At 35.0% G+C, this 288,358-nt stretch overlaps 5 protein-coding genes and 2 non-coding genes across 7 annotated transcripts in view; 3 read left to right on the top strand and 4 right to left on the bottom strand.

Annotated features, from left to right (window-relative positions):
• Positions 1-1,067, top strand: part of LOC140749489 (uncharacterized) — a 1,093-nt gene extending 26 nt beyond the window's left edge. Inside the window, exon 1 of the mRNA XM_073082557.1 lies at positions 1-1,067. This exon is cut by the window's left edge and continues 26 nt beyond it. Within this exon, the coding sequence (XP_072938658.1) occupies positions 209-913 (705 nt within the window). The 5' untranslated portion in view covers positions 1-208 and the 3' untranslated portion in view covers positions 914-1,067.
• A 15,152-nt stretch (positions 1,068-16,219) lies between these two features.
• On the bottom strand, positions 16,220-17,319 carry LOC140748652 (uncharacterized). Its single transcript, XM_073081499.1, has one exon. The coding sequence runs from the start codon at positions 17,278-17,280 to the stop codon at positions 16,591-16,593; it is 690 nt and encodes a 229-aa protein (XP_072937600.1). The 5' UTR covers positions 17,281-17,319; the 3' UTR covers positions 16,220-16,590.
• Positions 17,320-46,106: 28,787 nt separating this feature from the next.
• On the top strand, positions 46,107-47,063 carry LOC140747889 (uncharacterized; the record flags this gene model as incomplete). Its single annotated transcript, XM_073080508.1, has 1 exon — positions 46,107-47,063. A coding segment is annotated over one exon (843 nt), but the record flags the coding sequence as incomplete, so codon positions are not given.
• A 14,914-nt stretch (positions 47,064-61,977) lies between these two features.
• On the bottom strand, positions 61,978-62,050 carry TRNAF-GAA (transfer RNA phenylalanine (anticodon GAA)). The gene has a single exon. It is a non-coding gene; the product is annotated as a tRNA-Phe (tRNA).
• A 27,057-nt stretch (positions 62,051-89,107) lies between these two features.
• TRNAF-GAA (transfer RNA phenylalanine (anticodon GAA)) lies at positions 89,108-89,180 on the top strand. Its single transcript has one exon. It is a non-coding gene; the product is annotated as a tRNA-Phe (tRNA).
• Positions 89,181-97,324: 8,144 nt separating this feature from the next.
• Positions 97,325-103,925, bottom strand: LOC140748642 (uncharacterized). The gene is made up of 5 exons (XM_073081488.1): positions 103,791-103,925; positions 101,628-101,752; positions 99,972-100,070; positions 98,882-98,992; positions 97,325-97,537 (listed from the first exon to the last, which is right to left on the bottom strand). The coding sequence occupies exons 1-5, from the start codon at positions 103,813-103,815 to the stop codon at positions 97,430-97,432; spliced, it is 468 nt and encodes a 155-aa protein (XP_072937589.1). The 5' UTR covers positions 103,816-103,925; the 3' UTR covers positions 97,325-97,429.
• A 17,759-nt stretch (positions 103,926-121,684) lies between these two features.
• Positions 121,685-287,641, bottom strand: LOC140749514 (metabotropic glycine receptor). The gene is made up of 12 exons (XM_073082594.1): positions 287,447-287,641; positions 183,469-184,221; positions 173,529-173,712; positions 162,947-163,070; positions 147,546-147,689; positions 143,773-143,973; positions 142,329-142,507; positions 140,107-140,321; positions 136,484-136,622; positions 123,710-123,815; positions 123,187-123,330; positions 121,685-122,882 (listed from the first exon to the last, which is right to left on the bottom strand). Exons 1-12 carry the CDS (start codon positions 287,634-287,636, stop codon positions 122,268-122,270), a joined length of 2,994 nt encoding a protein of 997 aa, XP_072938695.1. The 5' UTR covers positions 287,637-287,641; the 3' UTR covers positions 121,685-122,267.
• Between the last annotated feature and the right edge of the window lie 717 nt (positions 287,642-288,358).

Here is a 288,358-nt window from a genome sequence, read left to right as displayed (position 1 = left end):
AAGATTGAAGGAAATTGTGGCTTATTGCTCCTGTCATAGGACTGATCGTGCGTCATTCGTAGGCCACGTTCTAAGAAAACGGACGACTAACCAACAGACATTGTTTGCACAGTCCAGAACGTACAGATAGCGCGATAAACTGTGACCCGTCCAACGTATAAATAGAAACGGCCGGTCCGCGGCCGCAGTGAATTATCAGAATCCGAAGATGATAGTTTTTGTGCTTCTCGGCTTGTTGGCCGCCGCCGGCGCCGCCCCACATTACCACCCAAACCACCACAGGCATGGACCGCCTCCACCCTTCCCCCGCCACGACGACTACTTCCACCAGCGGTTCTTCCAGGACGACATTTTTGATACCCGAAGTTTCTGGGACGAACTCAGAAGGGAATTGCTAAGCCTGGACACAGTGGTCGATGACTTCGTGAAACATTTCCCTACCAGCGTGTCCACCGAGGGGATAAATGGTGATATTTACAGGATCACAATCCCACTGCAGGGCTTCGAGGAAAAGGATATTGCTGTGAAGGCGAAGAAAGGTCTCGTGATGGTCCAAGCCATCCACAAGTACGCCGAGGGTGCCGAAAAATCGTACGTGGACATGCGAACGCTGCCAGCCTGCGTGAACGAGAGTGGCAAGTGGAGCTACGAAAACGAGGTACTTAAGATTGAGTTCCCAGTGACTGAACAGCCAACTCCCACCACAGAGGTAGTTACCCAAGCGCCAGGGAGTCGTGAGGAAATGGAGCCCGTGGGCAATGATGCGAGAAATGCTGATGTAGGAGCTGAGAGAGGTGACGTGGATTTGTTGACCAACGAGATACAGAAAGGCTACAATGGGGTAGAAGCAACTACCTACGCTGTAGATCTAAGTGAAGAAGTAGAATTTGTGCCGACGCGTCAAGTGAAATAATGTCATTTCGTGCAATACATTTGTTTCATTTTATTAGCATTGTGTATATGTATGCATCCGTTCTGTTATCATCGTTAGCAATGTCGTGATAGTTAATGACTATGTAGTTATGTACCTACATATTTGAAGTGAAATAAACATCATTTTTAATTTAGTCCTATTATTTGTAAGTGACGAAACAATGATTGACCTTGATAGCAACATTACTTTTAGTAATAACAGGACTCTTACTACTATGTTCCCGTTTAAAGGGCGTGAAAGGGCTGAAGGGTTATGAGGGATGCATATAGAGTCAGATTTAGCTACATTTCTCACTGTTTGAGAAACTAATGGTTATAAAATAATTTACTATTCAGTAAATTACATTAAAAATGTAACACAATATGTAATAGAAAGTTGTCTCATTGTTTGTATTTTTGTCTTTTACTACATTGGTTTTCAATCGCTTTTTTTTGTTTATTCCATTCACTTTAATGTTATTAATAAAATTATATAGTGTCATTTAATTAGATGATCAACACTGGACAACACACAAGTATAAATCTTTTACATCTACATTTTATTATGTATATTCTAATTATTTTTGGTTCAAAGTCTTAATTATTTATCTGTGTTTTTCCAAGAATTTGAATAAACGTAATTTACGTTGTTTCTTATTTATATAGTGTAGCAACGTAAAAGAGATAAACCTTCTAAATACCTATGTTAGCCAAATTCAATTCTACATACCTTTTCTACAAGTAAATGTGTTCTATATTAAAAGTAGAGGCATATTAGCAACTCCACTTGCAAAGTTGAGGCTAGAATAATTTTAAAGGTACCATGTGTCTCACATTATATTGTTTAAGGAAGAAATAGTTATGATGGAAGTGTAAAATGGTACCTTCTTAGTACCTAAGTTCTACCATCAGCTATTATAAAGATAAACGAAGCAAATCGCCTTTCTTACATTAGATAAATACATTTATGATCGGCTTCACGTGAAACTCCTGCTCTATATCGTTTGTTGCAGATGTCCATGGGTGGCAGTGTCCATTAACCAGGATTTACCTCGCTGATACCTTAAGCTATAAAATTAAATAATTTAAGCGCAAACACAGCGGAAAGAGCTAGTATATTGCAAGGAATGATCGAGAAAGGAAACTCCTATCAGTTACATAAGTCTAGGAATGTATAATTGACAAATAGAGGATAATGGACTCCGTTTACAGTAAATCCCCAGCTATGACAATGATAATGGATTTATGCAACATCCGCTCGATTGCAGTGGGTTTAATAACCAGTAATGTAGAATTTTAAATTGGTACTCTCATATCATTACTGTCTGCTACTAGGCATGTCGTCTCAGAGGGCTTAGGCCATAAACCATTGTCTCTGTAGTTACGGGACCAGAATAAGGCTACGGTATCCCCTGCCTGTTGTAAAAGGCGACTAAAAGGGGCCTTCTTGGGTCGCGGGTCTCACCTGGGCGGAACCCGACGGGGCAGCGCACTAAGGGGACTCCGGTTTCGTTCCTTTGGAGATCCCGGAGCTCTTAATTCAGCGCCGAGGTCCACCTAGGGGGGGTTTTTAGTGCGGTAAGAATCCCACATAACCCTGCGCCGCTCCCACAGGACCGGGTACCTTTTGAAGGTTTCCCCTCGTAAACAAAAAAAAACATATTCCATTACGTTGGCAAAGTGCGGATAGGCTTCTCAAGCCAGGATCTTTAAAGAACTCGGAGGTGTAGGCCTTCCTCGTGATGATTTTCTTAAGGTTTTAGAGTTAAGTTAAGGTGATGTTACTTTTTATATTATAAAGCACACGAGCATGCAGTACACCTGACGGTATTGTAAGTGGTAACTGCCGCCCATGGTCATCTGTAATCAATCACAGATAAGATCTATTTTTACCTTACCTGTTACCCCTACCCCTACCAAACTATTTAAACCAGAACACAGCAGCGTTTCACACTCTTGTTATTGGGCAGCAAAGGTGTGGCGGTGGCGGTGGTGCCGCCCTAGTCTTTTGTTTTATCTGAGTTTTATCTGAGTTTATCTGAGCCGGCTTATTTGGGAAACTAATTAACAAATTTAAACGAGACTTTTACTTAGCGATTCTTCATTTTTGGAATTTAATGGGCTGTGATTCTGATAGCCTATTTTACGTATATCTCCAAAATAGACAGAGAGCCTACCACCATCTTTAAAAACCATGATAGTTGAGGAAAGTTTTATTTCCTCCTTAAAACAGTAAAATATTCCGTATTGTATTGTACCTTATATATATATACCGATCAATTGTACCTTCAAACATAAAACGGTATGTACTCGTATATTATTTAAAATATAAAATTCTCAATAAATGTTTATAGTGACATCTATGTTTTGGTTAGAATACTATGTAGACTGAATGTTTCACACATCATCATGCTTGTAATTGAATTTAGTTCTGATCTTTTGCAATAGATGGCGGATTCTACGTTATGTGCTTCAGAAATTATGTAAACTAAAAAATAAGACAAATGAATGGCCCACCATCACCTATTTAAGTGAAACATACTTATTCGAGGCTTTTCAACTTAGTCCTTAAGCCAGCATGCACCTGTCGTATATCTCAGATAGGCCCCAAAAATTTATGTGGGTTTGTTTACAGGCAATATTCAAATGATATGTTTGTGTAATTTTAAAATATTCTTAAAACATTCTTCTTATCATTTCCTTTAATTTTAACACGATACATAAGATAACCTTGTTATGAATACAAATACACAATAATTTTATCAATTTCGATATTTTTTTATTACTATATTAGTTTATTGCAACTCTAAATATTACCACCTTGTATTTTTTGCATATTGCAATTAGTAAAGAAAAAATACATTATTAATTTTGACTTTGTCTGTTCAAATTTATGCTTCATTTTTAAATCTGATATCGATATCCTAACTTTCACCATCAGGTGGAGCGATTATAGACAAAACATCATCTATGCTCATTGTGTCGGAATCTTGTGCCACATCTTTATTAGCCGTAGGAATTTCTGGAGCAGCGGTAGTTGTGGATGTTTGAACCTTCTTCTTTTTAATAGGTTGTTTGTACGATCTGGGTGTCAAATTCGTTATTATCGAAGGAACTTCTATTATAGCGTCATTAACATCTCCACACTCGTTCAAAGCCTCCTTACTGAATTCCACATTGTAACGCACCGAGATTTTTAAAATATTGTTTTCCAACGCCCACGAAGCTCGCCTCGTGTTTACGATGCTCGGCAAAACTCTCAAATCTTTAAAAGGCGCCAAGCCAGCTTGATTGGCGATTACGTAAATTACTCTGTGCTTTATTTTGACACTTATATCACTCTTTTTGAAATCAGGTAGAGTATATTTAAGAATGTAAGCATCTATACCGAAAACTTCCTTCACATCTCCATTGGAGTTATCGCGACAGTACTTTCGGACGGCTGACTCCGCTGTGGCGAGGTTCTGCGCTAGGTCTTCGAACGTATTTGCAGGTGGCAGCGGCTCGACGGTGGGCTTGCCTGGCGTCCCCGTCCCAGTCGGGCCGTTCCCATGGTAATAGTTGTGCGGGGGACCATAATGACGGGCTTCACTCGGTCGGCAGTATCTTGATACATTTCGTGGGCATAATGGTCGCGGCAGCAAATTTAAACTATCAGCGAAATTTAAAAGGGCGATTATTAAAAACAAACGATACATCTCGGCTCGATGAACTTACACAATATGATATGTATATAGGTAATATGCTAAATATTTGAATGCGTAAGTGTTTTTTTAAATAAGATAACCTTAGATAGCATTAGTCAATTTGCGGGAGTATTTACGTATCCTACACGTGATGTAAGGGTAATAACAGCAGTATTCACCCAACAGATGCCTTGCATAGCAATATCGACTGTAACTGATGGGTGTCAGAACTAAAATCCTGTGCGTGGCTGATGTTATATTATTAATGCTCGTGATAACCTCCGTTACCTCTTCTACATTTACTTTATTAACGATAAATGTTTTATGGCAGTGATAGCTTAGTGGTTAAGAAATTCGGCCTCTCGATCGAGGGGTCTGGGGTTCAAAACCCAGGCACGCACCTCTGATTTTTCGAAATTATGTGCGTATTAGAAATGAATTATCACTTGTTTAAACGGTGAAGGAAGACATTGCGAGGAAACCTGCATACCTGAGAGATTTATAAAAAAATAAACTCAAAGTTATATGAAGTCTATCAATATGCACTTGTTGTAATCCTTCTCATTCTGAGAGAAGACCCGTGCCCAGCAGTGGGACTGTAATGGGTTGTGTAAATTAGCTAGTACCTGGATGACCGAGCTTTGCTCGGTGTTGTAATTATAAAACAATAATACCGATTATTTGAAATAAAAAAGTCACGAGTGCAATTATTTTTTTAACAAAAAGAAGAAACTCAAAAAAAGAGAAAAAATAAAAGAAACAATCGGACCGAGATTTGAAACCTCAGAATACAAAATTTCAAGTAAGTCGTTGGAGCCATTTCCGAGATCATTGATATATATATATATATATATGTCGTGGATATCGATATAGTTGTTTGATAAGGTTGCTAATTTTATTATCTGTACCTCAGGTAGACAGCGTGACGTCACTTTTATTTAACAACGGTGGGCCATGCGGCCATGTTCTTTATTTAAACTACTGCATATTTCCCGGAAATATTAATATGGTGTGTTTATTATGTCACAAGGAATGGTATAAAGAAAAATCAAAATTCAGTGAAATATCCTATTTAGGTATTGTATTAATATTATTGTAAGTTTATTGCAACATTAAATATTACCACCTTGTATTTTTTGCATATTGCAATTAGTAAAGAAAAAAAACATTATTAATTTTGAGTTTGTCTACTTAAATTTATGCTTCATTTTTAAATCTTATATCGATATCCCAACTTTCACCATCAGGTGGAGCGATTATAGACAAAGCATCATCTATGCTCATCGTGTCGGAATCTTGTGCCACATCTTTATTAGTCGTGGGAAGTTCTGGAGCAGCGGTAGTTGTGGAAGTTTGAACCTTTTTCTTTTTAATAGGTTGTTTGTACGATCTGGGTGTAAAATTCGTTATTATCGAAGGAACTTCTATTATAGCGTCATTAACATCTTCACACTCGCTCAAAGCCTCATTCCTGAATTCCACATTGTAACGCACCGAGATTTTTAAAATATTGTTTTCCAACGCCCACGAAGCTCGCCTCGTGTTTACGATGCTCGGCAAAACTCTTAAATCTTTAAAAGGCGCTAAGCCAGTTTGATTGGCAGTTACGTAAATTACTCTGTGCTTTATTTTGACACTTATATCACTCTTTTTGAAATCACGTAGAGTATATTTAAGAATGTAAGTATCTATACCGAAAACTTCCTTCACGTCTCCATTGGAGTTATCGCGACAGTACTTCCGGACGGCTGACTCCGCTGTGGCGAGGTTCTGCGCTAGGTCTTCGAACGTATTTGCAGGTGGCAGCGGCTCGACGGTGGGCTTGCCTGGCGTCCCCGTCCCAGTCGGGCCGTTCCCATGGTAATAGTTGTGCGGAGGACCATAATGACGTGCTTCACTCGGTCGGCAGTATCTTGATACATTTCGTGGGCATAATGGTCGCGGCAGAAAATCGAGACTTTCAGTGAAATTTAAAAGGGCGATTATTAAAAACAAACGATACATCCCGGCTCGATGAACTGACACAATATGATATGAATATTAATATAATATATTCTAATATTAAAGTAAGGTAAGTCGGTAAGGCGTAAGGTAAAGTCACCTAATGCCGAGGGGTTCTGAAATTGGCACCAAATTCCGTGGTACTTACAAAAACAGCTTTTATAAACTATTTACGAATCATTTTTACTGAAAGTTATGTTATTTAATAAATAATTTATCACTCTATTGTCATATGGCCATCGTAATAGTATTATGTGTATGGTTTTTTAAATAATCACATAGTTTTGGGCCTTTTGCACGTGAATGTCACGATTTCTCAAATAGTGACTTTTTCCATAAATTTGCATGTGTGTGATAGTGCTTCGATGAAAACTTCATATTGATTATATATGGAATCGAAAACATTTAAATATTGTGCTTATTTCTTAACAGATAAGAGTAAAATAAGTTTAAAAATACAGCGGCATTAGGTGCCAAATATTTTGGGCTGTCCCTTAAACTGAGGTATACCACGGAATAGCAATTTCATAGACTTGTTTTTAATTTCAATTTTTGTAGTTGTTTTTATGAATAAGCACGTCTTGCTTCTTCGTTCTTTCTCGTCTTCGAATTTAAATTAAAATTTAACGTCTTAAAATTTAATACTCAATTAATATCGAAATCATTTTCCGAGGTACTGCATTGTACTGCATTACCTAATTATATATAATGTCAAAGATGACCTAACTATGTACTTTCCTAATTTCTTCTATGGTACAACTAAGGAGAGAAAATGAAGTTCATCCAGATATCGATGTAATATTGAACAAGTATTGTATATTATTATGTACATATTTCAATAAAGCATCTTTCTGCCTCTTCATTGTGTAAAAGTATTTTATTATTTAATAATCGGAATTTGGAAGCGTGATTTTGAGTTATGAAACGCTATTCCGATGTACATAAGTCGGAAATAGGTTATATGGGCACATTGATCCGCGGCATAATCGCATAATACTATACAGGGTGTTTAAAGTTTTTATCTGTTTTTAAGAACATTTCTTTTTTTGTATCAGTAATTCGCTTAATCCTAATTGAACAATTAACATTGTTATACGATTTTAATCGATATTTAAATAAGAAATATAACATTTTACGACGTTTTCATTTGATTAAATTACTCAAATACGAAATAATTCTATAAACCGCATGACGATATTCCATATTATTATTATTTCTGGTGTACAATAATAAACCCTAGTATAAAGTATACGAAGAAGAATGTTCAAAATTGTATTGCAGATACACGAATTGACTGCAGTTTAAAAAAAAATACATGAAATACATATGTTAAATTAACCAGTCAAGAAACTATACTGTAAAAAAGTTTTATTTCGGCAGCTTCCCTTTAATTATAGCTAAGAACACTTTTGATAAAGCTACCTACTCTTGAAATAATAAAAAAAAAAAATCGAAATTGAAAATAAATTCAATAAATAACATTTAATTTTATACACCATGTAGCAGTCGTTCTATCTCTTTCACTCCTTTATTTTGTATACTCAGAATTAGGAATCAAATACATCGGAATAAGGATTTTTACATCGGAGATAGGGTTTTCTAACTTGGTTCCATTATGTTAAATACACATTTAAATAAATATTTAATCGTAAAATGTCGAGTATATTTCAAGAGTACAGATAATAAAGCTTCTGATAAAATTATCTAATTCCTTATTAAGCCGTAGTAAATGCTTAATATCTGACGCTCTTTCTAGTTTTGGTGAAAATACCGCGGAAATAGGTGACTTTACCTTAAATGTGTTTTTTTCAAATAAGATAACCTTTGATAGCATTTATCATTCATTTGTGGGAGTAATTACTTACGTGATGTAAGAGTTTAGTGGCTTTATTAGCAGTATTTAAACAACAGATGCCTTGCATAGCATTATCGCCTGTAACTGATGGGTGGCAGAACTAAAATCCTGTGCGTGGCTGATGTTTATTATTAATGCTGTGATAACCTCCGTTGTTAATATTAACCTCTTCTATACTTAATTTATTAACGATGAATGCTCTTATTATATGTTAGATATTTTATTTTCTTGTAAAAATAATCTAAATTAAACTGTGATGTCAACGTTTTGTATTTTGAAGAACTCTTTGTGGTTCGACTCACCATCACACCTTTTTGCCTTATAACAATAGCATAGTATCTCTGTGTTCTGGTTTAAAGGATATTGTAAGGTAGAGATTTACACGAGGCATTATAACTTTGTTCTCAGCGGTAGAAACGTATTTGTGATCGTCGTTATTATGACTCCAATGCTACCGAGGGTCGATTACAGTTTATGAGTATCGTAGCGACTTCCGATTTTACGGTATTTCAAAAGAATGTAGGCCGATGGTCTACATTGGTGAAGTGAAATAGTAGAGTTCATATTCATTGGGATCATTACGTAGAAATATGAAGGAAAGGCAGTGCTAAAACGATTCCTATTACACATAATTAAAAAAAAAATGATGATGTGATGTGATAAAATGAAATTAAAAACGACATTGGTGTCGTGGTCAGGTCATAGAAGTGGCAGACCAAGGACATTATGCGATACCACCGCATTTACTAAATGGAAAGGATGAATAGATTTCTATCAACTTGAAAAAAATATAACTAAGCCTCTCATCTGTCTCATCAGTCTGCCCATTTGTCATAGGTCTCTATGTCCTGAACCGTAATACTCGTAGATAGACATTTGAAATGTTTACAGCGTAAGTAGATGTAACGGTGGCCGCTATAACAACAAATATATATATGAAAAAAACACATTTCAAGGTTACCACTATTTTTGTTTAAATAAAAATATTACTTAATTGTGCGCTGTACTTCAATAATGTATGAGGTCTTATCTCGAGCTATAGCTATATATATGTAATGACGAGAGCTGTCGACTTTATTGTTCATGGAAATTCCGTTGAAGATGTACTGCTGCCGTTTGCTCGTGATATTAGCTCTAGTGAGCCTCGGCGATTGTCACTGGGGCGGTGGCCACCGGTACTCATACCGCCCACGACGGTGGCATTACACGAGACACGACCGTCGCTTCGATCGACTAGCTACACACGTGATCGCGGCCGACCGGTATCTCCAAGGATTCTGCAAGTCCAACACAAATTGCAACGTTCGCGAACTCTACGTGGACCAAGGATATAAGCTTGTGTATACACTACCACAGTGCACCACGGACTACATATCGGTAAAGATAAAGCATAGGGTGCTTTACATGTGTGCTAAGCAGGCGAGGCGTTACCGTCCGGAAACTTTCGTTGACATGAGAATATTGCCTGATATGCTGAAATTGGACGAGGCTACGTGGTCGTACGGGAACGGTCTGCTAGAAATTGTAATTCCCTACAAAATGATCTTCCAGTCGGAATGGGCAAAGACTTGTGGGGAAATCACCACGCACGTTATACATGTCCCGCAGTTTGGACAGCAGTTAGGTTTCAGGATGGGTGAAGACGAGGAAGAAAACATTACGGAGGAAGGTACGGAAGCTTACGACAGTAATAACGCAACCACTGATTCGTATGACTCGCCTGTTCTAACATTTAACGAAACTGAATTTACTGACACCCCTAAAACAAAAGACGACAGTGATAAACTGATATTTTCCTCCTAAAAATGAGAATTGTGTATATATCAAACTGTTGGTAGTTAATGAAGTATAGAATTATGTAAACATCTTAACTAAATATCGGCACAAAAACAACACTGCTTATCATGTAACTATTATTAAAAATTATGAACAATAATTTATCTTTTATTTTGCAACAATAACATTTTATGTTATATTTATGTTGTTTATAACTTGTTATATGGAAGTTATGATAACTTTATTATTACTTTCTTTTAAATTATCAAAGATGCCTAAAACTTTGTATGTTCCTAATTCGACGTGTTCTAATAGGTGTAGTCTATCAAAAGTTAATTGGCTAATCCATACTATATACTATGTCCAGGTAGATAGGCACCTAACCTGGATTATTTCAATTGGATTTTAGTACATATTATTTATAATAAATATTACTTTACGAAATAGTTTTCATCGTTATTTTTACCTATAAATACTATTTAAAATTGAATATTTATCTCACTTTAATACAATTTAGTACTTGTTTTAGAGAATACCACGGAACAAGGAAAACTAGATATCAATTAATTGTTAGTTATGTTTAGTGGTGACTGCGATTTTAAATGATTACCAGACAAAACTAAATAGGGGAAACAAAAAATCAGTGTAAGAACAAAATAAAGTCATGTTCTTAACTATCTTGAGGCTATTTATATAATCGTAATAAAAGTACGATATAAAACAAATAAACATTGGTTGAATGTAGATAGAGGATACACACAACAAAGAAACACATATATAAATAATCAAATAAAACCCAACACAAGTATGTTATGTAATATTGTATTTTTTTCGTTCGGGAAGGCTGGACAAAAAATTATAAACAAATTATCAAGGCCTTTAATTGTTCACATACACTTAGAAATTATTACAAAAACAAAAAAACCCGACTGCTTAAACATAATTAACACAAGTAATGCAATTCAGACGAATTCAACCATATATCATAATTATGTTAAACAGCGCTAAGCTTTGTGGGTTGGAGAGTGTCTAAAATAGAACTTTGTCAAAAGAGGAAGCAACAAAATTTGCCGTTTACAAATTAAGTAGTAAGTAATTGTACATATTTATTGTATTGTTTGATCGTCGTCGCCAAATTTGTATATAAGTGCTGATTTTGGAACATCTTTAACATCTGCATTTACGTCAACACATGTTTTCATTATTTTCGTTCTTAGCACCGGATCGTACGGAATTACTATACTTAGTTGATTTTGTTCGTATTTCCATGCAGCGTCAGACATTTTCAAAGTGTCAGGTAAAACTCTGACATCGACAAAAGTTGGCGAAGTCGCGCTGTCGGATTGCCTTGCGTACATATACAACACTCTGTGCTTGATCTTCACTGTAATGTTTTGAGAGTCGACCTGTGGCATTGTATATGTGAGCTGGTAAAATGAATTTCCATGTAATTCTTGAACATCGTTGGGAGTGAAACTGTCGCAGAATTCTTTAGCAAATCGATCGGCGCGCATGATGTAAGCAGATAACCGGTCAAACCGTCGATCGTACTCCGAGTGCCAGGTTTGGGGTTGGTCCTGGCGGCGACTGCATCCTTGACCTCCTCCGCCGCACCCGTGGTGACCCCAACCGTGATGGTGTCCGTGGCCGTGGCCGTGGTCATCGTCGCCAGAGAAGTTGAAATCCTCGGGCCCGCCGTGGTGGTGTCCCCACACGACACAGTGAGCCACACCCAGGACAGCTAACAGAAGTGTAACGCGTAACATTATCACCAACGTGATACGGTCAGTTTGCGTGTCTGTTGACAACTGATCGTTTTATTCGACCGAGTTTATTTTTATACAAATCATATAATCACGTATTAGCAGAGACAACATAAACTATACATTTTATTTGTACTAAGAGTTATCACTTATTGACCCGCTATATTTTAATCTTGCTGATTGATGTGGTTTGAATTATTCGTTGTGTCAAATTGTTTAAGAAATATAATTTAAGTGCTTTGTTAGCTTTGGAAATGAGAATTAATTTATAAACTTATTCTTCCTACGTATCTAATATATGTTTATTGTTTATTGTTTATTGTGTGTTATAATTTGTTGTTGTTGCTTAAGTTCTTGAAATAAATAATCTATCTATCTATCTATCTATCTATCTATATAACTTAAACATAGGTATGTCCTAATATCTGGCATCTGGTTAAATTCATCATTGTGTCAAGTATTGTTTTCATCGGTGTAGGGCTTATAGAGGATTTTCGTGCTGATGAAGTTAAGATAGGTAAAACTATTATTAGTAAGTATGATTATTTAACTCTTGCTATATGCACTGATTTTATAACATGGATGGATTGGTAAAACAACGCCTGATAGTATTAAATAGCTAAATCTTATTGATTTTACTTTTTATTAACGTTAAACGGTTATTGTCGTCAAATAGTGTAACTACGAACATAATTACAATTGAATGTACTATGTAGGCAACCTACGATGGCTAGAGTTCTCGAATGAAGACGTTAGAGCGTCCCCCGAACAGTGGACTGATAACCTGAAAGGACTGCGGGAAACCGCTGGATTCCAACGGATCAGAACCCGTCGGAGTGGTCATAGATTAGGAATATCTATGTTCTTGGTCTCTACGTGGATTTTCAAAGGCTGATGGATGAGATGGATTGAACTATGTTTAAAATACAATAGGAGGCCTATCTGAAGTAGATAAATTACGGATTCGTTGCTATATCCAACGACGAAGTAAGTGTCTATATGTCATTTACTTATTAGTATCTGTACACTATATGTCTCTAAGCTTATATGTTTGCAAATAATATACCTATATTAAAAAGGACTTTCTAATTTTACTCTGTCTGTCTAAAATATGTCATTCCATTATTATTATTATTTATATTAAAAATATTACTTAAACATTTAAAAATCAGTAGTGCCGTCGGAGCAACATGGCGTCATGTAGGATTCTTACCGCAATAAAACCGCTCCGGTGGCGGTCCTCGTCGCTGCGTAGAGGACTCCGAGATCTTCAAAAGAACGCAACCAGAGTTCTTCCAGCGCGCTGCCCCGTCGGGCTCCGCCCAGGGTCAGCGCGTTGTAATTGACAAACAAAAAAACATGTCAGGTGTTATAATGCTTTTTAATTTGTAACATGCTTTTATTTATAAAAAAATGTGTCTGATATACAAACACAAATATTTATTACATCGGGTTTAAATTATTTTTAACTTTTTAGTTCTTGTTTTTTAACATGTATTAAAAGCTTGTTTTTAAAAAAAATAACTTTTGATTTTTTTTAAAGTTAATCTTATTTGAAAGAAAAAAAATGACGATATTTCTTGTAAAATAATGTGGGAAATAAAACAGCTTGTATGATAAATACATAATATAATTTTGCTACTAACATTTTTTATCTATACAGCAACATCAATAAATTGAATGAATATAACATTAGTACTACCGCGGACACCTCTTGAATGTTGCGATCAATTAAACAAATTCTTGTCTACTACATAATAAAAAATAGTAATATTAAAACTGTATAAGTAATATTGATATCTTAAACACTATCAGGGAAAATTATAGCCATAGCATCATCTACAGACATTGTATCAGGTTCAGTTGATGTGGAAGTTTGAACCTTTTTTTCTGTTGTAATTTCTTCTTCTTCGTATGTTCTGTATTGTAACAAATTATTAAATTTCATCGAAGGGAGTTCTATGATAGCTTCATTGACATCTCCGCATTTATTTACAGCCTCTTTTCTAAGTGCCACATTGTACGGTAATACGATTTTTAAGAAATTATTTGCTAACTCCCACCAAGCCAGGCGCGTATTTACAATGCTTGGCAAGAGTCTCAAATCTTTAAAAGACGTCAGGCCAGCTTGATTGGCAGTTACCTCGATGACTCCATGTTTTATTTTAACTTGTATGGCACTTTCTTTGTAATCAGGTAGATTATATTTAAGAATATAAGAGTCCACACCAAAAAATTCATTGACAATTCCGTTAGAGTTGTTACGACAGTATGCTCGGACGGCTGACTCAGCTGCGGCGAGGTTTTGAGCTAACTCTTCGAAGGTATTCGCAGGTGGTAGAGGTTGCACGGACGGTTTGCTTGGCGTTTCTTTTTCTGTTTGGCCATTCCCATGGTAATAGTTGTGGGGAGGACCATATTGTCGGGCTTTACTCGGTCGGCAGTATCTTGATAAATTTCCTTGACATATTGATCGCGACACCACATCGACACTCTCGCCGAAATTAAAAAAGGCGAGTATTAAAAACCAACGATACATCTTAGCTCGATGAACTGACGCAAAGTGACATATGATAGAATATAGAGATACCCAAGCGGTTTAAGAATAAGATAACCTTAGATAGCATTGGTAAATCTGCCGGAGCGAGTAATTACGTTCTCTTTAAGATTTACGTGATGTGAGGGCTTATTGCTCTCATTTGTAGTATTTGCTCCGCAGGAGTTTAGCAAAACATTATCGATCATCACTGGTAGATAGAACTAAAATCCTTTGTATATATATAGCTGATATTATATTTGAATGTTCGTTCTTTTAATAACTTCAATTACTGATAGTAAGCTTCTTTGCATTTTCTTTGTATCAAATGAATGGTCGTTTTGATTAAATGTACTTTTCTCCTTATATCAGCAGTATTTTTAGGGTTCCGAACCTAAATGGTAAAAACGGAATTCTATTACTAAGACTTCACTATATGTCCCTCTATCACAGGGGTCTATCTCGGTAACCGTAATAGATAGACACTTGATTTTTTTACAGAGGATGCATAACGGTGGCCGCTATAACAAAAAATATTATAAATAAAATAAAATTATGTTTAATATTCCATCACGCTTATCTCGACATCCACGGCCGTTACTCACCCACAAAACATACAGGACTAACTTAGGATATCATTCACTATATCCTAGACTGTGCACTGTGCAGACTCCTCAACGAATTCCAAAGTAAAGACCATACAATAGATATTTTTCAAGATAAGCTGTCAGTCTTTAAAGCCAAAATTATTAGAGTATTGAACCCGGTTCAACATACAGCCTCACAAGCTAACAATACGTAACGAGAATGTTTCTTTTTCTTTTTTATATATGTAACAAATGTCATAAATAAGAAAATTACATCATATACATATATATATCATATATATATTTAATAAATATCTTATTATTGTAAATTATATTATATTAAACCGATATCCAGTAATGTTAGTAGTTAGTTGTTAGTTAGTAATGCACATTGCTAAAGTTTGCTGTACTTATCTATAATTAAGATCAGGTAAAACATATTTTAAGGTTTAGTATTTAATCATAGACAAACATGTAATCTTGTTGATAAGTCTTAATAAATAAATAAAAATTAACTATTAACGGGGGCGTGTATACAACAAATCTTTGGTACTTTTTGGCATTTTTCGATCTAACTGCTAAGCCGTACTAGGAAGATAGATGAAAATTTTACAATCCGTTTATTACTACAACTGCTATTATAATAAATATGAATAATGAAAATAATAAAATGGTGGTACAACAGCCTCCATGTGCAAGTTCGACTCGTACTTAGCGAATTAATAAAAAGAGTTATTATTATCGTATCCTGAAATCCTCTGATTGCCATGAAAGATAACTCACGTAAGGGTCATGTAAGGGTCTCACGTCTATGTTAAGTTTTTGTGATTATATATAATTCAATTTTCAATAATTTATTGGGAAATTACTTAAAACTAAATGGTAAAAATAAACAAGTAATAATTATTGGTTGTAATTATTTACAAAATATCATTGGCACATATTAAAACAATATCCTGGGTAAAAAATATGTACCTATGATATTTTTAAAAATTTCTCTGTGCAATATAAATAATATTTGAATTTTATTTAATCAAAATTGATTCATATACAAATGTTTTTGGACGTCAATCAACGTTTTGGAAGGTGAGTGAAACTCCATACGAGTGTAAATTTGCATCTTTTATTAAAAAGTAAATATTATACAAGTTTACATATTGATAAATATAATGAATTATTTATGGTAGAGCTAGAGTTCTCACACATTGGATATTAATCATTTAAATAGTGATTTCCATTACAATGAGCTTTATTACATAAAAAATATTATAATATTTTCGTAAATATATTGACTAGATACTATCAAAAAATTTATAGACTTAATACAGTTCTTGTATTCGAACAATTCAAAACTTCGCTATTTATTGGGTTTAAATACACTACATATTAAGACACGTTAGTTTAACGCTGCCGTCTAGCACGTTATATTTGGCACATGATTATGATTTAGTTTTTTTTATTTTTATTACACTGTTTAGTCTTCTTCACCAAATTTGTATATAAGGGGTGATGCTTTTGGAACATCTTTAACATCTGCATTAACTTCAACACATGTTTTCATTATTTTCGTTCTGAGCACCGGTTCGTACGGAATTACTATACTTAGATGATCTTGTTCGTATTTCCATGCAGCGTCAGACATTTTCAAGGTGTCAGGTAAAATTCTGACATCGACATAAATTGGTGAAGTTGCGCTGTCCGATTGCCTTGCGTACATATACAGAACCCTGTGCTTGATCTTCACCGTGATGTCTTTAGGGTCCAACTGTGGCATCGGATATGTGAGCTTGTAAAATGAGTTTCCATGCAATTCTTGAACATCGCTGGGGGTGAAACTGTTACAGAATTCTTTAGCAAATCGATCGGCGCGCATGATGTAAGCAGATAACCGGTCAAATCGTCGGTCGTACTCCGAGTGCCAGGTGAGGTTTTGGTTGTGAACCCCGTGATGGCCGCACCCTTCACCGTGGCCGTGGTCAGGGCCCCACCAACCGAAGCCGTGATCGTGTTCGTTGCTAGGCCCAGAGCCGCTATCGTCACTGTCGGGCCCGCTATCGCCACTGTCAGGGCCGCTGTCGTCACTGTCAGGTCCGCTATAGTCCCATCCCCACACGACGCAATGAGCGACCCCTAATACAGCTAACAGAACTATCACCCGGAACATGATTACCGACGTTCGGTCTGACTGTCTTCTCAAGACTGGCTGTTTTACACAACGGAATCGATTTTATATGAATATCATAAACATATGTTATTATTATCTATCTACTGGTAGGCAGAACCCAAATTACGATTTATTTTTATTTATTGCTTATAATATTAATATTATAACTTATTGACCGCATTACTTCGATATCGCAAATGAATGACATATTTTGTATCGTTACTTATTTTTAAACAAACATTTTTCATATTTACCTTATTTCTGTCCATGTTTTTAACATCGTTACTGTAGCCCAGGGACACCTATATAATACATACATATATAATAATTATTAATAATTACCTACCCACATAATTATTCAAGTCTTGTTAGTAATTTGAAAATTAAAATATATTTATGAGGAATAAATCAAATCAAATCAAATCAATTTTTTTTATTCAAAATAGGTTCTTTACAGATCACTTTTTGAATGTCAAAGCAACTACCACCACTTCACAAGGTGTTTCGTTATGGAGAAGAAGCGGCGAAAGAAACTCCATAACACACATCTTTTAAAAAAAATGTTTTTGACAATGTTAACTTAACGTAATGGTACATGTGGAGCTGGAGCTAATTCAGACCACACCGTTTTGTCAGTCAAATAATCACTTACTTTATAGTACGCTTTTTTACATAGCGTTAGTTTAACGACATGTTTAAACTTTTTTTCTGTGAGATTCAAAATGTGGTCGGGTATTTTATTGTAGTAGCGAATACAGTTGCCCACGAAAGATCTAGCCACCTTACATAATCTATGTTTAGGAATGCTAATTTATTTCTATTTCTGGTATTAAAGTTATGGTGGTTACTATTTTTTTCAAACATCAGTGTGTTTTCTTACATACATAATATTTTCATAAATGTATTGACTAGGCACTGTCAATATATTAATAGTGGGAAACAGTTCTCTTAGGGACTCACCACGCCGCAGACTATATATTGACCTTATTGCTCTTTTTTGAATAGTAAATATAGAGTCTATGTCAGCAGCACTGCCCCACAGTAGAATGCCATAAGACATAATGCTGTGAAAGTAACTGAAATAGACAAGTCTGGCAGTGGGTATGTCTGTTAACTGTCTAATTCTTCTGACTGCAAAAGCTGCAGTACTAAGTCTGCTGGACAAAGCAGAGATGTGGGGACCCCACTGGAGTTTAGAATCAATGGTAATCCCCAAGAAAACAGTTTCATTGACGAATTGCAAAGTCTCACCATTTAGAGCGACATTCATCCCCGTACTCCTTACATTTGGTAGCATAAATTTAATACATTTAGTTTTATTAGAATTTAAGAGTAGGTTGTTTGCATCAAACCAGTTCTGAATCAAGCAAAGAGTTTCATTAATATTGTTCGTATCCTGTGATTGTCGTTTTACTCTAAACACCAAGGAAGTGTCATCAATATATTACACATGTAAAGAATATACACTATGCCTAGGGGTGGATACTTGGGGGATGATTTTTTATATTATGTAGTATCTATGTATTATGTTGTTGGTCTGTCTGGATATTCATTACTTGAATAATCCATAATTTATTAATCGTCTTAGAAAAATATTTTTATAAGCTAAAAAAAACGTCAAGTTGAACGTACAGTTTAGTTTAAAAATAGGTACACTTTTAATCATGTCACTACCATTAATTTTACTTGTTCCAAGTATGAATTATTGGAGGTATTTTAATACGCTTTTATTAGCTTCAGACGTATGTATGTTAGTATGTAACGGAATCTTTGAACATGATTTTAACCCCCTTCAAAACGTCACGCTTTTTTTACAATAAAAAATATTTTTATCTTATTTACACTATTCTTAATTCAAATTTTTAAAAAAATATTTTCTATTTTTTAGTTGGATTTTTTATAAAAGCGTATTTTTTAGTTTTTTTTAACTATTATTTATTTTTAATAAAAATTGTTAAAAGTAATAAAATACCAAATTATGTTATGTAAGCATTTTTACAAGTTTTTATTATGAAGAACTTTTGTTTAAGTTACCTAGTTAGTCTGACCATATGTAAATGGCAAAGCTTGTAACTGAATTTTAAAAAAGTAAACCCCAACTGATGGAGCTGAAATTTCGTGTACACATTATTGAATAACAACGCATGACTTGCTTAGTGAAGTCATTCTAAATCCAATATGGTGCATACTCCAAGTTTTTTTTATAATATAGGAGTAACAGACGAGCATGCAGTCTACCTGATGGTAAGTGGCTATTGCCGCCCATGGTGATCTGTAATCGACCCCAGATAGGATAAGATATTCCTACCTGAGGTCGGCCACCCCCGATGCGCCGCTACCTCTGAGGACTAAGCTGGACAGCCTCGGAAAAGTCTGTCTCCCTTACCACACGCTTCAAAACGGAACACAGCCGCATGGGGAACTAATATTTTTTTATACACCACTATGATATGGTATGAAACGTTTTATGAGATTTCTGTGCAGAACGCTTGTTGTAAAAACTTATTTAATATTAAAGTTATTTCTTTTTTACTTTACGGTATTTAAAATATAATGTAGTTCACTTTGTTGTTGTGCTGTTTCTTGGATTTATATCTATCCATGGTTTTTGTTTATCATTTGTTTCTTTGGCATTCGATCCGTCGAGTTCTTCATCTGACATCGGTACCATGATAACGGAGAAGTTGATGTTCCCGCACGTCTTCCTTATCTCCGTGCCAAGCGTCTTGTACGGGAACGTGATTTGTAGTTCTCCTTCCTTCAAAGTCCATGTAGCTTCCTCTGTATTCAGATTATCAGGTAGTATCCTCACGTCTCGAATGTTCTTGAGTCCTGTAGGATCCCAATGCTCTGCGCTCACGTATATAGCTCTATGTATCACTTGGACACCAATGTCTTTAGCTTTAAACTCAGGAATGGAGTACTTCAGTAAGTACGAGTCTGTATCGTACACTTCCTTAACACGTACATTCGTGTTGTATCTGCAGTAGTTCTCGAACTTTTTCTCCATAGCAATGATGTGGTGAGCTAGTTTGTGGAAGGTTTCTTCTGGATAGCGTGTGTTGCGGCCGCGGCTTTGACCCTGACACTGGTATCCACGGCATCTCGACCTGGCGTCCGTGATTGTCAACAGAACAACAAAAAATAGTAAGCGATACATTTTGTGTTAGGACTCAATAAATTATAACTAAAAATGCCGCTTATAATCAATATTTATATGATGCTTACTAATTAGAAATCAAATTTGTTCATTTAGGTAATGACAGTATAATTACACAGGTCATTAATTGTTCATTTAGATCCGTTAGATTTCGTTTACTATTACTATCGTTAGAATCAAACATACTAATCGATTATTGGCATTTTCGATAAAATTAACTTAAAATAAATAAAAAAAAATAATTGAATGTTAATGAATTGATGTTATTATCACTAACTGAGCAGTTCAGGCTTGGTCCGATTTTACACTTTTATATCTGAGATCTTCCTTTTCCTGTCTCTTTTTTATGTGCATACATTAATCTATATAGATGTGCTATCATTTATTTATATAATTATTTGTGATCAGTGCTATAAGTACATTTTATGCATTAAGTGTGGTCATTAATAGTATATTCGTAGATTTAATCCGCTCGGTAACATATATTTATCGACTTAATTTTACTTTAGTATTTTCCCGCTGACAAAATATAACGATAATGTTATCCGAAATAGGTTATACTCTTTAACCTTAGATTATACTCGAAAACACATGATGTCATTATGCAGATAGAAATACTTTAATGATATGGATTGGCCTTTAGTAATCCCGTCAACGCAAAACTTAAATTTAACACGAAAAACGATTAAATGTTTTTGGGTTATATTTTCTAAAATAGTCGCTATTATGATAACATAATGTGTTACGTGAAAGCTAATTTTTATTACTATTGGTGTAAAGTATCAATATTACATAATATATATTAAGAATTATTGAATAAATACAATATAATGCTGCTGCGTTCTGGTGTGAAGGGGTAAGGGAGACTTTTCCGAGCATCTGTGGCCGACCTCGGGTGGGAATCTGGTTTTATCTGGAGTTGGTTGCAGATGTCCATGGCGGCAGTCGCTAACTAACATCAGATGACCTGTATTCTCATCTGCTACTTTTATACAATAAAAAAAATGTTATATTAAATTCAACGTGGCGGTTCATATATTGGTAAGTTTGTTAGCAATTGGTCTACTCTCATTTCTATAAAAAATATAGCTTGAAATTTATTTAACGATAATGTTTAAAAACAACAATTTTGAAATACTATAAAACATCTGTAGCGCGTAAATGAATGAATTATGTACGTTATTGAAGGTCCAGTTAACGGAATGGTCTGTAGTAAATCTTCCACCTAGTACGTGTTTACGTCGCGTCCAGCTGCGACTCACAGAGTAACTTACCAGGATCCGCGTACCCGTGTGGAATAAATGTACAAGAGTACGTAAATAATGGTGTATATTTTAGGTTTCCGTACCCTAAGGGTAAAAACGGACTCCTATTACTTAGCCAGTGCTATCCGTTCGTCTGTCACACGGTTTTTTCAACCGCAATAGATAGGCACTTGAAATATACATTATGTATTGCTATAGCTGTTACCTATAGCTACTTAACATCAGGTAAACTGCAGGCTCGTCTGCTACTTCTTTGATATATATATAAAACAAGTAATTATTATTATTAAAAAATAAAAAAAAAACAACTGCACTAAAAAGGCTGGAGAAGAATTTCCAAAAACAGAGAAATAGGCGTTTCTTTATTTTTATCCAGAAAACCTACAAAGTTTCATAGTAGTTACCTGCTTCAAAACCAAAAGATGTTCAAATAATATTATCCTATTTTATCCTCATCTTTCGGACTAACTATTGAAAACAGGTTAACATTTCACAATGCATGTAATGTATTTCTTTGAGCAGTGATAGCGTAGTGGTTGAAACTAAGTCTCTCAATCCAGGCGTCCGAGGTTGAAATCTCTGGCGCGCACCCCCCACTTTTCAATTTTGTACATAAAATAAATTAATTAGGTATCACTACACTTGCTTTACCAGCGAAGGAAAAGATCGTAAGAAAACCTGATCGTAAAAATCTGAAAGAACATAAAAACAAGATTTACTTATGTGGTATATGAAGTTTATCAATACGCACTATCAAGTTATGAATCATATGATGAAGTTTATCAATACGTCAGCGCGGTAAACTATGGCCTAATCCTTCTCTTTCTGAGAGGAGACTTGTGACCAGAAGTGGGACAATAATAAGTTGGTAATGATGGATTTGTGTAGAAATAGGCATAACAGTGGTGCCACCGCGGGTAAAAATTTTATCTTGTTAACTTTATTTTTTTCTTAGCTCATTTTGGTGGTGGAATATCTCAGAATTTCAAAAATATTACCGTTTAGACTTAGATTTTCTTCACTACGCGTTTAGACCAACAAAGGGCAATAAGAGCGTTTTATCGTTCTATCAACGTCACCTCACAAAAGGAGGATGTCACCATTGTGCTGCACATTGAGGAATTCCGATTGATTGATGTATTTTTATCCTAACGGAATTTGTGGTCTTCTTAACATCGTCATCTGTTACTGTCCATCGGCATTAAATTCAAATTCAATTCAAATTACAATCTCATTTATTCAAAATTTATTCATGTAGAGTACTTTTTGAAAGTCAACAAACTACCACCGCTTCGGAAGGTGTTTCGCTATGGAGAAGAAACGGCGCGAGAAACTCCATACGTGTGCAAATTTTCAACTTTTAAAGGGTAAATGATATCTCTTTTATCTTCTGTCTGACATGAAGGTCATGGACCAAAGGTTCTTATTGTTTCACTTTGACACCACTGCTGAACTATCTTGGTTTACCTTTGGTATCTATAAGGCGACCTTCACTTTTTGAAGGTGGTAGAACCCTTTGTGGTTCTACTCCGGCGGCACCACCACCACACCTATTTCTACCTAATAACAGAAGTGTTAAGCGCTGCTGTGTTCCGGTTTGAAGGGTGTGGTAAGGGAGACAGACTTTTTCGAGGCGTTTCAGCTTAGTCCTCAGGGGTAGCGGCGCATCTGTGGCCGACCTCAGGTAGGAATATCTAGTCCTATCTGGGGTTGATTACAGATTACCATCAGGTGGACTGCATGCTCGTTTGCTACTCTTATATTAGAAAAAAAAATGGTCCACAGGAAGAGATGCATCTAAGGTTTCAAGTAGAAATTCTGTTCTATATGGAGTTTATAGATGTTCATATGTGGCAGTGGCCACTTACCATCAGATAGACTGCATCTAGATAGATGCAGATAGATCTTCTACTACTATATTATAAAAAAGTAACCCTAAACCACCATTCAAATCAAATCAAATCAATACTCTTTATTGTACCCAATAAAAGAAGATACAAAAAAAAATAAGTAACTAATTTAAAAGACAATACAAAAGGCGGTCTTATCGCTAACCAGCGATCTCTTCCAGACAACCTTTAGGTGAGGAGTTATAACAGGGATGAATAGAAAAAGAGGTAGGGTTCAAAAAAAAAAATTATTATTATGGGACTAAGATAGCATAAACATGTTGGAATAAAATATAGCATAAACTAAGCACTAGTAAAAGAAGGAGACTAAAATAGAATGGAAGAGATGATTGAAAAATAAAATAGCAAAGGAAAATAATAATAATAATATAAAAAAAGAAGAAGTAACTAATAAAACCAAAGTTATAGCTGTAAGTAATAAAATTTAACCAGATTATTAATAGTGTAGTTAAATCCCAGACTTGCAACCTTTCATTATATTTTAAGCATACATAGTTTATTTCCTACATCCACTTCGAAGGGCATAATTGAGCAAACCTGTCTTCGAGATGGAGTCAGCAGCTTCTGCTTTCAAAGTCATTCTTATGCGGTCATTAATAGCTACTTCAAACCCTTTTCTCAGTACAGGGATTTCAAGGGCTAATCGATGGAAGGCTGTTTCTCACTTTATAATTTGTCGCTAGTCTCGCTATTATTTAAGGCCATAACGTACTTAACTTCGTGTCTACGAGGCTAGGTATAGATTTGTGCAAAGCTAGGTAGATTATAGGGTATACATTTATCCGAGGGTTCCAGGTCAGCCGCCTAACTCGAGCGCGCTCCGGTGGAAGCGGTGCGGCCGGGTGGACCGCAATTCGTTTATAATTGGGCCTGTCCTTATTGCCTTGGCGATGTTTATTACTTTGACATCAGCGATGGCTTAGTGGTATTAACTGTACAGCCTTATACTTCTGGGGTTCTGGGGTTCAAATCTTAGACAACTCATTATGAAACTAACGTACATTTTAGATAGGTACACTTCTCCACTAAGTTCAGTGTTTAAAAGAAATATTAATGCACCAGTCTGAGAGTTTTTTCAATTTGAATTGATCACGGGCGATGCTAAAGCCTCGTTAAGGAGGGTTCTAAAGCTTGTACATGTAATTTGCTGTTGCTTATACCAAAGGTCTCGGTTTATTTGATTATTTTTTTATTATTTTTCATTCTTAGGGGGATATTTAAATCACGAAACCCCCGCCCCTAACACACGCAAAAGCTAGTACCTAGAAGCGTGCCTGTATAAGCTTAGTAACCTATGATGATATCGGCTAAGCCAGATACGATTATTTCGAAATTACCGATAAACTGAACATGTAATGTGTATGTAATGTACACACAGGTCAGTCTGTGAAGACGTAGAATGCAGTGGAGTACATATTTATATTCGGAATTGGGAAATCTTTTAGAATTTCGAAAGCGTTGCAAACAATACTGGAAGTGGAGCTGCGTTGAAAGCATTGAGTGCACTCAACCAACAACAGATTGAGTTTCGCTCGGTTTGCACGGCTCCTTGTGTTCCGGGAACAGACTTGGCAGATGGACTTGGACAAAAATAGATCTATAATAGGATTAACTCGATAACAATTAATTGTCTTATTGAACTCCACAAGTAAGAAGAAAACCAACATTTATATGAATTATAAATAAATAAATAGGTATTTACTTATTTAATAACATGTTTGGCATAACCATACAATTTTAAATTCTATACTATAGTAAAAAGGCTGCTCTGTCAATGTGTATCTCTGTCCAATACAGTCAGTCCAGTCCAGTCGGTCCAGTTCAGTCAGTGAGTCCAGTCAGTGCAGTGCAGTCAAGTGCATTGCAGTCCTTACCTCACTTTTTTCGTCCACTCAGCTCACTTTGCTTAGCTCATCTCATTACAGCTCAGCTCGACTTGTCCTATTCTCCCTTCATTTAAATTACTTTTTGAGTTAAGCGGTATTCCTTTTGAAAATTCCGCATTGGAGCAGGATAGTAGAGTATGTTTTAGGTCTCTCTCGCAGCCGAAGAATAAAAAAAGGATTGTAACAAAATATAATAATTTACAAAGAGAATTAAAATAAAATTAAAGAACAAAATGTGAAAATTATAAGGATTTTTATTATGTATTAAACATTTAGGACCTATTTCTAATTTAAAAGGCAGTGTAGTCATTCATCCGCGGTAGATACATTAAAATGAATAAATCCCTTTAAGGGACTTCACGGTAGAAATGGCAAGTTTTCCATTTATCTCCCTTATATTTAATAAAATTTGTCGACCGCTCCGAGCTCCAATTTCAGCGGACAAAAGTAGAATTAACCAAGTGTTATAATTTTTTTTGGTCGGTTATTATGGTTTAGGTTTAATTGATAAGAAGTGGCGGATTTTTAGGAATTTAGTTGAAATTTAGTGGCAGATTCTTAATAACAGATTTGCAGATCCCGGAATCAAATCGCATTCGGATATCTGTAAATCTTTGATCTACAAGGTTTATTTATTTATTTATTTATTTACATGCCAACAGCAACACACACAATACATTATATAGTACTTAGAAGTACACTATAGTAGAACTAATAATAATAAGGCTCGTATGAGTGCCAATTATAGGCATGAACAACGTTTGTATAGTAGTTTATATTTTTAATTTGTATGGAACAATTCGAACCATACGCAACCGTTATAATGCTGACTGAGCATGGTAATACTGAAACAACCGCAACTGTTGCCCACTAGTTTCGATCTGTGCCATTTAAATATGATATAAGTGCTACTGATATATGCAGTGGGTTGTTGATGATGATGATGATAAGTGCTACTTATGTGCTAAAATTTTATTTTTTAAAGAAGATAATGTATCAAAGTAAATGTCGAATTCCTTATCTATATTGCATAGTCGGTTGCTTCAGACTACTTTGAATAAGTAATAAAAGAAATAAAGTAATCAAAACCACTTTTTTGTTGACTTTTAAAAGGCTTTTTAAAAGAGCGCGGTGCCCCTTCTGTCGCTGGCCGGAATAGCTTTACGTTCATCCCACAACTTCTTTCGGGTAATTACGAGGATATGTGGCCTACCGTCGCCCTTCTAGGAGTCGCTGGCTGGGCAGGTGAAGCCGCCCGCAACCCCGAATGTTCCCTTTTAGTCTAACTAATAAAGCACCATGATTGCTCTCTTGCGATTTTCTCCAAGTAACTTGTACAATTAGTATGAATTTTGACGTTTTGACAAAAATTACTGTTTTGGTATTTGTTTACGTATTTGCCCATACATTTCCAATCAGCGCCCCTAGCCGATTGTGTCAGAACTGATTGGAAAGATATGGGAAATACGTAAACAGAAACAAAAACAGTCATTTCTGTCAAAACCTATAAACTCATACTAAGGGTACTGTTGCTCGCTGTCGACTGTCACTTAGCCTCCGCACAAATTTAAAACCGTACAGAATCCGTCAGTCGTGCCGGTTGGGCTAGTTTGTTACAAGCGGTTTACTGAGCGGGTTTTGAATTTAAAATGTTAAATTAGAGGAAAGGCTTATTCTTTTGAAAACTGTTTGGTGCTCGAAAATGAGTAGATGGAAAAATTAAGTAATACAGGATAACTTGAATTGAATTTAATTTTATGTCTGCAACAGAAGTTTAAATTTATGTAGATACTTAGTGGATACTTACTTTAGAACGAAGTAAAACTTATTTAGTTTATAAAGTAACTACTTGGTTTACTCAACCAGTAATTGTTTAGGGCATAAAATTATGAAATATATTTTTTATCTTGCACGCACTTCTGGAACTTATGTGCGTAGAAATTGGGTAACTGTGTAAAGTGTACCAATGCGCTCCTGCCCAGCGTGGGCGAAGTTCACTTAAAGGTCTTGCACTCTGTAAGCAGACCCGTGACCATAAATGGGACAGTAATGAGTTATAGGTCGACAAACTTTTTTATGTGGTATTTTTCGAACTAAGTCATTTTTTGTAAGCTTTATGTACTTTTCAATGTCCCTAAGTAAAAAAAAAAATTCTTCCGTTAATTTAATAAAGTCAACAATCTTAAAAACTAGAACTTGTGTTATTTGTCAAACAAGTAAATCGAATTAAATTCGTAATATAATATTAAATATTGAAAAATGCAGTTTTCAAAACTATGCATCATTATGATGGCCAGTGAACTGCCACCCCTGCCATGTGAACCTTGTCGGACTATAATGATTATTTATTACTAGTCAGTTGTTTCATATCTGTGACTCATTATTAGAATTATCTAGTGGTGAAATATACAAATAGGCATTTACTGTTACATTCAATAACATTACGCGCTTATTATTCTTATATATTCTATTTCTTTTACAATTTCCTCGTTTTATCTTTGTTTTCTTGATTCCGGGTAAAACCGTCATTATTGAAGGTTATCTGTATCAATTATGATGTATGAATTATGCTGCGTACTTTCTGTACAAAGAAACTTAAAATAGCCATTACATCATATGGAATCAACTTTTTCATATGATTGAAGTAGCATTTGAGCGTGTAGTCCACCTGTACCCTTACTATGAGTTTTCAAAACATTCCCCAATTTTACGTTACGTTTACTCAATGCATTATTCCTTTCCGTTTGCTTAGTAGACTGAGTAAACGTAACAATAAGTAAATGCTGAAGTCTTTTTGTCTACTTCACATGTTCGCAAAAGAGAGAGACAAAACATAAAGCGCCATTTTGTCAATTTAGACATTTAATGTTACGTTACAGACACTATAGTTCGGATACAATCCGCTAGGGGCGCTGATTGGAACTTGTATGGGAAGATACGTAAACAAATACCAAAACAGTCATATTTGTCAATAGGAAAAACTCATGCTAAGGGTACTGATCGTAAGTAGCCCATCATGGCCGCCTATGGACATACATATGTAATCGATTCTATATAAGTAGCTCGCTAAGTTAATAGTTTGCATATAATATTCACCAGGGTAAAGCCCGACGGGGTAAGATGCGACTCCGGTTGTGTTCCTTTGGAGATTCCGGAGTTCTCGACGCAGTGTCAAGGACGGTCACCGGGGGGTTTTAGTGCGGTAAGAATCCCACATAACCACGTGTCGCTTCCACGGCACCGTGGACCTTTTGAATGTTTCCCCCTCGTTAACAAAAAAAAAAGATACAAGTACCTTAAAGATAAAATTATCTTAGAACAAACAGCTTTGTAGCCATTTTACAATATAGAGTGTATGTGTGTATGTATGCGCTAGTTTGAGTCTAGACTATACAAAATTGCGGCTTATATGGAAATAGAAGTTTCATATAAGCCTCGCATCACCTACTTTCATATAAGCAGACGGGAAATAGCGAGTGACGTTCAATCATCCCGTGATCGATTGGGAAAATAGTCAATTCCTGCGAAACGCGGCGACTCTGTCCCTAAATAGATCGGAATGAGATAAGTTAGGTATTCCTCCCGTGGAAGGTATCAGCTCCGGAGTAACACTCCAATCTTGCGCTTCATCTGCACACGATCTATTGCATACAAAGTAGATTTACACGGATGTTAGAATAATGGATAAGATAGCGACGATTTTTGTAAAATTTTGTGATAGCCTACTGGTTAAGAAACTCGGCCTCTTGATCGACGGGTCCGAGGTTCAAATCTCAGGCACGCCTCTGATTTTTCAAAATTATATGCGTATTAGAAATTAATTATCACTTGCTTAAACGGCGAAGAAAAACATCGTGAGGAAACCTGCATACCCTAAGAGATTTATAAAAAAAACAATCTCAAAGATATGTGAAGTATACCAACACGCACTTGGCCAGCGCGGTGGACTATGGCCTAATCCTTCTCATTCTAAGAGGAGACCCGTGCCCAGCAGTGGGACGATAATGGATTGATGATGATGATTGTAAAATTGAAGTAGCAGACGAGCATGCAGTTCACCTGGTGGTAAGTGGCTATTGTTGTAGGTACATTTGTCATCGACCACAGATAATATGAGATTTCTACCTGATGCTGGCCCTAAAAGCATAGCTGAAGATTAAGTTGAAACGCCTCGTCGCATGTCTCCCACGTCCATCAAACCAGACGCATTAAACAGCAGCGCTTAACACTGCTGTTATAACGCAGAAATAGACGTGGCCTTAGCGTTTCTGGAATTGAACCACAAAGGGTCCTACCACCTTACAAGCGTATTCGCTTTAATGGTTTGATTTCGAGCGCCACGTCTTTTCTAGCGTGAAAAAAAACTTGTTTACCAAAGAGGCATTAGGTAAGATTAATTATATTACTAACGAACGGATGTAGGTACGATAGTGACCACGTCGGATTACATATTCATATGCTTTTTAAGTGCTAGCAGTGATAAGTGGGGTTAAAAGTCTGCCTGTCGACCGAGGGCCCGAGGTTCAAATCCCACACTCGCACTTATCTTTTGAGTTATCTGCCTATTAGAAATAAATTATCACTTGTTTTATGGTTTAAGGAAAACATCGCGAAGAAATTGTATAAATGAGAGAACGTAAAAAAAACGTTTTAAAGGTATGAAGTCTACCAATACGCACTTGATAAGCGTGATAGACTATAGCCTAATCCTTCTCATTCTGAGACGAGACCCAGCAGTGGGACAGTAAAGATTGACGACTTCATTAAATGCCCTAAAATTGTAGGAATTAAAATCATAGGAAGTATGCATTATGTCATAAGCCAAAACCATATTTTTGCACATCCGGCGGTACACCATTGCAGCAATATCTTAGATTAGTTGGCAAACATCTTCAGTTCGGAAATGTTTGAGAATACCCTCTGAAATTGGGGAGTGGATGTTAATTAAATGCACACACATACATATATACAATCTGTACATCTATACGTATTGAATTTTGATGTACAAGAATTTGTTTATTTATTTATTATTGGGTTACACCAACAAAGTGAACACTTATAGGTACATTGTCTAGAAAACATATCACATTGAACTGAAATCTAAGTGTTACCTCAATTACAGGTGTATACTACATACTGGAAGCAACTACGTACGAGTACTAATGTTTTAGGACGTAGTTGCTACCGGTAATTAAAATGATTGTCAATTAAAAATCATGTGTGTAGCTACTTATGTACGCACCTAAGAAGTTATACTTCTTTGGATATTAATAACCACAAACAAAAATAATAAATACACATCGACTGTTGATCTCAAACGTAGAAACGTACATAGAAAACTTTAAAATGAAAAATAATTTTTGGTCTACTTTATTTGCAAAACTCATACTATTCTACCAGCGACATCTGTTATCACCTTTTGAAGCAACATGATAACTGATGAATTCAAGTACTTTAGTTCTTCAATAGATGGCAGTATGCTTTGTTCAATATTTATGTATGTTGTGTCTCACTCGCACGTCAGCATGTATGTTGGGGTGTGAGCGAGGTAAAATGTATCAATAGGACCAACTGTTTTCTGTATTTGCGTCTCACTCACACTTTGATGCACATATTGAGAGCAAGGAAGATGTATAATAATAGGAATATCTTTGGAAGAATGTCCTCCTCTAATTTATGTTACTAGTACTTGAACTGGTACATTTTAACATCGTGTGAATATTGAATTTAAATCGCTTCTGAATATTATTTATCAGTACATATAAATCGCACTTTAAATACGTGTGTGAATGTAGACACTAGAAACATGTGGATAAGTACTATGAATATGAAAACAGTGAACAGAGGCGATAATGGTGCCAACTTGCGCGACTAATAGAGGTTCTATTTCTATTTTGTTGATAGCTTTTGTTTCGAGACTGCAACCGCTGCAACTTCATATTGTAACTTTCGTGTGACGAATCTTAAAATTTCACTCTCATTATTTTGTCATAATGCGCCTAAAGAAGTACCTTTAACTTCAAAAAAGAATCTAAGATTGTAGAAGTTTTGTAGAAGGAACAAGTTAATTTTCATTTACTTTGTGTATCCTTATTACCTACACTGCGTGAAATGTGACTCAGTTGTGAAGTTAAATTTCGAAAAACATTTTACAATTTACTTTTCTTAATAGAAGAACTGAAATTGTATCGATCGGAGTTGAGTGCCTACTTTTTACAAAAAAATAACAATTAAATGGTATACCAGAAGGCATTTCTTAAGGAACATTACTTATTTCTGACACTGCGTCGACGCTACTGCCACTTCTACTTGTATATATGCCTTTTATCAAGTTTTGAATTCAATAACTTCAACACAACTCAAAAAAATATTTGTCGGATTTGATAAATTAATATCATATGATTAGTCCACAAGCATTTCAAATTTGCGAAACAACTATTGTGATACAAATGACCAGAAACCTATACCTATCATGACGCAGATTTATTTATAATTTTTATATTTAAAAATACCTTAACTTATGGTTACCGGTAATATGGAGGGAAGGAGACCTCGGGGACAAAGCCTGATACGTTGGTCCGATCAAGTTCGGACAAGGACAAACAGCTGAGAGCCGCAGCAAGTGCCGCAATATCATCTGTAGAACTGTGCTCTACGAGAATCATGGCAGTGACGACCCCAGTAGTGAGGAAAACGGATCGAAGAGAGAGATGTATAAAAATCATATTATTTGCCATATCCAAATCCATATAATCCATGCCTCGTTAAGGCAAACTGTACTCGCGTGCCCAAACGCGTCACTGGCGGCTGAGAACAGCGTGTCAAAAATCCAATAACAAGATGTGGAGAATCAGACGATAAAATTCTTTCCTATTAGATACTATATTTTCTAGTTGCTCGGAAGTATTCTGAAGAAGTACATGTCATTGAAAAATATAGACGTAAAAGTGATGAGTATTTTCTTTCTTATAGTATAGGAGTAGCAGACGAGCATGCAGTCCACCTGATGGTAAGTGGCTACCTACTGCCCATGGACATCTGTAATCAACCCCAGATAGGAGGATAGGAGGAGATAGGAAGCTATTTCTAGCTGAGGTTGGCCACCAATGAACCGCTACTTCTGAGGACTAAGCTGGAACGCCTCGGAAAATTATGTCTCCCTTACCACACTAAACTGAGTTTTGACAATATATATTTACGGATTTTAAATATAGCTGTATAGAAATCTATCTGACTGAAAGTAGTCCATGTCAATACAGTAGATAGTAAATAATGTATTGCCAGCTTTGAAGGAGAATTCTTTATGAAGACTCTCATGTGATACACTTCCAGGAATACATTGGAAGCAAGTTGATTACACAATTTGCACGTTTGCGCCAAAAAGAGCCACTTAGGGTTCATTAATATGTATCTTCAAGTATATTGCGTGTTAGTCTCGAGCCGTGGCTGACAATATAATATTCTCCTATACAATACAATACGTCTACCGTAACAGAGTCGCAAAGACACGGGCCTGTTAAAATATTTTATAATTTTGTCCACCAATGTCTGTACATAACCGAGCTTCAAGTTTTTTTTTTATAATATAAGAGTAGCAGACGAGCATGCAGTCCACCTGATGGTAAGTGGCTGCTGCCGCCCATGGACATCTGTAATAAACCCCAGATAGGATTAGATATTCCTACCTGAGGTCGGCCACAGATGCGCCGCTACCCCTGAGGACTAAGCTGGAATGCCTCGGAAAAGTCTTTCTCCCTTACCACACCCTTCAAACCAGAACACAGCAGCACCTAACACTGCAGTTATTAGGTAGAAATAGGTGTGGCGGTGGTGCCGCCGGAGTCAAACCACAAAGTTCTACTACAAAGGGTTCTACCACCTTCATCAAGTAGTAAAATGAAGTGAATCCCTTAGTTTCTGTGTCGAATTAGATTACATTTCGTACATCGATGACGAGGAGGTAAGTCAATCCTCTTGTGACTATACGTGACAGTCACACATTAAGGGTATTGATTTGATTTCGTCACACTATTACAAGGGTAGAAAGTTCTTTATTTGGTTTTCTGTCACTCGGTACGATTTATTTATAGATGCTAGTTCTATTTATACTAAGATTTAGTGGTATTTCCTCTGAATATATTCGTCTTGTGTGAATTGTAGTAATACTTCCTTACCTTGATTAATTTTTGAAATAGAAATCTGTTGAACTTTTGGGATATTAGATACGATGCTGTAGTTTTAGACTTATAAATAAATCATAATATTTAATCATAAATCGTTAACGTTTTAAATCGTAAGAGTTCATCACCGTTTATTCATGTAATTTATCGTCTTGATCAATGATTTTGGTTTCATTGTCTTGAATGTTTGATAAATCACGCATTTTTGAAATTCACATATCTTTCGCAGATTTCGATGGAATTCCATACTCTCTCCATAACTGAACACATTGATAGTGAATGGAGCAGTTGACCACGTACAAAAATTGGTATATTTTATGAACAGTAATTTACTAATGATGATGATTATTATGTATACTCGCATGGAACCTCGTCATCATTACTTGGCATATGCTAGAACTCAAATCAATTTAAGTTTAGAGACTGAGGTTTCCTGTTCGGTCTTTTTGCTGGCGCTGAGAAACGGGTCTGTGCGTCCGGAGGGGGTGGTTCAAGGCATGAGTTTGTGGCGACTTTTCTCAACTCATCAAAAAGATGGCGCTACTAGTATTTCTAAATCACGCTATCGAAGTTTTCTCAACATCCTACCTATGTAAAATTTCGAAACTGAGTCTATCGGAGCACGATTGTTCACCAGGCGTGAATACCTGGTCTCACTATCACTAGTAATTACATAACTATCGCGATTTCCTACAACTTGGGCCAAGCACGAACATTAAAGTCTGTTCGCCAAATCTGTGAGCCCGCACTCAGCGAGAGGCGATAATGACATGTGTTCAAGTTTGGAACGGCCGCCCCTCACGATAACAACCGAGTTGGGTAACTGAGGCGTCGTGGTCAGCCATGTGTCGTTTGCGGTTAATAACGATACCTATTTTACACAAAGAACCAATGATAGCCTAGTGTGTTCTTTGTAAACCTAAATGCTAAGGAGTAGAATGCCCTACCGGCTTCTGTGTTTCCCGATAATTATAATCTACGAGTCTTCAAATTAACAGTGAATAGGCTACTTCTTGGCAAGCGTGGCACATCTTAGGCCTCATCAACGCTTACCATCAGGCGAGATCGAGACCAAACGCGTGCCTATCATCTAATAAAAAAAAAATGCCCGTGGGGTTCGTGATGGAATATTTTAAAATCATCCCTAAGAAAATAAAAAAGGCCACCACAAATGTAAACGCTATAAGGAAACAAACAAGTTATGTTTGCACGTAGTCCAATTGATAAGAAAATATACATTAGGTACTTCATTACATAACTACCTCGATTTTCTACAACTTGGACCAAGCACGAATATTAAAGTCTGTTCGCCAAATCTGTGAGCCCGCACTCAGCGAGAGGCGATAATGACATGTGTTAAAGTTTAGAACGGCCGCCCCACGCGATAACAGCCGAGTTGGGTAACTGAGGCGTTGTGGTCAGTCATTTGTCGTGTGCGGCTAGTAAAGATACTTATTTTATACATTCGTCTTACATTTTTTACATGTGACAGTTGATATGTTTTGAAGGTGGTAGAACCCTTTGTGGTTCAACTCCGGTGGCACCACCACCACTCCTATTTCTACCTAATAACAGCAGTGTTAGGCGCTGCTGTGTTTCGGTTTGAAGGGTGTGGTAAGGGAGACAGACTTTTCCGAGGCGTTCCAGCTTAGTCCTCAGGGATAGCGGCGCATCTGTGGCCAACCTTAAGTAGGAATATCTAATCCTATCTGGCGTTGATTACAGATGTCCATGGGCGGCAGTAGCCCCTTACCATCAGGTGGACTGCATGCTCGTCTGCTACTCCTATATTATAAAAAAAAAAATTTGGCCTACAAAAAAAATTTGGTCTACGGCCGGAGAAACCGTAGCCCTATTCTAGTCCCGGTTCTACAGGGATACAGGGAGCTTGTAAACCTGCGACATCAGCTAGTAAATAATTTTAATATTAATGCCCTAATGTATATTCTGGTAGTCTTTATGTTCATTATTTATGCATTATCTAGTGCTTCGTGAAGTAAATCCAGATTCTATTAACTAATTGAGATAGCCGGTCGATGCTCCGGTTATTAATTAAGTGCAAACATAATAACGGATGTATTATTAATAATGGTCGACCGATCAACGGGGCTTAGGCCTTATTACGTACGGAGTGATAGAAAGTGGTTGATAGCATATAGGTACATAGCAAAATATTGAGAGGTACAGTTTATGCAAAGTAATGTTTTTAATTTATTATTTTATATATGTTAATGTTGAGGATACTTGTAACACAACGCGTGACGACGAGTATAAACAGTAGTCTATGGATGATAATGTATGAAACACTCAAAAATACTTAAAAAAAAACATATATACCGCTTAAAACTGAATATACAGCTCAATCCACTGAACGTAAAAGCTTGAAATGTTTAAAAAAATCTCATAACTGTGAGAAAGGAATAGGAAAATCTGAAAATTTATCCGCTAAAAAATAAAATGAGGCATATTATAATTAAATCAACAACATACTTCCTAAATAACAGTCGATTCGAATTTCATTCGTTTCTGGATCGAATTTAATATATTAAATGACAATGTCTATCACGACACGTAATAGCACCTTGTATGTAAGTAATAATGTTGTGTTGGCTTTACGTCGAAACTAATTTTGATTTAGGGTAGTACACGTTTTCTAATATTTAGGAGAATCGTATTACGTGAATATTTGTTGGTGAATATTACGAATTTAATATTCCGAAAATGTACGGCATTTGATTGATTATATGTGGGATATGTCGGATAGATTTTCATATGAAAAGTCTCCGGCATTTTGTACGGAAATAGAACCAAATTAAGAAGGAATAGTTATTGAAAATATTTTATTGACTATAATGTAATTGAATACCATTGTCTCTAGTATTATTTTATTTTACCTTATCATATGCTAGTATAACATGGATTTTCAAGTGATCAGTGAATCGTTTGTGCGGAGATTATAGTATCTGTTTGGTAATAAAGACGCTAATTCATGTATTTTATTTGGGTATTCTGATTCAAGTTTTATACCGTTTTTGGCGACGCAGAGATCTGTATGATAAAATTTGAATTTCTGTTCTGTATTTAGGTTTGAAGGTGGTAGAACCCTTTGTGGATCGACTCCGGCGGCACCACCTCCACACCTATTTCTACCTAATAACAGCAGTGTTAGGCGCTACTGTGTTCCGTTTTGAAGGGTGTGGTAAGGGAGACAGACTTTTCCGAGGCGTTCCAGCTTAGTCCTCAGAGGTAGCGGCGCATCTGTGCCCGACCTCAGTTAGGAATATCTAATCCTATCTGGGGTTGATTACAGATGTCCATGGGCGGCAGTAGCCACTTACCATTAGGTGGACTGAATGCTCGTCTTCTACTCTTATATTATAAAAAAAAGGTGACTATGTTCTTGTATTCGCGTGTCATCGTATTCACGTCATAAACAATAGTAATATGTATTCCACCTTTGTGGTTTGACTCCTGAGGCACCACCGCCACACCTTTTTCTGCCTAACAACAGCAGCGTCAAGCGGTGATGTGTTATGGTTTAAGGGCATGGTAATGGGGACGTACTTATCCGAGTCGTTCCAACTTAATTCCAGATATGACTAATTGGGTTTAGGGGTTAGGGTTGGCGGCAGAAGCCACTTTCCATTAGGTGAAGAGTGTAGAAGACATTATTTATATAAATTTTATTACCCGACTGCCAAGGAAGGGTTATGTTTTTCGCGCGTATCTTGTATGTTTGTCTTTCTTTATTTGATCCGATCTAACAAACGGCTGGATGAATTTCAACAGTTAAAGTGTCATTATATTTGTCTCAATGACCCGAGTGTCCTTAGATAGGTGTTAGTAAAAAAAAATCAAAATGGCGGATTTTTGGCGCGAAATAGTAACCCATTTAAAAAAAAAAGTTAACCGAACCTATCGAGTAGGGTATCAAATGGAAGGAAATTAAACGGAGATTATAAAAACATATTTGTATATATATAAAACAGTAAGGTAACTGACTGACAGACTAACTAAATGACTTTTTCATTTTTCAGAAATCAACGTACAGCCTAAACCAAGGACCTTACAGTTCTGAAATTTTGCACACAGGTTCTCTATATAGCTTGAATAAGTACTAAGAAAGGCCTTTTGGAAATTCTACCCTTAAGAGGGTAAAATAGGGGAAAACAGTTTTTTTGAAATCCTTTAATTTTGAAGCAACTACTATAAAATTTTGTATTTGGCTTTCTGGATAGGAACAAGGACGCACTTATTTATCCCCCTCCGAAAAATCAACCCCGTAGAGGGTAAAATAAGGGTTAAAAGTTCATTTGAACAATCGTCAATTTTGAAGCAAACACTATGACATTTTGTATCAGGCTTGTTGGATAAAAATAATGAAATGCTACCTCTAACGAGGTAAAATAATGACCCAAACTTTGATTTACTGAAGTTATATATTTTATAGACCGTAAATGGTGATTTTTTTCCCGAAATAGTAACACGTTTTAAAAAAGTTAACCAAATCTATCGAGTAGGGTGTCAAAATAAAGGAAATTAAGAGGAGATTACACATACATTATATAATATATCTTATATATAAAATTCTCGTGTTAGTTACCGTACTCCTCCGAAACGGCTTCACCGATTTTCACCAAATTTTATATACATATTCAGTAGGTCTGAGAATCGGCCACTATCTATTTTTTTTTACACCTAAGTGATAAGGGTTGTTCATCCTTTACATTTTTTTTATTTATATGGCAACACAACGTTTGCCAGGTCAGCTAGTACATATATACTCGTATATACACATCGAGATGACTGTCTGACTAAATGAGTGAGTTGCTGTGCCAGAGATCAACGCAAAGGGAAACCGCTGAACTTAAGCGTGCTGGAATTTTACACATAGGTTCTTTATATAGCGTAAATGAACACTACGAGGATAAAATAGGATAATATTGTTTGAACATCTTTTGTTTTTGAAGCAGACACCTACTATGAAATTTTGTATTTGGCTTTCTGGATAAAAATAATGAAATGCCTATTTCACTGCTTTTGGAAATTCTACTTCAGCCTTTTTGGTGCAGTCGGGTTTTTGATTTTTTTAATTAATTACTTATTAATTCTTCTTAGTAGACTTCGTAGCTGTAAAAAACCATACAACATTTAAGTTAGACTTCGAAATTTTGTGTGGTTATTACAAAAAGTTTTTGAACAAACTGCTTTTCTCAATAATTTTAGCATTTATATTGTTTTGTTATATGATTTTGGTATAAAATTTCCCACTTCGAATTAAAATTTTAGATATGTATGAAATTTAAATCCATCAGAGCTTTTTTGTTAGCCAACGGATGCAAAGCTTTTCGCGTCATTCGCTGAGCTTTAATCTGATTTGGGAGCGTTAGTTTAAATTGCTATTGTTGATTCACAAAAATATTCACAATAGTAGCAAATATACGGCGGCAATTGTTAAATTGTAACTGGCAAAAATAATCTGCAATACTGAATATTGAGTTTAATGTGACGCTATGATAAAATGTGAAATGACGACATTTAAGTTACTAGTTACATGCTATGACATATAGATAAATAGTCAAAAGATTAATGGACACACGGACAAAATCAATTAATAATAATAATTGTCACTCAGCCACTGGATACTAAAAATCATCATTTAGACAAATAAATAGACCCACAGAACCAAAATATAAAGTTTACATTTTTCCACTTAGCTGCAAAACCTTAAAAGCAGTGTCATTGTGTCTAATATTAAATCTACCCATAGAAGCATCTCAGCAAGATTTGCATAGTTGAGATTACGCCACCAGAAGTAGTTTATTACGACAGGGCAAGTCTGCGAGTACGTGACTTCTCCATTGTTCGCAATATCCGGAGAAACTTGCAGTTTCATTCGTACCCCCTGAGGGGCGCGATATGTAGAATGCAGTTACATTTCGTTGAGCTTCTATCTTGGGATTCTTCGTTAAAATTGGGTATGAAATTGCTTCTTATACAAACAGTGAAAGGTATTTAAGCATACAATACAATACAATAAAGTATATTAATACAATTACGCAATAAAGTATATTATTACTATTATTTATGTTTGTAGGTCGAACCTTTCTCCCATTTCTGGGATATATATCCTATGCCGCGGACTGGGGGCCAAACGACAGTTGGAAGTTTATGTAATTATACTTAGTCATAAGGGAAAATAAATATATAGTGTGTAAATTATTCTTCAAGGGACAAAAATTTCTTAACTATCCGGCAAGTATTTAAAATGACAGCTTTATGTAGGAGAATGTACGTGAAATAGTGGATACCTAAAGCATTAAGGCTAGTCTGAAGTGTTCGTGGTATGACTCCTGTGGTTGATATAACTATAGGTATTGTTTTAACTGTTTTCACTTTCCATTGAGATTTTATTTCTATTGAAAGATCGGTGTATTTAGTAATCTTGTATTTAGTAAGTTGTATGTTAGTAATCTTGTGTATGTGTATGTACTATATGTGTTGTGTATGTACTAGTCAAATTGTGTCTATTTGGTACTGCAACATCAATAAGGCAAACTATTTTATTAATCTTGTCATGAAAATTAATGTCTGGGCGGTTATAATGGATTGTTTTGTCTGTTAATATGATTCTATCCCAGTAGAGTTTATAGTTATTAGAATATATGACTGCTTGGGGAGTATATTTGTAATACGCTATTTTTATTTACAAGTTTGTATTTAAGAGCTAAGTACTGGTGGATGATAGCAGCAACCTGATCATGTCTATGTTTGTAGTCTGTTTGTGAAATGGCTGAGTATGCACCTGTGATATGCTGAATTGTTCATATTTATTATTAAATGTTTTTGAAGTAAATTAAATAGTGTAATACTTCTGAAATCTAATAAAATAATAATTTTATAATCCTATAAACTCTTATTTTGACTTTTAAAATATTTGTTTTAGATAACCATTACATTATCTTTTGCCAGCAATGTCCCGTTATAATTTAGGAAACACCAAAGCCCAAAAGTCAAGATGAAATGCGGAAGAGTAATCTTTATTCTTCATCAATAAATAATCATCCAGTGAAATTGTCGTAAGATATAGACAAAGTAAGTGGATAGATAGACGCATGTCACGAAATTACAGCGCTCGTCAGTTACGACACCTGAAAAGCAGGCGATATTAAATTGTACCCAGTTTATTCCAACAGGATAAGTTTGTAAGTACGTGACTTCTCCATTGTTCGCAATATCCGGATAATATTGCAGTTTCATACGTACCCCTGAGGGGTGCGGTACGTGGAAATGCAGTTATATTTCGTAAAGCTTGTTGGCATTCCTTATGAAATTGCTTGGTCTACAAACATCACGAAAATATAAATTGTAGCTTCAAAGTTCAAGAGGATTTAAGCTATTTAATTTTTAAAATCTTACATATAAAATTCTCGTGTCACAATGTTAGTTACCGTAACCGAACGGCGAACGAAACGGCTTTACCGATTTTCACCAAATTTTAAATGTTTATTCAGTAGTTCTGAGAATAGGCTACTATCTATTTTTCATACCCCTAAATGATAAGGGTTGTTCAATGTTCACCCTTAACATTTTTTTTATTTATATGGCAACACAAAGTATGCCGAGTCAGCTAGTTATACCTAAAAAAATATTTTTCATATGTTGGTGTTTGTAAAACTTGACAAATATTTGGCAGATCAGCATACATGTTTCCTCAGCTTTACATTTTTGTGTAAGTTTAATAATTATTTTATACCAAACATAAAATATTACTTATTTTATTTTAAAAGTTCACTGCTATTTTTAATAGTAAATCCCGTTCCAATTTGGTTTTGATCCGTTAAAACCAAGAGCTGGCGTAGCGTATTTCGGTAAATCCTAAAAGTTTAAAGAGCTGAACCAATTTTGTTGAAAAGTTTGTAATTTCCGCATTTAATATATCTCGAAGCTGGTAGTCATGAAAAATGTGTGACGTTTTACAATTGGAGGTCCTTCGCATGTCATAGAGGTTTTTGAATATTATGCAGGAATCCTAGATTTGTCGTGCAAATTAGGTGATGAAATACTTAAGTTTCTTTTTTTTCGTGGAAGTATCATACAAATTGGTCAAGTATTTTCTTAAATACTATGTAATGTTCACACTAAAAAGCTTAGTGTGAGATTAGAACAACCCACATGGTGTAGTGATCAGCATATTATTGGTCTGGTATATAGGGGGTTTCAGGCTCGATTCCCGGCCAGCCAGACGTTAAGAATTTAAAATTCTATTCTGGTTTTGAGTGCCTATATTTGATTTTTGTCATGACATGCACCCACAATACATCGAAAGCATTATAAAAACACAGACAGACACTTCAATTTTATATATTTGCATAGATATCGAAACGGAATTTAAATCTGCGTGCAAACGCAATCCCACAAATTGTATCCGTCAATTAAACTTTACTTTGGAGGGTTACAGGCGGATTCACCGCTTCTCCATTCCCGGTTTCCCCAATCCCACATTCCCCATTCCCACGTTCCGATGTCATTTATTCTCCATCGACTGAGTCTTATCGAACGGCTTAAGCCGTATCGTAATAACTTCTAAATTTCGTCTATTAAATCGTTTACTCGGCTATTTCGGATGTGACTGAAATACGGGATGGAAATAAATGATAAAGAAGTATATTGAAGGTGGTAGAAAACTTAGTTTACCAAGGTTAGCACACTCGTCTTACCCGCTACTTTATTTTATGTTTTGAATTGAAATATTAAATGAAGATTTATTTGATCTGCTCAATTATGGTCGACTTAAAAAAAAACAGTTGATCTAAGATCGTACCCCAAAAAGCCGAGTTTCGACCATTAGACTATCACTGCTTGCAAATGAACTTTATTCATGTGTACGTCTATTAGACCCGACATCAGTGGTATCTACGTCCCATCGGTATAACTCGGATGTCTTCCATTAAATATCGCTATCGGGCAGGCTTATCGGCTCCGTAAATATCGGAAGGGTTTGCTTTATAACTGTACTTAAGATAAGCCTTAGTGATTAGTTTGTTTAATATTTTAATGGTCGATATACTTTTTGTGTTAAGAGCAGAATGTAGTTTGTGATGTGAGCCTGTGAAAAATAAAGTGGAGAATAATTGTTGGTTAATATAATGGCATAATTAACTTAAGCTTATAACGATTACTGTAGTAGAATATTTTAGTTATAAACTTTTGGGAAATATTGTTTATTATATTGATCAAGTAAGAACATGAAAAATTTAGTGTATATAAACTACTAGCTGACCCGGAAAACGTTGTGTTGCCATATAAATAAGAGAATGTTAAGGGTGAACAACCCTTATCACTTAGGGACATGAAAAGTAGATAGTAGCTGATTCTCAGACATACTGAATATGCATATAAACTTTCGTGAAAATCGGTTAAGCCGTTTCGAAGGAGTGCGGTAACTAACATTGTGACACGAGAATTTTATATATAAGATAATGCATCATTACTAATTATATTAGTATATCATTAATTTCATGGAATATTATAGTTTACTATACACTTTTGTGAAATGTTTATGATATATGTAGTTCATTAAAATGTAAAACATGAAAATGTAGTCTGTATACATTTACGCTTCATAATCTTATTTAACATCTTATGACCAAATTAACTAATACTATTTAACTATGGAGCGGGAGCTGTGCTTATCAATTTGTGTATGCTAACCAAATCGTATGTATGTTGTTGTATGTACGTATGTTGTATTATGTATGTTGTTATGCAATCTCTTTGATTCAGGTGCACTTATGCAAAATTGCAGATAGAAAAAAGCCTTTTATTTTATAGAGTGAAATATTATAGTAATAAGTATCTCCAATAAATTCAAAAACAAATGTGATTCATTTTGTCTGTATATAAGGTGAATTCACACATCACATCATTTGTAGAATTCGGTAACATGAGCTTTATATATGAATATAACAACTGTATACCTATATTAAGCAAAATAAATGATTTGATTTGATTTGATTTGATTTGATTTGATTTGATTTGATTTCAGTCTTAACAGACGATGCGCGTAGAGGCAGTGAGGCGGCAGGCGGGCGGCTGGCCGGAAGCTCGCCGCAAAAAGCTTCCGGGCTTTAACGCTCAAATGTATCAGGAATGGTTAGAGGATCAATGGTTGAGAATCAATGAGTATCAGTTTTAGATAGGCATTAGTGTAAAAGCAGTGGCTGTTAAGTGGTTGAATAGCGTACTTTCAATCGAGGCGTGCATAGTTCGAATCGCAGATACATCTCTGAAATACGGGTAGAAAGTATGTTTTTTATAGTATAGGAGTAGTTGCTACTCCTATACTCCTATACTCCTATAGCATGCAGTCCACCTGATGGTAAGTGACTACTGCCGCCAATGGACATCTGTAATCAACCCCAGATAGGATTATATATTCCTACCTGAGGTCGCCCACAGATGTGCCGCTACCCCTGAGGACTAAGCTGGAACGCCTCGGAAAAGTCTGTCTCCCTTACTACACCCTTCAAACCGGAACACAGCAGTGCCTAACACTGCTGTTATTAGGTAGAAATAGGTGTGGCGGTGGTGCCGCCGGAGTCGAACCACAAAGGGTTCTAGCACCTTCAAAAAAGTTATCGTATTAGACATTAGTTATCACGCAGCCGCGTTTTTAGCCCTAAGGCTGAGACCGCACTGCGATTAAACGCACGCGTTTAACCGCAAGACTGAAACCGCTAAAATATAAAACATATTGCTTTCTATACAAGTGCACGCACTAGTGACTTTTTCAGTCGACTGATTTATTGTTACATTTTGACCGCGGCTTGTTTAAAGCGCGGTTTTTTTATCTCCCATAGCAATTGTTTTTTATTCAGTCTCGATTGGACCAGTGCAGAGGGAAGTCGCCATTTGCAGTGCTAAAATATTTTTTAAGAAAAAAAATACCACCGACTTATATGTCACTACAAAGTAAAAAATAATTCAAATAAATGTTGGTTTAATACATATTTCGTTGGATAAAGACGTAAACAACGCGTCCAATATAAATCATGTCGACCGGTCGCAGCATCGCGCAGAAATGGCTGAATAAAAAAAAAAAGAAAAAAAAAGAAAAAAAAAACAAAAAAAATATAAACGTCGAATAGATATTCTCTCTCATTTGGAAAGTCAGAATATAAAAGAGAATTGTGATATAATTATGTCGTCCGACTCAGAAATATCTGTTGACTACGATAATGTGTCTAAAATAATTATTAGTGAAGTAGAAAAAAGGCCGGCGTTATATGACAAGTCGTTAAATCAATTCAGGGACAGAAATATTAAGGCCCGGCTTTGGAAGGAGGTATATCAAAATGTGTGTAGGGAATGGACAACATTATCGGAAGCAGAGAAAAAAAAGAAAGGTAGGTACAATTTTAATATTGAAATTTAATTAGTTACAATTACTTAGTTATATTATCATATATTATCGTATTGCCAATTTAAAGCCCCAGACCGAGATGTAAAATAGTCAGCAAACGAATTTCGTATTTGCATGACGTCATTATTAGGACGATCTCTAATAGGATGTATATTTAATGATTCCGAATGTGCTGGAATGGGCCAGTGGGTGCCCAATTTTTCCGGTAATTCCTTGCCATCGTATTTTCGAACGAAGTTATGCAATATACAGCACGCTTTTACTATGTTATCGCATAGTGCAAGTTTTGTATCTAACGGTCTATGAAAAATTCGCCATTTATTGGCCATAATCCCAAATGTACATTCTACTAATCTTCGGGCATAAGAAAGTCGGTAGTTATAAATCTTTTCCTTCATAGTCAAGTTTCTGCTTGGGTATGGCCTCATCAAATGTTTTAAAAGTGGAAAAGCTTCGTCACCTACAAATACGAATGGCATTTCAGATCCTTCATTGTAATGTGGTATTACCGAGCATGCTGGTAAATCCAGCTGATTTGCTAAAAGTCTTCTACCAAAATTTGAATTTCGGAATACGCTAGAGTCACTATTGGATCCGTATGCACCAACGTCAATAGCCACAAAGCTATAGTTGGCATCGGCAATCGCAAACAAAATAATAGAATAGAACTTTTTATAATTAAACGATTCTGAGCCAGTATATTCGGGTCTTTCGATTCTTATGTGCTTGCCATCAATCGCACCGATACAATTTGGAAAGTGGGTTTGTTTTGAAAACTCTTCTGCTACATTTAACCAGTCTTCTTTTCTCATTTCTTTTAAATAAACAGGCTGCAAATACAACCACAACTGCTCGCATGTATGCTGAATAATTTCACTAATAGTCGAAGCGCCAATCAAGTATTCAAAATACAACGATTTCATGCTATTTCCTGTAGCAAGGTACCTGTTAACCAGATATAAATTATTTGTTTTTTATTTCAGGAAACTAAATACAAAAAAAATGGAAAAACATGAAGGATTGTTTCACTAAAGAATTGGCAACACAACAGGGCAAATCTGGACAGGCTGCTACTCCTAAGAAAAAGAAGTATCGCCACTTCGATTCAATGCTTTTCCTAATTCCTTCTATGCAGAAACGAGAGACTAGCAGTAATGTACTGTCGCCTGTTTGTACTCCGAATATAAATGTAACCTCGCCAGTCTCTACTCAGGATATAACCTTGACTGCTCCAGTTGGCCATTCACATCCCACCAGAAAATATACAAAATCAGTACGAAAGAAGACCTGTTATGAAGACAACAATTCAAGAGAATACGAAAACCAATTACTTGACATATTAAAAGGTAAACAGCAACAAGATGATGACGACGAAGAAAAAAACTTTGCGCTGATGCTAGTTCCAATGTTACGTAAATTAAATGATGATCAAAAGCATTACGCTAAGATAGAAATTCTGAATGTTTTAAAAAAAGCACGCTCGCATTCATCGCCACAAACACACGTTTTGTCTCAACCATTTCGAGAACCAAGAATGTCATGTCCACCATCGTATCAAATAAATACCCAGCCACAAAACACCTATCAGTACTCCCCACAATCTTCATCTTTAGATACATTATATTACATCCAATCGCCGCCATCAACCCTTCCTCCATCAGATCCATCTCCACAGCCATCAACTACGATTCTGCAAGCACCACTTACATCAGCCTCACAAAATCAGGTGCAAATTATGCACCAAGAAGTTATAAATCCAGCTAATGCGACTGCAAATTATTTTGCACAGTTTGGAAATCAGTTAATAGAAGAACGTAACTACGCCGACGAGTCGATAATTTAAAAATATATGTTGTTACTTATTACTCTTTAATGTTATTCTTACTTAATTCGCCCTTTTCAATAATTTGAAATATAAATTTTACAATTGTAATTAAACTTGTTTTCTTACCTCAACGTAACTGAAAGTCGCTCTTCAGGTGATATTGCCTTACGAAATGCAGTATCTTCATGTTTCAAATACTGGCCCACAGCTTGTAATAATTTATCAAAAGTATCAATAGACATTCTGTAGTAATTAAAAAATGTATCAGGGTGCTGTCGCACGTCGTTGTACATTTTGCAAAAGTATCCTTTTATATGGCGTTGGTCCGTTAACGGATGTATCCAGTATTTATGGCGGCGGCGTTGTCTGCTTTTATTATTTTTAGATTTTAAAGCCAACGCCACAACACATGCTGTTCGCCAGAAATCCATGATGAGACTGAAATAAAATCAAGCCAAAAGAAAACCGCAGTGCGTGTTCGTATGCGTTTTGGCGTTTTCAGCTATTTTTATTCAGTCTGCGTTTAATCGCAGTGCGGTCTCAGCCTTAGGCTGACTAAGTTAAAACGCCTTGGATAAGTACGTCTCACTTACCACATCCTTCAAAACCAGAAGACAACAGCCCATTGCTGTTATTAAACAGAAACAAGCGTGGCAGCTGTGTCTCCGGAGTCAAGCCACAAAGTGTACCTTAACCTGGTATGAGTTGCGTTTTAATTAAGTTCTGAGAATAAATACATACGTACAGTAAAACTCATGGTAAGGGACCATGAGTTTTTAAGTTTTGACAAATATGACTGTTTTGGTATTTGTTTACGTATTTGCCCATACAATTCCAATCAGCGCCCCTAGCGGATTGTATCCGTACTATAGTGTCTGTAACGTAACATTAAATATCTAAATTGACAAAATTGCGCTTTATGTTTTGTCTCTCTTTTTTGCGACCATGTGAAGTAGGCAAAAAGTTCATCGTCACTTATTTATTGTTACGTTTACTCAGTCTATTGGAGCAAACGGAACAGAATAATGGATTGAGTAAACGTAACGTAAAATTGTGGGATGTTTTGGAAACTCATGGTAAGGGTACTGATGGCCGTGGGTAGTAGAGTTTCTTCATTTACTAATTCGCAATGGAGCAGCGTGGTGGCACACGCCCTAGAAAAAAAATCGCATTTTGTAGTGTGACACAAAAATAGTTCCAACCAGAAGTTTAAATATATGCTGCATTTCTCAGCTTTCAAATAAAAAAATATATAAAACATTCTCTTTGGAATTGACGATGCGTGTAGTTGCAATGAGCCGAGGGCGGGCGGGCTCTGCCCGGAAACTCACCGCAGAGCTTCCGGCGCTTAACACCGAAGTGTAACTGTATTCTTGCTTTTCTTGTTTTTATATCTGACTTCTGAATTGAATACCGTTATTATTTATCCGAGGAAGGAAGGGAGTGGAGAGAAGAGATGTGTGATAAGCCAAGGTGATTACAGCTGACGTGACGTGAGGTGAGATGGCGTGGATTGATGTGACGTGACGTAAGGTGAGGTAACGTGATGTGAAGTGAGGTGACGTGGCGTGACGCGATATGAGGTAAGGCGAAGTGACGTGGAGTGAAATGACGTGAGGTGAGGTAACGTGGCGTGACGGAACGCGATGTGACGTTATATGACGCGATGCATGAGGTTAGATGTTAGGAGATTAAATGATCTCTGATCGATTAAATGATTAAGTGGTCTGCAATGTCTGTAGATATAACTTAACGCTAAAAGGAAACGTTTTAAACCCAGTTGGAATTAGAAATAACGTTCGCTAGGTACATTATCAGCAATTATACAACGTGACCGCAGTTAAGCCGGCAATGCTATGCTAATACTGACCGTTCGGCAATGCAACAAAGCTAGCAGAATTAGCTCTTTGGCTTTTGCTGGTTCAAATTCAAATTGGCTATTAGAAAATGTGGATAAATGTCGAGCACGTAGCATCACTATTTTTATCTCGTGGATGCTAGAAACACAATAAGGGGTTTTATTATTGTCCCTGTAATTCCAGGACCAGAGAAAGGCTACTAGCTACTGTATTTCCAGCCTGTCGTAAGAGGCGACTAAAAGGGGGCTTCCGGGGTTGCGGGCGGCAAGAGTGGGAGCTCGAACTGCGCGGTCAGCGGCCCCGGTATGGACGGCGGTATGTGTGGTCGCTTACCGTCGTGCACACCAGATGATGTGGCGAGCGTCACGCTCACCTGGGCGGAGCCCGACGGGACACCGCGCTAAGAGGACTCCGGTTACGTTCCGTTGGTGAACCCGGAGTCCTTATTATATTAGAAAATTAATTTTAATCTTACTTTAGATTAATTTTACTCATTTTAAGACTTCCTTACACAAAGGGTAAAAACAGGTACCTTTTGATGTCTACAAGCTGTCGGTACAAAGCTTCTGATGTCTGTCCTACTCAGTAACGATACAAGATTGACACCTGAAATTGTAAAGCAATACGTATGCTGAAATAGAAAAAAAACATGTTAAAAATTAAATAAACCAACTAAAAGACATCGATATTTTTCGGTTTATTTATTTAACCATATTGCAAAAACGTATCTTAAATTTTCACAACTGCAAATAACTCGTAAAGAAAGTGTAACGTTATTAAAATAGTTCTTAACAGTGTAAGAGGCGACCGGTGTATTAAGGGTTGCTCTCACATCTTTTGTGGGAAGAGATTTTTCTTAGAATACAACGAGATTGTGACATTGTAGTTTTCTTGTTAAAAAAAGTGAGTTAAAAGTCTAAATGTTAATTTCCTAGATATATTGTACAGAAGATTTCGTAGAGATTCAACCCTTAAGGGCAAAATGTATTTTTGATAAGTTTTAGTATGTTTTTAAAGTGGTACAACCTTTTGTGGCGCGACTACCCAGGCATAAACGCTAAATGTATGTTCTTAATAATAACAGTCTTAAGCGCTTCTGTATTCTGTACCCTTACGCTGTTTGTCCACCGCCACCGTCAACGAGCCGATACCGATAATTAATAACGGCGCCGAAGAAGCGTACATATATTTACTATAGTCGCTTGTCCACTGCACGTCCGTCACCCGAGAACCGTCATCCCGGTCGCCGATATTTCGAGTAGATCGGCATGACCACTAGATCGGCACCGAGTTTTTGTCGGGCTGATGTGCCGGTAATATAAAACACATTAGAACTTGTCCATACACTGCCGTCACACGCGTGAGAGCACGAACAAAATAAACCGCCAATACCGGTCGCGGTGGACAAACTATCGCTGCCACGACATATTAAAATCGGCCCCAAAATAATTTCGTTCCCGGTATCGGCTCGGTGAACAGTGCGGTGGACAAACGACCTTACTATAAGTTTTCAAAACATCCCACAATTTTACGTTACGTTTACTCAATCCATTATTCTGTTCCGTTTGCTTCAGTGGACTGAGTAAACGTAACAATAAGTTAGTGCTCAAGTCTTTCTGTCTGCCTCACATGTTCGCAAAAAAGGGAGACAAAACATAAAGCGCCATTTTGTCAATTACGACATTTAATGTTACGTTACGGACACTATAGTTCTGATACAATCCGCTAGGGGCGCTGATTGGAAATTATATGGGCAAATAAGTAAACAAATACCAAAACAGTCATATTTGTCAAAATGTAAAAACTCATGGTAAGGGTACTGGTTTGTAGGGTGTCGTAAAGAGACATCCTTCTCCTCAGAGAAGGACGTCTCAAACGCTTCAGCGTTCTAACTTAGTCTTCTGAAATAGCAAGTTATCTGTGGTTGAGCTTAGGTGGGACGCTAATCTTATCGGGGGTTGATTACAATATGCATGGGCAGTAGACACCACTTACCATCAGTTGGATTGCATGCTTGTATTACTTGTCAATCATAAAAAAGTAAGATTCCAATTGTAGTGGATTACATGGTCGTAAGCTATATGTATTTTATGAAATAGATATGAGTATATTATGTAACACCGAGCGACACTAGTCATCGAATTCGTCGTTTTGTTTTATTAAAATCGCAATTTTCTAAAGTGTTTTATCTGTGATACATATAAAGTTGGTAAAGTCTGAACCGACCTCGTGCAATTAGTATTCCGTATATTTTATAACTTTAATTTTCGGTAAAGAAAAATATTTTAAAAAGCTTTCCATTCACAGTCCCAGATTACAATTCCCTGTATCGTCCCTGTACATAGACAAATACATAAACACCCAGACACAGAAATCTAAATTTATCATTTAGATATCTGTCTGGTCGGGGATCGAACCCGGGACACTTTGCGCGTCAGACTGGTATGGTGACCGCTCAGCCACCCAGGTTTCTTTAGTGTTTTCGTTTTTTTATTATGATTTAGACCCAGTTATTAGTATTTATTAAAAATATCCGCCTCAAAACTTATACCGTGTAGAACAGATGGTGAAACTCCGATCATAGATGGGTTGCCACTCCTGAGGACCAAGATAGTAATCTCATAAAGGCTCGTGGTATCTACACCTTTCTACCAAAATACAAGAACTGCTTCACGTTAGAAATACATGCGGCGGTTGTATTTGCTCTGTCAATTTGTATGGGTTTTACCTTTCAAAATTTTATCACGGAACCTTAAAATGTGTATGTACGTGTTTGTATAGTTTTCAACTAGCGCACTCTCTGCACACACGCTTAGGCCATTAGTAAATTATTTTTTGTGAATACTTTTAAAAGTCTGAATTCATTTTAAAGCGATGAGACTACAGCTTACAAACGTAAATTTTTAATCCAATACAGTTTTTGGGCTTATTCGCTGGATATATTTTTTTATAGATGTAAAATATGTAAGATGTTGGACTCAGTGATATAGGCATAATTACAAAAAGCTTACTGTGTTTATTTAGATAGGAGCAACTAATTGAACAAGGAATATGTAGGCAGTCTTAGAGAGATCGATCCGGTATTAATTTTACTGTCGTTTACGGGTGTTACAGCAGTGATAATGACAGCCTAGTGGTTAGAAATTCTGCCTTTTATTCGGAGATCCCAGGTTCAAATACCAGATACGCACCCGTTACTTTTCAAAATTATGGGCGAATTAGAAATAAATTTTCATTTGCCTAAACGGTGAAGGAAAAATCGTGAGGAAACTGAAAGCCTGAGAGTTCTATTCATACGAGTAAATACCAATTCGCAATTGGCTAGCGAGATGGGCTGAGAGAAGACCCATGCCCAGCAGTAGGTTTCCGGCTAAGACCTTTTAATTAGGACATGACTAAAATTTAGTTTGAAAAAACATATACCGTAAATGCTCATGGATAGAAATATTGATCTCCGTCTAGTACTAATACAAAAGAAGTTGCGGCAAATTTTCCGAGATGAAAGGGAGGCTCGCTCTAATATTATCCTGATGCCTCGTTCCTCTAATTTGACATGAGTTTCATATTGATTAACAAACTAGCTTTTATTCATAGTTTTGCTCGTATTATATCAATCGATAAAATTCACCATTTTCATCAGCAAGTATCTGTTTTTACCTACCTCATATTTAATTTTAACCATTGTTTGTTGTATATTATTTTACACCAATATTATTAATAATTTTAGTTTCATGTTATTAATTTCTTCATATATCGCTTGTGGGACCAAGATAACTTCTAGTATTTAATGAATTTAATGTTAAATAAGAATTAATAAGGCTAAGGATTGTTAGATACCGCAAGAACCATAAATGAGGCATTTTTCGAAGTTTAATTTATTTGTAAGTAATATAACTAATTTTTGAACGATCGTCACAGTTAAGCAATCTCGAGCGTGAAAGTTCTTCCTAAGCAGCACCCAACTAGGACACCGCGCTCAGAGGATCGCGTTTCTTTGGAGTTCTCGGAGTCCTCTACGTAGCGCCAAGGCAGGTGCGAGTGCGGTTTGATGCGGTAAAAATCGCACATAGCCTGATGTCTTTCCCAAGACATCATACTAAAGGTACCACGGTATTTCGTCACAAAAAGACCTTAGGGCGTAACATGTATCTTCATTCACCAATCGACATTGGAGGAGAGTAGAGTCATCATCAACCCATTACTGTCCCACTGCTGGGCACGGGTCTCCTCTCATAACGAGAAGGCTTACGCCATAGTCCACCGCGCTGGCCAAGTGCGTGTTGGTAGACTTGACATACCTTTAAGATATTTTTTTTTATAAATCTCTCAGGTATGCAGGTTTCCTCACGATGTTTTCCTTCACCGTTTAAGCAAGTGATAATTTTTTTTTTGGAGTGTAGAGTCATAACATAAAAACAAAACTACTAACAGTCTATATATAAATAAATACTATATATAGATAACAGATTCAATATATCAATGGGAGCTTACCTGATATAAATAAAGCCTTTGACAATTTCCGACAAACAATTTGCTCCCGAGTCAGTTGATTACATTTATTCGATCACGGAGGCTCTTGATTGTAATGGCGTGTGGCTTGCGGCTAACGGATCCATCAGGAACCCATAACGTAATACCCATGTGTAAATTGGAATTTCCAAAATGTATGTATTCGTGAATGTGCGATGTTGCTTCTGAATTTGATTGATTGAATTCAAGTTTGCAAATAGTTGTTTTTTGGATGATTTTTTTATAGTTATGTAAGGATTCGATAGATGGCGCTAGTAGTCAAGTTTTAGCGTTTATAATACATGTGTGTTGTTTTAGTACTAAAACATAGATAAGTATAGATATCTCACCGCCTTGTAATTGAAGGAAGCCATTAAATGGCTTAAACGGTTGGCAATTTTGTCAGCCATTTAATGGCTGTCATGGTGTAATTTTCGCGGAATAATGCGACATGCGCAGTTATGTGGTGCAAAAACACGAAATTGAAGAAAAAGTGCGGAGAAATATCGTTTCATTCGTAAATGATCTAAAAACTACATTTTTTTAATATTTTTCAAACACGAAAATAGATGACCGTGACAATTTCAATTGTCAAAATGGTTACATTTTCTGGTTAGGAGTGAGTAATCTTTACTAATCTATGCCTACAATGGAAAATCACAAAGTTTTCTATAGGTACGTTGATTCAACGCAAGAATTGCTTCACGCTAGAAATAGGTTAAATGTTTTAAACGAGGAATTATTATATCACCGGGAAGATACCACCTGCACAGTTATTTCTAGAATATCAGCTAGTTATTTAGCGAGTAGCAGTTCTTGCGTTTCGATTGAAGGATGTGGATTTAGTCTGAATGACATGAATACAATTTTAGTTATTTTAGAAACGTTGTCAACGTTTCTATTATCGGCTTCAGTACCCTACCCCCTACCATGAGTTTTTAAAACATCCCACAATTTTTCGTTACGTTTACTCAATCCATTATTCTGTTTAGTTTGCTTCAGTAGACTGAGTAAACGTAACAATAAGTAAGTGCTCAAGTCATTTTGCCTGCCTCACATGTTCGCAAAAAAGAGAGACAAAACATAAAGCGCCATTTTGTCAACTTAGACATTTAATGTTACGTTACTGACTCTATAGTTCTGATACAATCGGCTAGAGGCGCTGATTGGAAATTATATGGGCAAATACGTAAACAAATACCAAAACCAAAGTAATATTTGTCAAAACTTAAAAACTCATGGTAAGGGTACAGGTAGAACACCATTTAAATGGAGATGGTGACATCTCTCTATGGCTGCAGTTGCTACTTACCATCAGGTGGACTGCACGCCCCGTTTGCTTCTTTTCTCTAATAATTTTGTAGCTGTACTGCACGCCGCATAAGTCGCTGCGACTGTCGTATCCGGAAATCTGGAGGCACGGCAGTGCCTCCGCCAAGTCGAGCCTAACCTTTTGCGGAAGGGAACCAGTAGGTAACGAATTGACGAATATTAATAAAATTGCTTATGAACGAAATATATTGGATGTTTCCGAAAATTGAAATACAAATTGTATTGGCAACGGTTTCTGACAAAGGATAGGGATGCTATATTGAAATATGGGAAGGTCCTTGTGTTTTACGAAAATAGAGTTATTACCTATTATTGGGAAATTTAAGGTGGACTACTGTGAGCGGAAAGTGTAAATTTGGAACAAAATTGTATAAAATTTGGTAAATTGATGAAATGAGATTTTTTTTGGGGGAAATGACGTGGTTTGTATTCTCAAACTTTTTAGTTAGTTATATCAGGCGTTATTTTGCGGAAATCCATGCTATTAAGTTACGACGCTACTGTATACTATACTATACTTAACGATTAACGTCGTAGAGTATACGACCTTAAACTTAACAATTAACCGTCGTAGAGTCAACTTACCCTGATGATGCTCCATTTTGGAGCGATACACGTGTTGGTGGTAATATGTATGGGGGTGTATATTTTTATTTTTTTGCATCTGCACGCATCCTTTGTGGTACATACTGCATAAAATATATACCATCATACACATTTGTAGCGGATTGTTGCGAAGTAGTTTTAATCTAAACTTTTTTTTGTACAAAAGGGTGGCAGAACTCTTGGACCTACGGAGGTTACCTACCACGGTAAGAAGTCTCTGTTGTACATGGATATCTGAAACAAATCCATATAGGTTGAAGATTTCTTGATGTCGGCTAAAGTTGTATTCCTCTTGTGGACTGCGTTAAAATGTCTCGTACACATGTTTTTCACTAAATCTAATCTAAACTGGGTAGATACTGCGGATCCTAGGGCGTGTCACAATATTAGTACCGCCAATCTTAGATTCCATTCTACAACCTTAAAGATCTGTCTTGTGGGTTCCATTTAGTTCCCTAAAATACAAAATAATAAAAGTAATTAGCACCATAAACACAATTCACGATACAATAAATTTAAACCACAATTTAATCCAAAATTAATTTAGATAATGGTAAATAATAGCTCATTAGCAGCAACCAACTGTAAATCGAGTGTAATGACTATTTCATCTCTTTTGCACTTATTGTAAATGTTATAATCTGTCTTGCTCACACACTTATAATCTGGGGAATTTGCTTGAGGACGAAAATAGTATAAATTACAATATTAAATTGGCCTTCTCTTTGTGTGAGGAGAATAGTGTAACTTATTTATATTATCGTTAACATTGAAGTTGAGATAATTATATCGATAAGGTAGCATTCAGAATTCGTGTGTAAATTTAGTTAATGCTCTTGGACTAAACTAGAGAATTATTATAAAAACAAAAATTCGAGTGCTCAAAATATGGCTTAAGTCACTCCCACAATTTACAAGAGTCCATTGAGACCTCATAGGTATGTTAAAATCCGTTATTTGGGCTGTAGGGTGTGTCCAAGAATGAAACGTACATACATTCGCTTGGAAAACATTACCTTCTGCAGTTGGGTAAAAATACGTAAAAGACTCGCGGAACCATAGATTTAAGCACAATTTGCTCTTGTGTGCACAGGACGTCTGTTATCAACCTCAGATGAAGCTAAATTTATACCTTGAATTTATACCACATATATATAGATAGATAGAATACTCTTTATAGCACACTTACAGTTGAATTTTAATAATAGCAAAATACATACACAGGTCAAACCCCTTGCTAATGCCCCATATAATACTGCCCCTGAGGATTAAGTCGAAACGCCTTGGATAGAGACGTCTCCCTTAGCACTTACTTCAATAGGGACACAAAATTGCTGTTATTTGTCAAAATTAGACGTGGCGGTGGTGCTTCCGGAGTCGAACCATAAAGTTACCTTTCCTATAATAATAACTCATATTCACAGATGTGAACAATATATATTATACAATACAATTATAATATTCCGAAATTGGCACCAAAACGATGTTTGTTCAGAAGCAGACATATCACTTGTGTTCACAAAACATAATTGGATTTTAAGAGACATCTCGCTACGATGTGGGTTTGAGCCCTTCTCCATTGCATGATCTATGTGTCGTCATTATGTCAGAATTTATTACCGTCATTTAATGCGTAATATATATATTTTATGTCGTGTCCTCATGTTCAGCCAAACCTCGACAAACCGGTACCAATTCAAATATGCGGATTGTTTTGCTTGCATTGCGTACGTTTTAAAAGTGTTTTTAGGTGATCCAATGGAGTGACGGATTTTAGCAAATTAAAGAAAAATAGTCGCAAGCACTTGCGACGACATTTGTGTGTTTGTAGAGGTTTAGATTTCGCGGCAAGTGCCAAGCGTGTGGATGCAGCGTTTGTTACTCGTTGTTAGTATTCATTTTATTTTACCTGGCTTTCATATACAGACAAAAGTCATTCTCCAATGGAATTTTACGTATTTATAAAGTGATATTAGATCAGCATTTCAAATAAATCCAAATAAGTAAGTAAATTGGTACAACGTTTAAAAATATCAGCCACCCACTGTCAGAAGGACTGCATGCTCGTTTGCTATTTCCATATTATAAAATAAATAAAATGACAGTTTACAATAACTATATAGTACCGTGTGGGACAGTGGATACGTTCATCCTGGCTAAAGACAGTTCTAATTACAGCGCGCATATGGCTCCCCCGGGTTGTTTGATTTTAATTCCCTCGACTAACCAAGGGAACGTTAGGTCAGTTTTTAATTTAAAACGAATTTATGTACACTAAATATATCTATCTATAAATTGTATTGAGTAAATTTTGTATAAGTCTCAGCATTTCAATTTAAATAAAAAATCGCCATTTCGGTTTATATTCTCTATTATGTTAGAAATATATTTACATTATTTAATTATAGTATTATTTTTATAATTATTTTGTGTTATTTAATAAGTGCCCATTTATGTAGACACTGGCACGTACGAGTTAGCGTAAAAAAGAAAGAAGGACGGTCTTGACGTTTGAGTTGTATTTTGCGCGGGACTAATAAAAGTTGTAAATTAGATCAAGAAATAGTTTTTTTTCTATTAATTCAAAGAATTTAAATGTAATTTTGTATATTTAGTAGATAAATTATGGTAATCTGGAAACTACCTAATGACAGTTATTATGTTCACCTATTCATTTTCATTCGTTTAAAAGCCGTAATTTAGGAAGTTTTATTCCCACAATGAAGCCTAAAACCCAAAGATAATTTGCTAAAACCCCATTAAGTCAATCTGTGGGCTATTAAAACTGCCATCCAAACTTCCACATACAACTTCCAAATGGGAAACTCCAAAAATCCGTGGCTTAATTCCACGCAATTATAAAAGCATACGAGAGACAATAGAACGTCATTATTACAAAAAGTTTCTCTGTGGTTTGCTTGGCCTTTGAAGTTTGTCTTGTCTTGTGCTTTGTCTTATGCTATTTGAGGTTTCAAAGTAAAATAATATTGCCTCTTTTATTAAAGACACGTGATTTGGCTAGTACCCATAAAGTTGAAGGTGGTAGATCCCTTTGTGGTTCGACTCCGGCGGCACCACCACCACACCTAGGCGCTGCTGTGTTTTAACGGGTGACAGACTTTTCCGAGGAATTCCAGCTTAGTCCTCAGGGGTAGTGGCGCCTCTGCGGCCTACGCAGGTAGGAATATCTAATCGTATCTGGGGTTGATTACAGATGTCCATGGGCGGCAGTAGTCAATTATCATGAGGTGGTCATCTGCTAGTCCTATATTAAAAAAAAAGTTACATTGAAATTGAAATAGATTAATGTTTTATGTCATCGTACTTCAATACGGCCCGTTGTTATTAAACAATCTATTAAATGTTTTGCCTATCTAAGTTTAACATATGACATTTTCTGCTTCCTAGAAATTGTCAATTTATGCTTAAATTTGATACTACGCGAGGTTCTGACTATTTTATTATAGTTTTAGCTTAAGATTTTCAATAGACAAAGCTATTCAGGTAGGTAGAGTTAAAGAATAATGATCTTATTTATTTCATATTGCAGAGGGGTAGTTCGAGTACTGCCACCAAAAAACAAATGCGAAGGAACAAATACATAGGATTCAAATGTAAAAAAGCTGATATTAGATCCTCTTCAAATCTGGAGCAACTCTATATCCACGAAATCCGTAGAATTCGTTTCATTTCAATTTTCGGAGCGATTTTCCGGTCGGCATTCACGAATAATGAACGGCATCATTTAACACCTATGTCCTACTCTGTAAAATGTACGCCCGTTCGAAAAATCGAAATTGCGTCATCGGACCCTTCCGAGTCATTAATCTGGATGACTAACGTTCGTTATTAATAATTTGTCTATCCAATGTTTTTCCTAGCACATCGATATTTAAATTTTGTTCATACTAGACAGTAAAATTTACATCTTTGGTATATACAAATTGGATAGATTGATAATTAATAATGGACGTGTTAAATTGACGATTTTTGGTAGACAAATTTATTAATAACATTTTTCAATCTATTTGGAATTATTGATGACAATGGGCACCTGAGTGCATTTATCCTTAGTGGGACTGCATAGTGCATAGTGCATACGGAATAGCTACTTCATTTTCTTGAAAAACTTTGATGCTTATAGCAGTGTACGGCTTACATCACTTCCTAGCAGATTCAGTCCAAGATCAGCAACAACAAGCTGCTTCGAAGTTCAGCTGACGGATGTTTTCGAAGTGCTAGCGAAGTTTCGAATGTACGCTTTTTGCTGATGAAACAGAATTACTGATTCGACAATTGATGGCACATTTCCATTGTCGTACGGCAAGTGAAATGTCGGAGCAAGTTAGTACGGAAATCAATAATGAAAAATTAAATACATTAGGATATTTATAGTCGTCAAAATTTGCGCTGCCGCGCCCTGCTTACTTAGTTATATATTGTCTTATATGTTCCACCCTAATCTAACCAAGTCAATATAATATACTATAGGCGAGGCTATATGAAATACTACATTATTGACTAGGTTAGGTTGAAACAGAAAAGTAAATAAATCAAACTAAGTGGTAAGTAAGAGTGAGTCGGTCCAATTCACCTTAATTCAATAGTTAAGAAAACCTACAACGTATCCATTAAACATATTTTATATTTGTAAGAAGTAATTGTCAAGTTGCTGTTGTTTAGGCCTGCGTTTATATTGGGTTTGTTTGGGTTTGGTTGTTTTTGTAGTGGGTGTGCATTTTCTGGGTTTATGTGGCCTCGAACATATCAAAACCTCGGGAAAGTTACAGTACCGATTATAGAAAACTCTACACTATATAAATATAACGCGCGTGCTAAAATTCAATTTTCAAAATTTAATTTCTCGGAAACTATTGGTATGGACCAAAAATCCCTTTAGGGGTTGTCTTCGAACATCCAAAGGAAAGTCTGTGCAAAGTTTCAAATCGATCGGAGGTGGGGGGGTTTTCGGAACTGCACCCTAACGTATATCATATTGTATAAATTACTTTTATTTATTTTATTTATTAATTGAACACCAACACAATGTACACTGAGTATATTAGTAGCGTGAAATAATTAGAGAAAATAGGTGAGTGCCATTACAATTACAGGTGAAGACTGCAAGCTATAGAAAGAAGCAAGTATATAGAATTTTAAGGATAAAATGAACACATACATTTTAAATACTTTTTTAAACTAATTTCAAACTATTTTTGAACTTGCAAATGTCATGCGCAAAAATGGCAATATCTATACGTTTAGAAATTTCCCGGAATTCGCGAACCATTCTGTTAAGAGGTGCATTCTGACTGAGATTTGAATAACAATGAGTGTCTTCGAAAATAGAAAATCTTGACGCTCTGGGTATTTTACACGGAATAGAAAAGTTTAGCTGTGAAACAAGTTTCGGGGCATCAAGCAGTCCATCTGCAAGCTTATATAGAAACAAAAGGTCGAGCATTGATGTCATATTAAAATGCTTCAGCCGATCTGTATAGCTGTGAATAGTTTGGGCTAGGTTGCACGAGAAGGTAACGTGCCTTTATGAACACTTTCAAGTCTCTTAATATAAATGGCATAAAAGGGGTTCCATGCTACGCTGCAGTACTCTAGACCATTGCGCACAAGTGCGTTGTAAAGTAAAATTTTTGTTTTGGGACATTTTGAGAACTTAACAGAGAAGTATATTAGACAGAATATTTGTTTAATATTTTGCTTATTAATCATCTAAAAAAAATAAGCAGGAGAAAAGAAAATAAATGATTTCGTAGTTTCTACAATTTAATAATTTTCAGAAGATTAATAAAGTACCTCGTGCTATCGTATTTCGTATCGTATCGTGCTATTTTATCATTCACTAAGGAACACAGTCTCGATTATTTTATTGTTGTCATGATGAAAAAGCGATAACTAAGTAATTAAATATTGGTAATTCTAAGTTTCGATTATTTGAAAATTAATCGATTATGGTTTCTTCCGAACGGTTTGAATGGCAAGCTGTAGCCATAAATGGTCGTAAATTACGAAGTTGCCCAACTGACATAATATTGCAACGATGACCTATGATATTTTTTGATGTAGGATAAATTGGTTTCTGGACACATTTTAACTGGAATAAAATGTGTAATACAATTTATACATTTTACAAATCATTCTTGTTTACAAATTATTTCGTAATTGTACGTTAACAAGTATTTGACTTTCTAATTACGTGTTATACGTTCATACAAAGTTAGTTCAATAATGGCTTTAGGATGGGCCTATCGTACTCCTCCGAAACGGCTTTACTGATTTTCACCAAATTTTATATGCATATTCAGTAGGTCTGAGATTCGGCTACTATCTATTTTTCATACCCTGAAGTTGTTGTGTTGGTTTGGTTGTTCGCCTTGGTTGTTCACCCTTAACATTTTTTTATTTATATGGCAACGAAACGTTTGCCGGGTCAGCTAGTACTAATGTAAAGTTTCTATATTAATTTTCAACATTAACAATAGGTAACCGTTTTCTTTATAGAAAAGAGCGATAAAAAAAACTATTTTTTTCATAATAACTTACTTTTATGCAAAATGCTGTATTTTTTTGGATATATAATCTTACAAGATATATAAGTACTTAATATAGAGTAAACATAAATATGAACTTTAATTAGTTAATTAAGCTTATTTGTGTAGGTACGCAATCCACACGAATTTATAGGCAAAATGTAGTAAAAAAGATTCCATCCTCACAGTCCATGCCGAAACCCGGGCTCGAACCAGGGACCTTCAGATCTTCAGTCTGACGCTCTCCCAACTGAGCTATTCCGGCTTACATGAAAGGGGTGAAATACGTATACAATATAAACGGAGACGCATTGGCGGCTTACTAATAGGGTTCCGTTTGGCAAAACCTTTGGGTACGACACTCGGATAAAGGGCCAACTTTAAATGTATGTATTCGAATATCTATCAACAAACTACGAAATATTATGATGTAAAGATTAGTTTTTTTAAATGATAATAATAATATCTTTATTTTTGAATATAGGTATACAGGTTTTTCAGATATTACAAAAAGGTGCTCTGCACCAACCCTTATGGGCATACAAATATTTATCGTCATAACCTAAGGACAAATTACTACATAAAGAGGTAAAATCTTCTTTAGCGGTGTTGTACACTTTATTATTATAATTTATTATTCAGGTTAGGTTTTGAAAGTTTTCACTTCTGCCGGCACTCCCGGAGTGCAATCCATTGATTTTTTTATTTATTTTATTTACGTGTTTTTTCTAGTGTCTACGTACGTCATAATAAAGAATATTACGTCAGTAGTTTAGCAATGGATACGAGTAAGTTAGCAATACGGAGGTAGAGTTTACGGTGAAACGGTAGGACGTATTAGAATTGACGTTTCCTTAAGTATCCATCTGTCTGTATTTTCTAGGAAAGGTCCGGGATTACTAGATTATATAAAAATAAACAAAATAAATTGTATTTGTTTCGTGTAGTCTTATAGTAATAAGACATTTTACGCTTATGCTAGTCTACACGTAATAAACTTACTTACTACTTACTGTAGGTAAGTAGTAGATACGAGCTAAATATTAGGGTGCTGTGAAGGTGTACAGGTACATGAGATATTGAAATTAAAATATTAAATAACTCTAATAAGTTAAATTTTATCAAATAAAATAGGTTAAAATTTTCTTTTATGTTTTTATAATGAAATGTTACATATAGGATTTTTATTTGTGGAATAATAGCAAAACAAAAATTCTTATACGTCGTTCATAATTTTTTTTTCTGAATTATTGCCGAAATAATGAATAAAAATAAAAACAATATTAATTTATTAAGTAAGTTTATTTAATATGTTACATTACTTTCAAAGGGATTTGAGAGAATTGTCCTGATTCTGATTTAGGTAATGGCCACCCGACCCTTCGGTAAACAACTTTATTTGCACAGGTAGGCACTTCCAGCGATGCGTAAGACCCGGGCTGAGGTTATTTAGAATATCCATCAAATTTATATCCATGGGATGGTTTTCTATCTTTTGATGTAACACGCAAATGTGGCTGAAAATTGTGAAAACCTTTAGACTTTTAATTAGATCTCTTATAACAACTTTAAATAGAGTAAGTCGTAGTTGTTTTATATTAGTAAAATTTTGATATTGAATAATGCTTGATTTTTTATAACCATACATAATTAAACCATATTGGTAGTTTTTTAAATCTTAGATAAATATTATTGAAGGTGGAACCCTTTGTCGTTCGACTCTGAAGGCACCACCGCTACATTTATTTCTGCCTTATAACAGTGTTAAGTGCTGTGTTCCGCATTAAAGGGTGTGGTAAGGGAGACAAACTTTCCAGTGACGTTCCAGCTTAGTCCTCAGAGGTAGCGGCGCGTCTGTGGCCGACCTCAATCTTATCAGGGGCTGATTACAGATGTCCATGGGCGGCAGTAGCCACTTACCATTAGGTGGACTGCCTGCTCGTCTGCTTCTCTTATCAAATAATACAAAAAAATATATAGAGTTCAATTTATTAATCGTACACATTAACTCACCTGGTTGGTGAAACGTAATGCTGCCAATTTAATTAATTCTCAAGTGAACCCGAGTCTTTTGTTACGGAATGACCTTTTTAATTTTGTTGGATGGGTGTTGACAAAATACCTGGTACTTCACCGATACTCGAGTTTGTAAAACGCCGAAATTAAAAATACATTTAAAGATAGGAAAATTTTTCGAAGTTCTTTAGACGGATTAGAATAATTGATTTGCAGTGTAATTTACGAGTAGCTAGTTTTAAAATTATTAGCGCTGATTATAAATACTGGACTGTTGAGCTCACACACAGTAGACACTGCTAATATCCGAATGAAACGTAATTTATGCTAATTAATAATTGAATAACACACGAGGATTATATTCACAGACCTGTATGGCCAGTAATTATATTATTGAAAAGTTTGTAAAGTAAGGACGAACTGAAAATATTTGAACCAGATCGCAGCCGCGCTTACACTTTATGCTTTAAATCCATTTGATTGATCAAACATACATTCCAAATTCCCATATGAAATGTAGATAACGGGAACTGGAACCAAAATGGAATTCACTACAAATTCCGTGTGAACGGTGTAATCCAATCGTGCGGTGTGCGCGACCCGCTTCACTTTATTTAAAGCGGTCCAATATGGCTTCTATTTAAACTCAACTCGGTTCCAGTTGTGAAATCAATTTAATGACAGTAATTATATAAGTAATAAATAAAATAAGAGTAATGTATTTGGTCTTGAAATTCGAAGGATTTTACTACCTTTAAACATTTTTATTGACAAAGAAGTCTGCATGTAAGAAGTTATACTTCTTTAAAGTAAGTAATATTTTTATGTATTCAAAAATATTCGCTAATAAAACAAGAAGTAGGTGATAGTAAATACTAGAAATGAATTATGTGTTTTATTGGCACGTGCAACTTCGTTGAACTCTATAACACACTATGATCTATTATTTCGAACGCACTAGAAGAATAGAAACTTCATAAAATTATTCCATTTCAAATTCAAATTTAAATTATTCTTAATTACATGTACACACATAGGTAAGGGGAACTGGGAATAAACCGGAATTCACTACAAATTCCGTGTGAACGTTGTAATCCAATCATGCGGTGTGTGCGACCCGCTTCACTTTATTTAAAACGGTCCAATATGGCTTCTATTTAAACTCAACTCGGCTCCAGTTGTGAAATCAATTTAATGACAGTAATTATTTAAGTAAAAAATAAAATAACAGTAATGTCTTTGGCCGTTAACATGGACGAATATATTTAATAGTAATGTATTTGGACTTGAACTATGAAGGATTCTACTATCAGTAATCATTTTGATTCATTAAAAAGTTTACATGTAAGAAGTTATACTTCTTTAGAGTAAGTAATATTTTATGCATTCAAACGAATTTTAGCTAAACAACCAAGAAATAGGCGATAGTAAATAGTACAAATTAATTATGTGTTTCATTGGCATGCGCAACTTCATCCCACACTAATATACACTATGATCCCGAACGCACTAGAAGAATAAAATTTTCAAATAAAAAAAAAATCCAATTCAAATTTAAGTTATTCTTAATTACATGTACACACATAGGTAAGGGGAACTGGGAATAAACCGGAATTCACTACAAATTCCGTGTGAACGCTGTAATCCAATCATGCGGTGCGCGCGACCCGCTTCACTTTATTTAAAGCGGTCCAATATGGCTTCTATTTAAACTCAACTCGGCTCCAGTTGCTAAATTAACAATTAAAGAATAAATAAATTATGGTATAGAAATAAGTTTATGAATTGTTTTACCTTACACACCATTAGAGGGCTTTTTATTAGTTTAAGAAGCGTTGAAGACATATGAGGTTTCAACTTAGTCCTCACGGATTGTAACTAAGTTGGGATTGACGTTCAGGATTCAGGACGTAAATCTTTATTCAGATTGGTTACAAATGTCTATGGGCGGCAGTAAATACTCATAATGTAAAACTACTTAAATTAATTTAGAAAAACTTCTATTTGATAAATCTATAAAAGTAATAAATATTCCAGACTAACTTCTAAATGACTTCTATAAAATGATTATATCAATATCGAAATATCACACTTGAAAATTATATATAATTATATAAATAAACAATTAAAGGGTTCATATTGATATTCCAAGGTTACCTATACATAACACAGTGACAATATATACACAATAGTTTTTCATTTCTCACTTGTAGTTATGTATATAATTATGTACATGTACAATAATAATGATTTTTTACCTGACTTTTTGTAACGGTAGCTATATCAGGTTGAATGCTGGATAAAACAAAAACTTCTAGCCACATTTAAGAAAATTTGAAAAGCTTATTATAACTACAAAGTTACTAACTAATAACCGTAGTTTTCACTGCTGAGCTGAGAGTCGGGAATAAAAGTTAGTTAAGATATAATGCTGGCTAAGTTCTGAAAATTGCAAACCACATAAAATAAAAGTCTCACAGAACAAAGGAAGTACAAATGAAAATAAAAGAATATGGAGTTGGGAGTTAGTTGAAAGTACGAAGTATAGCTGGGTAAAGTATGTTACATGTAAATGGAATGGCTCGACTTGGCGGAGGCACTGCCGTGCCTCCAGATAGTGACTTTGACCGCGACTTTGCCCGGTTTGTTATTTTGGGCGCTAGTATTGTTAGTATAATATATTAGGTCTTTACTCACATGAAATGTAACCACTTATCATCAAGTGGATATGATCAATTAATGAGAAAACTATGGGTATAGTTTAACAAGTTAAAATTATTATAAAAAACATAAAACCGAATGGTTTAAAATGATTAACTGAAAAGAGAAGTAATGTAGAGTATATTATTCCTATAATTTAGACTAATTCAACGACTCCTTATATGTTAAAATCCGTTCAGCAGCTTCGTTTGCAGGGCATGCCAAAGAATGGTACATATATAAATACGCCCGGAAAATATTAAACTTCACAGTCGGGTATTCTAAGAATTGTTTTAAAAATTCATACAACGTTGTATTTCTATATAGACGTATTTTATACTGAAACTTCCTAGGCGAACGGGTCCGGAAGTTTTTATTACTTCCTTAAAAATTAAGTAATATTAATATGAACCATAGTGAAGTATGACCACATTATACTACTTTATAAGTAAAAGGTTTAACAAAAAACAAAAACTTAATATTTTTGTTAAGAAATACAAACGAGCATATTTTCCATTTGACTGTAAGTGCGCTGTCACCACCCATGGACATCTGTAACTGACTTCACATCTATTAGTGCTACCTGAAGTTGGTCATAGATTCGTTATCTCTGACGACTAAATCGGAATGTATTATGTGTTTGTATAGGTACACCTTTTAAAACTCAGCAGCTTTTGACGCCACTGTTATAAAGCAGAAATAACAAAAAATTAAATTAACAGACATACCTATGTTACCATTTCAATATAGGCAGTAGAAGATGTAACCCGCGACCCTAATACAATAAGGTTAGAGTGGTTTAACCAATAATCTTATAACCATAAAAGATACAGAGTTAAGACACTACAAACTGAGATGTACAATATTAGGAGCAATCATTTAGTAGCATGAACTTTCTTCTGGACACACGGATCAGAAGTATATACAACAAATGCAACAAAATATAGGGAAGCATATTGCCATAATATTTCCTAAGGAATATTTTGACTGATGTACGCTTATTTCTGTATAATAACAGCGGTGTTGAGTGCTGCTGTGTTTGGTTTGAAGGCTACACCCTACTGATATACTATTCCAAGGCGTTCAAATCTGTTTCTCAAGGGTAACAACACGTATGTTGTCAACTTCAGGTAGGACACTTAATTTTATCTGTGGTTAATACAGATGTCCATGGGCGGCAGTAGTCACTTACTATCAGTAGCAAACGAGCATGCACCCCATGTGCATGCTCGTTTGCTACTTACAAAAAATACATCTGCGGCAACACATTTCAAAAGTAAAATAGTATAGTTCACCAGGTACCATCATATCGCCATACTAACTGATGTAAAGCAGTTCTTGCTTATGCTAGAAGCATATGAATGTCAGGTGATTTACGTATTTTTAGTTACAAAATGCTTTCTACACTCACAACCCCACACTAAGATTCTCTGTTATAAGGATGTCATGGACACACACAAAGACGAATACACAAACACCCAAACCTACATCATATATTTAAATGCATCACATCTGTCTGGCCGGGGATCGAACCTGGAAACTCCTGTGCATCAGACCGCTATGGTTACTATACCGCCAGGCGTATCGTCTATTATTATTATGTATGAAATATTGTTCTAATTACAACTCTGTGTATATGAAATTGGGGTGGCCGTTAAATTTTATTTAACTTCCAAACTTAGGAACCTGTTAAACCGCCTTCGCACTGAAGTAAACTGTTATTACCGGAAGTTATTTTCAATTTACTACACTTACAAGATTAGTTATGAAATAACTTAGACGTGAGAGCCACCCGCTACGTTTCATAAACACATCTAATGTGAATGGAATTTATTGTTTAGTAAATGTTATTGTCCTCTTTATTTTGTGAAGTTTACTATGATTTAATTTTAAAGTTAGGACATTTCGTAATTCACTACAGTGACATCTCCACTACTATGGCTTACATACATTATTAATAGCTACTCTGTTCTTATACTAGTTTACTATGTTTAGTTTACTATTTATATTGGCGATATATGATCTCCCTTGGAAGGGACCATCTTGGCCCTTAGAAGTATCCTAAAGTCACTTGCACATAGCAAGTGACTTTAGGACACCTGTTTTATATGGAATTGATTACAGTTATCCATTGACGGTATTATACCACTTACTATCACGTAGGTTGCATATTTGTTTGCTTCTTTAATCTTTTGAAAAAAGAAACAAAATTTTAAACAACATTGTGGGAAAAGCTCTAAATATATAAAACCTAGATAAAATGAAAAAGGCCTGTCCAAAAATATAGTTATGAGCTTAAAGCACTGCGTTAGGGTGATTTACGAACACAAAACAGTCACCACACGAAAGTAGAAAGAGTTAATAACGTAGCTTTAACTTGCGTTGGTCGGAGATACTCGTATGTATGGTGTTGGTGCAAGTGATAAGCTGAAACGTAATACGTATTAGCTTAGAATAGTCCTGGAAAGTTTTAAGACTTCTGAAAAGTCAATTATCATAATCACATTCATTATAATATTCATAATTGATAATAATAACGATTTCTACACTTATAGTCTTACACAAACATCTAACTAAACCCAGAATATCTGAACATGATTCATATGTTCAGATATTTTTCAGTTACTTCGTGTCGTACCGGTATGGTGATCACCGTGCAAGACAAAGTTTTGAAGGTGGTAGATCCCTTTATGGTTCGACTCCGCGGCACCACCGCCACACCTATTTCTACCTAATAATAGCAGTGTTAGGCGCTGCTGTGTTCCGTTTTGAACGGTGTGGTAAAGGAGACAGACTTTTCCGAAGCGTTCCAGCTTAGTCCTCAGGGGTACAGGGGGGGGGGTTTGATTACAGATGACATTATCGTTATCATTTATGTTGTTACCTGAAAAACCTACGAAATGTGCAGAAGAAAACAGTGTGATGCTATGAGAGAAATAAATATAAGTATACTCATTCAGCATTTATTTAATCAGTTATACCAATAAGAAGTAATGAGTTTATAAAATCTAAACATTGTTCAACAAGTATTGAAAATGTATATTAATAATTTCGCCGTGCGTTCTTTACTTGTACCCACATCTTCCCCTTTCATTTCGGCTTTATATGACGGCTGCATATTTCAGTGCGGGCGCTGTTCTAAATAGGCCTGTTAACAGATTTGAGGAGACTTTTTATAAGCTGCGTTATTGCGTCACGGTTTAAATGATGATGACTTTGTGCGTTAGGGTCGACGGCGGTAACCCTTTTTGCATACGACCGTGATGGTGTCATTATCTCATCTTACCCGTAGCACAGGGCTTTACAAAAACTGATTTATAACAGCGAAAAACCCTTTTAATACCACATATTCATGGAATGGCTTTTGCAATCTTACCCAGCTTGCCAAATCATTTTTGAAATCATTTTTTGTAATTTCTGGGATTTTTTTTTGAGTATTACATAACGTTCAAACTTAGTCCTCATAAGTAAAAATAAATATAGTTCAAAAAACTACAAAACACGCTTTTATGATAAAATCAACTAAAAAGTAGAAAATTTCAATCTAGGAATCAATTAAGGAACAGTAAATTGTATAATTGTGAAAAAAGCGTGGAGTGCTCCACTTATCAATTTTCGAACAGCACCCCACTTTCCTTGAACTATATTTATTTTATTAATTTTTTAGTATTTGTTGTTATAGCGATAATCATTATGTATCGTCTGTAAAAAAATCAAGTGTCTATCTATTACGGTTTAAGAGATAAAGCCCTGTGACTCTCGAACAGACAGCGGAGGGTTTCGTTTTATCCTTTGAGTACGGAATCCTAAAAATCATTCTACAAGATGGCATTATAGATATGTTTCAGTACATTTGAGTTATAGGGAAATAACATTATTATTTTTCATAGCTAAAAATCAATCTAGTAACTTTGCCTGTACGCTCCATAAGGCGCTTTCTCTCGCCTCGAAAATCGTTATTCCTGAGGATTTTGATAAGGACAATGGTACAAAATTATTAAAATCGTGTATTGTCATCGGTGTTTGATAATTTTTCAAAATTTTGAATTAAACTGAACGTTCAAAGTGGATAGAAATCGGGTTCAAAGATTCCGTTACTGTTACGTACATACATACAAACGTACAACCCAAGCTAATAAAAGCGTGTTAAAAAAAACACTTATTCGACTTCATTTAAGAGGTCAATTAATTTGGAGTTAATACAGTTGTCCAATTAACCATAGATGTTATTGACTTACTTTCACAATCTGCTAGTTTGTTAATAAAATGTTTATTACATTTTAGCTATTACAAACATTAGAATTTTAGTTATTACACAGCGCTCACGAGCTTACAAAAAGCTAAGGGCACGTCTTATTATTGTGTACATTTATAAAGTTATTTGCGTAATATTTTCTGAGACACTCGCTTAATTTTCTCTCCGTTGTTGGTTGACCGACTTTACTGCGCATACTTTGTTCGGGCCGGCCTTTCATAACGGAGAATTTAACAGCAAACAACCCTGCCATGATTTAAACCTTTTTATCTAGGCCTTACATTATGCTAACAACCGTTCCTGCGTTTTTGTTTCGATGAAAACGTAGTTTTTATTAACATTTTAGTGTTAAAACAGGGTTAAAGCGGTAAACCGGGTTTCAAGTTGAAATATATTTTATTATATTAAACGCTAGTAGAATACGAATGTTTTATTTAATTTATAAAGTGAGTTTACTCAAAATACCTCTGTTCAGTGTAATGTTTTTAATGTTTCACATGATTGATTTAGCAATTGCAACTCATAACTTAAACAACTGACAACAACAAGAACTGATTCACGCTAGTAATTGTTGTGGTGTTACTTCTTCATTGTCGAACTATGTCTATTCTGGTTTATTTTTAATTGAAGTAGCTCAGAAGTGTAATAACCACCTGACGTTACTGCTATGACAATTATTCTAACTGTTCAACTCTTCTAATCAGTACACAACAGTATCTAATAATGCTGTGTGTGTAAATAGGTAAAAATTGGAGAGGCAGAGCTAAAGATGCAGTCGAATTACAATGGGTTCTACCTTTAACTTTCACCTTGTTATCTGCATTACGTGTATGTATGTTTAACTAACAAATAGAATAGGACTCATGACCTCACAGATACCCCTGAGTACTAAGTTGAGTAAATAAGTCTGATATAATAAAAGTCGAATAATAATTTACAACCTTTTTATGCCTTTATTCTTTCATCTAATTATCAGTACTCCAGACTTGTTACATCGAGTATTTCAATATGTGAGTACTACAGAACGCCAATAAGCTTCATATAATGAGGCTCAGGGGAACTCTGACTTGTGATCCTTGTTTGAACCTACTTTTATTTGTTACGAGAAAATAAACTTGTCTCAGCGACTTTGTCAATCATGCGATAAAGTATATGGAATTTATCCAAATAACATACAAATATATAATATACAAATATATATAAATATTTATACAAATGGGAAAGTGTAATGTGCTACGGTGTGAGTAATTATGTCGTAGCTCTTTGTAGCGTCTCGTAGCAGGTTGCAGAACGCGTAGCAGACCGTAGTAATCACAGCACGTCGTAACTTCAAGTAAAAAATTGTTTGTGAATATGACAGTTAGAAAATAACTTCAATCAATCATGAGTAAACGGGGGATATAGGTTATTTGGTACTTCTATTCCAATACCAGTATAGAGACCAGGAATATAGCAATTTGAAACCTATAGTAATACAATATTATTATAAAAATAGCTTATCATATATTTTTAACTCATATTGGACACGCTGTTTACGCCGATATCCAACGAAATGTATTGAGCGCCGACTTCAGAACTATGTACTAAACTAACATTTATTTCAATTATTTTTTACTTTGTAGCGACGTAGAAGTAGGAGTTCTAGTGAAATAGGATGATATGACATCGAATTCTCACTTATACCATCAGAGTTCTTCGTTGTTTAGACCTATTTTGTTCAGACAATATAAATGTCCTGAATGAAATTAGTATAACGTTGTAGTATTCAAAGTAAAGTTTGACAAATGAGATATATATCAAAATTTGGTCCAGTTTTGGTTTCTCCGAACATCACAATTACATTTAGAGACTAACTTACATAATTTAATGCCAAGTCATACGCAGGGAGTTACTAGGTAATCAAAGTGCCTTAGTCACTTTCAAGTTTACTGTATACAATATCTTGATGTTAAACTGTGTTATAACTATACTCAGTGTAAAATAGTTCGTAGAAGTGGCGGTCGTGGCTCCACTCTGCTATTAATACTAGCTTAAAGACTCGCGTCAAAGTTTACTGGTTTATGCGCACTATGTCTGAAATAAGTAATGCTTTTTACACTCATAAAATAACTCTACAAAAGTATTTGCGATAAGAAACACAAAGACAAATTTACAAACACATTTACAGACAGCTATACTCATCATTTAGATGACCGGGGATTGAACCCGAAACCCCCGTGTGTGACGAGTATGGTGAACGCTCCGCCATATGGATCATTATAATATATTAGTAAAATAATAAATATAGATTTCTACTGAAAATACTAGACGTTATATAATGGGTGCCAAAAACTTAACCAGAAAAGTATAAAAATACCACAAAAATGCCAACAACAAAAATCTAAATTAGTTTTCTAGACATCTACCTGTCAGAAGATGAAAACAAGATAAAAATATGTATTAAAACATTAAATAAAGTTCACTTAAATTTGAAGACAATTTAATCATAAAATATTATTTTAATTAATTAAAATTAACTATAGAACGTGAAATGATTTCTGAATTGTAATTTATTTCCAAAATATTTATAATTATGACTATAATATTTCACCACGATTAAATAAATTAAATGTATTTAATGCTTAACTTAAATCAAAATCCTCTTATGTAAATTTAATAAAAATAATCAATGACCGATTATGTATTAACGAGTTTCTTTCAAATTTTTTATGACAAAAATGATATTTACGACACTCATTTTATTATACAGATACGGAGCAGAATTCAGTGCAAATTATCAGCTAAGTCCACTTGACTCCGCAAAGACCCGTTCGCGTTATCACCGACCCAAAACCCACTAAAGGATTAGAGGACTTAAGTCTGCGGGGAAATACGCGCATTGTTCACAGGCCGGTTTCTGACACTGGACTTCGATCGTTAACTTTTCTTTATACCTCCACATGATAAGGAAACTGGAAGTTTGAACAACTTGACCAATAGCATGTGTAGGACATACTGTTTGTAGTATTATTTCTTTCAGGGTTTAATATTTTCTTATTATTGTAAATGTCAACGATAGTTCAAAAATAGTTTGAAATGTGTCTGTTATACTAATTATATTTATTACATTACACAGGATCCCAGCCGATCCTCTGAAATTATCCTAAATAAATATCAAGCTTATATTTTACTAAGACTTCTCATTTTCAATGAACGTTTTTATACAAATATATACAATTTTAAGATAAATTATAATGGAAATAAGTTATGACACTCTTTATTACGCAGACAAATATAGATACGGAGCAGCATTCAGTGCAAATTATCAGCTAAGTCCACTTGAGTCCGCAAAGGCATGTTCGGGTTATCACCGACCCGAAAGCCACTAAAAGATTAGAGGGCTTAAGTCTGCGGGAAGATACGCGCATTATTCACAGGCCGGTTTCAGAAACTGGACCACTTGGACTGTTAACTTTTCTTTATACTACCACTCGATAAGGAAACTAAAGGTTTGGATAATTTGACCAATAGCATGCGTATAACGTACTGTTTGCGGTACTTTTTTAGGGTTTTTTTTTTTCAAAAATAGTGTGAAATGTATTTGTTATATTATTTATTTATTACATTACACAGAACCAGCCCCGCTCCTCTAAAATGATCCTAAATAAACACAAAGCTTATAATTTTCTGAGACTTCTCATATTCAATGTACGTTTTTATACAAATACGTACAATATTATGATAAACGTACAATATAATGATAAAATAATATGTGACACACTTTATCACACATACAAATACAGATATTAGAGCAGAATCCAGTGCAATTCATCAGCTAAGTCGACTTGGCCCCGCAGAGACATGTTCGCGTTATCACCGACCCAAAACCCACGAAAGGATTAGGGGACTTAAGTCTGCGGGGAGATACGCGCATTGTTCACAGGCGGGTTTCTGAAACTGGACTTGGACCATTAACTTTTCTTTAGATCACCACTCGATGTGGAAACTGGAAGTTTGAACAACTTGACCAATAGCATTCGTATACATATTGTTTGTGGTATTTTTTCTTTCAGGGCTTAATATTTTTTTATTGTAAATTTAAGTGATAGTTCAAACATAGTGTGAAATGTGTCTGTAGACCAAGGGGTATCTGCCATCCCAACAGGAAATTGATCGGACTTGCGGATGATAGAGAAAACTGTGAATTTACGTACGAACATTAGCATTTTATATAATATATTAGATTAGATTAGATTTTAATGAAAATAATATATGTTACTCTTTATTATTTAAATATATTTATATTTGCGTGCGTGATAAGTACGGAGCAGAATTCAGTGTAAATTAATCAGCTAAGTCCACTTGACTCCGCAAGGACACGTTCGCGTTATCACCGAACCAAAACCCACCAAAGGATTAGGGGACTTAAGTCAGCGGGGAGATACGCGCATTGTTCACAGGCGGGTTTCTGAAACTGGACTTGGACCATTAACTTTTCTTTAGACCACCACTCGGTGTGGAAACTGGAAGTTTGGACAGCTTGATCGATATCATTTGTATAGCATATTGTGATCGTGCGAGATATCTTCCTTGTAAATATTAATAAAATTGTGTAAAATATCTTAATTTATTAATTTGGCGGCCACATCCGTGACCTAAAATACCACTTTTACTCAGATGATTTAAAATAGTTAAGTTAAAGTTGTTGCTTTCAAAATCTCACGTAAGCTATACTTAAACTATACAAGGATAACTAGTTTTTGGTCTTTAAATAGTCGTCGTAACTTATATCTCATTATTATTTGTATGTTTTATTTCTATGCAAAAAAAATATAAGTCGTGTATTTCATTCTATGAGCAACTCGGCTACAGTTTATTTTATTGGGATTACAAAGTCAGTTGTTTAAGTTAATCATATTACTCGTAGATGTTTGTGATTGTGACACATATTATACATATAAAAATTTGGGCTTTCTGTACTACTTTTCTGAACTTGAATTATGCCGAATCTCGCACTGCTTGTGCGCAACTTGTACTCGTAAAAAAGATCCGAAGGTATTCACGTATAAATATATAGAATAATTATATTGAAATCAATACGGTCAGTGGGTGTAGGCCCTAGGCCTGGTTTAATCCAAGCCACAGCAAAGTCAGTGGCTCCCAACTTGTAGGTCGTAACTAGTTTCGCGGTTGCAACTCTCAACTACTCTCGAACAGCTTATGATATTTCATTTAACAAAGCAAACATCTGCCCTTTGAGTGATGTTACGGTTGCTTCGTTAGGTTTTGACTTATTTTGAAAACTAGAACAATTATGTAAGGGGTTGTTTTAGGGTCCATTTCTACTCGACTACGGAGGGTAATGTTGTTCGAGTGCATGTATGTACGTTTAATTTTTTGGCGAATATACGAATATTAACATATGAGATGTCGTTGGAATCTTCTAAATTATGGGCGTAAAATTGGTAAGTTCTAATAGTCCGGTTTTTATTTTTATAGTATATCTGTAGTTAATTAACTTTTTAGGTTACCTTATCCAAATCTTAAGGATGGGGCATCATTAACAGCCTCGGTTAACAGAATCTGTTCGTCTGTCATAGATCTCTATCTCTTGAAGTTTTACAAAGATTGTGTTACAATATTATTTTTAATAATTAGCGTATTAAAAATAAACTAGTGGTCGCCAGGGAGTCTAAATTCAACTATAATTATATAAAAATTGTTATCAGAAATAAACAACAAAACAGCCATAAACAAAAGAATATATATGTGTAATAAAAAAAAATGTAGGTTGTATATAATTTTGATGTTTTTTTGATGATGAAATATAACAATGTCAATGTGTCATTTTATAAGAAAATATTGATTATATCATAGATATATTATCCTACTGACGTAGAATAAGGATTACATAGTTTGTGAATTGTATGTGTTTGTGTCAAATGCGTAGTAGTGTGTGTTATGTGTTTTTTATTAATTTAATTTACCTTCTATGCATTATTAAAAAAATGTATCGCAGAATACGTCTTCCTCTCGTCCTTCCGCGTAATTTTCGTAGAAACACGTACAAAGTTTTTGCTCACGTATTGATATAAAGATTACCAGTTGCATCGACGGTGAAGGAAAACGTCGTGAAAAAACTAAAGTACTTTCATTAGTTATTTGAAGACGTTCCAACTTAGTTCTCTAGGGTAGTTTGTGGTGAAACAAGGGGTAGTAAATAAATAATAAGGGTAAGTTGGTAGGTACCTAAAGTTCTATTAACAGACCCCGTCATCCTTCGTCAAAACAACGTCAATAGTTTTCTTCCTACACATTGCGCCATACATTTTCATAAATAATATATTACCTATCTATACTTATAATAAATCTGTAGAGAGGTCAATTCTGTACATGAAATATATTTTCAAAATAACTATCAGGGGGTGATTAGGGATCGATACTGATGCCAAAAATGCAATCAGTAAAATTTTTGTCTGTCTGTCTGTCTGTCTGTATGTATAACCACTATAGAAACAAAAACTACTCGACGGATGTTAACGAAACTTGGTACAATAATTTTTCATATTCCTGAGCTGGTTATAGTATACTTTTAATCACGATAAAATCAGTAGGAGCAGAGCAGTGAAGGGAAATGTTGGGAAAACGGGAGAAGTTACTCCATTTTTTAAGCTTCCATCGCGTGTGCAACCTAAATGGTTAAAGCTACACAGAAATCATGTATGACGGAAATGTTCTCCTTAAAATTATATAAAACTTATCCCACGACAGCATATGTCTATCTTTTATGGTTGACTCACAATAACACGTGTAACTCCCGATAGCTTAGCAGTTCAAAGCTTTCTGATTATATTTGTCTACTCCTACGTTTATAACACTCTCAGTCATCCCTAATTAAAAAAGTTAACAGTATTAACTTTTCCATACAAAAGAATCATAGAAATCATACCCCTGAGTGATAAGGGTTGTTCACCCTTAACATTTTTTTATTTATATAGCAACACAACGATTGCCGGGTCAGCTAGTTTCTAATATTACAGTAGCGATCTTAAGTTCCACTTACCTTTTTATGCAAGAGCTAAAAAAAACATTAAAGTGTTTCTAGTATGACTTTTGCATAATTATTTTTTATTATAAATATCATAGAATGTACACTTTTCCCTGTACTTACATTGTTTCTTGCAACCAATTTTAAATTAGACTTGAAAGAATGCAATTTTTGAAAGCTGCATTACCGACTATTCTATTAATCAATCTTTCCAATGTTTTGCCATTAAAGATCAAAATTTTACAATTACTTACTGTCTACGAATTGTTACATTTTGATCTATGCTAAAAAATTAATAGATTAATTATTAATAAGTAGCGCATAGATACATTTACAGGGTAGGCTTACTAATCAATTCCTTTACGGACTAAAAAGATAAGCGAAGCCAAATGCAAACGTAGTATCGACATTTTTAATCACATTTACAAGCACATTATCTCGACAATATTATTTCATGTGCCCAATCAAATTATCGTGAGGGCAGCAGAAAGATATAAATCAAATACATTTGTAGTTGAGAATAAGGAACAAACTCTCGAGTTGACGAGGGTCGGCCCTTAGCACTGGCCCTAGCTGTCCAGGTATCGGACGAGAGGGCCGACGAGGGCCCTTTATTGAATAAGCCTTTTCAACGAACGATTTAACTCTTATATAAAGGATACATGCGACCACAATAGCAGAAAATGCTGCTAAGACAAGATGGTAGGAGATACCGTGGCGCTTGTTTTAAAACAATTTTATTAAATGTATGATATTGTATTAAAAATTACAGAGACAACATTGAAGGTGTTAGAACCTTTTGTGGTTCGACTCCGGCGACACCACCGCCACACCTATTTCTGCCTAATAACAGCAGCGTTAGGCGCTGCTGTGTTCCGTTTTGAAGGGTGTGGTAAGGGAGTCAGACTTCTCCGAGGCGTTCTAGCTTAGTCCTCAGGGGTAGCGGCGCATCTGTGGCCGACCTCAGGTGGGAATATCTAATCCCATCTAGGGTTGATTACAAATACCATGGGCGGCAGTAGCCACTTACCATCAGGTGGACTGCTTGCTCGTCTGCTACTACTATATTATAAAAAAAACAAGATAGTAAATAGTTGTTTCCGGGAGCTCCAAGGCTCGTATCTCAGGCAGCGTTGATATTTCAAAGTTATGTGCGCATTACAAATTAATTATCACTTGTTATACAGTAGAGGAATACCTCGTGACCAATCAACAACCAACAATGTATACGCCAGAAAGCTTATTTATTTATTTATCGATAAACCTATCATTACATATTTTCTTAACCTAGGCGACAGAGTAGCCTAATTATAATTACATTACATAAATTATAAGGAACTATAAGTATTTATTGCCTTACTAATTTGGCTTACAGTTATTAAAAAAAAGTTCTCAAAGGTATGTAAAGATTACCAATACGCACTTGTCCAGCTCGGTATTCTATAAACTTAAGCCTTAAGTGAAGACTCCTATTCCACAGTGGCGCCATAATGGGTTGATGATGATCATTACTCGTACGAAGTGGCTTTTCACAATTGCGTGGGAACACTTAAGAAGTACTGTTTTCTTGACCAACAAAGACAGCAACCTAATTTATGTTCCACTGGAGGGTATACCCATACCCTTCTCGTAAATCCTGGAGCATCTTTCTTCACATTGCTCTAATGCAGATTTATCTTTCGACCCTTCTATCATTCCTTAGACGTTACCTCTCCTTTTTCCCTAAAAAGGGTTCTCCCATAGTCATCGGCTTGACCCTGCATATTTATGACCATTGTAGGTCCATTTCACATCCATTGACCATCTCACAGGATCTGTATCATGAATATTGATTGCTGTGCCTAAATTAATTTAATATTTTCCAAACTTGATTCTATAAAACTAATTTTAACTACGTAAAAACATATTATTTCAATTTTGATATAATAAATCGATTAAACTAGAAAGAAAAAAACAAACAAAGAAACTATTTTATTGGCTTACATTGCAATACAAAGTAAGAAAAAAAAACAATGTAATAAAATAAAAGGGCTAAAATACTGAAACACGAAACTTAAAAAAATAAACGCAATAAGGGACAAACTCAGTCATTGCCATAAGCAGGTAAATTACCGACGCCACGGCACTGAATTTCAGTTTAAGTATTAGGTACATTAATCATACATTACATACATACTTATACACACATAAATACATACACATGTACATTAGGAACACTTATCATTTTGACTACGACTGAACAAATAGGTGGAACAGAAGAGGCACAGAGGTAAACCTACAAAGTTATATGATCTCAACTCATCACATTTCCCAAACTGCAAGTTTGACAGCTGTCAACATTCGTCTTCTTGTCACTTTACCATACCCAGGGGAAATTATCGTAGGCTGTACGTTTTGACTGGCACTTACTAAAACTCGTCAGAAGCTTGTCATTTCCGGTGATCTGACAAACTCTATTAATCTTAGTTGAAAGGATTCATTGAATACAAAATATTACTTGTTGGAAATATGTATATTAAAGATCCTGTAGCCATATTAAGTGTATTTCTGTTCCACTGCTGGACAAAGGTCTTCTCAGATCAATAGATTGATATCTAAGCTTCCATGCTGGCCATGTGCGTATTGTTAGACTTTACACACCTTTAAGAACTTTTTACAACACTTGCAGGCTTAAAGATTTCTTCGCGTTATCTTTCTTCATCGACAAAGTAAGAGATAATTAATTTTTAATATGTACACAGCTCTGAAAAATCTGGGATTGAATCCTGGATTACATGCGTGAGAGGCCGAATTTCACACCACTAAACTGTCTCTTTTTTCTATTTATTAAATATAAAATGAAATAACATGTATTATAATTTAAATCAAGTTTCTTTGTTGTTTAAAGTTTCAAGAAAATTTGATTGCTTATAGCAATTTCGACCCCACGCCGCAAGTTTGGGGTTAAAACCAATCCCCGTACCTCTGCGGTTTTGGATTAATTATGCGCGCGTTAGAAATTAATTATAACTACAACTTCTAAAGCTGGTAGAACCTTTTGTAGTTCGTCTGCGAAGGCACAATGACCGCATCTATATGCATTATAGCTGTTTTTAAATGTAATTCCGTCTACGTGATGGTAAGTGATTATCGCTGGACAGCCGTAATCATCCCCAAACAGATCAGGTCTTCTTCAAGCCGATCACTTCTCCATGTAAGAATTAATATGACGGTGGTATCTTCATGGTGTAGAAGTAGCAAAAAATATCGAGTACTGGTAATTTATTAAGAAAACATGGAAGCAACAAACAAAGCAAAAAACAAAAAATATGGATTGGCGTCAACTCGTCAGTAATGTAACAATAAAAAGCGTATCAGTTAATATTAACCTCTTGAGTGTTGCCCGGGCAAGTGCTAAAGTGACGTAAACCGAGTTTCAGGCAACACGCCCTCAGACACCACAGGAGAGTGCTCGCACCGCAACACCTGGTTTCAGCTACATAGTCAATTGTCAGGTTTTAGGATATAATCTAAACGTTAAGAAGGTTAATATGATGAAGATTTAGCTTTAACTTACGATACTTTCTTGAATGCTTTCCTCAATATACTAAGGTACGATTTTAAAACTATTAGGGGTTACTATTACTACAAACTTCCAAAGGATGAGAAAACATTTCGTCTCGTCATCATCTTAATCGCACTTACTGAAGAACAAATAATCGTACTAAGAAAAGACAGAGACTTGAAAAACAATTGACTTCACTTCTAAAATTATTCATTCAAAAGTATATCAGTTAAGTACGCCAATTATTAATAATCAAACCTATCCGTTGTTATGCCTATCAATGTTGATCATTGACACTTAATGCCTACCGAAAATTGACAAATTTCTTATTATTTATAATATGCGATAGGGGTGATATTCAATAAAATATAGTGATTACCAGTGATTCAAAGGCACAAACACAAGGATAATAATTAATAAATAATAATTAACTGACAACAGCGAACGGAAGATGCCAAATTGGGGGATTTGATAACCGGATATTTCCAATTATGTTCGTTTAATCAAATCATATGCTTCAACAAGAAGAGATCAAAGGGCGTACTGTGACCTGATCTTAAGTTTAAATTACGTCGGTTACATCTAGGGTTGTAATGATATATCGAAAGATCGATAAAATGGACCCTAAAATAACGATATTGAACCAATGTCAATAGGATGTTTTCGTATCGAAAAAATATTAAATATTGAATAATATGAACATTTCGTCTGTTAACTGGAGTTGTTCGGGTGAAATGAAAGGTTATCAAAATGGAAAATAATTTTTGAAATTAGTCGACCAAGAGTCATCATATCATATGAAAGTTTTAAACTATCGATATAATCAAGTTGAAACATTCTATATTATTGATTATCGATAATGGATATTTCAGGCTGTCGATACAAATATCGATGTTTATTTATCAACCTGCATCCCTAGTTATATCACGCCAACAGCCATAAACCAAAGATTTAGGATTTGAATATTAAGCTTTGCTATAATGACGCGCTCAGATATATGACGGGGAGTAAACAGTAAACCAAAAAACTGCCTCTAAAATCTAGACCTACATTAAATAAAATTGCTGTTGTTTGTATTTTGTTTATTACTTGTCTAGTTCTATATTTAATTCGCACTGTTTAATTACACGCACTCATTTTTTTATAATATAGGAATAGCAGACGAACATGCAGTCCACCTGATGGTAAGTGGCTACTGCTGATTATGGACATTTGTAATCAACCCCAGATATGTTTTTATGTTCCTACCTGAAGTTGGCCACAGGTGCGAGTCAAACCACAAAGGGTTCTACCACCTTCGAAATGTAATGTTCGGTATGGTGACCGTTCCGCTCCGATATAATATACTGAATGAACCTATGAACTTACATAATACGAGTACATTATTATTAGCATAAGTTTATCTTCAGCTTTTCCAAGTCAAAGAGCTTGCAATATTTCATTAACTTTTCACATTGAATAGACGCGCAAAAAGTTTTAAGCCAAAGGTTCGCCGTAAATCACAACTTGCCTGAAAGCTCTGAAATATTAATAGAGATATTTATTAAACCGTCTTCATTGATTTAGACGGGCATTTAACTTTCAAAGGTAAAGTTTGTGGTTTGATTGTGGCGTCACTGGCATACCTATTTGCCTTATAATAGCGGTGGTTTGGTTTCAAGAGGCACGGTAGTGACTGAAGTGTCGCATTGTTTAAAGTTAATAAATAGTAATTTGAAGTTTGTACAACTCTTTCTGATTCGACTTCAGAGGCATGCCACCACACCTATTTTGCCTAATCCAGCAATGTTAAGCGCTGCCGTGGTCTGGTTTGAAGGGTGTGGTAAGGAAGCTGCTTACTTTGAATACTTATCTGAGAAGTTCCAACTGGTATACCATGGGCGGTCAGGGTATCAACCAAATTTTCATGTACATTTTTGTTTAATATTCAAAACAATATTTTCTAATTGGGATAAGAAGGATTTATCAATACGTATATTAATTATCCGTAGCTTTTTCATTAAAAAGTTTCATATGAATAAAATATTTTATTCCAGGACCCAAGCAGAACACCCTCAAAATTTGTCGCAGAAATTCGTCCCAAAATCCGTTGGGGGAAATGAGTAAGGATAAGGGATAAGACGTCTATGTAAAAAGGTATTTTCCAAATTCCAATTTAATAAAAAGGGAATTAACAAAGCTGCCCTTAAGCCCTCCCTGGGAAATTCCTTTCCCACCGTGTGAAAATATACACCCAATAATTTCCCTCAAAAGTTTAATCTATTCCTTCGCTTATCAGACTTTAAGCGTTTACAAGCAGGAAAACAATTTTTGAAGATAATTGGAATTTTGAATGAAAGCAAGATCAGCTATGAAAAGTTTTTGTTTTACTGGAGCTCGAGGAATAGACAATTGAACATACAATCTAGGGTTCAATTTAATAAATTTTAAATTGACAAGAGAGGCATTTTGGTCATTAAATAATGACTGTCAAAAAGTTGAAAGTGCAGGGTATTTTTTATTAAATTGAAATATCAAAGGAGTATGCAGTCCACCCAAGCACCGAATTAACTCCAAATGAAGTAGAAGGCAGTGGTTAAACATTTTGGCCTCTCGATCGAGCGGTCCGAGGTTTAAATCCCAGGCACGCACCTCTGATTTTTCGAAATTATGTGCGTATTAGAAATTAATTATCACTTGCTAAAAACGGTGAAGGAAAACATCGTGAGGAAATCTACCTAGGAGATTTATATAAAAAATAATTCGCCAAGTACGAGTCGAAATCGCACATGGAGGCTTCCATACCACCAAATGTTTATTATTTTTTACTTGTTTTTATTCATTTTATTATTTTCAACAATACTTAGTTATATGAAACAATAATAGATGGCGTTGGGGTGATGATGAATGATACGTAAACAACGTATAATGAAATTAAAATAACTGTATTACAATATGTTTTATGGTTCTTATTTGTTACCTTCTTATTTATTATAATACCAGTTATAGTTGTAAACGGATTGTAAAAATCAAGCGTTTTCCTAGTACGGTTTAACAGTTAGATCGAATAATGGCGAAAAATACCGGTTTGATGTATGGAGACCCTCTTTAATATTCAACTTTATTTTATTTTTAGCATTTGTTGTTATAGCTGCCATTCCGTTTATGCCCTTTGGGTACGGAACCCTAAAAAATAATCTCAAAGGTATGTGAAGTCTACCAATACGCACTTGGCCAGCGCGGTGGACTATGGCCTAATCCTTCTCATTCTGAGAGGAGACCCGTGCCCAGCAGTAGGCCAGTAATGGGTTGATGATGAAGTAGATTGATGTTTTTGAAGGTGGTAGAACCCTTTGTGGTTCGACTCCGGCGGCACCACCGCCACACCTATTTCTACCTAATAACAGCAGTGTTAGGCGCAGCTGTGTTCCGGTTTGAAGGGTGTGGTAAGGGAGATAGACTTTTCCGAGGCGTTCCAGCTTAGTCCTCAGGGGTAGCGGCGCATCTGTGGCCGACCTCAGGTAGGAATATCTAATCCTATCTGGGGTTGATTACAGATGTCCATGGGCGGCAGTAGTCACTTACCATCAGGTGGACTGCATGCTCGTCTGCTACTCTCATATTATAAAAAAAAAAAAAAAAAAAATGTTTTACTTGAGTTTTTATTGCCCATTGTTATATTCATATTGATTTCAATGACCATTGAAGTCGTACAATATTCGTTTGACATTATTACCTACTTTAAAAAGGTCATATTATAAACCTGCGGGGTTTGAAGATGGTAGATTTCCATGTGGTATTTTTGCTTAAAACAGTAGTGTTAAGCACTGTTGTGTTCTGGTTTGAAGGTTGTGGTAGGAGAGACTTTACGCAAGGCTCACGAGCTCAGGTAGAGAGCCCAATGCTATTCGGGTCTTATTCTAGATTTCAAAGGGTGGTAGTGGCCACCATTAAGACGGCATGCTCATTTGCTACTTGTCTATACTAATATTATAAAGAGGAAAACTTTGTTTGTTTGTTTGATTGTAATGAATAGGCTCAAAAACTACTGGGCCGATTTTAAAAATTCTTTCACCATTCGAAAGCTACATTATCCACGAGTAACATAGGCTATATTTAATATGAAATATATTTCAGAAATAGATATTTGAGGCGTTACAAAGTTTGCCGGGTCAGCTAGTATATTATAAAGCTATATCATATATTTTTTTACATCTATTTTATAAAAAAATAAACGCTCAGAAATCGAACCCTGAAGGCTTAATTCTTGTAATCGTTTTTTAATATGATCCAGTAAAGTAAATTTACGGCCTCCCTTGTAACATGACTGTAAAATAGATTGAATTGTTGCGTCCAACGTAACGTAGTCACGTATTGGAGACAGATGGTTCGCCCGCGGGATGGGTTTTTGATGACGCGCGTTAAAGGGTACCTTTTGTTCATTTTATTGTTGAGGCAATTATCATAATAATTTTACTGCAATAAAAAGGTGTGAACTCAGCGTCATGAAGAGATTGAGCCTCATATGAGATCTCCGGTTCTGATCTTATGTCTCATACAGGACAGTTCGTTGAATATTTCTTAAGGCAGATCGGTTATTAGTCAAACGATGGTTTGAGCAACTAGTAACGTTTAAGCAGTGGTTGACGCGACTGTCTAAACTGCTGTTAAATTGCTCATCGACCGTTTAGTACCTTATGTATGTATACAGAATCGTAAGTGTTCAACTGTTGACAGATTTGTCGTAAAATGAAACATGTATCACTTCTGGATCATAAGTAACAATGCGGTTGCCCAGCGGCAGCGTAAGCAACTGTTTAGTAGTTTAAGCGACAGGACTGTAGCTTGCGCAACTATGGCTCAAACGATTGTAGTCAATGGGCGGTCAGCCTATCGTTTGCTTTAAAAATAATTTTATATTAAATTAATGTTAAACATTAAATTAAAGTAAAATTAAATTAAAACTTGTGTTATACAGTTTTTTCTCCATAACAAAACCTTGCGAAGTGGTGATGGAATCCGCGAAATTCAAAAATGCTTCTATCTAGAGTCTAGTTAGAATAAATATTTTTGATTTGATTTAATGAAACCATCATAGATTATTGGCAGTAAATATTAGTGTTACACAACAATAAATCTACATATTACCCGATGTAATGCAAATCAAAGTTACATTATTACGTAGCGAATGTATCTTGGGTTACCCGAGTTAGTCACGTAGGTAGTGGAGACAGATGTTCCACCCCGTTATGTCTTTTTGATGACGTGCGCTAACGCGAACCTTTTCGCTTTATTGCTATTTATTTTATTTCTGGATAAATCGAGGATATTTTTTCATATAGAATATAACATGTTGATATTATATTTACAATAAAAATATTTATTAGCAAAGATTGGATTAAAGTTGGAAGAGCTTTAGCTTTATAGTTCGATTTTAAAAGAAATTTAATTGACAAATGTTTTTATAGTCTAGTCGAGTTTCTCAACAACAGTAACGACTAGTGACATATGATTATTTATGATTTGCTGAGTGGTCTGAAATGTTTTGGTCTTAACATTAAAATATAAATACAATATTAATCTACTATTGTCCACTGATGCTCCTTTGACATTTTCTATTGAGATACGAGTACTGACATTTTTCACTTTTATCTTTATGTGAAATTTTATTGTTATTGACATTTTATCTTTTTACCGTTTTAATAATATTTGAAAATTAGTATCTACAATTTAATAATTTGAATTTATAAAATGCGACTTAAAATTATATTTTTATTTATGGCATTTATGGCAGAATGTGCGAAAATTCTTGACGTTATAGTCCAATGTATACATCTTATTCTACAAATAAAGATTTTTGTACATGTATTTGTATTTCAGAGGCATCCACGCAAATACACGTCTGTGGATTGTTTCATCACATTGTTTCTGCTTAATAAAATCGCTGCTGTCTTCTGGTGAGAAGGATGTGCTAAGTAATATACACTTTTATTACTTATACTTACTAGGCATTATTACGAGTATTTTAATGTGATGACATAAAAATGCCTACTTGAGGAAAACGATAGACGCTCATCAGCGGTAGCACATTATATACGTTCTGAAGTAACTCTCCAATTTTGACTTTTTGACTTTTTTCTAGCATTGGAGTAGCAAATGAATTTAAAGTTCACCTCTTGGCAAATGGTCACTACAATATATATTATATCTGACGCCGATCACAGATAGGTTGCCAATCCTGAGGAATTATCTGGAGTAGATATACACGGGCGGCAGTGTAGCTCATCATCATCATCATCAACCCATTAGTGTCTCGTGCTGGGCACGGGTCATCTCTCAGAATGAGAAGGATTAGGCCATAGTCCACCGCGCTGGCCAAGTGCGAATTGGTAGACTACACATATTATTGAAAAACATTTTTTAAGATTTCTGAGGAATGCAGGTTTCCTCACGATGTTTCCTTTACCGTTTAAGCAAGTGATAATTGATTTCTAATACGCAAATAACTTTGAAAAATCAGAGGTGCATGCCTGGGATTAGAACCTTGGACCCCTCGACCAAGAGGCCTAGTTTCTTAACCACAAGGCTATCACTGCCCAGCGTAGTCACCAGTTCATTATCATAAATAATCAAAAAAATCAGGGGTTCAACGTAACGCAGGCACGTGCTCCGGATACGACATGGGATGTGTTTTTGATGACGTGCATGAAAGTGGGACCCTTGAGCCCTTCCGAAAATGTTATCATAGTTAGTGACATATATGGTGACTACAGTATGTATTTCATATTGAACGAGATTAAATATATGGTATTTGAAATTAGTAGAAAGCTTCAAGGTAAGAAACAGTCCGTTAAGTCAAAATTTGAATATCGGTTAGGTGGTTTGTAAGATTATTTATTTAATCTTTATTGTAAACCTAGTGGTTATAAAGGGCGAACTTAATGCCTAGTGGCATTCACCACCAGATTACTTGCTATTATTTTGCACAAAATATAATGTTACACTATGCTGCATTAGGAATATGCAGCCAAAATTAGTTAAATCTGTTAAAAATACGGATACACATACTTAATATTTATATGTAAATGTGTTTTGTCACTGTAATACAGGTTAACTGTAATAGGTTCAGGAACTGTAAATAAAAATTCAAATATATTATATTTGCTCCGATTATAGAAGGAAGTAGAAAGTGCGTACATAGCTTCATACAAAATGAATACATTTAATCAAACTATTTTAAATTAAATAGCCTTCCAACCTATTATTTTCACTATCATTATTGTCACTCAAATAAAATAAAGCTAAAATGTTAATTTAAACTTACCACCAATCTAACTACAAAGCTGTAGTTACAGATATAGTTACAAGGTAACCCGAAAATGTCGGAGTCTAATTAATTTCCGATAGTCGACAAGTTTGCAGGCACCTGCCACCCGCACCCCCGAGCAATCCTGGCGTAATCAACCTACGTCTTACGTTAAGTATACAAGTATCAAATGGAACCTTTCGTGGGTTGATTGCGGAGGCACCCACACCTTTTATTTATAAGATTGATAAGTGGTCACTGCCACCCGTGGATAATCTAACTATATATAATTACTAGCTGACCCGGCAAAAGTTGTGTTGCCATATAAATAATTTGTTCAAAATACATATAAAAAATCTATGCGATCGATATCATTGCTTATTTGGTCACAACACTATGAAGAACTGTCATCGAGAAAATAAAGAAATGGAAATAGTATAGTAAGCCACTGCGTCTCCGTTTATATTGTATACGTATTTCACCCCTTTCATGTAAGCCGGAATAGCTCAGTTGGGAGAGCGTCAGACTGAAGATCTGAAGGTCCCTGGTTCGAGCCCGGGTTTCGGCATGAACAGTGAGAATTGAATTTTTTTTACTACATTTTGCTTATAAATTCGTCTGGATTGCGTACCTACGCAAATAAACTTATTAACTTATTAAAGTTCATATTTACGTTGTCTCTATATTAATTAGATACTTATATATCTTGTAAGGTTATATATCTAAAAAATACAGCATATTGCATAAAAGTAAGTTATTATGGAAAATATAGTTTTTTATCGCTGTTTTTTAAGAAAACGGTTACCTATTGTTAATGTTGAAAATTAGTGTAGACATTTTACATTAGTACTAGCTGACCCGGCAAATGTTGATTTGCCATATAAATAAAAAAATGGTAAGGGTGAACAACCCTTAACACTTAGGGGTATGAAAAATAGCTAGTAGCCGATTCTCAGATCTACTGAATATGCATACAATTAGGTGCAAATCGGTAAACCCGTTTCGGAGGAGTACGGTAACTAACACTGTAACACGAGAATTTTGTATATAAGATATGCCATTTACGTCTTCCCACTGAAACGCAGAACTGCTTTACGTTACTAATAGGAGTGGCGGTGTTATCTTGATGGTCAAATCATACTAGTTCTACTATCTAGTATAAAAATTAAATACATTCTATTTTAAATCTTATATGGACGTACTCGTAGTATTTACCACTTTGTGGTTCGACTCGGGTGGTACCACCGCCAGTATTTCTGCCTAATAAAAGCAGGGCAAAGCGCTGCTAGTCCTTTTGAAGAATGTGGTAAAGAATTACTTAAAACAAAGGAATATTTATCCGAGCTGTTTCAATGACGTCTTCACCGGTACTTAATTGGAAGTCCAAAGCATCCAAAGCTCAGATAGCAGTAGGGCTGCAGTAGCCACTTACCAGGTGGACTGCGAACCCGTCGGCTACAAAATTACAAAATAACAAATATACATATACCCTATATTACAAAAGGAGGATGTAAACCTGGCATTAAACTTATTTTTTATCATAATTGATAAATAGACACGTCAATCCCTTTGTCATCTGTCATTTCTGTACAACAAAGTAGTTTTGGAATTTATAAACGTCCTTCGCTTCTAGTTTGAATCCTACTTAAGTTCGGTTACAGACGGTTCAAGCCCTGTGAGACTTCTATTTATAGACAGAGAAGTTACTCCTAAAGTAAACAAATATGAAACTTAACAATAAATTCGTAGCTACATGTAAATTTTGGCGTCAAATTGGCATCAAGTATAAAAAAGTGAAACCCGACTGTGAAAATATGTCGTTTGCCGCACGAAAAAAGAAAAATAATGACGCCATTTTGATTCATTAAAATTGGCGGCATTATTAATAAACCCAGTTTAATTTGCGCTACCAATATAAATCTAAAGACACCTCAAATATTAAAATCCATCAAGCCGTTTAAATTACAACGTTAGCCAAAAAGTAGACATAACACGCAAAACTATAATTCTCATTGTCACAGTCGGGTAAAGATATAAAAATATTCTCGAAAAGGAAAAAATCTTTATAAAAACGAATGCAGGCCATACGCCATGCGTCATTCGGCTAATACGGATTTATTTGACAATTTAACTTCGCGCAAAACCCGATGAAACATTGCGCTGCATAAACCACATTATTATTGTCATTACGACAGATATATGGAATGTGTACGTTGTGCTTGTCGGACCGACGACCGATAACTAACTGATAGGATTCTACTTCTATATTGTGAAGGTGGTATAACCCTTTGCGGTTCGACTCCGGCGGCGCCATCGCCACATCTATTTCTACCTAATAACAATAGTGTCAAGCGCTGCTGTGATATGGTTTGATGTGTGTGATAAGGGAGACAATCGGAGAAATGAAATGAAATGAAATATATTTATTTTGTATAGGCCAACGGCGGCACTTACAAATGTCAGTTACAATATTTTCTTAAACTACTACCGGATCGGAACGCGAACTCTACTGAGAAGATCCGGTAAGAAATTTAGTGGGTTTTTTTTTTTAATAATAATTATTCTCTTTTCCCTTTTTTTTAATGCCATCATTTTTACATATAATTAATAAAGCATTAGCGCCAGTATCTTGCTTTACATTTATCTATACAATAGTAAGCAATAGTAGCAATAGCGAGCAATTTGACATATTCTTCCTAGCTGCTGCCGCCCATGGATACAATTCCAGGTAAGATTCCTGCTAAGACGAAACGCCTCAAATGTCTCCCTTTTTTGTGCCATTTCTTCTTCATAGTAAAACACTTTCCAAACCCGTTGTGAAGTTGTGGTGCAGAAACATTTTTTCAGAAGAATAAAGTACATTTGAATTTTAGTTCTACTTGCCAATGTGTGTCTTGCCAGTGTGAGAACTAAGGGTTAATGACTAATCCGTAGATATTTTAACCTACTTTTAAGGCCGTAAAGACGTCTACAGTTACTATGTATTAAATGAAATCAAACGTTTACTCCGAAACTTGAAAGCACAAGGTTTAGTCTCTAACGGTCACCCATCCCCCATCCGCGCCTGATGCAACTTTGTAAATCAATCACGATGGTAAATTACCTCAAAAATTCTATAAACTTAAGAATTAATTACTTGTAATTTACATAAATTAATAAGTTAAAAGCTAAATGATGAGTAAGCGTACCATAAGGCGGATTATGTAGCCCGATTTAAAATATATTCTCCGAGCACGTTCTTCGGGGTAGCTTAGTGGATTAATCCAGGATTATTAAAGCTGTTCACACGAACAATATGTACACATATTACGCTGATTAGACAGTTTAAAATGCTATTAAGAAGATATGTTTTTGTAAGTAGGTATTCTTTGACAAATCCTGCAGCCCAAATGGTTTGATGGATTTAAACATGTGAGATATCGCGGGATTCTGCTAGTTGTCACTTTGTAGTACTTTTTTTGTTGTACTATATAGTAGTTTATTTTCATATTATTTCATTTCATTGAATATGTTTTTTTTGAACGATTAAGAGGAAACACGTTTTTTTTTTATTTTAAGCCTCTACCTTTTCTTTATAACGTATCTACTAGAAATTGTCGAAATTGTAAGACACTTAATACACACTTATATAAATTGTAATTACAACATTATAGTACTAAGACCTTACTACATCCTACGAACAATGTGGCCAGCCTATTACCAACTCAGCTTGTTTATTCTGAGGCTATGTTGGTAACTTTGGTTCTCCTACGGATTTCATCGTCACAGGTTACTGTAACGCAGATAAATCCGGGCATAACTTTCTTCATAGCTCGTTGTGTTAATGCTTAAGCATTACCTTTTCATCACCGCGAGATATTTACTCGCCGATGGTAAGACCGTGTTATTGAACCAGAACTGTTATTCGCATTACTAATTGGCGGAAGAATTGTATATCCGTGTTGTGAATGCATCGAAAATACGTGGTTTATGCGCAAAAATTAATGAATATTCCATAACTCAGCTGATGACGTCGTATTCAACACGATTTACTAACAAATTGCCTTTTGGAAATGAGATTGCACGAATGGACAGCTTTACGCTTATAATTTTGAATGGAACCTGTATACCGGAGAGGTACAAGTGCCAGGAATTATTTCTAGGGTGAAAGTAATTGTGTGGAAATTTCGGCGGAAGAGTATCAGTTGGAGTTACTCGGGTGAACATTGTATCCTTCATGCATCTGTGATTGGCTTCAATAAACCCTTTTTTCTTTATGGTTACAAATGTCCATAAGCGACATAAGTTCGCTTTCCTCTTTAAATAGGACTTCAATAAGTCCTAAAATAACTAATAATGAATTACCTACTATATTATTACCTCTCACAGATCCACTTTCTGAAATTAAATTAGATCCACATTTATTTTCCGAAAAATTCCGTACCAAATATAGAATCGAATTTGCACGTTCTATTTAAAGATAATTGAAAGTGACGTGACGTCAGTACCTCATTCATCTCACATTCTTGGCAACGAGGGTAGCTGCGTTACCTTGCCACGGTTGAAATGAGGGTGAAAAAGGGAATTCGGACGAAGACAAAATATATCCAGCAAGTGAATTAAGAATACCGGTGCGTGGGAGGTCTGTCAATTCCGTGTCAAATTTATCACGCTGCAAAGTTCCTTATTTGAGTAACGAAATAGTGAGGCAGTAACACATAGTCAGTTCTCCTTTTCCCTGTTTGGCACTCGTTTGTTTATGTCAATGTTTTTCTAGAGTATATTTGGACGGTGTTACAGACCTCTGAGGATTGTCCAGCGGCATCATCGCCACATTTAGGTGTGCATAATAAGAGCAGTGTTAAGCGCTGTTATATTCTAGTCTAAAGGCTGTGTAGTACACACTGTGTAGGGCGACATACTTATCGGAGGCGTTCCAAATTATCCTCAGGGGTATCAAAGCATTTGTAACCGACTTGAGGTCGATCCTTCAAAGTTATATATAAGAGTATGTAAGTCTATAGTGAAGTAAAAGTATTTAAAACTCGCACCATTCTATGTGGTTTCCTCGCGGTGGCGCCACCCCCACAACTATTTCTGTCGGCAGCGATCGGGTTTTGGACTAAACGATGTCTTGAGACAAATTAGTTACACGAGGCGACGGAAATGTGTTTACGAAGAAAGTTGGATATATTTAGAAGTGGTTAGATATCGGAAAGCGTAGGTGAGATCCGTTATTCAATTAATTTTGCGACTTTCCGTCTAAATTTGTTAAAAATGTACTAATTTAAGAGGAATATACTTATATTTAAAAGCGAATCAAACATAATAATAATCCTCAAATCCAATCCAGCTTGAAACCAAATGGATTAGCTGCTTTGTGAAAATATGAATCTATTGCAAATAAGAGTACCTACGACTTTTCAACCTGTCACATGTCCTATCTTAAAATCTGTTATATTTTAATTATGTTTGCTTTTTCTATGTTTTTAAAACCCATTCTATTACGTCGACAATTTCGTCTCTTTTAGAGAAAGGCCAACTTCGCTGCATTAAACAAAGTTTCGTAACACAGAATCACCTAGTTCCCGTATGTTTGCCTTTATTCTTAATTAAGACTTAGTAAAGTCAAGCCTGGTACTCCTGCTCTTTTGTTCTAGAATAATAGCTTTCATCTTTTGTTCCAAGTTCGGTGCACGGAGTTAACTTGGCTTACTGGATGCTAAGGTAGCACGGCTTGCAGTAGTATTAAGGATCTTATAACGGGTTAGTAGTTTAAATAAGGTGTTGTAAGTTAAACCTTGTGACTTGCAATTATGAATTATGAAATCGGTTGAATAGGGTTTATAGTTATACATATAATTAGGTATGTATACGTTAAAACAGTGTGTATATGTGAATTTTTCTCCAGCGGGGTAGTAAGTGTACTTTAATAAGTGCTACGTATGACTGAAAGTAAATACTTATATTATATTAGAGCTTACTTATATACTTGTATGTATTGTTTTTGTACTGCTATTTTCCATATCCGACCTTTACAAATTACTCATTGTTATTACAAACAGATTTTAGAGCCCATATTTTTTTTATAATATAGGAGTAGCAGACGAGCATGCAGTCTACCTGGTGGTAAGTGGCTGCTGTCGGCCATGGACATCTGTAATCTACCCTAGATAGGATTAGATATTCCTGAGGTCGGCCACAGATGCGCCACTACCCCCGAGGACTAAGCTAGAACGCCTCGGAAAAGTCTGCCTCCCTTACCACACCCTTCAAACCGAAACACAGCAGCGCCTAACACTGCTGTTCTTAAGTAGAAATAGGTGTGGTGGTGGTTCCGCCGGAGTCGAACCACAAAGGGTTCTACTACCTTCAAAAGCCCATATGCTTTCAGATTATTATTCCAGTTATTTGCTACCTATTGGGTAATGCCATTCAAATAGTTTATTCAATTTTCTTTTAAATATAAAAGGAATTTAAAATATAATGTTAGAACTTCGTGATACATTTTGTTACTTTAGGCTTACTACCACGATAATCAAACGTATGTTTACAAAGAGAAATTGTCAGTACAATTTGTAGGATCGTGGTTAGCGGCGTCGAAAGACAACGAATGCGAACAATATTGTTGACTGAATTTTATCTGATGGCGTTATGTAATAACATACCATTGTTTTTATTTATTACCCTACTTATTTGTACTTCAAAATGACATTGTAATGAGCTGATTACGAAGAGTCCAACTTAAACCTAATAATCAATCTAAATGGATTTTTGCCTACAAAGTACGAATTTTCAAAATAAATTTGGCAAGAAAAATTGTCGAATTCCACACTTTGGTAGTCAATAATTGGTTAAGATTTATTATTTTTATTAAGCGTTAGCCCTCAGTGATTATACAACTTCAATTCAGTGTAGTCATGATCAAAATAAAACCTTCAGACATTTCTTAACCAAAAAAAAAAATACAAACAAAAACCTTCTTAAAAACAAATGCCCACTGAAAAGAACAAAATAGGTCAAAACATTAAGCACGCAGACAAAACAACGTTTACTGATCGACAAAGCAAAACAATCATCTATAATTTAATTTCGCTTCGGCCGATTTCAATTTATTAAATTACGAGTCGCCTTCCTTGTTTCCAAATTAACTTGATCAACTTTGACGGAGGCTGTCAACCTTTGTATTTTGAAATTTCAACGGGAATAATTTGATTTGTTCAAAATCTCTATGCAAGTTAATGCAATTTAACTTTGACGTAAAATATGCTGACGTTTTGAGAAATGTAAAATTTGAGGTTAAATACTATTTTTTATATAGGTATGTCTTCCCTACCACACAGATAATTAAAATATGTATTTTTTATGTTTATTTGCACAAATATTCAAATCAAATCATTTTTTATTCGAAAATACGTTCTATTTACTACATTAGAGTAAAATTATTATTTCAAAGGTAAATATATGGAAGTGCAAAGGTAAATATATATTAATATATAAAGTGTAGTTAATATACTAGTTTTTAAATACTTTTGCTTTTATTACTTCTTGATGATTAAATTAACCTAATATAATAGGGGGAATAATGATTAAATAAATAATTATATATTTAGATTTAACTAATTAAGGTGCTTTCCATGTATTACCCGCAGTGTAACACTTCGAAATACATGTATGAAAGTGGTTAACAGTTTTACCAAAATTCATGCACGTTATCCCATCTCATTCGTATTCAAGTTGCGTACTTATTGCATACCGCTTCGGTGGCCGTCGAATTCTGCATTGCTCCCTTCCGAATAACTCATGCCCACATGAAATTCTGTCGACCGCGCAAAAGTATATGGCGTATAAATATTTATGTGCCGAAACAACTGTACGTAAAGATGACAATCGCTTATTTACGAGTGCCGTGGCCTTGGGCGTGTGTTGTTGTATTGGTTCGCTTGTAGGCCGAAAAGTTCAAAGGAATTTCGACTTAATTGCTTGTAAGGTGTTTTGTTTTCAAAACCGTTATGTGCTATTGCCAGTTGATATTATAATTGTTATTGCATTTTGTCATAAAAAGTTTTAAAGAAGCGCAATGTTTATTAAATGCAGGTTAGAAGGTAAGCTAGTTATGATTTCAAGCAAAGTAAGCATATTTCTCTTCAGTAAAAAAAACAAACTAAACTTATGTAAACCTGGAGATACTCTATTCGAAAGTTTTGCCACCCTCAAAATGTCTCTAAACTGTTAAACCGAATACCTCGAATTTAAAAAAAATGTTTTTAAGTTCGGTCTTATAATAACATCAGGGGGCCATCTTTTAAACCATCATAGTTCAGGTTAGTTTTATTCCCATAGTGCATCGAAATTAGTTATTTATAAATTTAATCGAATTATGTTATGACATTTAAATGTATGATTAAAATAATATTGTTTTTAAAGATTGTTGTAACCCCTCAGGTGCATTTACCCTCACATACTTAAGTTTTTCTTTATGGATACGTTTACGTTTTGGATAAAAGTTTATTTTGAAATAATTCTTTTCTTTCCTATTCACTTTTCAGATAGGAATAACAAACAACGCATACAACAGTTTCGTTACGGGAACTAACGCCGCCTGGTGTAAAATGTAGGAACTTAATATTCTTTTTTTATATGACAACACTACGTTTGCCGGGTCAGCCAGTATTATGGTAAAATACATAATAATTATAGTCATAAATTTTATAAAATGTAAAAATCACAACATGATTTACTTACACGGTTTATATTTCCATTTTAATCACTCTTAATATTTGGACAATGTTTACATTTTTTTAACTAGATTGCTAAATTTTAAATTCCAAATTATGGTTACGTTTGGATATTGTCAGCCATTTTCATCAAAATGTTCCTCAGAATGTTCGCTAGATGTGGATAATTTTGACCCAGGAGTGGCTCTCGAAGTTGAGGCACGCAAATCTATGGAAGAGCAACTCGTTTACAAAGGGGCAATTCATTTACATAAGAGCAACAACTCTACAAGGCAGTCCCTCTCCCTTTTGATGTCATTCAAATACTTGTGGTTCTTTTAGGGTTTTTGGGTTTTTAAGGATCATACTCAATTACTTAGCATCAACCCATTACTGTCTTACTGTTGGAGACAGTACCCTTACCGTGAGTTTTTACGTTTTGGCAAAATATGACTGTTTTGGTATTTGTTTACGCATTTGCCCATACAATTTCCAATCAGCGCCCCTAGCGGATTGTATCAGAATTATAGTGTCACTAACGTAACATTAAATGTCTAAATTGACAAAATGGCGCTTTATGTTTTGTCTCTCTTTTTTGCGAACATGTGAGGGAGACAAAGATATTATCGTTACTTGAGCACTTACTTATTGTTACTTTTACTCAGTCTACTGAAGCAAACGGAACTGAATAATGGATTGAGTAAACGTAACGTAAAATTGTGGGATGTTTTGAAAACTGATGGTAAAAGTACAGGTCTCTACAGGTCACAAGAGGATTTATTCCATATTTAACAAAACCATATTTATATAAACTATTACTATATATAAAGCAGTGATAGCCTAGTGGTTAAGAAACGCGGCCTCTCGATCGAGGGGTCCGAGGTTCAAATCCCAGGGCGCGCACCTCTGATTTTCAAATTAATGTGCGTAGTAGAAATTAATTATCACTTGCTTAAACGGTGAAGGAAAACATCGTGAGGAAACCTGCATACCTGACAGATTTATAAAAAAAAACAATCTTAAGGGTATGTGAAGTCTACCAATACGCACTTGGCCAGCGCGGTGGACTATGGCCTAATCCTTCTCATTCTGAGAGGAGACCCGTGCCCAGCAGTGGGACAGTAATGGGTTGATGATGATGATAACAAAACTGCTCAATTACAGATTAACCTCTTTTAGATTTTATAGACAGAATTTCAGGCGTCTAAGTTACGTCAATTTTAAGTTTACAAAAAGATTTGTACTCATACAAAGGTTTTATGGTGACCTAAGGACCATCCTCATCATCATCATCACCAACCCATTACTGTCTCACTGCTGGGCATAGGTCTCTTCTCTGAATGAGAAGAATAAGGTAATAGTCCAGCGCGCTGGCCAAATGTGTATTCGTGAAAACTTTTTTTTAGATTTCATTTTAGGCTATCACTGCTGTTGCATTCTAATCAATAACCTGGTAATTTTACTGCTGGACATATAAGGTTGACCATAGTTAATTAACGTCTCATCAGTCATCTTATTTCTATTATTTAATTATGTTTATTTATTGTATAGCCAGTTCACATTAAATACTTACGACAGCCAACAGTACAACCAGGATAGGACAGACCAGGTTTATCAGCAGCGCGAGGACTGTCCTCACCAGCCACCAGAGACCAATCACAACTAGGATACTCGCAAGCATTACCTGGAAGTATAGACGTAATTCTATAACTATTAAATACTACGATTGGTGCCTACAACTCAAACTTTTAATTTAGTTTAGAATTTAGTATAAGGAATAAGGATCGTAGAAAATGTTTTATTTGTGTTAAAGTGGTCAGAATATTCTAAAGCTAGAGTGTTTGAATAGCTATAAGGTGTGCTTCAACTAAAGATGCATACCGCCGCATCTATTACTTTAAATATAATCAGTGTTAACTGCTGTTGTGTTCCGATTTGAAGGCTGTTGTGGTAAGGGATGCTTATTCCAGGCGTTCTAATTTAGTTGTAAGGAGTAGCAACGCATCCGTGGCCAGCCGCGTGGCAGTAGCCACTTACCATCTCGTGGATTGCATGAAGATTGGCGATATCGATATATATTATAACAAAAAATACAGGCCATATGGCGACATCGCTTAGTATCGTGTTTTTTACGATGATATTTATATGACACAACATCGTATAACGTCGTTGCATTGTGACTCTGTGCGACGTCGTATCATATTTAAATGTGTTAGCTCGTAAGAAGGATGGCTAACGAATGAAGTGAAACATGGCATTACAAAGAAATACGAGAGTTGATAACAAACATTAGAGGAGAGCAATTGCAAATGGAAGCCGTAATGGCAGATCATATCACTTAAATTGAAGAGTTGTTCTGGAATTTTGGAATTTTAATTTCATTTACAGAAGTAAGTGTAACGGGGTTTTTATACAACCATTAACAGGTATAGTGATAATACGGTTTAAATAACATTTTATTAGGCAAGCATGTTTCTTCACGATGGTTTCCTTCACCGGCAAGCGAGTGGTCATTAGTTTGTAACACGTACACAATTTTTTGAAAATCAGGGGGTTCAGAGGAAGCCTCCAATTGGCTTCCTGGACTCACCAATTGAGATTGAATTTGTGACCACTGTGCTATCATTGCTTTATTATATTTAAATATATATTTAAGTACTAACTTGTGCTTCTTCGTGGGCATGGAGCCAAGACTTGAAGGAGGTTACGAGTGTTTTTGCACCATCGTTGCAATCTGAACATGATGCTCGAGACATGCTGAACTGGAAAACAATTTTTTTTTATAATATAGGGGTAGCAGACGAGCATGCAGTCCATCCACCTGATGGTAATTGGCTACTGCCGCCTATAGACATCTACGATCAACCCCAAATAAGATTAGATATTCCTACCTGGGGTTGGCCACAGATGTGCCGGGACCCCTGAGGACAAAGGACTAAGGACGGAAAATTATGTCTCTCTTAGCACACCCTTTAAACCAGAACACAGTAGCAAATCAGCTAATAGTTCATTAGTTAATTACTTTGAGTAAGACGAGTAAGTTGTGGTCAATGTTAATGTGCAATCCTTGTCAACTTTAGGTGGGTAGATGTAAATATTTCACCAGAGTTGTCTTATCAATGTCGCTTCGTGCGACCAGTTGTCGTCTTGTGCTCCGCGAGAACATACAGACGTTCTGTACGTGCCTTCTCGCTCTTGTTTTCTACGTTGATACTAGTCATGCTACCGCGTGTGTATTGTGAAGTGCAAAGAGACTACTCCTCAGGAAGATAAGGCCGTCCTGACTTCCCGTGATGAGCCCCGTGTGCAGATTCGTGTGCATGCAGACACGCCTGACACGTTTCGAGCCCGCAGATTGACTTGGAAGGCAAGGTTGGTGGTTTTATCTATTTTTCTGCTGGGACGAAGACTCGGGCATACAACAATAATAACAAACTGATATGAGTTGCATTGTCATAGTACCTATGGTGCGAATACATCCGTGAAACGCCTGCGTTGGAGAAACGCCAGTGTGAAGACACTCTAAGGACAACTCTGAGGGATGTTACTTCATTATGGTTTCCTTCAAGCGTGTGGCATTTTTAATGTACACGTCATTTAAAAATAGGATAAATGTAAACCCCAACTTTAGCGTACGAGGTTGATGGCGTGAGAGTCAAGTGATTCATATCACAGTTAAGTCAGTGCTTTGCTTTGATTTATTTATAATTTCTAAAATTTAACCCAAAAAAGGATGATAACGTCTCGCCTCATAAAACATTTTACGTGTCATGTTTGTGACATTTTATGTGTTTTATGGTATATCGAATTATATTTCCAATTAAAAAATCTAAAGTTGAACATCGGATAACAAAAAATCCACCGAGATTTTTTGTAAGGATGATAACAAAAAAAATCATCCAAGATTTTTCATACTAAACCAATCATATAGATTAATCGAAGCGCTTTATTATTTTCTACCAGGACGCATCTATTTTGATTGGACTTCTATCATATTATTTGACAGTCGTATAATTCTCTGTGGTTCGACTCCGGCGAACAACCGGCACACCTATTTCTGCCTAATAACAGCAATGTTAAGCGCTGCTGTATTCTGGTTCGAAGCGTGTGGCAAGGGAGACATATTTTTCCGAGACATTCCAGTTTAGTCCACAGATGTTGCGGTGCATCTGTAGCCGACGTCAAATAGGTTTTTATCTTACCTGGGTTTGACAGCAAATGTCCATGTGCGGCAGTAGTCACTTACCATCAGGCGGACTGCATTAATCTGCTACTCTCATATTATAAAAATGTATTATATATTATGAACAGTGTTTTACCGTGTGTCCGAGCACCGTTCTCTCCCACCTGCAATCGTCACCACTGTACATGGTCCTGGCTATATGCTCGATGATCTCGGTTGTAAGGATGAGTGACAAACACAGTTTTTTGCCTAAAAAATTTTCTGAAACAAATATATTTTTTTTAATTTTAGTAAACATATCATAAAATAAATAATTAATTAGTGTGGTGCCTAAAATATAATGCTATTTGCTGCAATATTTAAGAATGTCCTTTTTCTAATCAATTTATTAATATTTCTAATAATATTAATATTTCTAGCTTAGACCGTAGGGCTTCTGTAATATTTACGTCGATTGAATGTAAGATGGTTCCTCCATTTAAAATAAGAGCACCCGTTACATTAAAAATTAGTACTTAAGCATAATTTATAAATAGCAAAGAGAAAAATAATGCTTTGAAAATTTAAATCGCCGTATGCGAACGTCCTTAATGTATAAATTATTCTACGGGTCTAAATTTAGAATGCGGATTCGTAAATGAGTAGCTGACGCGGATGTACGTTGTCGTTGTAATTTCCCCGACGCTTAATCCTAATGTATCATAGAACAGGTAGAAATGATGAAGATTTCTGCCTATTTCTGCCCCATAACAGCAGTGTTAGACGCTGCTGTGTTCCGTTTTGAAGGGTGTGGTAACGGAGACATACTTTTTCGAGGCGTTCGAGCTTAGTCTTCAGAGGTAGCGGCGCATCTGTGGCCGACTTCAGGTAGAAATATCTAATCCTATCTGGGGTTGATTACAGATGTCCATGGGCAGCAGTAGCCACTTACCATCAGGTGGACTGCATGCCCGTCTGCTACTCCTATATTATAAAAAAAAAGATTGTATGACATCAGTGGTGACTGATCAATGTCGTTTGACATAAGACTATGGATATGTAATTGAAGTGGAATGCTATCTGAAATTACGATTTGAATTGTACTTAGGACCCTTGTTATAAATGAGGCTTTCGGTTGTCTCCTGTAAGTGTATATTTTTTCCTATACGCTTCAGAATATAGTTCTACTAATAAAATTGATAACTATCAGTTTTTGTGGGTACGCTTTCTTTTAGCCGTACACTTAATAAATAATGGTACATGAAAGGTTCGAATATATTTTTATGTTTATCAGTCGTTTTAGGTTACAGGTGAGGTACGGCAGGCAAACTAAAATGAGAAATTAACCATAATTAATCATAACCTTAATCAACCATAAACGAACAAATAACCAGAACAGATGACCAAATATGACCAAAGTTTTGTTTAACTTTACCTTGCTGTGGGGATAGCAATTGTGCAGGTAGAACAAGTTAATAACAATTTACCAAACATAAAGTTTGCACAAATTTCATTAAGACATTTCTATACAAAATGTAGTCTGTCTTGCACATAAATAAAAAAAATGCTCAAGTATCGAGGCCTCCACGCGACTTACGTAGACATACGTCGGTAACGTAAAGTTTTCAGTGTAACCTGAAATTCCTTTCAGACGTGTCTTGAAAGTAAAGTACAAAAGGGTTCTCTGAGTGTTTTTGGTACTTGAACAAATGAAAATATGGTTTTTGTTTAGCTGTTATTTCTACAGTTTGCTTGTCAAAGTGTAAAAATAAAAAAGAAATGATATGGGGTCAAAATATTTTTTTACTATCACAAAATTAACATAACATCAGCAAATATTGTATAGGTTTTACATTAATATGTATATTTAAGATAATGTGCATTTAAACCTTTATAAATAACACTAGCTGACCCGGCAAAGGTTGTGTTGCCATATAAATAAAAAATGTTAATGGTGAACAACCCTTATTACTTAGGGGTATGACATCCAATTCCAGGGGTATGACAGCCAGACCTACTGAATATGCATATAAAATTTGGTGAAAATAAGTAATGCCGTTACGGAGGAGTAGGTATGGTAACTAACATTGTGACACGAGAATTTTATATATAACATTATATTTTTGCATTTTATTTCAGAATTGCTAGGTTATTTTTGCCTGCGATTTTTTTGATTAAATAATACCATAAGTATTCTTTGTGTGTTTAAAATACCATTTACTCATTTCCTTCCTATGACAAGCTCTATATAAGCGAAATAAAATACATAATCATTTGGTTACCTATTTCTAGACATTTTCAAAATTAATTTTAAACTTACCTCTCCTCTCACAGCATGAAAACATTGCAATGTGTTCATGTCCATTTTATTATGTAAGCCAAAAAAGATAAAATGTAACAATTTTAAACTATTTTGTGAATATTTCTGATATATTGATTGTTTGATTGACGTCTCATATGTTTTTAATGTATTCTACAATTGCATAAGTGGACAGGATAGTCAAAGTAGATTTTTCTCAATTTTACGGTTTTCCGCGAGGTGATAACCAAAAAGTATGTGTGTTTTATATTATCTATACATTTGAAGGTGGTAGACCCCTTTGGAACCCTCCGGCGGCACCACCGCCACACCTATTTCTGCCTAATAACAGCAGTGGACTGCATGCTCGTCTGCTACTTCTATATTATAAAAAAATCTATACATAGATTTTTATCACTCAAAAAAAAAACTCGACTAAAATATGTATAAGTACTAACCAAATCTATGGATTGTAAAAAAAGTCTGAAATCAAGAAATATTATTATTATATTGACCCTTAATGGACTTTACCTTTATCTTATAAATAATAAAAATGTTTATTAGACATTCATGCAAGATACTTAAGAAAAGAAAGCAAAATAGGAATGAAAGAGGAATAAAGCGATTAAATAACTGACAACGCAAAGCAGTCCCATTCATATTTAAAAATTTTCAACGAGTCTCACCGGGAACGTGGAGCGATAAACGATCATTAAATTCTTCAGCCTCACGCTCTTGTTAGAGCGGTCGTGGTCATCGTTTGGTCTTTGTGGCACGCTTAAAAATCCGACGCCATTTGTTTCTGGCCGCTGCCTCCCTGGTGCCATTGATTCAGTAAATATTACACTTTAATAATAATAACACAGTTATAGAATTCTAAAATAATGAAGATAATACTATTACAATAAGTACAGTAATAACAATTATATCGTTGCTGTTTATAGTTTTAAGATTTTCCAATACAAGTTTCAGACCTTATACAATTGGGCCAGAGAGATACTCTACCGATAATTTCTAATATAAAACCATACTAGCGTTTCAATGGAAGCGTGTGGAATGTGGATGCCGGCTGACATACTTATGGGGTAATCTTAGTCCTCTGAACCGTGTCATAACAATCCGGTGGATTTACTCGTTTCGAATTTGGCTCGTTTGTTACTTTGTTTATAACAGAAATGTAAAAACATTTGCTAATAAATGACGTTTCGCTTCACTCTAGCTTCACGGTGTCAGTCAGCCGCATCCCTTAAGCGCAGACACTTATCATTTTGCACGAAATGTGGCGGCAAGATATCTCTTTTTTACTTATCTGTTTGTTCCCGGTTGTTATGCCAAGGAATTTTGCTGTACACGTTCTGGAAGTTGATAGGAGCGGGACAGAAACTTCTTATCTCTTCAGCCGGGATTGTGGAGCGCTCAGAGAAGATCTGAGAAAGCGCTTTGCTTTTATTTATATGACAAGGTTTAGTGCACGTTTATAGAAACAAAAATATTTCTTAAGTAATCGTACTTACGATTTTTATTGTCAACTTCCACAGACGTATTTAAGTTTATGTAAGCGTATGTAATGATGATCTTCATCTTGAATGGTGACAAAGTTTCTTCCTATGTCAAGCTCATAAATACACTCGTAGTATGTCAAATTCGTTGTGTACAAGTGGATCGAGTTTTAATAATTTAAGAATTTTAATATTCTTATATTAAAATTTTGCTTTTACATTTATACGTCGCATCGCTAAATGGCCAGCGAAATTACATACTCGTAAACTTATCGGACAGATTTCATTCGTTATAGTATACCACGTCGCGTTAGTAAGATTCTCTAATTAACCCCATGGGTATCTACCATGTAATACTATCCGCGCCCTAAAACACGAAACATAAGTTAAAAATAAAAATGCCGGTCATAAGACTGATAAGGTTTAACGGTGTCTTTCCAAAGATAACGACTTAACGCGCACGAAGCACGGAAACGCGCATGAAAAGCTACTATTGGGCACCCATCTTACTTTCTCGACCGTACCTGACGTTACCTATGTAGTAGCAGTTTTACGCAGACTATAAATAGTTAGGTGATTGAATCTTTTGTGGTTTGATTATGGAGACACCATTGTCAAACCTATTCTACCTAATAACAGTAAAACACAGCAGTTTTGAACGCTGCGTTCTGTTGTGAAGGGCTAAGTGTAATTTCAGTCTAAGCCTATACAGCTAGACTATGACATGCTAAAATTTCCCATATCGTGGGTAAACACAACACAAAAAAGCAAACACAAACATGCCTTTTTTATAATATAGGAGTAGCAGATGAGCATGCAGTCCACTGAAGAAATAGGTGTGGTGGTGGTGGTGCCGCCGGAGTCAAACCACAAAGGGTTCCACCAAACAAAAACTTTTTTTTCTTCTAATATAAATGTATATAAAATGCATTATTTTTCACCCCTGCATTGAATATTTTCATTTTATTGATTTCTGCCCCAAATTTCATCCAATATTTGAACAACAAATTACTTTTATCGTTCCCCCGAAGTCCCGTATGACGCGGTACAAATAGAAAGAGGCAGCGAATTCTGAGAATTATTCAATTTATGAGTGCCATAAATTAATAATAAAAGGAGATTAATTGGTCAAGTACGGGTCGCACTGGCTTCAGGTACATCAGGTTCTGTACGTCCAAAATGTCATTATTTTATTATATTATTGAATAACTTTGTTATTATGGCCGCCATTATGGGAAATGCATTAAGAAAATGTAAACTTTCTAGAACTGAAAATGCCAGTTTCTTGTATTTCTAATATTTTTTTTGTATTTGTTGTTCTAATGGCCATAGCAATACACGCTCTGTAAAAATTTCAGTACAGAACCCTAAAAAGGAATGGTGTTTTAAATGTTGGTGTGGGATTTTCTGCTCCGGTTTTTATATAATATTCTGGTTAAGTTAGGAATTCGTCAAATTCTATTCAATTCTATGAATTCAATCCATAAATTTATAAGTCAATTCACCAATTAGCCGATAGATGTTCGCAGCTATGCATGGATTGTTTTTGGAGGAAAAGGTTTTTATTTGACCACTGTGATGACTGTTTATACATTTCTATAATTTTAAGGATTTTAATTTATGTTTTAGTATATTCAAAACGGTACTTTTCGGTTTTTCATTTCCACAATATTTTAGGGTCGTATAGTTACAAACACACTGAGTGATTTATGCGTTGGAAGTTTTCTGGGTAATGACGAATGTTTTAATGTAAAATGTCGCTCATCGCTTTTAACTTGAATATTTTAAAAAACTTCACTGAGCGCCGTGACATGCTCCGTGCGACATCGTCTGACATCGTCCAACAGGTTTATGCTCAACTTAAGGTGGCCACACAGAAGACACGTCGGCGGCGAACGCGTTTGGATACAATATGTTTCAGCAGCGACTTACCGCATCAAGAGATGGAGCCATATGTATTTTTATTGATCTATCACTAATTAATCACCATCACTACAATAATAAAAATAAGAGGATATATATAACCTTTGAAGATGTAAAGTTTTTTGACATTTTGTAGGTTTTTATATGCTATTTCTCTGCACAGTTAAAGAACATAGATACCTACTTAGATAACTGTAGATAACTTCAAAATTGTGTTTCATTAAGGAAGATCTAAGATTCATATACAAAATATGCATCTATTTTGTATATGAATCTTAGATCTTATCGAAGTGTTAAAAACTGATATTCTTGCAACTAAAGTATCGCAACGTTTAACATGCGTGCGTGCATATGAATCAAAAGAATAATAATGCATCGTTTCAAGGGCAGTGTAACCCGCGTACACTGGGTCACACTGCTGGTTTTATGAATGTCAGAATATGTAAGGAATGGCGATGAAAAAATTTTTTTGTATTATCCATGTGTGGACAGCCACGTCTGACGTCTCTTCTGTGTTGCCAATGCCTAGACAGCTCTGTACTAGACTACTTATTTTAAGTTGGAATTCTGTTTTATTTGTTTTAATATTATCTGTAGAAGTGTATTTATCTGTGGTACTACTTAAAGTGATTTCTAGTCTAGACTTGGTTTCAATTTAAGTAATGAGTTTAAGTTTACTTTATAGTTTAATATTCGTAGCTTATCTGAGGTGGCCTAAAATGGTTTGGTAAAGGTTATTTCAGTTTAAAGGTTTCATTATTAGTAAATTGTAACTTAATCCTAATATTATAGACAGACTAGCAGACCCGGGAAACGTTGTTGCCATACAAATAAAAAAATGTTAAGGGTGAACAACCCTTATCACTTAGGGGTATGAATAATAGATAGTAACCGATTATCAGACCTACTGAATATGCATATAAAATTTGGTAAAGTCGTTTCGGAGGAGTTCGCTAACTAACATTGTGACACGAGAATTTTATATATTAGATATACCCAAATTTAAAGAATGTGGTAAGACAGTACGTGATATGAAGAGTTCCAATTCATTCTACAGGAACAGAATATTTGACAAAGTAAGTCTGCTGCCTCAATTGAGGTAGATCACAGGTCTATGAACGGCAGTGACCACATAAGATGAGGAACACACTTTATATAAAATGAGCCAGAGCTACATAAACGTTTTTTAATTATGCTATTGTTCAATGGTTTAAATTTACAACCTTTCATGCTCGATACGGGCTGAGTATTACTTTCAAAAATCTTTTATTTGTAGCCTTATGTCGTAATACCGCTGTATAAAATTTCATACAAGACCCGTTTAAGCTGTGCATTGTCTGTCAGTCAAGAGTTTTATATAATAAGTTAAACATAAATAATGTAACAAATATTTTACCAAAGTTCGGCACTTAACGTCGACAGTGTTTTAGATCTTAGTAATTACTAACTCAATAAAACTTAATGAATAAAAGTAAAAACAGTCTATCAAGGGTACAATTATAGAGGGATCCTAAGATAACATTAGGGGAACTCTAAGTCTGAGGGCGCGAGTTTGACAAACAATGAAGAGGACGATTAATTCAAATGGCTTCCCAACTTACAGAATCTAATAATTTGTTTCATCACCAACGAGTGAGCGATATGCGATTAACTCTCTTATAGCTTATTACATTTAAAAAAAAAGCGATATTAAATTAATTTGCTTACTAATTTTACCTACCAAAGATCGAAATTTTACAATTTCCAGTTTGAAATAATTTTCAAAAAATGTTGAAAATAATTAGATAGATTAGTTACTAATAACAGGTGTAACAATATAGCTTCAGATTACGTAATTTTCAGACTGTTTCATTAGGTGAGGTATTTTAATTATTTTTACTAAAATGAATTCATTCTCAGGTTTGTTTTATTTGCCTGTTGTTTCTCGTTTTTTTTTTTTTTTTTTTTTATTGTATTAGTAGGGGTAGCAGGCGAGCATGCAATCTATCTGATAGTATGTGGCTACTGCCACCCATATACTGTAATCAACCCCAGATAGAATTAGATATTCCTACCTGAGGTCGGCCTCAGATGCGCCGCTACCCCTGAGGACTAAGCTGGAACGCCTCGGAAAAGTATGTCTCCCTTACCACACTCTTCAAAACGGAACACAGCAGCGCCTAACACTGCTGTTATTAGGCAGAAATAGGCGTGGCGGTGGTGCCACCTTCATCTTTCTCTCTGCGGTTTCTCTGCGGGCTATTGATATCGGATATTATTGTTATCGACAAGCATCATAGGAACGTGATTTGATACGGTACTATGACTACGACTCAAAAATCACAAAGAAATCTGTGTAATTTCCGTTTAAAATTCTACATGTCACGAGACATAAAAGATTTTCTAAATTTCGAAGTTATAATGAAAATATCTAAGTTCTACGCACAGTATTAAAAATTAAGTACAACTAAAAAAGAAAAAGCACAACTAACTTGCTTTAGCGGTAAATGTAATCTAAGTCTTGTGAATACTTCACTTATGAAGTGAAAAAGTTGTTGAAATAAATATCAAATCAGCTAAGTACTGACCGTTCTCTATCTACTAGTTACTAGTTATCTGTATGACAAGGGCCTTAGAACCTTTCAGAATATCAAAGGTAAGATCTCTCCGGCTGTTTACATTCCTTGAGGAAATCCCTCAAATAAATAATTTGACCGAGACATAGTTCTGAGCAAAGTTATTATAGATTTTACTTAATAGATAATTTAGAAATATATTCAATTTTTTTTGTTAAAATTTAGACTATATATTTCAGTCCGTAAATTGTATCGTTTATTTTTATGGCATTTATTGTTAAATTAAATTATCATTATTTATCTCATGTATGATTAAATGTGGTACAACCCTTTGTGCTTCGACTCCGATTGCATCACCGGCACATGTATTTTCTTACTTATAATGTCTATTAAGTTATGCTGTGTTCCGTTTTAAAGGGAGAAATATGTACTTATTCGAGGGCTTCCAACGTAGTCCGCAGGAGTAGTGTGGCAGACCTCAGGAAAGGCTTATCTTAGCTAGTGTCGATGCCAGATGTCCATGGGCGGAAATACCCACTTAGCAGTAGGTGGACTGCATGGTAGATTTGTTCTTCTATATTATAAAAGAAAAACTTCAAGCAATACGTGATTTGATAAACTTTAAAAGTCAAATAGAAACAGTGGACACAGACAACCCTTAAGCTGTGTTAATACATTTAGCACACCGTTTCCGTTTCGTATAATACCACCATTTGAATTCTTCGATTGAATTTCTTTTCAAACTAGAAATTCCAAACCATTTGATAGCCAGCTCGATGCAACAGAAAATGCCTCTAAAACAAACTGAGTTGCAACCAATAACCCTTGGTCGGCTGCCAAGTAAAACAATTTTGGACTTTGGCCTCTCGGGTGCGGTCACCGAATGACATGCTATTTACTTTTAGCGTCTAGCAAAGGACGATTGTTTTAATATGAATGGAAGTAATAAGAGTGACGATATGATATGACTCACAGTATTAAAAAGTGAAAACATCTTTAGGGGCGTTGTGCACTTTTTGTGATGGGTAAAAAAATGTTAAACTCGCGTCAGGACACGTGACCTAATCGAAAATTCGTAAGACTGACATGTTTGTGCACGATGGCGCAATAAACCAAAAAAAGGAATTTCCCGTCATTTTTCGTCAAAAGGAAGGATTTTTTTAGGGCGTCTCAAAAACTTAATTTTTAACGACCACCCTACTGAACATATAACAAACTATTACTATGTAGATCCCACGGATTTAAAAACTGAAGAATTGTATTCTCTACTCCGTAAAACCCACAACTACATTAGCGTTAGATAATTAAGGGATAATTAGTCCTTTTTAATTTCTGAAAAAAAAATCAAGTCCGTAACCACTAATTGGCTATTAAAGTTAGTGGCTCCACGCAAGTTGGGGCTCAAAAATTAATTCTTCCTCATTTCGCTGCCGGTTTGTTAGAATTAATGAACGATTAATAAAAGAGAGATTAATTTCACAACTTTCGTCTCAGTAGACTCCTTAGGTTGGGTTGCACCATGTAACTTTGACTTTAACAAAAGGCTAACCAGCTGTCAAAGACTATTAAGCAATTTATGGGTTGCACCATTTTAGTCACGGTTAATGTGGCATCATTAACACCAAAAAATAACCGGCCCATTTTGGTCGGTTAAAGTTATTGTTTTAGTCAACTTCCTTATCTTTCAACCTCGACTAAAATTACGATTATAGTAATATCTAACATATGGACGTTAATGTCAAATGACTTGGTGCAATATAGAATTGTTACATTCCAACGCTATCGTCAACGTTATTGTTATAACACAAACTTTAACCAGGCCTACGGTGCAACTCACCCTTAGATCCAACTTGTCTGAATTATTTCGTAAAATGCTGTCAGTAATCAATGTTCTGGGGAACCGCAGTGTCTTTTTAAACTTCCAGGCAAATACTACAGGCTTTAGAGGTCAAGCTTTCTAGGGTTCTGCTGTTTTACGACATTAAGTTGAGTGTTAAAAATATAATGATTTATGGAAATCAATTTTGGCAGTGATAACCTAGTGGTTAAGAAACTTGGCCTCTTGATCGAGGGGTCCGAGGTTCAAATCCCAGGCACGCACCTCTGATTTTTCAAAAGTTTTATGCGTATTAGAAATTAATTATCACTTGCTAAACGGTGATGGAAAACATCGTGAGGAAACTTGCATACCTGAGAGATTTATAAAAAAAAATCTCAAAGGTATGTAAAGTCTACCAATACGCACTTGGTCAGCGGAGTGGACTATGACTTCTCATTATGAGAGGAGACCCGTGCCCAGCAGTGGGACAGTAATGGGTTGTTGATGATGGAAATCAATTTTATCAAACTTTGGCAAAGACACTCAATTATATAATAATTTAATGCCGCGTCCAAACGCTTGCGAAACTGTCACAAATGTGTGCATTTGACTTCATTTGTGTGGGTTTGCAACCGTTTGTAGCATAGCTTTGTTTGTAGACTTTGCGGCAAATGTCAATGGTAGGCGTTGCATAAAATAATTAACTTTTATCAATGTACTTAAGTTGTTTTGAAATATTTGCCGAACAACAATTAATCTAAGATGTTACAAGTGTGACTAAGTCCGTTCCTTAACCTTATATAAAAATATAAGACCGTTTAATATACTCGTGAGTAACTTTGTCCTCGTCTACCCATTATTGTCCCACAGCTGGGCATGGGTGGTTTCTCAGAAAGACGGATTTTCTTGTAATAGTGGACTATTGCCCAACCCACTGCCTAAATTCAACTTTCCTTCGCAGTTTAAGCGAGTTATAATTTCTAAAAAAAATTTTTAACAAAAAATACAACCGACTTCTATGTCACTACAAAGTAAAAAATAATTGAAATAAATGTTGGTTTAGTACATATTTCTGAAGTCGGCGCTCAATATATTTCGTTGGATAACAATGGAAACAGCGTGTCTAATGTGAGCGCCGACTTTATTACATGGGTGGAGAAGTTCCCCTCATTTTCTCCAGAACCCATCGATGGATCCTAACCATATTTAAATGGGACCAAAGACCTCGTCTCTACACAATAAAAAAAGAATTATTAAAATCGGTCCACTAACGGCGGAGTAATTTTTGTACATACATAGAAAATACGTGATAACCACCTCATTTTTGAAGTCGGTTAATAAGTAATCAAATATTTTTCATTTCAATTAAATCTGTTTGTACTCATACTTAATATAAGATTTTTGATCATAAGATCAAATAAGGATACAGATAACTGTATCCTATGTTTGAAACAGGTTATGTATCTATAATCATTAAGAGGTTTCCTCTAATTAAACGTTTCGTAAGTTATTCGTATCAAGTAGATCTTTAGTAGTTCTGAAACATGGAACATCAGTTCAAGTAGTTTAACTAAGTAATTTGTACTACTTCACAACGTGGCCCAATTCTCGCTGATATAACATGAAACGCTTCGAAAATTGCAATATTAGAGTTAATAATTAATATTATAAGGGCTTACAAATATATTTACTTGACTTTGGAGGGTAATGTTTTATGAGCTTTAAGAGTGTATGTATGTTCTTGTATTTTGGCACCCCTTATAGTTCAAACTATTACTATTATTTAATTAGTTACTACGTTACTCTTTCTTCCTAGACATCTTAAAAGGTAACCTAGGGGAGATTTAGAAGAACATCAGTAATGTTGACCCCTCGGAATCATTCATACATATTATTTTGATCAATAGAAGCTTTACTTTGGTAACAAAACATTTTTTTTTCCTAATAAATATTGGGCGTCTCACGTAAAGAAGTGGTCTTCTAAGGACTAAATGATGATGGATAGAAAGAAGTCACCACTAGAAATCTATTTATAGATCTCGAAAATGTTCACCATTTATAACAATTACTCAGCTTTCAACGGCAGCTTAAAATATGGGTAATATTCCACCTCAGTACCCTTACTATGAGTTTTCAAAACATCCCACAATTTTACTTTACGTTTACTCAATCCATTATCCTGTTTCGTTTGCTTCAGTAGACTGAGTAAACGTACCAATGTCTGCCTCACATATTCGCAAAAGAGAGAGACAAAACATAAAGCGCCATTTTGCCAATTTAGACATTTAATGTTACGTTACTGACACTATAGTTCTGATACAATAAGCTAGGAGCGCTGAATGGAATTTGTATGGGCAAATACGTAAACAAATACCAAAACAGTCATATTTGTCAAAACGTAAAAACTCATGGTAAGGGTACTACAGTACTTAAAAATTACACGCATCGTTTACGGTTATAAGCTATAACAATGTAAGTCTCTTAAAAGCCACCCAGTTGGGTACGAACAAAGCTCTTTGTAGCCTCATTTACGTATTTTAATTCGCGGCCCACATAACGCCTTATTATCAGAGCTCCACCCGCTTTTAGAAAATACATAACAAATACCGCCTTTGTGATTTTAAATGTAATATTTACATGTAGATTTAGTTAGTATTAGTTATAGTTTTGACGGTGGTAGAACCCTCTGTGGTTCGAGTTCGGCGACACCACCACCTCTGTTTTTTTTACGTGGGGAAACTCTTCTTGGGTTCCTCTCAGCCGCGGGGGCAGCGGAGAGGATATGCCGGACCTCCTACCTGCTAAAACTCCATGGTGTTCTTCTGGATGCCCTTTGTCGGGACTGCGGATGCGCTAAAAGCATTCGTCCGCGGTCCCGACGGCGTTTGCCAACAGCAGGGCCCGTCTCGATTTGGGATGAAGCAGGAGTTAGTTCATCATCCGCTCATCTTTGAGGTTCGCACGGGGACACGGCGCGTTACAACCCACCGCCACACGTATTCTTGCCTTATAACAGCAGTGTTAAGCGCTGCTGTGTTCTGGTTTAATGGGTGGGGTTGAAGGGACACATGTAACCGAGGTGTTCCGACTTAGTCTTCACGGCAACGCATCTGTGGCCGACCTAATCTTGGACTTGAATCTTTCAGAAGTCCATAAGTAGTGACAATTTATGTAGACTATGTTATGTTATTTTGCTATTCCTATTTCGCATACAATATTGCAATTTTCCCGCCTTTGGGGAGGATAGGTAAAATATGTAAACGAATAATATGTAGTTAAATATAGTTCAAAAAACTAAAAAACACGCTTTTATGATAAAATTAACTAAAAAGTAGAAAATCTAAATGAATCTAGGAATCAATTAAGGAACAGTAAATAGTATAATTGTGAAATAAATCTACAAAGTTTGAACGAAATCTGGCCGTTTAAAGTGGGTCAAAATCGCGCCCAAAGAAGTCGGTTACAAACATACAAACAAACATACAAACATACAGGTGAAGCTAATAAAAAGCGTGTAAAAAATGAATCACAATACAAATAAACGGAAAATATGTAACGATAAGATCAAAGGCTTCGCACACGAAGATACATCCCGCTGCGATAACGGAGAGTGGAATAAAAAGTAGGGATGTGATAATGGAAAAAATCGATTGGAAAAACTCAATTATTAAAAATCGGTCATCGTAAAAATAATTATAATAGGCTATAATGTGTTTTTTTAAAGTGAACTCAAAATTGGTTAACAATTAATAAAACAAAGGTAAAAACAAAGCAGTCCTTAAAGTTTGACAGCGACAAGAAAACCGTTTGCTCTCAAATTGAAAATTGCCGCGCGTTGCCGATAGCTCACTTAAAAAAATCGTACAATTCTAAAAAATAATTCATTATTCAATCAATTTCTAAAAAAAAAAACATTATTAAAAATCGATTATCACTGATAAAAAAATGGAATTATGAAAATAGATTATTCCAAAAAATAACCAATTAAAATTAAAAATCAATAATTTTTTCACATCCCTAATATAAAGTGCCAAAGCACTTTTGTGCCTTCATCGAAATAAGGCACAAAGGACACTTCCAAAAGGAATTGGTATTGACAAATTGCGATATTATGTTCCGCCCATTATTGCTTTGTCGAACGATTGTTAGAGCCAGAAAATTATCTGATTGGAAAATGTAAAAATTGCTACTACAAGCACGTTTGTATTGGGTTTAAACATTTTTCTTTAGAAGCAACAATCGAGCTTTGCTGCATGCTGCATGGTAAGTGGCACCCATGAACACTTGTTTGATTATAACGATTTGATTGCTTACTAAGGTTGTTTACAGATTCTTTTTAACTGCAGGACATTCCAAGGAATGAGACAATCATGTGTTAGAAATATGTTCAAATTATTTAATTGTAGTATTATTTTAATTAATTATTGTTATTTTCATAAAATTAAATGCCCATTTATATCTAAGTCACTGGCTGGTACGATTGTATGAGTTCGCATAAAAAAAGAAAAAGAACGCTCTTGACGTTTGAGTTGTATTTTGCGCGGGAGAAATAAAAGTTGTAAATTGGTTGAAGAAATATTTATTCTATTATGTACATATTACAAACATTCCCTTCTGCAGATAAAACTTCGATAAAACGAAAACAGCACTATTTTAAAATCATATGCAGACACTTAAATACGATGCACCTAAATATGGGAACTATCTATTACCAGATCGTTGTACATTCCATATCTATTGCTTCCTGACTTAAACTATTTACCACCGATGCTCTGTATTTCCGGACTTTGAGTCGAGAACGTAATCTACATCGATTGAGATTCCAGCTCTAAATTGAGATGGGATAAGTTTTGGGAGTCAAGAATCATTTCTCAATAATCGTCTTATCCAACAAGTTCCGATTAAGTTTTGACAAGTTCAATTAGTTTTTTCCTCTTAAATGTCATTTTTAAGACGTTATTGCGTGGCTGGGAATTATATAAGTTTTTTTTATGTAATATAAAGTAATAGTGTCTCCAACTGTAGTTTATAAGACTACCATTTGTTTCGTTTTGTGTAAGTGTGGGGAAAGGTGAAAGGCCATGGTTGTTCTACCACCTTTAAAGAACCTTTGACCACAAGCTACGTCCAGTGTGCTGCTGTCGGTGAAAGATGTGGACGCCAGCTGACTTACACATGAGGCAACTATCTTCTGCCTCAAAAGTAGTAACGCACCTGTGATCGGCTCCAGGCAGAACTTACTCTATATGAAGTTTGTTGCAAATGTCCATGGGCGGCAGTAACCTCTTATCGTTACGTGGAGTGCATGCTGCATGAATGGTTGGACTCCGCAGGTACCATCGCCACACCTTTTCCCTTTTTGCCTTTGCCCCTTCTGTTAAGTGTCAAGCACTGCTGTGATCTGCTGAAGAGCGTAGTAAGAGACGTACTTTTCCGAGGCGTTGAAACTTGGTCTCCTGGTCCGGAAGTTAAGCTTATCTGTGGTTGCTTACAAATGTTTACAGGCGGCAGTGTCCACTTACCATCAGATGGTACTTGTCTGCTATTTCTATATTAGGAAAAGAAGCTACTAATTTATGCGCATTTAAATTATATTTACGATATTAATAACGATAGTATGTTATATATCTCTAGTGCAGCAATCATATAAGCATACAAAATGAATAGAATTCAGAAATATAGCCTCGACTTTATTGACTTAATTTGTGAGGCTAAGAAAATTCGTTTAACTCGCAACATTGGCGTAGGGTAATATTTATTTAAGTCCAGCGACGGTTTTAATAAAATTCACCCTTCATAGTGTCCTCAAATATTTGACTTCTAAAAAATTACTTAACATCAACCTTTGAACGAATCCCACTATGGGTTTAGGCACAGAATTCGATTTAGACTCGATAAAGTCTTAAAGAATAAAATAAATGAACCATAAAACGTATTTCAAACTTCTTTATTGAGATAGTCAACATTTCTTTCATATCGACGTACAATAGAATTTTAGGTACATTCGGGGAAAGAAAATGTTTATTCAACTCCCTTTGAACTGAGGCACGTGTAAAATGGACTCGTTTTGTTTATCGACTCAACAAATTGTTTCCTCGACTGTACCACTCAATCACAATACTTAATCTATATTATTGCGTATAGGCGTTTAACTTGAAGCGTTAATATGCACATAGGTAGGATTGTATAGTACAATGTTTATCCTGCATCAATAATAGTACTAGATGGAGGCAATATGCAACTAACAAAAGTATAATATAAAATACCACGTAAAATACAGTACTATACCAAATAAAATATTTTCTCGTAATTATGAAATCTGTAAAACAGTCTGTGTGAATGACCGGACGTAAAAATAATTAAAATTGTCAAATAAAGTTCCATTGTAGTAATTACTTTGGTGTTGGACTTTCGTGAATAGAAATAAAGTATTTAAAAGCTCAAAACACGAAGTGTTACCAAAAACTAAAATTAACAATATATTCTTAAATAATCATTTCAATTGAAAAACAACCTTATTACGCTCCTTTTTATTTTCATTATATATTTTAAATGCATTGGAAAGATGCAATATCTCTGTAATCTATTTTTCGAAATGCCATCTAGTACTATTTCTGAGCAAAGGTTTGAATTATAAATGCTAGACTTCAAACTACTGCCGGTTTTACGAGAAATATTTTTAACATCGAGATCGCGGTCTTGGATATTTTCAGAGCAATTTTAAAACTTACCAAGCGTGACACTTCACTTTGTAAAAATGAAAGACTTTTAAAGACATTTTAAAGTGGTTTGAGATTTTAAGTGAGATTTTACAAGAAAAATGCGATGTAATTTTTAAAGTTGACGAATTAGTTACAATTACCGACGAATACGTTATAGTTAGCTTTTTACAATTTGAAATAAAATATTGTATATTTTGTAAGATGGAGTAATATTAGTGTTGTCCACGGAAACAGTTTTATTTCTTCTTCTTATTCGGTGCTTTCATTTAGTAATGGGGTAAAGTTTTGGAATCTGTTAGATTATTAAAGGGTTTAAGGTTATATAAGACTATATAAAACAATATGGCATGTTTTGATAATACCTTTAAGGGTAAGACTAGAGCTAAGGAAGATTAACTAAACCACAAAAAGAGTAGACAATTAATATTTAGTGAATTGATAGAAGATTTATACTTGATTTAAAAATCCGCGAGGCACCGGTCACCGTAATATTGATTTCGTAACACAGAGGGTATTTAGTAAAATTCTAATTTATTAGTTTACAATTTATAAAATATATACTTGCAACACTAACAACATTGTAAAACAATTCCTTTATTATTTAAAAATATAAATGTCTTAAGAGGCATATCAACCAAAAAGCACTCAAAATTTTAATACTTAGAAGTGGATGGCACAAATTATTTATTTATAATAATTTTCAAAAATTTAAAAGCTTTTTTTCTTAATTCACTTAAATAAAATATTGCTGTTTTTATTGCATTTGATGCTTTGGCAAAAATACATGATTTGATACAATTACAAAAATATTATAATAGTTACTTATTACAAAAAATCAAAATACATTTTCTACTAAATTAAATATACATCTTTGGCAAAAATGAAAACGCACAATAATATTAATTCTTAGTTAATTAAAATAAGTTAATTAATATTCGAAATAATAACAAAATCCTACTTGAATACAATTGATTAAATGTATTATTTCTAACACTTCACGTGTATTTCAAGCATCGCAACTGATTTGTATTAAACAAATCAGTAATTAATAGCTTAAAAAGCATTGAATAATTATTAGCTTTAACAAAAATATACATAATAATGAGAAGAAATAAAAGAGTTTGATAGATGCAAATGTTAAAAAACAGGGGGGCTACTACCATCTCTTAAAACAATATTATTTTAAACATACATTAAAATTTAATACCACGAGCTGTTTTAACGAGGTCGTGGTACGAAACAAAATGTATGAAAAAATAATGTTGATGCAATATTGAAATAAAACTTTCCTGAACTATGATGGTTTTTAAAATATGGTGGTAGGCCCCCAGGACTTAGGTACAATTATCTATTTTATATTCATTTTCATGGATACAGAAATAAGAATAATAACAAAGTCAGTAATAAAGTAAGTCAATAATTCATACACATTTACGGAGTTTTCATAAAACGTTGTAGACAAATGGAGATTGAAATTTTATCTCCATCAAGTCTATGTTTGAAAGATATTATTTCAGTTAACCAAACTTTGCTCGGTAAAGCGGACTCAAGATAAATTATACGGCTTGAGACTTTTTAAGGCTTCAGGCCCGAAGTATACAGGTAAAAGAAAACAACATTATTATACATCAGTCCCAAAACATTTGTGACCTTTCATCATCTATTGATGTAACACATTGAAATTACCGCCTTTTTATATTAATAAAATGGCATTCTAACGTTTTTAATAATATTTCTTATATATCATAACACCAAATTTAAATGTTTTTAATTCAACATATACATATATTATAAATTTATTTATACATTCTATTTAATAACGAACTCGCTGTTATTATGTAATACGATCACAAGGAAGCAATTATCCTTAACGACATTCTTATACATTTTGTAGACTTATACACAATAAACTTATACATGTAGCTTACATCTATGTATTGTATATACAGTTTATCGTCACTAAATGTCTTTCATATTCCGTTAATTTACAATATAATACTGATAAAAAAGGAGATTTGAACGCTAGTAATACATTAGATTATACAACACTATATACATAGGATCGTGAAATGTTTTCACCGAAAAAGTAGAAAGATAGGGATACAATTTTGCAGGAATACCTCAGTAGCTATTTGTCTTTTATTGCCTATTTGTCGATTTGTCTGTCTGAGGCCCGAGAACGGCTGTAAGTATAGTGATAAAATCTCAAATAAACTTAACTGCGAAATTATGTTTTCCATGTAATTTTCACTTTAGAGCTTAAGGTGTAGAAAGATTTTTATGCTAATTTTATGAGTACTTTAAGGGTATAAAAGGATAAAAGCAACGGTGAAAAAGTACTTATATAATAAAAATGTATCTTCGTTCGTACCCTCAGCCTTATTTTACCTAGACATCGATAAAATTATGGATATAAATAAGCCATATCAATAAATAACCTCTGTGAAACTCAGGATCATGTGCGCGGAAAAAAACAGATCGTAAAATCTATCTAATTTTTTCAAAGGTATGTGCGCATTAGAAATTAATTATCAATTGCTTAAACGGTGAAGGAAAACACCGCGAGGAAACCTGCATACTTGAGAAACCTAAAAAAAGGTGTGCTAATTCTACCAATACGCACTTGACCAGCGCGGTGGAGTATGGTCTAATCCTTCTCATTCAGAGAGGAGACCCGTGCCAAGTAGTGGGTGGATGATGATTACGACCCAGTTTTAAGATTGTGGTCCCGGAAATAATCCCCGAGTATACCAGTTACATATTAAAACGTCTTTATTCCACGATAATATTAGTTTTAAGTCAGAAATTGCAATTGGATCTTTTTATCGGTTCCCGTTGAAGTTTTCCATTAAAATAATCCTTATTCTATTTAAATATTGAGCTTGAGCACCGGCAAAACAAACTTAGGAAGATTGATTGCGTTTGATTTAATAAATAAATCTTTAAGAATATACAGTTAAAATCCTCAGAGTTAAATATTTGAAGGAAGTACTATGATATGCATTTTTAACTATAAACAGTACATTAAAAGACTAATTCATTAGCTACGAATCACAGTATAGACTAGCTTTATATGTACAAAACTACGTTTATATAATTATATACTTATGTAATTAATAACAAAAGTAAAATCTTAAAATAAGATTTTTTAAAGTAAGAAATTTCCAATCTTTTTCCCGAAAAAAACAAAACATTGAACCAAAAACTCTTCCACTGTGAACTCAGAAAAGAAATAAATTTCAAAGTAACTCTAAGTGATTTTCGTATTTGTCTTTGAATATTAATTTGGATTACTTTACATAGTTTTTGGTTGTCCGTTTATTTTTATGAGTGTGATATAACTCAAATAACCTAAAAACTGTCGTGATTTCATTGAAACTATTCTTTTGTGATCAAGGTGCTCGTTAATTATTATTATTATCTAAACAGTGACGTCATCAGAGTTCGTCTTACAATCATTAATTGTCGGCAACACATTGTCATATATTTACAGACAAACGACATGTGATTCGACTTAATTAGCGACGATTTTGTAATGAACTCGACACAAGACCAACAAGTAATGTAAACTATTTGTCTTGAGTACTCATGAACTTACAAGTTGGTAAGACGTTACTTGATATTTGACAAAATTACTGTTTAAGTTATTTGTATTTCTGTGTCTCTTATTAAATAGTACTTTCATTAACATTTAATTAAAATGAGTATTAGAAACGGACCAAAACATATAAATTTTATTGAAGCAATTCTGTCATATAAAATCTATATAACAACTAATTTCCTGGCGTTAAAAGAACTTGTCAATAGGAGCTAGACAACTAATACCAATTATTCTAATACAAAATCATAACTACAGTAATATTAAAATATATATCAATCTCTTAACATTAAACAATAAAGCTAGATAAATGAACACAAGAAATAACAACGAAGATCATTTAAAATCTCACGAGAAACGGAATGTAAGTACAGTCTTCGAATTACACTGTGACCTCTTCAGTGAAGCGGCTCTTATCATCTAAATTGATAACAATTGCATGAGTTCTAGCGTGACCTGACCTCACGCCTTTAACAGTTTCAGTGGTACTCGGACTGGATTTCACTTCACTTTTATCACTTTTACCGTAACCGTTTCTATTGGCCACTTCTGGTGGTCGAATATCACCACAGTTCGCTTCACCAGAGATCTTGAAAACTCCATTTTGTTTTTCGTCTTTCCCTTCTTCGCTCGATTCTGGTTTACGTTTCGGCGAATCCGTTGTAACGTCTGTTTGACTTTGTTCTGCGTTGCTGTTCTCAGTGCTTTTAGTGGGAGTGAATATTTTGTGCCTGTAAGCTGGTGGAGCTTCGAATGGGAGATCTCTACCGCTACTGCTGGACTCCTCTGCGGGCGTCACTGTACACATGAGACGGTCTGCTACAGCGCTGAATACTGTATTGAGTTTTAATGGTGCGGAATGGTCTGATGTTGTAGGTTTTCGTTCGTGAAGTGCAGCGGCGTCCTGCATGGCTGTTATGCGTCGGGCAATGTGAGCGCCCGAGCCACAACGCTCTCGCAGTTTATCCAACTGATTGACAATTTTTCGAAACTCCTCCTAATAACAATACAACAATATAAAACACGTATTTTATGAAAGTGGAAACATACAGTACGTAAGTTAGTAAGAAATATTTTATAAGTCGCGAGATGTTCCTTAGGAAGGCGGGAGGCTACTTAGGAACGTCGATAATAAGCTCCGTTGTTAATAAAGTAACGTAAAATATCAAACAATAACTCTGTATATAGTTTGATATAGTTAGTTAAATATAGTTTAGGTATGTAGTGATAAATTTGTTATTTCCGAACATTAGTAAATGACAAATTTAACTGTACATACCTAATTTATCATAGTGACTTACTTCAAGCTCCCGTTCAGTCATATTGTCGCAGAACCTGGCCCCGCGGTTGGTGGTCATGGTGTACGTGGAGTCAGCCGGCCGAGACCTGAACTTGCCGGTCTTCTCTCTATCGTCTTTGCCATGCCCTTTGTATACCATATACGCCTATTGGAAATATAACACTTATGAGTGCTTATTAATTATACAGTAGATTACAGTCGATAACGTTTAAAATATACAGTGTATTGATTTTAATATAAGCACAATTATACACTTAAATAAGTCATTTTATACATAGTATCTAGAATACACACTGTATTTAAATTTGTCAACTAATTAATTTAAATCTGTTCAATAATTAGTTATATTATAAAAACAGGAATCAGAAAAATTATGGTGATATTTAATGTTTATTAATGACTTAAACTTCTTTTTTTTTTTTTTGATTAAAAACTTAAGACTTAATCTTATATCGTTTTCGATATGTACATCTTTATATATAGTACTCCAGTTTAGTATTTAGTTATACAAATTAATTACTCACTTTACTACCAAAAATGAAACACAGAAGTAATGTGACTGTCAACTGTGTGTGACAGAAAAATATTATGTACAAGAGGTCCGGGTTCGCCGGCGATTGTAGGAACAACCTGTAACAACAGACTTATATTTTGGGCTTATAATAAGCAGCTATAAATACTTGTGGTTGAAACACGGCCTTGTAATCGACAGAACTGAGTTTCAAACCCCAGAAATACGCCTCTAATTTTTCAAAAGTTATTAGAAATTTATATCACTTCATGAAATGGCGAAGGAAACATGTAGAGAAAACCGTCACGACTTTACAGGCATAGTATATAACATATAGCATTTAAATTCAACTGGACCCATGTTGGTGGATTATTTCTTCCTCACGTGTACAGGATGTGGAATGCACTTCCTTTTGAGGTGTTCCCAGAGCGTTAAGTTATGGCATTCTTTAAAAAGGCGCAAAAAGAATTCTCCTCCAAAGCTGGACGATAATCGACTAGTCTGGCGTGGCAAATGTTCATAGGCGACGGTGACTACTTTTCATGGTCTTGGTACTTTCAGGTAATTTGTTTTATAGTTAGGTTTAACATTAAAAAGTCAAATAAACTACCACGCTGTAGTTATTTAGCGATAATATCTAACATCATTATTTATTTAGAAGTTTCTTCACAATGGAGTAGGTAAATAAATTAACTATACGAGTTTTCGTACTTCACACAAATCTTGGGGACCCAATTTCAGCTCTTTAAAACTTACAAACTCTGTAATTACTTTCAAAGTCAGAACCTAATTACCAGAGTTTGTCGCTCAAAAGCTATTTCTAAATATTAATGACTTGTTTCACCAACAGCGCGTTCAACATTTACAAGTAGATATATTAATAATGAAGCGTTTTAGGAACGCTTTTCAATTATGTTTTTGAAGCTAGTGCTTGAGTATTAGTAGTAGTAGTAGCATTAGTAGCGCCAGCAAAGCATTATTAGTACTTTTGTATGTATTGTATTTACATACATAATATGACTGGCCTAAGATTAATGCATTATTCTGTAATTACCAAACTCATTCCCTTTCCTAGAGAACGGTGCACATATGTACGTTGCAGTAACCCTTATGTTACAGCTAAGTGTTGACACAGTACAGACATATTTTTTATTATTTTTTGAGCGATGAAATTTTCACTCGCTCATCGCTCACATAGGAACAAGTCATTCGTGCAATCTCACGAAAAACTTTTGATAAACAGCCGCTCATTACTCACGTAGAATATATTCGGTGGGAAAAAACTAAATTACTTAGTTAATATTTCTTTTTGATCTAACATTTTGGATAATTTGTTTTGGGAGCAGAGCCAATCTTTTGTAGGATTATTTATAAAGCTTAATTCAACAGAACTAAATTGGATATAAATAATTTATTATTGACATCTAATTTAGTTTTATTTACAGCGATTTCATTACTTTAGTCGTTTATTTATTAAGGATAGGTTCTAAATATTTTATTTATAAGTTACATGGCAATATTTTTAACTTGTTGGTCAAATATTCTTTTGTATATGTAGTAAACATTACTACATCTTTATCAATTATGTTAAGTTCTAATTGAATGGAGTGGCAATATCGACATTATTAATTAGCAATTCTATTTGTGAATAATAACAAGTGTCCATAGGCGGCAATGACCATTTATATGTGGGAAATTGCATGACCATTTCTAACTTCTTATACTTATTTATACTTCCACTTCAATCATATAAAATTCAACGAAATAAATTTTAAAAGTGTAATGAAGTGAAAAAGTTTAATCAATTTAAAAAAAATAAACTTTTTCAGCCTCAAAAGTCAGAGTTCAGTCGGATAAAGTTGCAAAGACAAAAAGTTTTGAACGCAAATTACGCTCTTTGTACTAAGTTCTTGTTACAAATTTGACTTATAATTTGCTCATTATATCTATCATTCGATGCGATATTATTTTTAATCTTATTCTGTATTTTATGTTTGAGCGACTTTATAGAAGTTTGAACGAACGTTTTTACATAATTATGTACCTATTTACGTGATAAATAGATAGACATGATGCAATATAAGTAATTTTGGTAATTCGAAAATTATGATATGTTAGAATAGCTGTAGGGACCGCGGAAGAGTGTTATTAGTGTACCCGTGGTCCCGCGGCACACAGAGAAACACCGTGCGGCACATCATCTTCACTACCGCAGCCATGAAGGGTGTCCCCACCAAAAAAGATGAGTAACGACGCAAAATCGAAAAAACCTGCCAGCCTTAAAAAGGTTATTGCTTTTTTTTCAAATTGTCTCCTATTTTAAATTATAAAATATATTTTTTAAATGGACTCCTTCCAGAATTATTTTTGAACGTCTTCAATACCATGTGATTGATATTGTTTATAAAAAAGATGTCTTTAATAAAATATTTTGCCATTCCTTTACATACTTTTTACTTATTTTTATAATAGAGGAGTAGCAAACGGGAATGCAGTCCACCTCATGGTAACTGTCTACTTCCGCCCATGTACATCTGTAATCAACCCCAGATATGATTAGATATCCCTACCTGAGGTCGGCCAAGATGCGCGGGATACCGGCATGAGGACTAAGGTGGAACGCCTCGGAAAAGTATGTCTCCCTTACCCTTCACCCTTCAAACATAACACAGTAGTGTTTAAGACTGCTGTTATGAGGCAGAAATAGGTGTGGCGGTGGTGCCGCTGGAGTCGTAACACAAAGGGTTCTACCACTTTCCTATCTAAATTACGGTGTTACAAGCGTATAAACGTCAAATAGAAAGTTTTATTGTGGATGGAGTGTAATAAAACTGAAAGAAAATGCTAAAACGACTAGAACTGGATTAAAATGGCTAATTGCTGTTTGCACAAATGAATTTCAGTTCGTTATTTTCGTTTTCACGAGTTTTCACGAGAGAGAAAAATATTAGACGTTCTGAAGAAAGTAAAATTTAATTTAATTATGTTCTACGTTCTCTCTTAAATTGCACAAAATTTTTATGTCCTTGGATTTCATTATTTGCTTTCCACGGAGTTATGTTAAATACTTCGAGATCAAATGTTTTCTCTGTTATTCTTTTATCCTTTCTTAAAACACATATTAAAATTGTTTAAAGGATAAACCTAAAGTAACATAATCGCCTCACAAACCCGGCCTATCATTACATACGAGTGTACACCAGCTTGTTATTACGACTTAACACAAACAATATAACGGCGAAACATTGCTTCTACGACGCAGCTAGAAAATGATTTAAAAAAATCTGGCTTAAACACAATATTAACTATTAGTCTTTGTCACTCCTCCAATTTAGACTAATCTAATGACTCCTTATATTATTATGTTAAAATCCGTCATAACATTTGGGCTGGAGGGCGCAATACAGAATAAGACACATATACAACATACATACCTCCTTACGCTCAATAAACATTACCTTCCTCAACCGAGTAAAATAGGTGGGACATAGAGTTCTACCATCTTTAAAAATAGATTAGTAAAGATTATTCCTAACAAGAAAATGTAACCTTTTGACAATTGTCACTGTCAATTATGTTTAAAAAATTAAAATAAAATATTTTTACATAATTTACAAACGAAACGATATTTCTTCGAACTTTTTCTTCGATTTCGTATCTTAACTGCGCATGTCGGCATTATTCTGCGTAAATTACAACATGCCAGCCATTAAACGGCTGAGAGAATCGTTATTTAATGGCTTCCTTCAATTACAAGGCGGTGAGATATCTATACTTATCTATGTCTTTAAAGTGAAATTATTCTTTCACAAATCACCAATTTCAAAGCACATTCATAAATAACTCATATCAATCGGAACAAAATGCAGCGTACGACACACAAAAGTACATAAAAGTCAGAATGATTTGAGGCCGATGTGCAGAGCAATTTGTATTTCGGTGCAAGAATAAATCAACGCTGCAATTTACACTCAAGTGCATTGATTTAGTGACGGCGCTTTATAATTTTATTGCGCGATTTTAGTGCTACTTTCTGCCTATTTGTTCAGTGTCTATTTGCCTTATGCCTATTTGTGGCTACTTGCTCATCATATTTTATAGAAGTCGTGCTGGCTTCAGGAGACTTAATCATAACATATTAAATGTCTAACAATAGCAGTGCAGCCTATTGGACATTAAATATGATATGCAGTGATAGCCTAGTGGTTAAGAAACTCGGCCTCTCGATCGAAGGGTCCGAGGTTCAAATCCCAGGCACCTCTGATTTCTCAAAGTTATGTGCGTATTAGAAATTAATTATCACTTGCTAAAACGGTGAAGGAAAACATCGTGAGGAAACCTGCATACCTGAGAGATTTATATAAAAAAAAATCTCTAAGATACGTGAAGTCTACCAATACGCACTTGGCCAGGGCGTGGACTATGGTCTAATCCTTCTCATTATGAGAAGAGACCCGTGCCCAGCAGTGGGACAGTAATAGGTTGATGATGATGATGAATAGCAGTGTCGAAGGTTGCTGTATTATAGGTGTATAGAGTACTTATAAGAGACTACTTGCTTGCTTGAGAAGTACTTGCAAGAGTAAAATGTATGAGGCATTTCAACTTAGTCCTCAGGTAGGAAGAAGGAAGATATTATTTAGGATTGTTTACACATGAACGAAAATTACTTAGATCAGTACCCTTACCATGAATTTTCAAAACATCTCACAATATTACGTTACGTTTACTCAATCCATTATTCTCTTCCGTTTGCTTCAGTAGACTGTGTAAAGTAAACGAAACAATAAGTAAGTGCTGAAGTCTTTTAGTCTGCCTCACACGCTCGAAAAAAAGAGAGACAAGACATAAAGCGCCATTTTGTCAATTTAGACATTTACTACTGACACTATAGTTCTGATACAATCCGCTAGGGGCGCTGATTGGAAATTGTACGTAACGTACAAACGTAAACAAATTCAACGTCATACGTAAACAAATACCAAAACAGTCATATTTGTCGAAACGTAAAAACTCATGGTAAGGGTAAGGTACAGGTCATTGATAGTTTTAACATCACTGACTCAGGTGGCATGCTCGTTTGTAAAGAAAGGTATTTATGATAAACACATTTGTAAGGTCCGACTTATTTAGGAATTTCTTACGCCACGGCTTCTCTGGGTTAAAGAGGTAGGGTAAATGTAATTGTTAGGGTTAATAGGTACTTCGCATCTCTTTAGCAGGAATTTGTAAGAGCAACAGAGAATAAAATTGACGAACACCACTATAAAATAACATAAAAATGCGTTCTGTGACATTCCTCTGAAAGAAAATTGAATTAATATTCCTCGGACCGTTACACATCTAAGAAACTGAAGGCAGCAAGATAAACTATTAAACGAAAATACATATATTTTCATTGTTAGTTTTCTTTCAGTTACAGCGGTCGGAGTTATCAAAACGACTAAACTCAAAATATATGGTTCAGAGTAACGTCATAAAAGTCAGTGATTTGGAATCGTTCCGTATTTCGTTGCGCGAATAAATCAACACTGTAATAAATTCGCGGGCTTCGTGATTTATTGAAACGGCAAAACGATAACTATAGCCGATGTGTAGCTACATATTTGGCTGATTTTTATTGTTTCCAAACTTTGGTGCCCTATTTAATCCCTTAGGCGACGAATTAAAAAAAAATCTTATTTGTCTTATTGCGGATTTCTAAAAAGATTAAAGTACTATGATTGGCCGTATGAACTGTTCTTTACATTTATACGATTTAGGTCGCGATTCAATTATTTATATGTTGAGCGATGACGTCAGAACTAAGTAGGTATTCAATAAAATTTTATATCAATTATAACTCAATTAATTTTCTCCTTTTTTGGCCATCGAAAACAGTCTTATTTGTTAAATTTTTGGACCTATCGGCTTATACTTATTTATCACTCAGCATTAAAGTTCCATTACGTAGACGTAGATATTACGTACTAATCTAATATAAGTTTGCCTTATTGATACTTTAAATTTAATAAAGATCTATCAAAGATGTTACAAAGAAAATAAAAAAGTTTCAACAGACATTTCATTACACGCGTTTCATTTGAACAAGTTTTATTTAAAACATCAATATCGTCGTAAAAGTTTCATACAAAATCAAAAGTTTTAAAATTACTCTATAGCACCGTTTTTTAATATTCAATCTTTACAATGTTATGCTTACCAGAGATTGAAATTGGACAATTTCTACTTACTAGACATTGTCAATTTTTTATTCTATGGTACGTAACAAATTGGATAGATAGATTTTTAATATCGGGCGTATTTCCAAACGTATTAAAGTTAAAGTTGACAGAAAAATGTTTGGCATAATATATGTCTGACCGAACCCAAAATTCTACCAATGGTCAAGAATAGATAGCTAAACTCCGGCAGTAGTTGAATTTCATTCAACTTTTATTACCCGAAAAGGATCAAGTAATCTTACTTATCTAAATCCCCTTGCATGCATCTTACATTCACCCCTGTCTCTGTAGACACAGTTGTCAATAACGGCACTCAAATATCGCTCAGGGAACGTTCGTAAAAGTCACAGTGATTTGGAAGCGTCGCGCAGAACAATCTGTATTTCGTTGCGGGAATAAATCAACGCTGCAATAAACTCCCGAACTCCGTGATTTAGGGGAACGGTGCGGTAATAACTGTAGTCGGAGTTGCTGCTACTTCAAGCTTGTTTGTTCTTTGTTTACACGTCGAGATGTACAATATGACGGGTATGACATATACTTGATATATTTACGAAAATGTTTGTTATCAGTTGAGTTACATAAAGTTATAATCTACCTAATGTTTTGCTTACCAAAGATCGGCATTTGCCAATCGGTCTTTGGATAGAGTATCAATAACGAGTATAAGTCCTAAGGTGTTTGTTCTATATAGAACTGGCTACAGCTGTTTATGGGCGGCAGTGATCGTTTACCATCAGGTGGACTGTTATAGCTTGCCACTTAAGTCTTAAGAAAATTAAAAAAAATTACTTACAATTTTAATTGCCCCATGTATTATTTAATACATAACCCTATTATATATACTTTAAGATTCGATAGAAACAACTATGTTAAAAATGTTAATTATTCAATTTAAGTATTGCCTAAATTTGGGCCACCTTTACAATATGGGAAATAGGTATAACAGTACTATGAGGCAGTATGTCTAATCGGCGAAATAAAATGCAGGTCGTACGAAAACCGCTACGCAAATATGATCAAGTGACACTTTTGATAAACGTGAGGGTTCGTGTTACGATTGACAGCGTTTGCCACTTGGTTATTGGCAAATGGCTCGTGCATTCAACTTTTTATTTTATATTTTATTTTGAGTAAAATAAAGGGGCAAAGGTTTGTTAAAAAAAAGTTTCATAAAAAAGAATTAACCTATTTTTCCAAAACATGATGCTTTATGATGTGATAAGTGCTGCTGTATTCCAGTTTGAAGGGTGTGGTAATAAAAACATACTTATTCAAGGTGTTCCAACTTAGTCCTCAGCAGGCTCAGCAATTCACCATTTTTTTTGTTTACGAGGGGGTAACCTTCTAAAGGTACCCAGTGTCGTGGGAGCGACACGGGGTTATGTGGGATTCTTACCGCACTTAAACCCCCCCGGTTACCGTCCTCAGCGTTGCCAAGAGGACTCCGGGATCTCTTACCGAACGCAACATGAGTCCTCTGAACGCGTTGCCCCTTCGGACTTCTCCTAGGTGAGCTTCAGGACTCACCATACCGACTGGTGTTTACGACGGTATGCGACCACACATACCGCCGTCTTTCCCGGAGTTGCTTGCTGGACGGCTCGACCTCCGCATCGAATCTTGCCGCCCGCAACCCCGGAAGCCCCCTTTTAGTCGCCTCTTACGACAGGGAGGGGATACCGTAGTCCTATTCTAGTCCCGGGACTACAGGGACATCAGCAATTCACCTGTGGCCGTCTTCCGATATCACTCTCATCATGTCTGGCCCCCCCACTGCCCCCCATTAACATCTCTAATGAACAATTAGAGATGTTAATGGGGCGCAGTGGTGGACTGTATGTTCTTCTGCTACTTTCCATATTAAAAAGAGTTTGTTTCTGATTTATTTGCTGGCGGATAGAATCGTCCAAAGTTGACATTGACCAATGCTAAAATATGCTGGAGAAAATGAGTGTTTATTCTCATTTAAGTTCGAAATACCATTTAGCGGTAACTTATAATATCATTCAGTATTGCCGCTCGTATATAATTACCGTTTAAAGGTTTTATTTGAGTTCCACGAAGCGAAGTTTACTTGTTTACTCTCGAGTAAATATAAACGTAGTTTTTAGAAGTGATTTTGGTATTAAATTGCTTTTAAACAGAAAACTTGAATAAAGGATTGCCCTTTTAAAGTTATTTCGATATTGTATTGTTGTTTAATGCGTTTTAAAAAGACGATCATTTCATTTTATCTTAATTTAGTAATCTAACATTGGAATGGAATTTTATATACCTTACAATTTGACCATGACTGGAGATGCTACTTCTGGTCATGGGTCTCTATCCCCATCTGGCCATATAATCTTATATAGTATCACCAAAATAAATAATATCATTTATCGACAATAGGGACTTCTAGTTTACCTGTAAGGTATGGGAGCTGGGCGTCGAGGAAATAATTGCAATAGTCTATTTCGCGAACGAATTGAAATTTTTATTTAAAATTTTCACAAACTTGTTTTAATAAGGAATAATAAGAAATATATGAAATAGGTTGAGTCACTTTCCGCGATAGAGGTGAACTGTTCCCATGGCGGACGGCCACCTGCACGAGGGACGCGCCTCGTCAGCGTTGACCGTTCCGCGAAGGCACGATGCAGCGTGAGTACGATGTAGGGCTGCGCGATGCAGCCTTAACGTGTAGGGCTGTTCCTTACACGTAACTTGTATATCCGTGTTTACCAACTACACTTGTGCAAACTTTGTGGGTACCCGATATGTGTGTTTTATTACTACCGCTTTTGTTTGTTTATACGCTCTCTAGTGAATCTAAATCCAATCTGCAGGAGGCCTGGAAGAACTCCACCATGCTATTCCCAGGCGGACGAAAGGATGCCAAACTATGTATATCTGAGGTTTTCAATCCGTCCATAAGGTCTCCAACTAGATTTAATGACTGCCAGGTAATAATATCATCCGGGACTAACAACTTCACGCATCTGAAGTATAGAAACGCGTACTAGTTTAGCTACTATTGGTCACCCATCTAATTCCAGACTCCGCCCGACATTGCTTAACTTCACACAAACCGAGGTTAAGAGCTGATGATTATATACCATAAAAATTTAAACAACCTTTAAACATACATAACGAAACAATTGTCTATTTCCAAGCTCGTTAATGGCGAAGTTTGACTACAAAAGTTGTTGAAAATAGGGAGTGACAATAGCCTTTAAAGCCTTTCAGAAGTAGTTATTATTATATAAATGTGTACCTTAATTCTAAGGGCCTGGTCTCACAGTGAGCGATGAACAGAATTGATCCCCGAATATTCCAAACCATATCAATGCTGTCATAGAAAGTATATTTGGTAAAAAATGTGTCTACGATTTACTTAGTATTCATAGAGCATTCAACCCATTACATCGGCATTCTATCTTGGTTTTTAAGAGTATAAACTCAATAAATTAATTTTAGAATCCTTTGTCGTCTGATTACGCTGTCACCACCGAACACCTAATTCTATCTAATAACAGCAGTCTTAAGCAATGCTGTATTCGAGTTTGAAAGGTGTGGTAAGGGGGACATACTTTTCCGAGGCTTAGTCCTCATGGGTAACGTCACATACTCGTATGTATTCGACCAAGCAGGACTCTAATCTCATCTGGGACACCTAAGAGATGTCAATGAGCTACATAACCACTTACTATCAAGTGGACTGCATGCTCGTTGGTTTATTAAAAAATATATTCATCGTTCGCCTCTCGCCATTAGTACGACAGATATCCACGGATATAATTACGCCAATCTGGACTACGAACTTATCCCGTTATGAGCGTGGAAATCGGTCTCGAGAGGCGATTTAACCCTCCAGAAATAGCTACCGGCAAAATCAACCCGGACAAAATGATATTTTCATGCTAACATAACGATATTAAATATTAAAACCACAAATTATATGAAACGCGCACATTTGAAACTTAGAGGGGGAATTAGTGTAGAGCGCTCATTTATTTTATTGTAACAGATAGTCGATAGTGTCCTAAAAGGATGAAATGGAATTAAATTTATGTTAATAATGTTAAGCGTTTGTGATCTAACTTGAAGGGGTACACCCTTCAAGTTAGATAAAGCAGAGATATTTCCATAAGGTGATTAATATGTTATTGAGCCCGACAGCAATTTTAACAAAAAATATATGTAGGTTTCATTTAAATTCATTATTATCTCTTTTACTATGAAGTGCGAACTGCTTGGTAGGTTGCAAGAAGCGGGTAGAACCAGTATGCTTGAAGAGAAACCATAGGAATTTCTACCGTGAAATAGTTTAGCGCTTTCATCGTAGGGTGTAGACGTCGGCTGACTTGCATATTATAAGACGATTATCTTAGTTCTCTGGATTGGCAACGCGTCTTTGCTGTGATCGACTTTAAGTTGGATTGTTTATGTGACCCTTTGTGATTCGACTCCGGCGGCACCACCGCCACACCTATTTCTGCCTAATAACAGAAGTGATAGGCGCTGCTGTGATTCGTTTTGAAGGGTGTGGTATGGGAGACAAACTTTTCCAAGGCGTTGCAGGTTAGTCCTCAGGGGTATCTGGAATTGATTACAGATGTCCATGGGCGGCAGTAGCCACTTACCATCAGGTGGACTGCATACTCGTCTGCTACTCCAATATTATGAAAAAAGAACTCCTCTTTTGTATTGACTTCGTAACAGATATCCATGAACGATCGGGTCCACTCAACATAAAATGGACTGCGTGCTCGTTAGCTATCTTATAATATTATTTAAAATTAAAACGACACTTATCACGTTCATTATATATGAACAACTTGCAACTACATACTATAAATCTACGCGCAGTTCTTACATTTCAACGCGCTCTATTCTCATTCCTATTCCACGTACAACTGTAAGTGACTTTTCAATTTGGGGCCGGATTACGTATTCCCCGAAGTAATTGGTCTCGCCGTCGTGTACTGCTAATTGCTTACTTTAAATTAATGCCATTACTTTAATATTCCTGGCTCGCTAACGTGCAGGTTTAGAGCTAAAACAGAAATTAGTATTCCAATTAAAGTTATGTTTGCTTTGAACTTTCAACTGTTGGGATTCTTTATGGAAATGATCTAATGTTGGAAAGGTGATCGAAAGGGCATATCGAGACCTTTGTATAGTATTTTCTTTCTTTGTAATAATATAAAACTAGCAAACGAAAAAAGGTGACAGTGTTGCTGTGGTGACCACAAACGGTTCTACCACCTACACTCATATAATTGTGAGCGAGAAATGTATGTTATTTATGTTATTACAAATGTTAACATTTTCGTTTACATTCTAAATTGGGAAATGATATACGTAATAATTGTATGACAATACTTCGTTATATTTTAACTTTTGGAATGTGTAAATTAAACAACCACGAAACATGCTTCATTAGTTGGATATTCACTATCAACAGGTTGAATAAATAATTATTTACTCAAATTTGAAATATCTTAATAAAATTAACACATTCCCGTCAATAAAATTATTTATTGAATTCTGAAACACAATTGTGTATCTCCCAATAGAATTTCAGGTTTCAGTATTTGCATATTTGGCGTTATTTGTTTGTTTATCAACGTAACATTACTGTCCCAATGCTGGGTCCCATCCTCAGTTCTGGGACAATAATCTGGGAGCAGTATTTTCTCTTATAATAAGAGAAGCTTAGGCTATGATACCCTACATTGGCCAATAATGAATTGGTAGACTTTAGATTTCTTTGAAAACATAATTTGAAAAGTTTGACACTTAGAGTTCGATGTCTGCTTTTGAACAAAATTTGTTTTAAATTATTTATCTACATAAATAAATTTTATGCTATTAATATAAATAACAAAGAAGGATATAGATGGACAAAGAACTCATTCGGTTCTGAAAAACAACATCAGTGAAACCCCGATTACTACGTCCGTTAAAACTGGTAGAAAATGTAGTTTACATAAGGATAAATCTTTTTCATTTATCCACCAAACTATTTAATTACAAGCTGTACAAGAAAATATTAGGAATTTCATCTCGTAAGAGTAGCGGAAAACAATCTCGCGAGCGCACGTTCGATCAACGTCACGCTTGAAGTCACTAAACGGCAATGGATCTTATGTAAGATGTTTTTCGTAATATCCTCTCAAAATGTTACATATACGTAGCTAAGATTTTTAGTTATATAAGCAGTTCTTATTTTATATACTAAATACAGTCTTGTATTACATATCGCATGTCAAGTCCAAAATATAGTATAGTGTATAGTGCAGAAATAACAGAGGTCCGTTAATACTTTTCATCAGCAATAAAAAATACGTTAATATTTATTTAAATAATACGTTGCAAGAAAAACTTATTGTAAGTTTACCCATTAGATTATTAATTGTAAGAGAAACAGTTTTAACTTTTAAGAGTAAATGTATATACTACAAGCACAAGGTCTGTTTACAAGTAAGAAAGCCGGTACTAACATAGTGCCTTGCAACACTCCATATTATAATTAACAAAACTTAATTCTATATAACGTAAAAAAGTAAACTTACATAGAAATATTCAGGAAGATAGATAGCAGGAACTCATTGTATATCGCCATGGATATGAATCTGCTCTCGTTAAACTCTGACGGCGCTTTCCGCACCATTATGCAGAGTCGAATGCCCCACACTAGGAATATCATTTCCACTGCAAAAAAAAAAAACAAATTTTAATTTATTATAGTTACAATTATGATTAATTATAAACTATTTATTTGAATAATGACAATGATGAAGTATAAATGGTAGGCAAGAGACCTCAAGGACGCAGGCCTAGAAGATGGTCAGACGAAGTATTACTACAACTGGAGATATCAATTAGAGAGGTAATACATCAAGATACTGACCGCGACAGGAACCTACTATACTGCAAAAAAGAAGTCGCGATCCTCAGCTTTGAGGGATCGACTTCTCTACAGTCGATAAGTCTAAATTTTTTTGTCAAACGGCATAATCTTATATATAAAATTCTCGTGGCACAATGTTAATTACCGTACTCCTCCGAAACGGCTTTACCGATTTTCACCAAATTTTATATGCATATTCAGTAGGTCTAAGAATCTACTATCTATTTTTCATACCCCTAAGTGATAAGGGTTGTTCACCTTTCACATTTTTTTATTTATATGGCAAAACAACGTTTACCGGGTCAGTTAGTTTGCTTTATATTTATTATGTAATTTTAAGTAATTTACATTTACACTAGCTGACCCGGCAAACGTTGTGTTGCTATATAAATAAAAAAAATGTTAAGAGAGAACAACGCTTATCACTTACGGGTTTGAAAAATAGATAGAATATTTGGAACCGCGATGGTAGTGAAGTCTGTCGAATCCAATGTGAAACATTCGAAAATCAACAACTACTTGCGAATTAAAAATTAATTTAAAAAACCTTTTCCCATTGACTAAATTGTGAATCTAAACCATTTTCAGTCCCCTTGAACACACACAACAAATTTCATCAAAATCAGTCCAGTCGTTTAGGAGGAGTTCAGTGACATACACACGCACATAAGAAATATCCTTATCCTTACTAATATTATAAATCCGAAAGTAACTCTGTCTGTCTGTCTGTCTGTCTGGTTGTCTTTTCTTCACGCCTAAACCACTGAACCGATTTTAATGAAATTTTGTACAAAGATAGTCTGAGACCCGAGAACGGACATAGGATAGTTTTTATCCCGGGAATCCCACGGGAACTAGGGATGGCGATCTAAGATCGATTAATCGGAGAATCGATCTTTTGGACCAAAAAGTCGATTAGTTTAATCGATATTCTTACTAATATTATAAATGTGGAAGTAACTCTGTCTGTCTGTCTCTTCTTCACGTCTAAACCACTGAACCGATTTGAATGGAATTTTGTACAAAGATAGTCTGAGGCCCGAGAAAGGACATAGGATAGTTTTTATCCCGGGAATCCCACGGGAACTACGGATCGATCATCTATCTATTTATATAAAAATGAATATTTGTCTATATACATTTTATAAAATCGAAAACTATGCATTTGATCAAGTGATGATCTTTTGCAAAGTTGTTGTCCAAGAACCCACGAAGGTTTGGGAGTTGGTAAGACCGACAGATGGCACCACTGTCATTCCAATGAAGGTACGAATTTTCTGTTTTATGTATGTCATATTATATCTTTAAAATGCGGGCGAAGACGCGGGCACCACTAGTATATATATAAAGATATAGTCTAATATAATTTTAGTAGCATCTCATGCAAGATATTGCTGAATTTTTAGCAACAAAATTCCTTTTAAGAGCATACTTCAGAATTTTGAAGTAATTCAACGAAGGTATGACAAAATATATGCGAGTTATACACGGAATCATGATACCCGGAAACAAGTATGTACAAAATGGGTGAACCAAGTATAAACTTGAGATTCGTGAACATAAAATAATTTGGAATTTTGATATCGTCGGATATGACTGATTTTGAACGAGCATTTTTAATAACCGTTGGCAAGCGCTCAATTGTGGATGTGGAACCCTTCGCGATTTTTCTCCGGATTAACCTTTCTCTTAATAATAGCAATGTTAAGTGCTGGTGTGATCTACTTTGAAGGATGTGGTAGTGCAAGATAAAACACAAGGAATTCTAAGTTCGTTCGCAGAGGTACCAATATATGTGTGGCCGAATTTAGGAATAGAGTACTATCTACTGATTGTTTACATATTTCCCTCGATGGCCTCTTATCATCAGGTGAACTATACGCTCGTTTGATAATTAGATTTTATAAAAATATGGCTGTAATTACTTGAATAAAGGTTTAAAAAACGTTTGCATTGTAAAACAACGTTTATAAACGTGACATTTGGCTAGGAGTAGAAATGAGTTTTCTCTCAAAACATACTTTGGGTATTCGTGAGCTGGCTGTTTTAATTTATTTTTGTAGACAAAAGGTGTTTGACAAATAGGACAATATATTTTACTGGTGATGGAATTTTAATGTAGAGAAAACAATATGACTTTAAAAAATAACGAATTTGAAAATGCTCGTGGAAATATTACAATTTCTCGCGATGGGATATAGTTCACGTTCAAGCTACACGCGAGATGTACTTAATATTAATGACATTCTGGATTACAATCTTAATTGAATCGAGTTATTATATGTTCTACACGTCAACCTCGTACCCTGACAGATAAAACTATTGTCCTATACAAAGTTATGTAATAGATGGACACAGTTATAACGATGGATAGTAAAATATTATTTTGTTTATAACGGTCCCGTGTTTGATACGTTCAACGTTCAATACGTCTGTAGTTATTATTACATGTATACAGATTTTCGAAATATCACTTGTAATAAACAAATAACAATTACTTATTAGTCAATACGTGATGTGAAACTTCTGAAATGATCGTTATATTCCCGAATTTTATTCACTTTATTTTCGTAAACGATCGTGAATCAAACGTTTGGAAACATTTGTATAACGGTTTGACTGAGTAAAAATATTACGCGCTCTTTTTAGCATATAGCGAAAATTGTTTCACAAAGCCTGACATAAATTCAAATGAATGTTTTTATTGTTTGCAAAAAATGGTAGGCGACCATTGATATAGATTTTTAGTTATGCAACATTTTTTCATTTATTGCTCCTGTTGACTTTTATGACTATGTATTTTCCTGAAAGTCATTTTAAATTCACTATCAAATTTCATATTTTGTTTGATATGGTCTCAGTCGACAAACAACAAAAAATGATATTGGTACAAAACTAATACTAGACTCGGAAACTCGTCAAATCCTAGTCACGTCAAACGTGAAAACGACGGGGTTATATGAGGCTGTTAGAACCAGAGTAGCCTAACTACAAAAACATGATTTACAATATGGAGAAAAGTAAAAGTGTATAGTCTGCTCTGAAGTTGTTGCGAGGAGGTGTAGTCATACAATTTACTATGGCCACACGATTCATTTCTATATTAAGAGCGGACTAGCAGTTTTACGCGGACTATACAACATTTATAAATACGAAAATACAGATAGGTCAAAAATCATTAAAATGCAGTTAGGCCACACTGGTTCTAGCAGCCTCATATATAGGTTACCAAAATATACATGTCAGTATTGAATCCTTTATAAGAATATATCAATATAAACTTACATATAGTGAATGAGTGATCCCACCAATCAGTATTACATAGGTATGCTTTTAAATCCTCCTTCGTCCGGCCAACGATGACAGCTGGGGGCGTCACAAGCGTTCTTATTGATAGGAGAACGCAGGCTACCCCCACGATCACACCAATCCGCCTCAGAAGATACATATCTGAAATCTTCACCGCCTTCGCTGATCTTACTTGGAATATCACGGATATCCTGAGGACAAAAAGTTAAGTAAATCTACAGATAAAGCAGAGTTGAATCTTATGGACGGCGTAGAACGATTTGTGGTTTCAGGGAACATCACGGCCGCATCTACTTTTGGATAGGTGCCGTTGTATTATGCTTTGAAGGGTGAGATTAGGAAGATATACCTATCCGAGGCCTTCCAGCTTAGTCCTCAAGGGAAGCAACGTACCTGCGGCCAACCTCAGGTAGGAAACTAATCTCTTTTTAACTTTTAAAAAATTTGATTATCACATTTATTAAGTGTCTTTTATTTATATTTAGTGCGACATTTTTCGTCATGAATGAAACGTGCTTAAATTAAATTCCAGCAAGAAATTTTTCGTATGCTATTTTAGTATCGGAGCGGTGTAATTAACTAAAATCACGTTGTAGTTTGTACATAATTGAATCTGTCACCCAATTTACAGTTTTGGCACAGTTCCCCTAGACACTGTGAAATTGCTAGACTACCATTGAACTTTGACATTTCATGACCTTCGCTACACGTAGTACCACCTCTGTGTTATTATAATACTAGTTATGCCACGCGGCTTCACGTGACTTTTAGAAACAGGGTTCTGAACTCATTGTTCACTATTCCACTATCCCCACTCATCATGTCGAATTCCCATTTTCATTGACCTGTCGCATATATAAAGATGTAAATTACCGAGAGGTCAAGTTGGTTCTCCATTTCCAGATCACAGATTTTATTAAATGCAGCTTAAAACTCTCGTCAATAACTGGCCAATTAAATATGAAGATATTTTAAAAATTTAATTGGTACTTACAGATATTAGCGTGATCAGTCAATTCATCTTTTTACTACTAGTATATTATGTATATGGCAGATTATGCATACTTTGATACGATGTCTAAATAAAAAAAATAACTGTACAAAGTTTATATTAAATAGGTAATCAAGGTCCAATTACTTCCGAAACCACAAATGGGACCGATAACAAAAGTATTTTATCTTTTTTTCTTTGGATTTTTACTTATCCATGTCCCATCTGGTAATCATTGAATGAAGACAGATCAAAATCCCACTTGACTTGTGCTTGTATTATTCGGGACCCTTTCAAATTATCTCCAACCTCTCAAATACAAATATCTGTTACACTCGTTTTATAAAGATTTGGGTTATCTGTGGTCTCTTTGCTGATATTTTATTGATTATCAATTTCAATTCGTACACGATGTTTATTTGAATTAATAATATTCTTTTGGACATGCTTGTGTATTCAATAATGTTTATTTGTAGAAAGTAATTACATTTAAGTACGCAATAGTCGCAATAGTCGTGTAATAATATAGGTGACTAGGTGCGCATAGTCCCACGTTAATCTTAATCAATTTACAACGTTAATTATTGTCTATCAGAAGTTGGTTAGATTCCGATATAAAATCGAAGACACAGGAAATAGTAAATGTCTACCATTTCAAACAATCTAAGAAACTGTTGTAGTAAACTTCCTCTTCAAATTACTTACGTTAAGTGCTATTACTATCTTGATGCCTTCACCGCTAAATGATTCAGATGGCATTAGAATTAATGGGTACTTAAATGTAAGTGACAGTTTGGTTCCAGCGCTGGATTGTAATGACTTCTGAATCAAAATTATTAGCACTAGATAATTTAAATTTGATATTAACGGAACTAAGTGGAAAGATTCCAATGTTTGAGAATGGTCGTATTATAAGAATGCTGGATTGTTTACACGGGTATTCTGGTTGTTATAGATCTGGACATGTATGTCGAAGGATCTCAAGAGACAGAGTGAATCTCAGATCATAAACTGTATAAAATCCTTTTTTTTAATAACTTGGCTATATTATACCGTATTTATGTAGTGGTCTAACTATTGAACTTACGATTTCTATAAGTTGAGTTCGATCGGAAATATTTTAATACTGTTTAACATAAGGAACCCACCGTACAGTTAATTTTGTGTAGAATATAAAAATTTGCTAAAATTAATTTTAACATCTCACCTCCAAGTTTTCAACATTAAAGCACCATACGTGAGGCAGAAGCCGACTTCTCGAAGCCAGACTCTGGCCGTGCAGGTGAACACCGTGGGCCGTCCGTACATCACAAGAGTTGTACAGTAAATGAGCAGCGCTCCCAGAACTATGACCCTCAGAAGTGCTGGACTGGCTGCACGTACCACCTGGAGGCAAAAGTAATGCTTTTTACACATTTAGTGATATAATAGAATGTTCTGAACCCATCAAAAGATAACTAAAGAAAAGTCCCAACCTGGAACAGAAATCTAAATTCAAACATTTAAAATTCTTCCTGACTGGAAATTGAACCCGAAATTTCCTGTGTAACAGATGTGGAGAATCCGTAGAGAGTTCCCTCTCTGCATGTGAAATGTATATGGTGATCGATACACTTCATAGGTCATCAAGGATTCGAGAAGTAGCAAATGGACATGCAATTGACCTGATAGTAAACGGTCAGTGCATGCAAAAAGACTTCTGTCTTATTCGAAGTTGCTCAAAGAATGTTGCTACTACCGTTGTAAGCCAAATCGTCTTTAATAAGGTAGAAGTGAATAATGATGATTCATTCACACTAATATACAAAGTTCTAAATGTACATGTAGCTTATAATGACAAAATTGTTTACTCAATATTTTGGCGTAAATTGAACGTCAAGTACTTCTATTAAATGACGAAATAAACAAGTATATCTAAAAATATACTAAAACACGTCTTTGAAACAATTGTAATTACACCAATCGACATTATTTGACTACACAAATGGCTAAAGGTTAACTTCTATTTTAGTTCTCACAAAAATAAAGCTATTGACATTAGGGACCCTGGAACTTCCAATTTATATAAATTCCTTGCTTGTCCAATGGCTAATGATATAATTTTGTATTCAGGTATGAATAATAGAAAACCCATTACTCAATACAATTTTAATGCGCGCGGTTATTTATACTCTATTCGGATTACTGATTTTGTGTGGTCTATATGACACACAAATAAATAAAAATTGATTGTTTATACAAATCTTGCGAATATAAAAGAGTATACATTACATAAATAGCAAAATAGCAGTACTAACATTGAATATAAATATTATCATTAGAGCGATGAGTGCCAGAGAATAAAACATACATACATACATTTGCTCGTAAAATTACTTTCCGTAGTTGGGTAGAATATTTTACAGATGTTGTTTCTATTGATGCCTATCGACTACTGATCATCATCATCTTCAACCCCTTATTCTCCCATTGCTGGGCATGGGTCTACTCTCAGAATGAGAAGGATTGGGCTATAGTCCCACGCGCTGGCCAAGTGCGTATTGGTAGACTTCTCATATATTACTCGTACTATTAATTGCGCGATGTCACTAGCTGCTTACTGATACTGATACTGAAATGACGTTGCTTACAAATTGACACTTGGAACTTACCCTGACATGTCCATACTTGATGGTGAAATAAACGATGAACGGGAGACAGGAGATGACCAAGCAAGCAAGCGCAAAGATGGTGCTTCTGGCGACCCAGTTGAGGGCTGCTACGCAAGGGGAGCCGTCGACGCAGGCCTCGCAGCCCTCCGCGCAAGGCAGGCATTCGAAGGCTGTGACCTTCGAGTAGAGGTTTTGTTGTTGCTGTTGAGGAATGGGAGAACATTATAATAGAACAAAGGAACAGAGATAATTTATAGAGATACAGGAGCGAAATTTAATATGATAATTTTAAGATTTAAAGAGTTTTATCGAAATTGAAATTAAAGTAAGAATATACTTTTCTTAAGCAATTTTGAATGTGTAAAGTGTTAGTAATAATTTTGACGACTGTGGAGTAACTAATTGAATGACAACACAACCGTCATAATATTATGATACTTGAATTACTATTTACTTGACTTTCAAAATGCAGCTGAAAATTATGATGAATGTATTTTTGTACATACTTCTTTTAAAATTCTTTCTGATTATTACTTACAAAGTAAGTATGGAAAAAATAATTAATATGTATTTCGTATGGCGCGTAATGAAGTTGTGTGAATTTATTTAATTAATTTGCAAATTATTTGGAATGAAATGAATTGAGCGAAATGAAATAGTCAGCATAATTTTAAATTAAAAAAAAAAGTGTGTGTGTGTCAGCTACGACGCACGATTGGAGTTTACTCCTTACGAATGATAATTATGATATATATCGAATAGAAAAAGGGTAGGTAAATGAACGCATCTGCTAAAATGATAAGAGAAACAAACATATATCTGTAATTATTCGGATTATTTATATTACTTCAATAATGCGTATTACATAAAGTATGTTACAAAATAATATAAAATAGCGCCATCTAGTGGCAAGTTTTATAAATTGTAAGTTTGCAAGTTTATCAATCTATGTATTTTGGTTCCAAATATTATAATGGTAACTTAATATAATTGTTTATATTAAAGTAAATTTTAATATAATATAATTATTTATATTTAAAACAATGTTAAACGTTTTATAACTTAAAACTTAATAATTATAATTTCTTTGCCATCTATAAAATATCCTTGTTGCAATTTACGGATGAAATTTATATGAGACTCAATAAACATGTTATTATATGTAATTTGGATTGTTTCTGAATGTTTTATAATTCTAGAATTCATTTAAAACGTATTGCTAATTTTATATAACTTATTTTGAACATAATTCATTAGCAATAATTCTGTAATAAATATTAAATAATACTGTTTTGATTTTGCCCGTTTATCGTTGATAGATGGTGCTGATCAATAATGCATCCATTTTTATAAGTTAAATTAATATATCAGTAACTTACAAAAGCCTCTTTATGTTAAAAACTTATTTTGCTAATATTACATCTTATTCAATTGCTTACTGATTTTATATGTTACTCTTCTTTAAAAACGTTCTTAAAAGATTGTTAATCATATTATGGCGCCAATGTTCATATTTTTCACAGTGTTTATAAATGATCAAACCTATAACTTAATTTATGCAAAAATGTAAACAAATTAGTTAATGACGTTTTAATGTTTTATATATTGCTAATTATTTTTATTGTAATAATTACTTTCATATGGGATTTGAACTTACTGTATTTTAAATTAATAAAAGCACTCTTGATTCATATTTTGGTTACCGTTACGCCTCAACTTTTCGTGTTACACTTGATTTTACTCCTCATAAAATTTCCGTACCGGGCCTTATAACTCAAATCGTTTCTCAAGGAGTAAACTCCAAAAATAAAATTTTGTACTTATATTTAATTTTAATGATTTCAAGTAATGATATTTTTAAAATTTGGCTTTATGATTTGGGAGATTTCATAAATATATTATTGTTGCAAGAATATGTAGGACTGACCGCAAGGGCTAGGAACTCAAAGAAATAGTCTATTTGTAAATTGTGTGCGACACATCCGTCTCTTGTCGCTACTGAAGTACGACTGACTCGAGGGGATCGGCGCCCGGCGGGTTGTAATGTTACATTTATTATACAAACTGTGGGTAGTAACACCATTATAATTTAAGAGTTAAGGTATTTATTTTTCCTTTGCATTTAACGTAGATTCCTACTTAAATTGCAAACTAGTGCCAAATTATCGATAAACGCTTGCACAGTCGTTTTGACAGTTACAGATCCGATAATGCCAATAACGCGAGCAGTGAAATTGGCACAAATCGCGTATCTATGTTAATAAGCGTATTTGCTACGTACGAGTATGTATTGTAAAGGTCTTGTTTCACTGGCTTCGAGAAACGATTAGTGCCTGAATGAAAAATAACGCTTACAGAGCCTCGCGACTTGCTTATTTCAAATTTTAACCCACTTCTACTACTAATACTAAAGCTAAATGACGTCGTACACCGTTGAGAGTTGGGTGGGTGTCTATTAGTGTTTTTTTGAATTGTGATTGATTGATTGACTTTGAAGTGTGAGGTTAATTAAAGTCGTCGGTCACGGTTTTATTGAATGGCAGTCATTAAACCTTGTTGAAGACATTAGCGGTTTAAACCCTACCAACACGGGTTTGTGCCACATATCTCGCAGTAATGGTAATAAAAACGCGTCGTTGCCAAGTGGTTGGTTTGCGTATACTTTTCCGAATTTAAGGAGTGTTACTGTTCGAATAACTATGAATTAACCAAATTAAATCTTCATCTTATTTGCGTAGCGAAGAAATTATTTTTCGAGTATCGTTTACCAATTCGCAGTGAGACAAACGAGATGTTGGGTCATCAATAAGCTCTTTTGTTATTGATCTCTGTTTACATGTTTGATAATGTTGGAGGGTTAGCTACTTAGCTGATTTAGTGTAAGCAGTATTTGTAAATGTTTAGTGTTGTATCGTTTAAAGGGACTTATGTAGTTCGAAATTTAATGAGGCTACTTAAATTATTATTTCAGTCGAGTGTCATCTTTTCTTTTGTTTGTCAACCGGATTTCTTTTCGTTTTTAAAGCTATTGATGAGTTTTTTTTATAGAAAATGGAAATAGTTACATTTAAGTCTATTTAATTTTAGTTTATTTAATATATTTTGGTTTAGTTAGTTTGGTAGGCAAAATATTGGATAGAATGCTTATTTATAACTAGCCTAGGCAAACACGACTGCCTACATTAAAACATTCTGCAAGTATCCATCCAAATTACAAAATACAATTTTTTAAAATTTAGTGATTCATGAGAAATGATTTTCAACCAATAAATTTCAAAATATGGAATATTTTCTTGAAATAATTTCAGTATAAATGTAAAATGATTTAGAATAATATAATATTAGAAGTCTCTTGGGTTCACTTAATAAGCTTCTTGGAACTTCGGCATGAAGTCTGTTATCAATAGTAGATTTTTTGATAGAAATATTTTTAATGTAAGAATATCAATGATTACTTTCATAGAACTATCATATTATGTTCGTATAGATTTTATACTGAAATAATAATATATATGTATATCGCCATATGTGCATATAACAATGTATCATTTTAATGTCACTTCTATTTATTTATAAGACGTCTATATTATATGTTTTATTAGTCGTTATTTTATTATTTATCGCCAGATTGCGCACCTGATCTTCGAACTATAATATATATTGTTTTAAAGTAGTGGCCGAATTTAGACCGCCAGGCAAAAACTTGTTAGGTAGAAATAGGTGTTGCAATTGGACTATAATAAATCCTTTAAATAGAAAAGGACTCTACTTACCAATAGATGCTTCTCGTACTCCTCTTCGATATCACTACCATTGTAGTAACGGTTCTCGGCGGTAGTGTTCGGGTAGTAGAAGCCTCGCTTGCACACGCAGCGGTAGGAGCCGCGCCGAAACCCCAGACCTGGGACTGGTACGCACTGAAACAATAGATTTTTTTATTGTAGATGAGACAGGCATAAAAAGAGCAGTGATAGTCTAGTGTTTAAGAAACTCGGCGTCTCGATCGAAGGGTCCGAGGTTCAAATCCCAGGCACGCACCTCTGATTTTTCAAAGTTATGTGCGTATTACAAATTAATTATCACTTGCTAAACGGTGAAGGGAAACATCGTGAGGAAACCTGCATACATGAGAGATTTATAAAAAAAATCTCAAATGTATGTGAAGTCTACCAATACGCACTTGGCTAGCGCGGTGGACTATGGCCTAATCCTTCTAATTATGAGAGGAGACCCGTGCCCAGCAGTGGGACAGTAATGGGGTTGATGATGTAAATGAGAAGCAAAGCATGTAGGCCACCTGATGTTAAGTGAACAGTGCAGCCCATGGACATCCACGTCTCCTCATCCATCCTCCAATAAGATAGTAATCCTATCTGAGGTCATACGAGGGTGTGTTTGCTTGTCATGAGGCCTAAGATGGTCCGCCTAAAGAAGACTTTCTCCGGCAACCACGCCTCCCCACCTTTTGCCAAAGTTTTGCCTTAGGAAAGGATTTTTAATGATTAGTCACTAATAGACTAATGCAACCTAGAGGTTGCATTGATAGTAAGTTTGATTCAACTTTTAAATTTTAAATTCAAGACCGATTCAAATTTTAAAGGCATATATTGAAAACTGATCTATATAGAACTCTTTTTGAATTCCACTTAAAAATGTTTTCAGGCCTTTCCAAATCAGGATTTTAGGTTTTCGGGTAAAGTAAATCTTATATATAAAATTCTCGTGTCAAAATGTTAGTTACCGTACTCCTTCGAAGCGGCTTTACCGATTTTCACGAAATTTTATATGCTTATTCAGTAGGTCTGAGATTCGGCTACTATCTATTTTTCATACCCCTAAGTGATAAGGGTTGTTCACACTTAACATTTTTTAATTTATATGGCAACACAACATTTGCCGGGTCAGCTAGTATAGGTATTTAATATGAATTATAAACTTCGTAGAAGTGAAATAGATGATAATACATTTCGATCTATTTACGAACGAATATAATTTTCTACTCAAGTTTAGGGAGCGTACTGGGAAATTATTGTTTGTAAAGATTTATTAATTTTGTGAAGTCCCTAAGGGACAGGCGCTGACTGACGAGTGATGGATTTTGTTGATTATTATGTTGTTCAATATTTTACTTTGACGTAGTCGAGTATCTATTGACACGTGTTCAAAGACAAATGAAAATTTGGTTATTAATAATCAATCTATCTAACGTTTTGCGAACCAAAGGTTGAAATTTGACAATCAGTGTCAGTAATACTATTTGTCGTTTGTTAAGATGCCATATAACCAAAATGTTGTTTTAATGATTAATCGTATCGAGAACACCTCAGGAAATATGCTGTCAAGATGTAGAATTTCTTTTGTTTCACAGTGAAGGACTATCGTCTAAAAATACTCTTTAAGAAATACGAAAGTTAATAATTTCTTCATCTTCATATTTAAGTGAACAATGTATTTACTCATTCTTACTCAAATTAAAGAATATTCTCGTGGGAATTTTGTGAACGGTAACTGGGCAAAAATTGTTCACGAAATATAAGTAGCAAACAAGCATGCAGCCTAGAACTACACTGGTTCTACCAACAAAATAGACGTTGTTATGTTTTAAAACTATTCTGATAAAAATACGCTGGGATAGTCCTCCGACTACGACCGTAGGAGATTGCACTAATCCGTTGATTCCTCATGGGTTTTATGTTTTACGAACTACAAATTCCATCAAGGAATTTCGTTCCAAAATTAATATATCTAAAAATAAATATGAGTATCTATACTAAAAACCAAGAGTTAACAACATTTCCTTTTATCCAATGAAAAGTTTCATTACTCTGTACGCGATGAGCTACTCCAATTTAGTATCATGAAAGACACAAATATTTGCGGACAGGGATTCGTCAAGCGATTGTCCGTCAACTTTTGCGCGGGAGCTAACAAGTTGGGGCGGTTTCGGCGCGGCTATTTATATACGGACATCTGACCAATATGTATAGAGGCATGTCGCAGTGAAACTATGATTTGGGTATTTTTAATAGAACTATTGGAAGATTCGAGTTTTGCCTGACGCACTTAGTGAATACGCAAGTGGGATATGTTTTTCTGTATTTGGTAGAATGTGTGGACTTCGAAGGACAAACTATCCTTACAATATATTACAATATATTAACTCTTTTAATTTTTTATAACCAAAGTAAGAAATAAACACCTAAATGGTAGTTTGGAATTGAGAGTTAAAATAGAACACTTAAAAAGTGACTCTCCTCAAAGTTTAATCTAAATAATAATTTAATCTTGATACTTCAAAGTTGATTCAGTTTAATCATAATTAATTAAAACAAATAATATATTTAAAAATTTGTTTAAGTTTTGACATTAACGAGTCGTTGACATTTTGACATTAAGGTAAACTTACAAACTGTATTTAGAAGATCTCAACACTGTATAAATAGGTACAGTTAAGAAAAGGGTAAATATTTTGATTAATAACATAGAAAGACAAACATTCAATTCAACAATTTGATGTAGATGAGTGAGATTCCCTGGAAATATGACATTTTGAGTAATGAGTTTTGTTTTGTAAAAGGGCGCTGACTTGGGAGCTCACAGATACAGTTGAAATCCACAAAATTGAGTCAATTATATTCTGAAACCCGAAAAATCTGCATGAGAGTATTCTAGATTTAAGTGAATTTTAATACATCATAATTCATGTATTTCTCGATTATTCTAGATTTTTATGCACTTTGCTACACTTTTGCAACCTGCACTTGTGAGTACACTTTGGATTTTTTGGAGTTTACCCAAAATACGATTCTCTCTGTAACATCGTATATTATGATAAGAGCCTCGCTGACCTTTCCGCGTCCTGAGGCAAACTTATTCGGTAGAGTAAATAAAATAACGTCACATTCGGAGCCGCCGACCGCCACCCGAAACTGTGAGATTTCTGTGACAATCCCGACAAAATATTGGATAAGTTATGATGATCCATATATAAAATGACACTGGAAATTCTTTCTATCTTTCGCTTCGAGCAGTAACAGATATTCTTTACAATTGCTGAAGCTAATTCTACTAATATGTTGGTGTGGATTTACTTCACGTTTTTATTTTTTGAGGTTATATGTCCTACCCATGTCTAATTCTTTGGCAGTTCCAACGGCTTGATTGATTTTAATGTATAGTTGTCCAATATATAATCGTTAGATTCGTCTAAATTGTGGGTGTAACATACGTTATATTTTTAGTTGTTTTAAGGCAGCAGTAGTCAGCCTAGAAATTGTGATTTAGCCGGAATCCAAATAAAACTTATATTTTGTTTTGTTTTTCGAAAAGTACCTATATTTTTTTCAATAATTAATTCATAGGACCAAATGTTAAATAACTACCACTACCAAAATTTCGTCGACGGACGTACAAAATAGATCTCTAATTACCAAAATGTTACATTTCGTTTTGTGAACAACTGGGAATTGAGTTCAGGTCACAGTGATCACTGATCAGTAATAATATTATTACATTGAAGTTCATAGAAACTTGGAAAATAAATTTAATTATCGCGCAAGACATCACAGTAGCTACAAATAGAACAATTCCCGTAATATTCCCGGTTCCCGCTCTAATTCCGACACCGGCATTGATGTAACGTCACTTTATAATGTAATTTCCTAATATTCCCACTCAAGGCGACGCTTACCCAAACTGGGTGAGTTAATATTCATGCCGAATTCGAATTGTCCTCTCGATATTGGAAGTGAATACGTGTTCGACAAATCCGTGCACGATATTAGCTATTAGCTGGATATTGAAAATTATGGATTCGGAGTCTATTTTTAGATAATGAAGGTTTTTCAACGACTCCATTAAAGAGATTGCTATTATTATTACGTTTCTAAAAACATTGACACATCTTTCAGAACTAAAAATTGTAAAGTTGTTGAAGTTAAAATTATTCCCTCGTGGTGCAAGTCTGAAGGTGCCACTACTATATCTATTTGTACCTCATAAAATATTTCAGCAAAACTAGTAAATTATAAAAAAAAAAACTCGAATGTTTAAAAATCTAGCCTATGACACTTCCACAAGAGAAACATTACCCTCTGAAATCGGGTAAAAACAGCGTTATTAGATACTGATTCTTTAAATTTATACAAGGACTTACATTACTACATACTTGCGTAGTAAGTCGAGACGTTCTAACTTAGTCATTAGGACTAGCAACACTGTTCCTGTAGTTCTGGGACCAGAATAGGGCTACGGTATCCTCTGCCTGTCGTAAGAGGCGACTAAAAGGGGGCTTTCGGGGTTGCGGGCGGCAAGAGTGGGAGCTCTAACCCCCCGGCTAGCGACCCCGGGAAGAACGATGGTATGTGTGACCTCATACCGTCGCGCGCTCCACAAGAAATGGCGAGCACATAATCATGTGGGCAGAGCCCGACGGGGCAACGCGATAAGAGGACTCCGGTTGCCTACCTTTGGAGACCCCGGAATCCTCTACGCAGCGCTGAGGTCACCTTGGGGGTTTAGTGCGGTAAATTCCCACATAATATCTTTGTAGAAGTGTGTGCGACTCAAAACTATATGCCAACTAGCTGACCCTGCAAACGTTGTGTTGCCATATAAATAAAAAAATGTTAAGTGTGAACAACCTTTATCACTTAGGGGTATGAAAAATATATAGTAGCCGATTCTCAGACCTACTGAATATGCATATAAAATTAGGTGAAAATCGGTAAAGCCGTTTCGGAGGAGTAACATTGTGACACGAGAATTTTATATACATATAAGATTACACACTATATAATTATACATTACCACTTATTATACTATTGAATGAAAACTAATAGAGTAATTTCCATAGACATAAAGGTACGATTCAGCTTACAAAAGGCATAATTAGCCCGGCCTCATTCATTAATTCCGACATAGAAAAAAAACGTTTATTCAGCTGTAACGTATTCGTACATCGCAAAACGAAACGGCCTCTAATTAAGGTTTTGCTTGTACGTCGAATTTCATGGTAATTTGGATAATTTGTATTAGATCTTTGTAGATGTGCCTATTCTTTGCGTAATAGAGGTAGCTGGTCGTAGACTTTATCGTAAATGTCTTAATTCTCAGGTTCATTACAAGGTAGAATATTTTTGCAGTACCATGCATATGATTGTATAAGTCAGTAACAAGTAATCCTAATTTTATATTACAATATTGTAGGTGGTGGACCCCTTGTGGTTAGACTCCGGCGGCTCAACTGCTACACCTATTTCTGTTTAATAACAGCAGGGATAAGCGCTGCTGTATTCTGGTTTGAAGAGTGTGGTAAGCGAGAGATGCTTTTCCGAGGCGTTCCAGCTTAGTCATCAGGGGTAACGGCGCATCTGTGGCCAACCTCAGGTTAAAATATCTAATACTTCTGGGTTGATTACATATGTCTAAATTGAGGACTAAGTTGGAATGCCTCGGAAAAGCATGTTTTCTTTCAATCTACAAACCAGAATCCAGCAGTTCTGAACCAGTGTTCAGAGGAGCAGTCTACCATCTTCGACAATCCCAAAGTCTGAACAGTAATGGTCAATAGACAATTCGAAAATAGGCCATGAAACACAACGTTCACTTGAAAGTTCACGAAATCCAAACGATAATAGGCTTACGTATTGTTCATTTATTTTTCACTATAAACCTTTTATGTAGAGCTTCGCCGTTTCAGTTGATTTCCCAGCAGGAATCTCGTGTATTCCCGGAATAAATTTATAAAATCTTTGTAAAATGTAAAACAGCAAAATTAAATTTCACGTTGTTTTAAAGTTAAAAATAATTTAATCAGCCATTGAACGACCATAGTTTTTTAACTACCTTTTATTCAAATTACTTCCCAAAATAAAAGTATTTTTTGTTACTTTGTGTGCTATGTTTACAAGCTGACATTAAATTTTCCTATATACGTATTTTACATTAGAAAAAATCCTCATAAAATAAATGTACTTATTCTTTTAATCGTCACATGTTTTTTTTAATAATATATAAGTTTATTGTTATTGAATTTACGTCTTAAATATTCCACATCACCTAAGAATGTGTCGCAAGATCTGACTACTATAGAAGTTAAATTTATAAGCTTTGAAAAAAATTTTTTTGACATATAGAAATTTAAGTGCTAAATTGTCATAAGTAGAATTTCAACGGTCAAGGCCTTCTAATACATCCCAGACGAAAATCTGCTACGAAGTTTGGTGTCTGCAGTTGTATCTATAACTTTATATAAATACGAGCTTTTGCCCGCGGCTTCGCTCGCGTTACGAAGTAATATTATTAACTAAGAAGATTTATACAAACTTTCATCCCCTACTTTATCCCCTTGAGGGTAGAATTGATCAAAATCCTTTCTTAGCGGATGTCTACGTCATAACATCTACCTGCATGCCAAATTTCAGCCCGATCCGTCCAGTAGTTTGGGCTGTGCGTTGATAGATCACTATGTCAGTCAGTCACCTTTGAGTTATATATATTTAGATTATACAATATTACTTAGCTTAAGAATACATCATTTATGAATCTTACTTAATGCTGTATAGAGTAATTCACACATATTTTAATTTTCTGCAGTACGACAATTATGACGCAAATAATTGACGGTATTATTTATACTTTTAAGGCCTTAAGCGTGTGTTAACCTAACTGCGAGCCAGGCGACTTTATAAACTAATTTATGTATTGATATAGGGAGCATAGCTATAGAGCTACATATGGATTAGGCAAAGGCCTCTGGGCAAAGACGTATTTTCATTTACCGAATCTCCCATACTTCTGACACGTGCATCCTTTTTCCAAACACAGTATATTTAGTATGCGTAACCCTACCGAATCGTATGTTTTCCATAAAGTATCAACAAGTACTATATTCAAATAAAAGATGCGTAACAAAATATTAACTGACCTTTTAGAGCACTAGATCAACCTATTTCGAAATCGGTTGGCGAAGTCGTGGAAATTAGTACTAGCGGGGTAGGTACTATAGAATTGAGTGGCGGTACACATGCTCATTGTCATTGTGACTATCAATGTTACCTTTTGCAAAATCCACTTGGTCTATATTAAAAATGGCATTAGGCAACATAAAGGCCATTTTTGCTTGCCTTCGTATAATAATGGAAAATATCACAGGGCTAATCTTTAACTTATACTTTGAAGTGGTTTTAATAATGTAAGAGTAATGTACAATACAACCGGCCACGAAGACCAACGAAACATATGAAAGACTAGCTGTACCCTTAAAAAGAAATTTAACAATATCATAAACAAAAAATAAGTTAGTTCTAAAATATAAGTAGCCTAAGTTACTCCTTACAACATCAGCTACCTGCTAAAAAAGTCCCGTCAAAATCGGTCCAGCCATTTCAGAGATTAGCCAGAACAAACAGACAGACAGACAAAAAATTGTATATGTAATCATATCTCAGAGTAGCATAAAGGTAACTACTAACTCAGGTATATTTTTACGATAGCCGGAGTAGTTCCGGACCTACCCGAGACCCTTCGACGCGAACTTTGTCGGTCCTATTGAGTTCGCGGCAACCAACAAAAAAACTAGTATCCGAAAAATATACCTAAGTTGAGCCATTCAACTTTGCTGATGTCACTATTGAAACTTTCAGTTACAAAAGATATGTATTCTCAAACAGAAATATATGGTCAATAGCAAAATAAATATTATAAACTACTTTTTCCCGCGACATCGTACGCGTAAATAATATCGTAATATGTTTGATAGAAATGTCCAATCCTTATACTCCTTGGGAGTTGAATTCCATTCTTAGAGTATATACGAGTACTATAGCGTAAGTGAGTAATTATGGAAATTTAGAATTAGAAATGGAAGTAAGGAGCTTAGCTGAACTTTTAGAATTCTAGATAGGATATCTGGGTCAATCACCTCTCCTCCTCCTCCTCTTTTATATAAACATACACATAAGATACATGTTATATATAAAATTCTCGTGTCACAATGTTAGTTACCGTACTCCTCCGAAACGGCTTTGCTGATTTTCACCAAATTTTATATGCATATTCAGTAGGTCTGAGAATCGGCTACTGTCTATTTTTTATACCCCTAAGTGATAAGGCTTGTTCACCCTTTACATTTTTTATTTATATGGCACAAGGTTTGCCGAGTCAGCTAGTAATATGTACAATTATACACAGCTACATATACGTATACAAATATATGTAAATTTTGTTACAAAGAATGAAGTAACAACTGTAAATTAACGGCTCAAATAAAAAATAATAAAAGCACGCATCATTTAACAGTGACAAACAATTGCATGTGTCGTCGGGTTTTTCCAATTATTTTGTTGACAAAATTGCAAATTGGCGCCGGTCGGTGGCATTTTTGTTAACTGTTAACAAATTAATACAGTAAACAAATTCTGTTTGTGTTCGTATAAATTGAAGCGTTTTTACATTTATTGACACAAAATCAATTCGTCAGGCGTTGACGTAAGCCGGCGACAGTCGGTGATATCAGGTGGTAACAGTTGACGACGGTCACTGAAGTTATATGGCGACAGTCAACGACAGGCGTTGACGTCAGGTGGTAATAGTCGACGACAGTCACCGAAGTCACGTAGCGAAAGTCGTCGACAGTCACTGACGTTAGGTGGCGACAGTCGTCGACAGTCACTGACTTCAGATGACAACAATTGCCAACATCTCTGATTTCAGGTCGTAACAGTTGGCCACGGTCGTCGACATCAACTGTCGCTCGTGAATTAGTTCCCAGTCTTTATCAAGAGCTTGTATATATATATGCATGATGTTTAGAAAACTTCGATAGCGTGATTTAGAATACGCGTGGCGCCATCTCTTGTCAAATTGCGGAATGTGGCGTAATTAGCTGTCTGTAAGACCACTTACTACTTAGTCTACTGACTACTTCCCTGCACATTATGTCGTTTCGTGTCGTTTTCATAAAGAAAGACAAATTGCAGGAAGCATATCATCTTGAACTTCCATAAAGGTCTTTGAGATAGACCGACTAAATACTTGCCTTTATACATTTTTCTATACTTTTCTAGCAGAATTGTATTGTAATGTGTATGTATAAATATATATTAAATAATATTTCAGTGTAACAATAAGGCTCTAAAGATAAAAAAATCATCCAAATTCGACCAGTACTTTTGTAAAGTGCAATAAATAATACAGAATACAGATATTATATAGATATACAATATTCGATACAGAAAGGCAAATAATTCCTATTGATATGAAAAATCCCGAACAAATAAAATATTTTCATCTAAATCCTACGATATCGAAATGCATTCGTTTGGGCATAATCCAAGTTTTAAATCGAGATATAATATATTTTATTTCGATGTATTTTACTAAGATACATATAAATATTCACATAAACACGCAGTTATCTGAATTCAAATAGAATTCGACGTACTTTTTACTTTATAAACTTGTTTATTACGCTCGCCATAATAATATTATTAACTTTTAGCAGCTATACTAAAATTTCTCTAATGTTCTTTTTACAGTTATCACTACCCTTACCATTAGAACCCTTCGAGGTTGACTTAATGTATTTCAATGCAGAAACAAAAAGGCTCACAAATGGAGTCTAAATATCTCTTTCGTCCTGACATTTTAATAAAACAATAACGTTAACGGATAAAATGTAATTCGAGAAATTTCGAAATGCGTCCCCCACATACGAAACTCGGCAAGATAATGTAACATGAGCAATAACAGTAAAAAATAACTACGCAACTTATTGTTTATACTGCTGTATATGAAACGGTGTTATTTCTAAGTCAGACGAATCTCATTCTTAACACCTGCGTGTAAGGAGAAAGATTCAGAGTCGATCTTGGTGAGTTTTTGGAGATTTTTAGAGACTACTCCCTCATAAAATTAGGTCGAATAACTTGAAAGACGTAAAATAGCGCTGGCTTTTTGCCGCGGTTTCGTTTAGAACTGCCATTGCCATGATATTGGTTTTTATGAAATTGAATAGCAAATGAGTGTACATCTAATGGTGTGGCCAGTGATACGGTTAAGCCTAAATAGGATTGAGATTTTGCCCACGGCCTTAGCTGCGTTGCTGCTCCGCTTACTAACAGATTTCTATAAAATACCGTTATAACGGCAAAGAAAGTTATTAATTCGGCTTAAAACACACACAAAGTACAAGTCGATTCTTCAGCCACACGTTCATGCGCATCGACTGGCTCAAATTGGCTCAAATTATATTATTTCAGAATTACATATTTTTTCGTTTATTTTCCTATTTTATCATTCGTTTTGTAACTGACTAATTTTATTTTAATGACAATTAAATTATTAACAAATTACCCAGTTGGTTATATCCTTTACTGTCAAGATAAACCGAAATTGTGAGTGCAAATCGAACGGAAACTTATTTATGGTGGACATTGTAATATAATGTTATAACCCTACCTATTTCTATTTTGCGCATTTGCATTTTTTCTTTTCTTTTTTGCAATTATGTTTTAATTCCTGATGTACATCTGCAATTCTTTTCATTCTGCAATCAAGTTTTATTATAGACAATAAGGAAGAAGACCTCCACAGATATAACAGTCCTGCGTAACAGTATTCCTTTATACAATATCAAAAGTACCGGTACAATATTACTATCGGTATCGATATCTATCGGTATAGATCGGCATGGCGATTGGGAAAGCGCACACACTCACGCGTCACGAGCCAATTCCCCCGCGGAAATAATGGGGCGGTCCGTCATTGCCTCCCAATTCCGCAAATTGAGACTTGCTCACGGATTTTCCAGAAAATCTTCCACAAAATGTGGTAAGTGGATTACTTTCACATGTGTTTCGTGGGAATGTACTCTTATGTGAGTTATTAAGTCGCTTTACGTCGGATTTAGATTTAAATCCGCGCTCGCGATTCTGATTGAGCGCACGATGAAATAAACATAAAATTTACTCTCGAATTTGTTTATTAATTTATGTTATATGTTTCCCATTTCCGGAATAAACATGGGTTCCTTCACGTTTGTGGTGTACTTTGACGTACACTAGCAAAATATGGACACAGGTAGACTTGACGTGACTATGATAAAATTAGGAGAAATCAACTTAAATTGTCGATAATCAATTAGAAGTTATGAATTCATATGAATCAGCTTAAAATAGAACAGCAAAGCTGCAGTCGTAAAGATATTTTGTATATGAATATGTTGTAAAAACTAATAATCATTAACCACAAACCTGTGAATGCCGCTCTTCCGATAAGCTAATACTGTAGACAGAGTAAGTAAAACGGACTATTTACTTATTAAGTATTCGATATTACAGATAATTTAAAATCAAACCATACCGAATAAACTATACCATTGGTAAGACAGATTGTGTACCACAGGTATTTAGTGACAAAAAGGCAGTAATATAAATCTGTGTTGCGGTTGACAAGCGTCCCGTGGGGAGCTGTTACCGGAACCAGCGGCGAGAACAGCGGGATATCAATTGTCGGACGTTGAACAGCACTTACGTACCATACACAATTGTTTATGTACGTACCAATAAATTCTTCTACCCATTGTCAAGTGGCTTTTGATGTCATCTTCTTATATATTTTTTATATACAAGAAGCAAAACGAACTTGCAGTCCACTTAATGGTAACTGCTGTTCATGGACGTCTGTAATCAACCCCAGACAAGCCTAGATCTCTACCTGAGGTTGGCCACACGTGCCTTTACCCCTTGTTGAATACTAAGTAAGAAAATCGAAGTTAGCAGCCTAGGTTAGTATATCTTCCTTACCACACTCTGTAAAGCGATGTGCTTTACATTGTCGTCATTAAATAGGAATAAAGCGGTGGGATCTCCTAAGTCGAACCACAAAGGGTTCTATCATCTTCTAGAAGGCGTAACATTCAGAAAACAGCAGTGCTGGACACAGCTATAAGGCGGAGAATGGTATAGTGGGCTTATCGAAACAGTCAAATTATGGCGGGTTTTTTCAAACTTTCACCCTTGTCATTCTATCAGGAGACCCGTGACCACAGACCAGTAATGGGTTGACAAAGATAATTCTAGGTAATAACTTTCCTACGCCATTAATTGTAGTTCCGGCTCATTAACATGACAGACAATTCCCAAAACGCAGCGAATGACATCCACAAATTTGATTGTAACCATTAATTTTATTGACCTACAGTTAAACAATTTTGGCAGATAATTTTCGGTGACTTCCCGCAAGGTCGATTATGCTTGGGGAGCGGCTGTGCTCCAACAGTCTCAGTTTTGAGTTTGTATATATGCAAGATATTAAGAAAACTTCGATACCGTGTTTCAGACGTGCCAACTCTTGTTGAGTTTCAGAATGTCGTCACTTCATAGACCATCATCATTCCGAAACAAGTAGCACAATCTCTTGACAAAATATGGCAAATTGCCACATAATTATTTTTATTTATACTCGTAACTGATGGTCTAAGATCCCGATATAAGATGACCTTCACCGAGCTTGTTAAGTGATAAGTTTTTAATTCGAATCGAATTTGGCGATAATTATATTGCAAATAGGTTGTCTAAGAAAATTAAATCCAATTGAATTTTCTGTAAAAATTGGGCGACATTTAATATTTACACACTAAGTCGGTGTGGTAAATAATGGGCGACTCGCTAAATATTTCATAGTGGTACCGAATACCTTTGACTATCGTAGAATATAGGAATTTTAAGATAAGTTAGTATATCAGCACAATTCAATAAATACAATATATAGTCTAGGGCTATTCTATTAGTTTCTCACATTCAATATTATTCATTACTTTGATAGCAGAAATAAATATAATATTAGCTAGCATGAAATGTAAGGATGAAAAGGAAGGAGGTACGGATTTGTCCTCGTTAGGAAAATATATTCAAAGAACGCCTTTATTTAGAACGCAGTCGTCAGCGATATGAAATGCAAGGAAATTCAAAAGGAATCCGAATGAGAAATGAGATTTTACGCTAAAATGTAAAATACTTTTTTATTCCTTGCGACTTAGACAAAAAAGGATAGATGAAGCTTCTTGAATGCGATGGTTTTAATAATACATAAAGCAAAAACTAGCAAGCAGTCTGCCTGGTGGTAAGTGCCCAGTGCCTAGTTGTTTTCTGGTTTGAAGGGTTTGATAAGGGAGACATACTTCACCGAGGAGTTCCAGCTTAGTATGTAAAAATAAATTTAAATAAGATTAGAGCCCTACTTGAGTTCCGACACAGATTTGCTGCTTCCCCTGACAGAATTAAAACGCTAAGAATAAGTATGTCCTTTACCACACGAAACATAGTAGCGCCTAACACTACTCATTAGGCAGTAACAAATGTGGCAATGTGATTTTGTCGATTTGAGTAGCTGTAGCACGTACAAAATATGTCAGAATAATTGTGTTCAGTTTAGAAGAATCTCAGGTGTATAAGATACTTGGTCGGCAAAAAAGTAAATGCCAGCATCTAACATTAGTATAAATAGTTTTTACATCCGAGTAGAATCTTTACATTGACAACATTCTGAAAATCGATTGTGGTGCTCAGTCACTTAACTAGTGTCAATCGTGTTTCAATTTCAATGCAATATTCCGAGCTTTATCTTACCTTTTTTGATCTGAGTCGGTTTTTACCGAGTCATGTTAAAAAGACATTTTTGTTGTAAGCCTATAATCAGCCTTGTAGATTTTATCAACCTTTATTTTTGGCTCTTATATCAAGTTAACTATCGTTTTAAGTACATGCGAGTAATAATACTGGATGATAATTCTCTTATTATAACTCTCATTCGCATAAGTTTATTTTTTGTCTATATCAGAAATATCGGTATTCCGCTTATTAGATTTGATACAATTTTTGCTCAAGAAGAAGTGCATAAATTTTCTAAAATTATGTAGAATTTCTTTATAAATACAAGAAAAGCACGACGAACAAACGGGCAGTGAAACAAGACGAATCTGATGACATAATTTAATGAATCTGTGTAATAGGTTAAGATATTATCCCGGAATTTGGCAACGCACTTCGTGCTCTTGATTGTTAATCGGCGTGTCCAATATAATAACAAAGCTGATTAAATGTATGCATATAAGTAAAATGTATATTTTTAAGTATGTAAAGTACTTAAATGCTGACATACTCATCAGGCACGCTTGAGTGCATACTTAGTCACTTTAAGATGCATAAAGCAAAGCTTTCAGAGAAGCGCAAACATTTTGAATAGCAAAAATAAACCGGTTTTCACCGGATACTATAAAGACTTTATTTTTTTTTTACGCAATAACGCTTTTTATGCTCATAGGATGAGAGTTTAGGTTGGGATTTTTTATGGTACCGACACTATGACACATGAGTTTACATAACAAATATCAAGAGTCAGAACAGGGTTGTTTAATCTTTACATGATCAGTCAGGGATCGAACCCTGATCATTCTGCATGTCAGTATTGTCTGTAACTGTTATTACCAATAAGACTGGTGTCATATCTAAGATCGGTTAAATTTTACCCTGGAGAACTAAATTGGAACACTACCTGTATTTTCCTAGGTACAAGCAATTAAAACCTTAAAAAAATCAGTAAGAGAAAATTCACAGACCTGATAATAGGTGTCTAGGAAATGCATACTTATTACAAAAAAAAAATTAAATTATCAAATAAGAAATTGAATAATATAATAAGGCGAGGACAAGCGGCGCTTTGACAGTATTTTTCTTGATTTGTTGTTTGCTCGAAAAACATTACCCTCGGCGGTCGGGTAAAACACGTAGCGATTGACACCGTTGTTATAAAGCAGAAACATTATGTATGTGGCACTGTTAGTTTAAGGGTCAAATCACGAAGTACTTTAACGCCTTTTTAGTAGCAGACGAGCATGCAGTCCACCTGATGGTAAGTGGTTGTTGCCGCCCATAGACATCTTTAATTAACCCTAGATAGGATTAGATATCCCTACACGAAGTCGGCCGCACATGCGCCGCTACTCCTGAGGACTACGCTGGAACGCCTCGGAAAAGCCTGTCTCCCTTACGACACCCATTAAACCAGAACACAGCAGTGCTTAACACTGCTGTTATTAGGCAGAAATAGGGGCGGTGGTGCCGCCGGAGTCGAACCACAAAGGGTTCTACCTTTTAAGTAATTTGTGACTTACCTCAGTGGTCTTCTTCTTACACTTGTCGGTGCCGGCGAAGATGTTAAGCTGCGTGGAGCCAGGCTTCAGCGGGCACTGGTCGATGTCCACCCTTCGAAGGTCGATGTCGATGCCGCTCGTGCCTCTACGAAAGAAGGGTTATCTGTTAATTTTTTACAAAAAACGATTTTGAGGGAACTCGAGCTATGTACCTATATAAGCCGGTTTTATTTTGGTATGTTTTTTATGATCGTTACATTTTGATTTATATACAAAAATCATTAAATAATATAATCTTCTTTATATAACAGCATCATTCATCATCATCAATCCGTTACTCTCCTATTGCTGGGCATCGATCTCTTTTCAGGATAAGAGTATAAATAGCCGCCAATTTTAGTGACAAATCTTTTTAATTAAGTCGGTTTTCGAATTAAGCAGTAACTTTCCAAATGTGCATCATAATTATCTAGTATTCGCAGACCATTTTTTTTTACGAGGGGAAGCCTTCAAATGGTAACCGGTGCCGTGGGAGCGACGTAGGTTTATGTGGGATTCTTACCGCACTAAAACCCCTCCCCGGTGGCCGTCCTCGGCGCTGCGTAGAGGACTCTGGGATCTTCAAAGGAATGCAACCAGAGTCCTCTTAGCGCGTTTCCCCGTCGGGCTCCGCCCAGGTGAGCTTGGCGCTCACCACACCGTCTGGTGCGTACGACGGTATGCGACCACACATACCGCCGTCCTTCCCGGGGTCGCTGGCTGGGCCGTTCGAGCTCCCACTCTTGCCCGCAACCCCGGAAGCCCCCTTTTAGTCGCCTCTTACGACAGGCAGGGGATACCGTAGCCCTATTCTGGTCATGAAACTACAGGGACAAAGTATTCGCAGACCAGATACAATGTTAACAATTTCCGATGGTCTAACTTTAAGACTTTCGAAATTTAGTAAGTATAAATTTACTTAAAGAAGATATTAATCGGTATCTGAATAATTTGCTACCGCATCCACCGGATATTTGCGTCAAAACAAACTCTTAACTGAATTTATCGCCTCGGAATTTATAGCTGGCTTCCGTAAAATGATTTTCCAATGAAGCTTCAACTAAACTAAGGCAATATCGAATTAATTTCTAGTTGAGAATAGCTTGTGGATGAATCAACATTTTAGCGGATAAACTGGAATATGCAATAACATATTGTGTAGGGTTACGAACAATGTGATGGTTTTTGAACCAAGGAAAGCAATATAAACAAAATTAAAACTAAGAATTAGTTTTTATATACTTTGTGCCTAAGCTCATAGCTCCACAGTACAATTTGTTTTACGTAATGTCTATCGGTAAATAAGTGATGTCATAACTTAGGATGAGGATAAGATCATGTCATGACCTAAGAGCAACCAAGATTTTAACCGTATAAAGATAGCTATTAAACAAAAATACAAAACAATGTAAGAACAGCACGAGCATGAAGATATTACAGTACTAGGCGTGCAGTGTACAAATGCACCAAATTCCTTAATGAACGTGTCGCTAACTTACACTACGTGTTACGACTCATTCCGTATTCCGCACTCCGATGTAACTACGGTACCGCGACTGCGAGTTACATTTGCATAATCTGTCAGGAAAACAGACCGCCGGACCGCTTACTGATCCAGTCATTTGTGGTGCAGCGCTGAATAATAAACCGCCTGCGAAATTTGGTGGTTCTTTTGATTTGTAATTAGGATTTTAGTTCAAATATAATTATGCTACTCTAATTGAAAGTAGCATGTCTGTAAAGTGCGCACCACCATGTAGATCTTACCGTTTTTATAAAGTTATTAACAGTACCCGCGGCTTCGCCCGCTTTTTGTTCAATCATAATAAACTATAGCCTGTAGCACTCATGAATAGTGTAACTTTCTGATTGTGAAGGAATTTTCATGAACGGTTCAGTATTTAAAGATTAGCCCTTATAAACAAACAATCAAAGTGACAAACTTTACCACTTATTACGCGCGATTGGAAGTTGGATGGATAACCACTGGTTTAAAAATTATGTGCTTTTGAGCAAAGATGGTAATTATTATTCTGTTCTCGGTTGTGCTCGGTTCTGCTTGTTGTCATCGGATCATAGTCATTAAATCTTGTCAGAAGCTTGTTACTGCTGTACATAGAAATTATTAATCAATTGCCATAGATATTTGGATGCAAATGGCCTCAAAGTTATATTTTGAGCACAGCTGTCATTATCTAATATCTAATATCTGTGTACTAATGATATGGCTTTGGAAATGACATCTAATTTGTTACGCTCTAAACGCTAAGCAAATATGCCGCTGCCATTTCTGTCATATAGTAGCAATTATAAAAATACGAACCAACATAACGTCATGATTATTGTTAAGAAATACACTGTTTTTACCACGTTTTTGTGAGCTTGACATGTATGTATATAATGGAATATTTTTTCTTGTGCGATTTTAGCGTGGTTTTTAGTTTTTAAACTATAAATATTTATTAAATACGAGAGACGACGAGAGGCTGCGTAATTTGTAACTTGCAAATGCTGTATCAAAAAACGGAAATTTGAATTGACATGACATTGACAACCCGTATGTTAACAAAAATTGCCATGACGTTCCAAAGAATGAGACATGCATAAAAACACACTATAAAACAATTCCCACTTCTGGCGCAGTTAGTAAAACGTAGCCTTTATTTAACATTTTAACACGTAATATTAAAATTCATGACTGAAAATTCCTTAACATTTTTACAATTTCGCAACAGACACTTTGTGAAGCTTTAAAGCTTAAAGTGTTAAGTGCCGTGACGAAATTGAAAGTTGCCGTAAGTTGTGTCTTACGTACTTAATGCTGTATGGGAGCTTTCGTCTTTCGTGCGTTGTAGATGTTTTAAGAGGTTTATTTTGGAAAGTTAACAGGACTTTTAACGTTTAATGTTTTATCATTATTCAAATATGTTTTTTAAACTGCATACTTTATCTTATACTAGCTGACCCGGCAAACTTTGTACGGCCTCAAAATCTATTTATCAAATATATTTCATATAAAATATAGCCTATGTTACTCGTGAATAATGTAGCTTAGGATGGTGAAAGAATTTTTAAAATCGGTCCAGTAGCTTTTGAGCGTATCATTACAACCAAACAAACAAACAAAGTTTTTTACTCTTTATAATATTAGTGTAGATATATTTTCGTGTCACAATGTTCGTTACCGATTTTCACCAAATTTTATATGAATATTCAGTATATCTGAGAATCGGTTACTATCTATTTTTCATACCCCTAAGTTATAAGGGTTGTTCACCATTAACATTTTTTTATTTATATGGCAACACAACGTTTGCCGGATCAGCTAGTTATGTATAAATTGATTATATATTGTACATAATGGTAGGCACTGTACAGACCTTTCCAGGTTCGATTATCGACGGCGGTAGATTTTCTTACAGTCTATTTTCAATTCAATATGTGTAATAAATATTTATCTTCGTTATAATATTAGGAATAAATCTCTAACAGAACTAGCCGAGTTCCTTTAGTTTTCATACAGCATCATCAAATCATACAGCATAAAACAAAATAACTATCAATATTTAAAAAATCATGCAATAATATGTTCCAAAAAAATATAAGAACAAATCCACAAAACAGTATGGTAATTTTCAGTAGCTAAATACGCTGACACTAGTTCTGAATATTCAAATGAGACCAGAGTGCCTACTTCAGAACAATATTGTGTAAGAACATCGCTGCTTTGAACTTTTAAAAAATAATAAAGAATTAAGTTATTTATTTCATTATCAGCTATTAAATAAAAATAAGTTAAATTCGTTATAACGCTAAAATAAAAATAATTTATCCAACCTCGGAGGATAATGATTTTGGAGCGTTTCATTTTGTAGCCCTTTTTCTTTTTTTTTCTTGTTAACGAGGGTGAAACCTTCAAAAGGTACCCGGTACCGTGGGAACGACACAGGGTTATGTGGGACTCTTACCGCATTAAAACCCCCCCGGTGGTCATCTTCGGCGGTCCGCTAGAGGATCTCCAGGATCTCCAACGGAACGCAATCGGAGTCCTCTTAGCGCGGTGCCCCGTCGGGCTCCGCCCAGGTGATCTTGACGCTCGCCACACCGTCTGGTGTGCACGACGGTATTCAATCACACATATCGCTGTCCTTCCCGGGGTCGCTGGCCGGGCGGTTTGAGCTCCCACTCTTGCCGTCCGCAAGCCCGGAAGCCCCCTTTTAGTCGCCTCTTACGACAGGCAGAGGATACCGTAGCTTTATTCTGGTCCCGGAACTACAGGGACATTGTAGCAAGCCCTACAGTCCAAATATCTGGATGGATTTTGACATGTGAGGTGTCGTTGGGTTCATCTAAATTGTGATATTTTTAGAAAGTTGGGATAATAATATTTATAATATATCGCCTGATTTTGTTAAAATGTAAGCTGTCACTTAAAATAATAGAGGTTTTTTCAAGTTTACATCTCTTTGTTTCGAAAATGGGTGATTATATCTCTCCATGCGTTTTTTTTTCTTTAAATTATATTTAGTCAAAATCTTCCTAACTTGCAAGGAAAGAAAAAATGAATTCAAATATCGTTTGCTTTCTTAGTAGACGGCGAACTATATAATAAACGAATAGTGATGCTATGAAAAAACGATTCCACGTTGATGAAATTTTGTTAACAAGTTTATTTCGAACATGCCTAAGGTCAAATTGTATTATCCCATTTCTTTTTCCTGGAGTTTTCTCATTTGCGGTGGGACAAGGTGGTAACATCAGAGATAAAAATAGAATTCGGAAAAAAGGAAATGTGGAAGATGTTTCGCTTATCTTCATTCAAATATGTCTACAGCTTTTGGTATAATAGAATTAAGTTAGGGAGCTTTTGTTTGAAGTTTGTTTGTAAAACGTTATTCTTTATTTTTAAGATCATGAAAAATAATAAATGTCTATTTATGGTTTGCTTATTAATATTCTAATACTTAATTTTTTTTTTGTGAAAATCAAAAATGTAAAGTTACTTCAACGTCTTTGGGCCAAAAATTGTTAATATAAAGACTAAATTCGATGGTCACCGTAGAAAAAATACAATCATATAGCAAATATAATTCTTCTGGTTGTTCCTTTTCTTTATTTTTCTTTCTTTTTTTCTACTATTTGTTTTTTTTTTACTTTTTTTCTATTACTCTGAGATTATTTAATGTGAATTTTACTTTTATATTTTCAACACGCTTTAAAAGTAAAACTTAAACAATAAATCAAAATAATTTTCTAAGCTAAAATCGGACCATGATTCTTGTTATGGGGATCCGCTCAACGAACATTGTCACAGGGCTCGTCAAGGGACGTAAGTCCTTAAACCCTTAAATCCGTTGACGTCCGTGATGAACGATGTGACTGCTATGGATAAAATGGCTTTTGCGACTACGCAAAAAAAATCGTAAATAAATCCTGTTTTAAAAGTTGTTTACATTTTGCGGAAGATAAATGTACAAGTCAAAAACTTTAGTAAGGAATATGACACAATCGTTATTTTTGTATGTTTTTACTTTCAACATTCATAAGGCCACAATTATTTCAGAATTGATAAGGAGACCCCTCCTGTTTTAAAACAAAGTAAAAAAAAATCGCGTTTATTTTTCTGAGTGACTAATTTTTTAAATGCAAATCTTTTAAACGTAAATACCCTTAGGATATAAAAACATTTTATTTATCTTATATTTTAAATAGAAAAGAAACAAAACAGTACAAATAAAACTCATAAATGTAAGTGAACTTCGCATAAATAGAGAAAACCATTATTGCTTCCCGAACCGAAGAACTCTCTAGTTATTCGATAACTCTGAAACAAGTGCTCGACAACAACTTGAAAACTAGAAAATACCACACGAGAAATCCGAACAAGACTGTATCTATGTGAGAGGAGGTAATTGCGGGGCATCCCATTATTTCGGGCGAGAGAACAGTCTCGTGAGAGGTACACTTCCGGAAAATCGTATTTCTTGGTCGCCGAGCGAAACAATTCGACGGAGAAATAAGGTCAGAACGAATGAGCACTCCACAGAGGTTTGAGTCCGTACCTGTGTAGTAAGAACTGAGAAAATGTCAAAATTGGCCCTTAGAAACTGTAGACTTATATATTGTCAATGCTTATTGTCGCTTGAGATGTACGAAAATAATGTTTTATGTACCGAAAACTGAACTAAGTGCAACTGAAAATTCTTGTTCTTGTTGAGTGTTCTCAAAGTGCTATGACAGTGAGTTCAAAAGTTCGAAAAGTTGCGAAAAGATATTTCCAACCAGAGATGCATGTAGTGTTTCTATGTCCACATGAATTATTTACCATCTCAATTTTTGAAGTGAAAACTTCTTTAGTGGCATTGTGCATTTATTGTGATGAGTACAAAATGTTTAACTCGCGTCAGGTTACGTGACCTGATCGAAAATTCGTAAGACTGTCATGTTTGTGTACGATAGCGCAATATATGAATATCGTATTTTACCCCATAATGATAGTACTTTTACACTGATAATTAAACAATTCGTGCAAAATTATTCCCCAACCATTCCAAAATATCAAAAATGCACAACGTGAATATTTGAAGGTGGTAGAACCCTTTGTGGTTCGACTCCGGCGGCACCACCGCCACACCTATTTCTACCTAATAACAGCAGTGTTAGGCGCTGCTGTGTTCCGGTTTGAAGGGTGTGGTAAGGGAGACAGACTTCCGAGGCGTTCCAGCTTAGTCCTCAGGGGTAGCGGCGCATCTGTGCCCGACCTCATCATCATCATATCTAATCCTATCTGGGGTTGATTACAGATGTCCATGGGCGGCAGTAGCCACTTACCATCAGGTGGACTGCATGCTCGTCTGCTACTCCTATATTGTAAAAAAAAATCAAGTTTTCACTTCTGCCGGCACTCTCGAAGTGCAATCCATTTTTCGCGAATTGAGATAGCAGAGGGGCATACAGTACATCTGATGGTAAGTAGTACTCTTTTTTATGGAAATTTCAACATACATTGCTGCCTAAACTCAATTAAAATGATTAAACCTTATAATATTCTTCAAATCAAAACACAATCAAGATTATCACTCTCGTCACTACAAGGCTGTCGAAAATTCTAGTACTTCCGATGAACCGCAAAAACTTCTTTTACCTTCATAGGATTTAGGCATAACGGTACGTTATACGTCGATATACAATATCCTTCGTAGCATGTTCGAACAGATGGATATTATTAAGCACGCATTCAGTTTTTCTTCTATTGTCAGTGATTCAATTTCGTATTCGTGACCCCGAAAATCTTTATCTCCACGTTTATTTTACGTGTTCATCCAAGAATATAAATCCCTTACCCTCATGGCATCCTAACAGTATAACCTTTTATCTTAATCTCCTTACAATTCTTATTGCTTATTGCATTTTTGTCGCTGTAAAGTCATTTTGAAATTATAACACCCATTTTGGTATTAAGCTCTACGAAAATAGCTATGGGAGATAAAAATTATCTATATTAAATAAGCATAATAGGAAACTGTTATTAAATTATAGAATTGTCATCGGTCCTTGATACATGTGCAATTTTTAAAATTTATCAAGCTTCTAGAAACGGGTGAAAATTGAGCTCAAAGATTCCGTTACATAAGTACATACATAAATGCAACCCAAGCTAAAAAAACACAGTACAGGTGTAGAAACGGGGACTCCAGGTGTCCCTTTACCTGTATGTTTTAAATTTTCGGCAGAATGGAATAAGATAATATAACAAAAGTTCCTGATAAAACTGAACCTTTTGGCAGAACCCTTTGTGGTTCGATTCCGGAGGCACCACCACCATACCTATTTTTGTTTTATAACAGTCGTAGGCGCTGTTGCGTTTTGGTATGGAAGTAGATATAGGTCTGTGGGAAGGAGACTTACTTATCCGAGGCGTTCCAACTTAGTCCTCTAGAAAGACAACGTATTCGTGGCCGATCTCAGGGAGGGTTCGAATAAAATCTGAGATTGATTACAGATGACCATAGGCGGCAGAAACCACTTACCATCAGATTGACTTGCTCTTTTGCAACTTCTATATTATAAAAAAAAAACTGTCATGGTATCGCTAGGCAGGGCTGTTAGGCTCCTAACAACAAGATTCATGTAAGTGTACATGCTATATGTAACATGTCTCAGCTGATATGTGTCTGCTACCAAATCAAACATGGAAAGTTTGATTGGTTACACGGTAGTTTGATTAAAAGCCGGTGCACACAAATTTTAACTAACAAAGTTGATGTCACGTTGCATTTGGACATGCTTCCAATCATACTAACCGGAATCCATGGCTCTCTGGATTAAGCAAGAAAGCCACGTGCGGGCATCCAACTCCCGACAATGATCAAGTTGGCTTAACTTTGTAGAATAGACACAAGCTATGTGCACTTAATGTTGGATTTCAAATCGACATTAATCATAAATTAGATCTTATTTTGATTTAATAACTCATAAAGCAGCACATCAAAAATGTAGAATTACCAAACATTTATGTTTCGGTTCTTGGTGTTCGTGTCTTTTATTATAATACTATCGTTCGTGTCGTTTATTATAATACTGAAGGAGTAAATGAAAATTTTATCCAATATTATACTATTGTACAAAAAAGGGGACCCAAATGATATAAGTAACTATAGACCTATCAGTCTCCTGCCAACTCTATACAAGCTATTCTCTTCTATCATAGAGCAAAGAATAAGCAAAAACTTGGAAAAAAGACAACCTATAGAACAGGCAGGTTTTAGAAAAGGATTTTCGACTATCGACCATATTCACACCCTGGAACAAGTTATAGAGAAATATCAAGAACATCAAAGACCGCTCTACATAGCCTACATTGATTACAAGAAAGCTTTTGACACAATATCCCATGAAAGCATTTGGGAAGCTCTGGAAGCTCCAGAAGTAGAAAAGGAATACATACAAGTCATAAAATGCATATATAATACATGCTCAAGTAGAGTCAAACTAGAATCAATTGGCCCCAGTTTTCATATAGAGAGAGGCTTGAGGCAGGGAGACCCAATCTCGCCAAAAATTTTTATTACCGTATTGGAGTTCGTTATAAACAAATTAGACTGGGAGAGGTACGGAGTAAACATTAAAGGAAAGCACCTAAGTCATCTAAGGTTCGCAGATGATCTCGTACTGTTATCGGAGAGTAGTGACAGCTTACAATACATGATAGAATCTCTCTACAGAGCTAGCAGACAAATAGGTCTGGAAATCAACTTAGCAAAAACAAAAGTCATGACAAATAGAGCGAAGAGAGTCATCACAATAAATAACGAACCAATACAATATGTAGAACGATACATCTACCTCGGAAAACAAGTAGGATTCAACAATAATACCAATGAGCTAGAGGTAGAGCGAAGATCAAACATCACTTGGAACAAGTTCTGGAGTTATAAAGAAATTTTAAAAAGCAATATACCAGTAACGTTGAAAAAGAAAATTATGGACTCATGCATTCTCCCCTGTCTAACTTACGCATGCCAAACATGGAAACTTACTAGAAATATTAAAAATAAAATAACAAAGTGCCAAAGAGGTATGGAGCGTAGTATGCTAAAAATTAAAAAAATACATAAAATAAGACATTCAAAAATAAGACACGTAACAAAGGCTATAGACGCGTTAAGTTACGCACAAAAGTTAAAACTGAGATGGGCCGGACATGTAGCACGTTTGGAAGATAAAAGGTGGACACTGTGGGTGACTACATGGAATGGTCCTTCAGGCAAGCGCCGCGTAGGTAGACCTTATACACGATGGGAAGATGACATTAAAAAGATCGCAGGACAGAACTGGGTTAAAATGGCTAAAAATCGGGAAAAATGGAAAGCTTTGGAGGAGGCCTTCACCTGAGGGGGGTCCATGCAATAATTAAATTAATAAAATGTCAATATTATAAAATAAAATAATGTATAATTTAATAATAATAATCAATTAAATAAATTGTCTAAATGATAATAATGTAATAATGTAATAAATGATAATAATGTAAATATAATTTAGCAGTTCCTATTATTACGTTAAGCTGATTAATAATATAAGTAAAAAAATGTAATAATTTAAATTTAATAATTTAATTTAATTTAATACATAAAAATTGTAAAACTGTAAATTGTAAAGATGTAATGAGCATGGAATAAAAGGCTTTTTTATTTTTTATTTTTTTATTTTATTTTTTTTTATTTTTTTTATTTTTTATTTTTTTTATTTTATTTTTATAAATGAAAATTTAATCTATCTAGTGATGTGATGTGAAGTGGCTACTGCCGCCTATGGACATCTGTAATCCATCCCAGATAAGATATGAGGCCTACCTAAGGTCGGCTACAGGTGAGTTGTTCCCCTGAGGACTAAGTTAGAACGCCTGGGATAAGTATGTCTCCCTTGTCATACTCTTTTAACCCGAATAAAGAAACGCTTCATACTGCTGTTAATGTGCAGTAATAAGTGTGTCGGTGGTGCCTCTGCAGTCATACCACAAAGTGTTCCAACACCTTCAAACCTACTTACAAACAAAACTTACTTGAAGAAGTACGTCCCGTTGTTATACCCGAAGAAGGGCACGGTGTATGTGAGCATCCAGATGTTGCCGCCGCCGCAGTCGTAGTACGGCTTCGACCACTTGCCGTCCTCGTACGTGACTGAGAGGATCTCGTCCGGCTCTCGCTCGGTGTGCGCCGTGTCGTTGTGTGTGTATGTGTTGTAACCTGGAATAAGATTATATTATATTTTTTTATAATATAGGAATAGCAGACGAGCACGCAGTCCACCTAACGGTAAGTGGCTACTGCCGCCCATGTACATCTGTAATAAACCCCAGATAGGATTAGATATTCCTACCTGAGGTCGGCCACAGATGCGCCGCTACCCCTGAGGACTAAGCTGGAACGCCTCGGAAAAGTCTGTCTCCCTTACCACACCCTTCAAAACGGAACACAGCAGCGCCTAACACTGCTGTTATTAGGTAGAAATTGGCGTGGCGGTGGTGCCGCTGGAGTCGAACCACAGGTTCTACAGATTAAGTATGTCTCCCTTACCACACCCATCAAATTAGAACACAGCAGCGTTTGTTTTAAATTTGCTGTTATAATACAGAAATATGATTGGCGGTAGTACCGGGCGGTTTTTTGTTTCAAGATAATTTTCTGGTATGATTTTAGTTTGTTTGTATAATTTAATGTTAAGCATTAAAACAAATAGGGACAAAAGGTTCAGACCGGGACCAATAAGAAAACGAAATCCAAATATCTTTACATATTTAGTTTCTCATTATGTATTTAATTATTGTTTAAATAAGAATTAAATAACACAATTACGAGTCATAACAATTAGGTTAATATAGCGACATTTTCTTGCTTGCAAATTAACTAATTTAAAGTAATGAAAGTAATTCCTAACCGGCTTGCTCCATAATTAGAATGTGCAAAGTTGCTGTTACAGTTAAACGCGCGTTTGTTAATTAATAAAATAGCTCGAATAATAAGAAAGTACTAAAAGAGACATAACCATAAGTAGTTACGTGTTATTTAAGATAAAAGTTTTTTTATATTGCAACAACATATGCCCGCGATTTTCAAAAGTTTTATAAATTTCTGCTTCAAGTGAAAATTAAAATGCTGATTGAAAATATATGACACATAATTATATGGAACCGAATCATAATAATATACAAAATGTTCAAATATAAATGTTGTAAAACGAAAGTTTTACAACATTTATATTTGAACACTTTTACGTGTTTTAACTTACAAACGTTTAGAGTAACGTTTCAATATTCCTACAACAAAGTTAAAAAAAAATAAAATTTATTTTCTATTTAGTGAATTTTTGGAAAAGGACTAACTTTAATAGTTTCGATCCTACGCATGTCTTATTTCTCACGTATCAGTTTTTAATACAACAAAAGAAGTGTCTTTTACTTCAACAAACAATTCGATGTCATTGAGGACAGAAGGAGGAGACACTCGAGATGTAAAATAAATGCAATTTCATACGAAAACGAATAACGAATTTAAAAACTTCAGACAATATGCTAAAGTTATTACATTTTTAAAGAGAATTGAATTTAAATGAAATTTTATTCGCTGTCTGTACATCTTTGAAATGTTATTAGAGAATGAATGCTATGCATACGATTCAATATGAATGAATGAATCCAATTACAGCATAATTAATTAAAAAGTGGATTCGTTCACGCGTAGCCATACTTGCACTGGAATGTTAACTTCTCAGCTATCGATACTGCTGCTGCAAGAAGTTTTTTTATTTATAATATCGAGCATCCAGTTCACCCGATTCTATGTCAGTATTGCACATTTGTAATCAATTTCTTACAGAAAGTAGATCTATTTGAAGCAATTGAAGCATACGTTGTTAGCTTTATATGTAAGACAGCCAGCTACATTTTTACCAAACCCTTCAAACCAGAACACAGCAGCGTAACACTGCTGTTTTTAGGCAGATATAGGCGTGGCGGTGGTGCCGCCGGAGTCGAACCACAGGTTCTACCATCTTCAGATGGTAGTGTTAATGTCTTACTAACCTGTTACTGTCTAGTAGCTACTATTAAATTACTTTCATCCTCCAAATAAACAACACGTGTATCAACAACAGATCGAAATAAATAAAGGTATAAATGAAAGGGCCGTTTCCCGAGAATGAGTAATTATTGATGAGTATCTAACGTAAATATGAACTGTTTATTTATCGCCACGAATGGAATTGAACGAATTGGAAACAGCATAAAATATTTTGATGTTGGAGGTTACAATTTCGACTGTGTTGGCGATTGTGTGTCGGTGTTAGCCAGTTTAAAAATCAGGGTTTCTGTTTTTTATATAATTAAAATAGCAAATGATTATGTAATGCATCTGATGGTAAGTGGTCATTGCCGCCCATGGATATGGTTAGTATGCTACTATGGAATGTTAGCTACTATAGCTTTTGCTCAAGACTTATCGGAATCGGTACCTGTAGTTATTTCATCGACTCGTCATAAACCAATTAACGATTAAACGATTTTTTTTGCCCAATTAGTTATGTTACAACTGGAAAATTATATGAAATCTTTTTAGTATAGCAATATTGTTCATCAATATTGCTATAGCAATGATAGCATAGCAATGAAAAAGGTTTGGTAAGTGAGACATACTTATCCGAGTCTTTCCAATTTAGACCAATAATTCTAATTCTTAATATTAATATTGCAATTTCGGGTAAGGATCTAATTTTATCGGTTAAATACAAATGTACACTGGCAGCAGTAGACGCCTACCGAAAAACTTGTAACGATTCAATATTGTACAAAAAATCGAGAATATAATTAGTCAAAATTCATTTCCTCATTCTATTGTCAGAAATTTCTAAAAGGCTTTGTTGGTGTTTATTAGAATCCAATAATAGTCACTTTATGGGATCTGTGAAATCGAGGACCGTTTATTAAAATAATATATTACGTTTAAATAATAAACAGGAAGAAATACTCGGAACGTCTCATTTCCGTCAGGAGGCGATCAAAGGAACTGAATGAAGCATTAATAAGGAAATAGCGGACGTCGAATAGAAATTGCACCGCCTTAATTACATCTCAGTACCCTTACCATGAGTTTTTACGTTTTGACAAATATGACGTTTTGGTATTTGTTTACGTATTTGCCCATACAATTCCTAATCAGCGCCCCTAGCGGATTGTATCAGAACTACAGTGCCAGTAACATTAAATGTCTAAATTGACAAAATAACGCTTTATTGCGAACATGTGTGGCAGTCAAAAAGACTTGAGCACTTACTTATTGTTACGTTTACTCAGTCTACTGAAGCAAACGGAACAGAATAATGGATTGATAACGTAACGTAAAATTGTGGGATGTTTTGAAAACTCAAGGTAAGGGTACAGTTTGGTTGTACGTTGTTATATTGGTTACCTATGTTGCTATGATTTTATGTTGATGCGGTTATGTTGGTCAGTTATGAACGGTTGTGTGAACGGAAGTCATTTTATGGTTTCCTTTGACGAGTTTTCCTTATGTGGACATTAATATGTATATTTACTTTACCTTTATGGACAGTGTGTGACACACAAATTAAATTGAACGTAATGTGTTGTTAAATATATAATAATACTAGCTGACCCGGCAAACGTGGTGCCATATAAATAAAAAAATGTTAAGGGTGAACAACCCTTATCACTTAGGGGTAAGAAAAAAAGATAGTAGCCGATTCTCAGACTTATTAATAATAATAATATGCATATTAAATTTGGTGAAAATCGGTAAAGCCTTTTCTAAGGAGTACGGTAACTAGCATTGTGACACGAAAATTTTATATATAAGAAGATATGATATTATTTGCACGAAATGTTTCTAGGAAAACAAACGCGTGTGCTTATTATAAACGCAATACAATAAACTTGTTTATGCTGAAATTGTGTTTATTGCTATCTATATACTCCTTTTCCCCTATTTCCTCTATTTTTATTTTACTAAATTTAATTTCATTAGTTTACTCATTTCTCAGAACATTATATGAAGTATGAGTTTATCTACTGTTAAAATAAATGACATAGAAAATGCAAGCCTGTTCATTTGTTTTGTTATAATAAAAATCTTCATATATTCATATAAATGAAGTATAACGAAGCAAAATGGACTAGAAATAATGAGATTTTGGGGGTGACTAATGAGGAAAGTGGATACAGAAAAAATCTATTAACGTATCTACTATCATTTGTTTGGTTTCTGCTAACCGATAATTAGATTCGTGACCGTTGATTTACGTGAACGTTACTAACAATTATTGCGGTAAATCATTAGGTTATTAGAAAGAAAGAAAGAAAATACATTTATTTCAGGTGTAATTAGGATCTTTCATAACAAAATAATGAATGGAAATTATTTTTTGGTTGTGTTGGGGAACACACATATGTCATGTGTCAGAATAGCGAGATGGAAAAGGTGGTACAAAAATATTGCTTTGAGTCCGGAGGGCTCACCGTCACACCTATTTCCACGTAACAGCAGTGTTAAGCGCTGCTGTGTTTCGATTTCAAAGGTGTGGTAAGGGAGACATAAATTTCCAAGACCTTCCAACTGAGATATCAGGCAGGACTCTAATCTTATCTAGGGTCAATCACAGATGTCCATGGGTGGTTAATGCCACGTACCGTCAGTACCCTTACCATGAGTGTTTACGTTTTGACAAATATGACTGTTTTGGTATTTGTTTACGTATTTGCCCATACGCCAAATTTAGTATTCCAATCAGCGCCCTAGCAGATTGTATCAGAACTATACTGTCAGTAACGTAACATTAAATGTCTAAATTGACAAAATGGCGTTTTATGTTTTGTCTCTCTTTTTTTGCAAATATGTGAGGCAGACAAAAAGACTAACTTATTGTTACGTTTACTCAGTCTACTAAGCAAACGGAACAGAATAATGGATTGAGTAAACGTAACGTAAAATTGTGGGGTGTTTTGAAAACACATGGTAAGGGCACAGATGAACTGCAAGCTCGTTTCCTAGTTCATTTATACAATAAAAATACTCTTATATAACTTTCAAGTCTAATTATATAACAAAGTAAAATGAAAATATTTTTCTCGCAAATGCATGCAATTAGCGAGGGTGTTGTCTTCATACATCAAGTTGATAGTAACAAACAAATTACGTTTCCCCTTTTTATGGTAATTAGTATGTATTTTTAATTTGAATAATGTTGCGTTTAACTTTATAGCACCTGCTGCCGGAAATTATTTGTTTAACCTTTCTGCAGGGTCAGCGAAATGAAAATGTCTTTCTTTAAATGGTATGTATGTTGATAAGAGATAGTTTAAAGGTAACTGATGTGGATTATTTTAACACGCTTTTATTAGCTTGGGTTGTATCTATGTATGTATGTAACGGAATCTTTGAGCTTAATTTTCACCCGTTTCTAGAAGCTTGATAAATTTTAAACTTTGCACACGTATCAAGGACCGATGATAATGTAATAATTTGATAAGTTTCTCCTTATCCTTATTAAATTAATTAATCTCCAATTTATGAGTTAGTCACAGACTAAAAAATGAAAAATAAATAATAATTTAAAAAAAACTGAAAAAACACGCTATTATTTATAATCCAACTAAAAATTTGAAAATAAATGTATCAATCATAATGAATCGACTCAAAATAAAATTATAATAAAATTTAAGTTTATTAAAATAATAATTTAATTCATAGTATAGAGCGTAGGGTGCTTGATACTTTAAATGTTACAATCATTCCATTGGCAATTATTGTATGTGCTTTGTGTCGAACTGAACTGCAGGTAATATATCTCGGTTAATCCTGTAAGTATGTTTATTTTATCTTATAACTCCATTAGAAATAGGTTGAAGACGAACATAGCAATCGCAACTAGCTAAGACGCTCGCAATCGCATTGCAACTGACGAAAACTAGCATTAATTTCCCTCACTCCTACATAGTAATACTACTGATCCTATTGTCTCACGGTATCTATTCTCTTAATCATATTACATTCAAACAGCTTTACAATAGAGTTCTGCTCTGGTAAGGCTCATATCGTACGTGCACGTTGCAAGCGTATAAGCATTATGTAGTACAGTATCCCAGTATAGGACGACCTTCACAGAGCTGGTTATCGGATTAAACGTATTTTATATCAAATTAAATATTTCAACAAATATATTGTAAATGGGTTGACTAAAAAATTTCAGTCTAGAATATAATAAAAAAAATGTCATACTGGTCTTAAAGCACGTTTTCTGTCGCGCTTGTTTATGGCCGCACGTTTTTAAAATATAAAAGTAGTGAACGAGCAATGAAGTCCACCTGGTAAATGGCTACTGCTGCTCATGCATATCTGCAATCCATCCCAGATAGCCTTAGAGTCCTACTACTAGCTTAGAAACTAAGTTGTAACGTCTTGACTAAGTATGTCTCCCTTACTACACTTTTCAAAGCGGAACACTGCAGCACTGAATTCTGCCGTTATTAGATATAGTTGTGATGATGGTGTCTCCTGAGCCGAACTATACGGTGGAACTAAAAGGTGGTAATCTTCTTCAATCCTACTCCATAAAATGACGTAATATACGAGTAACACTGAAGTTATTTCCTAAAACCCGAAGCTTGCACCTTCATATTGTATAACCGCCTTGCAACAATTAATTGAATCCAGCGGTCGTATATCATCTCGGATTGTTACGTCAGCCTCCGTCTTGAACTCCGTACAAGCTCTTGTTGACGTATCATGATGAATACGAGACAGCTCTATTTTAGAACATGTTCTCATTAGGATATTAATTTAGATGTGCTATTTCCTAAATCTGTCTTGTGATACGGTTTACTCCAGATACTGTTATGATTAAAGCTTTTGCTATATAGTGTTAGTCGATAAAGAAAGAAAACGATTTCTGTATTATTTAGTTATTTACAAATAATATATGTCAATATCATTGACTCGAACTTAACTTTATGACATTTAAATGTGGTTGAACTCTTCGCGGCTAAATTACGACAGCACCAACGCCACAGAAACGTTTGTCTAATAACGGCAGTGTTAAGCGTCGTAATATTTTGCTTTGGAGCGCGTAAGAAAGAGGTATCTGCGACAAATCTCAGCTGATCTTCAATTCTGGTCTAAAATTATGTGTTCAAAATTAAAATTACCATTTCTCGGGAATTGTATACACAAAGAGTACGAAGAGAAAAATCTAAGTTCATCATATACAGCCATGTCTGTCTGAATGGGAATTGAACCTTGATTCATAGCTTAATAAACGGGTATGGTGATCACTTCACCACGTGTCTGATGTTGATCAATAGGTAGTTGTTAACAAATGTCCATGACAAGAAATGAGCACTTACCATCAGGTGAACTGCATGCTCTTTGCTATTTCTTTTTGATAATAGAATCTCGGGGTGGATGATGAATGTTAGTGGAATTGTAAAAATAGAGCGATAATTTTAAAGCATCATAGCGTTCCGGGAGTGCCTTGTAAGCGCTGCATAGCAATGCGCTAGAGCAATCCATCTTCCAAAGACTTGGAAAGGTGCTGCATAACGTTTCTCTTCGTATGCAGTTTTATATGGTTTCAAAGAAACGAGGTTAAACTTTTCCTGTAATATGTACTTAAATATAATTATTATTCCTTCGTTCTTTCAATGTATGTAAGACTCCTTTTTTTTTGTTTACGAGGGGAAAACCTTCAAAAGGTACCCGGTGCCGTGGGAGCGACGCAGGGTTATGTGGGATTCTTACCGCACTAAAACCCCCCCGGTGGCCATCCTGTGGCGCTGCGTTGAGGACTCCGGGATCTCCAAAGGGACGCAACCGGGGTCCTCTTAGCGCATTGCCCCGTCGAGCTTCGCCCAGGTGAGCTTGCCACACCATCTGGTGCATGCGACGGTATGCGACCACACATATCGCCGTCCTTCCCGGGGTTGCTGGGCGGTTCGAGCTCCCACTCTTGCCACCAGCAACCCCGGAAGCCCCCTTTTAGTCGCCTCTTACGACAGGCAGGGGATACCTATTCTGGTCCCAAAACTACAAGGACAATATAAGACTCCTTGTTTCAAAGAATGTAGTAAATGTGTGTAAGACTCCTAGTTATATAAATTAGGTTGAGCTTAGTATTAGAACAGTCATAATAAAGACAGCATTTAAGCAACACGCCTTTCAATATACTACAGGCGCCTGCTACATTCACTACACAATAAAATTTAAATAATCAAGAGGGGATCCTATTCCTTTTCTATCCTGGGAGGTATCCTTAGGTAAATATTATAATCTTTTTACTCGTACCATTACTAAAAGCATGCCATCCATTAGCGCTATAATCATATCCTTAATATCGAAAAGTTGAAAAGTACAATTATTCATCTTTATATATGTATTTCTTATGTGCGTGTGTATGTCACTGAACTCCTCCTAAACGACTGGACTGATTTTGTGGAAATTTGTTTTGTGTGTTTAAGAGGACTTGAGAATGGTTTAGAGTCACAATTTAGTCCGTGGGAAAAGGTTTATTTAATTAATTTTTAATTCGTAAATATAGTCGTCACAATTTAATAGAGCCATTTTGACATATGTCATCCTAATGTCATTAATGTTTTAAACTAATTTTTAGTAGGGAGTTTACGACCACGTGACGACTAGAGCTTGCGACTTCAAACCATTTGTAAAAAACCATAATCGATTAACTTTCAAATAATCGAATCTTAGAATTACCAATAATTCATTATTTATCCCTTTTTCATCATAACAACAATAAAATAATCAAGACTTTGTTTATTAGTGAATGATAAAACGAAAAAATACAGTTTACGAGCGATGCTTTATTTAATCTTCTAAATATGATTAAATTTATAAATTACACTAGAATTTATTTTCTTTTCTTTTTTTTTATAAAATATTTAGATGATTTAGAAAAATATTTAATAAATATTCTGTTTACTAAATATTTATTAAGCTATACAATACGATTTGGGGTTGTAATCGATTTGTCGTAAAAATCGGTTTCTTTGGTTATCGATTTGTATATCCCATTCTTAGAGCCTAGCGATGGCATGTGTCAAAATGGGCCTATTAAATTGTGACGACTATAGTTATAGAATCGGATACTATGCATTTGATCAATTGATGATCTTTAGCAAAGTTGTTGTTCAAGAGCCCACGAGGGTTTGGGAGTTGGTAAGACCAATTTTCGACAGATGGCACCACTGTCATTCCAATGCAGGTACAAATTTTCAGTTTTATGTATGTCATATTATTTGTTTAAAATGCGGGCGAAGCCGCGGGCACCACTAGTATATTATATTTCACCACTAACCTCGTTCAAGAATAACTGATACTTTGTACAAATTGGTATAAATAGAATCTTCAACATGAAAACCGATGTATTTACACACGTTTTGATCGTAAAACGCCTTAATTAGCTGACTTGTTGGAGATCAGCTCATATTACGGAACGAAACCTTTTGTTTTAGGCTTTCGGGAACTTGACTACTGATTAAAATAGATACGTTTAAAGTATATAAGAATTCTGTTTATATCAATAACATGACTATATATAATTCTATTTATAATAACCTAATAATGGTTTTAATTAAATCTGGAACTAATTAAAAAAAGATATCAATTCCATTATACATTTTACCGATATTTTACCGAAATAATAAATTTTAATTTTATTTGGATACGTATGATATTTCACTTTAATTCACTAATTGTTTATTTCGCAACAAACTTTATTTTAATTAAGATATTATAGAAGATAAGAACAAATTAAGACGGGCATATATTTTATCAAAGAAATCAAATAAAAAATTAAGTCTATATTTCTTATGTGATTTTGTTTTTCAAAAATTGATCAGAATTCCTAATAAAATTGGTCTCAATATAAATATTATGGTCATGATATAAAAGTTAAAACATTAATTTTCATGTACAACTCACCTCTTCTAAACTGATTGTGGTTGCGAATCACGCGCTCGGCATTCTTGCGGGCGATGTAGAACCATTCCGACGTATTGCTCAAATATTTGTACTCGACCGCGAGATCCTTCGCCAATATCGGGCCTTCGGGCAGTCTGTACGCGAACGGGCAGAACAGCTGATAGTCCTTATACTGATACTGATCGTAGCAGTTCCCGGCTGCGAACACATCATCATCGAATTCCACCATCGAGAACACGCTCGCGTGTAACAAATACTCGTTGTGCATTACCGAGGGGCCTGCGTACTTCCACAGCCGAGTCAGCATGTTCGCTCTGTTCACAGCTACGTCTGCTTCTATCCTGAACCTCTCTTGCGCGTACCTGTCTACCACACCCTCGCCAAGGTTCAGATGCGTCCCTGCCGTGCAGTTCTCCCCCAACAAATGCTGAGTCTCAATCAACCGCAGAAACTTAGTCACAACGTCCTCATGCACAGTCGTTCTCGTCACGGTCACGTTAGAATCACTCGTTTCATTAACGCTAACACTGTCCTTCATATCTGGTATATCGTCCAACGTTAATTTAGTGTCGTTGTCGTAACTATGTTCTAAATTTAAAAACGAGACGTCGTCGTTCTCCCTTGCGTCCCTGTTCGAGAAGTTTCCGAAGTACTTCTGGAACATGTCTGGCTCCTTGGGCCCGTCCTCGTCCGGAGCCCCAAAGGGCCTCAGCGCCGATACGACAGGATCTTCCCCCGATTTGTCGATGCTCTCTGTAACAAAGATAGGTTTTATTACCTCGTGTTTAGTGCTGTTTTATTTCTTGTTTCTATCGTATTGAGCGGACGTCTATATCGTCTAGAGAATTGAGATATAAACTATCCGCTTTATCCGCGCCGCCTGTTATCCTGCCTGAATAGAATATTTATAGTATTTTCTTTGAAAGTAAAATAGAGTTCAGACCACAGTCCAATTGAATTGAAAGAAATGTCGTCGTTTATCCGCAGTATAATAAAGTGATATACAATAACTTTTTATTTATAAGGATAATAAAATTCTGCTATATCATATCTGTGTATTGAATATCTTATGAATAAATAAATATTTACGTTCATTCCTCTCAAGTAAAAGAAAATGATTTCTATGTCGTTTAAAATTCCGTTTTCGTTTGTAGAAAAACAATTTTTCGTTGTTATTTAAGTTTTCAGATATTTTCAGTCTTAATTGATTGATGATTTTAAGAAAATTTGACTTACAAAACTATATACTACGGTCCCAAATTAGGGTTCCTGTACAAACGTTACAAGACCTTGCAGATGTGTAGTCTGACGCTTGTCGATATAATTAGTTCATGAAATATGAACCCTAAGATGCCGAAACTAAGATAATCGCTCATATTAAATTAATGGGGTTATAATTTGAGAACGTAATTGTTAGAACAGGATCTTCCGACACAGTTAGGTGTGTATATAGGCTGTTATTAAGTGAAATTATGGCTTTCCACGCGCTTTCCAGCCTCATTGCCCTATATTACGATTTCCTGGGTCGTGGTTACTATGGATACATGTAACGAGAAGTACTGAGTATTGATTTCTATGCAAAAACTCGGTACACAAAACTAAATTATTTATTTAGATATCTGCTACCCAGGGATTGAACTCAGAACTTTAGCTGGTCAGAGCGATATAATAACCGCTCCTCTACGGGCATAGTCAAGTACTAGTAGAAAACCTACAGATTTTTTATAAAAATCAAAAGCCCTGCTGCTAAAAATTAGCTTTTGTCATTTCAACAATTTAGACGAATCCAACGACATCTCATGTATTAAAGTCTGTAAATCCATTTGGGCCGGAGAGCCTATTATTCCAAAGAATGCGACATACGTAGTTACATATACATACATAGACATACGCTCTAAAACATTACCCTTCTTAGTTGGGTAATAAACTATTGTTGGGAGTTCAGGATAGCAAATCAAAGCCTCAGATTGTTGTTCTTCCCTTTCCCTCTGTTTTTTTTCGCGCCCAATCTTCCATTTTATTCTTTTAATTTTATTTACGAATGTCATAGATACGGCCCACAATGAAACCTGAATGCAAGGTTTATAATCCATTTTTTAAATCAATGTTTTGTGTTATTTAAACTCAATTAAAATGTAACCTTACACTATCCACTTTAGAAAGGACATGTAAATGCACCAGAAATGAAATTAAAAAAATGTTTTATAAATTAGGGGCCACCCAAGTAGCCGGGATAACGCGGTAGTCAAAATGGCTGCTCATTTTTCTTCAGTAAATGACTACACGCTTCATTGCTACCGAAAATTTCACCCGTTTTTCCTTAAGAGAAATTTTATCCCCCTAAAATCAAACCGCACCCCCCTAAAACGGCTTGAGTTCCAAAACCGCCTTTTTCCTGCTCTTCTTATATCAGATTTTTCACCATGGATTAAAAGTTGGCGAACTTTTTTATCTACTACGTCCGAATTTTCGATTGTTGCATGATTTTTGTAAAAATAAAATGCTTTAATTTAATCAACCCTTTATAAACCGTATGCTGAATAATTGAAGTAAAAGTTATGGTGTATTTTTTACCCGACTACGGAAGATAATGTTTTTCGATCACATCATATGTATGCTCATTGGCACGCTGGACAAGTGCGAATTGGTAGACAATATGTATTTGTCGGGGGCAGGTCTAGGCGTTGAAAACGAATGACGTAATACCAGATGCTGGCGGCACCTGCACCGGTCGACATTCCTTATCGCCTTATGACCCATCTACCTGATTACTTTACCTGCTCTTCCTATAAAAAGGGTTGAAACACTTGATCAAGACGCATTTGGTTTGGATGCGTCTCGGTGCACGGATCGCTGTCTGTTTCAATAGACTGTCCTAGCCCTCGCTATGGTTATTTTGCTATATAGTAGACTTACTGAATATGATAACTAATTTTATTAAATTATGCGATGCGATGCCATATACTCGACCGACTGACTATGATAACTAATTTTATTATTACTGAATTACTGTTCCCCTTAATGCCCTAATCATCTTTTCCCTACATCAGAAGTGGGATGGACCTACGTGCCCACATGGTCATTGTGGCGACCAATGGTGACGTTTATTAGTTCGGGGCAATGGCGCGCACATGCGTTTGGTCATTTTCTTGGGGAGCCTTAGGAAGCCACGCCATCGGTAAAGCCTTTGACAACCTTTTGATGCGTTGATTATAGCGGGACTGAACGCATGGAGCAGTGCAATTTAGGGTGGACCCTAGTGTAGTATGACAGTTTATTTCATACGGGCGACACGTTGCCATTTTGATACTTATAATCACTTTGGGGGTCTATTGTTTCAATTTATTTCTATCTTGTAATTTCATAATGTTCACCTAATTTTTGAGTGTTCACAGGATAAGAGACTACTATAGCTGCTTGTTGGTGGTATTGTAACGACACTGGACTTGTGTTGACCGCGAACGTACCGGAAGGTGGCCAAATAAGGCAGGATACTTTTTGACTCTGGTAAAAACAAGGTGGTGAGTTAGTAAGTGCCTTTTCGGTAAGTGACTTTATTATTTAAATGTAATTGAAGTACTTGACGGTTTTTAAGAATTTGACCACCAGAAAGAATTTACTTAGTCTCTAAACGAATTTGCGGGTACATTCATTATTTCTTGTGAAAAATTTCTGAAGGTTGTCGCATTGATGCAATTTTAATGGTCTACACGTTGCTCAATGGAGACACTGGTGTAAAGGCTCAATAGATGTGTTTGTGATATGGGTTCAGCGAAGATACGATACCGTAGAGTTCAGAGGCACTCGCGTTTGAATTTGACGGTGTGTTGTATTGAGCAAGGTGAAGGTGGTTTAGGTTAGAACATTAAAAATTTGTGTTTTAATGTCCTTGATGAGCTTCCAGAGATCTCTCATTTTTTTTTCTATATACAAATAAGGGGTGATTGGAGCTGAGCTGACTAAATTCATTTAAGTAATTGCAATAATGACTTGAGAACTTGAGTAAACATGTTGATCGCATCTTACCAGAGGTTGTCGTGTAGCCGTAGTATGCGGTGGGCAGGCAGCTATGGCTGGAAACTATCTGTATTCATGTGAGTGGCTTTGCGTCAATGAAAAGTAACGGGAGGTTACTGGGCTATGCGTATCCATCGATCACATGTAGTGCTTAAGTGTCTCGAATGAATGAATTTGGTCTAAGGAATTATGTAGAAGGTATTAGTCAGCTAAGCTCTTGAGTTTATAAAAAAATTAATCGTTGGAATTTATTTTACGCGTTTGAATTTAATATTATTAAAGGACTAATTCTTTTGTTTAAATGGTGTTGTAGAAAATGTGGAATCCTATACAGATAAGGCGACCGATCGATTTTGTGTAAAATTTTGTGTAATAAGAAAAGTAGTAGTAATGTAAAAGAGGTCGAATTTGAATACGGTTGTATTGTGCGTTGAGAGACTTATGTGATTTGAAATAACCTATTCATCATTAGACTTTTAGTTTTAACGTCGCGAATAACCTTAATACGAGTTAATCAGGATTGGCCGAGTGGAAATTTTAATATTCGCTTGGTTTTTCTGCCTTACAGGAACAGCACACGAGGTCGTTTGATTTGTCACGATGGCCATATCGCAGATGGCCAATAGGGAGTTGGTTGTAGTACGCTAAGAGATGGCACTAGCTGGAGACATCAAAAGTGGTTTGTCGGTGATTACGTTTGACTATAAGTCTGCTCGACCCTCTAGCGAAGGTGGACGTTATAGGAAACTAGCAACGATGACTAAAACTATACTTTCCTTTCAGCTCAGTCTTCTTCACACATTTCGAAAAAAAAGTGATCTGTTTTTAGCTTTTTCCTTATTCTGCTCCGAAGCTGTATAACTGACTAATGTTGGTGTCCAGTGAACTTTTGCGTTTCTCCAAATAGGGTTCATAGTGAATATTTAACAATTATTGACCGTGTTCTAACATTTTAATTAAATACTCGTATGTTTACAGATACCTACTGCAAGTGAGTGGTCGAAGAGCACGTGGTCCTTGTGTGCCCTACAACGGCACAATTTGGACCACCGTCCCTTCATTTCTAATTTTTTTCCAACAAATTATTTTCTTTTTTAAAAAAGATGCAAATTTGCACACGTATGGAGTTTCTTGCGCCGCTTCTTCTCCATAGCGAAACCCCTTCCGAAGCGATGGTAGTTTGTTGACTTTCAATAAGTATTCTAAGTATATGAATCAATTTTGAATAAATAAGATTTGAATTTGAAGGTTTGATAAAAGTAAAGCTAAAATAAACTAGTTTTGATTAAAAATAAAGAAAGAAATCTGACTAATTTTCAAGTACAAGGGTCCGTTTACTTGATGGTGATCATTGTGTTGAAGTCCTTGACTTGGTAATGATAAGATTAGTTATCAGTAATAATAACCCTCCCCTTTCTTTTTTTCCAACAAACATAGTACGAATTTTTGTTAGAAAGCATCCAAATTCTCCGGCAGCGTCACATGTTCCTTAATATAATTTTATCCTGATAAAGAGGATTTATCCGTATTGGATGATATTCCGAAAATTAACTTGCCTAGTAATGATGTCTCCCAACGTTAATATACCTAGTTTAGCTAGAAATTCATACATTATCTCGGAGAAGCTTAAAATTGGCTTTGTAAGCTAGTTCTCAGACATTGAATAGTAACAATTCAAATAGGTAGATGAAACCCTATTTCTTGGTTCTCGAACGCTGTCTAATGACTCTGAAGAAACGTTATCTGTCGATTTGTCGTAATATGATGAAAGGGTAAGAATCTCATTTGCTTTTGCGAGGGACGATCTAGACCAGCATTGGATGAGCTGTAGGGGTCTCATTTGCTGTTGTGAATGACGATCTAGACCAGCATTGGTTGAGCTGTAGGGGTCTCCTTTGCTGTTGTGAAGGACGATCTAGACCAGCATTGTGTAGCTGTAGGGGTCTCCTTTGCTGTTGTGAAGGACGATCTAGACCAGCATTGTGTAGCTGTAGGGGTCTCCTTTGCTGTTGTGAAGGACGATCTAGACCAGCATTGTGTGGCTGTAGGGGTCTCCTTAGCTTTTGCAAATGACGATATAGACCAGTATTATTAAGTTGTAAGGTTCTCATCTATGCTAGAAGAGACTACCTAGTATGGTTTAATTTACTAGTGTTATACAGTGGATTATGATGAGCTATTGAAATGGGTTTCTTTTTCTTCATGTACCGTATTTGCTCTTGCAGACATATAAAGATTGTACCTACGCACGAGGACGTGCGATTGTCAGAATGGCCGTGTCGGGGGCAGGTCTAGGCGTTGAAAACGAATGACGTAATACCAGATGCTGGCGGCACCTGCACCGGTCGACATTCCTTATCGCCTTATGACCCATCTACCTGATTACTTTACCTGCTCTTCCTATAAAAAGGGTTGAAACACTTGATCAAGACGCATTTGGTTTGGATGCGTCTCGGTGCACGGATCGCTGTCTGTTTCAATAGACTGTCCTAGCCCTCGCTATGGTTATTTTGCTATATAGTAGACTTACTGAATATGATAACTAATTTTATTAAATTATGCGATGCGATGCCATATACTCGACCGACTGACTATGATAACTAATTTTATTATTACTGAATTACTGTTCCCCTTAATGCCCTAATCATCTTTTCCCTACATATTCGTGTTGATATAGTGCTATTACCTGTTATTAAATATATATGATTGCTAAATAAGTAGTATTATAATAAACAAACAAAGGATTTCTTACACTTCCTTGCTACAAAGCCGGCCCATAATAGGGATTTAGTCGACGCTGGCAAGTGCTCATTTGCGCTATCTCGTCGTAAACGCTGTTGTTTATGAATTAAATCGTAATATTCTAGAACTTTACAAACGAATAAAAAAATGAAATAAAAAGTAAACTATAAAACGCATTTGCTTGCACTGTATTAATTAACAAAGTCAAAACATGAATGGTATTTATTATGCTTTGAAAAACTCAGTAATAGCACATTACTGAGTTTTTCTCGTCGTAAACGTAGTTGTTGAAACGTATGAATCAGATTTTAATCGGGATAAAAAAGCAAACAATAGAACGGATTTGCTTGCACTATATGAATAAACAAAGTTGAAAAATAATAGGGATTTAGTCGGCGCTGGAAAACACTGTTGCGTTAAATCGTCGTAAATCTTTGTTTGTATCAAAAAATAGAATTGTCACAATTAAATACTTTAAAAAAGTAAATGATTGGCCTCTGAGGATAATAATATAAATAAATAGACCTTATTATTTATACGAAAAGTCTGCACTGGAAAGCTTTCATTTGCAACATCTCGTTGTAAACGCCTTTGTTAATTGTCTTAGAAGAAGAATTTCTTCTTAGAAAATCCTTTCATTTGATACCCATATCATAGACGTGTATTAAGAATATTTTTAAGGACATCCTCGCAGTGATATAAATAAAGATAATATAAATAAAGTTGACCACAATAGCTTCTAATTCTTTCCTGTGCCGACAAGTTCCTAATTGCGCTATCTCGTCGTAATAGTTTTTTATGAAGCATCAGATCGTGATATTGTAACATCGCAAAAAATATAAAAAATGAACAATATGAACATATGAACAGATTTATATGCAAGGATATAAAGAAACAAAGCGGCTGATAGGTATTTACTCTACGCTGACAGGCTCTCATTTGCGCTGTCTCGTCATGATCAACTCTTACAGCACACATCGCGACAGAATAGAATCGTAACAAAGAAATATAAAGGTCATGAATAAACAACGCCTATATAATATTTGCGTCACGCTGTCGAGTGTCGTGCATGCTATTGAATTGTGAATGGGTGTTTCTACGTAACGAGAAATCAAGATAAGTACCTATTTTAATATACATTTTTTAAATTGACTATTCTCGAATTTGGCTGGATGCACTAGCCGTTCGTTTAGATAGCAAAAAAGACAACTTAAAAATTCTTTAGAATAGTCGTAACAAACGTAAATAATCCTCCAGACTATAAGCAATGCCACACGTACGAGTAGATTGGAGGAGATCGTCCACAGGTGCATTGCCCCCCCAGGACTAAACTGGAATGCCTTTATGAAAGTGCCAAATTAGAACACAGCAGCATTTAATACTGCTGTTATTAAGTAAATAGTTCTGGCGGTAGTGTCAAGAGTCGAGAGTTAGCAGTCTATCCCGTAGCTTTATCTATGGACAATGGGTGCCTAACAAAAACCAATCCGTTACAGGGATTTGGTTAGCACTGGCAAACTTCCATTTGCGCTATCCTGTGAACAGTTCTATTGATAAAACGAAATGAATCTATTGTGACTACCATATAACGTTGGTGGGTCACCAATATAACTGATTTGAAGTAATAAAGGTAGAATGTAAACTTGTGGCTTAATAGTGCAATACTATGCTGTAGAAGATTTAGAGTTTTGAAGGTGGTAGAACACTTTGGGTCCGACTCCGGAGGCACCACTGCCACACCTTTTTTCGCCTAATAATAGCAGTGTTAAGCGCGGCTGTGTTCTAGTTTGAAGGGTGTAGTTAGAGAGACATACCCGAGGCGTTCCCACTTAGTCCTTAGTCCTGTAGCAAAGCATCTGAGGGCGACCTCAGGGATGATTTAATCACATCTGGAGTAGATTTCAGATGTCTACGGGCGGCAGTAGCCACTTATTCAGTTGAATTCATGCTCGTTTGCTGATGCAATATTATATAAACAAAATCTCATTCAAACACCTAATTTCAGATGTCTATAGGCGGCAGTCGCCATGTACCATCAGGTGGAATTTATGTTCGTTTGCTATACTTATTATTAAAAATAAAACATAAATATATATAAATAAATGTGTAAATAAAAGGTTTTCTATGTTTATTTACATCTGATTTGTATAGATGAACGAAGGCCCACCCATATAAATTTCACGACGCGCGTTGGCAAGCTCCCATATCTGTCCCATATCCTATCGTTGTGAGGCTTTATGCGATGCGACTATTGCGAGCTGCGACGCTGATATGAAACCTCGTTTACGGGTTGACAAATAAAAATAGTAACAAAATAAATAATAGAAAAGCATTTATTTTAAACTATTGCGAAATGCGAAGTTGATATAAACGTCATTTACGGGTTGACTAATAAAAATTAGTATCAAAATAAAAATAAATAAGGAAAAAAGTATTGAAAATTGAAATGAATAGTTATTTTCATTTATTTAATGTCTAAGTAACCTGCAATAACAACTTTCAAACTTTACACGGTAAAAAAATTACAAAAATGTGAAGGAAATCGCAAAACCAGAAGTAGTATGTAGGTACTCGTAGTCTATCAAGTACATTCTATACGCGTTTTATGACCTGCGGTAGTAGGTAGGACGGGCATCTACTAAATTGCCGCAATTTGTCACTTAAATATTTCAAAGGTTTATCCATTTAACTTGAAATTTTATCCCAAAACCATTACATAAAGTGAAATAACAAGACCAAATCCTGAACTTTTCATTAAATAATTAAGTAAAAATACAATACTGATTTTGACGTTTACCCGCAAGATAATTAGCAAGTTGATTGTTAAGAAACTTTCTCTACGAACTGTCAGCCCGAATTTAAGTGAGCAACATTATTTTCAAACTGGTAATAGACACGAACTAGTTATGAACACTAACTAAACCGTCAGCTCATTCCGCTCGGCCGTGAAATTAGTTCCACAACGAATAGCCAGGGAATTAAAATAGATTTGGTTTGTAACTTACCTCTGTTGTTTGGCTGATTACGCTGTATTAGGGTTAAAATATGAAATTCTGTATCGCCCCTGGCTTGAGACATAAAGCTGGGTGCACACGGTCTACACCTCTGTACGTTATAGTTAATATAGGAGTGCCAGACGAGAATGCAGTCCACCTGTTGGTAAGTGGCTACTACCGCCCATGGACATCTGTAATCAACCCCAGATAGGATTAAATATTCCTACCTGAGGTCGGCCACAGATGCGCCGCTACCCCAAAGGACTAAGCTGAAACGCGTCGGACAAGTATGTTTCCCTTCAAAACGGAACACAGCAGCGCCTAACACTGCTGTTATTAAGCAGAAATAGGTGTGATGTGAAATACGTTTTTGTTGTATTCGAAAAAACAGTGCAGTGTTCACGCGCGCTAAATTTGCATTCGCACAAACTTAATGATCGTAGTTTTCATACCTATGTAATCATTTTTAGTCATATATATTATTCAATTAAAAGAAACGTAGGTATATCGGTATCGTGCCGTGTGAATAAGACTAATACGCGGCAAACATCATTTTGCAAACTTGATTTTCTTGACAAGTTTGGCAAGTATCAATGGCTTCAGCAAACTGATAAGTACGTTTTGATACAGTATAAACGTCGTAAAAATGGTACTATGCATAGCGTCTAAATGTTCATACGATAAAATTTGTCTTTCATAAAAACTGGAAGTATAATGCCGTGTAAATCCGCCGTAATGCGCTTGACACTTGGGTATTAAAAGTTTTAAACGAAAATGACACGGAAAGTTTTAAATTGTTTCTTTTTTGATGTCGGTTATAATGAAACATTACCTGGACATTATCAATGGTTTTCCCAACAAGAAATGAAATATGTATCTATAATAATACGCTTAAATATCATATTAGTCAATAAGTACATTATACATATTAAAGGTTAAAAAAACCAGATGTAAGACATCGGGCTGTTACGAATTTTCATCGTTATTTCTGTACATTTGGAAAACTGGTACTCATTTACTTAAGCGTCTTTAAAAAAACAATAACTGCTAAAAACTAACCGTTACAATAACCGTTTTCGGTATTAGCAATTCTACCTCCATTAAAAACGGTGTTTCGCTGTTTTATTTGAGTTTTTCGCAACGGGTACTTAACACGTCACTGCTTTTGAAATGAGGCGCTTTGTAAGACGGTTTTTTTTCTTATTTATGACCGCTTCGCACTTTCTAAGGGTTGTACCGCGGAATTAGTCGACATAAATTCGCTTTTGCTGCCGTGTTTTTGTAATTTCCCAGTCCCGCTAAAGGATAAACGGAAAACGTTGGGTAATTTTCACCTAGCGGGTTCTGTATATATTCTCATGTAATTGCTATACCAGTGTTATTTCTATTAAAGATGAGATTCTAGCTAGCACGTCATTCTCTCTACAATTGGGAGAAGCTAGTACATATTTACAGTGCTACTGTTTGTTACCAGTTATCTTCAAGCTATTAACAATGTTCCTGTTTATTTTCGAATGCATCATATACTTTTACTTATAGACAGTGGCGTAGCTACCTAGGGGCTAGGCGGGGCAGTGCCCCGGGGCCCTCAAACTCAGGGGGCCCTCGAACCCTTACCAGAAATCTCGATCGAACGGAACTTTTGGAAATTTCTCCCATTTTCAAAATAAATATGAAATGTTGCAACCCCACTTTAAACATGACAACTCAGTTGAAAGTAATTTAAAAGTTATGCCTAGGGAATTCCCCTAAATTCTTTCTGTACTAGTACTTAGTTTTACCTCAACTAACTCAAGCATGGACTGTTAACCAATCATGCAAGGAAATAATGAGCAAATATGGAGTGCTAGAATGCGACCTAACGGAAGTATTCTGCCGTGGGGCCCCGGCGTTGTAAAATAGGGCCTCCCCCTCTCTTTCCGTGGGTGCCGTAAGAACCGGCTAAGAGCGTATCCCTTATTGCAGACCACCTATGCACAAATGTGAATAGTTTGCAGACATATGTTTATATGTTTTTGTGTTTATTTGTTAGTATATTGCGGTTTGGTAGACATATACGAGTATATATATAAATCAATAAATGTATTGATCGGCATGTTAATGCGCAATCGTATCAAATCGGGGTGCGCCGACACATGGACCCTTAATTTATTTAAGTAAGTAATGTTTTGTGACAAATTAAAGGAAAAGGAAAATTTTGTAGAAAATACGTATTTATTCATACATTAGCATACTAATCCTTAAGGATTATACATAAATATGTCATAACATGAAAGAATTTGTTGGTTAATCAACTAATTCTTCGATGTTATGACATATATGTTTGTAACTTGCGAAAATATAACGGACACATTAGCGTGATAGGATCGTATCCAATCGTGGTCCTATGACGCTTTGATCTGCCTATTTTAAGAACAAATGTCCCTACAGTGAAACATTTTTGATTTATGTGGAAACGTTATACTTTTGCGGAAACTAAAGCTAGGAAAATTTTTAAATAAAATAGTTATTTAGTCAGTTAGGCCCGACCTTTATATGATAAATCCTTGACGATCCTATTTCGTTTTATTAGCCAAACCTACATTCAGTATTAATTGTAATTTATGTTGTTACTGTTTAATATTTTTATTACCTATACCTATTCAAAAAAGAGCAATAAGGTCAATATATGGTCTGCGGCGTGGTGAGTCCCTAAGAGAACTGTTTCCCACTATTAATATATTGACGGTGCATAGTCAATACATTTATGAAAATATTATGTATGTAAGAAAACACACTGATATGTTTGAAAAAAATAGTAACCACCATAATGTAGTGTGTGTAGGACTCATAGTTATATAAGTTAGGTTAAGCTCAGTATTAAGATAGTAACAATAAAGACATCAAACAATTAAGACGCCTCTTCAATACCTAAGAGCCTGCTTAGACATTACATGGCGACCCTGCCAGTCCGGTGCGCGTGTGGCGCTGCCACGTTGCACGCGCACCGGGAGGCGTTCAAAATGAAGAATAAATAATAAGAAGAATTAAAAAACAAATTAAAATGAAGATCGAAGATGAAAAAGTAATCTATTATAGAAGAAGAAAAAAAACAAGAAGATGAGTAAAATTTGCACCGGAAATTAACGTTGAAGATCACAAAAAAAAACGAAGATGAAGAAAGAAGAAATTCAGTATAAATAAGGAAGTTGAATAAAATAAAGTATGGAAGAAGATCACCCACATCGTCATCGTGAGGAAAAATATTATGGAACTGAAAAATGTCGTCGAGCCCATCAATCGTCATAAAACAGTCATGGAAGAAAAGAGTGAAGTAATTACCAAAAGAAGACTATCTACATCATCAAAGGACACCGGACCAGAAATTTTACTGTGAACGGGGACCAGCCCTTCGGAGAACTCTTGGCGTAAGAAAACGGCACAAAAATCATCGTGACACGAAAAACAACTTAAAGGTTGCGTCATCATATACAACAGGTATAATATGAATCGTATAGTATAAACTAAATTAAAGTAATAAGTTCTTTAAGTCTGTACAAGTATTTAAATTAAATATAAAGTAAATTAATTTCCTGTTACTCGTATACGTAAATTGGTTTGATTGTTATTTTTGTATCATTATTATACTTACAGTAATAGTATTAATGTCATTTGTTTAAAGTTAAATTGCGTGTTATTTTATTATTGAATCATATTTGGTAAATTTTGTTTTAGCAATTAAGGTAATGTTGTAATATAACGAGCAAACCAGGTAGCAATACTAGTCTTTTCGTTCTTTGTTCTATATCGCTGACTACCAAAAACGTGTTACGATTCATGTTACCCATCCTTTACGGGAATGGAATGTTCTTGGGTTCGGATTGCAATAATGATGCAATACCGACGCCGTTTCTAATTGCATTACATTCTTAGATATTTGATTCTAGCTTAAACTCATAGACTGTTATATGTTTTTGATTGTTATTTTGTGTATGTAACGAGTACTTAGATAAATAGTAAAGATGATTATGATGATATTAAATATGATTTGAGACTAAAACAAAATGTTATGTTTGGAAACAAAGGAATGGATGAATGTTTACAAATGGATCGTTTGTATGGATTTTTTTTATGGATTTCTTCTGTAAATTAGTATTTTTGGTAATGATCGAGATTGATCCCTCGAAAATTAAGAAGATACCTAATATACTGATGAAATATATCGATTGTTAGTTAATGTTTATTGTTGGTTAAGGCAGAATATCTTCACGCTGCATGATCTGCAGTCATCTGCGTGCAAGAAGTAGATGGAAAGAAACTGAAAGATGAGTGTTAGGACTATAATGAGAATTGAGAAAAAAATATATATTGAGAAGTATGCCTTTTACATTTTCTTGATCATGTAGTTACGCGAGCCGTATACGTGAAAGAAATGGATCGAAAGGATATTTGAATGTTATAGAGAGAGTTTTAATTATTATAAAGAAATCGTTATCTTGATCATGATGTACGCGAGACGTCTTCGTGAAAGAAATGGAATTATGGAAGGATTATCATAAACTTAATGAAGTTATGTAACGAATAAGAAAGGAAGTGAAATATATGAAATGATCAATAATGTAATAAAGATATGAAGGGATTAATAATATAATAAGAAATATTAAGTAAAAATTATTATAAAAGGTAAAATGTTTGCCTAATTAATTAAATAAAAATATGTGTAATGTAGTACAAGGATTTTACCTACCTACAAATATGACTGATGCTTCGATTTGACTATAGGCCACATGGTTAATTCAAGCAAATGCATAAAGTAGGTATTTACTTTATATGATTATGTGATATGAATATGAATATATGAATGATATGTTCTTATACCTAATTATGAATATAAATGTTACTGGATATGACAAGTGTACACTTAAACTTGAATTTGACTTAAACTTAAATAATTGAATTTTATCTTGAATAAAACCGAACGGATATGACTTTAAACCGGATAAGACAATTGTAACGCGTTTAGAATAAGTATTTTTTAATTAATCTATAAACATAAAATATGAAACATAAGAAAGGGTTTTTTTTCATGTATTTTTTATATTCAATTATTAGTAAACGTTAATTAATATTATACATAAGATTTTTATGTATATTCTTTTTATTTTTTTAAAGAGGCCTTAACGTGCATTACACCTACCAAATTTGTGGTAAAAATAAAATATTTATAAATAAAATTTTATTTAAAATAACCCCCGGAGGTGTAGTGTGTGTAGGACTCATAGTTATATAAGTTAGGTTAAGCTCAGTATTAAGATAGTAACAATAAAGACATCAAACAATTAAGACGCCTCTTCAATACCTAAGAGCCTGCTTAGACATTACAATAACTTTAATACCAGAAATAGAAATAAATTAGCAATTCCTAAACATAGATTATGTAAGGTGGCTAGATCTTTCGTGGGCAACTGTATTCGCTACTACAATAAAATACCCGACCACATTTTGAATCTCACAGAAAAAAAGTTTAAAAATGTTGTTAAACTAACGCTATGTAAAAAAGCGTACTATAAAGTAAGTGATTATTTGACTGACAAAACGGTGTGGTCTGAATTAGCTCCAGCTCCACATGTACCATTACGTTAAGTTAACATTGTCAAAAACATTATTTTTTTAAAAGATGTGTGTTATGGAGTTTCTTTCGCCGCTTCTTCTCCATAACGAAACACCTTGTGAAGTGGTTGTAGTTGTTTTGACATTCAAAAAGTGATCTGTAAAGAACCTATTTTGAATAAAAAAAATTGATTTCATTTGATTTGATTTGATTACCTGCCCTGCACTGCACAAAAAAGGGCTTAAATAGCTTAGCATTTATAAAGTATTTGTATATTTCATATTTTTGTTTGATAAAACCTAATCAGTTTCCATAGCAGTGGGGCCCCATTTTTTTATTTGCCCCAGGGCCCTTGGTTACCTAGCTACGCCACTGCTTATAGAATATGCCTTTACCACCAGTTCGATAAATTATTTAAATAATACTTAAATACGCTGTCTCATTTACGAATTTCTATTTGTTTTCGTTTTGTCAATGTGTTTGTATGATTGTTATATTTATTTATAGTTATTTTGATCTATACAATGTCCAGATACTATAAGTAATCTGCACAACAACTAATTTGCACAACTTACCAAGAGATGGCGCTACTACTATTCCTGACACACGCTATCGAAGTATTCTCAACATCATGCGTACAAGAAGTTCCGTACTGAGACCCTCGTAGCACGGCCGCTTCGCAGGGAGAAATAACGTACATAAATAAGGGTAACAATTTAAAAGTGTTACAGAATTTACGCCATTGCACAATTCACATAAAAGGCGTTTTAAAAAACGAGTACAAAGTAATTTTTGCAAAGTGTTAATTTTGTCGAGTCTGAATTATTTATTAAGCCAGCACTTGCTTGGATCTCGGGAAATTGCTTTAATAAATAACGCTGCCCCATCAATGAATCGCAATTTGTCGTCCCATAAACAGAGCTCTGTTGAGCGATAGGGGGTAGGCGAGCGCGGGCCGAATCCCTTTTATGTTCAGACCGGCTTTGCTGCTTTATTAACTTATATTGCTTTATTGTTTAGTAACGTAGTTTAAAGGGTGTTAGAAATATGTAAATAGTGTACGTAAACAATTTATTATATGGAGTGAAACTATAAACAAGTAGTTATTTTGTTATTGAAAATGGTAGAATCCTGTTTGGTTCGACTCCGAAGACACCGCCGCCACATCTTTCTGCCTAATAACAGCAGTGTTAAGGGCTACTGTATTCCGTTTTGAAGAATGAGATAAGGGAGATAAAATTATTCGAGCAGTTTCAACTTTATCCTTAGGGAGTAGCAACGCATCTGTCACCAACCTAAAATATGAATCTAAATTATTTGGGGAGATAACAGATGTCTATGAGCGGTAGTAAGTACTTTTCCTCAGATACATGCTCGTTTGCTACTTGTATATATTATAAAAAGAAGTAATTATAAAAATAAAAAAACAAGAGTGCTTAAAAATAGCCCATGTCACTTCCACAATTTAGATGAATTCAACGACACCTTGGGCAAGCCAAATAATGGTATCTACATAAAAAGATAACGGCCTCGAACATTACCCTCCGCAGGTGAGAAAAAGGGTGATTATATAAGTAGAGAACTTGCTCTGTCAAACAAGACACAAATCCACATTCCATCCCACATCTATTATAAGATGTTATAACCACAGACCTGTACCCTTACCATGAGTTTTTATCCAATCCAGTCCAATCAGCGCCCCTAGCGGATTGTGTCGGAACCTGGAAATAGTATGAGCTAATACGTAAACAAATACCAAAACAGTCATATTTGTCGACACGTAAAAACTCGTGGTAAGGGTACTGTATTTGTTTTGTAACATTATTACGCTCTTAAAATAAAGTAGGTATATTTGCTCAAATGGTGATGTGTGGTGTTAACAACTCTGTATGATTGTCTGTATGATTTGTAGGAAGACTGACATAAAAGTATTATTACTGTTGCGGCAAAATGTTTTACAGGTATAAGTATGCCCTCTTTTACAAGTTTACTTTTACTTTTTCCACTGCTCGGTGTGTCATATTAAGGATCTTGTGCTAAACGTATACATATATAATAACGTACGCCTGTATTTATTCTTCGTCATTTATTACGCCTGCCGTATATATAGGTCGGAACAGTGTGAACCTACGTATAAGCTTATCTTCTAACGCAGAAATCCTGACAAATTGTTTCATCAAGGCTCCCTACATTACTACGAGACGTAATGGAGTAAGATTCCGCGGGTACATCGAAAAGGTTGTATGTGTGTTACCATTATTCATAACTTATGCTTGGCTTATCTTGAAGCCTTAAGTTTAAACTTTATTTGTTTGTGCTAAAATTATAGATTTATGTACAAATTTTATATGCCAAATAGGTCAACATAAATGAACACTTGATGGCTTTTCCAAATAAGTTAATAATTAGAAATTATTATGAAACTTGCTGACCCGGCAAACGTTGTGTTGCCATATTAATAAAAAAAATGTTAAGGGTGAACGACCCTCATCACTTAGGGGTATGATTTCTATGATTCTTTTTTTATGGAAAAGTAATACTGTTGAGGGAGTTACACGTGTTATTGTGAGTCAACAATAAAAGATAGACATATGCTGTCGTGGGATATTTTTTATATAATTTTAAGGAGAAAATTTCCGTCATACATGATTTCTGTGTAGCTTGAACCATATAGGTTGCACACGCGACGGAAGCTTAAAAAATGGACCAACTTCTCCCGTTTTCCCATCATTTCCCTTCACTGCTCTGCTCCTATAGATTGTAGCGTGATGAAAAGTATACTATAACCAGATCAGGAGTATGAAAAATAATTGTACCAAGTTTCCTTAAAATCCGTTGAGTAGTTTTTGTTTCTATAAAGGTTATACAGACAGACAGACAAAAATTTTACTGATTGCATATTTGGCATCAGTATCGAACCCTAATCAACCCCTGATAGTTATTTTGGAAATATATTTCATGTACAGAATTGACCTCTCTACAGATTTATTATAAGTATAGACAAAAAACCCAATTGCTTAAAAATGCTTTGAAGGTGGTAGAACCCTTTGTGGATCGACTCCGGCGGCACCACCGCCACACCTACTTCTGCCTTATAACAGCAGCGTTAGGCGCTGCTGTGTTCCGGTTTAAGTGTGTGGTAAGAGAGACATACTTTTCCGAGGCGTTCCAGCTTAGTTTTCAGGGGTAGCGGCGCATCTGCGGCCGACCTCAGGTAGGAATATCTAATCCTATCCGGGGTTGATTACAGATGTCCTTGGGCGGCAGTATAATATCACAGTACATACTTAATTAATGTAGATTAATTAAAATATAAAATGAATACACCTTCGGCTTAGTCACCTTAACCGATTAAAATTTTTGAATCCTCATGGAAAAATCCCTAAAAGGGTTCCAAATTAAAATTCATCAAAGAGATTAATTTACAACATTTCGCTGGGATTTTGTAAAGAGATTCATCACAAAGTTCATTCAGTGGAAATACAAAAGGAAATGTAAAATGATATCGTTTCATGTTCCATAAATATTTTTAAAGGGTTTTCTTAACAAGTTGTATAACAGCTGTGTTTAGTTGACACCTACATTTTGGCTTTTATTTACTCGTTGTAACATTCATTAAATGCGTTGTAAAACTTAAAGTGATAAGTAATGTGTAATAGCATTTATTCTTAACTTTATCATTTTGTTATTAGTTTTATGACTCACAGAAAAATAGATATTTTAACACGTAAGGGTACGAACCCAGATATATTTTGATCATGTAGTTAATTTGTAGATAATTAGTTATTTTATAGATAATTTGTTTTCTGGTTCAGAACGAAACCTATGCAGACCATCTGATGACCAATGCGTCAAATGACGAAAGTCCTTTATACCGTGATAAATTTAGATATCTGCCTGGCCGGAGATTGAACCGGAACCCTCTTTATGCGAATCGATGATCGATGCTCCACGTAGATTTTTAATAGTCACTGCCTCCTATGAATGTCTTTAATCCCTTCTGTATCTTTAGTATGAGTTTTTACATTTTTACAAAAATGGTCGTTTTGGTATTTTTTTACGTATTTACCCATACATTTCCAATCAGTGCCCTTAGCGGATTTTATCAGAATTGATTGGAAATATATGGGAAATACGTAAACAAAAACAAAAACGGTATTTTTTTTCAAAACGTAAAAACTCATACTAAGGGTACTGTATTGAATAGGGGCTGAAGTCAATTACTTAACGTAGCCACTCCCGCGGTCTAAGACGGTCCATCATATGTAAGTCATCCACAAAATCTTGAAACGGCATCATTTGAGCTGATCACAAACGGTTCCTTTACTTAGCAGTGTGGGATTATCCCCAGCTCGATCGCTGTCTACAGCGGCGCAATATCAACGAACACCAAATATTATTTTTACTCCCTTCAACTTTTTAGGGTTGGCGAATGAACACTTTTTAAATGTACCGGACATTTAAGAACTTTTGGTGGACAGAACAAACCACGTTTGCTCTATTAGATTGGATGTGATTGAAATGTATTAGTTACGATGTAGATTTTAGGAAAAAAGTTAAAAAAAAAATGTTAAAAGTATTTGTATTACATCGGAATTGAGATAGCTGATTTTGATTTTTTTGCAAAAATTATGATCAAATAACTAAATTTGATACCTAAATCATAAATTTTATCCAAAGCAACATTATTATTTTACGTATTGGATAATTCACTTGTGTTTTTAATATCACAATGTATTCATACATTTTAATTTTCGGAAGCCTTCAACTGATATTAATGCAATTTTATGAGTGTGTATGGTTTGTTCCAGTTTGAAAACTTTCAGACTCGATAGGTGGCACTATTGTTGTGATGGTCTTTTTATCTGCCCAGGCCTAGTAATTGAAAATAAATAATAAATCATCGTTTTTAATACAGATAAAAATAACAAATGATAAAATAAAATATATTGTTCAACCCTAAACATGGAACGAAATAGAAAATAACTGTCGTCAGGTGTAGGCTCAAATATTTGAACGGAGCCTTGTAGGTGTTCGTCGAGTATTTTTCTTTTGTACATTTGAATAATTTATTGATATACATGCTTCGAAAATCACTATTACGTCATCTTTCAGGTGGAGCTAGAGACAGGCCTTGAATTTAGATGTATGTAAGGATTTATTATTGAACTATATGTGTTATATAACTTTTTTGTCGTTTATATACTTGCCACGCTTTTTACTTATAAATAGCAGAGTTGAGCACTGCTATGTTAAGGTTTAAGGAGTGTGGGAAGGAAGAAATACTTACGCGAGGCGTTCCAACTTAGTCCTCAGGTAATAACGCATATGTGGCCGACTGCAGGTAGGACTCTCATCCTACCTAGAGTTTATTACGATGTCCATGGGCGGCAGTAGCCACTTATCATCAGGCGGACTGCATGCTCGTCTTCTACTCCTATGTTATAAAAAAGTGAAATACATAGTTTGCTACTTCCATATTACAAAAGCGACATCCAAAAAAGCAACTTTACCGTGTTTCAAGAAGAAAACATAAACAGTACCATAACAATCGAAAGTAATAGTATGTACTGGCAGAACTAACCAATACTCATTGTTAAAGATACTCTAAATACGTGAGCGGAGTACAGTTATCTATTCCCAAAGCAACAATTCACTTCTGGAGCAACGGAGCAACACGATTCTATTATTCAGACGGTCCAGCCGATTTATTAATAATGCATAGTGTTTTCTAGATTAATGGGGTCGGCGGGAATATTGCCCTCTGCTTACCTCGAATTCGGGTTCTCAGTTCTATGGCTTTTTCTTTAGCAGATTGGATTTATTTCTTTTTAAGATCTGGTAAATTTTGTGTGGAATTTGGATGTTGGATAGATAGACAGACGACTATGAAAGGCTGACTGAAAAAGGCACATGATCATATCGGTGTACACCTTGATTACCTGCAGAATGACGTCGAATTTACCACTTCGGCAAACGGAAATCTACTGGGTTAGGTGATCATGCCCGGGGAAGTAAGAGGCCGTGCTCCAACAGTCTCAGTTCGGAGCTTGTATATATGCAAGACGTTGAGAAAACTTCCATAGCGTGATTCAGCAGCGCCATCACTAATTGATGGGTTGCGGAAAGTCGCCGCAACCCGTCCCTTAGTTACGGTTGCGGCGACTTTCGTCACGGCTACTACTAGACTAAATAACTTCTTTGCCACAGTCTCTTTAATAAGATGTTCTGCTGTACTCGTTCGATCGGTAGATAGACAAAGAGACTTGGCACTAATTCGTGTTCCTATTGGGAGCAAACACAAAAAGTAAACATGCACATTGCACAAGCATATAACACAATGCATAAACTGCAGACAAACTTCAGTTATTGGAAACCCTAAACAATCAGTGTTTACTGTTTAAACAGCTGAAGTTTCTAAGTTATTGGTACAATACGTATTGTAACTGGTATCTTGATTTAGCTAGGTATCACAATATTTATCTGATGTAGTACCTAATACAGTGTATAATAACTAGCTTGATAAATATATGTCGGACTGGTCACCTGTGACGTCATAAAATGGATACTTCAGAATACAAGCTACACCTAAAGCACTTGGTGGAGCTTTGACAGAGTCTCGGTGCGGCGGTCGTAAGGGACGAACGCATACAGAGCGACTTGGGAACTGACGAGTGAAGTTGACTCGCGCGCACCGAGGAACTGTCTCCGTTTTGATAGTGTCCATTTAGTTGTAGTTCGATTAATTAGAGCATTCTCAGTATAGTGATTTAAGGACTATGTAAAGCATTACAAGTGATTAAGTTAAGAGACATAAGTTAGTGATAAGAATATCGGCGACTGTATACCTACGTGTGTCTGTATCATAATAATCCTGACAAATACGAAGTAACAAAGATATCGGTTCGGGAATACATTAAAAATCAACTAATTTGGCCATCCTGTTCCGACATATATATACACTACAAAATAAAATTGATAGAATACATGTCTTAACAATAAGAAAATATGACTAAAAGTTTAAGAAATGCAAAATATTTCCTAGATACTACTGAAGTCGAAAAAAATATAATTATTGATTTTAAGATTTTGATTTGATGAATATATAATTTAAATACAATTTTATTTTAACTCAACGAAGCATATAATTTAAATACATAAGCCAAATAAAAAAAAAAACAAGTCAAAAACAATTTCGAATTTACAATAGAACAATACAATTGTATTTTCAATAAATTCTTATTCGTTTTTATTCCGCGGAATATATTTAAGGAGTGCTGAAGAAAGGGTCGCTTATCTAAAAGTTGAAGAAGCAAATCTATGGGCTGTTTTGTCAACGGTTTATCGCGTCTAATAGAAAAAAGCTGATGGAAGCCGAATATGCAAATGCGAGGGATCCAAAGGGACTGAGTTATCGAACCCTCAAGGCTGTAAGGGATAGCAGGCTCGTCGATTGACCTTCGAACCACAATTTAAATGTTTGATACTTACGAATTTATAATACTTGCTATCAGCAAACAGTTTAATTTGTATACTATCAGAAACTTTTGTGAAGTGACTCCGTAGCCACCACCAAAGTGATCAAGCCCAGATAAGATTATATTCCTACCTGAGTTTGGCCACAGATGCGTTGCAACCAGTGAGCACTACATTGCAACATCATTTACGAGAGGAATAGTATACCATTGAAAATATTTAAAGTTACTTAGCAAAAAAGAAATCACAAGACATTGCTGTAGCAGAAAAGTTTATCCACGCCATTTTAAAAGTTGTGAAGGTATGAAGTTCGAAGAAGATATAAAACATTTGGCCATTTGACCCTTACTTTAGCAATTAGTTAATTGTAAGGTTGTTTCTAAATTGAGTCCGTTTGTAAGTTTGTGGGAAGTTTCTAGAAACAGTTGTCTCTGTAAGAAACACCAACGAATTGAAATTAAGTGTTCTATTCTTAGTCGAGAAGTTTTAAGTGTCGAATAACTTAATTTGTAAATTACTTTCATATCTGGTTTTTGTATATTGCCGGTTGTCGTTGACAACCTACGACGATTATCATCAACGCGGGCTATCACACGTGTAGTAGGTTACTGTCTGTCGTATCATCAGCAACCCATTACTGTCCCACTGCTGGGCAAGGGTCTCATCTCATAATGAGAAGGATTAGGCCATAGTCCACCGCGCTGGCCAAGTGCGTATTGGTAGACTTCACATACCTTTGAGATTTTTTTTTATAAATCTCTCAGGTATGCAGGTTTCCTCACGATGTTTTCCTGCACCGTTTAGCAAGTGATACTTAATTTCTAATACGCATATAACTTTGAAAAATCAGAGGTGCGTGCCTGGGATTTGAACCTCGGATCCCTCGATCGAGAGGCCGAGTTTCTTAAGCACTAGGCTATCACTGCCTTGTCTGTCGTATGTTACCACCCTAACATGAGGCGTTTCAGTATAATGTGCAATACCGTCTGTATTATATCTGACATGTCTCATCTATAATGTCATCCGAAGGTATAGGTAATTTAACCACCGAAACATATTTACTAACAGAATTTTCTTTAAATAATTAATAATAATTATCGCCTTCTAATCCTAATTCGACCCTTTACTTTTATTATAGGTATCATTTTATTTTATTCGTAAAAGCTATACACATATGAAACATCTAATTATGTGGTAAATTAAATCATATGGCTCTTACACACACTACAAGTTTTATCACATTTTACTCAAGTAAGTTCTAAAGTACATTAGTGCTAACATAATGGAATGAACACAGTATTTACTCCGAAAACTCTTGTTTATTGTTCCGGGGATTTCTCCGCAATTCTAGGCTTTAGTTGGGCTAAAGGCTTTGTACTGCAAAGCGTTCTTTCCTTTATGTTATTCAGGAATACGGGATGTCGGTAAACAAACATGATTAGAATACAGTGCTACACTACAAGTAAAACATACGCTCATAGTGTTTTTGACAAGCTTTCTTCTATTGTTCTACTGAGCATAGAATTTACTCTAATAGTATGGGAGACCCGAAACATGTTTCTATGATATCAATCTATGATAATCATCGGTTTACTCGCAACCAAATATGATCTTTCCAATAAGAACGTCTGGTTTAATTTTCTAGCGACTATTATCAGAGTTATTGAACAAAATATTTAACATTATCTAACGCGGATATACCTACATTATAATTTCACATCTATATTATAAGTTATGGATTAGAGTGGCGTGGTGGAGTATACTCAAGACTTCCACTAATGGAGATAACCCTTACCCAGCTGTTGCATGTAAAAATGCGTTGCACCTAAAAGAAAGTTTCACAAAATATACCCGAAATACACTTTTTTATTTACAAACATACGTATTCGTAGTAGAATATTTAACGAATTTGAACCCAGAATTCTCCAAAAGTATTAGTATGCGAATCCATTTACTAAATGAAGAAATACGATTTGATTTGGAAGAGTTCAATTTACATTTCAAGTTCTGTCCCTCGTCGCGTAAAAATGTAATAATTGTGAATAATTGAGAGCTTCCTGAAGCGAATTGAAACGTTCCGAAATTCCCCGAAGTGATAAAACGAATCTTCTTCGCCACGTTTAATTTTCTTTTAATGGTTGGACATTTTTTACAGCACAAATTTGAAGACCTTTGGGAGAAGTGCTCTAAGTACACTTCAGAGCAAGTAAGCCAACCCTCTCTTGACTTTGAACGTCAATCAATCGGTAAAGTTATGAAAGTTTATTTAGTTCCCTAGGAAGTTGAGATCAATTCAGGTGACGGACACAAGTGTCTAATAAGAAGTTTATCAATTGCTGTAATGTTTTGCGGCATTTTGGTTTCAGGGAGTCATTTCAAAGAACTCTTAAAGTGTAACAAAGTATCTGTGACAAACGACGGGTCAATTTTAATTAAGATATTAATGACTATTTCTTGTTTAATAATTTCGAATCCAATAGGCATTTTAATTTGTTGAAATATAGCCATTACTCCATTACTGGATTACCGGTTTATGAAGATGTGAAGGATTTTATCCATACCATACAACACTTAGATTTACTGACCTAGTGACATACACTTCGTACCTTTGAGAAACGAAATGAAGAATTCTCAGGCACGTAGTTGCTTCACGACACTTTCCTTTGATAGGAAAAATATTTTCTAATACACGACTGCAAAATCAGCGTTGCGTGTGAAGTATTCGAAATTAGGTATCGAAATTCAATCCGGGTAACGTGTGTCGGTGGCCCAAATTTGTACCACTGGGCTATTAGGGCTCATGTTAATATGAATAAATTTCCAGAAATTCCCATTCAGGAGGTGTCGTATTCAAAATGTGATTCGGAGGTCAATAGGCTATGACGACTTCGGTTTTCACCTGTTTGAGATCCGATATCCGAGCCTCTTTAAGCCCTCCTTTCATTTGCATACGCTTTTTAGAGCTCTTTCATAAAACTGGGGAATTGGAACATACCAAGTTATAGGAATTTATAGTGCTTTTTCTAATGGTAAAATGTGTTTTTAAGCAGTAGCAGAGATGCAAGACCAAAAATGGGACAGAACAGACTTTCCCTCCCTCAGAATGTTGAAGCGATGTGGTGGAATACTGCTGATATCAAACCACAAAGCCAGTTTTATATTTCTACACCAATTTCATCTGGAAGGTTGATTATCATACTGGTGAAACACATAGAGGTGTCGAGGTTCGGTCCCTGGTCAGCCAGACATCTAAAAGATGAGTTAGTTCTGTTCTGGATGTTAGTGTATTCGTCTTTGTATCTATATAATTGCTAATACAGAGTCTAAATATGTATGAGTGTAGAAAGCGTTATTTATCTTATTCATTTCTTCAATATACCATCCATCACTTAAGCTGGTAAATAAGCCAACCATCATAAAGATTTGACCGCCTGCGTATAATAAATTTACGACTAATTCGTTTTTCTGAATCATAAGAAATAATATTTACTCTAGAGAAAAACCGTATCTCCTCAGACCAGAAGTCATTTATAAGAAACTAACGACATTTCCGTCTGAAACAAACAACATAAAAGGCCAGAAAGCAACGTTCGTTTCCATTATCCGCCATTTGCAATCTTTTATCGGGAAGTCCTTTACCGAATAATTTCATCGGATCCCATTGTCCTACTTCCCTTATTCCGTATCAAATGATCTTACGTTTGATACTATGGTTTGGTGGCTGAAATTAATCAATCAAGCATGTTCAAAGGCGCTTTTTACTTGTTTCACCACAACCTGCTAATGATTATAGCTTTAAGATCTTTATCTTTTTTCCAAAGAAATGTAATAGATCCCGGAAGATCATTACTATTAGTGAAATTCACGCAGCCTTGATTAATTGGTTCATTCAGTTTAATTGCACTAAAATGTTTTATGACATACATAATGTACATAAATGAACATATAGATTACAGGCCTATAGAAATCCAGATCGCCCTTACAATTCCTGCCCCAAAATCGAAACTTTACTTTTTTTTGCAATTGATCACTTTTTTCTACATAATCGATTGCACACAAAATTACTACTACTAAATATTCTAAGTCTAATAAGTAATCTTTAGTAGTTAATTATTATTTTTACAATGGACATAAGAAAAAATTGACAAATTTCTATCTTTGATAGGCAAAATATTGGATAGATAGATTAATAATAACGATCTGGAGAGGCGCGTGTGTGTAGCTTTCGCTTCAAACTCAATAAGGCAGTGCACGTTAATCAATTGTTCTACCAATTACACGTTTCTGTGTTACATCAAGTGGATTATGTAGTCTAATATGATAACTAATTGTTGTATTCAGGTTGAGTGCAGATATAATCGAGTGATTTCTGGCTAAAGGGAATAATTGGAACTGACATTTGGTTAATTATTTGGTTAAGTGAAATTAAATTTATTATCGGTGTATCGGAATGAATACATGAAACCTTAGTAGTGTTTTGGTTCCAGAGAGCTGGGGTTCGATTCTCCTTTATAATTCTGAGGTATATGCATAGTATGATTTTATTATTTTTTGTGTAAAAACGGTTCACTAATGATTTTTTTCTTCAAACTCCGTAATAAATAATTTAGTTCTGAAGTATGCAAATAACTTGTACAATTTGTTTCATAAAAGATATTAATGAGTTTGATTAATTAACACGTTATGAATGAGCTACTTCCCTACTTGCCTCACATAAAAATATGCATATTTTAAGTCGAGAGTATAGAGAATATAGAATATATTTAGTTTATTTATAAAAACCTATTTTTTAAATTTTGCCGTCCATTCTTCTTAATTCTGTCGGTTCTCAATTTTCGCTTGGTATTTGGTTTCTTTTATTTCAATAATCAGATTTTCTTTTCGAAACCTTCATTCACAGAAAGTTCTAAAGGTTTCAAATTCCTTTTCCTATTAACAACAAGATTTCCTGATTGCGTTTCTTGAATAGAGAATAAAACAGGAAATTTGATTTGAGAATAAGTTTATATCACAAGTATTTGCTATAAATAATTTAATTTCAGATCAGTTCTTAAATGTAACATTTTTTTAATACCCTTACACTGCGGGAGTGTGCATCAAAATCAGTGATACAATTGTAGAATGAATTTCGCGATTCAGAAAATAGCGCAGACTCGCTGGATTCGAATCCAAGGCACGTTTTATGTCGATACGATCTCACAATAGGTGTACCTAACTTTAAAATTTCTGAAACGTAGACGATACTATTCATTCCTGTGCAACGCTAAATTAAATCCAGGATAGCTATTATAGATTGCTCGATAGTTAATAATCTGTGCTCTTCTTCACTTTTGAATCAATCTTTTTTGTTCGTAGTAATTACATAAATTTGCCGATCATGCGATGCTTTTCCATTCTTATAAGGCTCTTGTTCATAGAAATAATTATTTGCAACTCAGCTGGGAACACTGAAAAATAAGCACGTAATAAAATAGCGGATATATATTATAGTTTCATAATTTCGGACTGGTAATAAGAGGAGAGAAATAACTTTATTCGCAAAATAATTCCATTGTAGTGGCTTACGTTTTCTTTCTTAAAGGGCACTTATCTATGCCAGTATGTTGCTGCAAACAATTTATCAGTTGCCTTTTACAGTATCATCAGTTATGCGAGATATAGGATTAATAGCGAAATTAAAAACTTGAGCAGATATGAAAATTAGGATGTATTCAGTAAAATAACTATGTATATTCAAATATTTCAATTCTAAGGTTTAACACTGTAAATCCTTAGATAGTCCCTGAACATTAATTTTCAAGGTCTATTTACTTTTATAGTTACTGGATCAGTAGTAAAACCTGCACCGGTTAGCGGACATCTGTACCAACAGTAGATAGGGTTTTTCTAACTGAGTTGAAACACATATGCTATTCCTGAGGAATAAGTTGGGATTATATAAGATTCGCTCCTCTTAAACACAACAGAGCTACTGTTATTAGGCAGAGATAAGTGGGCGGTCGTAACTTCGAACGACAAAAATTGTACCATCTTGAAGTTCTAGTTTCAACTATCTTCGATAGTTCTTCGGTAGGTCTTCGGTAGTTCGATACTCATCTTAATAAGAGTACAGTGTCATGCGTAGTGTATTAAAAGTTGCTGATTGCTTAGTGTGCGAGGCTCCTAAGTTTCTGAACTAAAAAGTTTCTTGTTAGGAACTTGTGTTGTAAATAGACCTGAAGGCTTGATGGGTAAAAGTAAATAACGAACCGATCTATTCTAAACAAACCTTTATCGAGACCTATCACGCAACTTAATACGTCGAACCAATCAACTCTATTGTTCTGTACCCTTACCATGAGTTTTTGCGTTTTGACAAATATGACGGTTTTGGTATTTGTTTACGAATTTGCCCATACAATTTCTAATCAGCGCCCCTAGCGGATTGTATAAATGTCTAAATTGACAAAATGGCGCTTTATGTTTTGTCTCTCTCTTTTGCAAACATGTGAGGTAGACAAAAAGACTTGAGCACTTACTTATTGTTACGTTTACTCAGTCTACTGAAGCAAACGAAACAGAATAATGGATTGAGTAAACGTAACGTAAAATTGTGGGATGTTTTGAAAACACATGGTAAGGGTACTGAGAGTAACTTAGGGTGCTAGATTCTTAAGTAGACAGGGTTAATTTTTTAAAGAGGCCTTTTGGGCCAAATCCAAAACTACAAGAAATAAATAAAAAATGGTGAAGTTACGAGGCTGATTTTGATAAAAACTAAAACTGCAACATTAGACTTTTTTAAGGATGTGTTTTTTTTTTCAAAATGAACACGATTTCCGGTTATGGAACTAGCATAAAAAATCTAACCAAGCGGATGGTAAGTGGGTATTGCCCCATTTCTATGTCTATATTGTGAAGAAATTTAGACATCATTATAGATCCTGGTGTCTGTGTTTATCTTTACCAAAACTTTTATAGTTGGGCTTCGTTAGTACCGTATTATTATACTTCATAACAAGGGCATAGCCCTACTGTAATGGTATGAACCGCGCGGTATATGACGTATTTTATTGTTAGTAATGCAACTATAAGCAACCGCAGAAAGGGCACACTAGCGTATTAAAAAACTCAAAGTCTATGGGACACACCTAGTTGGAAATGTTGGAATTTATTGCAAATATCGTGACAAAACCACTTAATTCAATGAGCTGCATACACGTTTTCTGCTTCCATTAAAAAAAACCAACAAAATTGGTCCTCCAAAACTGCACAGGCAAAGTAAGTGAGGCAGAATAAAATTACACTAATTCAAGTTGAAATCATATTTGAATCTTGGTTTAAATCCACTTAGATAAGTCTCCCGAGTCTAGATAGGATTCAATTTGAGATGAAACCGTGACTCAGAAACTAATTTATGTTTATCTCGAGGAGATACTTCTATTAAATTTCGTAATGGCTACTAACTGAAATAACTAGCGCTCGTATTTATATCTCGTTACCGTTATTTATTTGGTTGGTTTATTATAAGTATTTCTAGAAGCCAGAAAGTTTCTGTAATTGGCCTGTATTTATTGCGAGTAAGCGCATTTTTAAGACTCAAACACAGCAGTGAAACATTACTTTTTTGAACCGACTTCATTTAATGTAGCAAAATCTAAGTAAGTTCGTTAGAGCTGACTTCAATGACCTCGATATGCCATAGTCTACAACGCTGGTCAAGTGTGAATCTGTCGACTTAGTATTTCCTTGAATGACTCCGTTTTTTCCGGACTCTCAATCAAGCAGGTGTCCTCATGATGTTTTCCTTTGCCGTTTAAGCAAGTGATAATTAATTTGTAATAATTTTGAAAAACAATTTTGAAAACAAATCTATACTTATAATAAATCTCTAGAAAGGTCAATTCTGTACATGAAATATATTTCCAAAATACCTATCAGGGGGTGATTAGGGATCAATACTGATGGCAAAAATGCAATGAATCCTATATAGAAACAAAAACTACTCGACGTATTGTAACGAAACTTGGTACAATTATTTTTCATACTCCTGAGCTGGTTATAGTATACTTTTCATCACGCTACAATCAATAGGAGCAGAGCAGTGAAGGGAAATGTTGAGAAAACGGGAGAAGTTACTCCTTTTTTTAAACTTTCGTCGTGCGTGAAACCTTAATGGTTAAAGCTACACAGAAATGATGTATGACGGAAATGTTTTCCTTAAAATTATATAAAAAATATCCCACGACAGCATATGTCTATCTTTTATGGTTGACTCACAATACCACGTGTAACTCCCGATAGCTGACCAGTTCGAAGCTTTCTGATTATATTTGTCTACACCTTCGTTTAGTTATAAACTTTAATTCGTTTAGTTATAAATTTAATTAGAGATGACTGAGAGTGTTACTCTCAGTCATAAATAATATATAATTAAAAAAGTTGTAATAGAAGATAAGGATTGTTCACCCGTTTTTTTTTTATTAATATGGCAACACAACGTTCGCCGGGTCCAGCTAGTTTAAAATAATTTTGAAAAACTAGATGACATTGTTCATTTTTGGGATTTGACACTTGGACCCCTTGAATATGAGGCTGAGTTTCTAAACCACTACGCTAAAACTGCTTATCACAGACAGTTCCATAACTTGGTGCAAACACACGATTTTCTTAGAACGCGCCAGAATAAATAACCCATCAATAGACAAGAAACCTCTAATACTTATAGTAAACACAAAATATATTCGAATAGCGATTTACGATTTCAGATTTTTCCTTTCGTTTCCAAAGGATCTTTCTCAGGCGTTAATAAGCCGGATCGCATCTTTACTCACTTGCCTGACCCTTCGAGCTGACTGAATAATCCGCCTTGAATATTTCACACAGCCCCGAACATTACGGGGTTTAGTCAAGTGATATATTATTATACAACAAAGGTTCTATGGTTTTGTCTTTTTTATAATATAGGAGTAGCAGACGAGCATGCAGACCACTGTTATCAACCCCAAATGATTAGTTTCCTGATTAGTTGGAATACCTCGGAAAAGTATGTCTCCTTTACCTTCAAACCAGAACGCAGCATTGCTAATTATATAGATTATAATATAACGAATTTTTGTGTAAAATTTATCGTTATATCTGTTACTCAATGAGTATTACAATAGACATAGAGATCTGTCGTTCAATTATGTTTTTTTGTATATTTATACCTAAACGATGAGACAGACGGGCTACCTGAAGGAAAGCAGTCACCGTCGCCTATGGACATTTGCAACACCAGAGGAGCCGCCAATGGATCGCCGGCTTTGGAGGAGAGCTTTTTTTACACCTTTTTTGAAGAACCCGATGTCACAGTGCTCCGGGAATACGTCAGGAGATTTAATACCTCCTGAGGTATTCTCGGAGGTATTCTATCCAATGTTTTGTGTACCAAAGATTAAAAATTGTAAACCCTTAGATTAATAATAACGGGTTTTATGTAGCATCTGTGTGTGTATCTGGACTTGATTACCGATACCCGTGGGCAGCAGCAGCAACTTACCGTCAGGTGATGCAGTCCACCTGACTCATTTACTACTTCTGTATTATAAAAATCAATCAAATATTAATCATATGATATGTTCGTATGATGTATATACCAAAGCAACAATAAAATCTTTCTTTTCTTCTTTTTTCCGCTTCACTCGACTAAATATCTTCTAGTTTATAAGTAAAAAGTATCAGCTCACAGCATGTCCCTCAGTTGCCTCTTTTGCCTTGAACATTCCAAACGGCTCCGTGCATCACGTAGCTCAGGCGAGATATTGAAGAAAGGTGAAGGCATTTTTGTGCATGCTTGAATGGTGTCAATTCTAACAGTGTAGTTTGACGCTAGAAATGCAGTGAAAAGTGGGTAGATTCTCTATGACAAGAGGTTTTATGCAAATAACGCGTTACGTCATAACTTGCTTGAAACTAAGAATTAAACGCCACATGATGGAAGATGGATCTTTCTTTTCAAAACGAAAACCAGTTAAAGCTGGAACTAAAGAACGACTGCTTACTTACTCGCTTCGCTTTTACGTTGGCCTTTTTCGCACATTTCTCCAAATGCGCTGACTAAAAGCACGTTTTTTGATAATTCCAATGGAAATAACACGCATAGCGGCTTTTAATTTAAAAGTCACGTGTAGAATGTCGTTTAACCTATCTAATAGCCTAAAATCCCAAGCTTGATTTTTGTATTTCGTAGGGATATCTAATTAAGCTTGCATTGGGGTTGTTTTTACCCGACTGCTAAGGAAGGGTTATGTTTTTTGTATATTTGTCTTTCTTTATTTGGTCGGATCTAACAAACGCCTGAATGAATGTCGATAATTAAGGTGTCATTATTATATTATATTATATTCGTCTCATTGACCCGAGTGTCCTTAGATAGGTGTTAGAAATAAAATCTAAATGGCGGATGTTGGCGCGAAATACTAACACATTAAAAAAAAACAGTTAAATGAACCTATCGAGTAGGCTATCACATAAAAGGAAAATAAACGGAGATTATAAAAACATATTTGTTCATATATAAAACAGCAAGGTGACTGACTGACTAACTAAATGTCTTTTTCATTTTTCAGAAAACAACGTACAGCCAAAACCGCTCAACTTGAATTCTGAAATTTTGTTCATGGATTCGCTATATTCTATTTCTATATTTTCGTTTTCTATATTCCATTTTACAAGATTATGACATTATTACAGAATTCGATATTTCCTGTTACATAGGGAACTACAGATTATACTAATTGAATACATTATATTCATTGTGATTATATAGGTTATCATTTATCAGCTTACGAGGACGGAAATACATACCAATTATCAGTTACAAAGCTGTAACATGATGATAATTTCACTACAATGTCTGTATTACCTATAGTATATTGTTTACTCAATTAAAGATCCTTGATATATTAATGCCATTGAGTAATATACTTGTAGGGAAAAGATGATTAGGACATTAAGACATACTGAATATAATGTATTTGTATTGTTAAACAGTTTCTGCAGTTATTAACAAAAACTTTAGGAAAGGTGGTACGACTCCGACGGCACCGCCACACCTATTTCTGCCTAATAACAGCAGCTTAACCCTACTTTGTTCTGATTTGAAGGGTGTGGTAAGGGAGACGTACTTTTCGGAAGCGTCCCACCTTAATCCTCAGGGGTAGCGGTGCATCTGTGGCCGACCTCAGGTAGGAATATCTAATCCTATCTGGGTTTGTTTACAGATGTTTATGAGCGGCAGTAGCTACATAACATCAGGTGGTGGACTGCATGCCCGTTCGCTACTCGTATATTATAAAAAAAAACTATTCCTTTCATTAAACTCCTGGATTCCTTAATTGCTTCCTACGGCATTCGCGCAAGGAAGCAAGAAATAAAAACGAAAAATTAATTTGCTCGAACTAAGTCTCAAAAATAAACAGATCAACGTAATGACTAGAACATTTTTTTTATAATATAGGAGTAGCAGACGAACGTGCAGTCCACCAGATACGTGGCTACTGCCGCCCATGGACATCTATAATCAACCCCAGATAGGATTAGATATACATCGTGATAAATCATTTAGTGCCGTACAAAATCAGTGAGACTGAAAGTTAGTTTCCATACGTGATTATGTTCTGTATAAGTTGTTATCTCATAAGTTATCAGAACATCTTCAGGGGCCCATGGCCGCGGGGTCGTTACGAATGATGGAGCATCAAACGAACTAATCTAAGTCACAGTTCGACTAATTTTCATGCACGAAGAACCCAATCTACTAACCCACTACGGGAGTCTTACTATCGACGAGTTAGCGGTAAGCAATTTCTAATAATGAATACGTAATATAGTAGATAAGTATAAATAAAAATCTAATTATGTAGTAGAACATTTTTATACTTGATGAATACTGACGAATAGGCACGAATACGTATGTAAATTACGCGCTCGGGTGTATTTGGAATTGACGTGATGCTTGTCAGTTTTCAACGGGGAACGAATAAAAGTAATTTGTGTCTATATTTGTGCGCGGTGTTTACATAAGTGACAGTTTTTGACGAGTTTTATGGAGGGATATTCTGTAAATATTAATTTATGTATTGCAGTTTGAATATTTCAAACAGTGACCTATATACGGCTTTATTATTAAAAAATCCTTCGCAATATCCCTGTGAACGATTTATTACTTTTGAACTGCTTTTTTCCATTTTGAAATATACACATGAATTTGCAAATATTTTCATAGGCGAGCCTGTTTGCCTATATCTAGTTTCATTACTCGTTGTCGTGTTTAGTTTATAAACGTTCTCCATACAAGTAAAAAGTACTGTCATAAATGCAATGAAATAACTTATTGAAAAATCTTCGAAGTTGAGTATATTTATATCCAAAATATCTTTCATAAGGTTTATTACATACTTTATTATTAGATAGTTAATTGTATCAGGCGTTACTTTGCGGAAATCCATGCTATTAAGTTAAGATTAAAACTACTTCGCAACAATCCGCTACAAATATGTATGATGGTATAATAGATACATAATCCAAAATAGAAAGTTACAGAAATTAAGGGAAAATCATGCATACTGCATGGTTTAAAATATATACCATCATACATATTTGTAGCGGATTGTTGCGAAGTAGTTTTAATCTTAAATTAATACTTTATTATTTCCGGAATTTCCTCAATAAAATCTCTACATAGCATTGTAGAGCAAGTTCCTAACGTCGTTTACTATCCCAACATATGCCTTCATTGAAACTCGCTCGCTGAGAAATATGATTTACCCAATCTTGGGAACCCGAATATGAATTCAAATTAATTCATCTTTGAGGATCACATCGGTTATCAAAGGTTATGTATGATTGTATCATGTTTTGCGAAACCTACTTAAGATTGTACAAGTTATAAGTAAATACTCATATCGATACCTTTATTCGCAAATCAGTCAACTCCACTTTTTGTTAAAATGTTTTTTTTATTTATTTTGATAGTAAATAGCGTTGAACGATATCAAAATAAATAAAAAGAAACATTTGGACAAAAAGTGGAGTTGGCTGATTTGCGAATTAAGGTATCGATATGTGGATATAGCTTATAGGACTTGCAGCCTATTGAATCCTTAGGTTTTCTATGATTTTATTATTGCGGAATTCAAAAATTTTACCCGTAATATGTCACGGGTTCTCTCGATACGCAGTTTTTTAGTTTTCTTTAAAAATATCGGCAAAAGAAAATTAGAAACCGCGTATCGTGAGTATACCGTTACATATAAATTTTCTTGCATTTCTCTTCCAAATAAATGATAAAATAAGAAAATGATAATATTGAAAAAAATGGGAAGCCAATAACAAATATATATACTCCATAGGACCTTACGTTCCGTTGTCCATCATTAGGCATCGTGAATAATAAAACTTAACATTTTAATTCAAAGAGAAAGTAGAGACCAATAGAAATTAGTAACGGAACTTAACATAGCTTAGCCAGGGCTATGCCAGGCGGACATGTTAAGGGCGGAATACTTTCCCGAATCTTAATCTTCAGGGGTAGCCGCGCATCTAAAGCCGGCGTCAGCTAGCAATCTAATCTTATCTATGGTTCATTGCAGATATCCATGGGCAACAGTAGCCACTCACCATAAGGAGAACTGCTTCTCTGCTACTATACCTAGCATAATATATGAGTATACAGTATAAACTTGATACTGTATTTCAATTTTTTAATCCATACATTTTATTTATGTAACATCATTGTGAAAATTATTCAGATTTTCAAAATTTTCTTGAACTTCTTAAAACACATCTTATGCTCGTTACACCGTTTTATATATTCAAAGCAGCGAGGCGTTAAAAAATTAACTTTAAATTACATTTAAACCTCTTAAGTTACGTAGCAAAAAACTTAATTGCGACTGCCATTATTTTAACTTGGGGCCATTTATTTTCTCCAAATTAATTTAGCTTTTTACAAAAGCTCGATCCTAATTTGCGTCCCACAGGGCCACTTGATAAGCATTCGTAATACGCACCGGGACTAAATTGGGACGATAAAAATGGTATTTGAAGTAAATATTTTCAAATTAAAATGAACAGTGTTGTGAAATATCTGCGAAGTATTAAAGTATGCGAGCCAAATGAGATATTAAGACCTAATTTAAATGAAAGTTGCTTAATTTAGAGTAGACTAAAATTGCAAGCATGTAGGCTATAGATTCTATGTCTATAATATAGATATATCTACAACATTTTGGGGCATACAGACAGGGGCGGCTCTAGGTCGTATAGCGCCCGTGTGCAATGAAACCCTGGCGCCCCCTAGGCCTGACCCCTGAAATAAGGTTTATTTCGAGTATAAACAAAATGTTAAAAAAAGAGCCGCCCATAGAGCCCTCGCGTTTGATAACTGCCGTCACCGCGCTGGCTGGCCGCTTCTGTCATATCATTGTTGTACCATGATGGTCCAAGACGATGCTCTTAGCTGTCTCAGGGAACGCCGCAGTGCCCCTTGAGACAGCGCCGCCCGTGTGCATTGCACACCCTGCACTATAGGTTAGGTTAGGTTAGGTTAGTGTGCATTGCACACCCTGCACTATAGGTTAAGCCATTCCAGCCTACAGAGTCAATTTCCCTTACCTATTGAATTAAGAGAAAAAAAACTGTAATGATCTTTGCGTTTATGATGTGATATGAGTTATTTAATACAAATATATAATACTATTGTAGAAATTATTCTTATTTTGTGCTAAATAAGTATATATTCAGACATTACACGATTCTTAGAACCTATAGCCTGCGAAATTTGCGATACAATGCAAATACTCGTACTAATCAAAGAAAGCACACCAATTCATAGAACCCAACCTACGTTCGAATATTTTTCAGTTATTCATTATTATATTCTCATTCTTGTTAAAAAGAAGAAAGACGTACACATGTTCCAAATATAAGTACAACATATTCGACATAAGGATATCTCTTTAGGCCTTTACGTTTCATAATTGCGGCGTGTATCTGAAGACCCTTTTCAGAAAAGCAACGTCGGCCATTCGTATTGTGAAGCTAGGCAAAAGGCTTAAACTGAGCAAAATTATTTCAAAAAGAAGGGACTTCGTAACCGCGAACCGTAAAGTGTACAGTTCACAAAGAAGACTGTGAACTCGTGCGAAAGTGTAAAGAAAAGTGCTGTCGTTGCGACTTATATTGATGTTAATGTCAATTGGTTAAGAAATTCTCTCAGAAAAGTTATCTCATGTAAATATTTTATTATTTTGATATGAAGAGTTTTCAATGTTTGGACTTTTGCTATAGGCAATTTGCTAATTAGACGTATCGTTTTATAAACATGATAAGTGGCTATTACCGTGGGCTCTTGGACCTTTGTAATCAACCCGAGATAAAATTAGAGTACAACGTGAAGTCAGCCACCGATATGCTCCTGAGGCTGAGATCTAAATTGGAACGCCTCGAATATGTACCAATGTATAGTCTATTACCATATCCTTCAAACCGGAATGCAGCTTATCACTGCTATTAGGCAGAAATAGCGGTAGTGCCGATTCACGAAGGGTTCTACGAAAATATACGCGAATATGATCGGTAATGAAACTTCTTTGAAAGGAAATTCCATTCGAATATCATATTACATAGGAACTATAATTGAAATGGTATTTTTAGACGCCAATGTGAGCAATTCGGTATAATTCCCATTTTTAACGAAATCAATGGGCAATTCGAGAAGAACAATAATCAATCAATCTACAATCCTGTGTCTCTTTCAATACTAAATTGAGTTAGCTTAGCTCTAGTATTGAATCGAATATAAAATGAGGTGACCGAAATGGATCACCCCGGGCGAAAAGTATAATTTCCTAAAATTGGAACATTTAATCGAACGAAATTGACAAATAGATTGAATCTGAAATGAAATTATTTATAATACTATTGTACTATGTACCAATTTTCCGTTCAAACGTACCATAGCACACCACATTGCAGTGACAAAAAGTGAAAAAATAGTAATTACATACCCCTAAGTGATAAGGGTTGTTCATCTTTAACATCTTTTTAATTATATGGCAACGCAATGTTTTCCAGTCAGCATAATATAGTCAGTATAATATAGATGTAGGAAACAAGCACGCAGTTCACCTGATGCAGTCCATCTATGTTAGACATCTGTCACCAGCCCCAGATAAGCTTAGAGTCCTACCTGAGGTCGGCCACGGAGATGTTGCTACCGTTACTAAGTTGGAATGCTTCGGATAAGTATTCCTTACAAAACCTTTTGAACCGGAACACATCAGTACTTAACGCTGCACCGTTAAAACGAATGTTCCGATGGTAATGTCCGCGTAAAACTGCTAGTCCGCTCTGAATATAGAAATGAATCGCGACGCCATAGCAAATTGCCATAGCAAACTGCTCGCAACAACTTCAGAGCGGACTAGCAGTTTGGCGCGGACTATACTTCCTAACGATCAAAGGGTTTCACTACTTTGCAAATAATATCCTCTTCTTTAATGATATCAGAACAATCATTATTATTTACATAACAGTTACGATAGCATTGCAATTGGTACTAATTAACTACTATTGAATTTTGATACTCATACCAAAATTGTAAAGTAACTATAGCGACGTCTATTATACAAAATTTAATATTAAAACATCAAGAGATTACACAAAGAGTCGACCTTTTGTCGACTTATGACTAACATTTAAGTAATCGCAACCATTTGTTTGAATAGCCTTTGAATACGAACAAAAAGAAAGTCCTTACAATAGACGTGAAGTTCTCGGTAAATTAAATAAAAGGATTTCGTAAATAACTGACTATTATGTTGTTATATTAACCTCACTTTGACTTTCAACTGACGGTTAATAATAATAATAATAATAACCATTTATTTCAGACAATATAAACAAAGATACAAAAGTATAATTGAATACAGAGGTCCATATCATATATACCTTACAGACTAACATACATATTAATATATACTTATAACTAAATCACTTATTTAAATAAATAAATTATTTGTAAGAATAAATTATTTGTAAATTGATAACAGTGCTGCATGTTGTAATTCAGCTTTTAGATTTTGACGACCCGCGTGGCGGAGCGGTCACCGTACCGGTCTGACGCGCAAAGGGTCCCGGGTTCGATCCCCGGCCAGACAGATATCTAAATGATGAATTTTGATTTCTGTTTCTGGTGTTTGTGTATTTATCTATGTGTGTGTCCATGGCACCTACGACACCGATTCCCTGTGAGTGTAGAAAGCGTTTATTCATTATTTAGCATGTTGTAATTTAGCCATACCTTGGGATTCCGAGGTTCGAAGTACAATCTTTGACTTTTGAAAGTTATGCGCGTATTAGAAAGTAAATATTAATTACTTTAAGGGTGCGAAAAACTGTTAAAACTTCATTTTACGAATTCACTCATGACCAGTGTGGTCGACATGTATCTTCATAATATACATAGAATATACAGATAAATGACTATTCACTTATTCTTTGTCAAAATTATAAGAAGTAACATAAAATATGATACAAAAGCAAAAGGCAGCCCGTTCGCTTAACTACCGGTTTCATTTTATTTAGAGCATTTGATAAAGCACAACTATAATTAGACTTCACAAATAATAAATATTTCATTATTATGTTTTCGAATTCTATGTAAACAGGAAAAATATATCACTAAATGATATGTTAATTATGAAGTTCATTATGATATATTATATCGGTATATTAAGAGCAATTTGCGCGCATTTTGTTACATTGTTAGTCGTTTATCGCACAACATAAATAAAGTGTAACTCTTGAAAATATTAAGAAAATGCGGATCATTATGAAGAGATTTGGTGAGATTGAGAAAAAATGATGAAATGGCGTTTCGAGTCAAGTCGAGCTTATTTTTTCTTGGCCGCTAATATCTTTGCCCTGGTAACACTGAGCTCATTCTGATGTCAGTGTAGGCTTCTTTTCGTATTATAAGAGATTTCTTTTTAGAAAAATAGTCTTTTAGCACACTGGGACAGATCGACGAGAGTATTTTTTTTTATATTTAGCAAAAAAAGCGTTCAATCCATCTAATGGTAAGTGACTACTACCAACTGTGAACATCTAATCATTCCAAGATTCGATTCGTAACTGAGGTTGTAAATAGGAAAGTAGTAAGGTTACCTAATAAATTTCAACAAAAATATAAATACGCCATATACTTTCAAAGACCAATTTCATTCAACTACACATGATATTCCTCAAACTCCACCAAGGATAATAAAAAGCGAATAAAATACACGTTAAAATAAACAGTACACCATTATTTCGTACGCCCATGAAATTATACTGCGTAATTACGATACTTCAATCACAGCGTGACGTCATACTGGCCGACCCTCAAGTTGTTTGAAATGGAAAGCGCCTAAACTATTATTGCCCTCCAAATTATCGGCTACATATGTTTCTATTGTTTCGCAATTTGTAAGGGATGCTAAATATAAATGTTTGCCTGAATTTGGGAAAATAGAAATTTGATCTGTTTGGGGTTCGTGTTGTAATATAACTCTTTGCGAATGGGTTTCTAGGGTAGGCTTGCCCTTAGGGCTTCGTCGGAAGTACCGGTGCGTGTTGAGGGCCCGCTACCCTATATATGCAGTGGGGCTACCGGCGGTTTTTTTCTGAATAAATATCTCACATAATGCAATATTTTCTCACAAGATCGGTCGGTCGTATCGGGTCATATCTTTAATAGCAGTTATAGCTTTTTTTTTACGAGGGGGAACCTTCAAAAGGTACCGTATGCCGTGGGAGCGGCACGGGCTTACGTGGGATTCTTACCGCACTAAAACCCCCCCGGTGGTCGTCCTCGGCGGTGCGTAGACGACTCCGGGATCTCCAAAGGAACGCAACCGGAGTCCTCTTAGCGCGTTGCCCCTTCGGACTCCGCCCAGGCGAGCAGTGATAGCCTAGCGGCATAGATTAACAAAATTTACTCACTCCTAACAAGAAAATGTAGCCAGTTTTGACAATTGATATAATTGCGTAAAAAGTTTTGCCACGTCTCCATTCCGTGCTAAAATGTCCCAAAAATATTTGAAATAATTATTTATTTATTATGTAAATTAGTTATTTATTTGTAAATTTTCTCTAAAAATGTTTTTATTTGTTTAGAATTAAAAAAAAAGAAGTTACGAATCAGCCGTTTGTGGCTTCATTCAATTTCAAGGCGGCGAAGTATCTTTACTAATCTATGCCTAGCGGTTATAAGTCGGCTTCTCAATCGGGAAGTCCGAGATTCAAATCGGCAGTAATCACTTGCTATAACGGAGGAGGAAAAAATCGAGAGGGAAAAATGCACCCTTGAGAGTTCATAAAAAATAATGTTAATGGTATGTGAAGTATGCCAATCTGCACTTGGCTAGCGTGGTCTAATCGTGTATAACTCCGAAAGAAGACCCGTGCCCTGTAGTAGAATATTAATGGGTTAATGTCGAAGGCTATGAAGTTTACTTACAAGTATTTTACCTTCGTGTCTCTATGGAAATTGCATCACCAAAAACAAATAAAATACCAAAAATAAATAAAATACTTAAGTAGTGTGCTTTGCCTTGAGCGCGAATATATTGCCTTTGGAGCAAGATTACCAATATATTGGCTTTGAAGACTCCTTTTTAGTGTCCATGTTTTTTGTAACATACGAGTAGCAGACGAGCACGTCTACTTGATGGTGGCTACTGCCGTCCATTGACAACCCCAGATAGGGTTACATATTCCTACCTGAGGTCGCCCACAGATTCACCGCTTCTCCTGAAGACTGAGCTGGAACGCCTCGTAAAAGTATGTCTCCCTTACTACACCCTTCATCCGAACACAGCAGTGCTTAAAACTGCTGTTATTAGGCAGAAATAGGCAATGATGCCGCCGGATGGACCATAAAGGATTCTACCACCTTCAACTTACTTGCGAATATATTCGCTTTGAAGACTCCTTTTTCCTGTCCATGTTTCCCTTATCGATTCTGGAGGCATCTTGTTTACTCACAAAACATTTTGAACGTCCAAGGGCTGTACCAAAGTGTCGCGGGGTTGTTACACGCCTCACGGGCTTAAGACTAAGCCTCCGTGAAATTGGGATAAACCTTCTTTCGTGAACCAACTTAAGTCTTTCTCTCTACTACTTTTAATTGACTTTCAAATTCCAAGGACAATTATATAATTATGATGATTTTTATGGTAAGTTTATGTGCTATTTTATCCGACGAGAGTTTACAGGACGGATAACTGCAACACTTTTTATAAATTACTTTTTAAACAAATAATCAACTAGTAAATTATTACAAAAAGAAAGACCCGGCTTACTAAACAATAATTAACTAAAACAACTAAAGTAACGTCTATATCATTTCCACAATTTAGACGAATCTAACGACACTTCGTATGTTAAAATGCGATAAGGTATGGAAGGAGTACGAAAAGATAGTACATAAAAACCTACGCTACTGTCATTTAAAAGCATTAGATTACGCAGTCGGGTAAAAAATGTGATAATCTTTTACATTTTTCAGCAGTTTTCCTAAAAATCTATAAATATACTAGCTGACCCGGCAAACGTTGTATTGCCATATAAATAAAAAAAAATTAAGGGTGAACAACCCTTCTCACTCAGGGGTATAAAAAATAGATAGTAGCCGATTCTCAGACCTACTGAATATGCATATATTTGGTGAAAATCAGTAAAGCCGGTAAAGGAATACGGTAACTAACATTGTGACACGAGAATTTTATGTATAAGATAAATGGGGGGTTTAATTCTAAGAACGCAAGCAATCGGGAACTTGCTTGCGTACTTAGACCACTTTTTAACATATTGACTAAGATTTCTATTTCTGTGCCAATTATAATCAGATATGTTCTAAATAGAATTATTGAGAAAACCAATAAAAGCAGAATAAATGTCAATAACAAGAATTTAATTTACGAAAAGCCATATCCCAAAATTATCTCAGAAATATATCAATTGAGTTTAATAACCAATCCAGCGGTTAAGATTAGCATTCATAAACTTACAACTTGTAATTACTCAAGCATCAATCATCGTTACAAAATTGGTTCTATTGCTATTGAAAATGGTAAACTGTTTGTTAAAATAAACATAGCCAACCAACAATCAATTCTGCGTAAAATTTTAGCATTTTAAGACAAACGAAGCCAATCTAAGTTTGTTTGTACAATTTTATAAGTTAGACGGCTCATCTTCGCTCGATAGACCGGGGTTCGCTGAATTGGGGTGTAATATTTAATTTAGTTTACAATTTAGAACAGAATGTAATTAGGAAACATTTTGACGAGTTTCAGTTGACAAACGATTTTACGTGCTCTGTTTGACAAGTTGCTAAACCTGATTCCAATATTGCTTTTGGAATTGATAACGAAATTGAAAATTTTACCTCATATTTAATTAGGTATTATTGCATATTGCTTAAGAGTTAGGATAATGATGAGAGTGCCTGTAATAAGAGGCTGGAGCTTTACGGATCGATTAATTATATTACCGAACCTAACAGTGATAGCCTCGTGGTTAAGAAACTCGGCCTCTTGATCGAAGAGTCCGAGGTACAAATCTGCGCAGATATTTGAGGTACAATCTGCGCACACCTCTGATTTTTCAAAGATATATGCGTATAAGAAGTTAATTATCACTTGCTTAAACGGTGAAGGAAAACATCGTGAGGAAACCTGCGTACCTGAGAAATCAAAAAAAAAAGTTTTCAAAGGTGTGTGAAGTCTACCAATTCGTACTTGGCCAGCGGTGGAGTATGGCCTAATTCTTCTCATTCTGAGAGGAGCGGAACCCTTGCCCTTGCTTGGCCAGCAGTGGGACAATAATGGGTTGATGATGATGGTTATCGGACCTAAATCGAAATAAATAGCTGAAAAATAAAACGTATATGCAGTTAATAAATTCAACGTATATGTTTGAGATGTGTAACGTAAAATAAAGTCGTAAATATATTTCGTTACATTCGAGCCAGTAGAGGGCACGTTCAAGGTACCTTCTTTGAATAACCGACCTTACAATGAGGCGCAGGACCAAATTTATGTGAACCATTAAATCTGAGGTCGTACGTACCTGCTATTATACGAAGTACCAAGTGCCATAGAGTAATATACAAAAGAGATACCAAGCAACGGGCTTAGCGTATAAAGGCAGACTTCTATGCAATTTTTGTTTAATTTTTTTTTTTTATTCTGTCACTGACTTTATTCGATATACATACTCGTAATACACAGTATTAACCTCATAGTATTTTAAAATAACATGTTGACTCAAATTTTAACATCAGTAGAAAAAAAAGTATTACTCACCACTTATGTCTAATTAAATTATAAATAAATTAATTTGCAATTAATTATATGATCATTATAATATGAATTAATTTATATTAAAATGACTTATTTATTTTGTGTTTATTTTTCTACATATCACATCAATAATGAGTCAAAAATTCTGAGAAAATAAACCACCATCATACATTACCCTTCGCAAAAACTAATAAATTCATACCCGCAGCAACCAATGAGCACAAAAAATCGAAATCGCCAAAAACGTGCTATTAATTAATTGGTTTGCAAAGAGAGGATCCATTTAGATCCACAAAGAGAATCGCCAAACATTTTTTGCGCTGCGGTTGAAGGGTTGTGACCTAACACCCTTTTAAATCCTAACCATAGGTTGGTGTTCGGTAATTCACTTACGCGGTCATTTGTTTGCCGAATTGTCTCACCTCATAAGAGCAAACGATAAGCGATGGATTATGACTAAACGAAATAAATAAACGCTTTCTACACTCACATCACACCAGGACTCCCTGTATCGGCTGCCATGGACACACACAAAGACGAATACACAATCACCAAGTCCCAGTACAAACATCTAAATTCATCATTCAGGCGTCTGGCTGGCAGAAAAATATCTACAATTAGTTTTGAAAGGTGGTTCAACCAGGTCAAGATCATCGAAGACCTTAGAAATGGCAAAGAATCTGTGACCATCCTTGGGTAGAGCTTATTCTTCATGAAGTTGGTCACAGATGATCATGTGAAGAGTGATCACGTACATGTTAAGGTGAACTGGAAAGTTTGCTACTCCAATCTTATAAAAACTGATGCCCTAATGAATAACACTTTCAATTATGTCATTTACGCAGCTATTTTGGAGCTAACAATATACCAAAATGCTATAGAGATTCTTTTTAAACAATTCAAGATTTTCACAAAGTAAATAACAATCTAATACGTAATTAGCGGTGCCCATCACATAAACGCTCCAATTAGGAGTTGAACCAATATTTGGTGTATAATAGTGATTAATTAACATCAAATGATTTTCGAAGAAGTTAACGAGCAAATAGTTAAGTTGATGACAAGTTAGAGTGTACTCATACTGTGCTTTACGTGTGCTATAGTGCCATAGCTAAATAACTTGAGAAAGCCTAAGAACAATATGAATCTTATCTAAAGTCGTTAACCCTGAAAACGAATTTGCAAAATTTTGTATAACGTGGCCATTACCGTAAACAATCGCACAGCAGTGCTTTTCACTACTATTATAAGAAATAAGCATGGTGGTTATACAACCAGACGAAAAAGGCTTGCATCTGTTTGCTAATAATACCCTAGTCACAATCAAATTCAAATCTCATTTATTCTACATTTATTCATAAACACTTTTTGAAAACAACAACAACAAACTACCCAGCTTCAAAAGGTCGCTATGGAGAAGAAGCAGCGAAAGAAACTCCATACGTGTGCAAATTCGCATCTTTTAAAAGTAAATATTATAGGAACACTTTACAAAGTGATACATACAATTAATTATTTGATGTTGGAGCTGGATTTGTTATACCATGCGGGTTTATCATTTCAGAAGAAGTGATTTACATTATAATAAGCTTTTTACATAAAGTTAATTTTATAGTAGATTCAAAACTTTTCTCGGATAGGTCGATAATATCTTTTGGTATTTTATTGTAGAAACGAATACAGTTCCTCATCAATTCATAACATTCCCACTGTGCACAGGTCTCCACTCAATATGGGATAAATTTAGGCCAACCCACAACCCTGGCCAAATGTGGATTGTTAAACTAACATCATTATTCTCGTACGTATTAGAGATAACCATAATTTCACAATCGATACTCGCTTTATGTGAGACAAATCCCAATGCCCTGGTTTCAGTAATTCACTTACGTGTACATGTATTCACGTTTCTGACGGGATTCGATATCGAATTTGGGGTTTTAATCACTTAAAAAATGAGAGGATCGGAATACTAATCATTTATCTATCTTAGCTTACGTCGGATTTGAACGCCTTTTATAAATACTCATGAATCATAATTTTTGTTTGAAAATGGTGGTTAAACATAATTAATACTCGTATTTTCTTTTATTTGGATAAAAAAATATGTGTCGTATGTAGTGAGGCTCTTTAGCCGACTTCGAAAAAAGAGAATTTATATCTTCACTCTTTTTCGTCGTTTTCAGAGACGATATGTATATTTTTCTTTGGGTAATACAACAATAACACCTATTGCTGCTATATAGCGACAGTAAACTGCTACTGTGTTCTGTTTTGAAAGGTGTGATAATTATAGTAGAAGATCCGAAGCTAAATCGAACTGGACCGAGCTGATAATAGAATGAAACTCATTTTATAACGAAATTAGTACATTGGGTAATACATTAAAAATGGGTTTGCTAAAAAAATCTTGGACAGGATAATTTTAATTATTTTTTGAAAAATTAATTTTCATTTTGCAGACAACCCTATATCAACGTGTTCACAATAAAACAGCGCTTCTACTGATATAAAATTTTATCTATTATCATCATGAGTGAAAGTAGTTGCCAGCGAAATACCTGTTTATACCTGACAACCCAGTAGTTTGTCCACGTAAATAATAGGCAACCCAAAGCCTGCACATTCTGTATGTTTTAAACATTCACTCAGAATAGAATTTTCTTATTATCTTGATGTTGCAAAATTTAATTTTCAATTAAATTTTAATTTTTCAAAAAATTATTAAAATTATCCTGTCCAGGATTTTTTTAGCAAACCCATTTTTAATGTATTACCCAATGTACTAATTTCAGTATAAAATGAGTTTCATTCTATTATCAGCTCGGTCCAGTTCGATTTAGCTTCGGATCTTAGACCATTATAGCACATTATTTTTTTTAAAACATTCAACTTAATTCTCAATTCCTCATAGCAACGCATGTGATTAATTTCAGAGACTATTCTATTATATGCATTTTGCTGTAGATGTTCCAATATGGTAGTGCCTTAGGTTAGCTGTATGCTCATTTGCTACTTCGTTTATATAAAAATCGTTAATAGATTTTCCAGAGACATTTACTGTAAACACATTCACATTGTTTATGAATCCCATATGAACGCTAACAGGAATATTGTCATCTGTCCAGTAAGTGGCCAGCTAGTACTGGTGTCACAAAGTATTGAGGTCAATAGAATAATTTGATTTATCCTCTTAGCGGCTGGGCGCTCGTTGTTTCTATTTAGATTGGGGTCACCTTGCCACTATATTAAAGGTACAATATTGACCAGGTTAGTCTAGTTTGCAGCTTCGCCTCACATGTTGGGAGTCGGGTTGAAATCCTGGGAACATGTTGATTGTGAAGTTCTATGTCGAATAAAAATCAAGTGTAAATTTTACGGTGTAGAAAAACATCGTGAAAAAAATTTGCGATATCTGAGATAGCCTATGTCACTCCCACAATATCCACAAATCCAACGACACCTACTATATTATAAAATCTGTCATACCATTTTGGCTAAAGGGCATACATCAACATCAGAAAAGAATCAACCTCCGCAGCCTGGTAATACGAACGCTCGTAAAACACTTCTGTCGAACAAAATATAATAGTAGAGAATAGTAGAATAGTAGCATAAATAAAATAACCTTGAGTAATTACTCTTCGACTTCAAATAAATAAAGCTAAACGGATGAAGCAATTGAAGCGGTGTATCAGCTTGACATTAATATACTGCGGTTTCTGAAGCGCCTTAAACTTAATCAGAAGAGTAAGCAGACATCGCTGAATCTCATCAGAGTATCGCAGCCAGTTTATATTCTTGCAAACTTTATGCAAATCTTGCATAAAATGCACCGAGCGTGATTTTAACAAAAGTTATGGTAAATTTCCATGAAATATATTTCTGGGGTCTTCATTAAAATTTGGATTTTGACTGTGAAGTTCGTTCGTGAAGTTTTGATATTATTGAAGCAGCAAATAAGCTTGCTGTTAACCTGAAGGTTCTTCTCAATCATAAATACTTTTTCACCCCTGAGAACTAATAAGGTCGCATCATAAGTCAGCGGGCATTTTCACCTGTCGACCAAAAGGTAAGAATTGAAGAATAATTATACTGTACTTGCTAGTATTACAATTATTAATCTATTACCCTACCATTGCTGAGCTTAAACTTTATCTTTCCTAGTCTAGTAAGAGTAGATAAATTTATGTTGTCCAATATTATATTTAGTAATAATCAAAGCCTTATACAGTTATACACCCATGATTTTATAAGATTGTCACAGCAAAGCAATCCCATTAGGGACAGTAGAATTCTTTTACAAATTTTCGTCCAATTTTAATGCATATTTATAATATGTTCCACATTGACACACCGTATACCAAATATTTCCAAATACTCCAAATACTGCGAATAATATCCTGCGCACTCTTTGAATAGAAAAGACATTTTTGCATATAAGGACTCGTTTATAACGTAGTCTGCCGCCTTTAGTAAACTACTTGTTTGCCAAAGGCGACTGTTCCCGAGCGTTGTGTACGGCAAGTCGAACACTGCCTTCAGGGATGTTTGTCTTTCGACTGCCAATTCAGGAATCATGACTAGCGCCTGTTATTAATACTTAATCTATCCGTATCTATCAATGATCGCACTGACAATTACTAGTATGCATTATGGTGAAATTGAATTATTAAAATTCGTATGTTAACCTGATGTCGTCATCATCGACCCATCTCTCCCACTGCTGGGCACTGGAGACCTATGAAAGGAGTCTCAGAATCAAAGTGATTAAGCCATAGTCTACAACGCTGGCCAAGTGCGTATTGGTGGACTTCATATTAATTTTTTAAAAACTTTTTTCTAAGATATCTCAGGTATCCAATTTTCTTCACGATGTTTTCTTCGTCGTTTAAGCAAGTGATAATTCTTAAAGAAAATAATAAAAACTTAGACATAATGTCTAAAAAGCACATTTCGATCAAGAGGCCAAGTGGCCAAGTGACAAAGGCCACAAGGCTGCTTGAGGGCCTGGTGTAAATGAGCCCTAAATCCACTCCAATTATGACATTATCGACGTGAAGTCTTTAAATTACGTCAAGAGTGAAATTATAACGAGGAAGTCATTAATCGAGTTATTAATGAGTGACAGCGCGTAATTTCGGAGCTTTTTAATGAATGTTTCCTGATTGTCCATTCTGAAAGGTGCATGCATATTTTAATAACTACAATTGGATCGAGGCGACCTCATTATTGGGATTATTTATGGCGACGTGCCTTTTCAAAGTAGAATTTTGATTGGGGTTATTGTTCTTCGTCGATATTTTATATATACTTCGAGAATGAGCTCAATTTTTGTGGTACTCAAACATTGATGAATTAAGAAATAGCGCTTTCTACACTCATATTCCCGCACTACGTCTTTTCCTGTATAATGGGTACTATATCTAAACATACAAATAGATAAATACACAAAGACCCGGAGCCAGAACAGGAATCCAAATTAATTATTTACGTAACGTCTTCTAATTATGGTTTGTTACTGATGTCCTGCTGTTACTGCCTCAATATATCAGCACGATCATATATAACCTGTAAAATAAACTAACGTAACGTTACGCTATACTTTACCATTAGTATAGTCCATAATATATTCAACCATTAAACCATACGAACGTAAAGCTTAAACGGTTCTGAATCTATACATATTTTATGCTCGACGCGCGAATTGAACCCATAATTCTTATAGCAATGCCGAGTGCGCTCAATAATGGGTTAATGTATTTACGGTTTTAATTCAACCGACCCAGCTAAGCATTTTATTTCGTGTTTCCGACAGCGACATTTTCAACATTTATCGGTGAAATTACATGTTAATAACTTCCTAATGTTGCGCGGTCATTTAAATCTGCTGAAGCCCGCGTGAAGTCTTCAGTACGCTTAGTATGAGTTTTACGTTTTTACAAAAATGGCTGTTATTGTATTTGTTTACGTACTTTCCATACATTTCCAATCAGTTCTAATACAATCCGCTAAAGGCGCTGATTGGAAATGTATGAGCAAATACGTAAACAAATACAAAACAGTCATTTTTGTAAAAACATAAGAACTCATACTAAGGGTACAGACTATTGAACAAACAGAAAAATCCACAAGACCCTTTCATGTTTTGTCCAAACTCTACACTAAACCTTTTTCTAACTTGTAATAGTAATTCGTGGTTACCGATTCAACGAATGCCCACGTTAAACGTTGCTGAATTATACTTCGCTGCTCAATTCTCGCGATTAATATTAACATATGTAGTACTGTTTCAGTTCTACGGCCATTTACACGATGAGTTTAAAAAAATAACGATAATATTAATCTGAAAACAGATAAAAAACACAAATAAATAGGTTTTACTTTGATATACATCACATTTCTTCCTTAATGACAGGTTGACATATATAGCTTCATATTCTGTTTTCGTGTCGCGGCCTCAACACGCAAAAAAGTAATAGTGCTTTAAACATGGGGAAGAAACACGGAAGATACGTAGATACTGATGGATATGCATTGAGAAAGATTCGCAAGCTGACAAAAAATAGTAATTATAACTGATACACACTTGGTAAGTGTTCAAGAATTTTGAGGAATGGAAGGAATGTTGAAGTCTTATCTTTCAAAATGATGCGAACAATACATTGGGATTGTTACCTTCACGAAATACGAATTCTTACTTTTTCTGTATCGACTATTTATGGTGCGAGCAGTACATATGGGGACTGCTACCTCCATGGTAAAACCTTAATGGTTTATTGGTCGTATACAGTAATGTGATGCGAATGATATAAGAGGATCATTGCCTTCACAAATCCGTACTAGGATTACTGAAATCGAATAAAATGTCAAAACAATCGGAAAAAATGCTGCATCCTGCACCTGTCCGGTACCTGGTACTAATGACAGTCAATGTTCAACTGTAGAGGAATCTCCTCTTGATTATGGCACATTGCCCTTATTAAACAAGTCACCTACTGAACATTGGAAACTGTAATTGGAAAAGGACTTCATAGTGTCATACCTAACAAACTCATAAAGCGTACTTTATGCCATGCAGTTTTTTTGATGTCAGATAAATCTGACACTAGCTAACATTAAGGAAGCACATATAACGCCTCTAGGCTAATATGCGATTCCCATTATATCGATACAAAAATGCGGGGCTTTATTTCTTACTTCCACTTTAAATAATAAATTTAAAGGACTTTAAACGAGACCAAAAGGCATTATTTCTATTTGGTGAAGCCTTATCCTGTCTTAGAAGTAACTAAGGTAGAAAAATAGCACCGGAGGTTCATCTGGCGGCGGAGACGACATCTAAATCGCATCGACAGGACTTTCACGCAAAGAGACTGCAATGGTTTTAATCTCAGCTATGTCCCTTACGGGACGCAAAAAAGGATTTTTTGGCCTTAGCCCCGCACTAGGTGCAGGGGAACCATGCCATGAATAGGCATGGACAAATATACAAATACCTAGATCCAAAACGTCAATTTGGGTTCATCCTTTGGATATGTGCTTGGCCAGGAATGGAACCTGGGACCTTCTGCGCATCAGACCGGTAACCATTTTGCCAATCGGGTCGTTATGATCCATCTTAGATAAAATCACAATAAATAATTTATTAGATAAAGACGCGATGTCTCCATGTCGCCGAGTAGATGGTGACTTTGTTGTTTCGATTACATTTTTAATTAATCATGAACCTAATGACGACCTTAGGTTTATTTTAAGTTTGAAAACACTCAACTAATTTATTTCATGCATTACATTTCAAAAGATAAACATACCTATGAACATATTAAAACCTAACAATAAGTCTTAATTGTTATAAATACGAATAATAATCCATACTTATCATTTTAATAATATTCTGTAGAATGTGAAAGACGCATTTCCATTTATTCGGAAAAATATTTGAAGTTTGATACTCGAGATGTATGTAATGAATTTTAATTTACATTTGGCTAAAATGTAGAGCCACTGGTATTTACTAAACTGATCTAATCTGTTATTGAATATAAAACAAACGTAATAAATACTATTCAATACAAAGTAATTTCGGTTTAATTATCACTTAAATAGCAAAAGTTATTTGAATCGGCATATGAACATTATATATTATATTATATTTTACGTAAGTTTACTTACAGGAGAGCATAATTGAAGCTAAGACGCATATTGGAAAAAAGTTGGTCTCTGTTAGATTTATAAGAATTTCAGTATTGGTTTGTTATGCTGTAGTATATGGATGGATGCATTCGGAAGATTTTAAAATGTTGGTTACCGGAATTAAAAGGATATTTTTTTAAATTATGTAACGAAAAACTTGAGTATGATATGGGTGGTATAATAAATATACATAATATAATCTGCATAATATATTCTTCTGTTAGTTGCGTTCGCAATACAATGTATGCAATACTGATATTTTCAGATGCTTCCAAAACTGGATAGGATAATGACCTATAGGTAATGGTAAAAGAGGTTATGGTTTCTTTGGAACAATGAAGAGTGTTGCTATTACATAAATGTTTTAGAGTTATTAATAACATTATTTACCTTTAATATTTTGGATAAAACATTCCTAATTGTCTTTTTTCATTGATAATTAATTAATAACTTAACAGCTATCTCATACATTAATCACATGGGTAATTTACAATTTCCCCATTTTCTGTTGCCATAAAAGTCAAGTATGTCTTTGCTTACTATATATAATCGAATGATAATTTTATTGCAGATATTGAATTCCGAAAACACAAAATCGATTCGGAATGGGAGTAAGCGACTTACGTTTTTTCTAGCATTCTAGTAAATCTATATATAATACTTTACACATGACTGAACTAGTTTTTTTAATTACAATTTTTGTAGTCCCAGAAATAGAATTGTTTGCAATTACTTAGACGTAGTAGACGCTAAGTGTGATAAATATATGTCATGGAGACCTGATTGATCCATACGCGTATTACATTGATGCTTTCATAGCAATTCGAACAAATTTTATTATTACTGTGCATTTTCATATTCGATATTATTTTACAAAATTATAACCGATCTAGTAAAGGATAATATATTGAAACTGGAGGTACCAAATTGGCCTACTCGACCATGGTACCTTATTGTCGCTCCTAAATCGTAGCATTTATTCGGATTAATGATTTATTAATTTCCATTTACCTATTTTAAACAGCTCCCTCAAGAATCTTATCCTGGTGGCATGCATATTATCCGGGAATAATTAGTAAAAAGAATTGTTGCACCCTCTACAATTGATACAATGTTTTTCAAATCAAATATTTTTTTTATTCAACATTGGTTCTTTATAGAGCTCCTTCGATGACAATACATCTACCGCCACTTCGCAAGGTGCAAGCGGCGAAATAAACTCCATAACACATAACACATAAATGTTATTTACTATGATAAACTTAACCTAATGATACACGTGTAGCTGGAGCTACTTCAGACCACACCGTATTAATACTTTTGTCCCGAATACTCGGGAATAATGCAACTGTTACAACTATATAGCTGCTGTTATTTCACTGTGTAACGCAAAATATAGTTTAATTTCATGCATAAGTTTGAAACATTATAAGTACTAGTTTTTTACAAAACTTTATATTTCACGGAGGTTACTACCATCTCTTAAAACAATATTATTTTAATCATACATTGAAATTTCGTACCACGACCTCGTTAAAGAAAGTTAACTTTTTAAACATAATATGGCATTTTCAGTTGTCAACAGTACTCAACTATAATGTTTTTAAAAGATGGTGGTAGGCCCCCAGGATGCAAACATGGTAGCCTTAACGGCTGTAAAAATCGTAAGATTTATGAAAGAGGTATCATTATAGATCACGTCCGCCGTACCCAAAAATACACTTTCACTTAGGACAATTTGTATCTCAAGTGACATGTAACAATATTTTTTTATGTTAGTCTACCTGATTCCGAACGTAGAGTCAAGTTTACAACCGCTATTAAAGAAATTAATTTGCTAGCGCTTGTTACCAGTCATAGAACGCAAAGATTTATAAAAATCAGTTTTTTCCAATAGTATGTCCAGATTATTGCGTAGATAATTACTAAAATATCAGAATATAATTAACAACTAATGCAGTTCGCAAATTATAGCGTGATCACTATTTTATTAGTTTTGAAAACTCGGTAGTCTTTACTCTCGGTAAAATTTGGGTAAAGGGCATTATTTCAATATGCTTAACTCTAAAACTGCTAGCATCGTCAACTTAATGTTTTTTAGGAAATTAATTGCACATAATTTTATATCCGTGTGTTTCAACAACTCTGATAAATAATTAATGACTTTTTATAAATTATCGTCTTGTGTCTTATAGCATACGCCACGCGTCTATTTCAAATCCTAAGTATCGGTCTAAATTTTCACGTTATTCGAAAGATGGCTTGATGGAGCTCGACTTCGTTAATATTTTCGAAATTAAATAATAGAAGGTTATGAGTACCTTAACAACATTTATTATTTGCTCACTCGATTCGCAATAAAGTATTTGGCATATTATGATATGTAATAGTATAACTTAATTGTAAAATAAATCAAACGTTGGCGTTCTTAAATAAAATGAATTAAGTTACATTTAAATAAAGTTATCATTATAATATATTAAATTCTAGTGTGATGCCTTGATTAACTTAAGAGTAACCTAACCTAACCTTTAATTATTTTTTACTTCATTGGATAGTTTGGGATCCTAAACCTAAACTGTTTATTTATATTATTATTGAAAAGTTACTTACGATGGATACAAACTAAACCTCAATTGTCTCTAAACATCTACATATGTTAATATTAATCGCGAGAATTGAGCAGCGAAGTATAATTATTGATAAAACGAACTTACCTGTATGTGAAGTTCTATCATAATTATGCGAGCTGCTCAATTCGAAGCGATTAATATGGTCTCCCTCCCAAAACCCCCCCTCGTGGTATGCTTCTAGTTTGTATCCTAAATCTTTAAACAAAATGAAGCTATATATGTCAACCTGTCATTAAGGAAGAAATGTGATGTATATCAAAGTAAAACCTATTTATTTGTGTTTTTTATCTGTTTTCAGATTAATATTATCGTTATTTTTTTAAACTCATCGTGTAAATGGCCGTAGAACTGAAACAGTACTACATATGTTAATATTAATCGCTTCGAATTGAGCAGCTCGCATAATTATGATAGAACTTCACATACAGGTAAGTTCGTTTTATCAATAATTATATAGAACACTTACATTAAAAAACTTCATTAAAACTTTTATTAAAATGTTTCCTAAGACAATAATCTAAACTGTAAAGTATAAGTAAACCGTAGAAGTTTTCAACACATATCTCACTCAGCAAGTTTCCACATGATAACAGATCCAGGGCCGTGGAATAAATGCATGTTGGAAACTTCCAAAATCAGGACGGAATAATGTTCAGATCGCTCAGTTAAGAGAAAAGTTTTTATGTCCTACCTGTACGGGAAACTGTGGAAGGGATATGCGAATCTGATTTACGTGCACAGTTTTTGGAATTTCGCAGAGATGTTTTGACGATAAGGAGCTTGTGAAATAGAATTTTTAGTAGGAAGTAAGGATAGTTAGGAAATTTGGTAGCAAACAAGTATAATATTTCAAATTGCATATCAATTCGTAATTCTAAAGTTTTGCGACGAGTTATGGAAAATTTTGTAAAGTTTCCGCGTTCAAAATAGATTGAGAATTGGATAATGAAATTTGGACAGTAAGTTATAGTATGTAGTTGAACAAGAGCAAATGGTAATAGATAACTTAATGATGAGGGTTTTACGGGTTTAAAACCGTGGGCTGAAGAAGACAAGGGTTAGTGACCAAACATATCTGATGTTTTAAATCACTTATAAGACTCCATTTTACCGAACTTGAAATTTAGCCACCAGCGGTCACCCATCTAAAAGCTGATCTCACTAAACATTGCTTAACTTTATAAATAGAAAAAATACTTAAAATCGTGATTCACGGGGCTAAGCTCGAATCATATAATAGTTATCATACAAAGATAAAATAGAATAACAAAACATTGAACAACAATAGACTATTTAAAAACACATTAGTATTGATACAGTCGTAATATTGTACGAACCACGGATATTTATAAATAGACCTTAATTAAGTAAAACCTACCTGGTGTTGATTTAGCATCAAATCATTTTGATTGAATCGAAAAACGGTGCCAACGTAATTGCTTTTAGCTAATTTGCATATAAATAAAGCTTTCAGGTGTAATTGCTTTAAAGGTAGCAGATTTATCAAAACTGTGGCTGACATTTTTATTACAAAATCTTTAAAAATATGCTAGAAAACAACTGTAACTTGAGTAATTATGCTACACTTACAGTGAAGAATCTTGACAATCTAATTATAGCAGATTATGTTGCCGTACTTGGAGAAAGTGGAAAAAAAAAGAATTAAATAAAATGACAAATAATAATTAATAGGCCCGAAATAAAAATGTAATTCAGATTGTTATTGTAATCGGTGTACCACGTGGAGTTCTTATTAGTGATCGAAGCACGTGGATCATCAAATCTGTTCGATTTATACGTCTATCATTTTCTAATGGATTTCATTTCTATTTGGAGCTTCTGCTCCAAATGAAAGATGACCTTCAATTGTCAGGAAAAGTGAGAAAATCATTTTATAAATTTTAATTAATAGCGAAGATATTCTCAGCCAACTTACTTAAAATACATTCTTCATGCAAACTTTCATATAAAATAGTTTTTATCCATTCAACGAATTGGAGAAGGTGGACCCTAATTCGGGTTTTAAGCCACATCTATAACAGAAAGTCACACTTAATCCAACCACAAAATACAAGACACGATACGATCAAAACATCAGTCACACAAACAAAGCCAAGCTCAACATATTACGTTTTGACGCCAAGTATCACAAGTGTCGACGATTGGCCGAATCAAGATATGGGCTCAATCAGACTAAACCGGGGATTTATGGGCTTGAGTATTCATCGTGAATCGATTTTCGGACTGGTAAAGCCATTCGAATGATTTATCGATATACGTATGCCAGGTAATGCTTCCAATTGATCTGATAAGACAGAATAGTTCAGGTTGAGACAGATACGATCAGTCGAAGTCTATTCATGCGATTTCCTCAGTTACATTTAGGTACTTGACGTGATCTTAATCAAATTAAAAGTGATTTCAGAAGTGAACCAGAATTCTTCAATATACGAATGATCCGAAAAAGGGAACATTACGCACTATAAAACATTTTGCTACTACAATTTATTATTTATCTTATCAAGCGTACTAAAATAAATACGTAATGTAATAAGTCATATTTGACATCGGAAACACTATCTGCGATTAATGTATTACAACACGATAATATGGTTCCCATAAAAAAATACTTAGTAAACATTAATGTTAAATGCCACAAAGGAGTAAATAGTATCAATATCAATACTCTTTATTGTACCCAATAAAAGAAAATACATATAAAAATAAATAACTAATTTAACAAACAATACAAAAGGCGGTCTTATCTCCTTTAGTACGTCTTTTTTGAAGGTGAACCACAAAGAGTAGAATTCTCCAGAACACACAGAACAGAATAGATCGGACTCCAGAACCAGCTGAGTGGACTGCATACTTGTTTCCTACCTCAATAAGTTACATAGTTGTAATACTAATAATAACATGACTATAGATGTACCTACATAGGTAATATATTTAATGGATTGATTGTTCGGTCTATAGGGATTGGATCATTAGTGCGTACAGTACGATTACGTTGCCCTAACAAGTATCGCCTTTCTCTCAAAAGCAATGGCCGTTGTTAATCTAAAGCTATTCACTAATAGCAAACTAGAACTATCCATTAAATACCAAAGGATTAAACAAGGTTGATTGTACGCTGGTACTCTCGCGATTGGCAATTCTAAGTAAACTTGGTTGATGGTTGAGTACCAATATAGCCGTTTGAATAATTAATTGGACTGTTCACACCCGATTGTCGCAAAGCCAAAGCACCAGATTGCTTAAGCAAGAAGGGCTTGGATTAAGTACGTACTAGGAGCTTATGAGTGTCGGGAGCTGAGTAACTCACGTGATCAATCACGATACGATACATTTAAATGTAGAACGGCTCAAACTATTAAGGTGAAGGCAATTGTGATTAGATTTCACGATTATTGATATTTATGGCATTATATTTTTTGTGGTAAATAGCTAATGCTCCACAGACATCTGCCTAGATGAAATTAGATTCCGAGCTGAGGTCGGCCTCAGATGCGTCGATAGCCCTAAGGACTAAGTTGAAACGCCTCGAAAAAGTACTTCAAACTAAAACACTGCAGCGCTTCACACTACTCTTGCTGAGAAGAGAAATGTGAAAAAAATCGAGTAGAAAATACGATTAATGATCATTAAAAAAAAATTTTAACAAAAAATTAAAACCGACTTCTATGTTACTACAAAGTAAAAAATAATTGAAATAAATGTTGGTTTAGTACATATTTCTGAAGTCGGCGCTCAATATATTTCGTTTGATAACAGCGTGTCCAATATGAGCGCCGACTTCAGAAATATGTACTAAACCAACATTTATTTCAATTATTTTTTACTTTGTAGTAACATAGAAGTCGGTTTTATTTTTTTGTTAAAATTTTTTTTTTCACCCTTTTTAGTGATGATATGCTAACGTTTGTATTTATATTATGTAAAATTGTATAAATGTGATCATGAATAAAGGTAAGGTCTGAATAGATACGGATTGGACCCACCCGCTCGCAGGGCGCTGCCGCGCCCTTCTCGCTTAGTTTTATATTGTCTTATATGTTCCAACCTAACCTAACCAATTCAATACGAAACACTATAGGCGAAGCTTTATGAGATACTAATTATTGGCTAGGTTAGGTAGGAACAGATAAGTAAATAAATCAAACTAGGTGGTAAAACTCTGCGAGCGAACCGGTCCAATTTACCTTAATTCAATAGTTAAGAAAAGAAAAAGGAGTTGATGGTCAAATTTTTCATCATATATCTCTGTCTAGCTATTTCATTACAACAAATGTCTAATCTATATACTTTACATGGGAGGCACCTCTGCATCATCAGGATTGAAGAATTGAAGGTCATATCTTCCATCATATGTCTCTACTCAAAGACCTTATCATATATTCGTAAGCTCCAAATGCCTAAGTTGTATGGTTGAGGCAGGAGGCACTTCTGCATTATCAGAGTTGAAGAGTAGAAGGTCAAATTTTCCATCATATATCTCTACCTATCAACCTTATTGAATATTCATAAGCATCAAATGCCTAACTTGTATGGCTGAGGCAGGAGGCACCTCTGCATTATCAGAGTTGAAGAGTGGAAGGTCATATTTTCCATCATATATCTCAAGTTATCGATTTTATTAAATATCCATAAGTTCCAAATGCCTTACTTGTATGGTTGAGGCAGGAGGCACTTCTGCATTACCAGGGTTGAAGAGTTGAAGGTCAAATTTTCCATCATATCATGATAACCTAGACACTCAATGTTCATTTTAAGTTTCATGAGAATTGAGTGGGCAGAAGGTAAGTTGTCATAAAATATGTAAAAAGCAGGGGTAGTGATGATGAGTTCCACCCCATAACTTAAATTATAATCATCAGAGCGTACTAATGTTAAGGTAGGAAAGTACCGCAACAAAACACCCTTTCATATGAAAAAAAGAAAATTAAAATTGGTTAAGAAATACTCGACTTATTCAAGTTTATATGAAATCGGGTTTTTCCAATTTTCCGGGAAAACTGGCGGAAATTTTCAAATTTCCTCGAAATGGGACCCCCTGTGAAACTAGCCGCATACAATGGTGTATGAATCATGTCGATCGGACGCGGCATCGCGAAAAAATCGCCGAACAAACATAAAAAAAAAAAAAAAAAATATATACGGTCGAATTGAGTAACCTCCTCCTTTTTCGAAGTCGGTTAAAAAACCTAGATATTTTTGCTTATTTTCACGTTGCCCGTTTCGTTACAAAAGAGCAGTTGCATCCATCTTTTAAAAATACAGTGCCACAAATTGTTCAAAGAACGGAATTCCCTTGTTAGTGTCGGACTGATCAGAGATACCGTGGAAAATGCAATTTGAAGTTGCAGCTCCAAGAATAATACGCTGACGATACCATGTTGTTAGTGAGAGTAAAGGCTCGTTTTGCTCGGAGAGCTGGACATGTGAGCTGTTCTTGCTTGGCGCTGGTTTGGGGATTTTCAATATGTTTTAAGGAATGCATGAGACCAGCATTTCATTTTAGGAATGAAAATTAGTTAGGTAATTTCAAAGTTTAAAACTAACAGACAAAGAAATAATTTAAAATCGTATTTTGGTATAGAAATAAATGGCAATAATTATAATTTTACTTGTTTATTTTTACATATTTTTATTGTTTGTTAAATTTTGTACACACATTTATTCAGAAAAAAATACTGTTCCAGAGAGATAAAAAAAAACTATTGTGACCTCTAATCAAGAAGCCACGGGTAAAAGCTAGTCTAATATAATTTTAGAATGACAAGACACTTGAACTTATTCAAGGGTTAATGCTTGGAAGTTTGTCAGAAATACTTGTCCAATCGGAATATCTGCGAACACCAAGGCGCTAAGTGAATGGAAGCCAATAGTTAGAGACCGGTCAAAGCACTGGGGACGTGCGGTCGGTAGATTAATTGGTGTGCCTAACGAACTTACAACTGTCAAATGTTACACTTGTAACCATTCGAAAAGGTTTATGCGGAAGGAACCTTTTCATGCGATTTCGGAGGGTAATGTTTTTAGGTAACCATGAACCACGTTCCATCTACGTCCGACCCCATGAATGCTAAACGAAGAATGAAATGAAATGAAATATATTTATTTTGTATAGGCCTGTGGCACTTACAAATTGTCAGTTTTTGTAATTGTTTTCTCTTAAACTACTACCGGATCGGAAGCGCAATTGAGAAAATCTGGTAAGAAAGTCAGTGGGGTTGTCTTTTTTTCCATAATAATAATTAATATTTTTTTTAAATGCCATCTTTTTAAATATAACTTTTTTACATTAATACTATTCTTCAAAATACAATGTTGTGTCTAAATGATACATACTACTTATTTAGGTGTGCTTACAAGTGTAGTTGACTTGAAATGTTGAGGATATTTTAGAACATGAAATAATCACTCCACAGTGGAAATGGCATTGAACATTTTGGTTTGAATTTAGTTCAGGAATATCTGTGTATTCTAGGGTGAAATAATAAATGACGTAGGAAACTCAGCTACGATCCCACCGTGGCGGACCGACCATCCCGCAAGCGCTACTATGCGGACAGCAAATTAATTGGTACAGCATAGGGTTATCCGTCAATCGTACGTGCTTCATTCGAAAACAGGATACGAAATCAATAAATAAATTGTAAATTCATTATTCATTGCCTTAAAATTTGATAATGCTTTGTCACCTCTTCTGATGTTGCAAGTATCCACAAGCGATGCTGAAAATATTTCAGTAAAACAAAATGTAATCGTAATCCGTGACTGTGTAATAAGGATAGAAGTAAATGCCAGAATTTTTCGGAGGATTAAGGGAAGTTTTGAGGACATCCGACTCGACTCTCCACCAAATCACAATGCAACAGTATGGTGACGTACGCTTCAGACTTCCTCCAGTTATGAGTTGTAAAGGCTGTGGTAATAGTGCCCTGCAGTGAATTACAAAAGGGTTGCAGGAGACAAGCTCGGAACAGACCACCACAAAATTATGGATAAAAGTCACGTAAATACTACACGATTTCTCTTTCTTCAATACTCTTAAAGAATAGTTTTGTTTCGTGATGCAACAGGTTTATCCACTTAGTGTTAAATTCAATCTACTTTTATCTTGTATCGAGCTTATAAGGAAGGTAACACGAACAGTAAGTAACTACTTTGTCAGAACAATTCGAAAATACTCAAGATAAGTGTTAATAGTTTTAAGGCCACATCTTTGAGGATCTTTTTCCAGTTAATTCACATTTTCAAGCGTTCAAAGGAGTACGCTTTCTATACTCACAGCTCCACAGAGCTAAGCTTCATCTATGAGCTAAATCCTCCTATAAGCTAAGCTTCATACATAGATTAGTAAAGATTACTCACTCCTAACAAGAAAATGTACCCAGTTTTGAGAATTGAAATAGTTGCGTAAAAAAGTTTTGCCACGTCTCCGTGCTAAAATGTCCCTAAAATATTTGAAATAATTATTTATTTATTACGTAAATTACGCGGTAAATTACGCGTATTAGTCATTTATTCGTAAATTTTCTCTAAAAATGTTTTTATTTGTTAAGAATTCAAAAAAAGAACTTACTAAAATAAGCCGTTTGTGGCTTCATTCAATTTCAAGGCGGCGAAGTATCTTTACTAATATATGGCTTCATAATAAAAACAGGTCAATCGTGGGTGCTATGGGACACACATTATTCTAGTCAAAGCTAAAAATTGGTTCGAAAAGGTAGACAAAAATCGCCTTTTCAATACCACTTTGCTACACAGCCATAATCCGGTAAGTTACTGCAACTTACCAAACCTTGTAACGAGCAATCGAAATTCAATTAGATCGCTAAGCACGGTCCAATACTGTTATCGCGTAAGGGAACACCGAAATCCTCTTAGCACGCCATAACGCATAGCAATACGAGTAATGAAGCTGAGCATTTGGAATTACGGGTATCGATTACATGATTATGTGAACGAATAAGCCTTGAGAGGTGAATTCTTTTTTGGAGACCGATATTCGTAAATTTTGATGTGTTTCTTGTACATCGGTATAGCGGTAAAGCGGCGTTTAGCTCCGTCACCATAACTATACTTTTTCATTGATTAAACGTAAATTTGAAAACCTCTGAAAAATCCTAGTTTTATAAAGGTTTTCAAACATTATTGATAAAATTTATTTTATTGTATATGTTGAAACGTTTCAATATGATTTAAACGACATTAAATAAAACACACGAGTGTAAAGATTGCTTATAATAAATCTGTAGAGAGGTGAATTCTGTACATGAAATATATTTCCTAAATAACTATCAGGGGGTGATTAGGGACTGATACTGATGCCAAAAATGCAATCAGTAAAATTTTTGTATGTCTGTCTGTCAGTCTGTATAACCGTTATAGAAACAAAAACTACTCGACGGATTTTAAGGAAACTTGGTACAATTATTTTTCATACTCCTGAGCACGTTATAGTATACTTTTCATCACGCTACAACCAATAGGAGTAGAGCAGTGAAATGTTGGGAAAACAGGAGAAATTACTCCATTTTTTAAGCTTCCGTGTGCAACCTTAATGGTTAAAGCTACACAGAAATCACGTATGACGGAAATGTTCTCCTTAAAATTATATAAAAAATATCCCACGACAGCATATGTCTATCTTTTATGGTTGACTCACGATAACACGTGTAATTCCCGATAGCTGACCAGTTCGAAGCTTTCTGATTATATTTGTCTACTCCTACGTTTATAACACTCTCAGTCATCCCTTATTAAAAAACTTAACAGTATTAGTTATTCCATAAAAAAAGAATCATTGAAATCATATCCCTAAGTGATAAGGGTTGTTCACCCGTAACATTTTTTTATTTATATGGCAACACAACGTTTGCCGGGTCAGCTAGTTGTTAATAATTAAATTAATTTGTTTACAAGCTAGTTTTACGTATTCTATCCAAAAATAATTTAACGGTTGAGATATTTTGAATATCTCATCTCCAAAAAGAAGTTACCAAAGCATGAAAAAACAAACTGAACTGAACGTAAAACTTTAAAACATTCGCTAAGTGTCGATATCGGCCGACCCTTCCAACCGCTAAAGTAGCGGACTTTCTTGTTCAAGCGGACTTTAATGTTCGGAGCTTTCATTGAAATTCTTCAGCGTTTCAAACTCAAACACTATCTCTTCAATTTGCTGCTTTATCAGTTTTCAAAGCCCCACCTCAAACATTTTCACTTGTAAAGAACATTTTACATTCAAACCGTTTCTATTGAAATTATTTTTATACAGTACCCTTACCATGAATACGTTTTGACAAATATAACTGTTTTGGTATTTGTTTACGTATTTGCACATACAAATTCTAATCAGCGCCCCTAGCGGATTGTATCAGAACTATAGTGTCAGTAACGTAACATTAAATGTCTAAATTGACAATATGGCGCTTTATGATTTGTCTCTCTTTTTTGCGAACATGTGATGCAGACAGAAAGACTTGAACACTTACTTATTGTTACGTTTACTCAGTCTACTGAAGCAAACGGAACAGAATAATAGATTGAGTAAACGTAACGTCAAATTGTGTGATGTTTTGAAAACTCATGGTAAGGGTACAGGCTTACAAGTAAATAATTCTTATTCGTTTTTTGTTATAAGCATCTAAGTCTATATTAATTTTCAGGTCATTCAGAGGAGGAATGTTCAATTTTATAATATTAAATTAGCGATTAATGTCAATTTCTTTTATACTAATGAAGTAATAAAACTTAGAAAGTAATATAATTTTAGTTACGTATTTTCGTGTTAAAACATCTTTCCAAGGTTGCAAGGTGTTGTCTGCTGTATTTTAATTTCAATTTTAGATATAACGGTAATGTAATAAAAGCAGTGAACCAGCATGCCACCCACTTTATATAGAATGATCATTGGATTGAACTAATATTCTAGTTCTGTGAAAAAATATTGTCCCACTGCTGGGCACGGGCCTCCTCTCAGACCTCTCAGGCCATAGTCCACCGCGCTGGCCAAGTGTGTATTGGTGAACTTCACATACCTCTGAGATTTTTTTTATAAATCTCACAGGTACTCGTATGCAGATTTCCTCACGATATTTTCCTTCACCGTTTAAGCAAGTGATAATTAATTTCTAATACGCACATAATTTTGAAAAATCAGAGGTCTGGGGATTTTAACCTCGGACCCCTCGATCGAGAGGCCAAGTTTCTTAACCACTAGGCTATCACTGCGTTTTACCACCTCCAAATTTCAAAATCATATTTTATAAGATGATCAATAACATCCACCAACACGCGATATATAATCCGACGTATATGAGGTTATATATGTGTGTAATATATGATTAAGAACAAAAATAAAAAATAAACTTAAATAAAAATAATCATAACTTTGTATGCATTTTATTTTAAAACCAGACCATTAAGTACATAAAAACACAGTGAAGAAAAAATAATATATTTTTTATAAAAAAAAACAACCACAATGTATCGACTAAGCTGAAATTAAATTGTAGAATCGGTCTCGACGCCGACGCCGCTATTTCGCGTGTTTCCGACTTTCTAACACGAACCGGAAAACTTCGGAAAAAGTACACGAAGTCGGATCAAACCCGAACCTACTTAATCCCGCCCCAATAACAATTGGCAAAAACTTATTGAGACCTTTCTTACTCCGTCAGTGGGTTGAAAGTCAAAGTACTGGGGATGTTTTCGTTCGAAAAACATACTAGTTTCTATTCACTTTTCAACTTTGCAAAGTGATATTCCCAAACCGATGCCAATGGTAATGTGCTTTTAAAAGTTGATACTTATACTTTGATAAACTTTTGCCAATTGGATGTTTTCTAACATAATAGTGTTTAGAATAATGATCAGTGAAATTATGACAGCTTATTTATTTTAAGCTCCGTGATAAAATTGAACATATAAATGGTTAACGAATATTTTGTTTTAACACTTATCGACTGGGACACGAACTCGACTGAATAAATCCAGCAAAAGAAAGTCATCGAAACTGTTTTTCAACGTAAAAAATACTTAATAAATTTATAATAATTTACATTATTTTGTGCATATGTAAGATTTTATTAGCAAGGATAAGATTTCGAAAACAATGCTCACTGCTCATCTATGTTATATAAAAACTGGTAGGCACAAAATTTCACGGTTCTATTCGCCGGTTTATACGAGTACTACGCAACCATTTACGCTAAAGCTTAGTTATGACACATAGTTTACAAGGTTTTCGGTAATTAAAAACTGTAATTGCTCTCCGAGTCTATCCGTAAACGCGCAAAGTTCATGACATTTTAATTACTGAACAACCGCAGGACAATACCTACCTTTGTTCCTGGGTACTTTAGAATTCATATCTGATTCTACATTACAGGAGCTTCTCAACGCGACGATGTTTGTACGATTCTAATGATAAATTCTAGATATTTTCATCGAAACTTTTTCCGTTGTGGAAAACTGGAAGATTTTACGATTATTAGTGCTTAATGCAACTGTGAAAAGTTGATCGGCGACTATTTAGTAGTTAATGTATGTACAAACCCGTGCAGTCGGCCGTCTAAAGAATAACACATGCGCTGATTTTCTGTCTCAAGAACAAATTGAACGCCCGTGTGGTAGCGGCTTAAAAAACGCTCAGAGGATAACTATTAATTAGCGTTTTGAACTTCGCATAAAAATATTTTCTTTGAAACTGTTAGTTTTTACAACAGATGCTTCTTAATGATAAGATAGTATACTATATGATAAAGATAGTACCTTCGGTACACCACTTCTGTCTGCTCTTGGTGCGGTAAATGTACAACTTCACATTAAGTGTGTGATAGAAACTAATCGTTTTCTTGGTGATAAAAGCATTATTAGAAAACTGAACGAGAATTCTGCAGTAACTTATGATGTCTACTAAACTACTCTTTCCCAACACAATGGATTATAATATTCTAAATCTTTCACATTTGGAGACCCAAATCGTATTATATTCTTCCTCAAGAAATTATAATTATGTTAAATATTGGTATAAAATACTTATTTCTAAATAAAAAAAAAACTTTTTTGTTATGTTTCGAGTGTCTGTAAGTAACACGATTCCGTGATGATTCCTTTTTCGTCACATAATTCGACTAGCTCGTCGGATTTTCAAAATTATGATGAGCCTGGAAATCTAACCTTAAAATTTTCATCTGAGTTCTTACTGATCGAGACGTAACATAGGTATATGTGAAATATTTTATAATTACATAAAATTAATCAATATATTTTAAAGCAATTAAGTTAATATGCCAACCGCATAACCACACAAGTCGTGGCATTTTAATTACCGATGTACAGAAAACAATACCTTTGTTCGCTCAGTTCACATTGGTTGGATCTCCTTTCTGTTTCAAATTAAAATAATAATGAACATTGGTTAAATAATGGAAAATCTGTTCTCTGTTTAAATGTACATGTTAATTATGTTACTGCGGTTGTCGTCAGACACGTTGGTTTTACAAGAATAACCTAAACAGACTCTTAATTGTATGGAATGTATGAACGCTGTTATTTGTGTCACCCACGCGCAATATTATTCGTATAAATGGTGAAAATTTATTAAATTTAACATATACTTTGTCTTATAAACTTACTAATTAATGATCAAAAAATCCGAGCCTCATATTCGGAATTTATTACATTATTTAATGTATGTAGAATGAACATACGACAATAATAATTATGTCGTAGATGTCCTCGTAGCAATATGTTGCATAATTTTGAGTACTTCCCTCACTGTCCACTTCCCTCACTTTACACTACCCTCTACGCGAGGTTCTACGTGTAGCGCTACACGTTAACCTAAAATAAGAACTAACCTACGTGCTACGAAACTTCTACGAAAATCTTTGCGTTACTGCATTATTTATATATCTAAAGGAATTGTGTAATTAAACTAAATCTTAAAAAAGTTGACTTCACACGCATACACAAGTTACGTACTCTTTTTTTAGTAAACAATAGAGTTGGCAAATAAAAATATAGTCTGCAAATATCAAGAAACATGTTGTTTGTTCAGCTACACGTTACATTGCTAAACTCTCTATCTCATCTGTGATAACGTGTCGCCGAATGTTATTTGAGACTCAGTAGAAAAACTTTCATTTATCTTATAACAAACTTTGTATTACCAAACCTTTTCTGAACCTTAAGTCGAGGGTATAGAGTAAAAGATGGTGTTGATGTTACTACAAAACTTTTGAAAGACTATGACACGCTTGAACAGCTTATATGGCAACTGTTTTTGACAGTACCAAGTCATTTATCATCCCTGGGAAGATGATGAAGAAGCATTGGACGGTGTAATTCGAAAGTGAATAAGTGTCATTACCCGAATATTTGGAATTAATCAAAGTCAAACTCAGTTCTTTCTTCGAACGGCAATTTCATAGAACAGTGGAGATAGAAATTTGTGATGTGTTGTTTCTTTTTTAATTCTGGTGATTTTTAACTTTAAGTGGTCAGTTTCAAACTATCAAATACTAAAGGAATAGCAAACGAGCTTGGAGTTCACTTGGTGTTGAGTTGCACATGACCAAGATACAGATGTAAATATATATTATATGATACGCCTTACAATATGCGATATGCACGTTGAAATATTTTCAAATTTTTGTATATAATTTATTACTATTGAAAATATGTTTAATAAATATTTTTTTAATTTTGTATATAACAACTGAAGTATTTTCACCAGTTGCATAAAAGATAACATTAATAAAGGTATATGAATCTCAATAACACGATTTAAAAAATGGCATTAAAGGTTTACGAATATTTTTGAACAAGTAAATATCATTTGATTTATTGTTGCTCCGATACAGGGTTTCCGCTTTTTGAAAGTAATCCTACACAATGTAGCATCGTACACGTGAGCCGGGTTTACAAACGTTAAAATAGGAGAATGGGCTCTTTTTCATCAGACGACACGACACGACAAAATATATAGGTATACGTTGCAACATTATGTACGCATTTGCAACGTTATGTATGTTGCATATCAAAAGAGAAAGAAAACATATCGCGGGCTTCAAGCCATACAAGCGTACAAAGCGTACATAAATGCATTTTTTTATTACGTCATTAGTTTCCAAATTTGTCAATACGTATGAATAATAATTAAAACAAACTCCTTATTGTGGCATAGTGCTCAGAATGCTGGCAGCTCTACCTCGCTTTATAGCAAGGCTATTTTTTTCGAAAAAATCACTAAATTACTTAAACCTTTTTACTTTTTAAATCACTTAAACGTTTTTATTTTCACACACGTGATGATCCATGCACTATCTATTTTTGTGTTTATGACCAGCATTGACAGATTGTAGAAGCTCTGTCATCGTCGGTGCCGTACTGTGTCGTGTCGTCCCAATAAAGAAGCACCCAATATCTACCGTTCAATTGGCATATATTGGCTCTTCTGCCGTTTATACGGAATGGAGCTTTTTAAAAGGTGCAGAAAGTACTTCAAAGCGAGCTTTCATTGAAATTTCTGGTGTTGAGTATAGTTAACTGTGTCCGCTCTTACGGTTATGTGACCCAACCGAGAGTAGTGTTAATGTTCGAAAAGGATTTTTTCCAAGTATAAGACTATTTATTTACTTGTTACTTTGATGGCAACTTACGTTGTGGAGTGGTTGCCATAACTGTCTGAAATTCAGAGTATTGAGTTCGATCCCTGGTCAGACATATATCTAAATAATTAATTCGAATTTACTGGGTCTGGGTCATTTTTGTGTGTGTCAATTGCACTGTACACTATAAATGTGGAGAGCATCTTTTAAATGAACAAAAAGAAAACCTTATGACGTCACTATACATCAAGCTATAGTAAGTCAAACTAGATATAAAGTTAATACAAAAACTCATTTTTGAACAACAAGGCTTTTTCATTCTTCTCGCATATCGCTGATTGCAGAGGTCATCCTGAAATTCAACGCTAAATAAAACGGGTCCAAGCGCCTCGGGGCGAATATATTACGAATAAATTATCTGGTTTTAGACGCCATACTCGTAATTCAAGTCTCTGCGGGTGGCACACTTTACTGCGTTAGCTGCCTTCAATGAATTAAGTGAATTTGGCGATGAGTTTGTACGTTCAAAGGTGGAGTCTTTATGGTTCTGGAGACACCACCGCTTCGTTCATTTTAGATTCATAATAGTCATGTCGGGGTAAAGGATAAACGCGTTTTAAGGCATTCCATATTAGTCTTCAAGGCATCATCTGAGGCCGTCCTCAGATATTCAAAAATCTATACTATTTGGGGTTGACTAAAAAATACTACGAACTGTAGTGAACATATTCCACTACGTCAAGTGCATGTTCATGAATTTTCTATTATTGTTTTATACAATGTAGGAATAGCAGACGAGCTTGCAGTCCAACTGGGTAGGTGGCTACTGTCGACCATGGAAATCAACCCCAGATAAGCTTAGATTCCCCCCTAGAGATTAATCTGGAATACTTCGGAAAAATATGTCTACCTTAACAAACTTTTCAAACCAAAACACAGCAGCGCTTGTGGCGGTAGTGCCGCCGGAGTTGAACTACAAAGGGTTTTACTACCTTCACAACTAAACAAACACAAAAGTTTTGGATTATTTTCATTAGATAAATAGAATATCTAAAGCAATGGTAATGATTATTGACTTTCAAACTCTATCAACCCAGTAAAATTTCCCGACTGATTTGTGGAGAAAATGTACTGACGCGTACAATTTGGAAATCGGAACAAGTTGTGCGAATCCCCATGGATTTGAATAATGCCCGACTTTACCTTCCTGTGTGAATATTGTTTATTTTGCGGTTCGATTGGCACATACGAGTATGTAAATGGAAGAAAATGTGCTGTTGGTATATTTTCTCATCTTTTTACACTTGTCATTTTGGATTGATTCGGCCCGACTTATGTTTATTTTTCCCCGACAGCGGAGGGTAATGTTTTTCGAGTATTTTCCTTGTTTTATGTGTTATTCGTTAGCACGCCCTACAGTCCAGTACCCTTACCATGAGTTTTTACGTTTTGACTAATTTGCTCATACAATTTCCAATCAATTCTGATGATGAAGTTCTGATGCAATTCGCCCCTAGCGGATTGCATCAGAACTATAGTGTCAGTAACGTAACATTAAATGTCTAAATTGACAAAATGGCGCTTTATGTTTTGTCTCTCTTTCTTGCGAACATGTGAGGGAGACAAAGAGATTATCGTTACTTGAGCACTTACTTATTGTTACGTTTACTCTACTGAAGCAAACGGAACAGAATAATGGACTGAGTAAACGTAACGTAAAATTGTGGGATGTTTTGAAAACTCGTACTAAGGGTACAGGTTTATACATATGAGGGTGGCAATGCATTTGTCGAAGTTGTGGGAGGGACATTGGCTTCATTTGTAAAGCAGCTTTTTAGGACTGTTAAAGCAGAATAGATGTGGTAATCGCAATCGAACCACATTTCTACCAATGTGTTACATATACATGTACACACATGTATACAGATTTGTCAACGTAGACAAATGCACACGCATTACTCACGCGCTGAATAACAAATTACTGTGCTTGTGCAAAAGTGCTTGCTCTGTTACTGATTGAGCGTTTGGTACTTCCGTACAATCACGACTTTATTTACCTCTATTTTTAACACTCCCAGAAGTGATACAAAGTTTTTAGGTTTTTACAAAAATTACCGTTTTTGTATTTGTTTACGTATACGTCCTGGTACAGTCCGCTAGGGGCGCTGATACTAAGGGAACAGGTACCTCGACTTTGAACCTGGATCACAGTATAAGGATATATACAGTAATTTAACTCGGCCCTGTCCTTGAATTAGATACCTACGGTTGCGCTGGGCACGGTAACGCGTTAGGGCTGCCTGCCTACAGTTTTTTAATTACATCTGCATACTTGACTTTCTTTTTAATTTTTTGATTGTAAATGTTGTATTTTTTTATTTATACAAATGAATGCTATAGTTAATTATATAGAAAGTGTTGAATGAAAATGCATGTTATGTTTTTTAATATGTATATATTACGTAATAAAAACTATTCTTATAATTGGGTACTTGACAGTTACAACAATAAAATATGAAATATGTTCGACATGATAGCTTATAAATTAACATAAATTATGCAAAATTTAGTTTAAATATTTAATACAATATTTAATAATAATTTTAATTAGAGATGCGCCGAATAGTGGTTTCACCGAATAACCGAATACCGAATATTATTCGGTTTAACTTTCACCGAACTGGATATTCGGCCGAATGATTCGGTTTACCAATTCATTGTTTTGCCGCGTAAACAGGTTCTAATATTTCTTTTATAGTGTCCATTATTGTCAATTTGCCAGTTACCTGTGTTCATTAAAACTTTGATTTAAGTTGTAAAAAGAAATACTGATTTGAGGTTTAAAATAAATGTTAACTATACTAACTTTAGAATCTATACAAATAATTAAAATTTAAGTGTCTGTTTGTAATGTCAAAATAACAACATTTTACTAAGACCATATAACATAAAAGGAAAATATAAAATATACGGTACATACGGTACTTTTAACGAAAAAAAAAAATATTTCAAATTTGGTTTGTTCCGGCTAATCTTTAAAATGGCTGTACTGATTTTGATGGGACTTTCACTGGCAATTAGCTGATGTTATAGACAGTAACATAGGCTACATTAATTTTGGAAAAAGAATTAGGGATAAGCGCAAAAAAGTTAAATCCCATGAAAACTTCAGAGTATTTACACTTTTAACGCGGGTGAAACCGCGGGGCACAGCTCGTAAGTAATAAATATGTTCTTTTAAGGTTTCAAAATAAATGTTGATTTGAAGTTTAATTGCTTTATGTTATTAAATTATCATAGGATTTCTTTGACTTAAAATATAACATAAATCTTACATAAGAAGTTTTGTGTTTTAGTTATGTACCGTGTCGTGTATACACGAAAGTAGACATACCTACTCGAACCGAATATATTCGGCACCAAAACCGAATAATTCGGCCGAATACAAATACCAAAAAAGATGCCGAAAACCGAATACCAAACGAATATTCGGCGCATCTCTAATTATAATCTATACTCCGATTCATAATTGGGTGTCCAAAATGTAAACAAAGGTGTTGACCTATCAAGAAAATACCTTTCAAATGGTAGTTTCTTATTTTTGACGATCTTAAAATAATACAACAATAATAAAATATTGATCTAAATAAATTAAGATCAATTCTCATTTTCTAATATTTATATTACCTCATTCAGAATAGTCCTTCGGCGGCATATCGCGCGAACAAACGGGTGCCGAAAGGCCGCTAAGCCACGCCCTCAGCCTTTGTTGCGCCGCGCGACGACGAATAAATACGACGCGTGCGTTGTGCAAGCAAGCCCTTCGTTTATCAACAGTTTCGAGTTTTATTTTGCGCGGGAATAATAAAAGTGGTAAATTGGTCGAAGAAATAGTTTTATTCTATTAATTCAGAAGAGGGATAACCTCAAATAACAAGCTCTGACACCTGTCTACTGAACCAAAATTACAACAATCATACGTATTTTTTTAAAATATCAAATTGTATTAATTAAAAACTAATCTAATTTAGTAGTAGTAGTACCTAGTAGATTAAGTATCTAGTATTAACATAAAAATCATTGTAATTGTCTTACCTTTCGGAGTTTCCAGGCAGTTTAAAAAATGTTATATCTGGATGTGTTATTGACGAATTGAAGCAACCAAAAACAACACAATATAATCTATAACTTTTCTTCACCATATTATTCTTGAAACAACAAAATATCTTACAAAACCGTCACATAACCCGCTCGTCACCGTGGCACATTCACGACACTGCGTGTACCGAGTGTTTACTTACCTCGAGGCGAGTAGGCGTGGCTTGCGTTTCGTGCGTTTGTATGAAGATAAAATACTGTATATCCTTATACTGTGCCTGGATTCTGCAGGTAAAACAAACTATTGCTCTATTACTTAAAATAACTACAAACTCAATTCGGATATTCGATGGCCTTTACATTTGTTGATAAAATTATAATCAAACTGTGACCTTCAAAGTCCCTTAAACAAATAATATAGATATAGATATAGATATCGATATTAGTACAGTATCAGATACTAAATAGATTTTTTTTTACGAGAAGTATTTATAAGGTAAGGTAATCAATTATTTTTTATGTAAACTCACTAAAATATTTCTATAACAGAGAATGCGAAAATAATTATAGTGCACCTGACAAGAGGTAATGAGTTTTATTATAGAGCATCAATCGAGGTTAAAGCATGATTAAAATTGTCACAATATTTTGTAAAGATGGTGAAAAAACGCGGTTTATACGATACTAGCTGACCCAGCAAAGGAGAATGCCCATTCTTGGTACTGATTTTTCTCATGCATCAAAATGAAAGTAATATTAAAATTATTTTTTGATTTTTTTACATAATTTGTCGATCAGAATAGTTTCTTTGAACAGGGGATTCCATTTAAGATAAAATAAGACGAAATGTTGATTGTTGTTCTTAAAAATTAAAATGGCGGAATTGTATACTCGGAATTCAATAAGATCTATTAGTGTTTTGACTAATGATTTTTCTCATGCATCAAAATGAAAGTAATATTAAAATTATTTTTTGATTTTCTTACATAGTTTGTCGATAAGAATAGTTTCTTTGAACAAGGGGGTTCCATTTAGGATAAAATAAGACGAAATGTTGATTGTTGTTCTTAAAAATTAAAATGGCGGTATTTTATACTCGGAATTCATTATTTTAGGTTTTTAGGATTATTTTAGGTTTTTTTTACCTACTACCTTTAAAAGTAAATGGAATATGTTAATCGAACTACATTATAGGTACCTACTATAAGTTAAAACCGACCATCAATCTATCGTCGGATATTTTCGATTTTGAGGTTATGTAACATTTCCGTAAATAACTTCAGAACCCGGGTGCTGATTTAAAAAATAATTATTGGTGGTAGTATTTGGTTAATTATACATCGTCCACAACAAGTTTCAATTTGATGCAACTCTGGACGGCGGTCCATACTTTCATGGGCATTGTCCTTTGTACCGAAATCAAAATGTCAAAATCTATTTATCAAATATATTTCATATAAAATATAGCCTGTGTTACTCGTAGATAATGTAGCTTTCGAATGGTGAAAGAATTTTTAAAATCGGTCCAGTAGTTTTTGAGCCTATTCATTACAACCAAACAAGTAAACAAAGTTTTCCTCTTTATAATATTAGTTTTTTTAAAAAAGAATTTTTTGAAAAAAGAATTACCACTCGATAGTATCAATCAGGTGATAACTGTTTCAGAAATGGAACAAAAGATATATTTCTATGGGAACACTTCGTATTTAACCCAGACCTTAGACCCCTATCCGCCAGTAAAACTTATTAAACATCTCGTCCATTCGTTCTCCCTTTATAATTGAGTTCATTCTCTCCTCAGTTTACGTCAAATTATATTTGAGATTCGTTCAGATTAATTTTGCTGCAAAGTTCCGAATTCCCAGTCAGTCGCTCGCAACAACATCGCACTTTGCTGGCAATAATCAATTCCTTCGAAGAAACTTGCGCGAAGTTTGCTTCAGTGATATTTTTCCAAACTAATTCTCTTCGGTAGTGTATTTAGTTTAATCTATAGTTACTGATTAGTTCTGATTACACGCGCCACTGGGTCAATGAACGCGTTGTCGACATTATTGTCTATTCACGAAGTTGGAGCAATAATCGTTACCCTCGGATACTTTGTGAACAAGTGCCTCCATTCTTGTGAGCGTTTCAGGTGAATGAGTTTTGTAAACGGCAATCGGGCGCTCTAACCTTTGGATTAATATAGATATCATTGTAGCAAATTCTTCCAGAAACTTGGATATTAAATCTTTAATATTTTTATCATCTTTTTTACACTTGTTAGGTTTTTTTGTAAATGCAAAGAACGACACGAAGATGAAATTCAGGCACAAATATTCAGACCCGGAACAAAATCTCAACTTATCCTTTTTTATATCTGCCTCGCTAGAAATCGAATCTGGGATACTGTTCAAAATTGATATAATATCGCTGTATAGCGCATATTTTTGTATTTATTATATACATCACGTTATACATTAAAATGACATTTACTGAAACTTATAAAAAACTAAATATTAGCAAAATTTCATTCACAGCCTAAAACGGAATGCTCGAAAAATCTAATTTTGAAATTGGTTGTTTACAGTTAAAATCGTGTCCGATGTCTGCCTAAAATCTTAGTAAAACCTGTATAATTATACTTTAACGCCGACCTTTTACAAGTTTTATACCGCTTTCGCACGCTCTCCAAACGGTCACCAATTCAAACGTGTTGATAAATATTATTAAGCGCTTGTAGCATAGCTTTTGATTCAAATGTTTGTAGAGGTTTGGAGGTTTCATCAAGAGACAATCATGTAGACGCGGCAATATGTTCTAGAAAGTCCAAACATTTCACCTTCATCCGCCGTCAATATACACCCGACGGCAATATGACGCGAACGACGGCCGGTCGTCATTGCCGCTACGAAAATACAAATTGGTAGGATTTGGGCAAATCCGTGGCCTGGAAATAAAAGGTACAGCCTCCTATTACGCGTCCTATAAAAAAGCTCGTAAAGCTGAGGTTTATGGGGCTAAGTAGCTGATAATGTACATAGTACATAGTGAACCAGTTGGATCATGTTTTCAGGAACGTTCTATGAACTGAACATGTTACTCGGGTTTTAGGCAGGTTGTAATTATAGTTTTTATCGCCTAATTAGGTCCTAAGGGAGTGAGTAACCCAAAATTCTGTCTTGGTACGCTTCTACGTTATTTAAGGAGCTATGTAATATTTCAAGCGTTTATTACCCAGCTGTTTAAGTCATTGTGAGGCACTGCTAGAGTTTTATTGCATACGTTAAATTTATGTTAAGCTCTGTTTTTAAAAAACTTCGCAGCCATATTCTAGTTAGCCATTGAAGTTGAAAAAAATAGTTCGTGAAAACTACATCGTTTGACATAAAAAAATAATCGTTCTAACCGGTAAAGCGTCTGAAATTTCAGAAATTCAAGCTACATTTAAGGAACCTAGATAGGTCTCAAGCAACCTTAATGAGAAGATTCATCTATCTAGCAAATCACCCACCATCTGTTATGTAAAATGCAGAGACGCTACCGTCCATGCTTAAGCTCACCGCTCTTAACTCTTAATCTAGAATCCAGCTCCTTAATAATTGTTATCTTGATATTTATTACAAAGTTAAACGTTTAACGTGCAAATGAATTGTAGAATGCAACATGTTGCAAATGTTTCAGCACAATTACGTTACATTGAGGGACTCATCCGACTGTGGGATATGAAAAGGAATTCTAATAATATAAATATTAAAAGTAGATTGCATCACATAACTTTAACGTTTACGAAAGCCTAACCATCCGTCATATCCATGGTTAAAAATTCATAAGTTGCATCGTTCCTGTTAAGGTTGAAGTTACCTCATAACTTACACTTAAAATTAACCTCGATTTCGATCGGTTAAAGTTACAATATTTGTCAAGTCCCCAAAGTCAACGTCGACTAATTGTCAAATAAATTGGTGCAACACAGAATTGTTACATGCAACCCACTCTTACTAATATCCTAAAATATCCGTAGAATCTAAATAAAACCAATTATTGACAAAAAGCTAATAAAAGCACAGGTTTCCGTAATGAGTTTCCGTCTTAACAATCACAAACTCGTACAAACTTAGAGAGCGATCTAAACAAGTCTCATAATAGCTTATGTTGAAGTTCTTTGTCTACTTGTCTGACTATTAGCGATGAACTAATATACTCGCTTATAACTCTTTCAATAAGAAAAAACTCCAAAATGCTAATTTTGAGTAATATTTTTCCTTATTCCCATAATACTAGACAACAAAAGAGAGATATTAAATTTGTGTCACCATTTTGGAATAAGATCTTTGTTAAAACAAATTTTACTTATTTTTTTTTTCAAAAATGTTTTATTTATTTTTTATTCATAAAGCAGACTCCATGATCCCAGGTCCTTAAATTTATCGCTGGTCGCTTTTGTTCGATGATGTGTAAAATACAATGAATTCTCTTGAGTTATATATGAATAAGGGGTTTCATTATGAAAAAAAAAACTGCTATAACTTTAATACAACAAATTCAACAAAATTTCGTCATTACTTAATCGCTTGTGAATTATCGCAACTGATATTTTGATGCGCCACGAGCTTACGCTTTCCAGTTTCGTTTGTTCTTCAATATTTAGTAAGTCGTTTGGAGACGTTATAATAGATGTCAATATTAGTACTAAGTTGAGTCGTTGGAGTTATAAAGTTGGTAAAGATGACAGACTTGTGGTTTTGTATCTAGAAGTTTAATTTAAGTAGTTTTATTATACTCGTTTACGTTAAGGAGCGTTCGGTATGATAAATGGGTAGTGAGGTTTACTGAGAGAACTTGTTAAATGGCTTAAACATTGACTTGCCGAGTGATGGACTACAGTTTTGCGTTGAATAACGTCTGGACTAGAAATGCGATAAAAATATAAAGAAGTGGTAAAATCGAAAGTACGCTGATTTAGTGAAGGTGGTAGAACCCTTTGTGGTTCGACTCCGACGGCACCACCGCCACACCTATTTCTACCTAATGACTGCAGTGTTAGGCGCTGCTGTGTTCCGTTTTGAAAGGTGTGGTAAGGGAGACAGACTTTTACGAGGCGTTCCAGCTTAGTCCTCAGGGGTAGCGGCGCATCTGTGGCCGACATGTCCATGGGCGTCAGTAGCCACTTACCATTAGGTGGACTGCATGCTTGTCTGCTTCTCCTATATTATAAAAAAAACAAATATAAACTAAAATTGTAATGTTTATTAGAATTCAGTATTAACCACTATTACTGAGAAAGATCTTGATGCCATTTTCTGGTAAATTTTAGGGCTTATCCTTACTAGTGCAGTACCAAGTCGCTACGCGTGGTGCAACGGGGCCGCTTATTCCGACGTTTTCTTAAAAAAAAAACGCGGCACACTTTGCTTCAAGCTGCTGCAACGTTTAGCGCTCATCAGTGAATTGCGTTATGGCACGTCACAACGCTTTAATGTGTATCAGCCCTTAAAGTTTTGGGTATTTCTTTAGTCGCTATGGGAGAATAAAACAAAGTTAATTTCGAACAGGACGCATACCATTATCCTAATATGTGAAAATCAAAGCTCTTATTTCCTAAAAGGTATCCTTTGATTTAGTTACTGAAGATGGTAAATCTTCCAAAGATACCGGATCTTTTAGTGCTTAAGTGTAAGAGGTAAGATCAGGTTTTGAGGGATTCGACCAAACAAAAAGAGGGTTAAGGGATCTCCTTGTAAACTTTATACATGAAATCGATTCTAGGAACCCTAGTAGCTGGGAGCTATTTGGAAAACCTTAATTACGTTTTATCTTAACCTCCTGGGACCCAGGAAAAAAAGGTGTTAGGAATTTGAATTAAATTTATCCTGACCAATACAATAGGTAACAGAATTACAGGAAAAAATATAACAAAAAATGTAAGTCGGAAAATATGGATTTTCTCAATGTCATATATATAACACGTGAGTTCCCAATTACAAATATTATTTGTGTCATATATATATGACATAGAACATTAATCATATATATTAATGTAAAATTTTGGTAATATGAGAAATGTATTGTAAAAAAATACTGTCTGTGTGTTGTGTACAATTATATCTTAATCTATAATTTTAAACAGTCACACGCAATTTAAAAAAATGATTCTCACAATCACATTCAGCAGTAAACTTAACTGTCTGTTGTCTTGTATATTTTTTCTAACATATATCACAGTCATCAAATAAACTTAAAATATGTTCCGTTATAAAGTCACAGTACACAGATTCTATAAATATTTTTTTAAAGTAAAAGTAATACTATTTAATAAATTTGCGGTACGTTCTTATTATGACACAATTGATAACTGAACACAAAATATGGTTACAAAAAGTATAAATTGGTGATTAAAAAATTTTTTTTTGTTGAATTATAAGAAACAATTATGTTTTATTGAAATATATATTGCATTTAATACAATATGCTCTTGTAGTTGCTGTATTTTGTTTTTCTGCATTTATTTGGAACGTTGGAGTAATGGACTAAATTATGTACTTTATGATAACGGAAGCTTTCGGTTGACATGGGTTTTATTTTAGCCTTCTATTAATATGTCTTCGTCTTCGAACTGCCAATCGAACTCGAATTACTGTCGGATTCAGTGTAATGACACAGTCCAGTGTGTTCGTTGTCCAACCACCATGTGAGAACTATTTATCCTAGCTAATGATTTCGATATTCCCGTCGCTTTTTTCATTAGAAAACTCGCAGGTCTTTGCAAATCTGTTTTAGTTGAATAGTTATCGTTATATGAAAACCTCCTTTCAAAAAGTCTTCCAATTTTGTATTAGTGAAATAATGAACACAATAAAAATGTTAATCTGATATAAGTATTTCGCAAATTTTGCGGACTGCCGATTCACCCAAAGTAAATCCTTAAGGCTCTAGGATGGCCCCTTCCATTAATTATAATTGAGGACCCGATAAAAATATCAAAACCTGCACAACTTTCTACTTCAATAAACCGAATTCGAATTCTAATTCGAGAAACCAGAATACGAGTCATTGTTGCCATCATGACATTGTAATGTTACGTCTTCTAGGTCATCTTCATCAGTTAAGTCTAGCTTTGAGTCGTCTAGCATAGCGGATATTTCGTAATTGCGTAAGCTCGTAATAACAAACAAGAATAACATTAAAATATGAAGTTCGAGAAAGAAAAATGTTTATGTCATATGAGTATTACACTGGGACTCTTCCATTCACAGTAGTAATTGGGAACTCATGTGGTACCAGTATGACATAAAACTTTCATCCGATATTTCATAATTTTTAATGTAACCTACAAGCATTGCAGACTCATATTTAGTAAAAATGATTTATTATAAACGATAAAAATACATATTTTTTATAAAAACATCGATATTTGAACAAAAATCTCAAATTCACTTACTACTTGTTTCCGACCGTGACGCCATCGTTTGGTTAAAATTCACAATGCAATAAAATAGTATCATCCTATCAGCTAATCACAGTTTTAAATGGTGGACCAACATGTTATCTATTGAATAAAACTAAAAGATCTCGTAAATATTGACAGATGGTGCTGTTACATTTTTTTCTTTTCTATGTAATATATATATGACGAAAGATCCCAGGAGGTTAAAACAACAATTTGCTTTAATTATTATGGCCCAAAGAATACCTAACCAGCTTGCCCGATTTCCAACTTTATGGGTGAAATAACCACTTAAATCTTGAGCCGATATTTGTTTATGACAGAAACTATTCTGGTAGTCGTCAATCCATTATTGTCTTCTCACAGAATAAAAAGGATTTCCACCGCGCTAGGCAAGGGGAGATTGGTAGTCTTAACATCGCTAGAGAATTTTTCTTTTAAAAACTATTAGGCATTAGGTTTATTCTGTTTTCTTTTGCCGTTATGATGAGTAAAAATAAATTTCTAATTATCATATATTTGTAGCGTAGACTCTTGGTTTTATTCTTGTTATTAGACAATCAAGCAGACTACGCCATGTACCATCAAGGTCTCTAGAGGAATCATAGATGTCATCATAACCGTTGACATTATCAAGATGTTATAAGATTTTTTTTTTATAATATAGGAGTAGCAGACGAGCATGCAGACCAGCTGATGGTAAATGGCTACTGCCGCCCATGGACATCTGTAATCAACCCCAGATAGGATTAGATATTCCTACCTGAGGTCGGCCACAGATGCGGCGCTACCCTGAGGACTAAGCTGGAATGCCTCGGAATAGAGTATGTCTCCCTTACCACATCCTTCAAACCAGAAAACAGCAGCGTTCACTGCTGTTATGAGGCAGAAATTGGTGTGGCGCTGGTGCTGCTGGAGTCGAACTACGGAGGAACGAAACTACTAAGGAGACAAAAGGGTTCTACCACCTTCATATACGGTTTGATCAATACAGGTCAAAATGACTTATGTTTTTGAAACTACACCCTACCCCCAAATAATACTAAGTTGGTGGTCCTGTTAGCAAACTACTTAGCAGTTTTGATCCGATGCCAAGATTAATTGGCGCGTTGTATTAGCTTCTATGTTGAATTAGCAAATCTACTAGCATTGCATTTGTAGCTGTGATTGGTTTTATCTTTGTTCTCTCGTGTAGAGTCTTGCTATTTTCATTTCATTGAATAATAAAAAGATGGAAATATCTATGAATAATTTTATGACGAATCACTATTTATAGTGGAGCATATTTGCAAAATATTTCATGTAATAACAAAAGATTTAAAATATTTTTGGTACTTATTCTTCCTATATATCCCGCATACATATCGCAATATTGCTTATTGTAGTAATAAGCAAACAAACAGTGGAATCTTAAAAAAAAATAACAGCAATTATTTATTTTATCTAAATTAGAGGGATCAATTATTACGTTTCAATCCCATTATGTTCAGACCTCTCTAAATTATGGGGAGAGACCCGTGCCCAACAGGCAGCAGACAGTGAAAAAGCTACTGAAATCCGAACAAAAACTATGTAGTTCGTAATGTACTTTTAATTCTAACCACGAATGTAAATCCGAGTACCACGCAGCGGATTTTAAGAGCAAGGAGACAAAAGGTAGACGTAATCTGAGACTTAGCTCTTTTCAGCCCGCTCTGAACGAGCCTTCTTGACTTTTTCAGATATTGGCAGTGGTTCTGAAGATGCTGAATTCCGATATTTACTTACAGGGAATAAGAATTCTTTTATCTATACAACCAATATTATGTTGAATTGTCTGTCTGCGATTTCAAACAATTTTTTAAGCTTAACGAAAAATCCACAATTTTTTATCAGTTTGTAATTTAAAAATAGACCGATTTACATGACTGAATTTTTTCGGTAAAATTATACAAAACATGCAAAAGACTCTCAGCAAAACTAACTTTTAAAGAATTAAGACTTCTACTGTAGGTTTGAGTACCATACCTCAATTAAGATTAGGCAAGGTGTATAATTCTTTTATGGGGAACTGTATTCGTTTCTACAATAAAATACCAAAAGACATTATTGAACTATCCGAGAAAAGGTTTAAATCTACTATAAAATTAACTTTATGCAAAAAAGCTTATTATGATGTAAAGCAGTACTTAAATGATAAATCCGCATGGTATGACAACTCCAGCTCCAACATCAATAATTAATTATATGTACCACTATGTAAAATTGTATATTATTTACCCTTTAAAAGATGCAAATTTACACACGTTTGGAGTTTCTTGCGCCGCTTCTTCTCCATAGCGAAACACCTTCCGAAGCGGTGGTAGTTTGTGGTCTTTCAAAAATTCTGTATGAATCAATTTTGAATAAATGAGGTTTGAATTTGTTTTTAAATTTGGAATTTGAATTTGAAAGTACTGTCAATTAATCATATTTGACCATGGCATCCACGATACAGGCAATCCTAGTGTGGGGCGATGTGTGAGAAAGTCTCTCTTTAAATCGAAATACTGTGAATTTTAAATATATAAAGGTTCACTAAAATCAGTACTAAAGAAAAATCTAGAAATATTATAATAAAGAAGAAAAATCTCGTTATCTTTTATGAAAATAAAGAAGCCCTATTAACAGTACCTTCAAAAATATCTCCGAAACGGATTAAGAAATAAAGACGGGACGTTGAAAAAGAAACATTCTTCAGACAAGTAATAAAGATTAAGAAACACTCCTGTCTGTTTGTGTTATTCATAATGTTTCCATAATTCGTCTGAGGCTTCGTCTTATAAGTATTTGACAAATCACTTTACTTTTATAGGCCGAGAAAAAAGAAAAATAGCCCCGATTCCCAACAATACAAAAAGTTGAGCAAAATCAAGTCAAGTGGGAAGACAATAAGTGCGTAGGAGCAGTATAACAAAAACATTTGATTTGTGGCTATTTTTACTCTTCCTACTTTTTAGGGTTCCGTACCTATAGGGTAAAAAGGGAACCCTATTACTAAGATTTCGCTGTCTGTCAGTCTGTCCGTCTGTCACAGGGCTATATCTCTGGAACCGTAATAGACACTTGAAATTGTCACAGAGGATTCATAACGGTGGCCGCTATAACAACAAATAAAATAAAGTTGAATATTAAAGGGAATCTCCATACAACAAACCAGTATTTTTCGACACTTTTCGATCGAACTGGTAAACCTTATTAGGAAGACAGTTGAATTTTTTACAATCCGTTTACTACCATAACTGATATTATAATAAACACAAATAAAAACAATAAAACATATTTTAATGTGGTTGTTTATAAAAATAAGTAAAATTCGAATCTAACTTAGTGAATTATTTTGACGTGATCTATGCTCATAACATGTACGAGTAAGCACGTAAAATGTATGTCCCCACATTTTACGGTGATACTCAATCTTTTGAAGAAATATTACATAATAATAATAATAAAAAAATCTTTTCCCAACCAAGCATATTCCCAAGAAATGTTTCTAACAATGCGACTAATAGTAAAGTTGAAACCCCGGCAATATTGATACACTAATGGATCGAGGTTGTTTCTATCCCCCAGGGATGCGTGCCCAATACTAAGGATATGGAAGCTTGCCCCAACAAAATGTTGTACAATGTAAACTAGAAGTTTGCTATCATAAAGCTAATGCAAATCATTGATACGAGTGTCGAGTATGTTACATTTCATACACAGAGGCATGGGGCGTAGGGCATGGGCATGGGGCTCTTCAAGAAGGGTGCACAAAAAACTCTCCCTCAAAGGTGGCAATACATTGGCGACTCCTCTGATGTTGCAGATGCGGTGACTGCTTTCCATCAGGTAGCCTGCCCTATCGTTAGGTATATAACAAAATAGAGTAAGTAACAGTTAATATGAAGATAAGAGTGTCTCCTGATTTGGTTGTCGACTTGAGGAAATAAGTTACTATAATGTAAGTAATAGTCATTTATATTACAATCATAACAGAAATGTAACACAAATTAACAATTAAATACTCGTAGTTACAAAAATATCTATAGAACACATAGCTCCATAATAAGGGTCCGTACGAATACAAAGAGAAAACCGGTAATCAAAAAGCTAATTAAATAAATAATTTTGTGATTGCAGGCCCGAAAGTTGGTAATTGGGAATTTGAAAGGGAGCAAATTAAATTGCCTGTTTAATGAGTTCCCTAATGATATATTTTTAGGGATTCGTCAAAAGGAAGCCTATGAGCGCAGATGTTTATGAAGATCTTGTTACAGCCGAATAAGGAAGATAATTTAAATATATATCGAAAATTTAACGTAGCCCAAATACCAAGGTACCGTTTCCGGGTTCGATTACTTTGCATACAAATATCATAATGAATTGAAGTAATATCTACGGCAAGTTTGCACATTTTATCTTATCTATCCCGTCTGTTTGTTTCGGCTAATCTCCGAAACGGCTGGACCTAAGTTTACGGGACTTTCACCGGCAATTACCTGAAGTTATATAGAGTAACTTATTTTTATTTTAGAAAAAAAATAAGATTCTAAGCGTGGTGATAGTGCAGGGCACTGCTCGTTGCTAACGTCATTTTACTCATTAAAACAATCAAATAGACATTTTAGATATACTTTGATAATATTTCTTTTCATCCTCATATTTAACTCGTATGTGTCACGGGTAGAGTTTAAGAAAGGTAAAACATTCCCAAACGTTTAATTACTAAGAGATGGTTTCGAAGAAACGAATTACATTACAGTTACAACTTTCATATACAATCACGTTATATGGAAGACGGCTAAGGTTACCAGATTTCTAGGAACTTAACAGAATATGATTATGAGTATTACCAGACAAGGTTATGTGTAACTGCTTCTACATATTATTCAAAAGGTTTCTAGTATTTATACCCGACTGTGAAAGGTAATTTTTCCGAACGTATGTACATGTGTAATTGTGTAAGTATGTATGTCTCATTTATTGGCACGTACTACAACCCAAACAGCTTGACACTTTTTCATATGAGATGTCGTTGCATTAATCTAATTTGTGGACGTGATATAGATTACATTAATGAAACGTTTGAAAACTAACAAATTTATTATGTTTCTCGGTTAATTTGATTGTTTGTAATAACAACAACTTTTCATTAGTTTGCGAGACGAGACGAGATGACGATTTAGAGATTTTGAGTTTCGAAAATTCTACAATCCTTTCAGGTATTTCTAAACTATTTCAATTTTCGATAGCAATAGTAAAAATTTCGCTGATGAAAAGTTTTCATTTGAACACCGGTTATATGTAAATACATCGTGGTATTGCAACGTGGGTGAAACCGCGGGACGGAACGAGTTAAGCAATTACTCCTAAAACGCCACTCATATCAATAAAGTTAAGTTACATAAAGTTAAAATAAGTTTCTATTAGGTAACTTGAATTAAATTTATCTTAAAATATTTTGACGTTCTGGCATTAATATTAAAATTAAAATTTTATTAATCAAAAATAACGACCGGTACCGCGTTCAACATATTAATTTATAATATCTATGTAAACATTGTAGATATGACATTTAAGCAATAAAACTATACAAACTCTTAACACCATTTATAAGTATTCATAACACTCCTCAGTTGACCTCACTCAAACACCACCCATAAAACAAAGTTTTAGTTGATGGTTCAAGTTCTTTTCATTGCGAAATCAGTAGGAACTTTATTTATTCCAAGATCAATATGTTTCTCTAGTGTCCGGAACTTTTCGACATTTACCTGCACGAACTTTTTCTATTACGTCTACCCTCGGCTGGTTCTTAACTTGTCCGAAGAAACTAAGCTCTTATTCAGATATATTAAAACTTCGGAGTTAACAGATAAATAAGTTAGTTTGGTTTATTTTAAAGACACTCAATTAGGTGCTAACGTATCTGTAGTTGGGGGTACAGCTTAGTGGTAAAGAAACTCGGTTTCAATTTTGGAGGATCTGAGGTTCAAATCCCAGGCACCTCTGATTTTTCAGTTATGTGCGTATTAAATACTAATTTTTGCCCGCGGCTTCGCCCGCGTTAAAAAGAAAATAATATGATATACTAACACACATAAACCTGAAAATTCGTACCTTCTTTGAAATTACAGTGGTGCCATCTGGCAAAAATTGGTTGTACCAGCTCTGACACCTTCGTGGGCTCATGGACAACAATCTTGCTAAAGATCATCACTTGATCAAATGCATAGTTTAAGATTCAATCCTTACTAAGTTCGATTAAAATAATCGTTTTTTTTGGTCCAAAAGATCGATTCTCCGATTAATCGATCTTAGATCGCCATCCCCGTGGAATTTCCGGGATAAAAACTATCCTATGTCCTGAGACCCGCTCAGACTATCTTTGTACAAAATTTCATTAAAATCGGCTCACTGGTTTAGGCGTGACAAACAGACAGACAGAGAGAGTTACTTTCGGATTTATAATATTAGTAAGGATTAATTATTACCTGTCTAAAAGATGAAATAAAATGTCATGAGAGAATCTGCACACCTGAGAGATGTTTAAAAAATTAAATATTCTCAAAGATGTGTGAAGTCTACCAACACGCACTTGGACTACAGCCTAATCCTTCTCATTATGAGAGGAGATCCCTGACCAGCAGTACGACAGTAATGGGCGATGACCGAAAATTTGCAATCTTTTACTAACTTAGTAATTTACCGCTACAACATGTATTTTTGCTGAGTCGGTAGTCGAAACTTTGTTAAATATAAGATGTTTAGTTCTATGCCGATATCTTCCTGCTTGTATAAAGTTTTCCTATTACGTCTTTCTCGTGGGCCCCGCTTTTCTTCAAAGTTTTTCAAATGAAGCTCCTACTCAAAGGGTTTTGTTAATGTTTATGAATACATGCTATAACCATTCAGAACTTTCGTGTGAAAATCGAACCACAGCTAATAATTTTCACATTAAAAAAATAAAATGTTTAAAATTTATTTGTTGAAAAATCTGAGTTACTTACTAGCTAATTATTGTGTCGATTTTATTTGTCAGTTTTAGAAATAAAAAATCTGTTATATATTTCTAAAACGCCCCAAAATAAGAGTACATCCAAAAATACTAAAAAATAATTTTCAATTTGGCTCAATATATAACTTCCAATAACTTTATACGTAACTCATATCGATATCAGTGAACCAACCAAGTACTTAAATTTCCCATTTCCTGGTATTGGTTACAAAAGAAAGAGAACTAACAAGTTACTGTTATTAGCTGCTGCTGGCGCGACGCCTAAAACCAGCGCCAAATTGATCTAAAGTGCAGTAAAGATGCAATTAACTGCGATATTGCGAATAAAATGCAGTCGCTATTGATAAAGGCGATATTTTATAACGGACCCATTTCGTGTTTGTCGCCTCGGTTCTAATGGGTGTCGTATATTGCGCTGTATTTTATGTTAGCTTAATTTTTGATTGCTTCTTTGCTACTTTTTTGATCTAGTTTGTTTTGTATAGCAGCCTGGAAATAATTGTAACAAGTCTCGTCATAAAGAATAGCGCTGACAATATTAACATTATATTTTTTTTAAATTAAAATGTACGTATTTATTTTGTATCGTTCTACAAGGATACTTATTACTTTCAGTATGGTATTTGATGCAGGTGATTGCTACTTCAATATTTAAAAAAAATATGCTTGCGGCGAATTCACCAACAATTTTGGGGAAATCCATCAACCGCTCCAGGCTGTCCTCTTTTGGGGAAAGACCCATACTTAACAGTAAAATGCAGAAATGTATGAAATCAATCTAGCGAAAACACAAAAGAAAGACAGCAGTGAAATGAAATAAATACTTGTAACAACGAAAAACGAATTATTTTCACCCAGTATATAATTTTATTACAGATCATCATTTCAAAACATACCACAAATAATATTTTCGTCACCATTTCCAAAAATGGAAATAATAAACATCAGTATCAAATCCTCTAAGTTTATTACAGTCAAGAGACAGGGCACAGATAAAAAATGAAATAGGTCCGCGCTTTCGGCCCCGAATAAGCTATTTATTTTTAGGGAAGCAGATTATTTTTTTAGTAGCAGTCATTTATATTCTCCTAATGAAAGTTTATACTTTGGTACCGACTCTGCTCAGTGGAAATTGTGTCTGTGAATTTATTTTTGGGATTAACTTCTTTCACAAACGCCGGTTGACTTATAATGTTTGTAGAGAGCAGTTTTAATTGTATTAGATCTTTTTGTGGCCATTTCTGACTTTTAAGAGTATTGTGAAGAACTAGTGTGATCTGCTTTAAGAGATAAAATATTATATCAAATAAGAATGGGATACTTCGGTGGCTAACAGAATAACACTCTGAAAGTCCAGGCTTCAAACTGAAAGTAATACTGGTATTACGCATGATGTATGCCACTTGTAAGTTTTATTGAATTTTAAAAGTTAGTATATTTATAGGACAGTAAAGAAATAATGTGGTTAACTTTTATGGTGCAGGATTCCGCATAATGTTGTCAAAAGTGACATAGAAAACAGCGAATGACTCTAATGACTCCAAAGTTTCTATATTTTACAATCCTATTAAAATAAAACAAGAAAAAGAACAAAAATAATATGCCAACACAAAGTTATACCTACTTACTAAATTTTACTCGTTTCACGTAAAAGAAAAAGGTTCCCAAAGCATGCATAATCTGATATTTGAACAAATTACAAAACTCCGCTACATCGGGTATACAGGAGCTAATATATTATTCCTTTTCGTACCAATATTAACGTTATCAAGATTTTTCAGTACAAAGCACTTAATACTTAAATACAGAAAGGCTGAGACTAACAAACCCTCGCGAACTTTCGAAAACATTTTTACTTCAACGGCTCCAAACGAATTTACATGCCTTCACGTATTTGAAGAATTGAACGGGAATTAATTTTGTTACGTTTTCGTGAGTCCAACTTTGGGGATGTTTCAACGCCTACGAGTTGCGATGTTGTAATTGGGCTGACGTCTTGAGTCTCACGGAATTTGGTGTACATTTTACGTGCAATCCTTTTTATGTCCTGCTATTGAACGGGTTTTGCTCACGATAAGGGGACTCCTTGAGTATACCCTAACTACTACCTCTCTTACCTTACTCTTACCTACTCTTACCTTACTATTTAATATAGATTAGAAGAAAGAATTATGGGTACGTGGAATACGCTCGTGTAATATTTTCACAGCTCATAAATGGACAAGCTTTTAGGACATTTTTGATAATATAGAAGTAGCAAACGCAGCAGTTCACCTGATGGTAAGTGACCACTGGTGCTCATGTAACTATGTAACCAATCCCACATAAGATTGGGCTCTCACTAAGACCGACCACAGATTCCAAATGTTGTCTCCTCAAACCTACTAAGTACATTGCAATACCATTTTTTACTTAATTTTTTTTTCATTTTCGAATTTTAATGTATTAGTTTCATTGAAGACATGTTTTACCCTTTTTGTAGTGATTGCGCAAAATTCATACTTAAATTAAAATACATAACTCTTTGAACCAAAGATTGTATTTGAGGTTATAATTATTTTAACGTAGATGAAACCGCGGGGCACATGTAGTCAAAAATACTCATATGTACGTAATGTTATGTTCCAAATGTAGGCGGATTTGATTTGAGCCATAAAAGGAAAGCAGGCAGACGTCTCAAATATTATAGTACGTCTGATGTTTTCACTCAGCTGATTCCTGCAAACGGATGCCTAGGCTTTCTGTCTTCTTTGTTTTACGTAATACTATTACATGAATGTATTGAATACTGATGTTAGTATGTATTATGTATTTGGTCTCGCTGCTCTCAGAATTGTATTAGAATTTATGGGAAATAGTGGTTATTCAAGCGCATAACCTTGCGGCTTGTGTAGTTCTTAAATGATCTACAAAGTTAAGTAACGGATGAAAATTAATGGACTTTTCTGTGATTTTAAGGAAACGATAAATTGTCTATATTATTATTATTTTATATCCGTTGTTGGACCATTTGGCTTTATAGGCGTATATTTGACACCGGTTTGACTAATCTAGGTCAAGTATAGGATTTCTCGTTAGTTCAGTCTAGGAGAGATCCTAGAGACTATAGCACCATTAACAGATCCAAAACCTCTTCGACGATCTGAAAGTCATACTCTGGCTATGCAAGTTGTGATTATAATTGGTTTGTGTCCATTTTGGCAACGGGAGACCTCCCGCCAGGCCAGGTGACCATGCCCGCGGAACAGCCGTGCTGCAACAGGCTCAGTTCCGAGCTTGTATATATGCAAGATGTTGAGAAAACTTCGTTAGCATGGTTCAGAATACATGTGACAGCATCTCTTGACTAGTAACGAGAAGTTGCCTTAGTGTTTACTAAAAGAATCGTGAGGAAGAAAGGAATCTACTGAGCTACACATTTCCTTATAGAAAGTAGAAATGCCCTAAATTGTCTTTCTGTGTCTTCATATAAGAGCACTTCCAGATTATTCATTCCCTGATCGTCTGCTGGCCAGAAATACCGGATTAACGGTCAAATGTAAATGAAGTAGATTTACACCATTTGAATTTCTAAATATCGTTGCGTTATTAAGCAAAGTTTCTCGGTTTGTACATAACTTAATTAAGGGCGGCTTACCGGAACTGATTAAAACTTCGCTCACGTTACCTTCCGGATTAGGATAATCCAAAACCACCAGGGTGGTGTGATATGTGATAAATCCAAATAACCCTTGGGTTCATCCCTTTTTTACGAGGTACAATTTCAGAAAGAGATTTAACAAACTCATCAGAAAGCACCCTTATCAACTTTATGGTGACATAATACTTATCTACCCGCATGGCGTGACAACTACCGTATCAATTCATCGCACAGTCTATGGTGTTGGTATTGTAATTGTTCGCTATTACAATAAAATATCATACCACGAATATCCTAGAAAGAAAGTTTTGAACAGGTCATTAAGAAAACGCTATGAAAAAGTCGTATGGCAAGTGATTATTTGACCGATAAATGTGTGGTCTGAATTAGCTTCAGCTACACATACGAATACTTTATTAGCCTACGTTGACGTTGCGTATGAAACTTTAATAAAATGATACTTCTCCATAGCGAAATACCTTCTAAAGTGGTGGGAACCTGTTTTAAAGGTGGTAGGTGGTTTTATAAGCTCGTTGCAGATTTAATTGATACTTCACTTGCTCTCTGAATGAATTTACAAATACGACACTGTATGTACTGTGCTATTTTTTTTAAAATTAAGGAACCACACTATCGCTTTGGGTAGGACCTGTAATGATAGCTGTGTTTGTGTAAAATAAATAAAAAAAAATAAAAAATAAGGTGGTAGTGGTTCGACTCCGGCAGCACCACCCTACAACTATTTCTGCCTTACGACAGCAGTGTTAAACGTTGCTGTGTTGTGATTTGAAGGGTAAGGTAAGGAGATATTCTTTTCGAGGCATTCCAGCTTAGTCCTCGGGGGCAGCAGCGCATCTGTGGAGTACGAATCTAATCTTATCTGGGGTTGATTTTAGTTGTCTGAGGTTGAAAAGATGAATTTAGATTTTAGATCTGTGTCTAAATATTTATGTTTTTATAAGCATCAATGACATTCACGATGCAGAGATTACGTAGTTTATATTAAGTTGTTCCTTACGATTTACGAATGCCTAGCATGATTTTTTTTCCTTAATTTGATTACCTAATAACTTTTTATGAAATAAAGTAGGTAAGTTATCATAATAATACAGGTAGTAACTAATTTTAGTCTTAGATAAACATAGTAAGGTTTATTACCGAAATTATACAGATTTCTAGAGATTTTGTTTATTATGATGTAATACCGGGAATTTGTGTAGGTCCTAATAAAATTGATACATTTATACAAGATTGGAGTTATGAATGAAAACGTCAAAACTAAGAATACGCGTCTGGAGGAGTCATTACAAATAATATGCCTTTAAAAATATACATCATGAGGGAAATATGGCCATTAAAGATTCATTTCTAAACTAACATTATTTACGGTGAGAATTTTACCGAATATAGGTATTTAAATTGGTCATACATTTTAATAATGCTTTAATCTCAGAATATATTATTATTATAGCAATTCCATCGAACTGGTATATAAGAAGTGGTGTTTCTATGGGCATATTTCTATGGCGCACTACGCACGGCAGTGGTACCGCACGTCGGCGGTAGGGCACGCAGAGGTTCGGCACGGTATCGGTACGGCACGGCAACGGTACGACACGATATCTTAATGTAGAATCAGAAATATAGTGAATCCGAAAGTGATCAGTGAAAAAAGACCTTATGTACTTTTACATGACTAAATATATGCAGTCGATTAAAAATGCCTGCTTAAGGTATACCAGAGTTATGAAGTGTAGAGTCCTACTTTGAAGTTTCTAATAAATAAGTAAGTAAACTATTTCTTCAACTAAATCAACGTATTCAACTAAAGATCAGTACCCTTACCATGAGTTTTTAAAATTCCCACAATTTTACGTTACGTTTACTCAATCAATTATTCTGTTCCGTTTGCTTCAGTAGACTAAGTAAACGTTAACAAATACGAAAACAGTCATATCTGTCAAAACGTAAAAACTCATGGTAAGGGTACAGTCGTTAAACTTGTCGGAGACGTTACGGTGGTTTACAAACATTTGACACGCGTTGGCCGCCATCTCATTCTCCCTCTACCAACATTAATTAAAGAAGCGTGATGAAGCCCCAGCAGGTAGTACGTATACTCTTGCCCAAAAGTGGAATATAAAAATAGTTGCAGTCAGCCATAAGACAGAAGCAGGTGTACCGAAACTGCCGTTGCTCTCGTTCTACCTTCAACTGCCGTTGTATGACAAATTGTCAACATTTTTATTTCCGCCTATAAACAAATTCAACACGAAAATAAAACTAAAATCCCTTGTATTTTATTTTTTAACAAGCAGTAATCCGAGACTTAAAATTAGAATGGAGTCTGATATTTCATTTGACAGGCCGCCCGACCTAAATCAAACGAACCAAAAATAAAATGTAACACATTCATTTCAGGACTTGAATATCAATCGGAAACGTATCATGAGAAGATCGATGACATTTGTCGGAAATATTTGAATCTAAATTTAATGTGTCATCTTTTGTTTCATTAACATTTAAATAACCAAGGGAAGATAGTGGTACCATTTCAAGACGATTAATGGTGGTATACCTAAGTCTTCGTTGTTTCAGTCCGGAAGTACCACTATTTTTGCTTTATAACAGTTGTATTAAGTACTTTTGAATTTTGGATTGAATGGTGTTGTAACGGAGAGATATTTATACGAAGCATTCTACTTTAATCTTCATCAGTAGCTATGCCTCTGCGGCCAACCTCAAGTAGGATTTTATCTGGAGTTGACAGTTGATGTCCATGGGCGGCAACTGCCACGTACCATCAGTACCCTTACCATGAGTTTTTACGTTTTGATAAATATGACTGTTTTGGTATTTGTTTACGTATTGCCCATACAATTTCCAATCAGCGCCCCTAGCGGATCGTATCAGAACTATAGTGTCAGTAACGTAACATGAAATGTCTAAATTAACAAAATGGCGCTTTATGTTTTGTCTCTCTTTTTTGCGAACATGTAAGCAGACAAAAAGACTTGAGCACTTACTTATTATTACGTTTACTCAGTCTACTGAAGCAAACGGAACAGAATAATGTATTGAGTAAACGTAACGTAAAATTGTGGGATGTTTTGAAAACTTATGGTAAGGGTACAGGTTGCATGTTCCTTTGTTTCATCTATACAGTAAACATATAAACAAATGGCTCTGAATCATTATACTCTAATAGCCATTAATCATAGTAGCGTGTTGGTCCATCGGGAGGTTATGTAAATCGTGCTAAATGTCATTAGATAGCAATCGTTCCATGTTGGAAGCCTTGGGCGAAATACACACGACTATCAGATTAGCTTTCCCAAAATTTAAACGGCTACAGACCCACTGCATTATTTCAAATATTCTTCTGTTTTAAGTTTTTAAATAATATTTTTTTAGTAACATTATTTTGGTTGTCATATTCGTCATTTGATACCCTTTCATTTGATACCCATATAATAAGAGTGCATACAAGTTAATTGCTCTTCCATCTTGGGTCGTCTACCATACAGTACCCTTTACGTTACGTTTACTCAATCCATTATTCTGTCCCGTTTGCTTCAGTAGACTGAGCTTACTTCTTGTTACGTTTGTAACAAGAAGTAAGCTCCGCGCCGAGATGCGTTTTCCAAACTAAGGTACGAAAAATTTTAAAATAGCCACTCCCGCACCGCGAAGCGAGATACGGCGCAGTGTATCAGTAGGTAAGCCTAAACATCATCTCATTTTTTTAATAATAATGGATTATGAAATTAAAAGTTGTATATAACATTATTGAAATAATAATATTTGCTACAAATCTTTTTACCACCACTAGAATATATGCCTTCACATGTACATTTGTTTTAGCTTCTAGATGAGGTTTTATCTATGTTTTACACTTTTTATTAAATTATATAATAAAACCAAGCTCATTTTTTCATATAGTATTGTACAAATTTAATAAATTTTAAAGCACGGAATTTCTAAAATGATGGAAAGACTCATTAAATATAAGCAATTTACTTTGAAAGTGTTTCAAATTTTATAAAATGAATTTCATATATTTTTTGTACGTACTTAATGAAAGCAAAGGAAGAGCATACTCCTCCTTATATTAAGTGGTTTTTGCCGCTCATTGACATCCATTAATGATCCTAAAATGATTAAGAGTCCTACATGGACATCTTTAATCAACCCCAACCAGGATTACATATTCCTACCTGAGGTCAGCCACAGATGCGCCGCTACCTTTGAGGACTTAAACTGGAACGCCTCTGAAAAGTATGTCCTTACCACAATCTTTAAACCGGAACACTTCAGCGCTTAACACTGCTGTTATTAGGCTGAAATAGGTGTGGCGGTGGCGCCGCCGGACTCGAACCACAAACAGTTGTACCACCTAAATTGTGTTTGTAGATCGCCGGAGATCTACACATGTTGCTATGCGCACTTCATGTGTATGCAGAAATACATTACTAATATTGTGTTCGTTCCATATAATCCATTGCACAACTCCATTATGGTTCAGCGAGATTTTATATTCTCATTAGAAGTATTTTTGTTTATCAAAGTTTTCATAATTTTCTCCAAATGTTCTGTTGAGAAATAGCCGTTTCACCATTAGGAGACTACATCAAAATATTTTTTATGTATTTTTTTTCTACAGAATTACTTTTACAGTGATTAATATGTCAACGCTTCAAGTTTTTCAAAGAGAAGTGGCATAAGATAAATGATAGTATCATAAACTATTTAAATATATTTTTGAAGATAGAATATTCCAGTATAAATATTAGATGCTACATAAATAACTGTTAATAATAAAAAATATATGAAGTAACATAATCCCTTTAACACACCGACGACATTTATTGTAATTTATATTGACATCAACACATACAAAATTAGTTTATTACTCGTTTTAATTTCAAGGAAGTTGTCAAGGTTTTTTGCTGACGTGATAATATACGGTCTAACCCCTTTTTTCAAGAAGAACCCTTATTCAGCAGTCCCAGGCAGGATTGGGTTAATTTTCAGATACCTGACGTCACAAGCAGGTGAACTTGTGACAAAGAATTAAATTTTATGAAAGCTGTGTTTTTAATGTGTTCATGAATTGTTTTTCGATTTCTATGCAAAGATCTTGAAAATTTTGGGATTAAGTGTCCCTATTTGTAAGGTTCTATATCTCTGAGGCTAAAAACTGTCTTGTACAAATAGACGGAAAAATATTCAGAAATCGTTTTCCCATTTTTGTAGATATAGCTTGAAACTGTTTAGCTTTAAAGACATTTTTTGAACTTAAAGGCAGGCGTTATATTAATTCTTAAATAGTATAGATCAATTGAAACGATATCCAAAACAAATGACAGTCTAGCAATCTCTACCGTGACAGTTATTTATCACCGAAATTAGTTAAACAAATAGAAGTTTGTCATCTCGTTAGAAAGTTAATTAAATGGCGGCGACTTAACGGAACAGAGTTAAACTTGGCTGGAATTATATGAATAGTTTAACTTAGAGGTTACCGTTACTTGCGCGAAAACTTGGCATGCTTCGCTTCATTGTTTATCGCATTGTTTATCCAGCTTACAAAATCTTCTACATAGTATTAACATCCCAATAGGAAAATAGTGAAGAAGAGATTTAAATTCAACAAAGATAAACATGCCGACTTTTACGAACTATAGATAAAAAAGTTAAAAAAAAACGCTTACAATGTTTTTAGGGTTCCTTACCCAAAGGGTTTTTACCCTTTAATAAGACTTCGCTGTCTGTCCGTGTGTCCGTTTGTCACAGGGCTCTATCTGTCAAACCGTAATAGATAGAATCTTGAAGTTTTTTTTATATATATTTATATTACAGATGATACATAACGGTGGCCGCTATAACAACAAATACTAAAAATAAAAATAGGTTGAATATTAAAGGGGAATATTACTGCGTCGTGTATATTTTTTATTGAAACTCAGCCGCAGAACTAAACAACTTCATAGCATATTTATATATCTAGAGATAAGTGGAAAGCGAACTAAAAAAATATACCATATTGGTAAAAAACTTTCAATAAGTTTAAATTGGTACAAAACTTTCAATAGTTTATTTAGTTTTGACTGGACAGCATAGCTAAGGCGGGGTTTCGTAATAAATTGTGCCTTATCATCTGCGGCTGGCGGGGAAACAAGCGATTTGTCATCGCAGCGATAAAAACGATAACAGTTGTTCTTGTGAGGTTTTATTTCAAATCTAGGTATGCAGGGCCGGATTTGGTGGTCTAGAGAACCTGGGGCTAAAAATGAGCGGAGGCCCCTAAATGTTTTTCGAATAAAAGGAAAAGTATTTCCAACAGGACTGAAATTGCTATCTTATAAAACTAATTTTACAAATAATCTGTAGTAATTTGTTGATCAAATAAAATTGATTAACAACCGAATTACCTAGTTATTGAACAAAAATAATGTAAAAGTTGCTGACCCGTCGAAATTTGGATTTTTATATCTATTGTGGGGCCCCTCTTTGGTGGGGCACCGGTGTACTAACCCTTCTGGCTCATTTTCATTGGTCGTTAGAGCCCGCGTTCGGAGTACGGGAGATTTCTGTTTAAGCATGCCGTAGGGCCCGAATGCGGTAACCGTTTTCATTAGTCGATGGAACTCGCATGCGGGGTACGGGAGATTTCTTTTTAAGCATGCCATATGTTCTGCATGCGGTAACCGTTTTCATTAGTCAATGACGCCCGCATGCCATATTTTGGTATTCCTCACATTAGACACTAGCTTTGAAATCGTACCTGCTATGGAACACCAATTAATGTTGTGTGGAGCAATTTTATCTATTTCTGACATACTTAAGAAGAAATTATTAGCTTCACTAATGAAAAAGAAAAAAAGACTTGAAAATGACTGTAATTATTGACATCTCGCTTGTTTTAAATAATGTGAATTTTAGCAACTCATAGAAATGAATATTTTATTTAACCAAGTTATACTCGACATATTAATAAAAATAAATCACGTTCTACGTTCGTAGGCCTAAATTTAAATTCCCTGTGATGTGGGTGTCAGGGACACACAGACACGTTTATATTTACACTCAAACCAGACATCGACGTTTCTCATTAAGATATCTGTCACCCCGGGTATCGAATACAGAACCCTGTGAAACTTAAACCAGCATGATGAAAGATATATGTGTATCCTCATAGATATATTTAACTCAATGATGTTCTTGAAGAAATAAATACATTTATGAAGTAAGTACTTAGAAGTGGTGTATAAACTATTATGACATATTATTTTACGATAATGGTGGTATAGACCTCAGTTTGTTACTAACTTCATATATAACAGTGGTTCTACCAGAAATGTATAACAGATGAGTTGCCGCAGCCTAAAAACCAAGATACTTAAACTTTTGAAGTTTGTAGAACCCTTCTTAACGATTGCTTAACGACGATAAGATTACATTCCTACATGAGCTGTGGTTGGTTTTTTTTCGAGCGGGAAACCTTCAAAACGTAGGTACCCGACGATGTGGGAGCAACGCCGGGTTATGTGGAATTTTTACCGCACTAAAACCCCCCCGGTGGCCGTCCTTAACGCTTGTTGGAGAACTCCGGGATCTCCGACGGAAAAGAACCAGATCCCTCCAAGCGCGATGCCCCGATTGGGCTCTACCATGGAGGAGCAGTTTTCGCTCCTCCCACACCATGTAGTGTTTACGACGGTATGTGACCACACATACCGCCGTCCTTCCCGGGATCGCTTGCTGGGCGGTTCGAGCTCCCACCCTTGCCGCCCGCAACCTCGGAAGCCCCCTTTTAGTCGCCTCCTACGACAGGCGGGGGATACCGCAGCCCTATTCTAGTCCCGGAACTACAGGGACAGCGCCGCTACCCCTAAGGACTAAACTGGAGTGCCGGAAACATATTTTTTCTTCATCACTCCTTCAAATGAAACACAGGAGAGCTTCTGCTGTTATCAGTCAGAAATAGGTTCTGGTGGCACTGGTGCCTAGTAATTTTGGTATGTAGTATGATCGTGGTAATTACTATGTCTTACGTGGTAGTTACTTGTACATTAACGCCTTCATGTAATTTAAGATTAATGACTACTAAGTATTTTTATTATGGGAACGATATTATTGTGTTGGTGTAATAAACAAATCGCTGGCTCTAGTTATTTCCAATTTGAAATATGACTTGTTACATTACGTTTTTATTTTGATATGCTTGACAGGTGAATAATAAATTACAGGTTAATAATTCGCCAAGTACGAGTCGAACTCGTACATGGCCGTACCATTATTTTTTATTCATTTTATTATTTTCAACAACACTTAGTTATATGACACAAAATAGATGGCGTTGGGGTGATGATGAATGATACGTAAACATCGTATCATAAAAATAAAATAACTACTTATATTAAAATATGTTTTATGGTTCTTATTTAAAATTGATTGTAAAAATTTCAACAGTCTTCCTAGTACGGTTTAACAGTTAGTTCGAAAAATGCCGAAAATTATCGTTTTGTTGTATGGAGACCCCTTTTAATATAAAACTTTATTTTATTTTTAACATTTGTTGTTATAGCGGCCACCGTTATGCATCTTCTGTAAATTTCATGCGTCTATCTATTACGGTTCCAGAGATAGCCCTGTGACAGACGGTCAGACAGCGAAGTCTTAGTAATAGGGTTCCGTTTTTACCCTTTGGGTACGGAACCCTAAAAAGGTAATACTTCACGCCTATATTTAGCCGACTACTAAGGGTAACGTTTTACGAGCATATGTATGTCTAATTATTTGGCATATTCTCTAGCTCAAACGGCTTGAAGGATTTGTACAAATGAGGTAACATTGGATTCGTCTAAATTGTGGGAATATTATCCACTAATTAAGAAGTCGGGTGGTTGTTTTCCTTATAATTACTAGTAACATGATTTTATTTAGTCATTTTATTTTATCTAGTCATTTATATACTATAATATCTGTACATACATTTATAGGTCAAATCTTACAATCAAATATATACCTACTTCAACTAAACTACTTCCAAGAGAGTTGAGATAATAGGAGAATTCCAGTTTAAAAACGTTAACCATGAAATTAAAAGATACTATTATACTAAGCTGACTTGGAGTAGTCTTGGATGATGGAATATTAATACCTCAATTAAATAACATATGAAGGGGTTGGAACCCTTTGTCGTTCAACACCGGAGGCAATACCACCACTCTTACATGGGTTTTACCTGAGTCCTCAAGGATACAAGTTGTGCAGTAGCCCACCTTAAATAAAACTCTAGTTCCATCTAGGATCGGTTACGAATCATGATAACGATAAATGATAAATTTATATCAGACGACTAATTTTAACAACCTTGTTAATGGATCAGGCTCTTTGGACGCCTTTCAAACAGAGTAGTGCTGAACACTGTTGTATACGTAGAAGTAGGTGCAGCGGTGTACTTAACATCTGATTGCCTGAAGCCCGTCTGCTTTTACAAAAAGAAACTTCCTAGAACAAGCGATAAGTTTGAAAGTCGTCATCTTGAAACCAAGAACAACCGTACTTTCCCTCGAAGTCTCCACGGACTTATAAATTTGTAAGCTTCTTAGAAATAAGTTTTTGTAACATGTTGCTATCGAGGCTTCATTTTCTTGTCAATCATGAACTTCAAAGTTTCGAAGTTAAAATCGAAGAAAAAATTAATTGTTATTTTAGAAATGGCGCTTATAGTAAACGATGATGTAGATCTTACATTTATAAATCTTATAGTTCTAAGTTACGGTTCACTTCATACGTTATTGTCGCGATAATTTTTAATAACACATTTTTAGTTGTATTAATAATTAAATTATGTAATTCAATGTATACATCATAAGGTAAAGTAGCAAACCTGCATATATTCCACCTGATTTCCATACAGATAAGAGGTTCTACAATTCAATAACAGGTCGATAACTAAAGATAGCTGTGGCGGTGGTACCTCCCCAATCGGACAGTAATGGTCCTATTCACAATATGTACTGTATTGGTCTGCCATACCCTGACGCATGAGGCATTCCACTTTGATCTTTGGTGACAAAGGCGTCAATTCCTAAATTTAAATAAAATACTGCTTGCATATGATCGTGGTTTAAAAATAATTATGTCATAAATTCATTTATATTTCTATGTACAAAGAATGGTTGGAAGAATTTATGTCATACTTTTTATAATATAAGAGTAGCGGATGAGTATGCAGTGCACCCGATGATAAGTGGCTACTGCCGCCCATGGACATCTATAATCAACCCCAGATGAGATTCGATTCCTACGTGAAGTCGCCAACAACACCTACTCTTGAGGACTAAGTTGGAATACCTCGGATAAATATGTCTCATTCACCACACCCTTCAAACCAGAGCATATCAGCGATTAGCACAGATTATTAGGCAGAAATAGGTGTGGCGGTGATGCCACCGGAGTCGAACCACAGAGTGTTCTACCACCTACAATGTCTTGCTACTCTTATTAAACTACAATAAAATAATAAGAACTCTCTTAAGAAATAATTATGAGATTGTTCTGTATGATAGCCTTCAAGTTGATTACAGGTGCTTTGTATACATAATTCCTAAGCCTAAGATGTAATGTTGTAATAGCTTTGCTCGCAATCAGCTCAAGCATTGTTACTGTGTTGCGGCTAAATCAACTGCTCTAGAAATTGTACATAATTGTCCATGTGAATATGTCAAATTTTGTGATGAACATATTTTGTGTAAACATAAATGTATAAGTAGTAAGTAAGTAATAATCGACATTTCTTCTAAAACATTTTTAAGTAAAGCAAAAAAAATAGAATATTTTCTCGTAAGTTCCTCAAGTTATTTTTTTATAGTTAATAATTGTGACTATATCAAAATATATTTTTAAGAAGTCCATAAAAATATTGGCTGCGAGGTAATAATAATTTTCATTGTTTTTATTTCAGGGTAACTTTTAGAGTACCTATTATTATGTAAATATATTTCTGGCGGAAGTATCATTTCTTAGGTTATAAAAACTTTTACAACAATGAAAAAAGTTTTTCATATCCTTATTAAATATTCTCCGGAATGCAAATTATAAAGTACTTTTAATTAAGGTACTTTACCTAGTTCGCTGCTGGTCTCAGCCTCAATGACCTGGGCCACCAGGTCCCTGGCCCTCGAGTGCATCCGCGTGAGGTGGACCCTGGACCTGCCATGTCTGATCAACGTCCTCCCATGTCTCACGTGCTTCACATCACTACGAAAATCACATTGCACTAAAGACGCGAAATATATGAATAATAGCGTCCGCATTTTCAAAAAACCATCGTTACGTGCGCACCGCTCGAGCGCCCGACCGATACTGACGCGCACAGCTGTCTGTGCTCTCCGATTTTTGTTTTTAATTTCGCAACGCATAAGTTTGGAAGTTTCTTCAATTTCGCAAAGTTTTTGAATAATGCTCAGTGAGATGTCTTAGTGAAGCGTAGTTTTACTCGAATATGCCCTGATGATTAAAACTGGAGTTTTCATGTCCGTTTCCCGTAGCAAGCCTACGCTTGCGTCCGCATAACGTAACTCTGAAAAGTTGTGAGTGTAACAAAATCATGCTTTTATGTTTAAACTTTTCCTTTGTCTTAGTTTTTATAAAGTACTTTTGTGATTGTGATTGATGACGATGGTGGCATTTTTGGTGTCATGAAAAAGGATTTAGAAAATTTTAATTAAGGCTCTCAAATTAAGATTGTTTTCTAACTTATCTATTAAATGTAAAATTATTACGTTTATCTGGAGGCACGGCAGTGCCTCCAGATAAACAGGTCAGGATATTATTTAGTGAAGATAAATTGAAGAATGGAACTTTATTCCAAAAACAATAATAAGTACTATCTAAAAGTAAATAAAACAAATATTATCAGAAGTTAATCCACGCGTACCAAAATGGAATGTCTCATATGAGTAATGTCTTGATTTTTATAATGAAAACGTAGGCATTCACTGAGATATTATATCAAGTTTGGACACTTATTAAAAGT

This window comes from Epargyreus clarus, unplaced genomic scaffold, assembly GCF_041222505.1.
Source record: "Epargyreus clarus isolate Ecla_fem2 unplaced genomic scaffold, WU_Ecla_fem_2.2 ptg000003l, whole genome shotgun sequence".
NCBI lineage: Eukaryota > Metazoa > Arthropoda > Insecta > Lepidoptera > Hesperiidae > Epargyreus > Epargyreus clarus.
The sequence above is the reverse complement of the archived record's forward strand: the minus strand, read 5'-3'. Positions and strand labels throughout refer to the sequence as shown.

What these genes read in the sequence shown, in the direction of transcription:
- LOC140748642 (XM_073081488.1), bottom strand. Translation starts at nt 103,815, where the DNA reads ATGTTTTCATGCTGTGAGAGGAGAG. An exon ending in TTCATGCTGTGAGAGGAGAG is followed by an intron (nt 101,753 to 103,790) that starts GTAAGTTTAAAA and finishes TATTTGTTTCAG; the next exon opens with AAAATTTTTTAGGCAAAAAA. An exon ending in TGGTTGTACTGTTGGCTGTC is followed by an intron (nt 97,538 to 98,881) that starts GTAAGTATTTAA and finishes GCTCTTCCATAG; the next exon opens with ATTTGCGTGCCTCAACTTCG.
- LOC140748652 (XM_073081499.1), bottom strand. Translation starts at nt 17,280, where the DNA reads ATGTTCCGGGTGATAGTTCTGTTAGCTGTATTAGGGGTCGCTCATTGC.
- LOC140749514 (XM_073082594.1), bottom strand. Translation starts at nt 287,636, where the DNA reads ATGCGGACGCTATTATTCATATATTTCGCGTCTTTAGTGCAATGTGAT. An exon ending in AGTACGAGAAGCATCTATTG is followed by an intron (nt 143,974 to 147,545) that starts GTAAGTAGAGTC and finishes ATTCCTCAACAG; the next exon opens with CAACAACAAAACCTCTACTC. An exon ending in GGATCACTCATTCACTATAT is followed by an intron (nt 136,623 to 140,106) that starts GTAAGTTTATAT and finishes TTTTTTTTGCAG; the next exon opens with TGGAAATGATATTCCTAGTG.